Consider the following 209,571-nt stretch of genomic DNA (forward strand, 5'->3'; position numbering starts at 1 on the left):
CTGCATCCAGCGCCCCCTCCCTTTCCCAAAATTTAGCCTGGGGCTAAATGGATTATAGGAGGAAACGAGTACAGGAAGGAGCCCCGCATGCGTCCGAACCTAGGTAAATGTGTGACGTCTCTTAGGAAACTGCGACCGCCGGAGAAAGGTTTGTCTCTCTCTCCCCTGCCCCTGGTCAAAATATGTATTTCCCTGCCCCACCACCCTCTTTCCCCCCTTTATTTTCTTAAAAGATTGTGGATGCAAACGTCAGAAAGAGATGATGTCTCTCCTTTCTTTGGGAACTTAAAAAGTGAAAAGAGAGAGGGGGAAGAGGGGTGAAAAAACACCCACCCGAACTTTTATGACCGCCCCACACCCATGCAAACATGGAGACAGTTTGCAAAAAAAAAGGGGGGGGGGAGGGAGAGAGTTTATTGCCGCTCTTTGCAACTTGATCAAACTTTTTTCTGCCCTTGTTCAAACTTTTCCCTGCCATTGGGCTCGGGTGCTGTTGCCTTTATTTAACCGAGAAAGAGAGAGAAGGGGTGTGGGGGGGGTGTATGTGGGTGAAGAGCAGCCATGGAAAACGTGGTTGCTCTCCTCCGTCCTTGGCCAAAGCCAAGCATCTCCCTCCCTCCCCCCACACCCCAGTCTTCCATCTGTGCAGGCAGCATCTCCCTCCCCCCACACCCCAGTCTTCCATCCTTGCAGGCAGCATTTCCCCCCCTCACCCCAGTCTTCCATCCTTGCAGGCAGCATCTCCCGCCCTTACCCCACACCCCAGTCTTCCATCTGTGCAGGCTGCATATCACCCACCCCCTTTCCTTGTCCCTAAAAAAAGCTCAACAACTTTGAGCCGAACCCCTAAAAAACGGGGGTTGGATCACTGCCAGATTTTAATTCTGAAAGTAGATCACAGCCTCTTGGGAGTTGGCCACCCCTGGTATATATAAAGGAACTTGGGTTGAAGACAAATATCTTGTAAAGCTCCCAAGAGGAAAATGATTAGAAGCAGTGAGAACGGTAATAAATTTGAAGCCAGGGAGGAAGAGAAGGGGAAGTCGAAATGTACAATATATGGATATAGGTGAACATGAAAAGGCATAAGTTAAGGTGAAACAACATTGTAGAAGATAGGTTAAATTATGTTTGGATTTATATGATGGATTATTTGTGTATTTACTTCGTTTCATTTTAGTTGGATGTTTTGTTTTATTTCTATTTTTAAATCAATAAAGATTATTTTTTTTTAAAAAAAAAGGAAAGAAGATGCTCTTCAGATCTGGGACGCTTCCACCTGGAAGGTGCAAGTCGTCTTGATGGGGCGTACGGTGGAAGCTTCTCTCGCCAAGGGTTCGATCAAATGTGAGCCAAACGAGGGCTGTGGCAGCTGCTCAGATTAAAAACCGAAGCTCTGTTGCTTCAAAGCAGGGGAGACTGTGCCTAACGGAAGCATAGCTTCCAAGTCTCCCGTCTTCCCCAGGAAATCCCCATTTTCCCAGCTGTTCCTAGCTGAAAAAACAGATTATTTTTGTTTTTCCCCTGTTTATTCTGGTGCGGCGGCCATGCTCAGAAGTGACGTTTGATGCTGCTCTGCCCAGTTCCAAAATGGCTGCAGCAGCGCGACTTCTGGTGCGGCGGCCATTTTGGAACTGGGCAAAGCAGCCGCAAAAGCCGCTTCTGAGCCTGCTCTGCCCAGTTCCAAAATGTCGGCGGCGCTATTTCCGGCTTGCTCTTTCTGGCCCGGCCCCTTATTTCTCAGACAGCAGCTTGGCAGGTATGAACAGAAGGAGCTTCGTGTCCCATTGCAGGGGCCCAAACATAAAGTCCTTGGGCATGCTAAACACCACCATGGAACGCAAAGGGACAATCCGCCAGTGACTTGAAGAACAATACCATATATTCCGGTGTATAAGTCGACTGGGCGTATAAGACGGCCCCCCACTTTTCAAGTTAAAACATAAGAGTTTGGGAGATACTCTATATTTTATGGACTTGCAGCCATGGACAAGCCCCGGCTGACCCTCTGGCAAGCCAGCGGCTCGTGAGCAACAGCACTGGCAAAGCTGCTCTTCTCCCACCCTCCCCAGCTCGCTGTAAAGTGGCTCCTCAGTCCAGGGCCGGCGCGTTCACTTAGGCAAGCTAGGCGACAGCCTAGGGCGCTAGAATGTTGGGGGCGCTGCTCAGCCTGCCCCCCAACCCCCGCCGCCCCTCCCATGGCTGTCTTTTGGTTTTTTCCCCCCGAGCGTACAGCACGCCTGTGGCTTCCTTTTGTTTTCTTTCCGAGGCTGCCGGGCTGCAATAGCAAGGCGGTGCGTTATTGGCTGGCTGGCGTGACGCTGACGCCCCTCGCCTCCATGCTCCAGCCCTGGAAAACTTTAGCACGTGCGCCGTGCCATCGCTGAACCGGGTCCCACCGCCACCCGGCCACCACCAGCACCGGCGCGACTGCGCTGGGGCGCTCGTCGGTTCTCGGTGGCGGGATAATGTGCCGTCTTCGCCGCCGCGCCTGCTGGTCACCCACCCGAGTCGCTGCTATGTCCCCCCCCCAGCTGCGGCGGCCGCGGCTAGTAGCAGCAAGAGAGGCGGAACACTGTGCCCCTTCGGTCCTGCGCTGGCGGTTGCTAACAGTTCAGAATATACACTATGTTCCCTCCACCCTTTAGGAATCTCTGGGAGCAGATTTATATATTGCCTCTTGACACACTTTTTTATTTTTTTCTATTATTTATTAATTTTTATTAATTGGGGGGGGGGCGCCAGAAGGTGAATTTGCCCAGGGTGCAAAAAACCCTAGCACCGATCCTGCCTCCGTCTCCCTCCCTCCCAGCAAAGCGGTCCCCACCCCCCAGCAGCAGCACCGGCAACGCTGTTCCTCTCCCTCCCCCCCCCCCCGGCAGGCTGTCAAACCTCGCTGTGTCTCGATCTCCCTTTCCTCTGCGATTTCGGGTACTCGCCAAGCGGCGCCGGAATCGCGCCCGCAGCTCCGCAAAAGCGATTTCTGGCGCTGCGGATCTGTTGGATATGGGCAGTGCAGCGCCAGAAATGGCTTCCGTGGAGCCGCCGACGCGATTCCGGCGCCGCTCAATGAGTCCCTGCGCTGGTTCACGGACCGGCGGGGGGGGGGGCAGCACTCGGCGTATAAGATGACCCCCGACTTTGGAGAAGATTTTCGGGGGTTGGAAAGTCGTCTTATACACCGGAATATACGGTAAATGTGGAAAGTCGGATGGCAACTCTAGAGTCAAAGCAAACCATGTGAACCGGCAATGAAGAAATGTGTGTTCCAAGTGGTCTTTCGGAGGAAGGAGGGAAGAAAACAGAAGGGGGGGTCTTCTGTGTTTGGGGGCCGCCTTTTGCTCTCTCGTTTCCGGCGCTCGCAGGCAATTGGGATTCCTCGCCAGCACCTCATTCCGATTAGGCGCTTCGTAGGAAACCATAAAACGATTTTTATTCTGTACAGGTGCTAAAAAAAAAAGAATCCATCTCATACACACACAAACACACACACAGAGTTTGATCTATCAAATTAAGGACACCGTCCAAAATAATCTCTTTTCGTACGAACGTTTAAAAAGTAATACACACACGCACGTAATATTTGGGGGGACGGGGGTTCTTTTCGTTTCGTTAAAAAAACCCCAAAGATTCCTTCTAAGTGCTTCTGAGGCCAAAGTCCACGTGAAGAGACTCCGTCCTCTTCACAAGATGAAAGAGAAGACGAATGCCACGCGCTTTTCATAAAGTCTGCAGACAAAAGAGAAGAGAGGCTGAGGCAGGTTGCTTTTCCTCAACCCAGTTTCAACAGTTGCTTTACTCTCAAATGCAACGTCACCCTGAAAACTCGCGCCCGGGTCGGCTGCCGGTTCTCCGGAGGTTCTGCCTCCGTGTCTGTAGCAGCAGCAACGCACGCTGCCGTCACGAAGGCATTGATTTCTCTCTCTCCTCTCTCTTTTCCCCCCTTTTTGAACCAAGACTCTCTCCGGCACGAGCGCGGATCAAACGTCTATGCCTTTCTCTTTGGCCGGATCCGACCTGCTGCTGCCTAAAGCAGCGCTTTAAAAAGCGTAAAGGAGTAAATTCTTATCACCTGCGGCCGAGGGCAGCACGGAGTGTTTTTCCCTTTAGCCCCTTGAGCAGAATCAGGCCCTTCAATGGGAGGACGCCAGGCCCCCCCCTTTGCAGCAAGTCCGTCAAGGTCGCAGCCCGGTTTCCATCGAGAGAGGCTTGCAAATGTACAAACGTCACCCTTCTTCTCGGACTCCAGGAGAAAAGCCGCCCCCACTGCCGCGTCCTCTTCCACGTAGCAAACTTGCTCTCGTCTCGCTGGGGCGCTATTATCTACTGTTGACATGATTAACTCTGTGGTGTAGGCTGGCGAAGTCTATTTCCTCGAGTATTCTCTCTAAGTGCTGGATTAACACCCGCTTTTTAAACCTAAGAGAAAGAAGGGGGGAAGGGGAGCAATTTAAGGTGGGCCTGGCACTTCCGTTCCACGTTTCCCCTCAGAAACAAACAACAAACAACCATAGCTGCCAATGTTTTTCCCCGGGAAACCCCGTTTTTACTTACCTTTTCCCGGTGGTCCCCCGTGTCACTTCGTCTCCCGTCTTTCTCCGTGATCTTCTCCTGCCGGCGGCCATTTTTTTTCTCTTTCCGATTTGCCCTTCTATGGGCACCAAAAATGGCCGCCAGCGGCTTCGAAAGTCGCTTGTACGCATGTCAGGAAGCGCGTCGACGCAACTTCCGGTGTCGCTCTGCCCATCTATGGGCACCAAAAAATGGCCGACACCGAAAGTTGCGCCGACGCGCTTCCTGACATGCGTACAAGCGACTTTCGAAGCTGGCGGCGGCCATTTTTGGTGCCCATAGAAGGGTAAAGCGACACTGGAAGTTACGTCGACGCAACTTCCGGTGTCACGTGGCTGCCGGTCCCGGATTCTGCAGTCCGGGACTTGGAAGGTAAGCAAACAACATATGCACATAACTGCTCGAGCTTTGAACATGTCGTCCGGATACAAACCTTGCTGCTTCCTTGATAGCAAACTCAATGAAATATTTCTGAATTTCAACAGGGCCTTGAACTTCTTCGAGGAGAGAGAAAATCTTTTCGAAATCTGCCATTAAAAAACAAAACAAAACGTGAGGTTCATGGTAGCGTTGCTAAGACCATCAGAATCCTGCCCTCAACCCCCTGCCCCTTGCTTCCAAGCAGTGGCTGCGATCTCACAACTCTTCCCTCAGTGCTGTAAGCTAAGCATGGTGGAATTTTTGCCCTTTTCAGACCCTCCGCGTCCTCCTAAAGCCACTCTTCTCTCTGGGGCATAGCTGTTTGTGCATGGGACAAGCCTGGTGACTTGACCCTCCTCATTGGAGAAAAGACGTTTTCTCCTGCTAGCACAGATTTCCTCCCCTCCCCTTTTGTAACAGCACCCCACACCAAAGGGACAAACCACTTTCTCTCGTGGTTTCTAAATGTGAATTCCACTATGACGGGCGGCTCCTGCCATTTACAGACAAACTCTACAATTACATTTCTGCCAGCTCTAAAAAAAAGGGGATCCTCACAAATTCCGAAAGGTGCCAAGCAAGGCTGGGGCCATAGCAAATGCCCTGCACCCTTCTTCCGCCCGGGAACTGAAGTGTCCCTGCCATAAATGATAGCAGCGGAGACCGAAATGTCACAAGCTTCTTCGGAGCCGCTTGTTCCATTTCACCCCTGTGGAAAAAAGAGGCGGCTTTTGGCTGCCCTGGCGCTCTATCTGGGCTGGTGGGAGCTAACAGATTTGAGATTGAATCCTGACAAGACAGAGGTGGCGGCTAACAGATTGAGGTTGAATCCTGACAAGACAGAGGTACTGTTTGTGGGGGACAGGAGGCGGGCGGGTGTGGAGGACTCCCTGGTCCTGAATGGGGTAACTGTGCCCCTGAAGGACCAGGTGCGCAGCCTGGGAGTCATTCTGGACTCACAGCTGTCCATGGAGGCGCAGGTCAATTCTCTGTGTCTACCAGCTCCATCTGGTACGCAGGCTGAGACCCTACCTGCCTGCGGACTGTCTCGCCAGAGTGGTGCATGCTCTGGTTATCTCTCGCTTGGACTACTGCAATGCGCTCTATGTGGGGCTACCTCTGAAGGTGACCCGGAAACTGCAATTAATCCAGAATGCGGCAGCTAGACTGGTGACTGGGAGCGGCCGCCGAGACCACATAACACCAGTCTTGAAAGACCTACATTGGCTCCCGGGACGTTTCCGAGCACAATTCAAAGTGTTGGTGCTGACCTTGAAAGCCCTAAACGTTCTGGGTCCAGTATACCTGAAGGAGCGTCTCCACCCCCGTCGTTCTGCCCGGATACTGAGATCCAGCGCCGAGGGCCTTCTGGCGGTTCCCTCGCTGCGAGAAGCCAACTTAAAGGGAACCAGGCAGAGGGCCTTCTTGGTAGTGGCACCCGCCCTGTGGAACGCCCTCCCATTAAATGGCCTTGGTCCAGTATACCTGAAGGAGCGTCTCCACCCCCATCGTTCTGCCCGGACACTGAGGTCCAGCGCCGAGGGTCTTCTGGCGGTTCCCTCACTACGAGAAGCAAAGCTACAGGGAACCAGGCAGAGGGCCTTCTCGGTAGTGGCACCCGCCCTGTGGAATGCCCTCCCACCAGAGATCAAAGAGAACAACAATTACCAGACCTTTAGAAGGCATCTCAAGCTTTTAATGTTTGATGGATTTCTGCATTTTAATGTTTTGTTGGAAGCCGCCCAGAGTGGCTGGGGGAACCCGGCCAGATGGGCGGGGTATAAATAATAAATTATTATTATTATTATTATTATTACCAAGCCCCCCCCCTCCAACACTCACTTCTCCCGGGCTTGCGGACCTCCTTCATCACTTTGATCTTGATCACTTCGTTACTCCCTTCGAACATGCTGGGCGTGAGCTTCACCGCGTGGGGCGCGGTCCTGGGTGCGGATCCCGGCAGGAGTTTGGGGTCCCCTGAAGACACGCTGTAGCTGACCGGCCGGCGAAGCAGGGAGCTGGCAACAGGCCGGAGGTCCAGTCCGTCTTCCCCGATGCAGTTCAGCTCGCAGGGCAGGGAGTCCACCTCCTCGCTGGACAGGTCGTCGTCCGTCAGGGCGGCCGGGGGCGGGGGGGTAAAGGCCATCGCCGGCACAGGCAACCCGTCTCCCTGCCTGTCCGGGGACTGGAAGTGCTCGGCTTTCTTCTCGGCGTTGCCATCCGGGACCACGTTGCTGTTTGGATCTGCCAGAAGAAAAGGGCTCTCTTAGGAAAGTTTCTGAATGCTCAAGGCCGTATCGCAGGCACACCCAACCGGAAGATCAGTGGAGACCTGTGGCAGATCACTAAAGGTCAAGGTAAAGGGACCCCTGACCATTAGGTCCAGTCGTGACCGACTCTGGGGTTGTGCGCTCATCTCGCATTATTGGCCGAGGGAGCCGGCATACAGCTTCCAGGTCATGTGGCCAGCATGACAAAGCCGCTTCTGGCAAACCAGAGCAGCACATGGAAACGCCGTTTACCTTCCCGCTGTAGCGGTTCCTATTTATCTACTTGCACCTTGACGTGCTTTCGAACTGCTAGGCTGGCAGGAGCTGGGACCAAGCAACGGGAGCTCACCCCGTCGCAGGGATTCGAACCGCCGACCTTCTGATCGGCAAGCCCTAGGCTCAGTGGTTTAACCCACAGCGCCACCTGGTGGCAGATCGCTGGCTCCCCCCCAAAAAGGTCAACAGCTTTGACCTGACCCCACAAAAAGCAGGCATTCCCTTCCCAAAAAAGCTCAACAACTTAGACATGAACCCCGCCCCCAAAAGCAGTCTTTCCTCCTCCCGAAAAGCCCAACAACTTAGACCTGAACTCCCAAAAGAGGGCCTCCCTCAACCCGTAAAAAGGGGGGTCTCCTGCCTAAAAAAAGTCCAGCAACTTTGACTTGGGAACCCCCCCCCAAAGGTGGGGTTTTTAAAATATCTTCATGCGCCCCCTCACCCAGATTGTCCGGAGTTTTGTGCTGGGTGGTCATCAATATGCTGATGACACCCAGATTTATCTGTTGATGGACGGCCGTCCTGCCTCGGCCCCGGACACACTGACCAAGACCTCAGGCATCCCCAAACTAAGGCCCGGGGGCCGGATGCGGCCCAATCATGCGGCCCAATCATGCTTTTACATGAGTCGAATGTGTCCTTTTATTTAAAATGCATCTCTGGGTTATTTGTGGGGCATAGGAATTACCCTCCCCTAAGGTTTTATCTCATAATGGTTTTATCTTATTTGTAGATTTTTAATTTTAAAATTGAATTTTAACATTGTATTAATCTGCATTTTAACTGAATTGTTTTTTCGTTTTTTGTTTTTAAATTAAAAACAAACTTTATTTAGAATTGTTTAGACAATACACTCACAAACATACTAAAAGAAATAATAAACATACACAACATTTAAAATATAAATGATATAACACTGGGGGGAAAATGAAAAAAAATGAAAAGAAGGAAAAAAAACTGATTACCAAGGACAATAACGTAAACAAAACAATATTAATAATATATCCAAATAATAATTATGACAAAACTATCATGAAAAATCCTAATCGTCAGACAAAAGAAAAAACTCATAGACAAATAAAAATAAACAAATCAAATCTTCATTCAAATAGTCGTTCATGCTTAACCCACTATTCTTTACAGGTTCTGATCTTATCCACCTTAACCATTTGTTCTGTTAAAAGAAAATGAATTGGTTTTTTTCTATACTTGTGTTGATATTTTCGTTGTTAGCCACCCTGAGCCCGGTCTTGACTGGGAAGGGCGCGGTATAAATATTAATTATTATTATTATTACTACTGTGTTTTCCTGCGTATAAGACTACTTTCTAGCCCAGGAAAATCTTCTCATAAGTCGGGGGACGTCTTATATGCCGGGTCATCTTATACGCAGTCGCAGAAGCGATTTCGGGCACTGCGGACATTTCGGAAATGGGCAGCGCGGCGCCAGAAATCGCTTCTGCGCATGTCCAGACGCGATTTCCGGCTTCCGGACATGCGCAGAGGCGATTTTGGATATGGGCAGCGCGGGGATGTCCGGCCCACGGACGATCATAGGAAGAGGGGTAGTCTTATATACAGCAAGTATATCCCAAACTCTATATTTTAATTGGAAAAGTTGGGTGTTTTTTTTTTTTTAATATTTTCCTCTCGGTCTCCTGACATTTTTTATTTATTTTCTTTCTTCTTTTTACCATAATATTTCTTTATTTTTCAATTCAGCAACAATTTTGTAAACATTTTCTATACATCACATTGAAAGAAACAAAAAAATAGAAATAAAGAAAAAAGAATGTGAAAAAAGAAAAACACACACACACAAAAACCCGCTAATAATAAAAAAGATAATATATAAATAATTGAATAAATAAACCTCTGGACTTCCTGTTAACTCCAGCAGCTTGCCTTTTGTTCTTTCAATATCGAATGTATGTACAATCAATGCTGTTTCTACTTTTGGTATCTTTTCACATTCTAATTCTTTAAGTCTCCAATTATCTATTAAATCAACCTATATCCTTAACAGTTCACTCAAATGCTATCATAGTGATTTTATCTTCCGTATATTTTTTTAAACATATTTCTTGTATCTATCCCATCTTTTAACAAATTCTTCCTTAACTTTTCCTCGCAAACGATTTGTTAGTTGTGCCATTTCGGCCATTTCCTGCAATTTGTTTTGCCACTCTGTAATTTTTGGGGCCTCTCTTTCTTTCCATCTTTTGGCAATAACCAGGCGAGCCGCTGCTAAAGAATATAACAAAATCTCTTTTGATTGTGATGGAATCTCTTTTTGGAATGTTATGCTTAGTAGGAAAATCTCTGGTCTTTTGGGGATGTTTCTCCCCATTATTTTTTGAATCTCGTCATGAATTTTATTCCAGAATTTCTTAGTAATTTCACATGTGAAATAGATTTCCATCGTTTGTACATTTTTTATAATCTAGAAGGTGTGAGGTACCATCTGTTAGTCATCTTTAACATATTTTCTCTCATGTTGCAGCTCGACGAGAACTTCATATTGATTTTCCAGAGATTTTCCCATTCCAAGCTTGTAATTGGATAACCACAGTCCTGTGCCCACTTAGTCATAGCATTTGTAACCTTTTCGTTCTCTTAATACGCCGGAAAATACGGTATCACTGGTCTTCGCTGCCCCCGGAGAATGGCCCCCAGCAACCCGGGAAGTGCATCGGAAATGACATTGGCACATGGGCGCAAGCTATTTCTGGTCCTCCGGGATAAGAGCGGGCGTCGCCGGGGGCCGGATAAATGAGCTTCGCGTGCAGTATCCGGCCCCCGGGCCGTAGTCCGGGGACCCCTGATCTACATGAAGCCTCTGGGAGAGATCAACAGGGGGTTCGGGCTGGGTGTTCATCCGTATGCGGATGACACCCAGCTCTACCTCTCTTTCAAATCGGAACCAGTGAAGGCGGTGAAGGTCCTGTGTGAGTGTCTGGAGGCGGTTGGAGGATGGATGGCGGCTAACAGATTGAGGTTGAATCCTGACAAGACAGAGGTACTGTTTGTGGGGGACAGGAGGCGGGCAGGTGTGGAGGACTCCCTGCTCCTGAATGGAGTAACTGTGCCCCTGAAGGACCAGGTGCGCAGCCTGGGAGTCATTCTGGACTCACAGCTGTCCATGGAGGCGCAGGTCAATTCTATGTCCAGGGCAGCTGTCTATCAGCTCCATCTGGTACGCAGGCTGAGACCCTACCTGCCTGCGGACTGTCTAGCCAGAGTGGTGCATGCTCTATTTATCTCCCACTTGGACTACTGCAATGCGCTCTACGTGGGGCTACCTTTGAAGGTGACCCGGAAACTGCAACTAATCCAGAAGGCGGCAGCCAGACTGGTGACTGGGAGCGGCTGCCGAGACCACATAACAAGACTACATTGAAAGCCATTGAAAGATCTACATTGGCTCCCAGTATGTTTCCGAGCACAATTCAAAGTGTTGGTGCTGACCTTTAAAGCCCTAAACGGCCTCGGTCCAGTATACCTGAAGGAGCATCTCCTCCCCCATCGTTCATCCCAGACACTGAGGTCCAGCGCCGAGGGCCTTCTGGCGGTTCCCTCGCTTCGAGAAGCAAAGCTACAGGGCCTTCTCGGTAGTGGCGCCCGCTCTGTGGAACGCCCTCCCATCAGATGTTAAGGAAATAAACTATCATCTGATGTTTAGAAGACTTCCGAAGGCAGCCCTGTTTGGGCAAGTTGTTAAGGACTGATCTTTTAATGTACTTTCCATCTTTTGTTGGAAACCGCCCGGAGCATACTTGGGAGAGGGGCTTTGTTTCGGCAGGTTAAAGGTAAAGGGACCCCTGACCATTAGGTCCAGCCGTGACCGACTCTGGGGTTGCTGCGCTCATCTCGCGTTATTGGCCGAGGGAGCCGGCGTATAGAATCATAGAGTTGGAAGAGACCACAAGGGGCATCCAGTCCAACCCCCTGCCAAGCAGGAACCATCATCAAAGCATTCTTGACATATGCCTGTCAAGCCTCTGCTTAAAGACCTCCAAAGAAGGAGACTCCACCACACTCCTTGGCAGCAAATTCCACTGCCGAACAGCTCTTACTGTCAGGAAGTTCTTCCTAATGTTGAGGTGGAATCTTCTTTCTTTAAGTTTGAATCCATTGTTCCGTGTCCGCTTCTCTGGAGCAGCATAAAACAATCTTTCTCCCTCCTCCATATGACATCCTTTCAGGTCATGTGGCCAGCATGACAAAGCCGCTTCTGGCAAACCAGAGCAGCACACGGAAACGCCGTTTACCTTCCCGCTGTAGCGGTTCCTGTTTATCTACTTGCATTTTGACGTGCTTTCGAACTGCTAGGTTGGCAGGAGCTGGGACCGAGCGACGGTAGCTCACTCCGTCGCGGGGATTCGAACTGCCGACCTTCTGATCAGCATGCCCTAGGCTCTGTGGTTTAACCCACAGTGCCACCTGGGTGTGGTTAATAAGTTAGCTTGCTCATTTAGTTATTACAGTGCTTCTGGGCATCGTTTATTACAATAGCCTCAAACAGTTCAGCTACTCTGCTTAGAAAAAGGATTCCGGAAGACAAAAGCTCCGTGCACACAAGACCAAAATAAAAAATAAAAAATGCATGCGGCAATCGCTCAGGGAGCCTTTAGGAGGCTAAGCACAAATTACCATTGAGAGCTGGCATGGCTTTGAGGGTGGCATTGGCTGGGGCCCCTGAAGCAGAAGGGGGGCCCTTCCCACTGACGTGGTTGGCTATCGCTGGTGGAGACTGGGGCCGCCTCAGCAGCGGAGACAAGCTGCGCCTCCTTTTCAGAGAAGCCGGCGTGTTGGGCTCTCCTGGGCGCTTGACTTTGTTCTGGGGACCGGCGACAAACTCGTCCGCTTCGTCGATCATCATGCCCTGGAAGACACGTCGGCAGCCGTTAAGGACAACCCACACCGTTCTTTAAAACACTTTAAATTATCGGTTATTGGCAATACCTGGGATAAAAATAACATTCTAGAATCGTAGAGTTGGAAGAGACCACAAGGGCCATCCAGTCCAACCCCCTGCCGAGCAGGAAACACCATCCAAGCATTCTTGACATATGCCTGTCAAGCCTCTGCTTAAAGACCTCCAAAGAAGGAGACTCCACCACACTCCTTGGCAGCAAATCCCACTGCCGAACAGCTCTTACTGTCAGGAAGTTCTTCCTAATGTTGAGGTGGAATCTTCTTTCTTGTCGTTTGAATCCATTGCTCCGTGTCCGCTTCTCTGGAGCAGCAGAAAACAACCTTTCACCCTCCTCTATATGACATCCTTTGAGATATTGGAACATGGCTATCATATCACCCCTTAACCTTCTCTTCTCCAGGCTAAACATACCCAGCTCCCTAAGCCGTTCCTCATAAGGTATTGTTTCCAGGCCTTTGACCATTTTGGTTGCCCTCCTCTGGACACGTTCCAGCTTGTTCCAGCTTGTCAGTATCCTTCTTGAACTGTGGTGCCCAGAACTGGACACAGTACTCCAGTACATTCTCGGCAATACATTCATCTTGATAACTGATAATTCTACCCATCAAGGACAATTTCAAATTAGACCATACACCCAAATCTCTCTTGATCTCGTTCCACATTTTTCCATCGTTACCTTTGTACAAATTCAAGTTTTTTGCTATCGTATTTACACCCAAGTACTTCTTCTTTACAAACATCAAGCCACTAGTCTCCTGTAACCTATTTTTTCCCTCTAATGTGAGGTTTTTCCCCTAAGACTTTCGTTTTAGTCTTGTTCAATTGAAATCCTGCAACTTGTCCGAACTCCTGTGTTATATCCAGCGCTTGAATAAGGCTGGTTTCTGGGTCCTGCGTTGTCAAAACTAGATCGTCTGTAAAGGCTTTTAATTTATATTGCTTAGACCCTTTTCTTCATCCCTAATCATAGACAGCAAGACTTCCAGGACTGTTATAAACCATACCTGTCAAGTTGCTGTCCGAGAAATAAGGGACCGGGCCGGAAGTAGTAGACCGGAAGTAACGCTGCCGCCATTTTGGAACTGGGCGGAGCATGCTCAGAAACGACTTTTGATGATGCTCTGCCCAGTTCCAAAATGGCCGCCGTGCCAGAATAAACCGGGGGAAAACAAAAAAACCCTTTTTTCCAGCTAGGAACAGCTGGAAAAACGGGGATTTCCTGGAGAAAACGGGAGACTTGGCAGCTATGGTTATAAACAACAAAGGGGAAAGTGGGCACCCTTGCCTGCTTCCTTTTTCAATTCTTATTTCATCAGTCACCACATTATTAACTATAATTTTTGCTTTTCACTCAAAATAAATTGCATTCAACCCATTCGTGAAATTTTGCCCAACTCCCAAATTTTCCACATTTTCCTTCATAAAACTCCCAAGAGATCTTATCAAAGGCCTTCTCAGCATCTATAAACGTCAATATCGCCTTCGTATTCCTCTCGGCCTCTAGAAATTCCAGAATGTCTACTATATCCCTGAAATTATCCTTTATATGCCTGGCAGGCAAAAAACCTGCTTGGACGTGGTGTATAAAATTGTTTAGTACCTTCTTCAACCCCGTAGCCAGAATGCTTGCAAAAATGTTATAATCCACATTTAATAATGAGATTGGACGATATAATGGGATTGCCAACTCAGCTCACTTGCGAGTGCCGAGGGGAAGGGGACCCCATGAAATAGGCCTACCTTCTTATCCTGCTTAAAAGGGTTCCCAAAAGTATGGAGTCTTTTGGGCTGGTCTGGGTCAATTTCTCGTAGCGGAGCGGGCATCATCTTCAGGTATTCCTGGTAGTTCCCCATTTGAGCAACGGGAACACTATGAAGGCAATCTGCATCAGAAACAGAAAGGATAGCACCCTTCATTTCCAGAAGGCAAAACTTCCCGAAAGGGTCATTCCACATCACGTCAAAACGGTGGTCATGTCATCCACCATCTTGGGATTCGGATGAAACTTGATGTACACATCCTTCCCTTATGGTTGAAAGAAACCCCCCTAATTTTTCCCCAGCTATCTCAAATGGTTTTTAAGAAGGAGACTCCACCACACTCCTTGGCAGCAGATCCCACTGTCGAACAGCTCTTACTGTCAGGAAGTTCTTCCTAATGTTGAGGTGGAATCTTCTTTCTTGTAGTTTGAATCCATTGCTCCGTGTCCGCTTCTCTGAAGCAGCAGAAAACAACCTTTCACCCTCCTACATTTCCCCCCCCTCTATCTCAAATGGTTTTCATTTTATAGCACTTCAACATTTCAAAAAAATCGGCGGCATCTGTCTCTCGAGACCCTCGGCACATGTACATTTTATTTTATTTTCTCCATAAAAAGGCATTTATAAAGTCTTTTGAATGGTCTGAAGCTCAACATCAAAAAAGCCAAGATCATGGCCACTGGTCCCATCACCTCCTGGCAAATAGGAGGGGAAGAAATGGAGGCAGTGAGAGATTTTACTTTCTTGGGCTCCTTGATCACTGCAGATGGTGACAGCAGTCACGAAATTAAAAGACGCCTGCTTCTTGGGAGAAAAGCAATGACAAACCTAGACAGCATCTTAAAAAGCAGAGACATCACCTTGCCGACAAAGGTCCGTATAGTTAAAGCTATGGTTTTCCCAGTAGTGATGTATGGAAGTGAGAGCTGGACCATCAAGAAGGCTGATCGCCAAAGAATTGATGCTTTTGAATTCTGGTGTTGGAGGAGACTCTTGAGAGTCCCATGGACTGCAAGAAGATCAAACCTATCCATTCTGAAGGAAATCAGCCCCGAGTGCTCACTGGAAGGACAGATCCTGAAGATGGAGGGCGCAAGGAGAATGGGACGACAGAGGACGAGATGGTTGGACAGTGTTCTCGAAGCTACCAACATGAATCTGGCCAAACTGCGGGAGGCAGTGCAAGACAGGAGGGCCTGGCGTGCTCTGGTCCATGGGGTCACGAAGAGTCGGACACGACTAAACGACAACAAAGTCTTTTGAAATCCTCATCCTCTTATTGAGCTCTGTGTAAAATTTCAAAGAGATCTGATAATTGGGTTATGGAGGAAAGAAACCTTGGAGTATGCTGGGAGATGTAGTTCGGGGGGGGGGGGGGGATGGCAAAAAAAAAACCAGGCACCTGGGGGAAAAAATGTGATTGCGCCGATCCAATTGGCAATTGCAGAACCGTTCGCGGGCCGGATCCAGAGGGCCTGTGGTTTGCTGGCCCCTGACCTAAAGGAACCAAACGACAACCTCCATTCAGCGCTACGCCAACATGGCACCCACCTTCGTCTTGGCCCAGAATGAGCTTATGTGTTTTCAGCAGGTTCGTCCTCATGCGAGTCAGCTGGTCTAAGAGGCTGCGGCGAGGAATATCGTAAGCGTTCCTGTAAGCCTGGGGCTTCAGATCCTGTTTTTCGTCAAAACAAAACAAATCATTTAGAATCATAGAATGACTTTATGTTTGGGCCCCTGCAATGGGATATGAAGCTCCTTCCGTTAGGCACCGTCATAGAATCATAGAATCCTAGAGTTGGAAGAGACCCCAAGGGCCATCCAGTCCAACCCCCTGCCAAGCAGGAAACACCATCAAAGCATTCTTGACAGATGGCTGTCAAGCCTCTACTTAAAGACCTCCAAAGAAGGAGACTCACTCCACCACACTCCTTGGCAGCAAATCCCACTGCCGAACAGCTCTTACTGTCAGGAAGTTCTTCCTAATGTTGAGGTGGAATCTTCTTTCTTGTACTTCGAATCAATTGCTCCCTGTCCGCTTCTCTGGAGCAGCAGAAAACAACCTTTCACCCTCCTCTATATGACATCCTTTTATATATTTGAACATGGGTGTCATATCATAGAATCATAGAATTATAGAGTTGGAAGAGACCACAAGGGCCATCCAGTCCAACCCCCTGCCGAGCAGGAAACACCATCAAAGCAGGAAGTTCTTCCTAATGTTCAGATGGAAGCTGCACAGCAAGCAGTTTGTTCCCCCTTGACACCACGCCACCTTGTTTCTTTTTTCATACTTTTAATAATTTTTATTAGTTTTTTGCAAATATTTTAAACGTAACATTCAACAGAAAACCTCTGGCTGCAACAGCCTGAGACTTCCCTCCTCCTCGACCCATGGTTTCCCCACTTATAATCTAATACTGCATTTTGGAATTGTCATTACTACTATTCAATCCGAACCACTAATCAACCATTTTTAAATTATACTTTGCAATGCAGTGGTACCTTGGCTTGCATACGTCTTGGTTTGCATATGTTTTAGATTACAAACACTTCAAACCCGTTAGTCCTTTTTCTTTGGATTATGACTTACCTTCCAAGTCCTGGACTGCAGAATCCGGGACCGGCAGCCGTGTGACACCGGAAGTTGCGTCGGCGTAACTTCCGGTGTCGCTTTGCCCTTCTATGGGCACCAAAAATGGCCGCCGGTGGCTTCAGAAGTCACTTCTACGCATGTCAGGAAGTGCGTCGATGCAAGTTCCGGTGTCGCTCCGCCCATCTACGGGCACCAAACACGGCCGCCGCCGACACCGGAAGTCGTGCCTATGCACTTCCAGACATGCGTAGGTGCGACTTTTGCAGCCGGCGGTGGCCATTTTTGGTGCCCATAGAAGGGCAAATCGGAAAGGAAAAAAATGGCCGGAGAAAATAACAGAGAAAAACGGGAGACGAAGTGACACGGGGGACCACCGGGAAAAGGTAAGTAAAAACGGGGGTTTCCCGGGGGAAAAACGGGGTACTTGGCAGCTATGGATTATGAACAATTTTTGGGGGGGAGGCCCCATTGGCGAAAGCAAACAACCTGTTTTGGTTTACAAATGGACCTCCATAACGGATTATGGTTGTAAACCAAGGTACCACTGTAGTTGATAAAGTCCACCTTACAAAATTCCTTTGGACTAATAATATCCTTGCTGCAGTTCTTGCAGATAAAAACATTTTATCTTGCTTATGAATTTCGTGACCTACAATGCCTAATAAGAAGGCTTCTGGTTGGTTTGTTTTTACAAATGTACATATCAACATTTTTTTTAAAAGTTCATAACAAATCATTTCCCAGAAAGCCTTCGCCTCCTTACAGACCCACCACATACAGTTAAAAACGGGCAAGTCCAAAATCCGTTTCGGGGGCCCAATCCGGCCCGCTGGTCGGTTTAACCCAGCTCCTGTGGCAGTTTATTCCCTGGGGTACAATAAAAAAAAAGAGCTCAACTTCAATCCTAGAAGCTCGACAACTCCGACCCTAAAAAAAAAGCTCAACTTTGGGGTAAAATCCTTAAAGCTCAACAACTTCAATCCTACACGTAAGAAGATTCCACCTAAACATTAGGAAGAACTTCCTGACAGTAAGAGCTGTTCGGCAGTGGGATTTGCTGCCAAGGAGTGTGGTGGAGTCTCCTTTGGAGGTCTTTGAGCAGAGGCTTGACAGCCATCTGTCAGGAATGCTTTGATGGTGTTTCCTGCTTGGCAGGGGGTTGGACTGGATGGCCCTTGGGGACTCTTCCAACTCTAGGATTCTATGATTCTAAAAAAACCTAAACTACTTCAATCCTAAATAAAGTTCAGGAATTTTCGGGGGAAATCCCCAAAAAAGCTCTCAGCAACTTCAATCCTAAATAACGCTCAACAACTTTGGTCGGCCCCAACGGCCCTTCACTCCATCCAATCTGGCCCCCTTTGGAAAAAGCTTGGACGCCAGTAGTTAAAAATGCCCTCCCTTTCCCATTTTCCCCCCATCCACCCCTTTTCTTTTCTTTTGCTTTCCATAGATTCATAGAATCCTAGAGTTGGAAGAGACCCCAAGGGCCATCCAGTCCAACCCCCTGCCAAGCAGGAAACACCATCAAAGTATTCTTGACATATGGCTGTCAAGCCTCCGCTTAAAGACCTCCAAAGAAGGAGACTTCACCACACTTCTTGGCAGCAAATCCCACTGTCGAACAGCTCTTACTGTCAGGAAGTTCTTGCTAATGTTTAGGTGGTTATACAGTGGTACCTCTACTTACGAATTTAATGCGTTCCGAACGCACATTCATAAGTCGAAAAAGATTGGAAGTCAAGTCCCATAGGAATGCATTGGAAGAAAAAATTCGTAAGTAGAAAAAATCCTATCTAAACCGCATCCAAGATGGCGGACGGAGCTCCATTCGTAAGTAGAAACATTCGTAAGTAGAGTTATTCGTAAGTAGAGGTACCACTGTACTATTAGAATCATAGAATTGGAAGAGACCCCAAGGGCCATCCAGTCCAACCCCCTGCCGAGCAGGAAACGCCATTCAAGCATTCTTGACAGATGCCTGTCAAGCCTCTGCTTAAAGACCTCCAAAGAAGGAGACTCCGCCACACTTCTTGGCAGCAAATCCCACTGCTGAACAGCTCTTACTGTCAGGAAGTTCTTCCTCATGTTGAGGTGGAAGCTTCTTTCTTGTGGTTTGAATCCATTGCTCCGTGTCTGCTTCTCTGGAGCAGCAGAAAACAATCTTTCTCCCTCCTCTATATGACATCCTTTTATATATTTGAACATGGCTATCATATCATAGAATCAGATTTGAAGAGACCCAATTCCCAACGACTCCCTGTTTTGGCGGACATCGCCGCACACCCACCTTGTTGAAGAGCCCTATGTGGAAGCCGGCAAATTCCTTGGCGCTCGTTTCCGACAGCCTGAGCGGCGATTCCCCGGCGATCCCTCGGAGCAGCTGTTTGAAATCCCGGTTCTGGATCGGGGACAGGCCGCTGGCGTGGTTCTTCACTTTAATGCCAGTCTCCTGGGGCGCTTTCTTGCCCACGGACCCGATGATCCGCTCGGACTCGATTTTCGTCTGCGAGAAAAGCACGCGGCACGTTAAGCAAAGGGCAGGGGAGACAAACTCTGGCGTCAAACAAATTCTGGCCGCGTCAGTAGGCAAGCAGAGCCTGCTGTCTACGTGCTGAAAGAGTTGTAGGGGTCAGCAAGCTTTTTCGGCAGGGGGCCGGTCCCCTGTCCCTCGGACCTTGTGGGGGGCCGGACTAGATTTTGGAAAGAAAAAAAAGGACGAATTCCTATGCCCCACAAATAACCCAGAGATGCATTTTAAATAAAAAAGCACATTCTCAGGGGCGTAATTAGGGGGGCAAGGGGTGGGGCCAAGGCACAGGAGGAGAGGGGCCCCGCGATCGGGAGGGGCGAAATCGGGCTGTTCCGATCCCCTCCTGCCCCTCCACCCACCCCACAGCCAGCCAGGGAGAAGGGAGACGTCCCTTCTAGCCGGCTGGCTGTGGGGCGGGTGGAGGGAAAGACCCAGAGCCGCGCAAAGCGTTTGGCTGGCTTTCCCTGTACCCGCCCCACAGCCAGCGAGAAGGGAGACGTCCTCTAGCCAGCTGGCTGTGGGGCGGGCGGAGGGAAAGCCAGCCAAACCCTCCACATGCCCCACAGCGAGCCAGGGAGAAGGGAGACGGCACTGGGCAGGCTGGCCAGCGGCCCTGCTTCCGTGGGGGGGCAACTGCCCCCTCCTGCCCCCCTGCCTACGCCCATGCACATTCTACTTCTGTCAAAACATGCCGGTTCCCAGACCACTGGACAAATCATCATCATCTATGTACTTATCATTGCAAAGGTTTGGTCGATACTACCTGTTGGCTGAGTTTTTTCAGGTATGAGATCACACTGTAGCTAAGTCCGCAATCTAAATTATCCGAGATCAGATTCGGAACTCCCATCATCCTGAGGGCTTTCTTTAACGGCTAGAAGGGAAACAAAAGACAAAAAAGGAGGAAGGAGAAGAGGGTCAAATCGTTTCTTTTTTTAAAAAGTTTTTCCTTCTCCCCCCCCTCCCAAAGTTCCTCGCGGGGATCAGTGTGACATCGAGCTAAGGCGAGCGTAGGCAAGCTCGGCTCCCCAGACGTTTTGAGACTACAATTCCCATCGCCCCTGACCGCTGGTCCTACGGTACTAGCTAGGGGTCATGGGAGTTGTAGGGGCCAAAAACGTCGGGAGGGCCGAGGACGCCTGGCATGGAAGCAAGGTGGGTTTCGGCTGGCACGTGGCAGGTAACGGGCTACTTTGCAGCTGATTCCACCAGCTGATTCCACCCAGGGCCAGAGTCCCCGCACATATCTTGCCCAAGCAATGCGGGAGGTTTCTGCCGCTCCCACCGCCCCCCCCTCCCAGCTACCCTAGCCTAGCCCGTTCTTTTTTTAAAAAAACAATTAAATTTTCCAAAACATTCAAAAACAAACACAACACACACACATTTTCCCTTTTTAACCATTCTTCCCATATCTCTAATTCCCAATGCTCTGCCGAGCGTTGACTTCCCTCCCTCCCCTCATTTGGTTTCCTTTCCAACGCTTTTTTTTAATTAAAGAATTTTAATACAATGAAAAGAATTATTAAAATGTACACATTTAAATGAAAAGAAAAAAGAAAAAAAGAATAAAGAATTTGACACATTGGAATACATTTGTCAAGTATTGAAAAGAAAGCTGATAAGAAATATAAAGATGTAACACATTGCTTTCGAGCACGAAATAAAGATCAAATCATTGCATAGTTTAATTTAGCCAAATTAGTTAACAAACATGGATGTTTGTTTAAGCAAATAACATATGCTGCAATGTTATTGTTTCAGTTCAATAAATCTATTTAAATTGTTATTATTTGGGTAATGATTATTTTTCTCCTTCCTAAGTACAGCAGAAAAGTTGTCCAAATATGAATGATTAACCTATTAAACTGGGATAAAAAAAACTAATATGAAAAGTTGTTATTCTAAAAATCTTCATCTACTTGCATATTCAAGTTATACCAGCAAGAATTAGTCTTTATGTAGAAAACTATGATTGAAATGAAGCCTTACTGACTAGTGATTTAAATCAGTTTGATTTAAATAAAATCCATTCTGCTTACTGGCCCCCCCCTCCTCATTGCGATTGCCGTCCAGTGCAAGCCTAGCGTTTATTTTTTCGGTCCTCCCCCCCCCCCCTTGGGAATATTTCTTTGCTGCGACTGGCAATGTGGGAAAGCTTCTAGCGAAGACCCCTGTTGTACTGAGGAAGGAGAAAAGTAATCCTTACCTTAATAATAACAATTTAAATAGATTTATTCAACTGAAACAATAACATTACAGCATAGGTTATTTGCTTAAACAAACATCCATGTTTGTTAAGTAATTTGGCGAAACAAAAACAAAATATATATATTTTAAGAAATTTAGACTGTCAGCCCAGCCTACACATGAAAAACTTAAATACTGTCCACTCCAAACAATCAGAAAAATATTGTTTCTATTCTATTCACTGAACTTCTTGAAACTCAGCACTGAAGGGGTTGATTCTGTATTCATAGGTTTGTAGAACAATAGGATTAAGGTCTTTTTCTCAACTCTGTTCATGTTATAACATTTTCGCCGTGAAGAAGAGGCATGCGAACTCTGCTGAGTCAAATTCAGTTTTGAGAACTGCAAAAGTACTGGTAAACCAAGCACCTGCGATAATATCTTGCAGGCAGAGAAACTTCCCGATAATCTTACAAAAACCTCTGGAAGAGCATGACATTGTGAATGGATTAATAGAATTTATTTACCCCCAAAAATTAAACATATACAACCTTATTCTACATAATAAAAAAAAACCTAATCTTCATTTCATGGTGGAATAACCTTTGGATGGTAATATATTTCCCCCCAAAAGCATTTTATTTAAAAAAATCCAATTTAAATAAAAAAAATTGATTTAAATAAAAAAAAATCCGATTTTTTTTATTTTTTTTAAAAAAATCATTGATTTTTATCCACCCTGGTTTAAAGACGCTTGCAGGACTGAAATAAATCCTATGAAATGACTTTAAATAAGGAGTAAGGAACTGCGTGATAAGAGTTGGAAAGAAAGGCGGTGGAGGTCTATGCAATGATTTGATCTTTAATTTACTGGATTTACATGGATGCTTGTTTAATTTAATTTGATCTTTACAGTTTACATCAAAAAAATCTGATTTAAATCAAAAAAATCTGATTTAAATCAAAAAATCCATTTTTTTATTTTTTGTAAACAAAAAATCATTGATTTTTATCCACCCTGCCTGTCCAATAAGTCCTAATAAAAAAGCTTCAGGTTTTTGGGGGGAAAGTGTATTTAAGAATCTTTTTCAATTCGTTATAGATCGTTTCCCAAAATCTTCCGACTTGAACCCTGGGCCTGTGGGCCGTTTGGTTTCCAGCCGAAGACACGCGAGAACCGTGTCTGCCAAGGACCGCCAGCCACCCATCGAGTTTGCAAGAGGTACGTACCAGCAAGTAGTAGGGAGGCATGGTTTTCAAGTAGTTGTCCAAAGACTGCCGCCACTTCGGATTGGGTTTCAGCTTGTGAACCTTGAAAAAGTCATCTGCAAGGAGAAACAAGACCAGTCACCCTTGTGCCCCACGTTCCAGTCACAGTATCCTGCTCCGCGGGAACGACCCTCGAGAATGACGAGCTTTTTATGCTTCCAAGGACATCTCGCTCTCTTTAGCCTCTTTCCTCCTTATGTATCCAGTTGGGACACAGGCAGCGGAAATAATCCACAGAGCCAAAAGTTGGGCCCAGTCTTATTGGACGTCTTGATCAATGACTTGGATGATGGGCTGGAGGGCATCCTGAGTGGTGCCTATTTAATATATCAAAGGATGTCATATAGAGCAGCGTTTCTCAACCACTGTTCCGCGGCACACTAGTGTGCTGCGAGACGCTGGTTGGTGTGCCGCGACGTGCGGTGACGAGAAGGGCGATTTGCATTGTCATGTGCCTGGAAAGCAATATTTCTCCTCCTCTTTCCCAAAGCTCAGTGCAAACGAGCCTGGCGGCCGCCAATACACACCACTGACCCGCCGGAAAGCAATATTTGGCAAGTGTTTCTTACAGTCATAATTATAATATAGGGCGGCACAGAGTTAAATTTTTAACTTTTTTAATGGTGGTGTGCCTCATGATTTTTTTCACGGAACAAGTGTGCCGTGGCCCAAAAAAGGTTGAGAAACACTGATATAGAGGGTGAAAGGTTGTTTTCTGCTACTGCTCCAGAGAAGCGGACACGGAGCAACGGATTCAAGCTACAAGAAAGAAGCTTCCACCTCAACATTAGGAAGAACTTTCTGACAGTAAGAGCTGTTCGACAGTGGAATTTGCTACCAAGGAGTGTGGTGGAGTCTCCTTCTTTGGAGGTCTTTAAGCAGAGGCTTGACAGCCATATGTCAAGAATGCTTTGATGGTGTTTCCTGCTTGGCAGGGGGTTGGACTGGATGGCCCTTGGGGTCTCTTCCAACTCTAGGATTCTATTAGACACTCCTTCAGGTATACTGGGCTGAGGCCGTTTAGGGTTTTAAAGGTCAGTACCAACACTTTGAACTGTGCTCGGAAACGTACTTGGAGCCAATGCAGGTCTTTCAAGACTGGTGTTATGTGGTCTCGGCGGCTGCTCCCAGTCCCCAGTCTAGCTGCTGCATTCTGGATTAAATGTAGTTTCCGGGTCACCTTCAAAGCTAGGTTATTGATTGCCAAATTATGGAGAACCCAAGAGATAACCAACCATCGACGACTGGCAGATGAAGATGATGGAATATATGACTGGGAGACTCCACGACCAAGACGAGGAGAAGATGGAAGAAGATTGGCAGAATTTTAAAAATCATTTGAAAAAATTAAATATTATATAAATGATCTCAGGGAAGTATGTATAAGTTTTCAGTTTGTATTAGAAAGTAGAAAGTAGATCTGAAGGTAGCCCTGTTTAGGGAAGCTTTTCTTGTTTAATCCATTATTGTATTGTATTTTTTCTGTTGGAAGCCGCCCAGAGTGGCTGGGGAAACCCAGCCAGATGGGTGGGGTATTATTATTATTAATAGTAATAAAAATAATTTATTATTTATACCCCGCCCATCTGGCTGTGTCTCCCCAGCCACTCTGGGCGGCTCCCAACAGAAAAATAAAACACAATACTCTATTAAACATTAAAAGCCTCCCTGAACAGGGCTGCCTTCAGATGTCTTCTAAAAGTCTGGTAGTTGTTTTCCTCTTTGACATCTGTTGGGAGGGCATTCCACAGGGCGGGCGCCACCACCGAGAAGGCCCTCACAGTACATGTGAAAAGGATCTAGGAGTCCTGGTAGACCACAAACTTGACATGCGTCAGCAGTGTGATGCAGCAGCTCAAAAAGCCAATGCAATTCTGGGCTGCATCAATAGGAGTATAGTGTCTAGATCAAGGGAAGTAATAGTACCACTGTATTCTGCTCTGGTCAGACCTCACCTGGAGTACTGTGTCCAGTTCTGGGCACCACAGTTCAAGAAGGATACTGACAAGCTGGAACGTGTCCAGAAGAGGGCAACCAAAATGGTCAAAGGCCTGGAAACGATGCCTTATGAGGAACAGCTTAGGGAGCTGGGTATGTTTAGCCTGGAGAAGAGAAGGTTAAGGGGTGATATGATAGCCATGTTCAAATATATTAAAGGATGTCATATAGAGGAGGGTGAAAGGTTGTTTTCTGCTGCTCCAGAGAAGCGGACACGGAGCAATGGATTCAAATATATGAAAGGATAATTATATTATTATTATTATTATTATTATTATTATTATTATTATGTTGTTGTTGTTGTTGTTGTTGTTGTTGTTGTTGTTGTTGTTGTTGTTGTTATTTAAATGTAGGATAGAGATAAATATTTGCAAGTTGAAGCTGCTAAAGAGGTGGAAGGAAGCTCATATGGTAGGACCGAGGGAAGTCCCCTTATGATGTAAAAGCATAGCTACCAAGTTTTCCCTTTTCTCACGAGGAAGCCTATTCAGCATAATGGAAAATCCCTTAAAAAAGGGATAACTTGGCAGCTATGTGTAAAAGCAAGAGATAAATAAGGGATAAAGAATTTTGTGTGTGTGTGTGTTGGGTGTTATTTTTGTTTTTGTATCTGAAGAAGTGTGCATGCACACGAAAGCTCATACCAAAATAAAAACTTAGTTGGTCTTTAATGTGCCACTGAGGAATTTTTTTTATTTGTTTTTGTTTGTTTGTTTGTTTATATTTGTTTCAACTGTATTGTTTGTTTGTTTTTATTGCATTTTTGTTTTATGGTGCATACGGAGCAGTGGATTCAAGCTTCAAGAAAGAAGATTCCACCTCAACATGAGGAAGAACTTCCTGACAGTAAGAGCCGTTCGGCAGTGGGATTTGCTGCCAAGGAGTGTGGTGGAGTGAGTCTCCTTCTTTGGAGGTCTTTAAGCAGAGGCTTGACAGACATATGCCAAGAATGCTTTGATGCTGTTTCCTGCCTGGCAGGGGGTTGGACTGGATGGCCCTTGTGGTCTCGTCCAACTCTAAGATTCTATGATTCCTCTGACCACTGGCCAAGCTGGGTGGGAAGAATGGGAATTGCAGTCCTAAGAGAAGCAGGTACCACACCCTGATTTATCGGATTGCTAGTTCTGTGTGGAGTATGGAGTAACTCAGGCATCCCCAAACTGCGGCCCTCCAGATGTTTTGGCCTACAACTCCCATGATCCCTAGCTAACAGGACCAGTGGTTAGGGAAGATGGGAATTGTAGTCCAAAACATCTGGAGGGCCGAAGTTTGGGGATGCCTGGAGTAACTAGTTCCATGCTGGGTGTTTATTGCTCCTTAGCTAATGATGCTAACTCAAGAGTTGGAACAATTTTAAATTTAGCAAGCAGAGTTCATTAGAATGACTGGCTAGGCGGGCCATTTCAACTACCGGTATGTTAAAATGTTAAAATGTACTTGCTAGCCAAAATTGCAAAAAAAATTCCATACATCCTTTAACATTTATTCATATCTTAATAAAAATATATATAAAACTTAAATATATATAAAATTTACTTGCTAGGCAAATTAGGTTTGCAGTGGTACCTCAGGTTAAGTACTTAATTGCTTCCGGAAGTCCATACATACTGAAGCGAACTTTCCCATGGAAAGTAATGGAATGTGGATTAATCCGTTCCAGACGGGTCTGCGGAGTACTTAAACTGAAAGTACTCAAAGCGAAGCGTACTTAAACTGAGCATGGCTGCTTGCCATAATACAGCGGTACCAATACAAAGAGGGGGATGTTGCAGAGAAAGGGGTGGCGTTGCTATCAAAACACAACCTGTTCAAGGGGTAGCTTGCCCGAGGTCCTCCAAATATTGCTGGACTTCAAATTCCACTCTACTTTTATACCAAGAGGAGGTATAAAAGTATATGTCATGTAGAGGAGGGCGAAAGGTTGTTTTCTGCTGCTCCAGAGAAGCGGACACGGAGCAATGGATTCAAACTACAAGAAAGAAGATTCCACCTCAACATTAGGAAGAACTTCCTGACAGTAAGAGCTGTTCGGCAGTGGGATTTGCTGCGAAGGAGTGTGGTGGAGTGAGTCTCCTTCTTTGGAGGTCTTTAAGCAGAGGCTTGACAGCCACATGTCAAGATTGCTTTGATGGTGTTTCCTGCTCGGCAGGGGGTTGGACTGGATGGCCCTTGTGGTCTCTTCCAACTCTACGATTCTATGATTCTAAGACTACGCAGGCAGCAACGTCCTGAAAGAGGGGGGAAAGAACGGAGGTTGAAGCTTACTCCAAATAAGGAAGGAGCTACGAGTCGAGGAGGTGAGCAGCGTCAGACACGCCCAGGCGTCAGGCGGCTCTCCTGCTCTGCTGCAGAGAGAAAACGGCTGGCAAGTCGACGCCGCGGGCGAACAGGCTCCCTTTCCCTGCTCGCTCTTCGCCACACTCACCTAGCAGGGGGAGGAGGACGGGGTAGTTGTAGGGCATGACAAAGAGATTGACGCACGTCAGGGTGGTGCTGGCTTTCAGGTATCCGAAGGGGTGGCCCAGCTCGCTGTACTTGCCGCTGGTGCTCACAAACACCTGGAGGACGACAAAGGGGAGAGGCAAAGGTTTAGCACGCGCTGCTGGCCTTCGGAGGCACCAGTCTGATTCAACATCTTGATCAATGACTTGGATGATGGGCTTGAGGGCATCCTGAGCAAGTTTGCAGATGACACCAAATTGGGAGGGGTGGCTAATACCCCAGAGGACAGGATCACACTTCAAAATGACCTTAACAGATTAGGCAACTGGGCGAAAGCAAACAGGATGAATTTGAACAGGGAGAAATGTAAAGTACTCCACTTGGGCAAAAAAAAATGAAAGGCACAAATACAGGATGGGTGACATCTGGCTTGAGAGGTGTCTGACAGTAAGAGCTGTTCGACAGTGGAATTTGCTGCAGGGGGTTGGACTGGATGGCCCTTGTGGTCCCTTCCAACTCTATGATTCTAAAACTATTTTACTCAGAACCACAGGAAATGAAAAATAAATAAATTTCACAGTTATTCTGTCATGTTTGGCTAATGGAACTAAGCTGCGGCCTGTCATTATTTTTAAAAGAAAGACCTTGCCTAAAAAGGTCAAATTCCCTCCAAATCTTCTCAAGTTACTTTAGTCGTTTTTGCAGGTGCGCTTACATCTGTACTGCAGCCCCTAGAATCATAGAATCATAAAGTTGGAAGAGACCCCAAGGGCCATCCAGTCCAACCCCCTGCCAAGCAGGAAACACCATCAAAACATTCTTGACATATGGCTGTCAAGCCTCTGCTTAAAGACCTCCAGGGGAGGAGACTCCACCATGCTCCTTGGCAGCAAATTCCACTGTCGAACAGCTCTTACTGTCAGGAAGTTCTTCCTAATGTTGAGGTGGAAGCTTCTTTCTTGTAGTTTAAATCCATTGCTCCGTGTCCGCTTCTCTGGAGCAGCAAAAAACAACCTTTCTCCCTCCTGCATATGACATCCTTTTATATATTTGAACATGGCTATAATATCACCCCTTAACCTTCTCTTCTCCAGGCTAAACATACCCAGCTCCCTAAGCCGTTCCTCATAAGGCATCGTTTCCAGGCCTTTGACCATTTTGGTTGCCCTCCTCTGGACACGTTCCAGCTTCTCCGTATCCTTCTTGAACTGTGGTGCCCAGAACTGGACACAGTACTCCAGGTGAGGTCTGACCAGAGCAGAATACAGTGGTACTATTACTTCCCTTGATCTAGGCGCTATACTCCTATTGATGCAGCCCAGAATTGCATTGGCTTTTTTAGCTGCTGCATCACACTGCTGACTCATGTCAAGTTTGTGATCTACCAAGACTCCTAGATCCTTTTCACATGTACTGCTCTCAAACCAGGTGTCACCCATCCTGTATTTGTGCCTTTCATTTTTTTTTTTTTGCCCAAGTGTAGTACTTTACATTTCTCCCTGTTCAAATTCACCTGGTTTGCTTTGGCTCAGTTGTCTAATCTGTTCAGGTCATTTGGAAGTGTGATCCTGTCCTCTGGGGTATTAGCCACTGCTCCCAATTTGGTGTCATCTGCAAACTTGCTCAGGATGCCCTCAAGCCCATCATCCAAGTCACTGATGAAGATGTTGAATAAGACTGGGCCCAAGACAGAACCCTGTGGCACCCCACTAGTCACTACTCTCCAGGATGAGGAGGAGCCATTGATGAGCACCCTTTGGGTTCGGTCAGCCAGCCAGTTCCAAATCCACTGAATGGTAGCATTGTCTAGCTTGACCTTCTGATCAGAAGGTCAGCAGTTCGAATCCCCATGATGGGGTGAGCTCCTGTTCTTCGGTCCCAGCTCCTGCCAACCTAGCAGTTCGAAAGCACGTCAAAGTGCAAGTAATTAAATAGGCACCACTCCAGCGGGAAGGTAAACGGTGTTTCCGTGCGCGGCTCTGGTTTTGCGGCACTCATTTCGCTCTATAGGCCAAGGGATCCGGCGTACAGCTTCCAGGTCATGTGGCCAGCATGACAAAGCCGCTTCTGGCGAACCAGAGCAGCGCACAGAAAGGCCGTTTACCTTCTCGCCAGAAGGTAAGCCGTTTACCTTCCCCTATTTATCTACTTGCATTTTGACGTGCTTTCGAACTGCTAGGTCGGCAGGAGCTGGGACCAAGCAACGGGAGCTCACCCCGTGGCAGGGATTCGAACCGCCGACCTTCTGATCAGCAAGCCCTAGACCAGGCATCCCCAAACTTCGGCCCTCCAGATGTTTTGGACTACAATTCCCATCATCCCTGACCACTGGTCCTGTTAACTAGGGATCATGGGAGTTGTAGGCCAAAACATCTGGAGGGCCAAGTTTGGGGGTGCCTGCCCTAGACTCTGTAGTTTAACCCACAGCGCCACCTGCGTCCCATAAAGGGCTGCAAGGGATTAGCAACTCTGCAAATTTCGTGATGGCACGTGGGTAGATGTCTAATCGGCCACGAAAACCTACGTTTCAACAGTCCTCAGGGAGAGAAAGTTCTTCCCCAGCCTGGGGTCTTCAGCATGCAGGGGTGGGGGATGGGCAGACTAATACAAGGCATTCTCTCTACTGTCCTGGACTGGCTCGGGAACCCTGCAATGGGTACATCGCAAATACCTGCCAGCACACCCCAGGCGACTTCCGCTCCAAGATGTACTGCGTGAGAGGCGACGGTTCGAGCTCGTACTTGTCAAAGGGGAGCTTGTCGATCACCATGGGCTCGCAATCCATGCAGGAGAACCTCACAACAGGGTGGGCAGTCCGGGGAGGCTAGGAAGGGTGGGGGGGCAAGAGGAGGAAGAAAGGGAATTAAGAACCGTTTGGAGGAAAAGGGAAATTGATCATAATAAGAATAAGAATAAATTACAGTGGGGCCTCGCTAGACAAATTTAATTCGTTCCACGGGTCTTTTCTTCTAACGAAAAATTCGTCTGGCGAATCCCATAGGAATGCATTGGGGTTTTTTTGCCCACAGGAACGCGTTAATTGAATTTCAATGCGTTCCCATGGGAAACCGCGATTCGCTAGATGAATTTTCCGTAAAACGAATTCGTCTAGCGAGGCAACCTCCGCTCGAAAAGTCCTTTCGTTAAGCGGGGCATTCGTTAAGCGAGGCACCAATGTGTTTATACCCTGCCCATTTGGGCCACTCTGGGCGGCTTCCAACAGAACACTAAAACACAAGAGTCCGTCAAACATTCAAAGCTCCCCTAAACAGGGCTGTCTTCAGGTGTCTTCGAAAAGTCTGGTAGTTGTTTTTCTCTTTTGACATCTGGTGAGAGGGTGTTCCACAAGGTGGGTGCCATCACCGAGAAGGCCCTCTTTTGCCTGGTTCCCTCCTTCGCTTCTTGCAGGGAGGGAACCGCCAGAAGGCCCTCGCCGCCAACACCGGAAGTCGCGTCTATGCACTTCCGGACATGCGTAGGTGCGACTTTCGAAGCCGCCGGCAGCCATTTTTGGCTCCCATAGAAGGGCAAATCGGAAAGGGAAAAAAACGCCCGCCGGCAGGAGAAAATAACGGAGAAAAACGGGAGATGAAGTGATATGGGGGACCACCAGGAAAAGGTAGGTAAAAACGGGGGGTTTCCCGGGGAAAACGGGGTACTTGGCAGCTATGGATTATGAACAAAAAATTTTGGGAGGCCCCATTGGCGAAAGCAAACCACCTGTTTTGATTTACAAATGGACCTCCATAACGGATTATGGTTGTAAACCAAGGTACCACTGTAGTTGATAAAGTCCACCTTACAAAACTAACAAAAGTAACAACAGGGGTTTCCCGGGGGAAATGGGGTACTTGGCAGCTATTGGGGGGGGGGGTGAAGGCGCCTGAAAAAAATCCAAAAATATGGTGCAGCCCAGAAAATCACGCCAATCCAAGCGGCGATTCCAGGACAATTGGTCCTGATCCGACCCGTGGCCCTTAGTTTGCCAACCCGTGTATCAGGTCTACCCAGTGATCCCTGAGATTGTATGGGATTTGAAAACAAGAGAATCAGAGCTACAAGGGAACGCAAGGGTCATTTGGTCCAACCTTTTTTGCCCAAGGTGGGGCTCAAATCCAGCGACCCTGAGATTAAGAGTCTCATGCTCTACCGATTAAAGCAGGCACCCCCAAACGGCGGCCCTCCAGATGTTTTGGCCTACAACTCCCATGATCCCTAGCTAACAGGACCAGTGGTCGGGGACAATGGGAATTGTAGTCCGAAACATCTGGAGGGCCAAAGTTTGGGGATGCCTCGGCTAAGCTGTCCAGCTCCTTTCCACCGTATCAGCAACGCTTGCCAAGAGACATTTGCATTGACCGTATCTGCAATCTGTGACATACCAGTGTTGGTGAATTCTGATCGGGCCAAAAGGATTCTGGAATTGGCCAGTGCCCGACAGGAACGCCCGTTTTAGGATTAGGCCTCACATAGATGAGCTTGTGGCAGCTGTGCCATGGCTGAGAACCAAAAGAATTGATAGGCCTGGTGACGTCGACAAGTCCATCTAAAATCCAAAAGGAGAACAACAATAAGCTAGAATCATAGAATCCTAGAGTTGGAAGAGACCCCAAGGGCCATCCAGTCCAACCCCCTGCAAAGCAGGAAACACCATCAAAGCATTCTTGACATATGGCTGTCAAGCCTCTGCTTAAAGACCTCCAAAGAAGGAGACTCCACCACACTTCTTGGCAGCAAATTCCACTGTCGAACAGCTCTTACTGTCAGGAATTCCACTGTCGAACAGCTCTTACTGTCAGCATTTTTAAAAAATAAAAAAAATGAGGATTTTTGTTGTTGTTGTTGAGCTTCTTTTTTACAATTTCACCCCCAAAGTTGTTAAGCTTTCAAAAGGATGTTTTCAGCGTGTTTCCCCACACTTCATAACTCTCCCCACTGGCACCCACACTTGAGAATATAGGAGCGATAGAATCAATGAACAGCTTGCCGTTGGGAAATGGAAGGAGCTATCCCCTACTACAGGCATGGCCCAACTTGGCCCTCCTGTGATTACAGTTCCCATCATAGAATCATAGAATGATAGAGTTGGAAGAGACCCCTAGGGCCATCCAGTCCAACCCCCTGCCAAGCAGGAAACACCATCCAAGCATTCCTGACATGTGCCTGTCGAGCCTCTGCTTAAAGACCTCCAAAGGAGGAGACTCCACCACACTTCTTGGCAGCAAATCCCACTGTCGAACAGCTCTTACTGTCAGGAAGTTTAGGTGGAATCTTCTTTCTTGTTAGTTAGTACGTAGCACATTAAGTCTTGAGCGTTACTTTTCAAATCGCTACTTAGATGTGTTGTCTCGAAGTACAAACAAATTACCTGTAAAACTGATCTTTTGAGTTGGAAAGATCAAGAAGTCCGTGTAGTGGTTGTGTATCTAAGACAATTTGGGGAAAACCTTCTTGGATTTCTTGAATAGTCAAATAAAAAAATTCCTTCAGTAGCACCTTAAAGACCAACTAAGTTTTTATTTTGGTATGAGCTTTCGTGTGCATGCACACTTCTTCAGATACAGTGAAATGGAAGTTTCCAGGCACTTATGTAGAGAAGGGGTGGGGAGGGGTGGGGATGGGGAGGGGGGATCACTCAGAAGGGTGGTGGAAATGGGTGATTGACTGACTGATAGCTGTTGATGACCGCAAACGACTGCAAATGGTTTTGCATGAAAAAGCAAGGGTTGAGATGGCTGAAGATCGCTTATCATGTATAATGAGATAAGAACCCGATATCTCTGTTCAAACCAGGTCCCTCCATGGTTTTGAGCTTGGTGATAAGTTGCAATTCAGCAACTTCTCTTTCCAGTCTATTTCTGAAATTCTTTTGTAGTAAGACAGCTACTTTGAGATCTTGTATAGAATGTCCTGGGAGATTGAAGTGTTCTCCTACTGGTTTTTCTGTCTTCTGGTTCCTGATGTCAGATTTATGTCCATTTATCCTTTGGCGTAGGGTTTGGCCTGTTTGTCCAATATAGAGAGCTGAAGGGCACTGTTGGCATTTGATGGCATACACAATGTTAGAGGATGAGCAATTAAATAGTCCTGAGATGGTATGTTGGATGTTGTTGGGGCCAGTAATGGTGTTGTCTGGGTGTATGTGGCAGCAAAGTTGGCATCTGGGTTTATTGCAGGCTCTGGTACCAGTGTCCATGTTAAGTCTGGTGGTTGTATTATTGTGGGTGAGGAGTTGTTTAAGATTGGGTGGCTGTCTGTAGGCAATGAAAGGTCTTCCTCCCAGAGCTTGAGAAAGGGAGCGGTCATTGTCCAGGAGAGGCTGTAGATCTCTGATGATGCGTTGTACTGTTTTAGCTTGGGAGCTGTATGTGATGACTAGTGGTGTTCTGTTATTTTCTTTTTTGGGTCTGTCTTGCAGCAGGTTCTCTCTAGGTATCTGTCTGGCTCTGTTGATCTGTTGTTTAACTTCATCAGGTGGATATTTTAGTTCTAAAAAGGTTTGCTGTAGATCTCTTAGGTGAGATTCTCTGTCTGTAGAGTTGGAACAGATGCGGTTGTAACGTAAGGCCTGGCTGTATACGATGGATTGTTTGGTATGTTTGGGATGGTAGCTAGAAGCATGTAGATATGTTTGTCGGTCAGTTGGTTTTCTGTATAAGGTGGTGTCTATACGTCCATCCTGTATTTTTATAGTAGTGTCCAAAAAATGTATTTCTTGCATAGATTGGTTCATTGTTAGGTTGATGGTGGGGTGAAAGTCATTGAATGTCTGGTGGAAGGTTTCCAGGGTCTGTTGTCCATGTGTCCAGATAATAAAAATATCGTCAATGTATCGCAGGTACAGGAGAGGTTTGAGTGGGTAGGAGTTAAGGAAACGTTGTTCTAAATCTGCCATGAAGATGTTGGCATACTGTGGAGCCATGGCCCCACAGTATGCCAACATCTTCATGGCAGATTTAGAACAACGTTTCCTTAACTCCTACCCACTCAAACCTCTCCTGTACCTGCGATACATTGACGATATTTTTATTATCTGGACACATGGACAACAGACCCTGGAAACCTTCCACCAGACATTCAATGACTTTCACCCCACCATCAACCTAACAATGAACCAATCTATGCAAGAAATACATTTTTTGGACACTACTATAAAAATACAGGATGGACGTATAGACACCACCTTATACAGAAAACCAACTGACCGACAAACATATCTACATGCTTCTAGCTACCATCCCAAACATACCAAACAATCCATCGTGTACAGCCAGGCCTTACGTTACAACCGCATCTGTTCCAACTCTACAGACAGAGAATCTCACCTAAGAGATCTACAGCAAACCTTTTTAGAACTAAAATATCCACCTGATGAAGTTAAACAACAGATCAACAGAGCCAGACAGATACCTAGAGAGAACCTGCTGCAAGACAGACCCAAAAAAGAAAATAACAGAACACCACTAGTCATCACATACAGCTCCCAAGCTAAAACAGTACAACGCATCATCAGAGATCTACAGCCTCTCCTGGACAATGACCGCTCCCTTTCTCAAGCTCTGGGAGGAAGACCTTTCATTGCCTACAGACAGCCACCCAATCTTAAACAACTCCTCACCCACAATAATACAACCACCAGACTTAACATGGACACTGGTACCAGAGCCTGCAATAAACCCAGATGCCAACTTTGCTGCCACATACACCCAGACAACACCATTACTGGCCCCAACAACATCCAACATACCATCTCAGGACTATTTAATTGCTCATCCTCTAACATTGTGTATGCCATCAAATGCCAACAGTGCCCTTCAGCTCTCTATATTGGACAAACAGGCCAAACCCTACGCCAAAGGATAAATGGACATAAATCTGACATCAGGAACCAGAAGACAGAAAAACCAGTAGGAGAACACTTCAATCTCCCAGGACATTCTATACAAGATCTCAAAGTAGCTGTCTTACTACAAAAGAATTTCAGAAATAGACTGGAAAGAGAAGTTGCTGAATTGCAACTTATCACCAAGCTCAAAACCATGGAGGGACCTGGTTTGAACAGAGATATCGGGTTCTTATCTCATTATACATGATAAGCGATCTTCAGCCATCTCAACCCTTGCTTTTTCATGCAAAACCATTTGCAGTCGTTTGCGGTCATCAACAGCTATCAGTCAGTCAATCACCCATTTCCACCACCCTTCTGAGTGATCCCCCCTCCCCATCCCCACCCCTCCCCACCCCTTCTCTACATAAGTGCCTGGAAACTTCCATTTCACTGTATCTGAAGAAGTGTGCATGCACACGAAAGCTCATACCAAAATAAAAACTTAGTTGGTCTTTAAGGTGCTACTGAAGGAATTTTTTTATTTTACTTCGATCCAGACCAACACGGCTACCTACCTGTAACTTGAATAGTCAAGTTACTTTAGAGCCAGTCTAATGTAAATACTGTCTGTTTAAGAGAAACAGGGGCCGGTGTTTCTGTTCATTGCTCACAGGCGTGGGCTCTGCTTCTTGTATATAAAGCCTTCTGCATCTCTTGGTTAGATCTTTCAGTTTGATTCATCTCTAAGTAGATCACTCTCTCAGTTGTTCTCAGTTTAAGAGATTCCTCATTTGAATCTTAGTATGAGAGTTGCTTAGTTATAATGCTAGTTTGCTGTTAATTCTCAGGTAGTTTAATGGGAGGTTTGTGGGAGGTTTGGAAAGTGGGTAGATAACATTGCTAAGAGAGAAAGCATTTCTCTTGAGTTTAAAGTCTCTTTAGAGTCAGTTTGTTTTTTCAGTTAAAGAAACCCAACCGTTTGTATTTTCGTCTGCCTACTTTTACAAGTGTGCAGCTAGTAAGGGGTTTCATATAAGGGAGACAATTCCCGACGCTCTCGGTGGTGTTTTCTTAGCCAGGTCAACTTCTGACAGCGTATAACAGGCATCTCCAATCTGCGGCCCTCCAGATGTTTTGGCCTACAACTCCCATGATCCTAGCTAATAACAGGACCAGTGGTCAGGGAAGATTTTTTTTAAAAAATCATTGATTTTTATCCACCCTGGTTTAAATCGTTATGCAGGAAATGATTGATTTTCTCCTTCCAATCAAGTGCAGCAGAAAAGTTGTCCAAACAGAAACAACCATTTCACAATGATCTATGTATTTCTGATAGAAAAACCAAATCAGTCTTTTTCGATGTGACTGTAAAAACAACTCTGAAAATTTTAGATTCCAAAAAGGAAACCTCCCTTTGGTTCTCGATATGAAGAGGATGGCTTTTGAACTTTTCTGTAAAAACGAAGAAGATTTAAATCAAGTCCACTAGTGATTTAAATCAAATCCACCCTGTTAAAGTGTACCTTCAGCATTCTGTTTTTATGACAGCAAGGTTGAACCTGTCTGTAAAAAAAGTGATTCCAAGCAAGCCTTACGGACTAGTGGTTTAAATTGTGATTTAAACCGTGATTTCAATCAAATCCACCCTCAAGGACGCTAATATTTCCCCAGCTGTAACCTCCCCGGGACTATGGATTGTGATAGATATGCATTCTCTTCCCATATTAATGTCGGAGAAATATACTACCACTCAGCCTCTACTCCAAGGCAGGTGGCCCTGAAAACTCCTTATTTTTATAGCATGGAAAGAGTATTCATTCTTCTTAAAAGCAAAGAGGAATGACGGTTTCTCCCATGCAGACGCAGTCAAGCTCCATCATATAAATGTGTTGCAAAGGAAGGTCATATTACGCTGGATATTTTAACAGCGACAGAACCTGAAAACCTCTTCATTGGCGGCTAAGAAGGGTCAAAGCGTTATTTATACTTTCCAAATATCATTAAATCTGTCCATAGATAATCTTCATCTGAAGGTGATCTGCTCATAGGTTGCAAGAGTTGTTATGTTGTCGGTCCATTGATCAACTTACGAATTTAATGCGTTCCGCAAGTCCAATTCGCCTTGCGAATCGCGGTTTCCCATTGGGATGCATTGAAATTTCTTTTTTTGCCCCATGGGAACCCGTTACAGTGGTACCTCGACTTACGAATTTAATGCGTTCCGAACGCACATTTGTAAGTTGAAAAAATTCGCAAATCGAATCCCATAGGAATGCATTGGGAGAAAAAATTCGTAAGTCGAAGCAACCCTATCTAAAAATTCGTAAGTCGGAAAAATCCTATCTAAACCGCATCCAAGATGGCGGACGGAGCTCCGTTCGTAAGTAGAAACATTCGTAAGTAGAGTTATTCGTAAGTAGAGGTACCACTGTACAAGAAAGAATATTCCACCTCAACATTAGGAAGAACTTCCTGACAGTAAGAGCTGTTCAACAGTGGAATTTGCTGCCAAGGCGTGTGGTGGAATCTCGTAAGTAGAGGTACCACTGCAGTCCACAAATTTACTCCAGTCTTTTTGGAACCTTCCCTCTCCCTGGTTTCGGATCCTGCTAGTCAGTCTTGCTAATTCCGCATAGAGGTACCACTGTATGTGAAATTTTTGAATAAAAAAAAATCAGATTTAAATTTTTAAAAAATCTGATTTTTTTGATATTTTTTTTTTAAAAAAAACACTGATTTTTATCCACCCGGCGGCCCAAGAACCGGTTTCCCGCGGCTACCAAGCCTGCCCGTTCTGGCGGGAGCATCGCCGCTCCCCTTTGGGGCTCTGATGCTGCTGCCGGCTCTCCTCTCCTAAGAGCAGGTGGCAGCCGCGGTTGCCCCTGCCAGAGCTGGCATTAGCATCCGTGGCCTCCTCCGACACCAGCGAAAGCGGCGGGGGAGAAAGGGGAAAGCGGACAGCATCAATATGGGGCGACAATATGGGGACTTTTGTCAACCTATCTTACCTAGAGGTTATTCAAAATCAGTTTCTAAGGAGGATATTGAAACTGCCCAACTGTGTAAGTAATACAGCGTTGCGCATGGAACTTAACACTGTATCCCTGGAAAACGCCCTGTGGAAGCACATATTTTGTCACTTGTTATAATTATGGCACAATCTCCCAAACCTGTATTTGATACAATGTATCTGGAGAGATTATTTCCAGACTTCCCTTCCAAGTCCCGGGCTGCAGAATCCGGGACCGGCAGCCGTGTGACAACGGAAGTTGCGAATTTAATGCGTTCCGAACGCACATTTGTTATTCTAAAAATCCTCATCTACCAGCATATTCAAGTTCTACCAGCAAGAATTAGTCTTTATGTAGAAAACTCTGATTGAAATCGAGCCTTACTGACTAGTGATTTAAATCGTGATTTAAATCGTGATTGATTTAAATCAAATCCACCCTGCAATATTGTGTACAGAATGTACTCTGGTTTTGCAACATTGTCCTTTTTTTTTTAACTGAAGGCGTTTGCACATTTGCGAACCTCAAGGGTTGACAATGGTCATAAAGCGTTCGCCGCACCTTCCCCAATGTAGGGTGGATCGGGTCCCGATTTCTCAAAGTTGATGACGACACCGCTCTGGACTTTCTGAGCGAGAGATTCTAAACACTGGTTCAGCATCCGCTGCGTCCGAACGCAATAGGAACGTCCTGTAATGGAAAGTGAAGAGATCAGGAGACAATAGGAACGTCCTATAACGGAATAGACAATAGCAATGGATTCAAACTACAGTACAAGAAAGAAGATTCCACCTCAACATTAGGAAGAACTTCCTGACAGTATGAGCTGTTCGACAGTGGGATTTGCTGCCAAGGAGTGTGGTGGAGTGAGTCTCCTCCTTTGGAGATCTTTAAGCAGAGGCTTGACAGCCATCTGTCAAGAATGCTTTGATGGTGTTTCCTGCTTGGCAGGGGGTTAGACTGGATGGCCCTTGGGGTCTCTTCCAACTCTAGGATTCTATGACAGGCATATGTCAAGAATGCTTTGATGGCGTTTCTTGCTTTGCAGGGGGTTGCACTGGATGGCCCTTGTGGTCTCTTCCAACTCTAGGATTCTAGGGCCCGGGGGCCAGAACTGGGGCGCTTGGCCCCATCCAATCCGTTTCTTGCAGTCTACTGCAACTATGGGACCGACAGAGGAAATTCCCCGTTTCCCAGAGAGAAATAATCGAAAGAGGCACTGAATGACCATCAAAAAATCTATCACTTGAGGAATGAATGGAGCAATGGATTCAAGCTACAAGAAAGAAGATTCCACCTCAACTGGGCCCACTTTCCCATCTGGCAGTCTCGACCACCCCACTTCCAATTCTCAAGCAAGTCAGTACTGAAAGAGGGGATGGTTGTACATATAATAATAATAATAATAATAATAATAATAATAATAATAATAATAAGTATTTTGGTGTTTTGTTGGAAGCCGCCCAGAGTGGCTAGGCAGGCCCAGCCAGATGGGTGGGGTAAAATAATAATAATAATAATAATAATAATAATAATAATAATAATACTGTTGGAAGCCGCCCAGAGTGGCTGGGGAGGCCCAGCCAGATGGGAGGGGTAGAATCATAGAATCCTAGAGTTAGAAGAGACCCCAAGGGCCATCCAGTCCAACCCCCTGCCAAGCAGGAAACACCATCCAAGCATTCCTGACATGTGCCTGTCAAGCCTCTGCTTCAAGACCTCCAAAGGAGGAGACTCCGCCACACTCCTTGGCAGCAAATCCCACTGTCGAACAGCTCTTACTGTCAGGAAGTTCTTCCTAATGTTGAGGTGGAATCTTTCTTGTCGTTTGAATCCATTGCTCCGTGTCCGCTTCTCTGGAGCAGCAGAAAACAACCTTTCACCCTCCTCTATATGACATCCTTTTATCTATATAGAATCCTAGAGTTGGAAGAAACCCCAAGGGCCATCCAGTCCAACCCCCTGCCCAGCAGGAAACACCATCCATGAATTCTTGACATATGGCTGTCGAGCCTCTGCTTAAAGACCTCCAAAGAAGGAGACTCCACCACACTCCTTGGCAGCAAATCCCACTGTCGAACAGCTCTTACTGTCAGGAAGTTCCATTTCATGTCACTTGTCTAAGGCATACACCAGAGAGAAAAATACACGAGAAGATGGCCAAATTAGAAAAGAACATACTACAGCGCTGACAAAATAGGACTTCTATTTTGTACATGCTGGGCCTGGGTGAACTGAAAAACTACTTTTTAACGGTTGGCAACCAAGGAAAAGGTGCAAAAAAAGGCCTACCTCCTGTGACTTCACACATCTGTGTAATGGCAGACTCGTCTGTCGGGACGCTTCCTAGCTGTTCGGGCTCCACCGAAGAGGCTCCGGGTAAGCGCAGCACGAGGGCAAACAGCCTCTGGTCCCAGCGAAACGGCTCTTTGGTTAACTCACTTCCAGGCAGGGGAGAATTCAGAGGAAGGTGGAGCTGAAAAGGAAGGCAAGACATCTAGAGCGGTGTTTCCCAACCAGCGTGCCTCCAGATGTTTTTGGACTACAACTCCCATCATCCCTAGCTAGCAAGACCAGTGGTCAGGAATGATGGGAGTTGTAGTCCCAAAACATCTGGAGGCACACTGGTTGGGAAACACTGATCTAGAGACTTCGCTAGAGCAGTAAGCACATGAAAAGGAGCCGCAGGCGCACAAATTAGAGAGCTGGAAGGGACTGCGACGTACATCTAGTCCAGGGAATATACAGTAACTAATAATTCCACACGCAAAGGTTATCAAGCGGCTCTAACTGCAGGGAATAGCAGACAGGAGTGCTTTTTAAACTCCTGGCAGAAAACACATTCAGGGCAGCCATATTCCAGCCGAAAGCTCACCTCCTCTTGCACGCCGGCCGTATTGGTCAACTTGTTCCCGTCCGTGATGGTGATCAAAATCGAGGGCTCTAAAAAGAACGGGTTCCTTCCCTACAGAGAGGAGGGGAAAATATATCCGCGTTAATGTTTGGAACACAAAAGGATCCCTTAAAGACAGGGATGCCGACAGCGTTCTATTGGAAGATCCCCGTGAGGTTTCGGGAGATTGCGGTCGAGCTCCGGCTCCCTTTCCTTAGCGTCGCTCAAACTTGACTCCTGCCGTGCCGTTTTTGTGAGTGATTTCACCGCTTTCCTCCCAGCCTTTAACCGCCCCCTCCCCAAAATGAAACTTCCCCGCCAAAATGTTTTTTTAAAAAACCCCTTAAAAATGGGGCTTTCCTCCTCCCTAAAAGTCAAAAACTGAACCGAACCCCCAAAACAGGGCTTTCCTTCCTAAAAAAAATACACTCAACAGCTTCCACCTGAACCCCTAAAATATGGGGCTTTCCTCCTCCCGAAAAAAGCTCAACAATTATGAACCCCCAAAACAGACCTTCCTATTCCCTAAAAAAAGCTCAACAACCTTGACCTGAAACATCACCATGCAAATGAGATCTATCATAGGAATCATAGAGTTGGAAGAGACCACAAGGGCCATCCAGTCCAACCCCCTGCCAAGCAGGAAACACCATCCAAGCATTCTTGACAGATGCCTGTCAAGCCTCTGCTTAAAGACCTCCAAAGAAGAAGGTGACTCCACCACACTCCTTGGCAGCAAATCCCACTGCCGAACAGCTCTTACTGTCAGGAAGTTCTTCCTAATCATAGAATCATAGAGTTGGAAGAGACACCAAGGGCCATCCAGTCCAACCCCCTGCCAAGCAGGAAACACCATCAAAGCATTCTTGACATCTGCCTGTCAAGCCTCTGCTTCAAGACCTCCAAAGAAGGAGACTTCACCACACTCCTTGGCAGCAAATCCCACTGCCGAACAGCTCTTACTGTCAGGACGTTCTTCCTAATGTTGAGGTGGAATCTTCTTTCTTGTAGTTTGAATCCATTGCTCCGTGTCTGCTTCTCTGGAGCAGCAGAAAACAACCTTTCCCCCTCCTCTATATGACATCCTTTAATATATTTGAACATGGCTATCATATCACCCCTTAACCTTCTCTTCTCCAGCTCACTAAGCTGTTCCTCATAAGGCATCGTTTCCAGGCTTTTGACCATTTTGGTTGCCCTCTTCTGGACACGTTCCAGCTTGTCAGTATCCTTCTTGAACTGTGGTGCCCAGAACTGGACACAGTACTCCAGGTGAGGTCTGACCAGAGCAGAATACAGTGGTATCTATCTATATAGAAGGTCTGCTCTGGCCCCTGGCCGAAAATCTCTCGGCTCACCATACAAGGTACTAAATAGGCAATTTTCTCAGGCTTTGATAGTTGCAGGAGCAATGGATTCAAACCACGGAGCAATGCATTCAAACTACAAGAAAGAAGATTCCACCTAAACATTAGGAAGAACTTCCTGACAGTAAGAGCTGTTCGGCAGTGGAATTTGCTACCAAGGAGTGTGGTGGAGTCTCCTTCTTTGGAGGTCTTTAAGCAGAGGCTTGACAGCCATCTGTCAGGAATGTGTTTCCTGCTCGGCAGGGGGTTGGACTGGATGGCCCTTGTGGTCTCTTCCAACTCTAGGATTCTATGATTCTAAGTAGCAGCGAGTTCCCCAAGCTTTATTTTAAGTTTGCTTTATTTTAAGCGTGCCAGCAAAGATGCACATCCTAAAGAGATGCTGATGTTTTTCAGGCGAGGAAGGGAGGAAATTAAATCAAATCAAATCCATTACCTGTCCATAGTTGTCTATTCCAGACACCAATCGATTGAGGTTGAGCAAATCAAACGAAGATCGAAGGGCCTGCCCGAGCGTGGTCAGTCCCAACGCTTGCAGATTTTTCAGTTCGTTCATAAAAGTGGCATGGTTCTCCTTCCAGCCAGCCTGCAAAATAAATAGCATTATTCCACACTTACTTTGCGACAGCCCTACTTTTTTAAAAAAATAGAATCGCAGAATTGGAAGAGACCCCAAGGGCCATCCAGTCCAACCCCCGGCCAAATGTCTGCAAGGTATATATATAATTACTCCACATTATCCCCATTCTTTGACATTTTTTGCTTGGGTTGACCCCCAATTGCCTCTCAAGTCTGGCCAGTTCAATATAATCAAATGATTTATTTATTTATTTGGGGGGGGTGTTATTTCTTTTTTTTCAATTTTTGGCAATGAGTATTCTCGCAGTCCCTGCAGCATAAAGGAAGATTTTCTTGTTTCCTTTGGCTATATCTATATCTGTTATCGCTATGGAGTCCCCACATAGGCCAACTGGGCCCTCCAGCTGTTTGGGGACTACAACTCCCATCCCCCCGGACCGCTGGCCCTGCGAGCGAGGGATGCTGGGAGTTGTAGTCCCCACATAGGGCAACTGGGCCCTCCAGCTGTTTGGTGACTACAACTCCCATCGGCCCGGACCTCTGGCCCTGCGAGCTAGGGATGCTGGGAGTTGTAGTCCCCACATAGGCCCACTGGGCCCTCCAGCTGTTTGGCGATTACAACTCCCATCCCCCCCCGGACCGCTGGCCCTGAGAGCTAGGGATGCTGGGAGTTGTAGTCCCCACATAGGAAAACTGGGCCCTCTGGCAGTTTGGGGACTACAACTCCCATCACCCTGGACCTGCGAGCTAGGGATGCTGGGAGTTGTAGTCCTCACATAGGCAAACTGGGCCCTCCAGCTGTTGGGGGACTACAACTCCCATCACCCTGGACCTGCGAGCTAGGGATGCTGGGAGTTGTAGTCCCCACATAGGCAAACTGGGCCCTCCAGCTGTTTGGGGACTACAACTCCCATCCCCCCGGACCACTGGCCCTGCGAGCGAGGGATGCTGGGAGTTGTAGTCCCCACATAGGCCAAGTGGGCCCTCCAGCTGTTTGGGGACTACAACTCCCATGGCCCCGGAACGCTGGCCCTGCGATCGAGGGATACTGGGAGTTGTAGTCCCCACATGGCCTCTCGGGCAGGCATAGGCCAACTGGGCCCTCCGGCTGTTTGGGGACTACAACTCCCATCCCCCTGGACGGCTGGCCCTGCGAGCTAGGGATGCTGGGAGTTGTAGTCCCCACATGGCCCGGCCCGCCTTTTGGCCTCTCGTTCAGGCATAGGCCAGGCATCCCAAAACTTCGGCCCTCCAGATTTTTGGACTACAATTCCCATCATCCCTGACCACTGGTCCTGCTAGCTAGGGATCATGGGAGTTGTAGGCCAAAACATCTGGAGGGCTGCAGTTTGGGGATGCCTGCCATAGGCCAAACTGGGCCCTCCAGCTGTTTGGGGACTACAACTCCCATCAGCCCGGACCGCTGGCCTTGCCAGCTAAGGATGCTGGGAGTTGTAGTCCCCACGTGGCCCTGCCCTCCTCCTCCATCTCCCCAGCGCCCTCCGCCTCCCTCCAAAAGCAAAATGTCCGCCATCTTCGCCCGCGCCCGGCTTACCTTGATGCAATAGGGCGCCTCGTCGAAAGTGACCAGCATGTACCTGTCGCCGCGGCTGGCCGGGTCGCGGGCGCGCAGCTGAGGGGGGGGGGAGAAAAGGAGGCGCGTTAAAACGGGGGGGGGAGAGAGACTCGGGCGCGCGCACGCGCGCGGAATCGGAAGACCACGTCAAGCGGCGGGGAGGGAAGGAGGGAGGGAACGCGCGCGCGCATGCGCACCTTCATGAACAGCTCGACGGCGCCCTTGGCCACGTCCAGGTAGCTGGTGCCCAGGTAGGCCCGCTGGTTCATGGAGGCGGACGTGTCGATGAGGAAGAGCAGGATCGGCATGGTCCTCCCAGGGAGGCCCGGCCAAGGCGACGAGGAAGGGGGGCTGTTGCGCGTGCGACTGCCTCGCTCGAGCCGCGCAGAGCAACTGAGAGGCTCTCGCCGGCGCTCGGGGGCGGCGCGTGACCAGAACGCCGGAGTGCGATTGGCCGCCGTCGAGGACGCAAGCGCAAGCCCTCGGCCGCCTAAAAGGCCGCGAACTGCATATGCATGAGGGGCGGGGACTGCTGCTGCTGCTGCCTCGCTCGAGCCGCGCTGACCAACTGAGAGGCTCTCGCCTCCACCCGGCGCGTGACCAGAACGCCGGAGTGCTATTGGCCGCCGCCGAGGCCGTCGTCTGCATATGCGGAGGGGGAGGGCGCAAGCGCAAGAGACCCCTCGACCGCCCAGGGTGCCGCGATCTGCATATGCATGAGGGGCGGGGACTGCTGCTGCTGCTGCTGCTGTTGGGGGGGGCGGAGCGTGACCAGAACGCCGGCGTGCTATTGGCCGCCGTGTGCATATGCAGGAGGGGAGGGGAGGGCGCAAGCGCAAGAGAGCCCTCGGCCGCCGCCTCGGATGCCGCGATCTGCATACGCAGAAGGGGCGTGGACTGCTGCTGATTGGCAGATCTGCGTCGGGGGCGGGGCTGTGAGGGATGATTGGCGGGCGAAGGCGTTAGTGCCGACTCTGCCCTCCAGCTGTTTGGGGACTACAACTCCCATCCTCCCTAGCTCACAGGACCAGCGGTCAGGGACGATGGGCATTGTAGTCCCAAAACAGCTGGAGGCTCGAGTTTGGCCACCACTGTTCTAGATCAGGCATGGCCACACTTGGCCCTCCACCCCTTTTGGGATTACAACTCCCATCACCCCTAGCTCACAGGACCAGGTCAGGGACGATGGGCATTGTAGTCCCAAAACAGCTGGGGGGCCGAGTTTGGCCATCACTGAGCTAGGCAGTACCCTTCCACCTTTACCATGGAGCAGGCATGGCCCAACTTGGCCCTCCAGCTCTTTTGGGACTACAACTCCCATTGTCCCTAGCTCACAGGACCAGCGGACAGGGACGATGGGCATTGTAGTCCCAAAACAGCTGGAGGTTCGAGTTTGGCCACCACTGTTCTAGATCAGGCGTGGCCACACTTGGCCCTCCACCCCTTTTGGGATTACAACTCCCATCACCCCTAGCTCACAGGACCAGCGGTCAGGGACGGTGGGCGTTGTGGTCTCCAAACAGCTGGAGGTCTGAGTTGGGCCACCAACTCAGGCGGGAGATAACCAGAGCATGCGCCACTCTGGGCAGTGAAGGGTCTCATCCTGCGCCCCAGATGGACCCAGAAGGAACCTGCGCCTCCATGGGTCCAAAACGGGCTGCGCAGCTGGTCCTTCAGGGGCACAGGTGCCCGGTTCAGTACCAGGACAGGTACTGCTGCCTTGCCAGGATCCGACCTCAACCCGTTAGCTGCCATAGAATCGTAGAGTTGGAAGAGACCCCAAGGGCCATCCAGTCCAACCCCCTGCCAAGCAGGAAACACCATCAAAGCATTCTTGACAGATGGCTGTCAAACCTCTGCTTAAAGACCTCCAAAGAAGGAGACTCCACCACACTCCTTGGCAGCAAATCCCACTGCCGAACAGCTCTTACTGTCAGGAAGTTCTTCCGAATGTTGAGGTGGAAGCTTCCTTCTTGTAGTTTGAATCCATTACTCCGTGTCCGCTTCTCTGGAGCAGCTGAAAGCAACCTTTCGCCCTCCTCTATATGGATTTGGCCATCCATTCGGCCCAGCAGAATTAGCGCAACTGCCCCCTTTTCCGCCTGCTTTGCGCACTTGCAAGTGCCAGAAGGGAGGGAAGGTTGGGTTGCAGCCACGGGGGGGGGGGGGGGAATCCAGCGTCGCTGTTCCTGCCGTGCCCCGTTTTACACGGGTGCAAAGCCACTCTGAATTCAGAGGGAGACCGAGCCCAGTTAAGCGTCGGGCTTCGCATCCCTGCTGAGCCCATTTGGTTTCAACAGGGCCCCGCTGCCCGCCGCCGCTTCTTTTACGCGCCCCACAGCCAGCTGGGGAGAAGGGAGACGTCCCTTCTCGCCGGCTGGCTGTGGGGCGGGTGGAGGGAAAGCCAGCCAAATGCTTTGCCAAACGTTTTCCCTCCACCCGCCCCGGCGATCGTGGAGGGGTCGGAGGGGTCGGAGCAGCCCGATTTCGGGCTGATCCTGGCGCCCCCTCGCCCCTGCCGATCGAGGAGGGGGAGGAGTAGCCCGATTTCGGGCTGATCCTGGCGCCCCCTCGCCCCTTAACGGCCATGGCTTGCCTTGCCCCCCCCCCCAGTTTTAATCCTGCCTCCTTTCCTTTCCAAAAAAAAGGCGCCTTGCTAATGAGGGTCAAAGCGTGCATCGTGGTGTAATTTGGGAATCCTATATAATAAAGTCCCTGTGTCTCTGCGTCCAGTATTCCCTGTGTCCCTGGGTTTGCGCTAATGCGCATGTGCCCCACGGACACAGGGACTGGACGAAGAGGCGGGACGTACATACACACACGCTCTCCCCCCCCCCCTCAACCTCTGCCTCCCGTTCCCCTGCGGCGGCAGACAAAGATGGCGGATCGGGCTCCAGGGCCGTGGCGGCGGGAGCCAAGTCCGGCTCCCGCCACGGGCCCCAGCCCCGGAGCCCAATGCAGCCCGATTTGGGGCTGATCCTGGCGCCCCCTGCCGATCGTGGAGGGGGAGGAGGGGGTCGGAGCAGCCCAATTTCGGACTGATCCTGGTGTCCCCTCACCCCTGCCGGTCGAGGAGGGGGAGGAGTAGCCCGATTTCGGGCTGATCCTGGCGCCCCCTCGCCCCTTAACGGCCATGGCTTGCCTTGCCCCCCCCCTCTGGCACCCGTTTTCTTAACGGGCTGAATGAGACTAGTACTGTATAAATGCCCGGGGTGGCCAAACTTGGCCCTCCAGCTGTTTGGGGACTACAACTTCCATCACCCCTTTTTAACAGGACCAGTGGTCAGACATGAGGGGAATTGCGGTCCCAGAGCAGCTGGAGGGCCAAGTTTGGCCCGCAACTAGGGTAGGGCGTTGCGGGCAGCCCTTGGACGCTTGCCGAACCAAGTGGGGTTTCCAGGTAAGTGTCCATGTCCGGTGCCCACACGTGGGCGCACACCTGCCAAGTTGCTGTCGGAGAAATAAGGGACCGGGCGGAAGTAGCAGACCGGAAGTAGCGCTGCCGCCATTTTGGAACTGATTGGAGCATGCTCAGAAGTGACTTTTGATTCTGCTTTTCCCAGTTCCAAAATGGCCGTCGCGCCAGAAGTCGCACTGCAGCCATTTTGGAACTGGCCGGAGCATGCTCGGAAGCGACTTTTGAATAAACCGTCGCGCCAGAATAAACCGGGGGAAAACAAAAAAATCCGATTTTTCAGCTAGGAACAGCTGGAAAAAAACGGGGATTTCCCGGGGAATATGGGAGACTTGGCACCTATGCATGGGCGGAGCAGCCCAGAAGTTACTTCCGGTGCCACACCGCTGCCGATCCCGCATTTTTCAGCGGAAGACTTGGCAGGTATGCTTTATTCGCTTGTTATTTTGGTGGCGAGAGAGATTGGAGTTGGCCAAGGGTGTGGTTTTTCATTTGTGATTGGCTATGATGGTCTTTGTTTTCATGTGTGAGTGGGGTGGGTGGGTGTTTTGGGTCAGGCTAGCCATACTTATTTGTATGCTGGCAGTAAAAAATTGTCATTATCTTGTTGGGCTGTGTGTGTGATGAAGGGGAACCATACTGCATACCTGTCAAGTTGCTGTCGGAGAAATAAGGGACCGGGCCAGAAGTAGCAGACCGGAAGTAGCGCTGCCGCCATTTTGGAACGGGGCGGAGCCGGCTCAGAAGCAACTTTTGATGCTGCTTTGCCCAGTTCCAAAATGGCCGCCACGCCATAAGTCGCACTGCAGCCATTTTGGAACTGGGCAGAGCAGCATCAAAAGTCGCTTCTGAGCATGCTCCGCCCCGTTCCAAAATGGCCGCCGCGCCAGAATAAACCGGGGGAAAACAAAAAAATCCGTTTTTTCCAGCTAGGAACAGCTTGGAAAACGGGGATTTCCCGGGGAATACGGGAGACTTGGCAGCTATGCTATACTGGGGTGAAGGCATCCTCTTCTATTTGTCCTCGGGCCAGTTTCAGCTCGTTGGTTAGTTTTTCTAGTAAGGCTGTTTCCCATACTATTTGGTACCATTGGTCCATGCTTACTCATGACAGGTCTCTCCAGTGCATAGCTGCCAAGTTTTCCCTTTTCTCGCGAGGAAGCCTATTCAGCATAAGGGAATTTCCCTTAAGAAAAGGGAGAACTTGGCAGCTATGCTCCAGTGTCTGGCTATTATGTTTCTGGTTGCTGAAAGTAGGTGGGTTATGAGGTCTTTGTGGTATAAATGGGCATTATTATCTTGGAAGATGCTTAGTAGGGCCAATTCTGGTGTAATTTCTATTACTTAGAATCATAGAATCCTAGAGTTGGAAGAGACCACAAGGGCCATCCAGTCCAACCCCCTGCCAAGCAGGAAACACCATCAAAGCATTCTTGACATATGGCTGTCAAGCCTCTCCTTAAAGACCTCCAAAGAAGGAGACTCCACCACACTTCTTGGCAGCAAATGCCACTGTCGAACAGCTCTTACTGTCAGGAAGTTGTTCAGTTATTTTAGATATTTCTCGTATGGTTGTTGTCCAGAAGAATTGGATTTTGGGGCATTCCCACCACATGTGGAGGTATGTACCTGTGGAGGTGTGCCCTCTCCAGCATTTTGGTGAGGTTCCTGGGCGTACTAGCGCTAGATTTTTGGTGTTAGGTACCACCTGTAGGTGAGTTTTAGGGTGAGTTCTTTTCTTTCCATTGATATGGATTTAAAGGGGGTTTTAGACCACATTCTGGTCCATTGTGTAGGGTTGATTTCATATCCTATGTCATCCTCCCATTGTCTTTTTATTGCATCTAGGGGGTTGGTGGGATTTTGGAGTAGTATTTTGTATATTGTATACTAGCTGGCCCTGCCACGCATTGCTGTGGCTTAGTCTGTGAAATGGGCCGTCAGAGTCCCCCTTCAGACCCCCCTGTTCTTTAGTCTGTGAAATGGGCCATAGGAGTCCCTGTAGGCCCTAAATGGGCCCTCAGAGTCCCCCTTCTGACTCCCCTGTAGGCCCCACTGTGCTTTAGTCTGTGAAATGGGCTCTCAGAGTCCCCCTTCAGACTCCCCTGTAGGCCCTAAATGGGCCCTCAGATTCCCCCTTCTGACTCCCATGTAGGCCCCACTGTGGCTTAGTCTGTGAAATGGGCCCTCAGAGTCCCCCTTCGACTCCCCTGTAGGCCCCACTGTGGCTTTGTCTGTGAAATGGGCCCTCAGAGTCCCCCTTCAAGCTTCCCTGTAGGCCCCACTGTGGTTTAGTCTGTGAAATGGGCTCTCGGAGTCCCCCTTCGACTCCCCTGTAGGCCCCACTGTGGCTTTGTCTGTGAAATGGGCCCTCAGAGTCCCCCTTCGACTCCCCTGTAGGCCCCACTGTGGCTTTGTCTGTGAAATGGGCCCTCAGAGTCCCCCTTCGACTCCCCTGTAGGCCCCACTGTGGCTTTGTCTGTGAAATGGGCCCTCAGAGTCCCCCTTCAAGCTTCCCTGTAGGCCCCACTGTGGTTTAGTCTGTGAAATGGGCCCTCAGAGTCCCCCTTCGACTCCCCTGTAGGCCCCACTGTGGCTTTGTCTGTGAAATGGGCCCTCAGAGTCCCCCTTCGACTCCCCTGTAGGCCCCACTGTGGCTTTGTCTGTGAAATGGGCCCTCAGAGTCCCCCTTCAAGCTTCCCTGTAGGCCCCACTGTGGTTTAGTCTGTGAAATGGGCTCTCGGAGTCCCCCTTCCGACTCCCCTGTAGGCCCCACTGTGGCTTAGTCTGTGAAATGGGCCCTCAGATTCCCCCTTCCGACTCCCCTGTAGGCCCCACTTTGGTTTAGTCTGTGAAATGGGCCCTCAGAGTCCCCCTTCAGGCTCCTCTGTAGGCCCCACTGTGGGTCAGTCTGTGAAATGGGCCCTCAAAGTCCCCCTTCAGGCTCCCCTGTAGGCCCCACTTTGGTTTAGTCTGTGAAATGGGCCCTCAGAGTCCCCCTTCAGACTCCCCTGTAGGCCCCACTGTGGCTTAGTCTGTGAAATGGGCCCTCAGAGTCCCCCTTCGACTCCCCTGTAGGTCCCACTGTGGGTCAGTCTGTGAAATGGGCCCTCAGAGTCCCCCTTCAATCTTCCCTGTAGGCCCCACTGTGGCTTAGTCTGTGAAATGGGCCCTCAGAGTCCCCCTTCCGACTCCCCTGTAGGCCCCACTGGGCTGTTTCCTGTCGGTGGGGAGATCTCCGCGGAGGGTGGGGATCGTGGATTGGGTAGGATGGTGAAGGCCGAGACCTATGGGGGGATCTCTGGGGAGTGGGGGGAATCTCTGGGGTAGGTACCTCCGTGGCAGGGGAGGGTCCTTGGGGAGAAGGCTACTGTTGGGGTGGCCTGGTCCCTGGCAGTGGACTGTTCTATGGGGTGGGCTGTTTCCCAGGGAGGTGGGGTGGATGGAGAGTGGCCATTATTTTGCCAGTGGGCGGGATTTTGGGTGTATGTTGGATTTTGATTGGTGGGGTGGGTGGGGAGTGGCCGGGATTTAGGGTTGTAGACAAATCCAGGTTTCTACCTGTCCCAGGTGTGTGTATGGACAATGTAAGTGGATAGAGACACTCTCACATGGGGTCCCGATGTTGTGGGCAAATTTGAGAATGATCGGGTATGCGGTTGTGGGGAAAGGTTCGTTGGAACAAAAAGAACCCTCTACATTTATCTATCTATCTATCTATCTATCTATCTATCTATCTATCTATCATCTATCTATTGCAGTCCTTTTGTCATTAGGAGGAGGTTTTCGAAGGTTGCCATCTCATTTTTTGACAGAATTGCAAGCCTGGTAGATGAAGGGAATGCTGTGGATGTAGCCTATCTTGATTTCAGCAAGGCCTTTGACAAGGTGCCCCATGATATTCTTGTAAAGAAGCTGGTAAAATGCGGCCTAGACAATGCTACCATTCAGTGGATTTGTAACTGGCTTACTGACCGAACCCAAAGGGTGCTCATCAATGGCTCCTCCTCATCCTGGAGAGTAGTGACTAGTGGGAAGAACCACAGGGTTCTGTCTTGGGCCCAGTCTTATTCAACATCTTTATAAATGACTTGGATGATGGGCTTGAGGGCATCCTGAGCAAGTTTGCAGACGACACCAAATTGGGAGCGGTGGCTAATACCCCAGAGGGCAGGATCACACTTCAGAATGACTTTAACAGATTAGAGAACTGGGCCAAAGCAAACAAGATGAATTTGAACAAGGAGAAATGTAAGGTACTACACTTGGGCAAAAAAAATGAAAGGCACAAATACAGGATGGGAGACACCTGGCTTGAGAGCAGTACATGTGAAAAGGATCTAGGAGTCTTGGTAGACCACAAACTTGACATGAGTCAACAGTGTGATGCAGCAGCTAAAGAAGTTAATGATATTCTGGGTGTTATCAATAGGAGTATAGCATCTAGATCAAGGGAAGTAATAGTACCACTGTATTCTGCTCTGGTCAGACCTCATCTGGAGTACTGTGTCCAGTTCTGGGCACCACAGTTTAAGAAGGATACTGACAAGCTGGATACTGACAAGGGGGCTGGGTATGTTTAGCCTGGAGAAGAGAAGGTTAAGGGGTGATATGATAGCCATGTTCAAATATATCAAAGGATGTCATCTAGAGGAGGGAGAAAGGTTGTTTTCTGCTGCTCCAGAGAAGTGGACACGGAGCAATGGATTCAAGCTACAAGAAAGAAGATTCCACCTCAACATGAGGAAGAACTTCCTGACAGTAAGAGCTGTTCGGCAGTGGGATTTGCTGCCAAGGAGTGTGGCGGAGTCTCCTTCTTTGGAGGTCTTTAAGCAGAGGCTTGACAGGCATATGTCAAGAATGTTTTGATGGTGTTTCCTGTTTGGCAGGGGGTTGGACTGGATGGCCCTTGGGGTCTCTTCCAACTCTAGGATTCTATGTGCTGCAAGACACTTGGAGACCTTCAGATGACAAGCGACTAATAATAATAATAATAATAATAATACCCAAAAAATAAAAGTCACGGGCAAAATAGCGAGCGGGGACTCGAACTTGCATCCCTGAAAAGGAATCACACCAGCCCCTCCCTCCCAACCGCAGAAGCCACTTTCTGGATTGGCCCGTTGTCAAGGGAGATGTCAAAGTAGAGTAGCCAATCACTCTGCGGACCATCGCTTGCCCCGCCCTCACTGGGCGGAGCGGCAGGAGAGCGCCGCCTTGCTCGCCTTCCCCCTGCCAGGGCTTTTTCTCATTTCCCCCCCCGCCCTCTACTCCGTTGAGCACGCGCAATCCTCATCGGGAGGCGCTCCGGTCAGTCGTACGCATGCGCAGGAAGACGGACCCGCATGCGTGAAGGAGCGGTCCGCCTTTTTCTTTCTTCCAGCCGTCAGCTCCGACGCCGTAATCCGGCGAGTACGCCGTGCGCGTGCGCAGGAGCAGCGGGGCGCCTGCGTGAAGGGCCGCCCCGCCCTTCCTTTTCCTCTTGCCCAGCGCATGCGCAACGCCTCCCGGCTTGCCTGCCTCCGCCTGAGGAGGCGCTCCGACGCCGTACTCCGGCGAGACGGACGCACGCACGCACGCGTGCGCAAGAGCAGCCGGGCGCATGCGTGAAGCCCAGCGCATGCGCAACGCCTTCCGGCTCGCCGGCCTCCGCCTGAGGAGGCGCTTCGACGCCGCTCCTGAGGCGACGACGGGAGGGAAGGAGGAGCCGCCTCCGCCGGGCCAGTTCTCCGCGGCCCCTGCCATGCTCCTCCCGCCGTAGCTGCGAGGCCGGAGCTGAGCAGCAGCCGAGGCCGCTGTCGGGGAGCAGGCCAGCCGCCTCCATGGCCCAAGCTGAGAAGATGGAGCTGGACCTGGAGCTGCCGCCGGCCGGGAGCGAGGGGGGCGGCCTGAGGCGCTCCAACAGCGCCCCGCTCATCCACGGGCTCAGGTGAGCAGGGGGGGGGCCCTCCGGCCGCTGGGGGACTACAACTCCCATCATCCCTAGCGCACGGGACCAGTGGTGGAGGATGATGGGAAATGTAGTCCCCAAACAGCTGGAGGGCCGAGCTGGGCCATGGCTGGGGGAGGAGGGCAGGGGTCTCCTCCTGCTCCTCTCGCCAGAAGAATGAGGTTGAATCCTGACAATGCAGAAGTCCTGTTTGTGGGGGGCAGGTGTGGGGGACTCCCTGGTCCTGAATGGGGCAACTGTGCCCCTGAAGGACCAGGTGCGCAGCCTGGGAGTCATTCTGGACTCACAGCTGTCCTTGGCAGCAAATCCCACTGCCGAACAGCTCTTACAGTCAGGAAGTTCTTCCTAATGTTTAAAATCTACCGTTCAGGTATGGTGTTGGCAAGGTTTGAAACCGGGCCCTAGTGAAAGCTCTCCGAAGGCTGGGATCAGTGCTATCCACCAGGGAGTTGGCACAGATTTTGACTGCTTTTCCTCGGGGGAACTTGGTCCTTAGGAAATCTGTGAAATAGGACATTTCATAGAATCGTAGAGTTGAAAGAGACCCCAAGGGCCATCCAGTCCAACTCCTTGCCAAGCAGGAAACACCATCAAAGCATTCTTGACAGATGGCTGTCAAGCCTCCGCTTAAAGACCTCCAAAGAAGGAGACTCCACCACACTCCTTGGTAGCAAATTCCACTGCCGAACAGCTCCCACTGTCAGGAAGTTCTTCCTAATGTTGAGGTGGAATCTTCTTTCTTGTAGTTTGAATCCATTGCTCCGTGTCCGCTTCTCTGGAGCAGCAGGAAACAACCTTTCTCCCTCCTCTCACTGCTGTCCATGGAGGCGCAGGTCAATTCCGTATTTCGAGCTATTAATGATGACTCTTAAAAACAACAACTATAATCTATTTTTGTGGGACTAGGTGCGCAGCCTGGGATTCATTCTGGACACACAGCTGTCCGTGGAGGTGCAGGTCAATTCTGTGTCCAGGGCAGCTCCATCTGGTACGCTGGATGAGACCCTACCAGCCTGCGGACTGCCTCGCCAGAGTGGTGCATGCTCTAGTTATCTCCCGCTTGGACTACTGCAATGCGCTCTACGTGGGGCTACCTTTGAAGGTGACCCGGAAACTACAACTAACCCAGATTGCGGCAGCTAGACTGGTGACTGGGAGTGGCCGCCGAGACCACATAACACCGGTCTTGAAAGACCTACATTGGCTCCCAGTACGTTTCCGAGCACAATTCAAAGTGTTGGTGCTGACCTTGAAAGCCCTAAATGGCCTCGGTCCAGTATACCTGAAGGAGCGTCTCCACCTCCATCGCTCTGCCCGGACACTGAGGTTCAGCACCGAGGGCCTTCTGGCGGTTCCCTCGTTGCGAGAAGCCAAGTTGCAGGGAACCAGGCAGAGGGCCTTCTCGGTGGTTGGCGGGGGTATTGTGAGACGTATATAGGGTGCCCAACGACCACGCTTACAGTCCCAGAGCATAAATGTGAATATTGTTTATAGGCACCTGCCTGTATATATATATGTGTGTGTGATGGAAGGCTTAAAAGCGCTTTTTGCGCCCGGTGAGCTGGGGGGTCCCCTGGAGGAAAAGCAGGGTGGATTTGATTTATATCAAATCGATTTAAATCACTTGTCAGTGGGGCTTGATTTAAATCCATTTTTTTTTTACAGAAAGGTTTAATTTTGCCGGGCATCCTCTTCACATTGACACCTGCATAATGTAATAGACCTTTTCGCTTCTTTCAGCGACAATGCCCAGGTCTTCCAGCCGCACATCTTGCGCACCCGCCGGAACAGCACAACGGTCGTGAACCGGCACAGCATGGTAAGTGCTGGGGAGATCTCCAAAGAGCTTTCTAACCCCAGGAGTTTGTGGAGATGGAGGCTGTGTGGGAGACTGATGGACAGGCCAGCGGAGGCCCTGTTGCGTTTCAATCAAAGCTGAATTGGTTGCTGTGCTTGTCAGCCGTTGACTCTACTGCAGGCACCCCTAAACTCGGCCCTCCAGCTGTTTGGGGACTACATTGCTGGGCCGTGTTCAAAAAGTGGCGGTGGGGGATGAGTGTTCGGACCCCTGGGCTCTCACTTGTGGGGTGCCTCAGGGCTCTGTCCTCTCCCCCATGCTCTTTAACATCTACATGTGGCCGCTGGGAGAGATCATCAGGGGGTTTGGGCTGGGTGTTCATCAGTATGCGGATGACACCCAGCTCTACCTCTCTTTCAACTCAGAACCAGTGAAGGCGGTGAAGGTCCTGTGTGAGTGTCTGGAGGCGGTTGGAGGATGGATGGCGGCTAACAGATTGAGGTTGAATCCTGAAAAGACAGAAGTACTGTTTGTGGGGGACAGGAGGCGGGCAGGTGTGGGGGACTCCCTGGTCCTGAATGGGGTAACTGTGCCCCTGAAGGACCAGGTGCGCAGCCTGGGAGTCATTTTGGACTCACAGCTGTCCATGGAGGCGCAGGTCAATTCTGTGCCCAGGGCAGCTGTCTATCAGCTCCATCTGGTACGCAGGCTGAGACCCTACCTGCCCACGGACTGCCTCGCCCGAGTGGTGCATGCTCCAGTTATCTCCCGCTTGGACTACTGCAATGTGCTCTACGTGGGGCTACCTTTGTAGGTGACCCGGAAACTACAACTAACCCAGATTGCGGCAGCTAGACTGGTGACTGGGAGTGGCCGCCGAGACCACATAACACCGATCTTGAAAGACCTACATTGGCTCCCAGTACGTTTCCGAGCACAATTCAAAGTGTTGGTGCTGACCTTGAAAGCCCTAAACGGCCTCGGTCCAGTATACCTGAAGAAGCGTCTCCTCCCCCATCGTTCTGCCCGGACACTGAGGTCCAGCGCCGAGGGCCTTCTGGCCGTTCCCTCGCTACGAGAAGCCAAGTTACAGGGAACCAGGCAGAGGGCCTTCTCGGTGGTGGCGCCTGCCCTGTGGAACGCCCTCCCACCAGAGGTCAAAGAGAAGAACAATTACAAGACCTTTAGAAAGCATCTCAAGGCAGCCCTGTTTGGTGAAGCTTTTAATGTTTGGTGGATTTCCGTATTTTAATATTCTGTTGGAAGCCGCCCAGAGTGGCTGGGGGAAGCCGGCCAGATGGGTGGGGTACAAATTATTATTATTATTATTATTATTATTATTATTATTATTATTACAACCCCCATCATCATTAGCTAGCAGGACCAGGGGTCAGGGATGATGGGAATTGTAGTCCCAAAACAGCTGGAGGTCCGAGTTTGCCTATGCCTCTTCTAGAGGTTGCTAGAACAGTACAACGGAGACAAAAAAAGTTGGGTTTTTTTAAACCCTTTAATGCAGGTGTAGGCAAACTTGGCTCTCCAGGAGTTTTGGGACTACAACTCCCATCATCCCTGACCAATGGTCCTGTTAGGGGTGATGGGAGTTGTAGTATCAAAACATTTGGAGCGCCGAGTTTGCCCATCTATGCCTGCTTTAATGCTACTGTTTTGTTTTGTTTTCAAATCATTTTTATTCTTTTTATACTTAAAACACAATAAAACAACCACCGCAATATAACATATACATAAGAATAAACACACAAAAAAATATAATATATCTTTCTCAATTCTTAATATTTTCTCCACGTTTTGGGGTGACTTGCTCGAGTTCCCCCTACCTGCTCTTCATTAACAATAATCTTTAGCAGTTTCTTTTTGTTGTTTAGTCGTTTAGTCATGTCCGACTCTTCGGGAACCCATGGACCAGAGCACGCCAGGCACTCCTGTCTTCCACTGCCTCCCGCAGTTTGGTCAGACTCATGTTCGTAGCTTTGAGAACACTGTCCAACCATCTTGTCCTCTGTCGTCCCCTTCTCCTTGTGCCCTCCATCTTTCCCAGCATCAGGGTCTTCTCCAGGGAGTCCCCTTCTCCTTGTGCCCCCAATCTTTCCCAGCATCAGGGTCTTTTCCAGGGAGTCCCCTTCTCCTTGTGCCCTCCATCTTTCCCAACATCAGGGTCTTTTCCAGGGAGTCTTCTTTTCTCATGAGGTGGCCAAAGTATTGGAGCTTCAGCTTCAGGATCTGTCCTTCCAGTGAGCACTCAGGGCTGATTTCCTTCAGAACGGAGAGGTTTGATCTTTTTGCAGTCCATGGGACTCTCAAGAGTCTCCTCCAGCACCATAATTCAAAAGCATCAATTTTTCGGCGATCAGCCTTCTTTCTGGTCCAGCTCTCACTTCCATACATCACTTTTGGGAAAACCATAGCTTTAACTATACGGACCTTTGTCGGCAAGGTGATGTCTCTGCTTTTTAAGATGCTGTCTAGGTTTGTCATTGCTTTTCTCCCAAGAAGCCGGCGTCTTTTAATTTCGTGACTGCTGTCACCATCTGCAGTGATCAAGGAGCCCAAGAAAGTCAAATCTCTCCCTGCCTCCATTTCTTCCCCTTCTATTTGCCTGGAGGTGATGGGACCAGTGGCCATGATCTTGGTTTTTTTGATGTTGAGCTTTAGCAGTTTCTATATCCTAACTCATACACAGTTGATATTAAACTTTCCTCAAAAATTAACCTATTCTAAACCTGCGGTTTCTATACCTTGATTGCAACTGTTAACTCTTCGTTGGAACAAACCAGATTTCCATGGCACAGTTGAGATGCATGCTGTACTATCCAATCCAGACCATTGAAACCTGTAGATCAGGCATCCCCAAATTGTGGCCCTCCAGATGTTTTGGGACTACAGCTCCCATGATCCCTAGCTAACAGGACCAGGGGTCAGGGATGATGGGAATTGTAGTCCCAAAACAGCTGGAGGGCCAAGTTTGGGGATGCTTGCCCTAATATGACTCTCCTACCAAGGAGTTAATGCTTTCGTGTCCAGATTGTGCTCTGGAGCGTGAATGAAAAAGGGGAAAAAAAACAGTTTAGCATTTATTAAATTCACTCTGTTAAAAAACCCGACACACATAAAACCAAGGAAAGATAAGGAATGGAATGGAAAGATAAGGAATGGAAAGTGACCCGACGGAAAGAAACTTTATAGTGCAAATTTAAATCCATCCAATTTAAATTGGCCGAATCTTGAAGTCGAAAGCCATCTTTTCCCGTCGATAAGATGCCCCCTATTTTGGGGGACTCGTATTTAAGAAAATGGGGGGGAGATATATCCCTGTATAAGACAACCCCCCCATTTTTGACTATTATTTTTTAGGGGGGAAACCTAGTCTTGTACAGTGGAACCTCTACTTACGAATAACTGACAACCCCCAAAATAAAATTAAACAATAATAACTTCTGCTTCTCATGTTCTTATTTCAAATTTTAAAAAATCTAAATACAGTGCTACCTCTACTTACGAATAACTCTTCTTACGAATGTTTCTACTTACGAATGGAGCTCCGTCCGCCATCTTGGATGCGGTTTAGATAGGACTTTTTCTACTTACGAATTTTTAGATAGGGTTGCTTCGACATACGAATTATTTTTCCAATGCATTCCTATGGGATTCGATTTGCGAATTTTTTCAACTTACAAATGTGCGTTTTTTGACTTACGAATGTGCATTCAGAACGCATTAAATTCATCAGTAGAGGTACCACTGTACACGGGAAAATACGGCAAATATTTTTTTTTACCGAAATTCCAGTAGCACCTTAGAGACCAACTAGGTTCGTTGTGGTTAGAAGCCTTCATGTGCATGCCCACTTCTTCAGATTTTGATGAGATCTTAATTTGGAAGTGTAATCCAATGAGAGTGAAGACGAGACACTTCAAATCCATCCAAAGTATCGTAATAGCACACACCAATTATATATTCCTTTGGTAAAAAAATGAAAAGTGTGGGACTTCCCATGTTCCAGATGTCTGGAGATAACGGTCCACATTCACGTCTCTGCATTTCCGGCTCTTGTTCAAATTTAAAACTAATCTTATCCACCCTCATTCTGAATCTGATCGGTCGTCGTTTCTGTGGCTCACGTCTTCTGTAGCAAAGTTTTTTGCATATGTATTATGCATATTGTATCTACAGTGGTATCTCTACCTACAAATGACTCGACTTACGAATGGAGCTCCGTCCGCCATCTTGTGGATGTGGATGTAGCCTATCTTGATTTCAGCAAGGCCATTGACAAGGTGCCCCATGAGATTCTTGTAAAGAAGCTGGTAAAATGCGGGCTGCTACCATTCAGTGGATTTGTAACTGGCTGGCTGACCGAACCCAAAGGGTGCTCATCAATGGCTCCTCTTCATCCTGGAGAGTAGTGACTAGTGGGGTGCCACAGGGTTCTGTCTTGGGCCCAGTCTTATTCAACATCTTCATCAATGACTTGGATGATGGGCTTGAGGGCATCCTGAGCAAGTTTGCAGATGACACCAAATTGGGAGGGGTGGCTAATACTCCAGAGGACAGGATCACACTTCAAAATGACCTTCACAGATTAGACAACTGGGCCAAAGCAAACAAGATGAAGCTGTTGAGCTTTTTTTTTTTTTACGGTTTTGCCCCAAACCTATTGAGCTTCTTTTACGATTTTTTAGGATTTTACCCCAAAGTTGTAGAGCTTTTTTTTTTTTTTAGGATTGATGCTGTTGAGCTTTTATTACGGTTTTGCCCCAAACCTGTTGAGCTTCTTTTAGGGTTGAAGTTGTTGAGCATGCAGTAAACTTTATTTCCTCTTTCCATAACTTTTTGCAAGATGAGAAACTTGCAAATTTCACATATAAATAACGTTTTCAGGTCCTGTCGTTGTTAAAATATCCAGAGTAATATGACCTTCCTTTGCAACAGATTTATATGATGGAGCTTGTCTGCGTCTGCATGAGAGAAACTGTCATTCCTCTTTCCTTTTAAGAAGAATGAATATTCTTTCCATGCTATAAAAATAAGGAGTTTTCAGGGCCACCTGCCTTGGAGTAGAGGCTGAGTGGTAGTATATTTCTCCTACATTAATATGGGTAGAATGTATATCTATCACAATCCATAGTCCTGGGGAGGTTACAGCTGTGGAAATATTAGTGTTCTTGAGGGTGGATTTGATTTAAATCATGATTTAAACCACTAGTCTGTAAGGCTTGCTTTGAATCACTTTTTTTACAGACAGGTTCAACCTTGCTGGCATCCTCTTCATAAAAACAGAACACTGAAGGTACACTTTAACAGGGTGGATTTGATTTAAATCAAATCGATTTAAATCACTAGTGGACTTGATTTGAATCATTATTAATTTTTTACAGAAAAGTAAGGGGTGACCTCCTAAAAAGTGAGGGGAAATGTCTTATGCGTGGTCCCTGGAGCCAAATTGCCCAGGGGCGAAAAGCAGATCATGCTTTTTTTTTTTTAGAGAAAGAGCTAAAGGCAAACAAGAGAGAAAGAGGAAGCCGCTCAGCAGCTGATTGCAAGAGATCGGGGAGGGAGATAAGGGGTGCTAGCTCTCTTCCGGCCCCGGCCCCTTGCCCAGGCCTCCATTGTTGAATGTTCTGCAGAGGGAGGCTGTTTGCTTCCCCAGCAACATGTGACTGGCTGATTAGATTACCAGAAGCTGCAGAACTGTGAGTTGAGCAGGATTCCCCCCCCTTTTCAAAGTAAACTCGACAACTTTGAGCTGATCCCCCCAAAAAACAGGGCTTTCCCCCTTTCCTCCTCTGAAAACTAAGTGCGTCTTATGGTCAGGTGCGTCTTATGGTGCCAAAAATATGGTGGCGGCTCATCTCTCCGCCTTTACAAAGTGGCGTGCCAGGTTCTGGGAGACACCTGGTTTGAGAGCAGTACATGTGAAAAGGATCTAGGAGTCCTGGTAGACCACAAACTTGACATGAGTCAACAGTGTGATGCAGAAGCTCAAAAAGCCAATGCAATTCTGGGCTGCATCAAGAGGAGTATAGCGTCTAGATCAAGGGAAGTAATAGTACCACTGTATTCTGCTCTGGTCAGACCTCACCTGGAATAGTGTGTCCAGTTCTGGGCACCACAGTTCAAGAAGGAGACTGACAAGCTGGAACGTGTCCAGAGGAGGGTAACCAAAATGGTCAAAGGCCTGGAAACGATGCCTTATGAGGAACGGCTTAGGGAGCTGGGTATGTTTAGCCTGGAGAAGAGAAGGTTAAGGGGTGATATGATAGCCATGTTCAAATATATCAAAGGATGGCGTATAGAGGAGGGTGAAAGGTTGTTTTCTGCTGCTCCAGAGAAGCGGACACGGAGCAATGGATTCAAGCTACAAGAAAGAAGATTCCACCTCAACATTAGGAATAACTTCCTGACAGTAAGAGCTGTTCGACAGTGGAATTTGCTGCCAAGAAGTGTGGTGGAGTCTCCTTCTTTGGAGTTCTTTAAGTAGAGGCTTGACAGACATATGTCAAGAATGCTTTGATGGTGTTTCCTGCTTGGCAGGGGGTTGGACTGGATGGCCCTTGTGGTCTCTTCCAACTCTATGGTTCTATGATTCTTGAGTGTCGGCTTTCAGCCCAACCAAAGAAAGGTCACTTCTGAAAGGTCTGTGCCTTCTTCCTTCTCTCCTGCAGCTGATCACTTCCCCTACAGTTTGTATCCCCAGCAGCCGACTCCATCAGATCAGAAGGGTAAGTACAAACATATATAAAAGTTCTTTGGAATTGGTCTCTCAATAATGTCTCGGTTCTTTGGAGAAAACATTGTCTTGTGGGCTCTGCTCCCAAAACCAAGCTCTATTTCCCCCCCCTTTCTAAAACGGAAAAACTCTGGGTTTCTTAGCTAAGAATTGGGGTCTCCACGACACTATTCCTACCTCTCCCTAATTTTCAGAAGCGCAGATTTTTTCCGTGTAGAAGACTAGGTTTTCCTCCTAAAAGATAATGTCCAGAATTTGTGGTGCGTCTTATACGTGGGGGCATCTTATGGACGGGAAAATACGGTAGTTACCGTAGTTACCATATTTTCCCGTGTATAAGAATCTTACCCTCCAAGTCCCGGACTGCAGAATCCGGGACCGGCAGCCGTGTGAAGTTTTCCGGCTTTTTCTTATTTATTCATTTTGCTGCGGCAAACCGCGCTTCACAAGGCGGAATTACCACGAGACGAAGCAACTCGCGGAACGAATTGCTTCCGTCTTGCGAGGCACCGCTGTATATCTCCCCCCCCATTTTCTCAATTCAGAGTCGCCAAAAATAGGGAGCCGTCTTACACATGGGGGCGTCTTATAGATGTAAAAATTAAGTGCAACTTAAGGGCAAGTTCTTGTTTGCAGGTTTGAGGTCCCACAGGGTGCATTTAACCCAGGCATAGGCAAACTTGACCCCCCCCAGATGTTTTGGGACTACAACTCCCATCATCCCTGACCACTGGTCCTGCTTGCTAGGGATGAATTGTGCCTGGAAACGTCCTGGGAGCCAGCGCAGATCTTTCAGGACTGCTGTTATATGGTCCTGGTCAGACTTTATTTTACAGAAAGATTCAACCCTGTTCAACCCTCTTAAAATATCGACAACCAAAGGAAGGTTTCCTCTGCTGGGCCATTGAGGGCTTTCAAGGTCAGCACTGACACTTTGAATTGTGCCTGAAAACATCCTGGGAGCCAATGCACACCTTTCAGGACCGGTGTTATGTGGTCTTGGCGGCCGCTCCCAGTCCTCATTCTAGCTGCCACATTCTGGATTAGTTGCAATTTCCGGATCACCATCAAAGGTAGCCCCACGTAGAGTGTGTTGCAGTAGTCCAGCGATGGCCAAACTTGGTCCCCTCCAGCTGTTTTTGGACCACAACTCCCATCACAGTACCAGCATAGCTGCCAAGTCTCCCGTATTCCCTGGGAAATCCCCGTTTTTCCAGCTGTTCCTAGCCGAAAAAACTGAATTTTTTGTTTTTCCCCGGTTTATTCTCAGAAGCGACTTTTGATGCTGCTCTGCCCAGTTCCAAAATGGCTGCAGTGCGACTTCTGCTGTCAGAGAAATAAGGGGCCCGGCCGGAAATAGCAGGCCGGAAGTAGCTCTGCCGCCATTTTGGAACTGGGCGGAGCATGCTCAGAAGTGACTTTTGATGCTGCTTTTCCCAGTTCCAAAATGGCCGTCGCGCCAGAAGTCGCACTGCAGCCATTTTGGAACTGGGCAGAGCAGCATCAAAAGTCGCTTCTGAGCATGCTCTGCCCAGTTCCAAAATGGCCTCCGGGCCAGAATAAACCGGGGGGAAACAAAAAAATAATAATAATCCGTTTTTTCAGCTAGGAACAGCTGGAAAAACGGGGATTTCCCAGGGAAAACGGGAGACTTGGCAGCTATGGATGGGAGTTGTAGGAAGTGATATTTTGTGGAGCAGAAAGTCGCCGAGAACTAAGCTGTGAATTCTTGTCCTCCAGGAGGAAGGAGTGGATTTGTTGAACAGAGAAGCGGCGCACGAAAGGTAGGTGCAACCGAGCTGGTTTTTTTAAGAAAACGAAGAAGCAGCCACTGTGTTCTCTCATCGCCACTGATGAGCCTTTTTGTGTTTTAGGGAAGTTCAGACAGCAATGCAGATAAGCCAATCATGGGAAGAAAGCTTGAGCCTGGTAAATCTTTTTTTTACAGATGTTTAATATTACCATTCCACTCCCTGCCTTCACCAGTGAGCTCAGAGTGGGGGATGGAGCGATTGACCGTGCTCTCTTTCATTGGGAACTTTTGTGGCGGCGACCTTTGTGGCTGCCGCGTCCCTCCCGCGAGGGTATCAACACGACCCTTTTGTGTCCCCAGAGCGACAACGACTTGGACAAATCGGAAAAATCCTCGTCTCCAAAGAGGATAGACTTCATTCCCGTCTCTCCGGCACCTTCGCCTACGAGGGGAATTGGAAAGGTGCGCCCGGAGACTTCCTCAGTTTGGGAGGGGCAAGGGAGGCGGCAGGGTGGGAAGACTTTTCTACAGGAACGAAACGATACAGCGGTACCTCGCGGCACGAAAAAAAATCGCAAGACGGAAACGTTTTGCGATTTATTTTTGCAGACTCGCAAGACGAAGCAGGGTGCCACGAGGAGGAGAAAGTCAGACCAAGCCTCCTCCAGGGAGCCTGCCCGCCTCGTGCTTCTGCCGCCGCCATCGCCCGGCTTCCACAGGGACATGGTGATTGGCGATTGGCGCCGCCACACCGAAACGGCCGCCTGCGCGCGAACAGGAGAGACCCACCAGACAGCCTGCCTGCCTGCATGTGAACGGGCTTTCTGTCTGGTTGGGCGCGAGGGTCCGGCTGCTGGGGAAGGAGGGGGGGAGCCTCTCCCTGGCCCTCCTCCTGCTTCCCCCTCCCCTTGAAATATGAAAAACCTCAAGCCTTTTTGCGCTTCCACCCCCATAGGAACGCACAAATTAAATTTCAATGCTCTTCGCAACACGAAATTATTGCAAACGACTCGTGGAACGAATTGATTTGGTCTTGCGAGGCCTCACTGTATATAGTTGTACCTTGAGTTACAAACGCTTCGTGTTACAAACTCTGCTAACCTGGAAGAGTTACCTTGAGGGATGAGAACGGAGAATTGTTTGCCGGCGGCAATTAGCAAAGCACACCTCGGGTTATGAACAGTTTCAGGTTCAGAACGGACCTCCAGAACGAAAGAAGTTCATAACCAGAGGTACCACTGACCGATAAGCTCATTCATCATCTTCAGAGGAGGGACGCGGATGGGTTAAACCACAGAGCCTAGGGCTTGTCGATCAGAAGGTCGGCGGTTCGAATCCCTGCGACGGGGTGAGCTCCCGTCGCTCGGTCCCTGCTCCTGCCAACCTAGCAGTTCGAAAGCACGTCAAAGTGCAGGTAGATAAATAGGGACCGCTCCAGCGGGAAGGTAAACGGCGTCTCCGTACGCTGCTCCGGTTCGCCGGAAGCGGCTTTGTCATGCTGGCCACATGACCCGGAAGCTGTAAAGCGAGATGAGCGCCGCAACCCCAGAGTCGGTCACAACTGGACCTAATGGTCAGGGGTCCCTTGACCCTTTAATCTTCAGAGAGGACTGTGGGCACCAAGCCTTCTGGTTGCTTCTGTCCAGAAATGGAGAGAGAAATATCCTTTACTTTCCCATGTGTTCTGAGTCAAGTTAGAAACAGAAGCGCCGTCGCATTAAAAACCGTAGGTTCCCTGCTCGCTAACACCACAAAACTCTTGATCCAAAGCGTACAACCAAATAGCTGAATGCTCAGAAGCTGCAGGGCAGCTGAATTAAGATTTCCAGTGGCTTGGAGCCGGATTTAATGTCAAAGTAATTTGTGCCGGAACGAGTACCGCATAGCGTCATTTCAGCTTCCTTTGCTAGCAGGGGTGGAATCGTGAAATCCTGAGCAGTGAAATTTTGAGAACCTGCTAGAACCATAGCTGCCAAGTATCCCGTATCCGCCGGGAAAACCCCTTTTTTCTTACCGTTTCCTGGCGGTCTCCCGTTTAGCGAAAAATCCTGGTATTTTCCCTTAAATCGGGATACTTGGCAGCTATGAGTGGAGGAGAATGCAATTGTTAGCAACCCTAATTACCCGGCCATTTTTCTGGTGCCGCTTGCCCTTCTATGGGCACCAGAAAATGCCGGCGCCGGAAGTCGCTTCCGCGCATGACCGGAAGTTGCGCGACGCGACTTCCGGTGGCGCTTTGCCCTTCTATGGGCATCAGAAGATGGCGCCGGAAGTCGCTTTTACGTGTTTCCGGTCATGCGCGGAAGCGACTTCCGGCGCTGGCGCCGCCATTTTCTGGTGCCCATAGAAGGGCGAAGCGCCACCGGAAGTTGCGTCACGCAACTTCCAGTCATGCGCGCGCTGCCGATCCCGGATATTTACGACCCGGACTTGGCAGGTATGGCTAGAACAGCATACCTGCCAAGTTGCTGTCAGAGAAATAAAGGGACCGGGCCGGAAGTAGCAGGCCAGAAGTAGCACTGCCGCCATTTTGGAACTGGGCGGAGCATGCTCAGAAGTGACTTTTGATGCTGCTTTGCCCAATTCCAAAATGGCCGCCGCGCCAGAATAAACCGGGGGGGAAACAAAAAAAATCAGTTTTTTCAGCTAGGAACAGCTGGAGAAACGGGGATTTCCCGGGGAATACGGGAGACTTGGCAGCTATGTTACCTACAATGCCTAGTAAAAAGGCTTCTGGGTTTTTTTTAAATAATAAATGTATATTTCAACTTTTTTAAAAAAGTTCATTATAAATCATTTCCCAGAAAGCCTTTGCCTCCTTACAGACCCGCCACATATGGTTAAGAAGTACCTTCTTTTCTTTACGTTTACGACGATTCCTCGTTTTATACATTTGAGTGAATTTCACTGCTTTTTGTATGATGATAAAACTTCTTTAAGGTGCTTTTCAATGCTGTGCTTGTCTTTCCCAGCAATGCTTCTCTCCCTCCCTGCAAATGTTTGTGAGTAGCAATGGATTGCCTCCGAGCCCGATTCCTAGCCCCACAAGGAGATTTTCAAAGTAAGTCACTATATCTGAGAAAGCTTTTCTTAATAATCCGTTTGACTTCTGTACTGTTAAGTTCTACATAAAACTATGCCTGTGAATGGAACAGATCAGTGTGGATAGGGACCAATGACTTTGAAAATAAATAAATAAAAAAACCGGATTTTTTTTGCTTAAATCGGATTTATTTGTTTTTTAAATCGGATTACAAAGATAGTTTTCTGTTTAAGTGACATTCGAGTCCAAAGGCTATTTATTCGTCAGGAAATCGGGATTATTTTTTTAAAAAAGTTTTCCTTTTTGGAAAATAAATCAATTTTCAGAGTAGTTTTTTACAGTTTTATAAAAAATGACTGATTTGGTTCTACTCTTAGAAATACAGTGGTGCCTCGCTTAACGAATGCCCTGCTTAACAAAATTTCCACTGAACGAAAGGATTTTTCGAGCGGAGGTTGCCTCGCTAGACGAATCCGTTTTACGAAAAGTTCGTCTAGCGAATCGCGATTTCCCATAGGAATGCGTTGAAATTCAATTAATGCGTTCCTAGGGGGGAAAAAAATCAATGCATTCCTATGGGATTCACTAGACGAATTTTCCGTTATAAGAAAAGACCCGTGGAACGCATTAAATTCGTCTACCACTGTGCACTCCAATTGTCTTCCTTAAAGGAACGGTCAAAACGTACAATTTTAGTTTGGGCAAAATTAATTGTCAACAATTTGGCGTCGCATTGGTCGCAAAACTTCCCTAAGGCACGTTTCCAAGCCAACTTTAGTTTGAGAGAGAAGAACAGCATACATTAGAATTGGTACTTTTCTACCACTAGAGAACAATTTCATGGCAGCATGTGATCAGAGAATTCACATAGATGTCGAATAAAGAAGGAGCTAGTAAACATCCTCGTCTCACCCCTCTTTGAACTGGGATTTCTCTAGAAAGTCTGCCGTCCTGCGCAAATCTGATCTGAAGGGTATTATTTTCATGAAAGCTTAATCATCAGAAGTAATAGCCTTCTTTTAATACCCATGTTGGCCAATTTAGACACAGAATCAAATGCTGCCTTTAGGTCCACAAAGGCTGCATACAACATAGCTGTCAAGTTTTCCCTTTTCTCGCGAGGAAGCCTATTCAGCATGAGGGAATTTCCCTTAAAAAAAGGGAGAACTTGACAGCTATGGCATACAATGACTTTTTCCAATGTTTCACGTATTTATATATGAAATAATCTAACACTAAGCAGTGATCAATAGTGGAACGTCCAGATGTAAAGCCTGCTTGTTCAATTTCCAGTAAATCATTATGGTCCAACCATTCACACAATTTTAGGCACAGATGTCCAAAGGCTATTCATCAGGGAATCAGGATTTTTTAAAAAAGGTTTTCGTTTTTTGGAAAATAATCAAATTTCAGAGTAGTTTTTTACAGTTTTATAAAAAATGACTAATTTGGTTCTACTCTTAGAAATACATTGATTGATAATTATGAAATTATTAGTTACAGGTAGGTAGCCGTGTTGGTCTGAGTCGAAACAAAATAAAAAAATTCCTTCAGTAGCACCTTAAAGACCAACTAAGTTTTTATTTTGGTATGAGCTTGAAGTGTGCATGCACACTTTATATAAAATTTATATAAATTTGGGAAGGGAGACCAAAGTGCATCTAAAAATTCATAGAATCCTAGAGTTGGAAGAGACCCCAAGGGCCATCCAGTCCAACCCCCTGCCAAGCAGGAAACACCATCAAAGCATTCTTGACAGATGGTTGTCAAGCCTCTGTTTAAAGACCTCCAAAGAAGGAGACTCCACCACACTCCTTGGTAGCAAATCCCACTGCCGAACAGCTCTTACTGTCAGGAAGTTCTTCCTAATGTTAAGGTGGAATCTTCTTTCTTGTAGTTTGAATCCATTGCTCCGTGTCCGCTTCTCTGGAGCAGCAGAAAACAACCTTTCTCCCTCCTCAAAAAGGCATCCTTTTATATATTTGAACATGGCTATCGTATCACCCCTTAACCTTCTCTTCTCCAGGCTAAACATACCCAGCTCCCTAAGCCGTTATGGCCAAATTAGTATTGAATTTGTCCTCTGTTTATTTCTGTGTTATCCCTTGTCGAATAGCTGCATGAGTCGATTTGGTCTGTGGCCGTTTAATAAACTTTGATTTGATTTGAAAATTAGAAAGATTTTTCCTCTAAAAGCATTTGATTTAAAAAATTTGATTTAAAAAAATCTTGGCAGTTTATTTGCATGTTAACTTAACAAATTATTTGAATGATAAATGGAAACAATAAAAAACGAAGTTAAAAAATAATAATAATAAATTCTGATTTAAATAAAAAAGTTTTTTTTAAAAAAATTCAGATAAAAAACCATTAATTTTGATCCACCCTGATTAGAATCTTTAAAACACAATACAGTAGCTTTGAAGTCATTTGCCTCGTCACCTCGGAAGTTTCCCCGTTCCTAGAAAGACCGTAATTCAGCTTTGATTTTAGCAGGAGGAGCCAGAGTCCGATCAACTGCATCCGGCCCAGCGCTCTTGGTCCCATCAAAAGGAAAGGTACGTCCAGAGGCAGGGGGAGGGGGGCTGCAGTAGGAGCAGGGCACCCTAAGGTGTCACAACTGGGGGGGGTGACAAAATGCTGGGTTGACCTCGGCCCACCCGAGCCACCCGTCTCTCCTGCTCTAGCTCGGGCATAGCCAAACTAGGCCCTGTTTTGGGACTACAACTCCCATCGTCCCTAGCTCGCAGGACCAGTGGTCAGGGACGATGGGCATTGTAGTCCCAAAAGAGCCGGAGGGCCGAGTTTGGCCACCACTGTTCTAGATCAGGCGCGGCCACCCTTGGCCCTCCAGCCCTTTTGGGACTACAACTCCCATCGTCCCTAGCTCACAGGGCCAGCGGTCAGGGACGGTGGGCGTTGTAGTCCCAAAAGAGCTGGAGGGCCGAGTTTGGCCACCACTGTGCTAGGCAGTACCCTTCCACCTTTACCATGGAGCAGGCATGGCCCAACTTGGCCCTCCAGCTCTTTTGGGACTACAACTCCCATCACCCCTCGCTCACAGGACCAGCAGTCAGGGACAATGGGCGTTGTAGTCCCAAAAGAGCGGGAGGGCTGAGTTTGGGGTGCTTGACTTAATTGCTGAAGACAGGCCTGGCCAAACTCGGCCCTCCGGATGTTTTGGGACTACAATTCCCATCACCCCCTAGCTCACAGGACCAGCGGCATTGTAGTCCCAAGACAACAGGAGGGCCACGTTTGCCTATGCCTCCTCTTTGCTCTGCTGAGCTTGTGACTTCTTCCCTCCACCCCTTCACCTGGTTTTTGTATTTTCAGATCTCTCATATATATATATATATATATATATATATATATATATATATATATATATATATATATATATATATAATTTTTATTAAGTTGTATATAAAGAAAAGAATAACATCCACACATTTATACATTGTTATATCATCAATATTCAAAAATACAAAAATAAGAAAGAATTTTTTTAAAAAAACAACAACAACGTATGCATTTTTTCTCACTTTAGTAGGGGACTTCCCCGGTTCATTGCATATTATTCTTGGCAAGTTCTACATCTTATTTTCCAAACTTAATTACAGCATCCGTTTCTTAATTTTACAACTCATTATCATATTCTAACCTATTTTCAATTAGATCTCACTTAATTTCTTAACCTGCAACTTTTGTCTTTTCAGATCTTTGTATCGCCCCTTTAAATAATCGTGTTCTTACCTTCATATCCTTGTAGCCAACTTTGATCTCTTTGGTCTGAAAAGTTTTAAAGTTTCTCATTGCTGGGTTTATTGCAGTCCCGCTAGTGTCTTCACATTTTTTTTACAATTGTTCATACAGTGGTACCTTGGTTTATGAACGCCATTGGTTCCGGAAGTCTGTTCATCAACTGAAGCGTTCATAAACGGAAGCGAACTTTCCCATTGAAAGTAATGGAAAGTGGATTAATCCGTTCCAGGCGGGTCCGCGGAGTACTCAACCCGAAGCATGGGTGTAATTGGTTCCGGACGTCTGTTCATAAACTGAAGCGTTCATAAACTGAATGCCTTATGAGGAACGGCTTAGGGAGCTGGGTATGTTTAGCCTGGAGAAGAGAAGGTTAAGGGGTGATATGATAGCCATGTTCAAATATATAAAAGGATGTCATATAGAGGAGGGAGAAAGATTGTTTTCTGCTGCTCCAGAGAAGCGGACACGGAGCAATGGATTCAAAGTACAAGAAAGAAGATTCCACCTCAACATTAGGAAGAACTTCCTGACAGTATGAGCTGTTCGGCACTGGGATTTGCTGCCAAGGAGTGTGGTGGAGTGAGTCTCCTTCTTTGGAGGTCTTTAAGCAGAGGCTTGACAGGCATATGTCAAGAATGCTTTGATGGTGTTTCCTGCTTGGCAGGGGGTTGGACTGGATGGCCCTTGGGGTCTCTTCCAACTCTGTGATTCTGTGAAGCGAACTTTCCCATTGAAAGTAATGGAAAGTGGATTAATCCGTTCCAGAGGGGTCCGCAGAGTACTCAACTTGAAGCGTACTTAACCCGAAGCATGGGTGTAATTGGTTCCGGAAGTCTGTTCATAAACTGAAGCGTTCATAAACTGAAGCGAACTTTCCCATTGAAAGTAATGGAAAGCGAATTAATCCGTTCCAGATGGGTCCGCGGCGTTCGTAAACTGAGAATTCGTAAACAGGTGTTCATAAACCGAGGTTCCACTGTGTACCAAATAAATTGACTCCAGTCTCTTCGACATTTTGGGTTGTCTTGTTCCAGATTCTAGCGGTGTCAGGAGTATGGGCAGGAGTCAGGCTCTGGGGCCTGTAGTGCTTTGCAGGACTGGGGCCTGCCTCAGCTTGTGCTGGAGAAGCAAGGCGCGGCCACACAGGTGAAGTCCTCAGCTTGTGCTGGAGAGGCAAGGAGTAGTCACCCAGGTGAGGCCACTTGAGATCTCACTACACCTGGTGGCAGGAGCTGGGAGGGATAAAAGCCCAGCATTTCCCTTCAGCTCTTTGCCACAGCAACGCTATCCCTGCCTGGTTGCATCTGGCCTCCTGCTCCTTGGACCCTTGCCTTGTTGCCACCGTGCTTCTTGGACCCCTGCCTCGCCGTCGCCTTGCTCCTCGACCCTTGGACCTTCGCCTTGCTTCTTGCTCCTGGATCCTTCGCCTTGCTCCTTGGACCCTTGCTTCGCCTTCGCCTTGCTCCTGCCCCGTGGACCTTCGCCTTGCTTCTTGTTCCTGGATCCTTCGCCTTGCTCCTTGCTCCTTGGACCTTGCTTCGCCTTGCTCTTGCCCCGTGGACCTTCGCCTTGCTTCTTGTTCCTGGACCCTTGCTTTGCCTTCGCCTTGCTTTGTGCCCCGTGGACCTTCGCCTCTGCCTTGCTCCTCGACCCTGCTTCTTCACCACCATCTTGCCTCTGGTCCTGATGCCCGCCGACCGGACCGTGACAAGCGGTCAGCTTGGCCAATTCTGCATAGTCCAGGCATGGCCAAACGTGGCCTCCTCCAGCAGTTTTGGGACAAGAACTCCCATCGTCCCTAGCTAACAGGACCAGTGGTAAGGGATGATGGGAATTGTAGTCCCCAAACAGCTGGAGGGCCGAAGTTTGGGGGTGCCTGTTTTACATAGCTGCCAAGTCTCCCGTTTTCCCCGGGAATTCCCCGTTTTCCCAGCTGTTCCTAGCTGAAAAAAACGGGGTTTTTTTGTTTTTCCCCGGTTTATTCTGGCGCGGTGGCCATTTTGGAACTGGGCGGAGTTTGGCCCCCCCACTGGCATAGTCCGCCATCTTTGTTCTACCACTCATCAATCGTTGGGAAATGAGGATGCCCCAACACTAAGATAAACCACCGTGACAATCTCCCTGATACGAGATATAGTGTACTAACTTATAACTAGTGAGGGCTATTCCAAAATATTTATCAGGTATCATACTCCCAAAGCCAACGAAGAAACTTAAATGCTTATAAAATAAACTATAAATCAATGCACCCCACGAGGGGCCGGCTATTTTCTCGTTTCATTGGAGCGCTCCTCAGAGGGAAAAGATAAGAGACAGCTTTTTAATATCTTATTGTTTAAAGAATATCCATAGAATCATAGAATCATAGAGTTGGAAGAGACCACAAGGGTCATCCAGTCCAACCCCCTGCCAAGCAGGAAACACCATCCAAGCATTCTTGACATATGCCTGTCAAGCCTCTGCTTAAAGACCTCCAAAGAAGGAGACTCCACCACACGCCTTGGCAGCAAATTCCACTGCCGAACAGCTCTTGCTGTCAGGAAGTTCTTCCTAATGTTGAGGTGGAATCTTCTTTCTTGTAGTTTGAATCCAAAAGAGCCAAACTCTCCACTGCAATTATGCCAAACTTTAACAAAGACTCAATCAAACGGAGCAGTCTGGGAATCCCCCCCCCCAATAAAGGCTAAAGTTATTTCTATGTGAGGTTCGACAACCTACAAAGATATTTAATGAGAAAGAAATTCTCTTCTTCCAAGATTACAACACAGGCTGTCTCCAGCCCTCTAACGATCAGTTTTCAAACCAACATCATTCTGACTGCTGCCGAATGTCCCGAGTTTCTCATTATATTTATTTTTCCTTTAAAAATGATTATGATTCTATGAAATATAACAAACTTCTATGGAACTTCTCTCCAAGCATTTATAAATTGGAAAATGAATTGTGGGATCCTGCCACTCAGTCAATTGCACCTAAACTTTACCATATTCCTACTTCTAGACATATTCATTCCTCTTTTTAAGCATCAAACCCAAAGGACTTGCCTTCTAAGGGGAGATTGAACCAAAACGACCTGTTATAATCCTGATATGTGTGATCTTATCTGTAATACTAATAAACTAAAGAGGTGACTTACAGAAACGGACCAAAGTCAATATTGACATTAAGGCCTGCAGGTGCCAAGGAAGCAAATCTATGAATCCAATAGGTTTCCTTCTGTAATAATTTTTTATGTAATTATATAATCATAGAATCCTAGAGTTGGAAGAGACCCCAAGGGCCATTCAGTCCAACCCCCTGCCAAGCAGGAAACACCATCAAAGCATTCTTGACATATGCCTGTCAAGCCTCTGCTTAAAGACCTCCAAAGAAGGAGACTCCACCACACGCCTTGGCAGCAAATCCCACTGCTGAACAGCTCTTACTGTCAGGAAGTTCTTCCTAATGTTTAGGTTGAATCTTCTTTCTTGTCGTTTGAATGAATCCAATAGGATTGTCATTGTTTATCTTGTTTATCATTGTTTATCTCGAGTGTTTTGACTCTTCCGTCGTTGGCAATTCCAGCCATTTCCACCTCTCGGCTAAGAAGCAAATCTGAAACAAATCTGCTTTCTGATTTTGATAGGCGAAATGGAAACCGAAAGCCAGCCCAAGAGACTTTTCCAAGGAACCACCAACATGCTTTCTCCCGATGCGACGCATCTTTCCGACCTCGGCTCATGGTAAAATTAATCTTTATAATCCATATTACTCATGTTCCCAGAAATGGTTCGCCGTGTCTTTTGATGCTCTAGGCCAGGCATCCCCAAACTGCAGGCCTCCAGATGTTTTGGCCTACAAACTCCCATGATTCCTAGCTAACAGGACCAGTGGTTGGGGAAGATGAGAATTGTAGTCCAAAACATCTGGAGGGCCGAAGTTTGGGGATGCCTGCTCTAGGCTTCCAAAAGAGTTTCTACCCTGGGTGGATTAAAAATCAATGATTTTATTTTGATAATTGTAAAGTGTTAATTGTAGTATGGTAAGAATAGATCCGGCATCCCCCCAAACTGCGGCCCTCCAGATGTTTTGAGACTACAACTCCCATGATTCCTAGCTAAGAGGACCAGTGGTCGGGGAAGATGGGAATTATAGTCCAAAACATCTGGAGGGCTGAAGTTTAGGGATGCCTAGAATAGATTGAATTAGGGATTTTTGATGGATGTGAAAAATGGTAGGAAATCATTGTAAATGTTAAGAGTAAGGTATGTAGATTATAAAAGAAAAAGGGGGATAAGTTCAGATTAGGTTGAGAAGTCGGAGGGAAGGGGAGGGGGTTGTCGAGGGAAGGAAATAAGACAACTGCAACACGGTTACGGCTGTAATTTTTGTTTTTATTGATTGTGACGAATGGTAATCGTTGTGATATACAATCGTACCTCTACTTACGAATAACTCGACTTACGAATGTTTCTACTTACGAAAGGAGCTCCGCCCGCCATCTTGGATGCTGTTTATATAGGATTTTTTTCTACTTACGAATTTTTAGATAGGGTTGCTTCGACTTACGAATTTTTTCTCCCATTGCATTCCTATGGGATTTGACTTACAATTTTTTCGACTTACAAATGTGTGTTCAGAACGCATTAAATTCGTAAGTAGAGGTACCACTGTATAATAAAGTTTATTTTTAATAATAATTATAAAAAATCAATGATTTTTTTTAAAAAAATCTCCACACATAGGCAAACTCCAGTGGTCCGGCCTTCCACATTTTTGATTTTTTTTTTTTTAGACTACAACTCCCATCATCCCTGACAACTGCTCCTGTTAGCTAGGGCTGATGGGAGTTGTAGTCCCCAAAACAACTGGAGGGCAATATTCATCAGGAAATAAGGAAGTTTTTTATGGGCGCTAAAAAAACCCACTCGTTTTTGATATAAAACAGTAAAAACTACTCTGAAAATTGACGATTCCCGAACGGAAAGCTTTCTCTGGCTGTCAGTATTAAGAGGATAAATCAAGCCTTTACTGATGAGTTATTGCAGGGGTGGCCAATTCCCAAGAGACTGTGATCTACTCAAAGGGTTAAAAACTGGCAGGGATCTACCCCATTTTGGGGGGTTCAGGTCAAAATTGCTGAGCTTCTTTTTGGGAGCAGGAAGGCCTGTTTTTAGGGGTTCAGGTCAAAATTGCTGAGCTTTTTGGGAGAAGGCCTGATTTTTAAGGGGTTCAGGTCGAAATTGCTGAGCTTCTTTTTGGGAGAAGGAGGGCCTGTTTTTTTTAGGGGTTCGGGTCAAAATTGCTGAGCTTTTTTTAGGGGAGCCAAAGTTGGTGAGCTTCTTTGGGGGGAGCCAGTGATCTACCAGTGATCTACCACAGACGTCCAGTGATCTACCGGTAGATAACGATCTACCTGTTGGACATGCCCGAATTATTGAAATAAAGTCAGACTAAGGATTTAAATCGATTTGATCCGAAATCAAATCTACACTGCCACAAACGCTCCCCCATCTGTAACTGTAAAACAGGCACCCCCAAACTGCGGCCCTCAAGATGTTTTGGCCTACAACTCCCATGATTCCTAGCTAAGAGGACCAGTGGTCAGGGATGATGGGAATTGTAGTCCAAAACATCTGGAGGGCCAAAGTCTGGGGATGTCTGCTGTAAAAGATACTCTGAAAATGGACGATTCCAAAAAATGAAACCTTCTTCCGATTGTCAATCTTTAGAGAGGATGCCGACAAGGCTGAACCTTTCTGTAAAAAAAGGGGAGAAAAAAAAGAGAGAAAGAGAGAATGTTTTTCTTCAAAAAATGAAAGCTGCCTCTGGTTGTCAAAACACCTTTCTTTTAAAAAAAGGAATTTTATTCTTCTGAAAAGGAGACCTTCCTCTTCTTGAGAATATGAAGAGGATCATAGAATCATACATAGAGTTGGAAGAGACCCCAAGGGCCATTCAGTCCAACCCCCTGCCAAGCAGGAAACGCCATCAAAGCATTCTTAACAGATGGCTGTCAAGCCTCTGCTTAAAAGACCTCCAAAGAAGGAGACTCCACCACACTTCTTGGCAGTAAATCCCACTGTCGAACAGCTCTTACTGTCAGGAAGTTCTTCCTAATGTTGAGGTGGAAGCTTCTTTCTTGTAGTTTCATAGAATCATAGAGTTGGAAGAGACCCCAAGGGCCATCCAGTCCAACCCCCTGCCAAGCAGGAAATACCATCAAAGCATTCTTGACAGATGGCTGTCAAGCCTCTGCTTAAAGACCTCCAAAGAAGGAGACTCCACCACATTCCTTGGCAGCAAATTCCACTGTCGAACAGCTCTTACTGTCAGGAAGTTCTTCCTAATGTTGAGGTGGAATCTTCATTCTTGGATGCCAGCAAGGTTAAACCTTTTTGTAAAATTTTTTTTAAAGGATTTAAAATCAAACCTTACTGATGAGTTATTTGAACCGTGATTTCAAGCAACTTGATTTGAACCCAATGTGACCTGAAGAAGTGTGCAGATACATAACTTGGCCCTTGCAGCCGTTTTGGAACGACAACCGTCACCCCTAGCTAACAGGAGCAGTGGTCAGGGCTGATGGGAATTGTAGTCCAAAATTTGGAGATGCCTGTGCTACTGGAACATTTTGTGGTTTTATTTTATGTGCCCTCACTGAAACGTGCGGTTTCCCCTCATCTCCGCAGCCTGCTCTCGGACGCCCTCGACGGCAGCTCCAGCGGCACCAACTCTGACTCCCTGGCCAAAGGCGCCACCGCTTGCGCCCCAGCAGAACCACCGGCCACACAGTCCAAACCCGCTTCCCCATTCGCCTCGATGGACGGACTTTCCCCCAAGTGACTCGCCTTGCTGCCCGCCTGGATGTCTGCTCCTGCCGCCCTTTTGCTATTATGCCCACCTACGGAGAAACCATCGGCATGAAATCCCCGAGGGCATCCGGATCAGGAGCGCCGAGTGCAAAACACCCACGTCAACCTTACTCCTCGGCAATCAATGTCGCCCGGCGTTTTTAAAGCCTCCTTTTAATGGGTTTCCCTTTTCGTCCTTTGGCCAACGTCTGCTGGGTTTTCCTTTTGACGACAAATCCTTTTGCCAACGTGTCCTCGGATCGGGGACTTTCAAAGAGACGACAGCCGCATTTCCTCTGAATTCCCGGAAAAGCACCCAACTTACATTGACATTAAAAATGTCGCCGGGAAACCGGCCGCCGCCGCGATCCCTTCTTTCGAAGGTAAGAATGGAGTTGGAATCAATGAGTTTACTCTAGGTCAGGCCTAGGCAAACTCGGCCCTCCAGCTGTTTGGGGGCTGCAACGGCCATCGTCCCTAGCTAACAGGACCAGTGGTTGGGGACGATGGGAATTGTAGCCCCAAATATCTGGAGGGCACCAGATGGAGCAGGCATGGGCAAACTCCAGCTCTCCAGGTGTTTGGGACTACAATTCCCATCAATGCTGACCACTGGCCCTGTTAGCTAGGGATAAACATCTGGAGGGCTGGAGTTTGCCTATTTCTCGAGATGGAGGAATGCAATGCAAACGATGAAAAGGACGTTCAGTTTGGGGTGCAAGAAACGATCTATTCCAAGCTTCCTCAACCTTGGCCCTCCAGATGTTTTGAGACTACAAAGCGCCTCGTCCCCAACCACTGGTCCTGTTAGCTAGGGATCATGGGAGTTCTCGGCCAAAAACATCTGGAGGGCCGAGGTTGAGGAAGCCCAATTGATTCCTTCTCGCAAGATCCAATCGGGTTAAATTTCTTTCTTTTCTTTTTTTTAAAAAAAGAAGCCACCGATTTGTAATCTACTGTGTCCCGCTATTTATTATTTATAATTCTGTAAAATAATAATAATAATAGTCTGGTAAATTTATTAGAGTATTTTTTTATGACTGAAGCCCTTTCCCCACGTCCGGCGAGCGCTGGCTGATCTGCGTCGACAGGCGACGTTGTGTCCGCTGGATTGGTGCGATTCTGGTTCCCAATGTTTCTTGCCGTTCAGATTTGGGAAACTTTCCATTTCCTTCCTTCCGAAAAAGAGCGCGGAATTTGAAGCGAGTTTGTCCTCGTCTGGCTCAGAAAAAGGGGAGGGGAAAAAAAGGACATTTGGCTTCCCCCTGCCTGGAATTTTCCTTTGGAAAGCATTGGTTTGGACGCAGAGTTAGGCCTCTACATCCATCTGAGTGGATGTAGCAATTTCGTTGTTCCCGCAAGGGGACAATGACAATAAAGATATCTGATCTTATCTTGTTACCTGTATTCCAGTTTTCGCCTGGGAGAGAGTTAAGTTTCCTCGCCTCCAATAAATGTTCATATTGTAAAATGTCGCCCTGAGGTATCTTTATTATTATTATTTTAATTACAATTTTATCCACATGCACATGAAAGCTTCCACCCAGGGCAAACATAGCTGGTCTCTTAAGGGGCTACTGGACCACACACACTGTGCTGTTTTGGCTGGCGTCTCAACTGCCGCTAAATAAAAAAAATAATCCGATTTAAATCCAAGAAATTCGTTTTTTTTTAAAAATAATTTAAAAAAATTAAAATGGGTATGTTTAGCCTGGAGAAGAGAAGGTTAAGGGGTGATATGATAGCCATGTTCAAATATATCAAAGGATGTCATATAGAGGAGGGTGAAAGGTTGTTTTCTGCTGCTCCAGAGAAGCTGTTAAGTCTCGACCTCAAGACGCCCACACGTTTCAACGTTGAAGAGTAGTTTTATTTACAATAACAAAATACAAGCTACAGTCTCAAGCCACGGCTCTCACTCACTTACGACTAGTCTGATGACTCATCTGAGTCCTCGGCATTGTTCCACCTCCCTTTATCCCTCTGTGGGAACCACACCTTCTTCCTTCTATTAAGTGACGTCAGCCTCCCCCTTTCTTGTAATCCAGCCCTCCGTCTCTGCTTCACGCCGGGTGGATTATTAAGAGCTTCGGGAGAGCTGTTTCCTGATATCTCTCTAAACTGTTCACTCTGCTCCCCCTCTGCATTCCCCAATTCTGGGCCACCGTCCAAATCAGTCAGCTGTGAGTGTTCACTTGTTGACCCTATGCTGACAGAAGCGGACACGGGGCAATGGATTCAAACTACAAGAAAGAAGCTTCCACCTAAACATTAGGAAGAACTTCCTGACAGTAAGAGCTGTTCGGCAGTGGGATTTGCTACCAAGGAGTGTGGTGGAGTCTCCTCCTTCTTTGGAGGTCTTTAAGCAGAGGCTTGACAGCCATCTGTCAAGAATGCTTTGATGGTGTTTCCTGCTTGGCAGGGGGTTGTACTGGATGGCCCTTGGGGTCTCTTACAACTCTAGGATTCTATGACAGCCACCTGTCAAGAATGCTTTGATGGGGTTTCCTGCTTGTCAGGGGGTTGGACTGGATGGCCCTTGGGGTCTCTTCCAACTCTAGGATTCTAGGATTTTTATCCACTCTGATCCAGGGACATAGAGGCGAAACCTTTGGCAATGCTCGACACAGCTACCTTTGGACTAGAATGTCACTTTAGTTGAAAACCATCTTTAGAAATATTTTCTCTCCGGAAGTATTGTATTTTAAAAATCTGATTTCAATCCAAAAAAAACCATTTTTCTGGGGGGGTTTTAATATAGAAAAATCATTGATTTTTACCCACCCTGTCATGTGGTCATGCAGTGCTTTCAAACACTTACCTGGGATTGGCCACATAAAAGCCTCAAGTGTTCCTATTTTAAAGAACAAGGAACTGAGGCTAAGCAAGAATGATCTATCGCAGGCCCTCCAGATGTTTTGGACTACAATTCCCATCATCCCTGACCGCTGGTCCTGTTAGCTTGGGATCATGGGAGTTGTAGGCCAAAACATCTGGAGGGCCGGAGTTTGGGGATGCCTGCTTTGGATAGATCAGGCATAGGCAAACTCTGGCCCCCCAGCTGTTTTGGGACTACAATGCCCATCGTCCCTGACCGCTGGTCCTGTGAGCTAGGGACGATGGGAGTTGTAATCCCAAAAGAGCCGGAAAGGAGCAAACCAGGGATATTCTAGGGCAGGCATCTCCAAACTGCGGCCCTCTAGATGTTTTGGCCTACAACTCCCATGATCCCTAGCTAAGAGGACCAGTGGTCGGGGAAGATGGGAATTGTAGTCCAAAACATCTGGAGGGCCGAAGTTTGGGGGATGTCTGATCCAAAGGCTGGATCCAGCACAGCCTTTCCTGAATTGAGGTTTGAATTGAGGTTCCAGTAGTACCATGTCAAACAGGAGCCAATAAGCGCACGGATGTATTTTAAAATCATGATTACTTCTAATAAAATAACAATAAAAATTTTAAAAAATTAAATGATTCATATATAATACAGATTTCCTAAGCTGTAGAGAACATCTGGTGTAATAAATTTTAAATACTGGTATCTTTATTACAGTCCTAGACCAGCAAGAGAGAAAAAGAAAACCGATAATCCATAAAAGAGATAGTTCTTTAATATCCTCTTTGAGCAATACTGTTTCATAATCCTATTTCAAATTAAAATTGGGTTAAAATTTAAGGAGGGATACCGTAGTTCCCTTTAACTATTATCCGTTATCAATAACTTATCCGTTATCAATAACTTCATCATTGTTATTGATGTCACGACGTGTCTTAGTCTTGACGCGTAGTAACAGAATTTAGCCACATTCTTAGTGCGCTCTGGATTAAAATCCGCTAGCAGGGATCTAGTAAGCGTTTCTGTTGAGCGGCCTGGTAAGTTTTTTTAACGAGGGATCAATTATCTCCTTCCTCATGTCTCGATACGGTGTAATAGGTATTGTACTGCTTCGTTGAGCTTAGTGTTGCCAACACTGACTGGCAGATTTTCTGGTGGGTTTCACGCGTGTCTTTTCCCCTGGAGATGTCAGGGAAAGCTGAATAATTATAAATAAAATTATTATTAGAATCATAGAATCGTAGAGTTGGAAGAGACCACAAGGGCCACCCAGTCCAACCCCCTGCCGAGCAGGAAACACCATCAAAGCATTCTTGACATATGCCTGTCAAGCCTCTGCTTAAAGACCTCCAAAGAAGGAGGAGACTCCACCACACTCCCATGGAAAGGAATGGAAAGGGGATTAATCCGTTCCAGACGGTCCGCGGAGTACTTAAACTGAAGCGTTCATCAACTGAAGCGAACTTTCCCATTGAAAGTAATGGAAAGGGGATGAATCCGTTCCAGACGCTCCGCGGAGTACTCAACACGAAGCATGGGTGTACAGTGGTGCCTCGCTAGACGAATTTAATTTAATTTAATTCGTTCCACGGGTGTTTTCTTACAACGAAAAATTCGCCTGGCGAATACCATAGGAACGCATTGAATTTTATTTTTGCCTATAGGAACGCATTAATTGAATTTCAATTTATTCCTATGGGAAACCGCGATTCGCTAGACGAATTCTTCACAAAACGAATTTGTCTAGCGAGGCAACCTCCGCTCGAAAAATCCTTTCGTTAAGTGGAGATTTCGTTAAGCAGGGCATTCATGAAGCGAGGCACTGCTGCAATTGGTTCCGGAAGTCTGCTCATCAACTGAAGCAGGCATCCCCAAACTTTGGCCCTCCAGATGTTTTGGACTACAATTCCCATCATCCCCCGACCACTGGTCCTGTTAGCTAGGGATCATGGGAGTTGTAGGCTGCAGTTTGGGGATGCCTGAACTGAAGCATTCATAAACTGAAGCGAACTTTCCCATGGAAAGTAATGGAAAGCGAATTAATTTGTTCCAGACGGGTCTGCGGCGTTCATAAACCGAAAGTTCGTAAACTGAGGTGTTCGTAAACCGAGGTTCCGCTGCAATGTATTAAGTTTTAAGAAATAAATCTGTGTTGCAGATTTGGTAGCCGAGAATTCATCCGACATAGTTGTATGGTTGCAAAAGCCTGTCCTCTTTCCCCCCCTTTTGTAAAGTCCAGGGGTCAGCAAACTTTTTCAGCAGGGGGGCCGGTCCACTGTCCCTAGGACCTTGTGGTGGGCCGGACTAGATTTCTTTTTTTGGAGGGGGGAATAAACAAATTCCTATGCCCCCCAAATAACCCAGAGATGCATTTTCGATAAAAGGACACATTCGACTCATGTCAAAACACCAGGCAGGCCCCACAAATAACCCAGAGATGCATCCTATATAATAAAGTCCCTGTGTCTCTGCGTCCAGTCCCTGTGTCCGCGCTAATGCGCATGTGCCCCACGGACACAGGGACTGGACAAAGATGCGGGACGTACACACACACACGTTCTCTCCCCCCCCTCAACCCTCTGCCTCCCGTCCCCCTGCAGTGGCGGACCAAGATGGCGGCATCGGGCTCCAGGGCCGCGGCGGCGGGAACCCAGTACGGCTCCCGCCGCGAGCCGCGGCCCCGGAGCCCGATGCCGCCATCTTGGTCCACCGGCGGCGCCCCCTGACAACCCTACCTGGCCCGTGGGAGGAGCGGCGGGGCCGCGGCCTTCCCTCCCTCTCTGCGCTCGGCCGCGGGACACGATGGGAGAGCGCTTTGTTTAATTGGGTTCCCAGCGCACCGAGCGCAGAAAGGGAGGAAAGGCCGCGGCCCCGTCGCACCTCTAGCGCCCGTTTTCTTAACGGGCTGAATGAGACTAGTTTTCAATAAAAGGACACATTCTACTCATGTCAAAACACGCCCATTCCTGGACCGTCTGTGGGCCGGATTGAGAAGGCGATTGGGCCGCATCCGGCCCCCTGGGCCAAGTTTGTCTACCCATGCTCTGGGCCATCCCCCCACCCTGTTTTCTTAAACTGGATTCACCAAAAGTAGACAGGAAAATACGGCAGCTTCTACCATCGGGCGAGTGAGTGGCTTTCTATATTCCGCCATCCTGGCGTTTTCCTCTGTATTTAAATTTGCAATACTTACAGGCCAGTGGAACATTTGCAGACAGAACTGCCGGCTCCTATGGCGGTTAAACACTGAAGTCTGCGTGAATTTTAAAAACATGCAATTTTAAAAAGAAAGCACAAAGGAGATTTTTGCACGGCTAGACGTAGGTAGAAAAGTTTCTCCCAATTCCCTTTTCCTTCAACCATTTCATGGCTGTTGGTCGAAAAGTGCTTCCGAGCGACGAGTCTTTCCAGTGAAAACAGAGTTAAAACTTTCCTTTCCAAAAAAAAAAAAAATCACCAGATGATTTTTGCACCCAAACAGGAGTCAAGAGGCCCATGTTCAGGAGGCAGATTTAAAATACGGTAAAAAAAAAAGGAGAAAAAAATATGGGCATCCAATTGTGTTATTGCTCATGTTCTTAATATGACCATCGTGACGAGACCTGCAAGAATCAGAAGACAGAGTCCACTTATTTCCCAAATAAATGATCTATAAAGAATGAAAGAAAATCTTGAAATATTCATTTAGCAAAAGCCCCAAATCATTTCTCTTAGGAATGCTACCGGACGACATCAAACCCAAGGACAGATGCTGTAAAAATTGGAAGGCTACAAGTGCCCCGAGCAAAGAAGAGTGGCGAGAAAAATTATTTATTTAATTATTATAATCTGGCAAAAAAAACCCGATGAAATTAACAGTACAGTGGTGCCTCGCTAGACAAATTTAATTCGTTCCACGGGTCTTTTCTTATAACGGAAAATTCGTCTAGCGAATCCCATAGGAATGCATTGAAATTCTTTTGAATTTTTTTTTTGCCCATAGGAACGCATTAATTGAATTTCAATGCATTCCTATGGGAAACCGCGATTCGCTAGACGAATTTTTCGTAAAATGAATTCGTCTAGCGAGGCAACCTCTGCTCGAAAAATCCTTTCGTTAAGCAGAAATTTTGTTAAGCAGGGCATTCGTTAAGCGAGGCACCACTGTATAAAAAATGAAGAATCACAAAAGAACTGGAAACCATTCACAAATTATTTACAAAATAAGTTAGAGAAGCCAAATCTCTAAAATAGTAAATTCAAAGAATCAAAGAATCATAGAGTTGGAAGAGACCCCAAGGGCCATCCAGTCCAACCCCCTGCCAAGCAAGAAACACCATCAAAGCATTCCTGACATATGCCTGTCAAGCCTCTGCTTAAAGACTTCCAAAGAAGGAGACTCCACCACACTCATTGGCAGCAAATCCCACTGTCGAACAGCTGTTACTGTCAGGAAGTTCTTCCTCATGTTTAATTTTGAAGCTATGTAATGAAATAAGCAAAACAGGGAAGCTGAGAAACGTTAATAAATTGTCTGAAATTATTGTAATTATTAGATTAAGGTATTTAAAAGGGACCCAGGTGGCGCTGTGGGTTAAACCACTGAGCCTAGGGCTTGCTGATCAGAAGGTCAGCGGTTTGAATCCCTGCGACGGGGTGAGCTCCCGTCGCTCGGTCCCAGCTCCTGCCAACCTAGCAGTTCGAAAGCACGTCAAAATGCAAGTAGATAAATAGGTACCGCTCCAGCAGGAAGGTAAATGGCGTTTCCGTGCGCTGCTCTGGTTCGCCAGAAGCGGCTTTGTCATGCTGGCCACATGACCTGGAAGCTGCACGCCGGCTCCCTCGGCCAATAACGCGAGATGAGTGCCGCAACCCCAGAGTAGGTCACGACTGGACCTAATGGTCAGGGGTCCCTTGACCCTTTACCTTTATGTAGGGTTTACTTGGAATAAATAGGATAAGTTCAGATTTGGTTGAGAAGTCGTAGTTAAGGGAAGGGGGGGAAATATGGGGGGGAGGTCGCTGAGGGAATTGAATAAGACAACTGTACAAAGTTATGGCTGTAAACTTATTTTTATTGTAATGATTGAGTCAAATAATAAAGTTTATTTTAATAATAATAATAATAAAAAGACAGAGTCCAGTTATTTCAGCTTAACTTGAGAAATAACCCGCAGCGAGAGGTTTCTTTTTTTTTTCCTGGTACAAAGAAGGCTTTATTCCATGTTGGTTTTTTTAAAATGATTTTTATTGGTTTTTATACAAACTAGACAGACAAAACATACAATATAAGCTCTGTCCCTTCGATTTCCCCCCAACCACAGGTCCACCTCTGCCACCGGTAGTGCCCATGGGCGTTGAGAACCGAAGGGGTCCATTGTACGCTGGGTTTGGCCTCCCCCCTTCCCTCCTCCCCCCTCATCCCCTCCCTGCCCCTGAGAGGACAGGGATGGAGGATCTCTGAGGCTTGGTTTTCCCCCCAGCTGATTCTTCAACATAACAATCCAATTGACAATAAGACAATAAAAAGAAAAAAGAAAAAAAAGAAAAAGAAAGAAAAAAACATAAATTCCCAAATCTTATTTTCTTAACATTATAATTGTGACTTCCTCGATTCTCTTCCTCCTGGTTTTCCTAACTTCTCTAATTTATTATTCAAAATCTTATTCTTATAATATTAACTTAATCCTCCTCCTTCTTCGTGCTGTCCTCCCACGGGCCCCCTCCTGCCACAAGCGGAACCCGCAGGGTCCAGCACTTCAAAGGTTCCATTTTTGTGTCTGGGTTTCCTTCCACCCCCTCCCCTCCCCCCAGGGCACCCCCTGCCACTGGGTGCCACCAAGCAAAGAGAGGAAGACAGGCAGCTCTCTGCCCAAACACCTATCTAAACATAAACATATTGATATTAATCTAAAAATTCTTTCCTCAGCCACTCTTTTAACTCCCTCCAGAAAACTCCTTAATTTTTAAAACACTCTCCCCCTCCTCTCCCTATGTCCTTTCCCCCAATTGGATCAGCATTTCCTTTAACTAGCCAAGATTTCAAAAACCGTTATTCAGAAACCAAAAAGAAAACCTTTTAACTAAGTTCTCACCCTACTCCAGTTCTTTCCCTCTTCCAACTCCAGGCCCCTGTTCCCCCCTCTCCCTGCCCTTCCCCTCCCTGAATAACTACTCCACATTTCAGTCCTTCCAGGATCTTCCTTTCCATTGATCTTCATTTCCCTTTGCTTCTCATCGTCACTCTGTTCTTCCTTTTCAAATCCTTGTTTTGCCTCATCCACAAAGTATTTTTTGTGGTCCCGTTCACCTTCAAAATTGTCCAAATTGTCATCAGCTTGCTGCTCCTCATATATAGTCTCAGAGTCTGAATTATTTTCTAGATCGTGATCATGAACCTCATTCTCCATTGATGGTATATTAGGATGTTGCCGTTCCTTATAAATGTCCTCCCATGTTTGTAAATAGTTCAACACAGCCTCCTGGAAGGCTCGAGAGTACTTTGTTTTCATATTTCATATTTCTCTTAACCACAAGCAGACAGAAGATGCAAAGGGTGCTGGAAAATTCCTTCCTGTTACATGGTCAGATCCATCTTGGCTGATCTTCTCTTTTGTCTTTAACTCCATCACAAGTCCAATCTTAATTCCATATTTTTTTTCTTCCACAACAATGTAATATATTTTCTTAATCCTTTGACAACTTGACAGCTATTGACAGCTGTCAAAACACTTTTTCCTTGTTAATGCTTAACCTCAAGGGGTGCCGGATTCGGGAGCCGAGAAGGGTTGTAAAAGTCTTTCTTTCTCTCGGGTCCACAGTTCAAAAACTCTTTTTTCCCCCCTTTTCGGCTTGAAAATAATGCGCCTCTCAATTAGCCATTAGGAAGAGATCGACTTCCGTTTTTTTAGATCTCTCCCTATTTTCCAGATTACTAATTTTAAAGTCCAAATGTAGATTTCACTTACTTTATGGAAATCTCTTATTTCTTGGGGATTCCGGTTCCGGGCGCACTAGAGAGCGGAGGGGAAAAAGCGGAGCTCCGTGTTCACGGAGATTAAGACTTACAAAATTAAGACTTACGAGGGTCGGAGGCAAAAACAGGGGGGTGAGCGCTTAATACACCCCCTCCTTATACAACAGCAAAGCACAGGGCTTTGCTGGAGAAAGGAACAGCGGCGTAAGAAGGCAGAACTCCGTGCCGGCACCCCTCTTATTAGTGGTGGTGGAGGCGACGGAGAGGAGCCAAACGCAGATCGCAAACGCAATCAAGTTGCCTATCGACAGAGCGCCCCCGAATCCGCCTAGTAAGCGCCCAGGACTCCCTGATCTGAGAAGAGGGAAAGTAACCGGTTTGGAAACACAGAAAAAAACTAAAGATCAAGGATATTGTAACAAACCGGAGAAGAAAGATCAGGGGATTGTTTGCAACATCACGAAAAGAACCTGCTAAGTATAACTCTACATGTTATTTTTTTAAACGGACTATCTAGTGAGGAGCTCGTCACACTGTAGCATTGGGAGAGACTGAACTGAAAGAAGGATTTTAGACTCCCGCCCCCCCCCCAAAAATCGGGTCTTTAAAATATACTTCAAAGTAGAGAGAACAGGACTTTCGAAAGGAGTGGGGGGGGGAGGAAGAGGCGGAAGCGCCAAAAGAAATTTATAGCGTGCATTAAAGAGAGGAGTAAGGACATTTTGCCTATTCAACTTTGCTTTTTACAACTTTATGCGAGGGGAGACCTGGGAGAAGGGCAAAATGGAGACCTAAAATGTGCTAAGTCACGCAGCCTTCCTTCTTCCGTCTTCTTTACGGAAACAGAGGAGCAAGGAGAGAGCAATTAAAGGAATAAAGTAAAGTGGTCAAAGGGAAAGCAGAGACAGTCAAACAGCGACACCCTGTGGACAGAAAGAACTTTTACAGCTTGTAGTTCGTAATTTTAAACACATTGTGCCTAAAGACCAGCCAATACATAATAGAGAGGGTGCTGCACCTGGTGGACTGAACGTTGTATAAGATGCTAAAGGGAAAATAATGTCTTGCTGAAATTGAGCCAAGGGGGATTCCCAAAATTGAAAGGAGCAAATCAGGACGTGTTTATAAGTGGGGGCAAGGCTTGCATCTCCTTTAAGAAAATATATTGGACTTTGTAAAACATTTCAGGATAGGAGAATGATGTCAACAAGGAATACGAAAGCAGGTGCATCAGGAAATCAAAATAGAAGACAATCGATGACTATAGACAATGATGCATTAGCTGACATAAAGGAGCTGATTACTGAAATGAATAAATCGTTAAATGAAAAATTAGATTCGATGGAAGCTAAAATTGAACAAAAATCTAAAACAATTGAACAAAATTCTAAAATGATGGCTGAAAACTCTAAAGTGATCTCAGAAATGTCGGGTCAGATAAAGGAACTGAGTGGCAAGAATAAGGAATTAGACAAAGCGGTGAAAGAGGTGAATTTAAAAATAAATAAACAGGATGATTCGATAAAGAAGATAATTTTAGAAAATAAAGAAATACAAAAAGTACAAACAGAAGAAGCAAAGGAAAGACAAAGATTGAAGCAGCAGCAAGAAGAGTTGGCAGACCAGATGGCCATGCTGGAAATGAAACAAAAAGCATTAATTCTGCGCGTGAGGGGCGTGCCGGAGGTCCCAAACGAGCAAATAGATGAAAAAATAGTAAAGGAGCTAGCAGCATGGCTAAATGTTAAAGAAGAGGATCTTTGGTTAGATATAGATAAAATCTTCAGAATAAGAACGGATAGGAGGAGAACCGACAAGATGCCAGGCGACTGCTTGATTCATATGAACTCGATGTTGTTGAAGGACAAAATTTTACAGAGGAAAAAACAAACAAATTTGGTAATAGAAGGGAGAACAGTTTCCATCTTTAAAGAAATTCCAAAGAGACTGAGAATGAAAAGACAGAATTACAGAGTATTAACAGACGCCCTGAGTAAAGGGGGAAGTTGGTATGTTTGGGAATTCCCCGAAGGAGTGACATTTTCATTTAAAGGAAGAAGGAAGACAATAAGGTCGGCAGAAGAAGCGGAAAGATTTGCCAAGAGAAACAAGAAGGATCTGAGGGGGGAGGAGGAGGAGGAGAGCAACGAAGAAGAAGAAGGTCAAATTGAGGGATAACCGAAGGTTTAAATGTATTGAATGGTTTCGATAGTGTTGATTGATTTTTTTTTTCCTCTTCTCTCTTTTTCCTTTTTTTTCTTTTTGTATTCTCACTGTTTGAGGTATTTTTAGCTGTGTTAAGACAATTGAATTTAAACTATAGTAAATTATTAACAATTATTAAGATCTATTCAGATTTGAGGGAGGAAATAGGAGGGATCAAACAGATAAAGAAGAAGTTTGAGGAATCATTGATATTTTCTTCGTGTATAAAATTCTTTGCAAATTCGTGAAATTTATTTTAGTACCGTGTTTCTCATATTATAAGACATGTCTTATATTTATTTTTTCCTCAAAAAAACACACTATGGCTTATTTTCAAGGGATGTCTTATTTTTTCCCTCCTCCTCCTGCCGCGGCCGGCATTGCTGCTGCGCCTATCACTATGTCTTATTTTCGGGGTATGGCTTATATTCCTTGAATGCTTAAAAATCCTGCTATGGCTTATTTTATGGGTATGTCTTAAAATATGAGAAACAGGGTAGTTGGGAAAGTGAATATCATCTTAATAAAGGAATGAATCTCAATATTATTTCCTGGAACGTGAACGGTTTAAATAATAAAATTAAAAGGAATAAGATAGAGCATGTGTTGAAAAAAGTCAATGGGATGTGATATGCTTACAAGAAGTTCATGTTGCAAAAAAGCATGAAAGAGTTTTGAAAAACAAAAAATTGGGGGAAGAATTTGTTTCGCTAGACTGGAGAAAGAAGAGAGGGGTAGTAACATATATCAAACATAATATCAAAACAGAAAAGGTATTTCAAGATAAGGAAGGGAGAGTGGTCGGAACGAGACTCTATCTTCCCAACGGTAATGTTATGGTAATAAATATTTATGCGCCAAATGGGGGGAAAACAAATTTTTTCAAGGAATTAAATGATTGGATAGGAGACCATGTGAACGATGAAGAATTAATTCTGGTAGGGGATTTTAACGGGGTGGTGAGACGAGATCTAGATAAATCAAATAATGGGAAAAAGAATAAAGGGAAATTACCAGGCGTGTTTTTCAATATTGTGGAAAACTTTGAATTGGTGGATTGTTGGAGATTGAGAAATGAAAGAGAGAGAAAGTATACATTTTTCTCAGAATCCAAAAAATCAGCGTCAAGAATAGATATTATGTGGGTATCTAAAAATTTAATCCCAAATTTAGTTAAAACTGAAATTATGATAAAGTCCTTGACAGATCACAACCCGGTGATGTTGACGATAAAAGACAATCATAAGAAACTAACCAGATGGCGTCTAGATGAGAGTGTTTTAAACGATGAGAATTTTATAAACAAAATGAAGAAAGAAATAAAGGAATTTTTCCAAATCAATGAAACAGAAGATATGAGCCTAGAAACAGTCTGGGATGCAAGTAAAGCATTTATAAGAGGTATGTATATACAACAAAGAAGCAAAATAAAAAAGGAAAGGGAAAAGAATTTAAACATAATTAAGGGGAAATTAGAGGAAGGAGAAAAAGAATTAGCTAAAAATCCTAAAAATGAGAAAGCAGCAACACAAGTTAAAATTTGGCAAAATGAGTTATCTGTATTAATGGGCCATGAGATAGAAAAGAAAATCAAATGGGCAAAACAGAGAACATTCGAAGCCGGGGGGAAAATTGGGAAATTATTGGCATGGAGGTTAAGGAAACAACAAAGTGGGCAAATAATCACAAATATCAGAAATGGTGGAGAAAATTGGACTAAAAGAGAAGATATACAAAAATGTTTTGTGAAATATTACAAGAAATTATATACAGGGAGGAAAGTAGAGGGGGCGAAAATAGAAGAATATCTAAAAACTTGTAAAGTACCACAGATAAATGAAGAGGAGAAAAGAATTTTAAACAACCCAATATCAGCACAAGAGATTCAGGAAAGCATAGGTAAATTCAAAATAGGGAAATCACCGGGACCCGATGGCCTTTCCAATTTACATTATAAAGTATTTAGATCAGAATTAGAAGAGACGTATCAGAAATTAGTAAATAAAATATTGGAGAAAGGTGCTATTCCAAAAACCTGGCAAGAGGCGTATATAACATTAATACCTAAAGGAGATAAAAGTAACGATCAGGTAGAAAATTTTAGACCCATCTCCCTATTGAATTCAGATTACAAAAATTTTGCCGGAATTTTAGCAAATCGCCTGAAAGGGATTCTCAATAGAATTATAGGAACAGATCAGCAGGGTTTCCTACCAGAAAGGAAGATGAGCAAAAATGTGAGAATATTATTAGATCTTATAGAGTTTTTGGACTGGAACCCTGGGAAAAAAGCAGCGTTTATATTCCTGGACGCAGAGAAAGCTTTTGATAACGTAAATTGGAATTATATGGATAAAATGATGGTGAAAGTAGGAATAGAAGGGAAATTTCTCCAGGGTATAAATGCAATATATAAAAAACAAGTAGCGAAGCTGATCATTAACGGGGAATTATCAGATGAATTCGAAGTGTCAAAGGGGACACGCCAGGGGTGCCCATTGTCACCTCTCCTGTTTGTGTTAGCGATAGAATGCTTGTTAAAAATAATAAAGGAGGATGAGAACATCAAAGGGATTAAAGTTAGGAATAATGTGTTTAAAATCAAAGCATTCGCCGATGATGTAGTGATAATGGTAGAGGATCCAATAGAATCAATAAAAAACATTAAATTGGAGTTACAAAAATATGGAGAGGTGGCAGGGCTAAAGATAAATTGGAAAAAAACTAAAATAATGGTTAAAAATATAAGAGGAAAAGAAGAAGAGGAGATGAAAGCAATAGCAGAGTGGGAAATTGTAAAGAAAGTAAAGTATTTAGGAATTGAAATAACAGCAAATAATATAAATTTATTTGAAAACAATTATGTCAAAATTTGGAAATCTATTAAAAAAGATTTAGAAAGATGGGGAAATTTAAAATTATCATTCTCAGCTAAAATTGCGGCAATCAAGATGTCAGTTTTACCCAAAATGTTATTTCTTTTCCAAATGCTCCCTATTATAGATAAAAAAGAGGTTTTCGAGAATTGGAGAAGGGATTAAGCAAATTTATATGGGAGGGGGGAAAAGCCAGAATTCAATTTAGGTTACTTACTGATATTAAAGAAAGAGGGGGGTGGGGAGTCCCAGATTTAAAGATCTATTATGCTGCGGCAGGCTTGTGTTGGGTCAAGGATTGGATAAAATTGGAAAATAAAGAAATTTTGGATTTGGAAGGGTTTAGAAATTTAGCAGGTTGGCATACATATTTATTAAATGAAAAGAAAGGAAATTTAAAAGAATTCTCAGATCATGTTTTCAAAAAAGCATTATTAAAGATCTGGATGGAGTATAAACACTTGTTGGAATCCAAAGCGCCTTGGTGGATATCACCTTTGGAGATGACAGCTTTAAGTAACAGAACTTACGATAAGAAATGGTTAACGTATGAGGAATTATTAATAAAGGAAAATGGGAAATTAATATTGAAACCGTATCATGAAATCAGGGACAAGTGCTCGAGCTGGCTGCAGTATCATCAAATGCAGAGTCTATTGAACAAACACAGGGAAATTGGTTTTGCAGATAATAAATCTAAGTTACAGGAGATATTATTAGATAATGAAAGTAAACCACTGGCAAAATTATATAGTCATCTGTTAGAGTGGGAAATGAAGGATGAAGAAGTGAAATGTACAATGATGAGATGGGCACAAGATCTAGGAAGACCAATTTATAGAGCGCAGTGGGATAAACTGTGGAGGGAAGGTATGAAATTCACAGCTTGTACAAATATAAAAGAGAACATGATGAAGATAATATATAGATGGCATCTCACACCAGAAAAGCTAGCAAAAATTTATAAGACCAATTCGAAAGAATGTTGGAAATGCAAAGAAAAATTGGGAAATTATTTTCATTGCTGGTGGCAGTGTGATAAAATTTATGAATTTTGGAATAATGTGTATGAGAAGTTAAAAAAGATGTTGAGGTTTACATTTGAGAAAAAACCAGAAATACTTTTATTAAGCATGGTGCCAGACAATTTCCCTAATGATAGGAAAAATATATTATTATATGCATGTGCAGCAGCACGCCTCCTTATAGCAAAGAACTGGAAAGGAGAGAGAGTACCAACAATTGGCGAATGGCAAGAAAAATTAGTGGAATTCATGAATTTGGCAAAGATGACAGCAGCAATTAGAAATATTTCGATACAAAAAAGCAAGGCAGAATGGAAATATGTTGAGGATTATCTTAAAAAAGAAAAGATAAATACAAATTTGGTGATATGCTTCGATTAAAATACATATAGAATGAGCAACAACGGATAATAAATAGAGGAAAGATCAATTTAGCAGATGATATGTGAATAGAGATAAGTAGATACGGATATATTGGTGGGGGTAAAAAAGCTAGAGCAGGATAAGGAAGAATTGATAAAGGGAAGTGATGTTCATACAATAGGAATTGTTTTTTATCTGTACCACATTTTAGTATTTATGTATGTGTTGCAGTTTTGTTTTGTTTTTTTCTCTCTCTCTCTGTGTATGTATGTGTACATATATCTAATACGCGAATGTATGTGTATGTATATATATATATATATATATATATATATATATATATATATATATATACACACACACACACACACACACATACGGTATTTCTCTCTTTTTTGTGCTTTTTATCCCCTTTTCTCTCTTTTTTTTGACTTGGAGGTGTCTTTGTACAATCCAATGTATGAGTTATGATTTATGATTTATGATTTTGATTTATGTTTCCGTTTTGTAATTATAAAATATGAAATAAAGGCTTTTTTAAAATCTAAAAAAAAAAAGGAAATCTCGTATTTCTTGGAAGAATCCGCCGCTTGCCGGGTGAGGACTCGGAGCTTCGCTTCTAGGAGGTAAGTTGGAACCCAAAATGGCTCCCGCGACGCCACTCCGCTGGCTCTCGATCGCTCTACTGAGCTCTCGGGCAGCGGAGGAATCGCGAAACAGAGCACCGCTGGGCAAAATGAGTCACCGGGACGCTCTTCCCGGTGCTTTTACGGGGAGTCCGCTCGCTCTGCGGACTCCCCCCCCCCGCGAGGCCAAGGACTTCGGAGCGCGAAGTCCCTGCGTCCTTCTTCCTCAGCGCGACGAACCGGAAGCCTTAACCCGCAGCGAGAGGTTTCTTAGGTGCGGAGCACACAGAAAAGCTCATTCACTGGGAGCCACATGGATGTTTGTGAATATTTGGGAAACACAGTTTGCATTGTACAAACGCCGAAAGGTCAGGGAGCTCATCTTTGCTTTCGGTTGCAATCAGGGTGGACTGGATTCCAAGCGATTTCAAGAAGGATTTCAATCACTAGTTAGCGAGACTTGATTTGAATCGTATTTTTTCCCTTACAGAAAGGTTCAGCCTCGCTGGCCATCCTCTTCATATTGACAAGCAGGGGAAGCTTTCCTTTGGGGAATCCTTTACAGAAAGGTTCGGCCTCGCTGGCATCCTCTTAATATTGACAACCAGAGGAAGGTTAAATTTTCAGAGTAGTTTTTGCAGTTCTATCAAAAATGACTGTGATTTGGTTCTACTATGAGAGATACATTAGACAGATAACGATGAAATGATGATGAATGATGTTTCATAAGTGAACTGTTTCCATTTGGACAGCTTTTCTGCTGTACGTGAGAAGGAGAAAAAGAATCATTTCCTTCATAACAATATAAACAATTTTTTTAAAAAAATTTAACTTAAGACTGAGTTTCAGCGCAATGGAAAACTAAAAAAAATCATAGAATCCTAGAGTTGGAAGAGACCACAAGGGCCATCCAGTCCAACCCCCTGCCAAGCAGGGAACACCATCAAAGCATTCTTGACATATGCCTGTCAAGCCTCTGCTTAAAGACCTCCAAAGAAGGAGACTCCACCACACTCCTTGGTAGCAAATTCCACTGCCGAACAGCTCTTACTGTCAGGAAGTTCTTCCTCATGTTGAGGTGGAATCTTCTTTCTTGAAGTTTGAATCCATTGCTCCGTGTCCGCTTCTCTGGAGCAGCAGAAAACAATCTTTCTCCCTCCTCCATATGACATCCTTTCATATATTTGAACATGGCTATCATATCACCCCTTAACCTTCTCTTCTCCAGGCTAAACATACCCAGCTCCCTAAGCCAGTGGTTCCCAACAGGTGGTCCGTGGACCCCCAGGGGTCCGCGAGCTATGCCAGAGGGGTCCGCAAGATGCTATTAGAATCACCTGGGTTGGGGGGGGGCGAGGGGCCCTCTCCTCCCTATCTTTCCCTTTTTCCCTCACCTGGGGGGGCCTCCCTCCTTTTCCTCTTCTCCTGGGGCGGCTGGGGTGGCGACGGCTGCGGCGACGAGGCAGGGCCGTCGCGTGGTGGGAGGTCCCGGGCTTCGGAGCTCTTCCCGGCCGCAGGCGGGCTCGCTGGGGGGCTTTAGCGGCTCCCCGCTTGATCCGCCGGGCGATTCCGACGCCCACGCGGCTGCCGCGGACCCCAGGGGTCCGTCAATCCTCCAGCCGGGCGTTTTCGGTGTCGCTCCGGTGGGGTCGCGGGGGGGGGGGGGGCTCCAGCGGCTCCCCGGTCAATCCGCCGGGCTCACTTGGCGCCCGCGTACCGGCGGCGGCAGTTCCGGCGGTCTGGAGGCTAGGCTGGCGGCACGGGCATGCTGGTCGCTCTCAGGAGCTTCGCGCTGCCGTGCCGTGCGCCATCTTGCCTCGCCGGAAGTCCGTCAGCAATGCAAAGCGCCCTTTTCCTCGCCGCACGTCGCGACACACAAGCCGGTGTCTCGTGGCACAGTACTGTGCCGCGGAACACCAGTTGAGAAACGCTGCTCTATATGACATCCTTTGATATATTTGAACATGGCTATAATATCACCCCTGAACCTTCTCTTCTCCAGGCTAAACATACCCAGCTCCCTAAGCCGTTCCTCATAAGGCATCGTTTCCAGGCCTTTGACCATTTTCGTTGCCCTCTTCCGGACACGTTCCAGCTTGTCAGTATCCTTCTTGAACTGTGGTGCCCAGAACTGGACACAGGACTCCAGGTGAGGTCTGACCAGAGCGGAATACAGTGGTCCTATTACTTCCCTTGATCTAGATGCTATACTCCTATTGATGCAGCCCAGAATTGCATTGGCTTTTTGAGCTGCTGCATCACACTGTTGACTCATGTCCAGTTTGACATGACTTCTACCATGTTTCTCCTAAAATAAGACACGTCTGATATTTATTTTTCCTCCAAAAAAACACACCACGGCTTATTTTCGGGGGATTTCTTATTTTTTCGAGCGGGAGCTGGCAACAGCATGCTGCACCGACCCCCGACCCGTTGAGAGTCGGCAGCAGCGCACCGCGCGGGACCCGTTGAGAGCCAGGGAGCAGAAAATAAAAATGGCAAGGCTGCCCTTGTAACAAAGCACAATAATAATACTGCGGAGCTGCGAAGCTCAGCGGGGTTCCGGCCCTCCCATTTGCGTGCTACTGGGGAGCAGAAGAAACGCCGTGATCCAAGGATCCAAATGCGTCGGCGGAGCAGGAAGCAGCCGCGGAGGCGGCTGTGAGAGAAGCGGCGGAGGGACCGGCAAGAGGCCTCTCAGCTGATCGGGCGCCTCTTCGCCACCGCTGCAGCGCTCAGGGCGCTCGCCCCCAGTCACCCACGCAGATCCCGGGCTTCACCTGCAGCCGCAGCTGCCTCTCACCAGGTTCTTCACGCTGCGCTGTGCTCCCCGAAGCGGCTCCCACCCCCGCAAAACACAGTGAGGCGGCCGCGGGGGAAGTGCCGAGAGCGCCCAGGAGCGCGGCTGCAGCGACGGTAATCCCAGGGGCTGCGGAGGTGGCTGTGGGCACGCGCCAAGCCCCAAAGCACGGCGGCGGCGGTGGAGACGGCCACTGCGAGTGGCATGAAAAGAAGAAGGTCGCCAGCAAGCGCGCTGTTGCCTCTTGCCGGCTCTTCCGAAGGCCCTTAAATGCCTTCCTTGCCAGACCTGCTCCCCCACTACGGCTTATTTTGGGGGTATGTCTTATATTTAATCAACTCGTGAAAAGCCTGCCATGTCTTATTTTGAAGGCACGTCTTATATTATGAGAAACACGGAAGATACAAGACTCCTAGATCCTTTTTTTTTTTTTGCCCAAGTGTATTACAGTGGTACCTCAGTTTAAATACACAATTGATTCCGGAAGTCTGTACTTAACCTGAAGCGTACTTAACCTGAAGCAAACTTTCCCATGGAAAGTGGATTAATCCGTTCCAGGTGGTCCGCAGAGTACTTAAACTGAAGCATACTTAACCTGAAGCAAACGTTCCCATTGAAAGTAATGGAAAGTGGATTAATCCGTTCGAGACGGGTCCACGGAGTACCATAGCTGCCAGGTTTTCCCTTTTCTCGCGAGGAAGCCTATTCAGCATAATGGAAAATCCCTTTAAAAAAGGGATAACTTGGCAGCTATGCGGAGTACTCAACCTGAAGCGTACTTAACCCGAAGTATGAATGTAATTGGTTCTGGAAGTCCGTACTTAACCTGAAGCGTACTTAACTTGAAGCGATCTTTCCCATTGAAAGTAATGGAAAGTGGATTAATCCGTTCCAGACAGGTCCGCGGAGTACTTCAACTGAAAGTACTCAAACCGAGGCGTACTTAAACCGAGGTATGACTGTAATCTACATTTCTCCCTGTTAAAATTCATCTTGTTTGCTTTGGCCAAGTTCTCTAATCTGTTAAGGTCATTTTGAAGTGTGATCCTGTCCTCTGAGGTATTAGCTACCCCTCCCAATTTGGTGTCACCTGCAAACTTGCTCAGGATGCCCTCAAGCCCATCATCCAAGTCATTGATGAAGATGTTGAATAAGACTGGGCCCAAGACAGAACCCTGTGGCACCCCACTAGTCACTACTCTCCAGGATGAGGAGGAGCCATTGATGAGCACCCTTTGGGTTCGGTCAGTAAGCCAGTTCCAAATCCACTGAATGGTAGCATTGTCTAGCCCGCATTTGACCAGCTTCTTTACAAGAATATCATGGGGCACCTTGTCAAAGGCCTTGCTGAAACCAAGGCTATATCCACAGCGTTCCCTTCATCTACCAGGCTTGTAATTCTGTCAAAAAATGAGATCAGATTAGTCTGACATGACTTATTTTTCAGAAACCCATGCTGACTTTTAGTGTTCACAACGTTCCTTTCTAGGTGCTCACAGACCGTTTGCTTAATGATCTGCTCTAGAATCTTTGATGTCAGGCTGACTGGGCGGTAATTGTTTGGGTCCTCTCTTTCCCCCTTTTTGAAAATAGGGACCACATTTGCCCCCCTCCAGTCTGCGGGGACTTCGCCTGTTCTCCAGGAATTCTCAAAGATTACTGCCAGTGGTTCTGAAATCACCTCTGCCAGTTCTTTTAATACTCTTAGATGTAGTTCATCTGGCCCTGGAGACTTGAATACATCTAAACTAGCCAAGTATTCTTGTGCTACCTCCTTACTTGTTCGGGGCTGTGTTTCCCCTGCTGAATCATCTGCTCCATATTTTTCTTTTCAGGTCGGGCATTGTTTTCTTTTTTGGAGATGAATTATTTCCTGATGAATAGCCTTTGGACCAGGCTTCCTCAACTTTGGCCCTCCAATTATAGTCTCTTTGGCGTAGAATCATAGAATCATAGAGTTGGAAGAGACCCCAAGGGCCATCCAGTCCAACCCCCTGCCAAGCAGGAAACACCATCAAAGCATTCTTGACATATGTCTGTCAAGCCTCAAACTTGTCCATTACAAGCCTACTTGTCCCATACCAGTGTTTTCCTAATGTTGAGGTGGAAGCTTCTTTCTTGTAGTTTGAATCCATTGCTCCGTGTCCGCTTCTCTGGAGCAGCAGAAAACAATGTAACCTAAGTATAATGTAACCTAAACAGAAAACTATAGAAAAATTCTGCCCCCAAAAGCATTTAATTTCCAAAATCCGATTTAAATAAAAAAAGTTCGATTTAAATCAAAATCCGATTTTTAAAAACTTTCTTTTTTTAAAAAAAAAACATTGATCTTTATCCACCCTGGTTGCAATTTGCTGACATGGGCCTCAAGCAGGGACTCGACTATAGGTTTGTATTTTTTAAAAAACCCATTTATTTACCACAGCTGCCAAGTCTCCCGTATTCCCCGGGAAATCCCTGTTTTTCCAGCTGTTCCTAGCTGAAAAAACGGATTTTTTTTTGTTTCCCCCCGGTTTATTCTGGTGCGGCGGCCATTTTGGAACTGGGCGGAGCATGCTCAGAAGCGACTTTTGGTGCTGCTCTGCCCAGTTCCACAATGGCCGCAGTGCGACTTCTGGCGCGGTGGCCATTTTGGAACTGGGCAAAGCAGCATCCCAAGCCCGCTTCTGAGCATGCTCCGCCCAGTTCCAAAATGGCGGCAGCGCTACTTCCGGCCTGCTACTTCCGGCCAGTCCCTTATTTCTCCGACAGCAACCACTCGGCCAGCGCCAAATCCCAAAACAAAACAACGACCAAAAAAATGCGTACCTAATACATAAGCTGCTACTAACTTTTGATTCACACTTAAGTGGAGGTGGAGGGGCACGAGCGAACCCCCTTCTCCCAGCGTGGGAAGCATGAGAGCCGCAATGCAGACGATTCCGAGGAACACGGTGAGCAAACTCGGCCCCGATGAGGCGATTCTGTTTTCTGGAAAAAGGAAAAGGCATTTGACACTATGGAAAGGGGCAGAATTCCCTTTCCTTCCCTCCCCCCTATTGAATTTAGTAAATAACAAAATATTTTTTTAAATCTTTATTACATTGCAAAGTAAATACATCAAAAGAACTTACCTTCCAAGTCCCGGACTGCAGAATCCGGGACCGGCAGCCGTGTGACGCCGGAAGTTGCGTCGACGTAACTTCCGGTGTCGCTTTGCCCTTCTATGGGCACCAAAAATGGCCGCCGCCGGCTCCAAAAGTCGCTTGTACGCACGTCAGGAAGAACGTCGACGCAACTTCTGGTGTCGTTTCGCCCTTCTATGGGCATCAAAAGTGGCGGCCGCCGACCAGAAGTCGCGTCTATGCACATCCGGACATGCGTAGATGCGACTTTTGAAGCCGGCGGCGGCCATTTTGGATGCCCATAGAAGGGCAAATCGGAAAGGGAAAAAATGGCCGCCGGCAGGAGAAAATAACGGAGAAAAACGGGAGACGAAGTGATACGGGGGAACCACCGGGAAAAGGTAAGTAAAAACGGGGGGTTTCCCGGGGGAAACGGGCTACTTGGCAGCTATGAAAGAAAACCATACATAAAGAATAATAATCCAGTAAAACAGAAAGAAAAAGGAAATAAGAAAAAGGAAAAAAAATGCATGGGAAAGTATACAGGAAAAAAATAAAGAAAAGTATATTTCAATATGATAAACACTATTTTACAAAATAATAACAACACTTCCTTTCACCGTTCATATTTTATCTGCATTTCAGTATTATTTTCAGCTTAATATATAGATATGTATATATAGATGTTTCCCCTTTTCCATTCACCAGGTCATTCTAGACCAGGCATCCCCAAACTTCGGCCCTCCAGATGTTTTGAGACTACAATTCCCATCATGCCTGATCATTGGTCCTGTTAGCTAGGGATCATGGGAGTTGTAGGCAAAACATCTGGAGGGCCGCAGTTTGGGGATGCCTGTTCTAGACACAGCCAGATTTTTACATTTGAACCATGTCTTTCTAAATCAGGCCGAAAACAGACAGCCGGGAGAGGGATGCTCAGAGGGATGCCGGGGGGGGGGGATTTTTTGCCGCAGGCTGCTCCACAGTCCCTTGGACCTTTGGTCGGGCTGGAGAAGCAGCATGGTGGGGGGAGCTGGAAGAAGAGGTGAGGAGGAGGAGAGTAGCCCTCCTCCCCACCCCACAGCCCCAGCCGCTATGCTTACCTTCCTAGAGGCTACTGCCGCCACTTCTCGTGGGCAGGCAGAGCGAGTTCGTCCTCGCTGCTCTCTGGCCCACAGGAGCACCACCAGAAGTTGAGCAGTGCGAATGGGCCGGTTCTCGAGAGGGACTGCTGAAAAATAAGGCTTGGCCAGCTCAGCCCAGCCCACTCTCTCCTCCTCTAGGCAGGGAGAAGCCAGGAGGGAGGAGGGATTTCAATCACGAGTCGGTGAGACTTTATTGAAATCAGATATACAGTGAAGGGGGGGGGAGTATTTGATCCCCTGCGAAATGTGCCCGTTTGCCCTTTGATGGAAGAAAGGACCAGTCCATAAATTCCGGGTTTTTTTCCTGTTGCTATTCTATCTCTTACAGCTACAATAAAACTACCGTTAAAATGATGGACTGGTCATTGCTTCGTCAGAAGGCAAACAAGCAAATTGAGCAGGGGATCGAATACTTTCTCCCCTCACTGTGTGTGTGTGTGTGTGTGTGTGTGTGTGTGTGTGTCCATCTTTGGTGAAATTCCTTGGCAGTTAAAAATATGACGGTCTTTCTTTTCGGGATGAAATCTTGCGAAAGAGGAAGGTTTGCTTTTTGGAATCATAAAATCCCTTTTTTACAGACAGGTTCAATCTTGCCGGCATCATCCAACCCCCTGCCGAACAGGAAACACCATCAAAGCATTCTTGAAATATGGCTGTCAAGACCTCCAAAGAAGGAGACTCCACCACACTTCCTGGCAGCAAATTCCACTGTCGAACAGCTCTTACTGTCAGGAGGTTCATCCTAATGTTGAGGTGGAATCTTCTTTCTTGTAGTTTGAATCCTTTGCTCCGTGTCCACTTCTCTGGAGCAGCAGAAAACAACCTTTCCCCCTCCTCTATATGACATCCTTTTATATATTTGAACATGGCTATCATATCATAGAATCATAGAATCACAGAGTTGGAAGAGACCCCAAGGGCCATCCAGTCCAACCCCCTGCCAAGCAGGAAACACCATCAAAGCATTCTTGACAGATGCCTGTCAAGCCTCTGCTTAAAGACCTCCAAAGAAAGAGACTCCACCACACTTCCTGGCAGCGAATCCCACTGCCGAACAGCTCTTACTGTCAGGAAGTTCTTCCTAATGTTTATTGACAACCAGAGGAAGCAGGGGGAACATAAAATCCTTTTTTTCCTTACAGAAAAGTTCGAACTCGTTGGCATCCTCTTCATATTGACAAGCAGAGGAAGGTCGAGCTTGTAAAGGTGACTTGATGTTACACCGTAATCGTACTATCGAAGCTGCAGCGATAAACGATACGCAGGGGGAACGTGAACTTAAAGCACTCTCAAGGTGACAAGTGCTGGCAGGGGCGAGTCAAATGGGCCTGTTCCTTCATCCTTCCTTTCTGACCCTTTCCCTTTCTTTTCTTTGGTTTTGGGGGGGTGAAGTGTGTGTACCTTATTGTCCATTTGTTTGTAAATATGCTCAAATAAAAGATTAAAAAGTCAAATGGGTGTGGCCCTCTATCCTTTTCTTTCTTTCTTTCTTTCTTTCTTTCTTTTCTTTTCTTTCTTTCTTTCTGACCCTTTCCCTTTACTCTCTTTGGGTTTTTTTTTTGGTTTTCTTAAAAGCAATTTATTAAATTTCTCAAATAAACACATTAAACAAAACAAAACATTCAACAACAAACACAACACACACAATTTTTCCTCTTTTTAATTTTTCCTCTTTTTAACATCTATTCCCCTATCTCGAATTCCCAATGCTCTGCCTAGCTTTGACCTCCCTCCCTCCCCTCATTTGGTTTTCTTATCAACTCTTATCTCGCAGTTCCTTTACTCCTTCTATTTAAAGTCATTTCGTAGGATTTATTTCAGTCCTGCAAGGGTCTTTAAACTTCTACAGTTCCTCTCCATATAGTCCACAAATTTACTCCAGTCTTTTTGGAACTCTGCCTCTCCCTGGTTTCGGATCCTGCTAGTCAGCCTTGCTAATTCCGCATGTTGTTGTTTAGTCGTTTATTCGTGTCCGACTCTTCGTGACCCCATGGACCATAGCACGCCAGGCACTCCTGTCTTCCACTGCCTCCCGCAGTTTGGTCAAACTCATGTTCGTAGCTTCAAGAACACTGTCCAACCATCTTGTCCTCTGTCGTCCCCTTCTCCTAGTGCCCTCAGTCTTTCCCAACATCAGGGTCTTTTCCAAGGATTCTTCTCTTCTCATGAGGTGGCCAAAGTATTGGAGCCTCAGCTTCACGATCTGTCCTTCCAGTGAGCACTCAGGGCTGATTTCCTTCAGAATGGAGAGGTTTGATCTTCTTGCAGTCCATGGGACTCTCAAGAGTCTCCTCCAGCACCATAATTCAAAAGCATCAATTCTTCGGCGATCAGCCTTCTTTATGGTCCAGCTCTCACTTCCATACATCACTACTGGGAAAACCATAGCTTTAACTATACGGACCTTTGTCGGCAAGGTGATGTCTCTGCTTTTTAAGATGCTGTCTAGGTTTGTCATTGCTTTTCTCCCAAGAAGCAGGCGTCTTTTAATTTCGTGACTGCTGTCACCATCTGCAGTGATCAAGGAGCCCAGGAAAGTAAAATCTCTCACTGCCTCCATTTCTTCCCCTTCTATTTGCCAGGAGGTGATGGGAGCAGTGGCCATGATCTTGGTTTTTTTGATGTTGAGCTTCAGACCATATTTTGCGCTCTCCTCTTTCACCCTCATTAAAAGGTTCTTTAATTCCTCCTCGCTTTCTGCCATCAAGGTTGTGTCATCTGCATATCTGAGGTTGTTGATATTTCTTCCAGCAATCTTAATTCCGGCTAGGGATTCATCTAGTCCAGCCTTTCGCATGATGAATTCTGCATATAAGTTAAATAAGCAGGGAGACAATATACAACCTTGTCGTACTCCTTTCCCAATTTTGAACCAATCAGTTGTTCCATATCCAGTTCTAACTGTAGCTTCTTGTCCCACATAGAGATTTCTCAGGAGACAGATGAGGTGATCAGGCACTCCCATTTCTTTAAGAACTTGCCATAGTTTGCTGTGGTCGACACAGTCAAAGGCTTTTGCATAGTCAATGAAGCAGAAGTAGACGTTTTTCTGGAACTCTCTAGCTTTCTCCATAATCCAGCGCATGTTTGCTATTTGGTCTCTGGTTCCTCTGCCCTTTCGAAATCCAGCTTGCACTTCTGGGAGTTCTCGGTCCACATACTGCCTAAGCCTGCCTTGTAGAATTTTAAGCATAACCTTGCTAGCGTGTGAAATGAGCGCAATTGTGCGGTAGTTGCAGCATTCTTTGGCACTGCCCTTCTTTGGAATTGGGATGTAGACTGATCTTCTCCAATCCTCTGGCCATTGCTGAGTTTTCCAAACTTGCTGGCATATTGGGTGTAGCACCTTAACAGCATCATCTTTTAAAATTTTAAACAGTTCAGCTGGAATATCATCACTTCCACTGGCCTTGTTATTAGCAGTGCTTTCTAAGGCCCATTTGACTTCACTCTCCAAGATGTCTGGCTCAAGGTCAGCAACCACACTACCTGGGGTGTACGAGACCTCCATATCTTTCTGGTATAATTCCTCTGTGTATTCCTGCCACCTCTTCTTGATGTCTTCTGCTTCTGTTAGGTCCTTACCACTTTTGTCCTTTATTATGGTAATCTTTGTACGAAATGTTCCTTTCATATTTCCAATTTTCTTGAACAGATCTCTGGTTTTCCCTATTCTATTGTTTTCCTCTATTTCTTTGCATTGCTCATTTAAGAAGACCCTCTTGTCTCTCCTTGCTGTTTTTTGGAAATCTGCATTCAGTTTCCTGTATCTTTCCCTATCTCCCTTGCATTTTGCTTGCCTCCTCTCCTCCGCTATTTGTAAGGCCTCGTTGGACAGCCATTTTGCTTTCTTGCATTTCCTTTTCCTTGGGATGGTTTTCGCTGCTGCCTCCTGTATAATGTTACGAGCCTCCATCCATAGTTCTTCAGGCACTCTGTCCACCAAATCTAAATCCTTAAACCTGTTCCTCACTTCCACTGTGTATTCATAAGGTATTTGATTCAGATTGTATCTTACTGGCCCAGTGGTTTTTCCTACTTTCTTCAGTTTAAGCTGGAATTTTGCTATAAGAAGCTGATGATCTGAGTTACAGTCAGCTCCAGGTCTTGTTTTTGCTGACTGTATAGAGCTTCTCCATCTTTGGCTGCAGAGAATATAATCAATCTGATTTCGATGCTGTCCATTTGGTGATATCCATGTGTAGAGTCGTCTCTTGTGTTGTTGGAAGAGAGTGTTTGTGATGACCAGCTTGTTCTCTTGACAGAACTCTATTAGCCTTTGCCCTGCTTCATTTTGAACTCCAAGGCCAAACTTGCCAGTTGTTCCTTTTATCTCTTGATTCCCTACTTTAGCATTCCAGTCCCCTGTAATGAGAAGAACATCCTTCTTTGGTGTCATTTCTAGAAGGTGTTGTAGGTCTTCATAGAATTGGTCAATTTCACTTTCTTCAGCACCGGTAGTTGGTGCATAAACTTGGATTACTGTGATGTTAAAAGGTCTGCCTTGGATTCGTATCGAGATCATTCTGTCATTTTTGAGATTGCATCCCATTACAGCTTTTGCCACTCTTTTGTTGACTATGAGGGCCACTCCATTTCTGCTACAGGATTCTTGCCCACAGTAGTAGATATGATAGTCATCCGAACTGAATTCGCCCATTCCCTTCCATTTTAGTTCACTGATGCCCAGGATGTCGATATTTATTCTTGTCATCTCATTTTTGACCACATCCAGCTTACCGCCATTCATGGTTCTTACATTCCAGGTTCCTATGCAATATTTTTCTTTACAGCATCGGACTTTCCTTTCGCTTCCAGGCATATCCGCAACTGAGCGTCCTTTCGGCTTTGGCCCAGCCGCTTCATCAGCTCTGAATCTACTTGTACTTGTCCTCCGCTCTTCCTCAGTAGCATGTTGGACGCCTTCCGACCTGAGGGGCTCATCTTCCAGAGTCATAACTTTTATATGCCTGTTGTCTTTGTCCATGGAGTTTTCTTGGCAGGGATACTGGAGTGGCTTGCCAGTTCCTTCTCCAGGTGGATCACGTTTAGTCAAAACTCTCCACTATGACCTGTCCATCTTGGGTGGCCCTGCATGGCATAGCTCATAGCTTCTCTGAGTTATTCAAGCCCCTTCGCCACGACAAGGCATTGATCCATGAAGGGGCTCTTGTCCTATATGACCCAATAAAAAAGCCTCCGTTTTTTTTTTGGAAAAGTCTATTTGAAAATCTTTTTCAATTCATTGTATATCATTTCCCAAAATCTTTGAACTTTTTCGCATGTCCACCACATATGATAAAATTCACCATTCCTCTCTTGACATTTCCAGCATGTTTTACTACTCATCCTAAACATCTTAGCTAATTTTACCATCTATACATAATCTTCAGGACATTCTCTTTGGTTTTGGGGGTTAAGTGCAGGCTTCCGCCACCTCGGCCCTCCCGATGTTTTGAGACTACAATTCCCAGCCTCCCTGACCACTGGTCCTGCTAACTAGGGATCATGGGAGTTGTAGGCCAAAAAACATCGGGAGGTCCAAAGTTGAGGAAGACCGCCTTATTTCCATACTAAATAGACTTACTTCTAAGAGGGAGAAAGGTTGTTTTCTGCTGCTCCAGAGAAGCGGACACGGAGCAATGGATTCAAACTACAAGAAAGAAGATTCCACCTAAACATTAGGAAGAACTTCCTGACAGTAAGAGCTGCTCGGCAGTGGAATTTGCTGCCAAGGAGTGTGGTGGAGTCTCCTTCTTTGGAGGTCTTTAAGCAGAGGCTTGACAGGCATATGTCAAGAATGCTTTGATGGTGTTTCCTGCTTGGCAGGGGGTTGGACTGGATGGCCCTTGGGGTCTCTTCCAACTCTACGATTCTATGACTCTATTCTATGATTTATAAACGGCTCATTTTTTATATATGCACAAGTCATAGAATCATAGAGTTGGAAGAGACCACAAGGGATCATGGGAGTTGTAGGCCAAAAACCTCTGGAGGGCCAAGGTCTGGGAAGCCTGCTTTAAAGGTGAAAACCAGCACCTGAAACCTGAACCTGTCCTCCATAGCCCTGCAAGGAGCCTTGCTGTGGTGTTCTGCGCTCGCTGGGTGTGACGGATTGGTCTGGTTGGCAATAGAACCCCAGGGTGAAAGAGTTAAAACCCCAACCTCCTAGATAAATGACGCATTCCATTCCTGAGGGGCGGGACTGCCAGGAGTTTAAAAGGGATGGGAGGCAGTTAGTTCAGGGGATCAGGAGAGGGTTGTGGGAGTGAAGAGGGAGCGGGGGAGCGTGTAGGAGTAGGAGATCTTAGGGTGTTCTGAGGAGTTTAATTGAATTATATTATCTAGCCATTGTTAAAGGAAACTAAGAATATGATCTAGGAGCCTGTACACGTGAAACCATTACGCATTTAAAAGTCCTCTAGTTTGAATAAAGCTTTCTTGAATGTTATATTAAAAAGTGGATGTGCCTAGTTATTCCAGCTGGGTATCAAAACTCACAGAAGTGGTGGCTCAAGAGGACAAAACTTACCTCGGGAATAGAGGCAACAGTTGGTGTCCTAGAGTTACACTGAGGAGGCTTAGGAGGATAACCTGGGGTGCCACAAAGTAGCCAGAGTGGAAAGGGCAAACTTTTGCAGTGGGGAATCAAACTGAGTGAGACCCTTTACTGTAGGCAAGAGGTTATTCCGTCAAACAGCCTAGAGTTTCTCAAGATACCAGGCCACGTAAGCTGAAAGACTCTCTTTACTAAGAAACCCACAAGTAAAAGGGGTTTATTTTAAGGCGGCAGGAGAAGAGGGAGCGTGGTTTCACACCTGGATTCCTGTGTCGCATTTATAGTAATAGAGAGGGAGGACATTTCGTCACATAATTGGTGGTAGCAGCAAGTTTAGTGACAACGCCGGGACTGGATTTGGCGCATATTAATTGGTGGCAAAGTCCTTGGGTTCGTCGCACTGGGGTTTCTGGGTCGGTTTTGAGGGCGGCCCCTGCGAGGAGCGAGAACTTTCTGACAGTAAGAGCTGTTCGGCAGTGGGATTTGCTGCTAAGGAGTGTGGCGGAATCTCCTTCTTTGGAGGTCTTTAAGCAGAGGCTTGACAGGCATATGTCAAGAATGCTTGGATGGTGTTTCCTGCTCGGCAGGGGGTTGGACTGGATGGCCCTTGTGGTCTCTTCCAACTCTAGGATTCTATGATCTCTGGGTTATTTGTGGGGCATAGGAATTCGTTCTCCACCGCCCCCCCAAGAAAAATATAGTCCGGCCCCCCACAAGGTCTGAGGGACCAGCCTGCGGCAAAACTTTTCCCCAGCCCCCGCCATGGGTAGCCAAACTACAGCCCGGGGGCCAAATCCGGCCCAATTGTTGTCTGACGGTCCGGGAACCAGCATGTTTTTACACAAGTAGAATGTACCCGTTTATTTAAAATGCATCTCTGGCCCCCTGCTGAAAAAAGTTTGAGGACCCCTGGTATATAATGATAATAATATAGATGTAAATGTATTAGAAATTATTAAAGTTTATTTGAAGAAGAATAGTATTGTAATTAAATAGTAAGAAATGGATTTTGAGGTATATTCAATGCTGTAGTTTAAGATTTGGTTTGGTGGTAAAGGAAAATATGAAATACGATCGATAATGGTTTTGTTTGGAATTAAGAATAAGTACAATTTATATAAGGATATAAGGATTATGAAGTAGAAATTGCTAAAGTGGATTAACAGTGAATCGCAGTAAGGAGAATCGGAGGAAGTCGCAGTACAATGAGTAGATAAAAGGTTAAGAATATGAAATTTTGTATGTTTTGTTTTGTTGTTGTTTGTTTTCTTTTTCTTTCTTGGATGTTGTTATTTGTAGTGTTTTGTTTTTACTAGATGTCTTTATAAAAAATAAAAAAATGGGGGAAAAAAGAAATTTATTGGGGAAATAAGACGCAGGATGAATAAATGAAAGGTAAAGAGGAGGAGGGCAGGAAAAAAGGGAAAGTTTTAGAGAGATATTTCATAAAGGATGTATATATTGAAGAAGCCATCAAAACTATTTTTTAAAAAAGTAAATATGCTCCAATAAAACATTTTTAAAAAGAGAAAGAGAGAAAGAGGCAGGTACATTCAACTCACCTGGCTGGCACAAAGCCTGCTCGAAAAAGACGCTGTCTGCCAGGTGCTCCGTGATCCTGCCCTCCTCCTCTTCCTTCGGCTCTTTCGCCGCCGGAAGAAGCGTGGCGATGACCTCTTTCCTCCCCAGCGCTTTCCTCTGGCTCTGCTCGGAGACCTGGAGCCGAAACTTGTCAATCACGCCATAGTGGCAAGGTTGGACGTCTCGGTGGCGGATCACGCTGGAACAAGAGGAGAGTGTGAACAGCCGCGTTATTGCTATTTTTTGTTTAAATATAATGTAAATTAATTTTTCCCCTTTTCCCTTTATAATAGGCATCCCCAAGCCGTGGCCCTCCAGATGTTTTGGCCGACAACTCCCATGATCCCTAGCTAACAGGACCAGGGCCAGGGATGATGGGAATTGTAGTCCAAAACATCTGGAGGGCCAAAGGTTGGGGGTGCCTGATATACACGGATACAATGGTCCCTCGCAAGACGAATACCTCGCGCAAGAAAAACTGGCAAGGCAACCAAATAAAATTTCTTCCTCACATATATCTTTGCTCAAAGGGAGCTTTGACTTCCTCCCGTTCGCCTCAATCACTTTTATCTTCGTATTTCTAAATCACCCTATTTAACTAATCCTCAACCTCGGCTCGGCCCTCCCGATGTTTTGAGACTACAATTCCCATCATCCCTGACCACTGGTCCGGTTAGCTAGGGATCATGGGAGTTGTAGGCCAAAAACATCGGGAGGTCCAAAGTTGAGGAAGCCCGCCTTATCTCCATACTAAATAGACTTGCTTCTAAGATTTATAAACGGCTCATTTTTTATATATGCACAGGTCATAGAATCGTAGAGTTGGAAGAGACCACAAGGGCCACCCAGTCCAACCCCCTGCCGAGCAGGAAACACCATCAAAGCATTCTTGAAATATGCTTAAAGACCTCCAAAGAAGGGGACTCCACCACACATATTGGCAGCAAATCCCACTGTCGAACAGCTCTTACTGTCAGGAACTTACTGCATATTCTCATGGAATATGCAGAATTAGCCAAATGAACAGATAAATTATGTGAGAGGGGTACTTATTTACTATTATTTACTATTGTAAAAAGTGCCACCAGAAGAAGAGCCCACCAGTATTAATTTGATATGATCAATTATATAATAATAATAATAATAATAATTTATTATTTATACCCCGCCCATCTGGCCGGGTTCCCCCAGCCACTCTGGGCGGCTTCCAACAAAACAGAAATTCTAAAATACAGAGATCCATCAAACATTAAAATTCAGAAATCCATGAAACATTAAAAGCTTCCCTAAACAGGGCTGCCTTGAGATGCCTTCTAAAGGTCTGGTAATTGTTGTTCTCTTTGACCTCTAGTGGGAGGGCAATTCAGCTGAGATAGTCATTTCATAGAATCCTAGAGTTGGAAGAGACCCCAAGGGCCATCCAGTCCAACCCCCGGCCGAGCAGGAAACACCATCCAAGCATTCTTGACATATGCCTGTCAAGCCTCTGCTTAAAGACCTCCAAAGAAGGAGACTCCACCACACTCCTTGGCAGCAAATTCCGCTGCCGAACAGCTCTTACTGTCAGGAAGTTCTTCCTAATGTTGAGGTGGAATCTTCTTTCTTGTAGTTTGAATCCATTGCTCCGTGTCCGCTTCTCTGGAGCAGCAGAAAACAATCTTTCTCCCTCCTCTATATGGCATCCTTTGATATATTTGAACATGGCTATCATATCGCCCCTTAACCTTCTCTTCTCCAGGCTAAACATACCCAGCTCCCTAAGCCGTTCCTCATAAGGCATCGTTTCCAGGCCTTTGACCATTTTGGTTGCCCTCCTCTGGACACGTTCCAGCTTGTCAGTATCCTTCTTGAACTGTGGTGCCCAGAACTGGACACAGTATTCCAGGTGAGGTCTGACCAGAGCAGAATACAGTGGTACTATTACTTCCCTTGATCTAGATGCTATACTCCTATTGATGCAGCCCAGAATTGCATTGGCTTTTTGAGCTGCTGCATCACACTGCTGACTCATGTCAAGTTTGTGGTCTACCAAGACTCCTCGATCCTTTTCACATTTACTGCTCTCAAGCCAAGTGTCTCCCATCCTGTATTTGTGCCTTTCATTTTTTTTGCCCAAGTGTAACATTTCTCCTTGTTAAATTTCATCTTGTTTGCTTTGGCCCAGTTGTCTAATTTATTAAGGTCATTTTGAAGCGTGATTCTGTCCTCTGGGGTATTAGCCACCCCTCCCAATTTGGCGTCATCTACAAACTTGCTCAGTATGCCCCCAAAGAAACCAGCTTTTTACTCACATGTCAACGCAACATTGAGGCTTCACCGCGCCCGCCGCATCAACCACGACATATTTATTTGGGGTTGTGCAGAGAACTGGAAGGAAAGAAAAGGGGCCGTCACCGTATGTTGGCCAATTGCAAGGAACTGCCACAGAAGCGAAGCTCAACATCAGGCATGGCCAAACGCCAGTTGTTTTGGGACTACAATTCCCATCATCCCTAGCTAACAGGACCAGGGGTAAGGGATGATAGAAGTTGTAGCCCCCAAACAGCTGGAGGCCCGAGTTTGCTAAGCCTGATCTCGTTTATTTCAATTCCATTCTGACCTTCAGAACAGGCATAGGCCAACGCCGGCCCTCCAGTTGTTTTGGGACTACAATTCCCATCATCCCTAGCTAACAGGACCAGGGATAAGGGATGATAGAAGTTGTAGCCCCCAAACAGCTGGAGGCCCGAGTTTGCTAAGCCTGATCTCGTTGATTTCAAGTCCATTCTGACCTTCAGAACAGGCATAGGCAAACTCCGGCCCTCCAGTTGTATTTGGGACTACAATTCCCATCATTCCTGACCAGTGCTCCTGTTGTCTAGAGATGACGGGAGCCACAGGTTTCCCACCGGCATTTTTAACTTGTCTAAATTGGGTACTTTCCCGAGAATTAAGAGTTAGGATCTGAGCGGGCGTTCGTAAAATAATCGGTAGTTAATGTAAAAGGCAATTCAGCAAACCAGGCTGCATTGTGGGCCTGGTTGTGTCTATTAAAATGAGAATTATTCTTTCTAAGCAAATATCTAGATCAGGCATAGGCAAACTTGGCTTTCCAGATGTTTTGGGACTACAACTCCCATCATCCCTAACTAACAGGACCAGTGGTCAGGGATGATGGGAGCTGTAGTCCCCAAACAGCTGGAGGGCCAAGTTGGGCCATGCCTGATCTGGACTCCCAAAAGGCAGATGAGAAAGCGAATAAAAGGAAGTTGAGACAAAGGTGAAGATACATAAAGGATTTAGAATCATAGAATCATAGAGTTGGAAGAGACCACAAGGGCCATCCAGTCCAACCCCCTGCCGAGCAGGAAACACCATCAAAGCATTCCTGACATATGCCTGTCAAGCCTCTGCTTAAAGACCTCCAAAGGAGGAGACTCCACCACACTCCTTGGCAGCAAATTCCACTGCCGAACAGCTCTTACTGTCAGGAAGTTCTTCCTAATGTTTAGATTTAATAGCCACATCATCAAAAAATCGTTACTGAAGGTATGGGAAAGATGTAAATATTTGATGGAGCCTCAAACCCCAAATTGGCTGTCACCAACAGAGATTATAACAACGGAAAAAATTAAATACGGATGGAAAGTGGGGAAAATATAGAGACTTAATAGAGGTGAAAGGTGGGGTATTTAAGCTAAAAAACTATGAGGAGATTCAACAACATTTAACAGGGTGGATACAATTTCACCAAATGCATAGCAGGTTCAAAGAAAAATAAAAAAATTCCTTCAGTAGCACCTTAAAGACCAACTAAGTTTTTATTTTGGTACGAGCTTTCGTGTGCATGCACACTTCATAAGATACACTTGAAACAGAAGAGTCAGACCCTTATGTATATACAGAGGGTGGGGGAATGGGTGATGGGAGTGGTAAACCTGTAGATCAGGCATCCCCAAATTGTGGCCCTCCAGATGTTTTGGCCTACAACTCCCATGATCCCTAGCTAACAGGACCAGTGGTCGGGGATGATGGGAATTGTAGTCCAAAACATCTGGAGGGCCGAAGTTTGGGGAAGCCTGCTGTAGATGGTGTATGTGGCAGCAAAGTTGGCATCTGGGTTTATTGCAGCTGTATGTGATGACTAGTGGTGTTCTGTTATTTTCCTTTTTGGGTCATACCATCTCAGGACTATTTAATTGCTCATCTTCTAACATTGTGTATGCCATCAAATGCCAACAGTGCCCTTCAGCTCTCTATATTGGACAAACAGGCCAAGCCCTACGCTAAAGGATAAATGGACATAAATCTGACATCAGGAACCGCAAGACAGAGAAACCAGTAGGAGAACACTTCAATCTCCCAGGACATTCTATACAAGATCTCAAAGCCGCTGTTTTATTACAGAGAAATTTCAGGAACAGACTGGAAAGGGAAGTTGCTGAATTGGAACTCATTACCAAGCTTAAAACCATGGAGCCACCTGGGATGAACAAAGACATTGGATTCTTATCTCATTATGCATGATCAAGCTTTCTTTAGCGCCTCGGCCCTTGCTTTCCCCCCCGCAGGACCAATTGCAGTCATCAGCAGTCGTTAACAGCCATCTACAGGTTTACCACTCCCATCAGCCCATCACCCATTCCCACCCCCATCCCCACCCTCTGTATATACATAAGGGTCTGACTTCTGTTTCAAGTGTATCTGAAGAAGTGTGCATGCACACGAAAGCTTGTACCAAAATAAAAACTTAGTTGGTATTTAAGGTGCTACTGAAGGATTTTTTTTTATTTTGCTTCGACTCAGACCAACACGGCTACCTACCTGTAACTAGATTCAAAGATGATATTGCCAAAAAAAAAAAGGTTTTAATAATGAACCATCCTTATTGGAGATCGACCTACTACAGAATACCCGGGAAATTATTTCTAAGATGTATAATACCATTCTGGAGTGGGAGGTTGAAGATGGAGCAGTGAAGGAAACTACGACCAAGTGGGCAATGGAGTTGGGGAAATCTATAGAAATGGACAGATGGGGAAAAAACTCTGGAAAGTATTTTGGAATTTTGCAGCGTCAGAGGGAGTTAAAGAAAACCTAATTTAGATGTTTTATAAGTGGTACCTGACGCCAGTCAAAATCCATAAAATGCTATTAAGAAATTGAATACTATATCAGATTGGCTCACATATAGACAGTTGTTAGAGGAAATCGGGGGGTGAATATAAATTTAAAAAAATATATGAAGATTTAAAATCCTTTGGAATAAGTAATTGGCAATATATACAGCTGTGCAGTATATTCAAGGCAGATAAAAAGAAATGTTTTGCAAGAGATATTTCTAAATTTGAGAAGGAAGTTATCCAAAGTAAAACTAAAATATTATCCAGAGCATATAATCTCCTACTGGAATGGGATTTGATGGATGAAGGCACAACAGAAGCAAGGATTAATTGGTCAAAAGATATCGGGACAACCATACATCTAGAGCAGGCACCCCCAAACTGCGGACCTCCAGATGTTTTGGCCCACAACTCCCATGATCCCTAGCTAACAGGACCAGTGGTAAGGGGTGATGGGAATTGTAGTACAAAACACCTGGAGGGCCGAAGTTTGGGGATGCCTGATCTAGAGCAATGGGAAAAACTATGGAGCCAGGATATCAACTTCACAGCTTCATATAATATAAGAGAAAATTTTGTAAAAATGTACCACAGGTGGTACTTAACACCTACAAAATGGGCTAAAATTTATAGGTTAAAAACGAATCTCTGTCCGGTACCTTTTTCCATATGTGGTGGACATGCGAAGGGATCAAAAAGTTCTGGCTAGCTATTCATGAGGAATTGAAGAAACTCAGGAAAAAATCAATTATCAAAAAACCCCAGAGATTTATTTATTGGGATTGATTAATAACGAAGTATCAAAGGAGAATAAAAAATTTTTTTTTTGCATGCTTGTACAGCAGCCAGGACGTTAATAGCCACATATTGGAAAACCGCAAATATACCAACAGCAGAGCGGCGGATTAACAAACTTTGCGAGTATTTGCCAATGGCCAAATGGACAGCGGTGGCGAGAAGCCAATCGAAGCAAAAATTGAGAAGCGGGTGGAAAAGTTATGATGAATATATGCGGAAATATAGTAAGAAGGAAGATATGCTTACATGCCTAGATTAAAAGGCAGGAAGTTAGATTAAGAGATAAAATTGGAGAGACAGTGGTGCCTCGCTAGACGAATGCCCTGTAAGACGAATTTTCCGCTATGTGAATAGGTTTTGCGATCGGAGGTGGCCTCGCAAGACGATGAGGTTTTTTAGGGCCACCGCTTCGTCTTGCGAAGCGTGGCCATAAAAACCTCCGATTGCAAAACCTAGCGAAAGGGGCATTCGTCTGGCAAAGGGGAACGAGCTGCAGCACAGGAAGAAGGCAAAGGGAGATCAGCTGAGAGGCGCTGACAGCTGTCACCGCCTCTCAGCTGATCTTCCTTTGCCGCCTTCCTCCTTTGTGTTCCGCTGGTCTCCTTCTTCTGGTTCGTCCCCTTCTTCCCGCTGTCGCCAAGCCAGTCCCCGAGCCGAAGGCAGTCAGCAGCGGGGGCTTTTCGTCGTTCCCTTGGGGGAACGCAAACGACGAAAAGCCCCCTCCCGCGCCGCACTTCGGCTCAGGGACTGGCTTGGCGGCAGCGGGAAGAAGGGGAGGAATTCGGCTCCGTCCCCCGATGCGCTTCGGCTCGGGGAAGCAGGCAGGGAGATGGCAAAAGCGCCGGGAAGCTGCGGGCTGTTGCCGTCTCCCTGCCTGCTTCCCCGAGCCGTGGCGCATCGGGGGACGGATCCGAAGATCGGTGGGCGCTGTTTGCCGGGGTCGAGAGCAAGAGAGCAAGCGCCTACCTGCCTGCCTGTCTTCCCCGACGCCAGTCCCCCGGAGCCCATAGGAGCCCATTGATTAAGTCTCAATGCATTCCTATGGGAAACCGGGACTCGCTAGACGAAAGATTCGTTATGCGAATTGACCCGTGGAACGAATTAATTTTGTCTAGCGAGGCACCACTGTAATTAAAAAAATGATTTGGGAAGAGCTAGTAGATGAAAGAATGCACGCAGGGATTAATAATTATAGAGGACATTAGATTAGATTTTGTCAGAAGTATAAATAGATAGAAACAGAAGTCGAGAAAGCAGCGGAGGGAAGTCTGTGGGGGATGGGGATTTTGTATTAGGGATTTTCTATGTATGAAATTGTTGTTGAAATGGATTTTTTGGTATGATGTATTTTTTAAAATTTAATAAAATTTCTTTAAATCCATAAAATGTACAAAACCAAGGACAACCATTGCTGGAGATGCCATAAAGAGGTTAGGGACCTTTTGACATATTTGGTGGCACTGTACTAAAATAAAATGATGTATTGGAGGAATGGAAAAAAAAATACTCAAATACAACATTAAAAAACCTCCAGAATCATTTCTATTGGGCATGGTAGATGAGGGAATAAACAGGACGAAAAAGTATTCCTGTGCTCAGTGACAGTTGCAAGGGTTTCAATCGCTAAATTATGGAAATCACAGGAGACGCCTACAATTAGAGATTGGCAGGGAAAAGGAATCAGTTACATTGATTTGGCCACGAAAGCTCATACCAAAATAAAAACTTAGTTGGTCTTTAAGGTGCTACTGAAGGAATTTTTTTATATTGATTTGGCCAGACTGACAAATGCAATGAGAGGGAGTACCTATAAGAAATGTAGTCATAATTGGGGGAAAATTTGGAGAATATCTGAAAAGACTTGGGTTGACAACAAATATTCTGTACAGATTCCAAAATGAAATTGATTTAAAGCAGTACAAATCAGTATATCTGTAGCACGGGATGAAGACGAGTGGAAGTCAACTGATAAGAAGAAAATGTAAGATTTGTATAACGGCTGAATCATAGAATCATAGAGTTGGAAGAGACCACAAGGGCCATCCACTCCAACCCCCTGCCAAGCAGGAAACACCATCAAAGCATTCTTGACATATGCTTAAAGACCTCAAAAGAAGGAGACTCCACCACACTCCTTGGTAGCAAATCCCACTGCCGAACAGCTCTTACTGTCAGGAAGTTCTTTCTAATGTTGAGGTGGAATCTTCTTTCTTGTAGCTTGAATCCATTGCTCCGTGTCCGCTTCTCTGGAGCAGCAGAAAACAATCTTTCTCCCTCCTCTATATGACATCCTTTGATATATTTGAACATGGCTATCATATCACCCCTTAACCTTCTCTTCTCCAGGCTAAACATACCCAGCTCCCTAAGCCGTTCCTCATTAGGCATCGTTTCCAGGCCTTTGATTTAAAGCAGTACAAATAAGTATATCTGTAGCACGGGATGAAGACGAGTGAAAGTCAACTTATAAGAAGAAAAATGTAAGATTTGTATAACGGCTGATTTGATTTATGTTTTGGTTGTAGTTTTTATTGGTGTGTATTTTATGTATAGTATTGTTTTAATCTCAATAAAGGTTATTTAAAAAATAAAATAAAAGAGAGAGAATCCCTCCTCCCTAAGCAAACCCTTAAAAATTGAATTGTAAGTGAGACGCACCTTTGAATTTCAAGGCAAATTCGTAGGGGTTATAGAGAGTCAGGACCTGTTTGTGGGTCGACTGGTCGTCCGCATAAAAGATCAGCTCCGTGGGGAAGAGGAAGACGGGAAGGTTTCCTCCCACTAACTCTGGCTGCCTTCGTTGCTGCTGCATTGGCCCCGATTCCTCCTCGCTTCTGCGCCTTCTGCTCGCCGGCCGGCTTGGTCTCCCCAAACGTCTCGTCAGGGTGATTTAGGAATCCGAAAGCATCTTGGCAAACCTATAGGCAGAAAGAAAAAAGCGGCAAAGGTCAAGGCTCTGGGGTTTGCCTACTTTTGCAGCCGGGTGGACCATGAATTAATATACAGTGGTACCTCTACTTACGAATTTCATAGAATCATAGAGTTGGAAGAGTTCAAATATATCAAAGGATGTCATATAGAGGAAGGTGCTCCAGAGAAGCGGACACGGAGCAATGGATTCAAACTACAAGAAAGAAGATTCCACCTCAACATTAGGAAGAACTTCCTGACAGTAAGAGCTGTTCGACAGTGGAATTCGCTGCCAAGGAGTGTGGCGGAGTCTCCTTCTTTGGAGGTCTTTAAGCAGAGGCTTGGCAGCCATATGTCAAGAATGCTTTGATGGTGTTTCCTGCTTGGCAGGGGGTTGGACTGGATGGCCCTTGGGGTCTCTTCCAACTCTAGGAGTCTATGAATTCCAAAGAGCCAGGCCCTTCCCGCCCCCCCAGGAAGCCCCGCCCCCATCGGCTAGAGACCCCCGATCGCCCCCTCCCCGTCCAGACCCCGCCAAGTGGAGGGGCTGTGGCGAACCCCCCCCCCCCCCCACAGAGCCGCCCCTTCCCCTCAAGCCCGAGGAGGCCCGCTTTTGTTTCGGGCTGGGGTCGCCTCACAGCTGTTTGGGGACTACAGCTCCCATCATCCCTCACGAGCAGGAGCAAGCGGTGAGGGATGCTGGGAATGGTAGTCCCCAAACAGGCCCCTCGCCCGGAAGGAGAGAGACCCCTCCTAGGCTCCCTGCCTTCACTCACCCCTCGGTCCCGGGTTCTTTCGGTCACCAGCCGCCGCCGAGAAAGCGCCGTCTCTTCGCCTCAGCGGACGTGCGCGCCCATTTCCCCGCCCCTTCCGCATCGCCAGGCGCTAGGGCTGCCGGGAAGGCGGCGGACTCCGCCTCCCTCTCGCTCGGCCGCCTCAGCGAAAGCCCTTTCGCGCCACCTGTCAGCGGACGGGCGCGCCCATTTCCCCGCCCCTTCCGCGTCACTAGGCGCCAAGGCTGCCAGGAAGGCGGCGGACTCCGCCTCCCTCTCTCCCTCGCCCCAGCGGACGTGCGCGCCCCTTTCCCCGCCCCTTTCGCGTCACTAGGCGCTAGGGCTGCCGGGGAGGCGGAGGACTCCGCCTCCCTCTCGCTCGGCCGCCTCAGTCGCTAGGGCTGCCCAAAAGCGGGAAGAGGGCGACGGAGGCGGTGCCTTTTCTCGACGGCAGTGGCGGGGCAATGGGCGGAGCTTTCCCGGCGCGTGCGCAGAGAAGAGGGCCTCGCTGTCTGCTTACGGGAGCAGTGATCGGGGCGATGGGCAACTGGAGGGCCAAGTGGGGCCATCCCTGAAAAGGCCCCGCTTCTTTTTTCTTTTAATAATAATTTTTATTGATTTTACAACAAAAAGAAACAACACCTTATAAAAGTAACAATAAAAGACACGACAATATGAAAACAACAATAAACACAAGAACACTACATTAAAAAAATACGAAATCCAAATGCAAAATCCTTTTCTTTTAACATTGTATTGGGGGGGGGCGACCTTCCTCGAGTTCCCTCCGTCTGCGGTTCATTACTCCTTTATCTTTAGCAATTTCCAATTCGTTATTTAAAACTCCTTATGATTTCAAATCTCTCATACATCAATTTACTTCGCTTAATTCCCAAACCCGCAGTTTCTATAAACTTCTATTTTTTTTAAATGATTTTTATTGATTTTGTAAACGCAAAAGATAAAAAACAAAAGATCAACAGCAACTTAAAAGACAATGAAACACATTAAAATAAAATAACATAACAATAAAGGAAGAAAACAAGCATCTAAATATAAATCCAAATTTCTTTAACATTGTATATAGGGACCTCCTCGAGTTCCCTCCATCTGAGCTTCATTTCATTTTTATCTTTTAGCAATTTCTAATGCATTTTAATATAAATTTCTTAAAATTTCAAATCTATCCTTTCTATATACTTCACTTAGATTTTAAATCCTCAGCTTCTATACAATTCTAAATCTATTCTTGATATACAATTTTAGCATATTTTTCCCCAATAAATTTTGAAATATTTCCAATCTTCTGTCGCTTCTTCTCCCCGGTCGCGGATTCTCCCGGTCATCTCAGCCAGTTCCATATACTCCCATCATTTTCATTTGCCAATCATCCACTGTTGGTAATTCATGGGTCTTCCAGTTCTTGGCTAATAGTACTCTTGCCGCCGTTGTAGCGTACATAAAGAAATTAACATTTCTCCTAGGAATCTCTTTCCCGACTATACCCAATAGAAAGGATTATGGTTTCTTAATAAATGTGTTTTTCAACACTCTCTTTAATTCATTATAAATCTTCTCCCAGAAATCCCTTACTAGTGGGCAAGTCCACCACATATGATAAAATGAGCCTTCCTCTTTCTTACATTTCCAACATTTATTATCCTGATTATGATAAATCTTAGCTAATTTTACTGGTGTTAAGATACCATCTATACATCATTTTCATTATGTTTTCTCTTAAAAGATTACACGCAGTAAATTTTAGCAAAGGACCCGCTTCCTGCGTCCTGTCCCCTCCAGCGTCTCTCTCGCTTAAAGAGATGCCGAGTCTTCCCTCGGCGCTACGCTGCCACCATTCTGCCCGAATCCGTTATAGCAGGAACATCCAACTCCCAATAGATTGCGATCTACTGCAGTATTAAAAAACTGGCAGGGATCTACCCATTGTTGTAAAAAAACTAGGAGTGATCTACCTAAACATTAGGAAGAACTTCCTGACAGTAAGAGCTGTTCGACAGTGGAATTTGCTGCCAAGGAGCGTGGTGGAGTCTCCTTCTTCTTTGGAGGTCTTTAAGGAGAGGCTTGACAGCCATATGTCAATAATGCTTTGATGGTGTTTCCTGCTTGGCCGGGAGTTGGACTGGATGGCCCTTGAGATCTCTTCCAGCTCTAGGATTCTATGATTCTACCCAAAGTTTTTGAGCTTTTTTTGGGAAGCAAAAGTTGTGGAGCTTTTTGAGGAAGCCAAACTTGGGGAGCTTTTTGGAGAAAGGCAAAGTTGTGGTTTGGGTTTTGTGCTTTTTTTTTGCTCTTTTTTTAAGGAGATCACTGGGGGGCCAGAGATCTACCAGGAACACCCCGTGATCTACCTGCTATACTGCATGCTTTCCCCCCCAGAATGTTTGAATTGGTTCTGAATAGAGTTGAAAAAGCTGTTTTTGTACTAAGATAGCTACTGCTCAAAGCATTCTTATCTCTCTATTCTGCAGTGAAAGCTTTGTCAGTACTTGCTTGTTTAAGATATACCCGAGTGGATAAAGGAGGGACATGCACTCAACACATATAAAAGTCTCGCTTTGAGAAGCAGGCACAACCTTCAGCTCTTTAGCTGCTTATTGTCCATAAGAGGGATAACTCTGATCTGCCTCTTGCATTTTGTTCAGTCCTAGAAACCCCGTTCTCTAGGCAGAAAGCATAGTTTTCTTTTGTGCACATTGTCTTTGTTGCTATTGTTTAGTCGTGTCCGACTCTTCGTGACCCCATGGACCAGAGCACGCCAGGCACTCCTGTCTTCCACTGCCTCCCGCAGTTTGGTCAGACTCATGTTCGTAGCTTCGAGAACACTGTCCAACCATCTCATCCTCTGTCGTCCCCTTCTAGTGCCCCCCGTCTTTCCCAACATCAGGGTCTTTTCCAGGGAGTCCCCTTCTCCTTGTGCCCTCCATCTTTCCCAGCATCAGGGTCTTTTCCAGGGAGTCCCCTTCTCCTTGTGCCCTCCATCTTTCCCAACATCAGGGTCTCCTCCAGGGAATCCCCTTCTCCTTGTGCCCTCCATCTTTCCCAACATCAGGCTCTTTTCCAGGGAGTCCCCTTCTCCTTCTGCCCTCCATCTTTCCCAGCATCAGGGTCTTTTCCAAGGATTCTTCTCTTCTCATGAGGTGGCCAAAGTATTGGAGTCTCAGCTTCAGGATCTGTCCTTCCAGTGAGCACTCAGGGCTGATTTCCTTCAGAATGGAGAGGTTTGATCTTCTTGCAGTCCATGGGACTCTCAAGAGTCTCCTCCAGCGCCAGAATTCAAAAGCATAAATTCTTCGGCGATCAGCCTTCTTGATGGTCCAGCTCTCACTTCCATACATCACTACCAGGAAAGCCATAGCTTTAACTATATGGACCTTTGTTGGCAAGGTGATGTCTCTGCTTTTTAAGATGCTGTCTAGGTTTGTCATTGCTTTTCTCCCAAGAAGCAGGCGTCTTTTAATTTCGTGACTGCTGTCACCATCTGCAGTGATCAAGGAGCCCAAGAAAGTAAAATCTCTCCCTGCCTCCATTTCTTCCCCTTCTATTTGCCAGGAGGTGACGGGACCAGTGGCCCTGATCTTGGTGTTTTTTGATGTTGAGCTTCAGACCATATTTTGCGCTCTCCTCTTTCACCCTCATTAAATGGTTCTTTAATTCCTCCTCACTTTCTGCCATCACGGTTGTGTCATCTGCCTATCTGAGGCTGTTGATATTTCTTCCGGCAATCTTAATTCCGGCTTGGGATTCATCTAGTCCAGCCTTTCGCATGATGAATTCTGCATATAAGTTAAATAAGCAGGGAGACAATATACAACCTTGTCGTACTCCTTTCCCAATTTTGAACCAATCAGTTGTTCCATATCCAGTTCTAACTGTAGCTTCTTGTCCCACATAGAGATTTCTCAGGAGACAGATGAGGTGATCAGGCACTCCCATTTCTTTAAGAACTTGCCATTGTTTGCTGTGGTCGACACAGTCAAAGGCTTTTGCATAGTCGATGAAGCAGAAGTAGATGTTTTTCTGGAGCTCTCTAGGTTTCTCCATAATCCAGCACATGTTTGCTATTTGGTCTCTGGTTCCTCTGCCCTTTCGAAATCCAGCTTGCACATCTGGGAGTTCTCAGTCCACATACTGATTAAACCTGCCTTGTAGAATTTTGAGCATAACCTTGCTAGCGTGTGAAATGAGAGCAATTGTGCGGTAGTTGGAGCATTCTTTGGCACTGCCCTTCTTTGGGATTGGGATGTAGACTGATCTTCTCCAATCCTCTGGCCATTGCTGAGTTGGTCTATATACCAACTGGTCTATACCATACTTATGGGGGTTCCAGCAGGCCTCTCAGGAGCTGGCTTGCATTGTCTCTGAACTTTAAGCGGCCTTGAAAAACAGAAATATTCTTTCTCTTCCACCCCCCACCCTCTCTTAAGGATGGAGCCAATTTCTTCTGCTGTTGGAGCGTGATCCGAGTTGTGTCACACATTGAATTCCTGTTCTGATGCAGTGTTGTCAGACTCTATTCTTCTTTGGAGGTCTTTAAGCAGAGGCTTGACAGGCATATGTCAAGAATGCTTTGATGGAGTTTCCTGCTTGGCAGGGGGTTGGACTGGATGACCCTTGGGGTCTCTTCTAACTCTAGGATTGTAGTTTGAATCCATTCCACCTCAACATTAGGAAGAACTTCCTGACAGTAAGAGACAAGACTCCATGGACAAAGACAACAGGCATATTACTCTACAGGTTGCTAAATTCCTAACAGCCGTCCTCTCGTACAAGGGACGGAATGGAATGTTAGCTGATTATTTATAGTTATAAGAATTTTCTATAATGACATCAGATATTGATTTTAGCGTCGTGCCTAAATTTTTAATCATAATCTTAAACTTTTCTTTTTGAATTGTCAATATTTGTCCTCGTGAGCTGTGAATTGTGTTATATTGTTTGTGGCTCGTACGAGTCCGCTGTTTGATTGGATTTATTTTGTTGTGTTGTGTTTTATGATGGGCGTAAAGCCGAAGAAACATCTTTTGTACTTTGTACGGGGAGCCAAGGCAGGTCTCTCAGGACTTGTCTTGGTGGTTCCTGGCGCCGTATTCTGGCTTAGCTGCAATTTTCAGGTCAGCTTCCAAGGTAGCCCCACGCAGAGCGCATGGCAGTAGTCCAAGTGGGAGATAAACCAGAGCATGCACCACTCTGGGCAGAGAGGGTCTCATCCTGCGTCCCAGATGGAGCTGCCAATGCAATTCTGGGCAGCATCAATAGGAGTATAGCGTCTAGATCAAGGGAAGTAATAGTACCACTGTATTCTGCTCTGGTCAGACCTCACCTGGAGTACTGTGTCCAGTTCTGGGCACCACAGTTCAAGAATGATACTGACAAACTGGAATGTGTCCAGAAGAGGGCAACCAAAATGGTCAAAGGCCTGGAAACGATGCCTTATGAGGAACGGCTTAGGGAGCTGGGTATGTTTAGCCTGGAGAAGAGGAGGTTAAGGGGTGATATGATAGCCATGTTCAAATATATAAAAGGATGTCATATAGAGGAGGGAGAAAGGTTGTTTTCTGCTGCTCCAGAGAAGCGGACACGGAGCAATGGATTCAAACTTCAAGAAAGAAGCTTCCACCTGAACATTAGGAAGAACTTCCTGACAGTAAGAGCAGTTCGACAGTGGGATTTGCTGCCAAGGAGTGTGGTGGAGTCTCCTTCTTTGGAGGTCTTTAAGCAGAGGCTTGACAGGCATATGTCAAGAATGCTTGGATGGTGTTTCCTGCTTGGCAGGGGGCTGGATTGGATGGCCCTTGGGGTCTCTTCTAAATCTTGGATTCTATGATTCTATGACCTGCGTCTCCATGGACAGCTATTTTGAATAGCAGCAACTATTGGTTGGCTGAACATTGAATCTCGCTGCCTCCCTCTGTGTGTGCCGAGTTGTCTTCCAAACTCCAGGGAAACTAAGCTCTAAAGTTGGCCCCGGGACAAAAGGGATTAAGGCAATTATTCCGAGTTGGAACGAAAGATTTGCATGTCCTCCCGGGGCTGTTTGGTGGCTCACTGCCCCGTGACTTATTTTAGAACACCCTTTGGCTGGCATTGGGTGCCATGCCAACTATTTACAGGGTAACCTTTCCGCTTAATCCTCCCCACAGGATCTCGACGTTTCGGGCTCTGAAAAAGTTTTCATAGAATCATAGAATCCTAGAGTTGGAAGGGACCACAAGGGCCATCCAGTCCAACCCCCTGCCAAGCAGGAAACACCATGAACAGGACTACAACAAAGACCTCAGTTACGAATACATTAAAGTTATACACAACCGTAACTGGCTATAATAAAATGCATAAACTAATACAGAATGAGTAAGGAAATTTTTGTTATTATGTATGTAAGAACAACCTATGTCAAAGGCGAGGGCACAACCCCAAACTTAAAGTGTTCATGAAGGTCACAGTCCAAACGAATAAGATAATCAAGGAGTACCCCAAGAGAAGAGGTGCAGCAGGTGTAGACCAGGTACTCGTGGATCCAGTTGAGAAAAGGGCGTGGTCAGCCCAGGTCCATGAGATGGCAGCAGATGTATAAATGGTGCCAGGTTCAGCAAAAAGGCACTGTCCATAGGAAAACAAGGTTCCCAGGTATATTCCCTGTTTCGCCCAAGATGGGCTTCTTCAGTTGGTGGCTACATAGTATAAAGAAATATTAACAAAATATCATAGAAACATGCTAATACAAAAGTCAAAAAACAATAATTACAATAAGAAATTATCAGAGGAAAGTACATACCTTGCACAAGTAGATTAATACAAACTTTAAGATTTCAAGTAAACTGCCAAATGATAAATGCGTAGCTCAAAGGATCACAACTGAATATAAAGGTCTTGACTATAGATCAACAGGTGTAAACAATCAAAGGGACTAATCATACATTCTTAAAGAGACAGTCCATGGAAAAAGGCCTAAAGAGTCAACACACTCTAAATTCAGCATTACATAAAAAGGAAGATCACAAAAAGGCACTATAGTCAATGTCAGAATGTTGCTGAGACCAAACATCCTTGACCGGTTGCTGAGTGGTGTTTGGCAAAGAGAGTTTGGCTGGAGGCATAGATCAGCAGCGGCTTCGAATCTTCCTTCAAGCCTTTGCAGTTTCCCTTGTCCCTCTTCTCTCCCTTCTGTTATGCCATGGGCAGGCAAACAGCCTTTGACTGTGTCGACCACAGCAAACTATGGCAAGTTCTTCAAGGAAGTATGGTATAGACCAGTTGGTATATAGACCAACTCAGCAATGGCCAGAGGATTGGAGAAGATCAGTCGACATCCCAATCTCAAGGAAGGCCAGCGCCAAAGGATGCTCCAACTACTGCACAATTGCGCTCATTTCACACCCTAGCAAGGCTATGCTTGAAATTCGACAAGGCAGGCTTAAGCAGTATGTGGACCAAGAACTCCCAGAAGTGCAAGCTGGATTTCGAAGGGGCAGAGGAACCAGAGACCAAATAGCAAACACGCGCTGGATTATGGAGAAACCTAGAGAGCTCCAGAAAAACATCTACTTCTGCTTCATCGACTATGCAAAAGCCTTTGACTGTGTCGACCACAGCAAACAATGGCAAGTTCTTAAAGAAATGGGAGTGCCTGATCACCTCATCTGTCTCCTGAGAAATCTCTATGTGGGACAAGAAGCTACAGTAGTTAGAACTGGATATGGAACAACTGACTGGTTCAAAATTGGGAAAGGAGTACGACAAGGTTGTATATTGTCTCCTTGCTTATTTAACTTATATGCAGAATTCATCATGCGAAAGGCTGGACTCGATGAATCCCAAGACGGAATTAAGATTGCCGGAAGAAATATCAACAACCTCAGATATGCAGATGACACAACCTTGATGGCAGAAAGTGAGGAGGAATTCAAGAACCTTGTAATGAGGGTGAAAGAGGAGAGCGCAAAATATGGTCTGAAGCTCAACATCAAAAAAACCAAGATCATGGCCACTGGTCCCATCACCTCCTGGCAAATAGAAGGGGAAGAAATGGAGGCAGTGAGAGATTTGACTTTCTTGGGCTCCTTGATCACTGCAGATGGTGACAGCAGTCACAAAATTAAAAGACGCCTGCTTCTTGGGAGAAAAGCAATGACAAACCTACACAGCATCTTAAAAAGCAGAGACATCACCTTGCCGACAAAGGTCCGTATAGTTCAAGCTCTGGTTTTCCCAGTAGTGATGTATGGAAGTGAGAGCTGGACCAGAAAGAAGGCTGATCGCCGAAGAATTGATGCTTTTGAATTATGGTGCTGGAGGAGACTCTTGAGAGTCCCATGGACTGCAAGAAGATCAAACCTCTCCATTCTGAAGGAAATCAGCCCTGAGTGCTCACTGGAAGGACAGATCCTGAAGCTGAGGCTCCAATACTTTGGCCACCTCATGAGAAGAGAAGACTCCCTGGAAAAGACCCTGATGTTGGGAAAGATGGAGGGCACTAGGAGAAGGGGACGACAGAGGACAAGATGGTTGAACAGTGTTCTCGAAGCTACGAACATGAGTTTGACCAAACTACGGGAGGCAGTGGAAGAATCATAGAATCATAGAGTTGGAAGAGACCACAAGGGCCATCCAGTCCAACCCCCTGCCAAGCAGAAACACCATCAAAGCATTCTTGACATATGGCTGTCAATCCTCTGCTTAAAGACCTCCAAAGAAGGAAACTCTACCTACAACTGCCATATCCCCTAGCTAGCAGGACCAGTGGTCAGGGGTGATGGGAATTGTAGTCTCAAAACGATCTGGAGGGATGAGGAATATTGTGTATATTAGTTCCTGGCAAGTGTAATAAAACGGAGACAAATGGAGACTTGGCTTGCTTTTCCAAACAGGAACGAAGTATAAGCACGGGGCCTCGGAAGAGGTTTCCAGTGTGTTAGTCATCGGAGAAGCAGCAACAGGGAGAAAGAGCTTTATTTGGAAATGTCGGAGATGTAGGGGCACAAAATGCTTGACTTAATTGCTGAAGACAGGCCTGGCCAAACTCGGCCCTCCGGATGTTTTGGGACTACAATTCCCATCACCCCTAGCTCACAGGACCAGTTGTCAGGGACGATGGGCGTTGTAGTCCCCAAAGAGCTGGAGCGCCGAGTTTGCGATGCTTGACTTAATTCAGGCATCCCCAAACTTCAGCCCTCCAGATGTTTTGGACTACAATTCCCATCATCCCTGTCCACTGGTCCTCTTAGCTAGGGATCATGGGAGTTGTAGGCCAAAACATCTGGAGGGCCGCAGTTTGGGGATGCCTGACTTAATTGCTGCAGACAGGCCTGGCCAAACTCGGCCCTCTGGATGTTTTGGGACTACAATTCCCATCATCCCTGACCACTGGTCCCTGTGAGCTAGGGACGATGGGAGTTGTAGTCCCAAAACATCTGGAGGGCCACGTTTGGCCATGCCTGGCTTAAGAGCTAGGCCAGGGACGTCCAACTCTCAAGAGACTGCGATCTACTCCCGGTATAAAAAAAAACCCCAGCAGTGATCTACCGGTTGCCGTTGTGTGGCTCAAAGTTGTGGAGCTTCTTTTGGGAAGCAAACGAACGAATGGAACTGAGTATATGAATGATTGGAATGGAATATATGAATGAATGGAACAGAATATATATCCTGTATATCCAATATCAGCAGAATCTGATATATCCTATAATAATAATTCTGACAGTAAGAGCTGTTCGGCAGTGGAATTTGCTACCAAGGAGTGTGGTGGAGTCTCCTTCTTTGGAGGTCTTTAAGCGGAGGCTTGACAGGCATATGTCAAGAATGCTTTGATGGTGTTTTCTGCTTGGCAGGGGGTTGGACTGGATGGCCCTTGGGGTCTCTTCCAACTCTAGGATTCTATGATTCTATACCATCCCCACGTATTTCCAGCAGGCCTAGGGCGACCTGCCTCTCCACCTTCTCTCCTATCCTCCTATACTTCCATCCTTCTTTCCTCCTATCCTCCTATCCTTCAATTTCTCTGCTGCTCCAGAGAAGCGGACACAGAGCAATGGATTCAAACTTCAAGAAAGAAGATTCTACACCTAAACATTAGGAAGAACTTCCTGACAGTAAGAGCTGTTCGGCAGTGGGATTTGCTACCAAGAAGTGTGGTGGAGTCTCCTTCTTTGGAGGTCTTGAATCAGAGGCTTGACAGGCATATGTCAAGAATGCTTTGATGGTGTTTCCTGCTTGGCGGGGGGTTGGACTGGATGGCCCTCAGGGTCTCTTCCAACTCTACGATTCTATGATTCTATGAATGTCCTCTTTCACAGATTTTCTAAGGGCCAAGTTCCCCTGAGTAAAAGCAGTCAAAATCTGTGCCAACTCCCTGGTGGATAGCACTGATCCCAGCCTTCGGAGAGCTTTCACTAGGGCCCAGTTTCAAACCTTGCCAACACCATACCTGACCAGTAGATTTTAAACATTAGGAAGAACTTCCTGACAGTAAGAGCTGTTCGGCAGTGGGATTTGCTGCCAAGGAGTGTGGTGGAGTGGGTCTCCTTCTTTGGAGGTCTTTAAGCAGAGGCTTGACAGGCAGAAGTCAAGAATGCTTTGCTGGTGTTTCCTGCTCGGCAGGGGGTTGGACTGGATGGCCCTTGGGGTCTCTTCCAACTCTATGATTCTTTCAAATCGCAACCAGTGAAACTCCTGTGTGCAGTGATGGGCAACCTTTTGAGCTTGGTGTGTCAAAATTCGCCAAAAAACTGAGCATGAATTTTTTTTGGGGGGGGGGCTGTCACTTCGGGAGAAAACCCAAAATTCCACGATATTTATTCTTTAAATGACACCTTTAGAACTGCAATTCGTAAACGGTTCAAGTTGAATTCCTTTCTTGGTGTTAGGAATGGTAAATTACTTTTGTTCCATGGTCAATTTACAAGTGGCACAATGACCGCATTTAAAATGACCTTTGATTGCACTTAACTGAGACGGTTTCTCACCTACCGTGTTTCTCCGAAAATAAGAGACTGTATTATATTTATTTTTCCTGGGGGGAAAACAAAACACTATGATTCATTTTCAGGGGATGTCTTATTTTTTCCTCCTCCTCCTGCCACGGCCTGACAGTAAGAGTTGTTCGACAGTGGAATTTGCTGCCAAGGAGTGTGGCAGAGTCTCCTTCTTTGGAGGTCTTTAAGCAGAGGCTTGACAGCCATCTGTCAGGAATGCTTTGATGTTGTTTCCTGCTTGGCAGGGGGTTGGACTGGATGGCCCTTGTGGTCTCTTCCAACTCTATGATTCTTTGATTCTATGATTCTATGATATGATAGCCATGTTCAAATATATAAAAGGATGTCATATAGAGGAGGGTGAAAGGTTGTTTTCTGCTGCTCCAGAGAAGCGGACACGGAGCAATGGATTCAAACTACAAGAAAGACGCTTCCACCTAAACATTAGGAAGAACTTCCTGACAGTAAGGGCTGTTTGGCAGTGGGATTTGCTGCCAAGGAGTGTGGTGGAGTCTCCTTCTTTGGAGGTCTTTAAGCAGAGGCTTGACAGGCATATGTCAAGAATGCTTGGATGGTGTTTCCTGCTTGGCAGGGGGTTGGACTGGATGGCACTTGTGGTCTCTTCCAACTCTAGGATTCTATGATTCTATGTTTAGGAAGAACTTCCTGACAGTAAGAGCTGTTCGACAGTGGGATTTGCTGCCAAGGAGTGTGGTGGAGTCTCCTTCTTTGGAGGTATTTAAGCAGAGGCGAGACAGCCATCTGTCAGGAATGCTTTGATGGTGTTTCCTGCTTGGCAGGAGGTTGGACTGGATGACCCTTGGGGTCCCTTCCAACTCTAGGAGTCTATGATTCTATGATGCTCAGCCTGAACAATAATAATAATAATAAAATGATAGATCATTTCTGCCCCGCCCATCCAGCTGGCTCTCCCCAGCTGCTCTAAGCTGTTTCCAACAAAAGATTAAAAAGACAGGCGTTCAAAACTTCCCGAAATGATGCACACACACACAAGAGGGCTCAGATTCCTACAAGGGCTACTCAGCGTTTGGGAAATTTTGGGAGACTGAAGTAGCCGGGCAGGTATTTATATCCCGTTGGCGGTGCCCTATTCTTCTCCCCTGAGATCACCTAAAATGGTAAGATGTTTTCCATGGAAGTCCCGGGCAAAGGGGGTGTGGACAATCTCTTGGCCCCCCGCCCCCCAAGATTAATAGTCTCCCTCAACTCTCCAACTGGGACAAGTTCTTATCAGCCGAGTTCCTAAAGGAGGGCTGGTTGGGAACTGGTCCTCGCCGAAGGATGGCTTATCACAGGCACGCAGGTAACCCCTCTGCGCCCCAAATATATGTACAGTATATATATATATGGCATTATTTCGTTGTCTTTTGTGCTTTGGGCAAGAGTTCGGGCTGGCTGGCTGGCTTGCTGTTTCGACAGGATTTCACTGTGCTGGATATTCTTCCTTTGAGCCTCATGATTTTTTGGGGGAGGGGGGTTGGCTTTCTGGCAAATAAGGGGACCCTAGGTACAAGGATATTCCTTCCCGGTAAGGTGCTAAGGGATGGGCAGAAGGGCAGTTGGTAAATAACTTTATCTTTCAAATATATCAAAGGATGTCATATAGAGGAGGGTGAAAGGTGGTTTTCTTCTGCTCCAGAGAAGCGGACACGGAGCAATGGATTCAAACTGCAAGAAGCTTCCACCTAAACATGAGGAACAACTTCCTGACAGTAAGAGCTGTTCGACAGTGGGATTTGCTGCCAAGGAGTGTGGCGGAGTCTCCTTCTTTGGAGGTCTTTAAGCAGAGGCTTGACAGCCATATGTCAAGAATGCTTTGATGGTGTTTCCTGCTTGGCAGGGGGTTGGACTGGATGGCCCTTGGGGTCTCTTCCAATTCTATGATTCTAAGATTCTATTTATTGTATTTTCAACATGCTCTGTATCTGAAAACGAAAGCATTTATTTTAAAAAAAGAGGACTGCACAGCAGCAATCTAGTCTCATCATGTTCAGTGGGACTTATTCCCGAACCGACGGTGCAAACCAAGGCACTCCTTGCTTCTACCTTGTACCTAAAACTCTGCACAAGCCTGCATCAGATTTCCTAAACATTAGGAAGAACTTCCTGACAGTAAGAGCTGTTCGACAGTGGGATTTGCTGCCGAGGAGTGTGGTGGAGTCTCCTTCTTTGGAGGTCTTTAAGCGGAGGCTTGACAGCCATATGTCAAGAATGCTTGGATGGTGTTTCCTGCTTGGCAGGGGGTTGGACTGGATGGCCCTTGTGGTCTCTTCCAACTCTGTGATTCTATGATGCTATGGTTCCGGCCCTCCCATTTGCACGCTGCTGGGGAGCAGAAGAAATGCCGTGATCCACGGAGCACGGCTGCGTCGGCGGAGGGGGGCCCAGCAAGAGGCGGCTGCGCGGGAGCCGCTTCGGGGAGCGCAGCGCAGCGCGAAGAGCCTGGCGAGAGGCAGGTGAAGCCCGTTATCTGCATGGGCGACTGGGGGTTGGGCGCCCTGGGCGCTGATCGTCGGAAAGCCCCCGCCCCAGCAAAACATTAGGAAGAACTTCCTGACAGTAAGAGCTGTTCGACAGTGGGATTTGCTGCCAAGGAGTGTGGTGGAGTCTCCTTCTTTGGAGGTCTTTAAGCAGAGGCTTGACAGGCAGATGTCAAGAATGCTTGGATGGTGTTTCCTGCTTGGCAGGGGGTTGGACTGGATGGCCCTTGTGGTCTCTTCCAATTCTATGATTCTATGATTCTAAGATTCTATTTATTGTATTTTCACCATGCTCTGTATTATCTGAAAACGAAAGCGTTCATTTAAAAAAAGGACTGCCTAGCAGCAATCTAGTCTCATCGTGATCAGTGGGACTTATTCCCGAGCCGACCTTGTACCTAAAACTCTGCACAAGCCTGCATCGGAGAATTGTAGAGCTGAAAGGGATCCCTGAGGGTCATCTAGGCAACCCCCCCGGGGCAATGCAGGAATCTCAACTAGACCATCCCTGATGGATGGCCATCCTTCTTCTGTTTTCCCCCTCCGCCAGGACGCAACAACGGAGACCGGAGGTGGAGGAGGGAAGCCCAGCAGAGGGATGATATAGCTATCTCTGAAATTTCATGCATATCAGTTAATACCAAAATAAAAATTTAGTTGGTCTTTAAGGTGCTACTGAGGGAATTTTTTTATTTTGTTTCGACTGAGACCAACACAGCTACCTACCTGTAGTTAATACCGTGTTTCTCATAAAACAAGACGTACCTACAAAATAAGACATGGCAGGCTTTTCACGAGTTGATTCACTAGAAGACCTACCCCAAAAATAAGCCGCAGTGGGGGAGCAGGTCTGGCAAGGAAAGGAAGGCATTTAAGCACCTTCGGAAGAGCCGGCGGAATAAGTCCCACTGAACACGATGAGACTAGATTGCTGCTGTGCAGTCCTGTTTTCTTAAATGAATGCTTTCCTTTTCAGATAATACAGAGCATGGTGAAAATACAATAAATAGAATCTTAGAATCATAGAATCCTAGAGTTGGAAGAGACCCCAAGGGCCATCCAGTCCAACCCCCTGCCAAGCAGGAAACACCATCAAAGCATTCTTGACATGGCTATCATATCACCCCTTAACCTCCAGGCTAAACATACCCAGCCCCCTAAGCCGTTCCTCATAAAGCATTGTTTCCAGTCCTTTGACCATTTTGGTTGCCCTCTTCTGGACACGTTCCACCTTGTCAGTATCCTTCTTGAACTGAGCTTCAATCCCACTTTGCCAGCTGAGGGGAGGACGGAGGCTGCAGAAATCATTTCGCATCTTTCCAGAAACATTAGCGCACTCTCTCCCCCCCCCCAAAAGCTCTTTGCTTCCCAGTGTACCTCCCTCCCGTTTGTTGAATGTGCTCCGCGCACCGTTGCCACGACCCAAAATAGCCGGACCAAATTCCGGAGAAATGAGTGAAAGGGCAAGCGACTCAGGAAACAATGGGATCATGCGCCTATATTTAGATTAGATTTCGTGCCAGAGACAACATTGCAGAAACAAGTTCGCCATGAACACATTAGCTGTCCTTAGGAGGGAATGCTCTGTGGGGCCCCCTGCTTGCTTGCTCCTCTTGTTCTGAGCTTGTGGGCCTGACCCTGTAGCTGTGAGAGCTTCAGAGAGGAATGGCATAGAATCATAGCAGAACACAGTTTATGCCCTTGCTTCATGAAAATTAAAGAGGATCATAGAATCATAGAGTTGGAAGAGACCACAAGGGCCCTCCAGTCCAACCCCCTGCCAAGCAGGAAACACCATCAAAGCATTCTTGACATATGTCTGTCAAGCCTCTGCTTAAAGACCTCCAAAGAAGGAGACTCCACCACACTATTTGGCAGCAAATTCCACTGTCAAACAGCTCTTACTGTCAGGAAGTTCTTCCTAATGTTGAGGTGGAAGCTTCTTTCTTGTAGTTTGAATCCATTGCTCCGTGTCCGCTTCTCTGGAGCAGCAGAAAACAACCTTTCTCCCTCTTCCATATGACATCCTTTGATATATTTGAACATGGCTATCATATCACCCCTTAACCTTCTCTTCTCCAGGCTAAACATACCCAGCTCCCTAAGCCGTTCCTCATAAGGCATCGTTTCCAGGCCTTTGACCATTTTCGTTACCCTCTTCTGGACACGTTCCAGCTTGTCAGTATCCTTCTTGAACTGTGGTGCCCAGAACTGGACACCGTACTCCAGGTGAGGTCTGACCAGAGCAGAATACAGTGGTACTATTACTTCCCTTGATCTAGACGCTATACTCCTATTGATGCAGCCCAGAATTGCATTGGCTTTTTGAGCTGCTGCATCACACTGTTGACTCATGTCAAGTTTGTGGTCTACCAAGACTCCTAGATCCTTTTCACATGTACTGCTCTCAAGCCAGGTGTCACCCATCCTGTATTTGTGCCTTTCATTTTTTTGCTCAAGTGTAGTACTTTACATTTCTCCCTGTTAAATTTCATCTTGTTTGCTTTGGCCCAGTTGTCTAATCTGTGAAGGTCATTTTGAAGTGTGATCCTGTCCTCTGGGGTATTAGCCACCCCTCCCAATTTGGTGTCATCTGCAAACTTGCTCAGGATGCCCTCAAGCCTATCATCCAAGTCATTGATCAAGATGTTGAATAAGACTGGGCCCAAGACAGAACCCTGTGGCTCTTCCCACTAGTCACTACTCTCCAGGGTGAAGAGGAGCCATTGATCCTGGAGAGTAGTGACTAGTGGGGTGCCACAGATGTCTTTTGTTTTTCTAGCTTGATCAAAATGATCAATTCTTTCATAACAGGTAGATAGTTAAGAGATTAGGTGGCTTCTATGCCCCCAGAATTTGATCCTGTCCTCTGGGGTATTAGCCCCCCCTCCCAATTTGGTGTCGTCTGCAAACTTGCTCAGGATGCCCTCAAGCCCATCATCCAAGTCATTGATGAAGATGTTGCATAAGACTGGGCCCAAGACAGAACCCTGTGGCTCTTCCCACTAGTCACTACTCCCCAGGATGAAGAGGAGCCATCGATGAGCACCCTTTGGGTTCGGTCTTCCTCCCAGAGCTTGGGAAAGGGAACCTTTGTTGCGACCTAGGAAGGTTGCAAATCTCCGACGAGGCGTTGAACTGTTTCAACTCGGGAGCTTGTATGGCATGCTGTCGTTTTCTCTTTGGGGTCCGTCTCGCAGCGAGCTCTCTCTGGCAATCGGCCTGACTTTGTTGAACGTTGAGTTCCAAAACGCCGGGAATCTAGGATACGACGCGGTTGGAAAGACGATCAACTTCCAAAGCCGTTTTGGCCAAGATGGTTTGTCTGTCTCCTGTGTCCTGTCTCTTGATGGATGAGGCGACGGATTAATGGGAGACAACGGGTCAAGGTTAACATAGCTGGAAGTTTTGGCAAGGAGGAGGGGAGACAGCGTTCCAGCCGTTGGAGCAATGTGTTCCTTTGGGGATTATGAAGCAAAACAGGCTGTCCGGCTCTGGGTCAGGTCATGTTATTTTAAAAATCCGCTGCTCCTTTTTCCCTTATGGGGTACCCAATAGCCCCTCTAGAGTCCGTAAGTGGGTTCCCTATCGGTAGGAGAAAATGTGTTGTTGTTTAGCCGTTTAGTCTTGTCCGACTCTTCGTGACCCCATGGACCAGAGCACGCCAGGCACTCCTGTCTTGCACCGCCTCCCGCATTTTGGTCAGACTCATGTTCGTCGCTTCGAGAACACTGTCCGACCATCAGGGTGAAAGGTTGTTTTCTGCTGCTCCGGAGACCTCCATTGTAAAAAGATCATAAAATCAGAGAACATTCAGTTGCCATATTTTTCCATGTATAGCACGCCCCCCCCCCTGTAGATGATGCCCCCTTTTGGGGGGACTCAAAATTAAGGAATACGGGGGCACCTTTTAAAACATTTTTCATAGAATCCTAGAGTTGGAAGAGACCACAAGGGCCATCCAGTCCAACCCCCTGCCAAGCAGGAAGCACCATCAAAGCATTCTGCTTAAAGACCTCCAAAGAAGGAGACTCCACCACACTCCTTGGCAGCAAATCCCACTGCCGAACAGCTCTTACTGTCAGGAAGTTCTTCCTAATGTTGAGGTGGAATCTTCTTTCTTGTAGCTTGAATCCATTGCTCTGTGTCCGCTTCTCTGGAGCAGCAGAAAACAACCTTTCTCCCTCCCTTTTAAAGTAAAAAACACCTAGTCTTATACACAGAAAAGTACGGTACCTTGGCGATGGATTCTTTGGCTCCTGAACAACCAGGACTTCTTAGAAAGAGATAGAAAAGTTCACGGACAAACAAAACAGCAGAGTTTGCATATTTCAAGCCTTTTCCCTTGTTTTGGAGGAGAGAATCATAGAATCATAGAGTTGGAAGAAACCACAAGGGCCATCCAGTCCAACCCCCTGCCAAGCAGGAAACACCATCAAAGCATTCTTGACATATGCCTGTCAAGCCTCTGCTTAAAGACCTCCCAAGAAGGAGACTCCACCACACTCCTTGGCAGCAAATTCCACTGTCGAACAGCTCTTACTGTCAGGAAGTTCTTCCTAATGTTTAGGTGGAAGGCTTGACTCAATTCCAGGCAGCTTCCCACGCCCCGTGCTGGATCTCAAACGCTGTCTTTCGAAATGTGGGGTATCAAAGATCTTTTCCCGTGTCCGAGTGGGCCTCCTAGCTGGTTTTTTTTATTTAAAAAAACTTGGGGTTTTCTGGTCTCTGCTGTGATGGTCTCCTTGTCAAGAATCACCCACTTAGGTGTTTATTGGTCTGTGTAACATTGGGAAATGTCAATCACTTCTCCTACCTGGGCAGTCCTCTTTCCACAAGGGCCGACGTCGATGCCGAAATCCAGCACTGCCCGACTGAAGGGCAGAGTGTTTGAGAACTGGGGCATTTGCAGGGAAACCCAAATTTGCTATGGTATTACCAACCTGACTGCCTGCTTGCGAAACACGGACCCCTTATCAATGCCGTCTCCAACTCCTTGAAAGATTCCATCCATGGGGTCTCCAAAAACTTTGGGGAGACACAGGAGAACTAATGGGCTTGAGGGCATCCTGAGCAAGTTTGCAGATGACACCAAATTGCGTATTTAAATATGCGTATTTAATTTTATTATTTTTATTTTACTATATATCGTACTTGTATTTTCTATCTGTACAGTGGTACCTCTACTTATGAATAACTCTACTTACAAATGTTTCTACTTACGAATGGAGCTCCGTCCGCCATCTTGGATGCGGTTTAGATAGGATTTTTTCTACTTACGAATTTTTAGATAGGGTTGCTTCGACTTATGAATTTTTTCTCCCAATGAATTCCTATGGGATTCGACTTACAATTTTTTTCTACTTACGAATGTGTGTTCGGAGCGCATTAAATTCGTAAGTAGAGGTACCACTGTATGTCCAGTAAAGATTTCTAATTTGTTGTTGTGGGTTTGTTTCCTTCTGTGAGTAATTTCTTATTTAAGATGTTTTTTTGTTTCAACTATCTTATCTATATATGCTATAAATTTCCCCCCATTCTTTCATGTACACCTCGCTGCCTTGCTGTCTTATTCTCGATGTTAGTTTTGCAATTTCCATATATTCCACCGTTTTCCTTCTCCAGTCTTCTACTGATTGAATTGCCGTATATTCCGGCGTATAAGACGACTGGGCATATAAGACGACCCCCAACTTTTCGAGAGTTTGGGATACACTCGCTGTATAAGAAATATGACCCGGCGTATAAGATGACTCCTGACTATTGAGAAGATTTTCCTGGGTTAAAAAGTAGTCTTATACGCAGGAATATGCAGACCTGAGCTAGAATTACCCTCGCTCCTGTAGTCGCATATAGGAACATATGCAATCAACGGGTTATTTTTTTTTGTCGTTGTCTTCTTACTGCCGCAGGGCCTGCCAGCTACACGGTGGGCACCATGTCGGAGCGCTTCGACTGCCACTATTGCCGCGACAACTTGCACGGGAAGAAGTACGTGCACAAGGAAGGCCGCCATTGCTGCGTCAAGTGCTTCGAGAAGTTCTGCGCCAACACCTGTGCCGAGTGCAGGAAGCCGATCGGAGCTGATTCCAAGGTGGTTATTTGAACAGTTTGCTTCTTTGCTGAATGGATCTTTCCATCCCATGCTTCACCCCCCCCCCCAAAAAAAAATAAGTGTGGGGATGTTCAGGGTGGCGGGAGAGGACAAAGGCAATTTTGTCCCTCCAGCTGTTTGGGGACTTCATCATCCCTAGCTAGCAGGACCAGTGCTCAGGGAATTGGAGTCCCCAAAAAGTACCCATGATAAACTTGAAACTTATTTCCTGATGAATAGACTACAAACTTGGTAGACCACCAACTTGACAATGCTACCATTCAGTGGATTTGTAACTGGCTGACTGACCGAACCCAAAGGGTGCTCATCAATGGCTCCTCCTCATCCTGGAGAGTAGTGACTAGTGGGGTGCCACAGGGTTCTGTCTTGGGCCCAGTCTTATTCAACATCTGGATGATGGGCTTGAGGGCATCCTGAGCAAGTTTGCAGACGACACCAAATTGGGAGGGGTAGCTAATACCCCAGAGGACAGGATCACACTTCAAAATGACCTTAACAGATTAGACAACTGGGCCAAAGCAAACAAGATGAATTTTAACAGGGAGAAATGTAAAGTACTACACTTGGGCAAAGAAAATGAAACACACAAATACAGGATGGGTGACACATGACTTGAGAGCAGTACATGTGAAAAGGATCTAGGAGTCCTGGTAGACCACAAACTTGACATGAGTCAACAGTGTGATGCAGTAGCTAAAAAAAGCCAATGCAATTCTGGGCTGCATCAATAGGAGTGTAGCGTCTAGATCAAGGGAAGTAATAGTACCACTGTATTCTGCTCTGGTCAGACCTCACCTGGAGTACTGTGTCCAGTTCTGGGCACCACAGTTCAAGAAGGATACTGACAAGCTGGAATGTGTCCAGAGGAGGGCAACCAAAATGGTCAAAGGCCTGGAAACGATGCCTTATGAGGAACGGCTTAGGGAGCTGGGTATGTTTAGCCTGGAGAAGAGAAGGTTAAGGGGTGATATGATAGCCATGTTCAAATATATAAAAGGATGTCATATAGAGGAGGGGGGAAGGTTGCTATACTCCTATTGATGCAGCCCAGAATTGCATTGGCTTTTTGAGCTGCTGCATCACATTGTTGACTCATGTCAAGTTTGTGGTCTACCAAGACTCCTAGATCCTTTTCACATGTACTGCTCTCAAGCCAGGTGTCTCCCATCCTGTATTTGTGCCTTTCATTTTTTTTGCCCAAGTGTAGTACTTTACATTTATCCTTGTTCAAATTCATCTTGTTTGCTTTGGCCCAGTTATCTAATCTGTTAAGGTCATTTTGAAGTGTGATCCTGTCCTCTGGGGTATTAGCCACCCCTCCCAATTTGGTGTCATCTGCAAACTTGCTCAGGATGCCCTCAAGCCCACCATCCAAGTCATTGATAAAGATCACATTGATAAACATCACAGTCTCTTGGGAGTTGGGACATGCCTGAATATGACACAGCCTCCTCGTGACTGTTATCCTGCACCCGCTCCCTGGATCGAGAGAAGCAATGGAAAAAATCGGGCTGGGAACTGCCGGATAAGAACCAATCGATGGCCTTGCTAAAAAAAACCAAAAACGTGAATGTGCAAAACTTATTGGGCCGCTTTCCCTAGGTAGTTACAGGCTCTTGCCTTTAAATGGGAAGCAGTGAAAATCGTCGGGCGGAGGAGGGGAAAATGTGCAGAGAAATGGGAACGGCTGTCAGATAGATAAGATAGATAGATAGGCAGGTAGGTAGATAGATAGGATAGATAGACAGATACAGATAGATAAGATAGATAGATAGATAGATAGATAGATAGATAGACAGACAGACAGACAGACAGACAGACAGACAGACAGACAGACAGACAGACAGATAGGATAGGTAGGTAGGTAGGTACATGGTTTATTAGATAGAAAAATGATAGATCAAGCTTCCCCAAACTAAGGCCCGGGGGCCGGATGCGGCCCACAAGGCTTTCTTATGCGGCCCCCGGCACCCCCCCTCGCTGCCCACTGCTGCCGCGTGCTCTTGACGGCGCGGCTGCCCACTTCCGGGTCGCCGGAGCATCAGAAATAGCTTGCGCACATGCACAAAGTGTCATTTCCGGCGCACTTCTGGGTCGGAGGAGGCCCGTGCGCACGTGCACACGCTCTTTCTGCTGTTTCGGTGACCCGGAAGTGCGCTGGAAATCGCTCCCACGTGCTCCGGCCCCCAGCGCAATTGGCGCTGGCGGCACCAGCCCTCGGCAACGTAAGTTTGGGGACCCCTGTGATAGATGATCGGCATGCCTGCCAAGTTGCTGTCGCGGAAATAAGGGACCACGCGGAAGTAGCAGACCGGAAGTAGCGCTGCCGCCATTTTGGAACTGGGCGGAACATGCTCAGAAGTGACTTTTGATGCTGCTTTGATGTGCCAGAAGTTGCACTGCAGCCGTTTTGGAACTGGGCAGAACAGCATCAAAAGTCGCTTCTGCGCATGCTCGGCCCAATTCCAAAATGGCCGCCGCGCCAGAATACACTGGGGGAAAACAAAAAAAAAATCTGTTTTTTCAGCTAGGAACAGCTGGAAAACCGGGGATTTCCCGGGGAATACGGGAGACTTGGCAGCTATGATGATCGGTAGAGATAGATAGATTAGATCGACAGATATAAGAGCTAGATAAGTTGACAGGTTAAATAGAGAGATGGATGGATAGGAGATAGATAGTAGATCGATCGATCAGGATCAGGGAGTCCCCCCCGACCCGAAAAACAGGACTTCTGTCAGGATTCAACCTCAATTCTGCTGCCTTCCTCCCCTCCTCCCTCCCTCCCTCCAGGAGTTGCATTTTAAGAACCGCTACTGGCACGAAAACTGTTTCCGCTGCTTCAAGTGCTCCACGTCGCTGGTCAATGAGCCCTTCATGCTGAAGGAGCACAACAAAGTCTGGTGCAGCAAGTGCACTATGGATCAAGGCCCGCACTGCAAGGGCTGCCAAAAGCCCATTGTGGCAGGTAGGTCTCTTCCCGGCTGCCTCGCACCCCCTTATTGCAAAGATCTGACATCATTAAAATACATTCATATGTGTCACAGTGGCCTGGGTGGGCTACTTCAGAGAAACGACTCCACACAGCTCTGCATTTTATTGTTTTATTGGTGCTGTGTATTTACAGTGCTAAAAGCAGTGCTATTTACAGAGATTAACACATCTTATCGGTCTTCTTCAGAACCTCCGAATGGAGGTTGGCGCGTTCTCCTCCAGCATAAAAGCTTGGGGAGACCCAGCCTCTTCCCCCGAAGTTTCTTGCGCAATTCCGGAGTCGGTGGGATTGGCCTTCCCCCCTTGCTCCCCCCTTCCTGTCCCACCTTGGGCAGTGGCTCTGCTACCTTGCCTGAGCCTCGGACACCACTTCCTGCTTCTCCACTTGAGTCGGAACTCTCCCTGCTTTCCCCAGCGCTCGGAGATGGGCTGGATCTCAAGATGGGAGGGACCTCCCGATATCCCCTGTCCCTCACATCCACCCCCCTCCCAAGCCCTCCTTCTCCCCTCCCTAGGGGCCCCGAGGGTGCCGGGGACGACTGAAAACCTAAGAAATCCGTGTCGTCGGAGCCTGTGGGTGTGAAAACCTCCCCCCAATCCAGCGAGTTTCCTCCTTCCCCCTGAGAAGACGGAAAGCCCAAAAAGTCCGTGGCATCAGAGCTGGTGGGAGTAAAAATCTGTTGCCAGTCCTCCCCTGCCTCTGACGTGGTGGACCTCGGAGAAACCCACACCTCTTCCTCAGGATCCTCAAACTCCGCTTCCCACCTCCATGGAGAACTGCTCTCTGCGACCTCTTCCTCCGGCCCCTCCCCCTCTCCGTCCCTTTCCATGTGCCAGGGCTTGGGCCTGTGGGGGAAAAGGGCGTGGAATTCTTCCACTAAGAATTCCTCCTGAATTTCCGTGGCTGGTACCCATTCATTCTGGGACGGCGGGGCATCCTCCCACGCCATGAGGTACTCCAGGCCCCCCACCCCTCTTCGTGAATCAAGGATGGCCGTGGCTTCATTGAATTGCTCCCTGACTCCCCTCTCCCCCCCTCCCTCGGGGGGCTGTTCGCTGCCTTGGAACCGGCTGCTTTCCCTGTACGGCGACAGCAGCGATCTATGAAATACTGGGTGCACCCTCATGTCTTCCGGCAGTTCCAGCCTGAAGGCTACCGGGTTGACCTGTTGTGTGACCGTGAAGGGGCCCAACCTTCTGGGCGCCAATTTTTTGCACCGCCCTCTGGTGGGAAGGCCCTCAGAGGACAACCACACCTTGTCCCCCACCCTGATGACCTCCCCCTGTCGCCTGTGGCGATCTGCCCCCTTCTTGTACGCTTCCTTGGCCCTCTCCAAGTGCTCTCTGAGTTGCTGGTGCACCGTCTTCAGTTCCTCCGCCCAATCCTCTGCCTGTGGGCCCTCCTCCTCCTCCTCCCTCTCCCTCTCTGGGAAAGATCTGAGGTTGCGCCCGTAGTTGGCCTTAAAGGGTGACACCCCTGTGGAGACGTGCACTGCATTGTTGTAGGCAAATTCTGCCAGTGGCAGGCGATCCACCCAGTCAGTTTGCCTCTGGCTGACGTAGCATCTCAGGTACTGCTGCAAAATGGCGTTGACCCTCTCCGCCTGTCCATTGGTCTGCGGATGCCGGGCCGTCGACAAGCTGACCTCCACCTGCTGGAGGTTCTTGAGCCGCCGCCAGAACCTGGAAACAAATTGGCGGCCTCAGTCCGAAATAACCCTTAAGGGTAATCCATGCAGTCTGAATACATGGTCAACGAACAGTTTGGCCGTCTCTTCTGCAGAGACCGCCCTGGCACACGGTATAAAATGGCACATTTTGGACATGAGGTCCACCACCACCAACACTGCGGTCTTGCCCCTGGAAGAAGGCAGGTCTGTGATGAAGTCCATGGACACTACTTCCCACGGCCTGTGCGGTGTGGCTAATGGCTCCAGCAACCCTGCTGGTGCTGTTCTGACTACTTTTGCTCGCTGGCAGGTGTCACAGCCCCTTACATAGTCCCGAACATCCTCCCGCACCCCTGGCCACCAGAAGTGTCTCATGACTAAGTGAGTGGTCTTGTCCCTTCCAAAATGACCCGCCGTTGGGTTGTCGTGCATCTGCTTGAGGACCTTACCTCTGAGCTGGGTGGTAGGCAGGTACAGGGCTCCCCTGTAAAAAAGCAACCCCCTCCTTTCCTCAAAGCCTTTGGCTTGCTTCCTCCCCCCTCGCAGATCTCTGAAGATGCGGGTGGCGAACTCATCTGCTGCCGTTAGTGCTGTGAGTTCTGCCTCGCTCACCACTGCTGCTCCGCAGGACCATGCCGACGGGGGAAACACGTGTCGGGGTGCTGGTGGCAATTCCTCCTCCATGTACTCTGGCTTGCGGGAGAGGGCATCCGCCCTGACATTCTGCTCTCCCGGTATGTAGTGGATGGAGAAGTTGAAGTGCGAGAAGAACTCTGCCCACCGTATCTGCCGCTGGTTGAGCACCCTGGCTGTTCTCCAGAACTCCAGGTTCTTGTGGTCCGTGCACACCTGAATGGGGTGCTTGGCGCCCACCAGGAAGTGTCTCCAGTGTCGAAACGCAGAATGGATCGCCAAAAGTTCCTTATCAAACACCGTGTAGTTGCGTTCTGGCTGTGTCAGCTTTCTGGAGAAAAAGGCGCAGGGTCTCCACTCTCTGTTGGCATCCAGTTGCAGTAAGACCGCGCCCACCGCTCGGTCCAAAGCATCAGTCTCGACGCGTAGGGGCGCGTCCTGTACCACGTGGAACAGGTTCTGGTCTGAGGCGAACACTCTCTTGAGGCCTTCGAACGCTGCTTGCGCCTCCGGTGTCCACCTGAACTTCTGCTTGCCTCTCAGGCAGTCAGTGATGGGAGCCGTAACACGATAGAAGTTCTTGATGAACTTCCTGTAGAAGTTGGTGAAGCCTAGTAAGCGTTGGGCATCTTTGCGCGTCCTGGGGCTGTGCCAGTCCAGGATGGCCTGCACCTTGTCCTTGTCCATTGCTAGCCCCTTGTCTGACAGCTTGTAGCCCAGGAAGTCCACTTCCTTGGTGTGAAACTTGCACTTCTCCAGCTTCACATACAGGTGGTGCTCCTTCAGACGCTGCAAGACCTCCCTGACATCCTTCACATGCTGCACTGGGTCATTGGAGTAAATAAGGATGTCGTCTAAAAAGACCAAGCAGTTCTTGAAGAGGAGGGACCCCAGTACGTGATGCATGAAGGCCTGGAAGCATGCTGAGCCCCCTTGCAAACCGAAGGGCATCACCAGATATTCAAAAGAGCCCAGAGGCGTGAACATCGTGGTCTTCCACTCATCGCCTTCCCTGATCCTGATCAAGTTGTACACCCCCCTCAGGTCGAGCTTGGTGAAGATCTTGCCCCTGCGTGCCGCTGTCAGCAGATCGTCCACTCTGGGCATTGGGAAAGCCACCGGTTCCGTCATGCTGTTCAGCCTTCTGAAATCAACCACCAGACGGCGCTGTTGCGTGTCTTTCTTGTCCACCCAGAAGACCGGGCTGCCCCCTGCTGCCTTGCTTTCTCTGATGAACCCCCTCTTGAGGTTCTTGTCGATGAACGCACGCAGATCATCCAGTTCCTGATCTGACATGGAGTACAGCTTGGCTGGGGGTAGCGTGGCCCCTGGCACCAGGTTGATCTGGCAGTCAAACGACCTGTGGGGGGGTAGGTGGTCGGATTCCGCTTCGCTGAAGACCTCCTGTAGGTCCCAATATGGTTTGGGAATCGCCTCTCCCCCCTTGATGTGCATGGTGGCCACCGTGGCTATCGGTGGCCCCTCCCCTGGTTGGCGCTGCATGCAATGTTCCAGACAAAAGTCCGATACAAACGTGATGCATCTCTGGTGCCAACTGATGGAGGGGTCATGGCACGCCAGCCAGCTCATGCCCAAGACGATGGGGGGGGGGTCTGAGATGGTGGTGACGTTGAATGCCAGCGTCTCCGAGTGCCTTCCCACCGTCGTTCTCATGGCGGGGATTTGGTGGGTGATGGCCCCTCCCCGCAACTCCCTGCCGTCAATGGTGGAGACGTGCAGGGGAAAGTCCAGCTGCAGAAGTTGGATCTGGTGCGCTTCTGCAAATTCTCTCAAAAAAAAGTTCGCTGACGCTCCCGAATCTATTAGACCCAGGACGGTCAGGGGGTACCCATTTGGGAGCGTTAGCGTCACTTCTAGAACCACCCCTGCTCTGGGGGGGGGGCTGGCACTGCTCCTCGCTGCGCGGGTGGGTGGGCTGGGGCTGTTGTCTGCCGATTGCGCCTGGCTGCTGCCCCTTGTCTCCTGCAGCCAGGCTGTCTCGTTTCCCTGCTGTGGTGCTGCGTCAGTGGCGGTGGGGGCAGTTTCTGATGAGATGCTGAGGGGAGTTGCAGAGGAAGCAGTTCCCGCCCCTTCCCTCTTTGCGTCTTGGCGCCGCTGGGGTTTGAAAAGCCCGCGTGCGCACGCTATCAATTTGCATGGGTTCCTGGTCTGCCCCGGCCCCAGGCGTGGCCTGGGATGGCTGTTGGGGGAGTGGCTTCTGCTGCAACCGTGGGAACCAAGGCCGTGTTGCGCGCGTTGTTTGCTTGTCGTTCCACCGAGATTCCTGCCTCACCCCCACCGCCAGAGCCGCTTTACTCAACTCATCCATATTACTGGGCTTCGGACCTCTCGAGAGCTCATCCTTCACATCCTCATGCAGTCCCAAATAGAACGCAGCTTCCATCGGAGGCGAGTGAAGCTCCCACCCCAGCTTGTGCACCAGCATGGTGAATTTAGCCCAATATTCGCGAACTGTCATTTTTCCCTGGCGTAAATTATGAAGCTCCTCCTTGGTATGGTCCATATGACTGTCACTCGCATACATTACTTTTAAAGCTTCTAGAAATAATTTGACATTCTTCATGCAAGGGTTTTTTGCCGCGATTAACGGTCTGAGCCACTCCCTTGCTGGTCCGGTAAGATGTTCGACTATAAACGCTACTCTGTGCGCATCATCAGGGAACTCATCATTGTGGAGCTCAAGGGCATATAATATCTCAGTCTCAAAGCCCTGATATTCCCTTGGGTCCCCATTGAACTTGCTTACTAGGGTCCCCGCTCTCCTTCCTGGCAGTACTTGGAGTTGCCCCCCCCCCGCCGCCGCCCTTGTTCTTCTCTGCATCCAACTTGTTTTGGAGCTCCACCGCTAGCGTTCTTAGCTGCTGCTCTTTATCCTGTAGCGATCTCACCTGGTCAATGAGATTCTGCCTGTCCTCCTGGCTTTTCCGCGTTTCCTCTTTGGCCGCTTTTAATTCTCCCTGTGCCTGCAACGCCAGTTGCTGCAGCTCCTGCTGGGCTTGCTCCGTGAGCTGCCGCCATTTCTCCGCCTCTTGCGCGCTCATTCCGGCACTCCAAAGTAGCCCAAAAAAAAGATTCGGAGGTTGCTGTCACAGTGGCCTGGGTGGGCTACTTCAGAGAAACGACTCCACACAGCTCTGCATTTTATTGTTTTATTGGTGCTGTGTATTTACAGTGCTAAAAGCAGTGCTATTTACAGAGATTAACACATCTTATCGGTCTTCTTCAGAACCTCCGAATGGAGGTTGGCGCGTTCTCCTCCAGCATAAAAGCTTGGGGAGACCCAGCCTCTTCCCCCGAAGTTTCTTGCGCAATTCCGGAGTCGGTGGGATTGGCCTTCCCCCCTTGCTCCCCCCTTCCTGTCCCACCTTGGGCAGTGGCTCTGCTACCTTGCCTGAGCCTCGGACACCACTTCCTGCTTCTCCACTTGAGTCGGAACTCTCCCTGCTTTCCCCAGCGCTCGGAGATGGGCTGGATCTCAAGATGGGAGGGACCTCCCGATATCCCCTGTCCCTCACAATATGAATCATAGAATCCTAGAGTTGGAAGAGACCCCAAGGGCCATCCAGTCCAACCCCCTGCCAAGCAGGAAACACCATCAAAGCATTCTTGACATATGAGCCTATGATCATCATCATCATGTCAAGAATCCTGTATTTGTGCCTTTCATTATTATTTTTGCCCAAGTGTAGTACTTTACATTTCTCCTTGTTCAAATTCATCTTGTTTGCTTTGGCCCAGTTGCCTAATCTGTGAAGGTCATTCTGAAGCATTATTCTTATATTTATATCTTTATCTTTTTCTTATCTTTATTCTTATTTTTTCTTATTTATTCTTATCTTTATATTTTTTAAAATATTTTTATGTCATTTTATATTTTTATACTTTTCTCTTTGTATTGAGAAATGTCTCTCTTTCTGACTATCGGTCGAAGGTTTTCTCAGCGCCATGAATTTGAACCGATCTAGCAGCGAGCGCCACCTCCTTCCCCCCCCCTCTCTCTTTGCAGGTGACCAGAATGTGGAATACAAGAAGACGGTTTGGCACAAGGAGTGTTTCACCTGCAGCCAATGCAAGCAGGTGATTGGCACCGCCAGCTTCTTCCCCAAGGACGACGAGATTTATTGCACCTCCTGCCATGAGCAGAAATTCGCCAAGACCTGCGTGAAATGCAAGCAGGTGAGTCGGGCCGACCCCGCCCCCCCGCCCCCCGCTTACCTGGATCCCATTCGGATCCTGGCTTTCCTTCAATGGGCTCGGAGCTGTGCCAACATCATCAGCTTCCTGAGACGTATTCTTGGACTCCCAACTGTTATCAAATACTTACCTTCCGAGTCGCGGACTGCAGAATCCGGGACCGGCAGCCGTGTGACGCCGGACGTTGCGTCGACGTAACTTCCGGTGTCCCTTTGCCCATCTATGGGCACCAAAAATGGCCGCCGCCGACACCGGGAGTCACTTCTATGCACTTCCGGACATGCGTAGGTGCGACTTTTGAAGCCGCCGCCGGCCATTTTTGGTGCCAACAGAAGGGCAAATCGGAAAGGAAAAAAATGGCCGCCGGCAGGAGAAAAACGGGAGACGAAGTGATACGGGGGACCACCGGGAAGAGGTAAGTAAAAACGGGGGTTTCCCGGGGAAAACGGGGTACTTGGCAGCTATGATCAAATATGAAACAACTAGTATCTTGAAGCCCGTTAAATTAACGGATGCTAGAACATGCGGTTCCCCCGCCCATTCCCGCTCTCTCTCTCTCCCCCTCCCTTATTTTCTCCACCCACACGCACCGGGACTCTCCTGGGCTGCCACTGGCGGTGCTCCCCCGTCGCTGCTACGCGTCCTCCTCCTCCTCCTCCGCGGTCCATGCCTACGCAGGGGAGGGGAGAAGGAAGGGGCGGCCAGGGCCCTCTTTCCTTCCTGCCCTCCCCCTGGGCTCGAGCCCCCTCCAGCGGCTGCTCCCATCGACACTCTCCCTGTCATTCGCCCCCCCCTCGGCCGCCGCCGGCGGGACGAATGGTTCCCCGGGAGTCCAAGCAGCGCTTGACCTCTGACCTCCGTCCCCATGCCAGGCCATCACCTGCGGAGGGGTCGCCTACCAGGAGAAGCTGTACCACGCCGAGTGCTTCGTCTGCTCCACTTGCTCCAAGAAACTCGGAGGGCAACGCTTCACGGCCGTGGAGGACCATTTCTACTGCGTCGATTGCTACAAGTCCTTTGTGGCCAAAAAATGCAGAGGTTGCCAGAACCCCATCACAGGTGGGTCAGGGATGGGTCCGGGGCGGGTGCCTGGAGGCAGGTGGAGGACGGGTGGCAGCTCACGGGTTGAGGTCGGATCCTGGCAAGGCAGCATAAACATTAGGAAGAACTTCCTGACAGTAAGAGCTGTTCGGCAGTGGGATTTGCTGCCAAGGAGTGTGGTGGAGTCTCCCTTCTTTGGAGGTCTTTAAGCAGAGGCTTGACAGGCATATGTCAAGAATGCTTTGATGGTGTTTCCTGCTCGGCAGGGGGTTGGACTGGATGGCCCTTGTGGTCTCTTCCAACTCTACGATTCTATGGCAGCTAACGGGGTTGAGGTCGGATCCTGGCAAGGGAGCGGTACCTGTCCTGGTACTGAATGGGGCAACTGTGCCCCTGAAGGACCAGCTGCCCAGCCCATTTTGGACCCATGGAGGCGCAGGTTCCTTCTGGGTCCATCTGGGACGCAGGATGAGACCCTTCACTGCCCAGAGTGGTGCATGCTCTGGTTATCTCCCGCCTGGACTACTGCAGTGGTGGCCAAACTTGGCCCCCTAGCTGTTTTGGGACTACAATGCCCATCGTCCCTGACCGCTGGTCCTGTGAGCTAGGGACGATGGGAGTTGTAGTCCCAAAAGGCCTGGAGGGACAAGTGTGGCCACACCTGATCTAGAACAGTGGTGGCCAAACTCAGCCCCCCAGCTGTTTTGGGACTACAGCGCCCATCGTCCCTGACCTGGTCCTCTGAGCTAGGGGTGATGGGAGTTGTAATCCCAAAAGGGGTGGAGGGCCAAGTGTGGCCACGCCTGATCTAGCACAGTGGTGGCCAAACTCGGCCCCCCAGCTGTTTTGGGACTACAATGCCCATCGTCCCTGACCGCTGGTCCTGCTAGCTAAGGATCATGGGAGTTGTAGGCCGAGTTTGAGGAAGCCTGCGAGTCTTGGGAGACCTGAGGGGGACCCGTCCCCAAACTCCCCCACCCCTTCTTCCAGGCCTAGGCAAACTCGGCCCTCCAGCTGTTTTGGGACTACATTGTCCATCGTCCCTGACCGCTGGTCCTGTGAGCTAGGGGTGATGGGAGTTGTAATCCCAAAAGAGCTGGAGGGCCAAGTGTGGCCATGCCTGATCTAGTGCAGTGGGGGCCAAACTCTGCCCCCCAGCTGTTTTGGGACTACAATGCCCATCGTCCCTGACCGCTGGTCCTGTGAGCTTGCCTGTTATGCCCGGAGGAAGTCCTTTTTAACCCTTTCCTTCCCCGCTCCTCCTCTGAACCCACAGGCTTCGGGAAAGGCACCAACGTGGTGAGCCACGAAGGCCACTCCTGGCACGACTACTGTTTCAACTGCAAAAAGTGCTCCGTCCCGCTGGCCAACAAGCCCTTCGTCTTCCACGCCGAGCAAGTCTACTGCCCCACCTGCGCGAAGAAGCTGTAAGGGGAGGAGCCGGGGGCAAGGGGGCCTCGCCTCTCCCCTGGAGGGGTTCGATCCTGCGACTCGCCTGCCCGCGTCGTAAGCTTTCCCATCCCCGTCCTTACGAAGTGCCCGGCATCTCCCCAACTACCCAGCTGACAGGCGGCGTTCAATAAAAGCTCTGCCTTAGCATCCTAAGTAGCGCTAACCTTGCTTAAACGTCCTGACAGTAAGAGCTGTTCGACAGTGGGATTTGCTGCCAAACTAACCTCGCTTTAACTTCCTGACAGTAAGAGCTGTTCGACAGTGGGATTTGCTGCCAAGGAGTGTGGTGGAGTCTCCTTCTTTGGAGGTCTTTAAGCAGAGGCTTGACAGGCATATGTCAAGAATGCTTTCGTGGTGTTTCCTGCTTGGCAGGGGGTTGGACTGGATGGCCCTTGTGGTCTCTTCCAACTCTAGGATTCTATGATTCTAACTTCAAGAAAGAAGATTCCACCTAAACATTAGGAAGAACTTCCTGACAGTAAGAGCTGTTCGGCAGTGGGATTTGCTGCCAAGGAGTGTGGTGGAGTCTCCTTCTTTGGAGGTCTTTAAGCAGAGGCTTGACAGGCATATGTCAAGAATGCTTTCGTGGTGTTTCCTGCTTGGCAGGGGGTTGGACTGGATGGCCCTTGTGGTCTCTTCCAACTCTAGGATTCTATGAAAAGCTCAACAACTCTGAGTTCAACCCCCTAAAAAAATTGGTGGTTATTAAATAGTGGGTGGACGACACAGCGATTCTTCAAGAAGCTCTTTATTCGGGAGCCAGAACAGAACTGAACTGCATTGCCGAGCTGGCCTGCTTTTATAGAGGCTGGCTCAAACAATGTATCAAAGGAGGCTTTCATGGTGTTTCCTGCTTGGCAGGGGGTTGGACTGGGTGGCCCTTGGGGTCTCTTCCAACTCTATGATTCTACGTCTTTTAAAAGCAGGATAGTTGCTGATTTCCTTGACATCTCATGGCGCCACCACCAAAAAAGCCCTCTGCTTGTATTACACTGAATCCTAGAGTGGGGTGGGGGCAAAATGCTTGTGTGCTCTTCCATCATGTCACAAATCCCACGAAAGCCAGGAAAAAACAGAGGAGGGTGAAAGGTTGTTTTCTGCTGCTCCAGAGAAGCGGACACGGAGCAATGGATTCAAACTACAAGAAAGAAGATTCCACCTCAACATTAGGAAGAACTTCCTGACAGTAAGAGCTGTTCGGCAGTGGAATTTGCTGCCAAGTCTCCTTCTTTGGAGGTATTTAAGCAGAGGCTTGACAGGCATATGTCAAGAATGCTTTGATGGTGTTTCGGGAGGGGCCCAGTCCACTGTCCCCCAGACCCTGTGGGGGGCTGGACTGTATTTTTTTGGGGGGGGGGAAAGGGATGAACAAATTCCTATGCCCCACAAATTAATAAAAGGACCCATTCTACTCACGTGAAAACAAGCCCTAGGTCAGGCATCCCCAAACTTTGGCCCTCCAGATGTTTTGGACTACATTTCCCATCTTCCCCGACCACTGGTCCTGTTAGCTAGGGATCATGGGAGTTGTAGGCCAAAACATCTGGAGGACCGCAGTTTGGGGATGCCTGCCCTAGGTGATAGTATGTCAATATGCAGACCTTGTGTGTATATTTTTTTGGGGGGGGGGAACAAATCCCTACGCCCCACAAATCACTCAGAGGTTCATTTTAAAGAAAAGGACCCATTCGACTCACGTGAAAACAAGCTAGTATGTGAAGACGCAGGTCTGATCAAAACCACACAGACACGTCTCCAGAAAACCTCGCCTTCGCAGATTAACGGAACATAAATGCATCAATGTGCATTAAGGAATCAAATGCAAACGTTTATGGCACGCCGTTTCTCCCGCCCATTCTTCCCCGATACTTGTACCTGTTATCACATCCCTTCCGGTGGAGTGTCTCAAGGGGGGATTAAGGGAAGGGGCGTTACGGGAAGCAACACTGTATAAAAAGTAATAAACGTCTCCCGTTTGGGGGGTCTTCTCCTTTCCTCCTCGGGGAGACTGGCTTCGACCCTGCTGCCGCAGAAATCTCAAATAAAGATCCAGCTTTGCTTCAACTCGCCTGGCTTTGTATTTCGTTTTGGCCGACCGCGGGTACCGTCGCGGGTTCCCCTACGGACAGGAGTCCCGTTATCTTTCCCCGTTCCTGGAAACCTCGCGTGGGAACCTCAAACCATTGATGGACAAAGGAGGACAAACTGGTAACAGGGAAAAAACTTGGTATGGGTGAAAATGAGATCCTAAGTATGGAGATATGGTCAATAGGGACCCAGGTGGCGCTGTGGGTTAAACCACTGAGCCTAGGGCTTGCTGATCAGAAGGTCGGCGGTTCGAATCCCTGCGACGGGGTGAGCTCCCGTTGCTCGGTCCCAGCTCCTGCCAACCTAGCAGTTCGAAAGCACGTCAAAATGCAAGTAGATAAATAGGAACCGCTCCGGCGGGAAGGTAAACGGCGTTTCCGTGCGCTGCTCTGGTTCGCCAGAAGCGGCTTTGTCATGCTGGCCACATGACCTGGAAGCTATACGCCGGCTCCCTCGGCCAATAATGCGAGATGAGCGCGCAACCCCACAGTCGGTCACGACTGGACCTGATGGTCAGGGGTCCCTTTACCTTTACCTTTATGGTCAACAGGGCGATTCATAAATGCTCAAATAAAAGTGATCACATCTGGAAGTCAGGGAGGGGAACAGGAGGAGGTCAAGGCTCAATTTGAGCAAAGATCTATGGGATGAAGGAATTTCATTCGGTTGTTATAAAGCATGTCCAACAGGTAGATCGTGACGGGGGGGGGGGGCTAATACCCCAGAGGACAGGATCACACTTCAAAATGACCTTAACAGATTAGACAACGGGGCCAAAGCAAACAAGATGAATTGAATGACCGAACCCAAAGGGTGCTCATCGATGGCTCCTCCTCATCCTGGCCCTCCAAATCCAATATATCGGTTCTTTTTCATTGGATCCACTCCCCCAGCCAAGCTAAGCTCGCTGCTGCATGGTAGAATTCTACATCAGGCAGTGCGAATCCTCCCCTTGTTCTTCTATCTGTTAAAAGTTGGTGCTTTATTTCTAGGTTTCTTGCCGTTCCACACGAATATTGCTAAGAAAAGCTCCACAACTTTGCTTTTCCAAAAAGGCTCAGATTAAGGTCCACTATCAGAGTGCAGATTCAGGACGCTCAACTGCTACCATTCAGTGGATTTGTAACTGGCTGGCTGACCAAACCCAAAGGGTGCTCATCAATGGCTCCTCCTCATCCTGGAGAGTAGTGACTAGTGGGAAGAACCACAGGGTTCTGTCTTGGGCCCAGTCTTATCCAACATCTTGATCAATGACTTGGATGATGGGCTTGAGGGCATCCTGAGCAAGCTTGCAGGTGACACCAAATTGGGAGGGGTGGCTAATACCCCAGAGGACAAGAACACACTTCAAAATGACCTTAACAGATTAGACAACTGGGCCAAAGCCAACAAGATGAATTTCAACAAGGAGAAATGTAAAGTACTACACTTGGGCAAAAATAATAATAATGAAAGGCACAAATACAGGATGGGAGACACCTGCCTTGAGAGGAGTACATGTGAAAAGGATCTAGGAGTCCTGGTATACCACAAACTTGACATGAGTCAGCAGTGTGATGCAGCAGGTCAAAAAGCCAATGCAATTCTGGGCTCCATCAATAGGAGTATAGCATCTAGATCAAGGAAAGTAATAGTACCACTGTATTCTGCTCTGGTCAGACCTCCCAGCGGCTTAGGGAGCTGGGTATGTTTAGCCTGGAGAAGAGAAGGTTAAGGGGTGATATGATAGCCATGTTCAAATATATAAAAGGATGTCATATAGAGGAGGGTGATAGGTTGTTTTCTGCTGCTCCAGAGAAGCGGACACGGAGCAATGGATTCAAACTTCAAGAAAGAAGATTCCACCTCAACATTAGGAAGAACTTCCTGATAGTAAGAGCTGTTCGGCAGTGGGATTTGCTGCCAAGGTGTGTGGTGGAGTCTCCTTCTTTGGAGGTCTTTAAGCAGAGGTTTGACAGGCATATGTCAAGAATGCTTTGATGGTGTTTCCTGCTTGGCAGGGGGTTGGACTGGATGGCCCTTGTGGTCTCTTCCAACTCTACGATTGTATGATTCTAATCAGGTATAACCCCCCCTTTGGTGATTTAGTGATGATGTAACAATGATGTAGCGATGATGCTTAATGAACTGTCTGCTGCGATAAGACAGAATCTTCTAAAAGTTCTTTTCGCCCCATTCTCGGGGTTCAAATTCCTCTTTGAACCCTGTTGCGCAATAAACTTCCGTCTACAGCTACCCTGTTTCGCAAAAAAAAAAAGACGTAGCCGTAAAATAAGCCGTCGCGGGACTTTAAAGCATTCAAGGCAGTTCTCTTTCTTAGCCACAGACTTCATCCCTTTATGCCAGTGGTGGCCAAACTCGAACCTCCAGCTCTTTGGGGACTACAATCCCCATCATCCCTGACCAGTGGTCCTGTTAGCTAGGGATGATGGGAATTGTAGTCCCAAAACAGCTGGGGGGCCGAGTTTGGCCACCACTGTTCTAGATCAGGCCTGGCCACACTTGGCCCTCCAGCCCTTTTGGGATTACAACTCCCATCACCCCTAGCTCACAGGACCAGCAGTCAGGGACGATGGGCATTGTAGTCCCCAAACAGCTGGAGGGCCGAGTTTGCCTAGGCCTGGAAGAAGGGGTGGGGGAGTTTGGGGACGGGTCCCCCTCAGGTCTCCCGAGACTCGCAGGCTTCCTCAAACTCGGCCTACAACTCCCATGATCCTTAGCTAGCAGGACCAGCGGTCAGGGACGATGGGAATTGTAGCCCCCAAACAACTGGAGGGCTAAGTTAGAATAATAGAATCCTAGAGTTGGAAGAGACCCCAAGGGCCATCCAGTCCAACCCCCTGCCGAGCAGGAAACACCATCAAAGCATTCTTGACATATGGCTGTCAAGCCTCTGCTTAAAGACCTCCCAAGAAGGAGACTCCACCACACTCCTTGGCAGCAAATCCCACTGTCGAACAGCTCTTACTGTCAGGAAGTTCTTCCTATGTTGGGCCACCACTGCTTGACACAAACAGCAGAGGCAAGCAGCGAGGTCAAACGAAGATAATGAATGAAGACAAAACACACACACACAACCTCGGGTTCGAGACTGCTTTTACGCACAAGACTGATGTGTGAATATCAACTTCATTCAGGCCCCCCCAAATTTGGCTCTCCGGCTGTTTTGGGATTACAACTCCCATCACCCCTAGCTCACAGGACCGGTGGTCAGGGACGATGGGCATTGTAGTCCGAGTCTGGGGATGCCTGACTTAAATACATGTTGATGTTGTTTTTAAACCTCTTTGAAGCACAAGCAATGGCAAGCACACAATGCAAAGCACTGGACAGGGGCACGACTGCTGTGGGGCTGGCGCTTGCTTCAATGGGGCTCGGCCCCAAACCTGGGACAACAATTCCCACCACCCCAGCTAACAGGAGCAGTGGGTCAGGGACGATGGGGATTGTAGTCCCAAAACATCTGGAAGGCTGGAGTTTGCCTATGCCTCGTTTAAAGGTAAATAAGGGAATCAATAGGAGTATAGCGTCTAGACCAGGCATCCCCAAACTGCGGCCCTCCAGATGTTTTGGCCTACAACTCCCATGATCCCTAGCTAAGAGGACCAGTGGTCAGGGATGATGGGAATTGTAGTCCAAAACATCTGGAGGGCCGAAGTTTGGGGGTGCCTGGTCTAGATCCAGGGAAGTAATAGAATCACTGTATTCTGCTCTGGTCAGACTTCACCGGGAGTACTGTGTCCAGTTCTGGGCACCACAGTTCAAGAAGGATACTGAAAAGCTGGAACGTGTCCAGAGGAGGGCAACCAAAATGGTCAAAGGCCTGGAAACGATGCCTTATGAGGAACGGCTTAGGGAGCTGGGTATGTTTAGCCTGGAGAAGAGAAGGTTAAGGGGTGATATGATAGCCATGTTCAAATATGTCATATAGAGGAGGGTGAAAGGTTGTTTTCTGCTGCTCCAGAGAAGCGGACACGGAGCAATTTCCACTGCCGAACAGCTCTTACTGTCAGGAAGTTCTTTCTAATGTTGAGGTGGAATCTTCTTTCTTTGTAGTTTGAATCCATTGCTCCGTGTCCGCTTCTCTGGAGCAGCAGAAAACAACCTTTCACCCTCCTCTATATGACATATTTGAACATGGCTATCATATCACCCCTTAACCTTCTCTTCTCCAGGCTAAACATACCCAGCTCCCTAAGCCGTTCCTCATAAGGCATTGTTTCCTACGCATGTGCCCCATGGACACAGGGATTGGACGCAGATACGGGGCAGCAAATATGATGCACAGTCGGGGGCATGCCGACCCTCCCGAGAGTGCCGCTGTCCGCGCAAATACGCCCGGCGTGTGCCACCCCCCCACTGTGATTGTGCCCATCGCAGAAATCTGCCCACCACCAGGCTGATCAGCCCAGGGGGGTTTTGTCACATCCCCTCCCAGGCATGTTTGCAGCCCCGACAACACACTGCACCACACTGCAAAGACGGCACTCGATCATGGTTGGCGATCTCACCAAAATACCGCATTTTCCTCTATGCAAGACTAGGTTGGGACGCAGGGGGCGCTGTGGGTTGAACCACAGAGCCTAGGGCTTGGTGATCGGGAGGTCGGCGGTTTGAATCCCTGCGACGGGGTGAGCTCCCGTTGCTCGGCCCCAGCTCCTGCCAACCTAGCGGTTCGAAAGCGCGTCAAAGTGCAAGTAGATAAATAGGGGAAGGTAAACGGCGTTTCCGTGTGCTGCTCTGGTTCGCCAGAAGCGGCTTTGTCATGCTGGCCACATGACCTGGAAGCTATACGCCAGCTCCCTCGGCCAATAACGCGAGATGAGCGCCGCAACCCCAGAGTCGGTCACGATTGGACCTAATGGTCAGGGGTCCCTTTACCTTTAGACTAGGTTACCCCCTGTTGGGACCCAGGTGGCGCAGTGGTTAAACCACTGAGCCTAGGGCTTGCTGACCAGAAGGTCGGCGGTTCGAATCCCTGTGACGGGGTGAGCTCCCATTGCTTGGTCCCAGCTCCTGCCAACCTAGCAGTTCGAAAGCACATCAAAATGCAAGTAGATAAATAGGAACCGCTACAGCGGGAAGGTAAACGGCGTTTCCATGTGCTGCTCTGGTTTGCCAGAAGCGGCTTTGTCATGCTGGCCACATGACCTGGAAGCTATACGCCGGCTCCCTCGGCCAATAATGCGAGATGAGCGCGCAACCCCAGAGTCGGTCACGACTGGACCTATTGGTCAGGGGTCCCTTTACCTTTACCTTAGGTTACCCCCTGTTAGGGAATTTTATTGGGGGGGGGCACCCAAACGAGGCTTCATTTGGGAATCAAGATTGGCACCAATGCCCTCAAGGGGACCCCGTCTGATCCTACAACACCACTCTAGTATCGCACCAACACGAACCCCTCAGGATCAAGCCCTGTGTAATAAAGGCTCCCTTTTCCTACCCTTTCTCTGTTGCCTGAGACTCTATGTAACCATCTGTCACGGTCCGGTCGGGGGCGTCAGGACCAGAGGCAAGATGGTGGTGTAGAAGCAGGAACAGGTGCAGGGCTGAGGGTCCAGCAGCAGGCAGTCAGAGGGTCAAGGAGCAAGGCAGAGGCGAAGGTCTGGGAGTGAAGGAGCAAGGCGTCGGCAAGGCAAGGGTCCAAGGAGCAAGGAGCAAGGAGAAGGCTCAAGGAACAAGAAGCACGGCGAAGGTTCAAGGAACAAGAAGCAAGGCGAAGGTACAAGGGTCGAGGGTCAAGACGTCGGCAAGGCAAGGATCCACGGAGCAAGAATCAAGACGTCGGCAAGGCAAGGGTCCAAGGAGCAAGGATCAAGGCGTCGGCAAGGCAAGGGTCCAAGGAGCAAGGATCAAGGCGTCGGCAAGGCAAGGGTCCAAGGAGCAAGGATCAAGAGGCCAGATGCAACCAGGCATGGATTGAGTTGCTGTGGCAAAGAGCTGAAGGGAAAATGCTGGGCTTTTATCCCTCCCAGCTCCTGCCACCAGGTGCAGTGAGATCTCAAGTGGCCTCACCTGGGTGATTACTCCTTGTCTCTCCAGCACAAGCTGAGGCATGCCCCAGTCCTGCAAAGCACTACAGGCCCCAGAGCCTGACTCCTGCCCATACTCCTGACAGTACTCCCCCCCATAGGGAAAACGGGGTTCCACCCCCGGTCATGGCCCAGGCTATCTGGGAACTTCCGATGGAAAACCCGAACCTCATCCCCAACCTGGAACGCAGGTCCTTGCCACCGCCGTCGATCTGCTTGCACCTTATAGTCCGCTTTGGCCCCCTCTAGGTGCTGTACCAGGTCGGCTCATGTCCCCTGGATGTGGGAGACCCGATCATTGGCGGAAGGCACGAGAGAAGCCGCGGGGGTGCAGGGATGATTGCATGGGTGGTACTCTCGGGGGGCCCCAAGTTCAGGGGCTGACAAGGCATAAATGCGGCCAAAGGGTATCTCTGCTCCCGGCTGCAGGTCAATGGGACAATCATAAGTCCGATGGGGGGGTAGTGGATGGAGGAGCCCCACGCTCCCCCCTGAATTTATCTGGCACTGGGACAGGGAGAGTCCATTCGGCTGGGGCCGCAGCAGGGGCTGCTTGAAGTGCTCACACCTCCCCCTGGAGCGTAGCTACCTGCATGCAGAGGTGCTGCAGCACAGTGGCGAGGTCCATAGGCTGGGCTCTGTCCATCTCGCACCCTGGCCGGGACGTGGGTAGGCCACAGCAAACTGTCACGGTCCGGTCGGCGGGCGTCAGGACCAGAGGCAAGATGGTGGTGCAGAAGCAGGAACAGGTGCAGGGCTGAGGGTCCAGCAGCAGGCAGTTGCAGGGTCAAGGAGCAAGGCAGAGGCGAAGGTCTGGGAGTCAAGGAGCAAGGCGTCAGCAAGGCAAAGGTCCAAGGAGTAAGGAGCAAGGTGAAGGAACAAGGAACAAGAAGCAAGGCGAAGGTCCAAGGGTCAAGGATTCAGGCGTCGACAAGGCGAGGGTCCAAGGAGCAGGATCAAGGCGTCGGCAAGGCAAGGGTCCAAGGAGCAAGGATCAAGGCGTCGGCAAGGCAAGGGTCCAAGGAGCAAGGATCAAGGCGTCGGCAAGGCAAGGGTCCAAGGAGCAAGGATCAAGAGGCCAGATGCAACCAGGCATGGATTGCGTTGCTGTGGCAAAGAGCTGAAGGGAAAATGCTGGGCTTTTATCCCTCCCAGCTCCTGCCACCAGGTGCAGTGAGATGTCAACATAGCTGCCAAGTTATCCCTTATTTTAAGGGATTTTCTCTTATGCTGAATAGGCTTCCTCGCGAGAAAAGGGAAAACTTGGCAGCTATGGATGTCAAGTGGCTGGGTGACTACTCCTTGCTTCTCCAGCACAAGCTGAGGCAGGCCCCAGTCCTGCAAGGCACTACAGGCCCCAGAGCCTGACTCCTGCCCATACTCCTGACACCATCTTTCTTTATGAATGAATACCGTGTATCTGTATTTCTAAATGAAACCCCCTTTTACGACTCTGGCCAAGGGCTCTCAGGGATGCAGGGAACAGCCATCATCCTTTAAGCGAGAGGTCACGTAGCCAGGGTGGTGCTCCCCTGCATATCCATAATGCGTTCAGGCACCATCTCCTGCCATTCCCGACCCTCCGAAGCCAGAGGCAATACACACACCTGGACCCATTGTTTTGCCCCGCCAGGTACTCAAGGATCCCCTCCCAGATACTTACTGGTACTTGCTTATCAATGTCCTGACCTGGGACATCGTGCATTGTTACCTTATGTTAATCCTGTTTACCTCCTTGCCCCTTCCCCTTTTCTGACGTTTTACCCTGTCACAAGTGATGTATGTATGATACTTTCGATGTGCATTATGGGGTGGTGGTGGGAACTTTTAAAAGTTCCTGCAGCCCTGTTCACGGTGTTCAGTCTGGCATTGAACCTGCTGCGCAGTAATAAACCTTGCTGTTTGCTCCGGATCGTGGCTCCTTCCTTTTATACTCCGCAACGTGGCTGAGCTGGGTGGCCGAGCATTCTCGCACCCAGAATTCTGCCCTAACACCCCCCCTTATAATCTTGAAAATTAGGGGGGACTCTTATACACGGATACATCTCCCCCCATTCTCTTAAATCTGAGTCCCCCAAAATAGGGGGGGCGTCTTATACACGAGAGCCTCTTATAGATGGGAAAATACGTAAGTCGCCACTTGCCATGAAACAAAGCTCTTTCGATAACAAACAAAGCTCTTTCGATTGAAACAAAGCTCTTTCGATAACAAAGCAGGGGCGCGAAGCCAGTGAAGACGAGGACAAGGCGGGGTTTTTTTGCTTTCAATAAAGGTTTAGGTTTCGTTTTATTAGGCTGGTTTATTAGGCTGCGCGACAACATTTGGAAAATCTCCAATACAAGCTACTAACAGAAGAATGGACAACTCGCAGAAGGGGAAACATCTCCTTCCCGTCCCTTCGAGAAACCGGCGTTCAAAAAGTCCCGCTGGCAAAAAAACTCCAAACAGCAACAAGAGTCTACCTGGAAGGCTTCCAAAGTTAGGTGGGGTAGACTCAATTTCTTTTCCAGCGCCAAACTTGCTTTCAACAAGCAGCTTTTCCAAAGCAGGGCCTTCATATGACTGGGGGGGGGGACCCCGAATTCCTACAGCAGAGAATCGGGAGTCTTTCAAGGGTCCTTGTGTTCACAGTTCTGTTCAAAAGTGAGAGAGAAGGAAAGAACTCAAAAAAACGGAAGACAGGGGGGGTTTTCATTGCAATTAGTTACTGTCTTTTTCCCCTGTGTGTAAAACTAGGTTTCCCCCCCCCCCCTAAAGAATAATGTCCAAAATTTGGTTTCCCCAGCCACTCTGGGCAGCTTCCAACAGAAGAATGAAATAATCGATTACAGATTAAAAGCCTCCCTAAACAGGGATGCCTTCAGATGTCTTCTAAAAATCTGGTAGTTGTGTTTCTCTTTCTCTGGTTGGAGGGCGTTCCACAGGGCAGGCGCCACCACCGAGAAGGCCCTCTGTCTGGTTCCCTATAACTTGGCTTCTCGCAACGAGGGAACCGCCAGGAGGCCCTCGGCACTGGACCTCAGTGTCTGGGTGGAACGATGGGGGTGGAGACGCTCCTTCAGGTATACTGGACCGAGGCCATTCAGGGCTTTCAAGGTCAGCACCAACACTTTGAACTGTGCTCGGAAACGTACTGGGAGCCAATGGAGATCTTTCAAGACCGGTGTTATGTGGTCTCGGCGGCCGCTCCCAGTCACCGGTCTAGCTGCTGCATTCTGCTGCATACTAGGTGCCCCATGATATTCTTGTAAAGAAGCTGGTAAAATGCGGGCTAGACAATGCTACCATTCAGTGGATTCGGCTGACTGACCGAACCCCAAGGGTGCTCATCAATGTCCCCTCCTCATCCTGGAGAGTAGTGACTAGTGGGAAGAACCACAGGGTTCTGCCTTGGGCCCAGTCTTATTCAACATCTTTATCAATGACTTGGATGATGGGCTTGAGGGCATCCTGAGCAAGTTTGCAGATGACACCAAATTGGGAGGGGTGGCTAATGTTAGCATAAATCCCAAGTCCTATAATGCTATTGCAGCCCAGCTGGGGGCACAAGACCCTCAGCAAATGACTGCAGCAGGAATTTATGCTTCATTGCTTAATGAGGAGGACAGGACCCGCGCACAGGCGGAGGCCAACGGGGAGCGCGTCTCACCCTCACCTGGTGCATCTGCAGAGACTGCACAAGCCCTTAAAGCTGTAATCAGATGCCAGATTTGCAATATTCTTGGGCACACAGCCAAGACATGCAGACGACTCCAGAAGGACTCAGAAAGCCAACAGCAGGCTTCTGGGCCTAAGGGGAAAGGCAAAGGCAGCAGCGGCAGCGGCAGCGGAAGCAGCAGTAGCACCAGCACCAAGGGCCCTACAGCACGCAAGATGCTTGTAATGCTCACTCAGCTTGACGACCAAGACGACGACGGGTCTTATCTGATCATAGATTCTGGATCTTCCCACCATCTGGTCAACGACAAGAGACTGTTCCAGACTTTTGAGAAACTGGACTCCGTCGTATCACAGGCAAATGGCAATTCTTTGAAATCCATTGGAAAAGGAACTATTTTTCTGAAATCTCTAAATTTGAGTATCAGCAATGTGTATCTTGTTCCAGAGCTGAAGCAAAACCTTTTCAGTGTTTCTCAAATTGATGAGAAGGGGTTTGAGCTGTGTTTTCACAGGGGCACCTGTGTGATTTCTAAAGATGGAGAAGTTCTTTTGACGGGACACAGAGACAAAGATAACCTTTTCAGATTATCTTATGATAAAAGTGATGCATGTTTTAATGTTGTTGATGATTGTTTAACAGGTCCAGAGGAGCCTAAGCAGACACAGAAGCAACCAAGCAAGAAAGGTCTAACACGTTGTTTCCAGATCATTTCTGCTCATGTTTTTGGTCCTATGCCAGAGTCCCTTGGCAAGGCAAAATTTTATCTTCTGATAACTGACCACTTCTCTAAGTATACGTGGTTTTATCCTCTGCAAAAGCCTCAGCAGGCTATTGTGAAATTTTCTGAATTTCATGCTAAGGTTGAACTGAAACATGGTTGTAAAATTGAATGTTTATTGACCAATGACATTCCTCTTTTTACTTCACAGGAGTTTCAAGTTTTTTTTGATGACAAAGGCATTCACCACAAGTTTGCCAAAACCCAGGCAGCTTGGGACAAAAGCTTATGTGTTAAGGTTAACACTGAGTTAGAAGCAAGCATGCAAGCGCAACTGCTGAGTTCAGGATTGTCTGAACAACTGTGGGCTGAAAGCATCTCATTTTTCCTTTACCAGTGGCTCAGACAGGTTCCTAAAGGACAGAAGCGTTCTCCTTATGAGATTCTGTTCCAACATAAGCCTGATGTGAGCAACACTAAGGTTTTTGGAACCAAAATGTGGGTGGCTTCGCTTGAGGGCAAGCCAGTCCAAGGCATTCTATTGGGTTTTGAGGAAGGTCAATACAGAGTTATGTTGTCTTCTTCCAATGAGGTGATTCTTACTCAAGAGGTAGAACACACTCCTACGCCACAAGAAACATATGTTCTTGATGAATTTCCCATAGGTGCCAATGATTTTTATGATTCCTACACTGACACAAGTGGTAGTGATAATGATTCCTTTGCTGAAGGCTCTACCCCGAGTAACTCTGACACAGGGGAGACAGTCATACACAAAGGAACTCATGCTGTTTTTAACAGACCTTCATCGGATGATGAAAAAGTGCTAGAAGCACTTGACCCACTGTTTACCATTGGTATGAGTTCTCCCAAAAGTCCTGAAGGGGAGAATCTCAGTAAACAGGTAGCAATTGCAAATTTAGCTGTGCTTAGAACTCCAAAACAGGCAGCAGTCACACAGGCTAAGCCACAACAACAGGTTGTCAAACGCAACACTGTTTCTGTCAACAGAGCAACTGCTCTGGTCCCCTGGAAGCCAAAGCTGGTCAATCCAGTCTCAGAGAGTTCCACAGCAGGAAAGTCCTACTTTGTTTATGACAACTGTCTGTTCACTTCTCTTAATGATGCTCTCACATTTGCATCTTTTTCCATTTCAGGATTCAGGGGAGATGTTAGCATAAATCCTCTGCATGGCACAGATGCTGCATGTGGCTGAATGTTTACTTTATATGATTGCTGTAACTTTCCCACACAGGAGCTCAAGCTGTAACCTGATCTCCTGTCATGTGATGTTCTTTGTCCTGTTTCTACTTTCACTTTCTTCTAACTGGAGAGTGATGGCTGAACACACACTCTCTGAATAAACGTAGATTAACAACTACGATTGTTTGCTGTCTTCTTTACCGAAGCCAGTGGCAGTAGTAAGAATATTGGTGATTTACACCCCAATATTCTAACAGCTAATACCCCAGAGGACAGGATCACACTTCAGAATGACCTTAACAGATTAGACAACTGGGCCAAAGCAAACGAGATGAATTTTAACAGGGAGAAATGTAAAGTACTACACTTGGGCAAAAAAAAAAAAAAAAGAAAGGCACAAATACAGAATGGGAGACACCTGGCTTGAGAGCAGTACATGTGAAAAGGATCTAGGAGTCTTGGTAGACCACAAACTTGACATGAGTCAACAGTGTGATGCAGCAGCTCAAAAAGCCAATGCAATTCTGGGCTGCATCAAGGAGTATAGCATCTAGACCTAGGGAAGTAATAGTACCACTGTATTCTGCTCTGGTCAGACCTCACCTGGAGTACTGTGTCCAGTTCTGGGCACCACAGTTCAAGAAGGATACGGAGAAGCTGGAACGTGTCCAGATGAGGGCAACCAAAATGGTCAAAGGCCTGGAAACGATGCCTTATGAGGAACCCCCTGCCAAGCAGGAAACGCCATCAAAGCATTCTTGACATATGCCTGTCAAGCCTCTGCTTAAAGACCTCCAAAGAAGGAGACTCCACCGCACTCCTTGGTAGCAAATTCCACTGCCGAACAGCTCTTACTGTCAGGAAGTTCTTCCTAATGTTGAGGTGGAATCTTCTTTCTTGTAGTTAGAATCCATTGCTCCGTGTCCGCTTCTCTGGAGCAGAAGAAAACAACCTTTCTCCCTCCTCCATATGACATCCTTTCATATATTTGAACATGGCTATCATATCACCCCTTAACCTTCTCTTCGCCAGGCTAAACATACCCAGCTCCCTAAGCTGTTCCTCATAAGGCATCGTTTCCAGGCCTTTGACCATTTTATTATTATTTTTCTGTCGATGCCGCCCAGGTGGGCGGGGTAGAAATAAACAAATAAATCATCGCTATCCTCATATCTATCGGATTGGTGAAGGAATTCCTGGGACTTCTTTCTTCAAAAGCCAGCCTGGGACTCGCAGGTACAACAGCGGCGTCTTTCAAGCTCTGGGCGGCTTTCTCCGCAGCAATGGTTGTCTTGGGGTGGATGCCGAGGTCAATGATTTCTTCAAATTTCCACGCGGTAGAGTTCCCATTCAGGTTGGACAGAAATCCAGCGGAGCGATCCGCTTCGTTGACGCGCAAGATTTCGGAGTTCTCGGCGACCATGTCCTTTGCTGGGGGGCTGAGAAAAGAGCAGGGTGGATTAAAAGCAATGGTTTTTTAAAAATAAAAAATAAAATTAAAAAAATAAATCAGATTTTTTTAAAAATTTAAATTGGATTTTTAAAAATAAGATGCTTTTGGAGGGAAAAAATTTCTATGATATGATAGCCATGTTCAAATATATAAAAGGATGTCATATAGAGGAGGGTGAAAGGTTGTTTTCTGCTGCTCCAGAGAAGCGGACACGGAGCAATGGATTCAAACTACAAGAAGGAAGATTCCACCTCAACATTAGGAAGAACTTCCTGACAGTAAGAGCTGTTCGACAGTGGGATTTGCTGCCAAGAAGTATGGTGGAGTCTCCTTCTTTGGAGGTCTTTAAGCAGAGGCTTGACAGCCATATGTCAAGAAAGCTTTGATGGCGTTTCCTGCTTGGCAGGGGGTTGGACTGGATGGCCCTTGGGGTCTCTTCCAACTCTAGGATTCTATGATTGCTTTCATTCTATGGTTCGATGGTCTCGTCAGAGAGTAAAATTAATGTTAAACTGCTGCTTTTAAAAGTCTGGAACGGATTCATCCCTTTTGCATGAACTTGGTTTTGGAATGCTTTGATTTTGGAACGGACCTCCGGAATGGGTTATGTTTGAGAACCAAGGGACCACTGTACAGGGCTGGTTTTTTTGGGGGGGGGCAGGAGTGGGGTCACAACGTACAGTCATACCTCGGTTTGAGTACTTTCAGTTTAAGTACACCGTGGACCCTTACCTTCCAAGTGCCGGACTGCAGAATCTGGGACCGGCAGCCGCGTGACACCGGACGTTGCGTCGACGTAACTTCCGGTGTCGCTTTGCCCTTCTATGGGCACCAAAAATGGCCGCCGCCGGCTTCGAAAGTCGCTTGTGCGCATGTCAGGAAGTGCGTCGACGCAACTTCTGGACATGCGTAGATGCGACTTTTGAAGCCGGCGGCGGCCATTTTTGGTGCCCATAGAAGGGCAAATCGGAAAGGGGAAAAATGGCCGCCGGCAGGAGAAAATAACGGAGAAAAATGGGAGACGAAGTGATACGGGGGACCACCGGGAAAAGGTAAGTAAAAACGGGGGTTTCCCGGGAAAAACGGGGCAATTGGCAGCTATGAGCTTACCTGGCTTCTTTTCCCTGAGTCAAATACATCGAATTCCCACCACCATTGTTCCTCCGGTCAACCTCCTCCTGCTCATCCCCATTTACAAAGACACCATCCGGTTCCATTTTTGATCTCTCTTCTTCTGACGCGGTCCAATCACACACAGCCTCCGGACCATCTTTGAGGGAGGAGTCATATTTTGCTTTTTCTGAAATAGTAGTAGTAATAATAATTATAATAAAAAGAATAAGTACGACAAGGTTGTATATTGGAGTACGACAAGGTTGTACTTGTTCCAGAAAAAACGTCTACTTCTGCTTCATTGACTATGCAAAAGGCTTTGACTGTGTCGACCACAGCAAACTATGGCAAGTTCTTAAAGAAATGGGAGTGCCTGATCACCTCATCTGTCTCCTAAGAAATCTCTATGTGGGACAAGAAGCTACAATTAGAACTGGATTTGGAACAACTGACTGGTTCAAAATTGGGAAAGGAGTACGACAAGGTTGTATATTGTCTCCCTGCTTATTTAACTTATATGCAGAATTCATCATGCGAAAGGCTGGACTGGATGAATCCCAAGCCGGAATTAAGATTGCTGGAAGAAATATCAACAACCTCAGATATGCAGATGACACAACCTTGATGGCAGAAAGTGAGGAGGAATTAAAGAACCTTGTAATGAGGGTGAAAGAGGAGAGCGCAAAATATGGTCTGAAGCTCAGCATCAAAAAAACCAAGATCATGGCCACTGGTCCCATCACCTCCTGGCAAATAGAAGGGGAAGAAATGGAGGCAGTGAGAGATTTGACTTTCTTGGGCTCCTTGATCACTGCAGATGGTGACAGCAGTCACAAAATTAAATGACGCCTGCTTCTCGGGAGAAAAGCAATGATAAACCTAGACAGCATCTTAAAAAGCAGAGACATCACCTTGCTGACAAAGGTCCGTATAGTTAAAGCTATGGTTTTCCCAGTAGTGATGTATGGAAGTGAGAGCTGGACCATCAAGAAGGCTGATCGCCGAAGAATTTATGCTTTTGAATTCTGGCGCTGGAGGAGACTCTTGAGAGTCCCATGGACTGCAAGAAGATCAAACCTCTCCATTCTGAAGGAAATCAGCCCTGAGTGCTCACTGGAAGGACAGATCCTGAAGCTGAGGCTCCAATACTTTGGCCACCTCATGAGAAGAGAAGACTCCCTGGAAAAGACTCTGATGTTGGGAAAGATGGAGGGCAGAAGGAGAAGGGGACTCCCTGGAAAAGCCCCTGATGTTGGGAAAGATGGAGGGCAGAAGGAGAAGGGGACTCCCTGGAAAAGACCCTGATGTTGGGAAAGATGGAGGGCACAAGGAGAAGGGGACTCCCTGGAAAAGACCCTGATGTTGGGAAAGATGGAGGGCACAAGGAGAAGGGGACTCCCTGGAAAAGACCCTGATGTTGGGAAAGATGGAGGGCACAAGGAGATGGGGACGACAGAGGACGAGATGGCTGGACATGGACAGTGTTCTCGAAGCCACCAACATGAGTTTGACCAAACTGCGGGAGGCAGTGGAAGACAGGAGTGCCTGGCGTGCTCTGGTCCATGGGGTCACGAAGAGTCGGACACGACTAAACGACTCAACAACAACAACAAAAGTAAGGTCGAACCTTATCGATTCAACTGAAATCAAAGCCCCTTACCAGGCTGATCTTGCTTTTCGAGGCCCAGCTCGTCGTCTTCCTCGACGCCTTCGTCCTCCTCCTCATTGGACTTGTCCTCGTTCTGCATGAGAGGAAGCAGAAAGAATCAGTTGCGAGATGAGCTGCTGGTTATAGAATAGCCCTGTGCCCAGCTGGCATCTGAAGAGCATTAAAAGCCATAGGAAACCTTCCTCGAGTTGTCATTCTTGAGAGGAATGGCAGCAAGGTTCAACCTTTCTGTAAAATAAAGGATTTAAAACAAGTCTGATTGAGGGCCATATGACACTGGTCCTGAAAGACCAGTGAAGGAGGAACGCCATCCCTCTCCCCTGGCACTTCCCTCCCTGCGAGAAGCAAAGTTACAGGGAACCAGGCAGAGGGAACGCCCTCCCAGCAGATGTCAAAGAAATAATAATAATAATAATAATAATAATAATAATAATAATAATAATAATAATATATTATTTATACCCTGCCCATCTGGCTGGGTTCCCCCAGCCACTCTGGGCGGCTTCCAACAAAAAATCCATCAAACATTAAAAGCTTCCCTAAACAGGGCTGCCTTGAGATGCCTTCTAAAGGTCTGGTAGTTGTTGTTCTCTTTGACCTCTAGTGGGAGGGCGTTCCACAGGGTGGGCGCCACCACCGAGAAGGCCCTCTGCCTGGTTCCCTGCAACTTGGCTTCTCGTAGCGAGGGAACCGCCAGAAGGCCCTCGGAGCTGGACCTCAGTGTCCGGGCAGAACGATGGGGGTGGAGACGCTCCTTCAGGTATACTGGACCGAGGCCGTTTAGGGCTTTCTAGGTCAGCACCAACACTTTGAATTGTGCTCGGAAACGTACTGGGAGCCAATGTAGGTCTTTCAAGACCGATGTTATGTGGTCTCGGCGGCCGCTCCCAGTCACCAGTCTAGCTGCCACATTCTGGATTAGTTGTAGTTTCCGGGTCACCTTCAAAGTTAGCCCCATGTAGAGCGCATTGCAGTAGTCCAAGTGGGAGATAACTAGAGCATGCACCACTCTGGCGAGACAGTCTGCAGGCAGGTAGGGTCTCAGCCTGCGTACCAGATGGAGCTGATAGACAGCTGCCCTGGACACAGAACTGACCTGTGCCTCCATGGACAGCTGTGAGTCCAAAATGACTCCCAGGCTGCGCACCTGGTCCTTCAGGGGCACAGTTACCCCATTCAGGACCAGGGAGTCCTCCACACCTGCCCGCCTCCTGTCCCCCCAAAACAGTACTTCTGTCTTGTCAGGATTCAACCTCAATCTGTTAGCCGCCATCCATCCTCCAACCGTCTCCAGGCACTCACACAGGACCTTCACCGCCTTCACTGGTTCTGATTGGAAAGAGAGGTAGAGCTGGGTATCATCCGCATACTGATGAACACCCAGCCCAAACCCCCTGATGATCTCTTCCAGCGGCCGCATGTAGATGTTAAAAAGCATGGGGGAGAGGACAGAGCCCTGAGGCACCCCACAAGTGAGAGCCCAGGGGTCTGAACACTCATCCCCCATCACCACTTTCTGAACACGGCCCAGGAGGAAGGAGCGGAACCACTGTATGACAGTGCCCCCAGCTCCCAGCCCCTCTAGACGGTCCAGAAGGACGCTATGGTCGATGGTGTCAAAAGCCGCTGAGAGATCCAGCAGGAGTAGGAAGCAGCTCTCCCCTTTGTCCCTAGCTCTCCGGAGATCATCAACCAGTGCGACCAAGGCCGTTTCAGTCCCGTGATGAGGCCTGAATCCCGACTGGAAGGGATCCAAATGGTCCGCTTCTTCCAGGCGTGCCTGGAGTTGTTCAGCAACCACTCGCTCAATCAATCACCTTGCCCAGGAATGGAAGATTTGAGACTGGGCGATAGTTGGCCATACGGGCCGCATCTAAAGATGGTTTTTTAAAGAAGCGGTTTAATAACCGCCTCTTTCAGCGGGTCTGGGAAGGCTCCCTCGCAGAGAGAAGTATTCACCAACCCGCGAAGCCCATCACCCAGCCGTTCCCGGCTCGCTTTTATAAGCCAGGATGGGCAAGGGTCAAGGAGACAGGTGGTTGGTTTCGCTCGCCCAAGCAGCCTGTCCACATCCTCGGAGGATGTTATTGGAATTGATCCCACACAACCTGATTAGACAGGACTCTAGCACTCCCCTGCCCCGGCCCTGCTCCCACGGTGGAGTCTACCTCTACCCGAATCTGAGCGACTTTATCTGCAAAAAACTTTGCGAAATCATTGCAGGAGATCTTGGGCCCCGATGGAGCAGGTGGTTCCGCTAAATTGCGAACCACCTGAAAGAGTCTCCTGCTGCTGTTTTCCGCAGATGCAACAGAGGCGGTGAAGAAAGTCTTCTTCGCCGTCGCTACCGCCACTTGGTAGGCTCGACATTGAGCTCTAACCGTATCTGCTTCTCTGGAGCAGCAGAAAACAACCTTTCACCCTCCTCTATATGGCATCCTTTCATATATTTGAACATGGCTATCATATCACCCCTTAACCTTCTCTTCTCCAGGCTAAACATACCCAGCTCCCTAAGCCGTTCCTCATAAGGCATCGTTTCCAGGCCTTTGACCATTTTCATTGCCCTCTTCTGGACACGTTCCAGCTTGTCAGTATCCTTCTTGAACTGTGGTGCCCAGAACCGGACACAGTACTCCGGGTGAGGTCTGACCAGAGCAGAATACAGTGGTACTATTACTTCCCTTGATCTAGATGCTATACTCCTATTGATGCAGCCCAGAATTGCATTGGCTTTTTGAACTGCTGCATCACACTGTTGACTCATGTCAAGTTTGTGGTCTACCAAGACTCCTAGATCCTTTTCACATGTACTGCTCTCAAGCCAGGTGTCTCCCATCCTGTATTTGTGCCTTTTTTTGCCCAAGTGTAGTACTTTACATTTCTCCTTGTTCAAATTCATCTTGTTTGCTTTGGCCCAGTTGTCTAATCTGTTAAGGTCATTTTGAAGTATGATTCTGTCCTCTGGGGTATTAGCCACCCCTCCCAATTTGGATTATTAGCCACCCCTCCCAATTTGGTGTCGTCTGCACACTTGCTCAGGGTGCCCTCAATGATGGGAATTGTAGTCCCAAGCAGAGGCTTGACAGCCATATGTCAAGAATGCTTTGATGGTGTTTCCTGCTCGGCAGGGGGTTGGACTGGATGGCCCTTGGGGTCTCTTCCAACTCTATGATTCTATAATTCTATGATCTGGAGGGCAGGAGTTTGCCTGTGCCTGCAATACAAGGCAAGTATTTGTGCAAAAGCGGAGCCAAATGTTTCATTTCTTTTTGCAGGCTGTGATGCTTTGTATGAAAATATGTGTAAAATAAATAATAGAAATTCTAATGAAATGAAATGAGATCAGGGCACGGCTGTGGGAGGTCAGAGAAAACAACGTTCTCCTTGCACACTGGCAACAGAAATCAGGGGCCTTAGCCGACGTTGGAAGACATTTACCTTGGTGTCGTTCTGCTCTGCCTTCCGGGTCCTCCTCATTATTTCTTCTATTCTCTGTCAAAGAAAAGTCACACCACTTAGATAACATCAAGACTCAGTTAATAATAATAGTAATAGTAATAGTAATAGTAATAATAATAATAATAATAATAATAATGTATTATTATTATTGTGACCATGCCCATCTGGCCCTTTCCTTTCGCAGCTTCGAGACCCTTGAATGCCAGCAGGGACTAGAAGACCTCCAAAGAAGGAGACTCCACCACCCGCCTTGGCCGCAAATTCCACTGCCGAACAGCTCTTACTGTCAGGAAGTTCTTCCTAATGTTGAGGTGGAATCTTCTTTCTTGTAGTTTGAATCATAGAATCATAGAATCGTAGAGTTGGAAGAGACCCCAAGGGCCATCCAGTCCAACCCGCTGCCGAGCAGGAAACACCATCCAAGCATTCTTGACATATGCCAGCCAAGCCTCCGCTTAAAGACCTCCAAAGGAGGAGACTCCACCACACTCCTTGGCAGCAAATTCCACTGCCGAACAGCTCTTACTGTCAGGAAGTTCTTCCTAATGTTGAGGTGGAATCTTCTTTCTTGTAGTTTGAATCCATTGCTCCGTGTCCGCTTCTCTGGAGCAGCAGAAAACAACCTTTCTCCCTCCTCTATATGACATCCTTTTATATATTTGAACATGGCTATCATATCATAGAAATATTTCCCCTCCAAAAGCATCTGTCAGAGATGCCGATGCGGCTACTCTAGAGTAACGACTCCTCACAGCATTGTCCTTTTAGGCTTTTATTAAGTGCTGATTATTTACAGTGCTCGGAGCGATCTATATACATGTTGTCAGTCAGGTGTCAGTACCTCCGAATGGAGGTTGGCGCATTTTCTTCCAGCAAAGAAGTTTGGGAAGACCTAATCTCCTCCCACGACGTTTCTTGCGTAATTCCGGGGTCGGCGGGATCGGCCTTCCCCCCTTGCTCCCCCCTTCCTGTCCCACCTTATGCATGGGCTCCGCTACCTTGCCGGAGCCTCGGTCACCACTTCCTGAGTCTCCGCTTGAGGCGGAACTCTCCCTGCTTTCCCCAGCGCTTGGCGATGAGCTGGTACTTAAGATGGGAGGGACCTCCCGGTATCCCCTGTCCCTCACATCCACCCCCCTTCCAGGCCCCCCTTCCCCCCTCCCTAGGGGCTCCGAGGGTGCCGGGGACGACTGGAAACCTAAAAAATCCGTGTTGTCAGAGCCAGTGGGTGTGAAGATCTCCCCCCAATCCGGCGAGCGTTCTCCTTCCCCCTGAGAAGACGGAAAGCCCAAAAAGTCTGTGGCGTCAGAGCTGGTGGGGGTAAAAATCTGCTTCCAGTCTTCCCCTGACTCTGACGTTCCGGACTCCGGGTGAACCCACACCTCTTCCTCAGGTTCCTCAAACTCCGCTTCCCACCTCCATGGAGAGCTGCTCCCTGAGACCCCTTCCTCAGACCCCTCCCCCTCTCCTTCCCTGTCCATGTGCCAGGGCTTGGGCCTGTGGGGGAAAAGGGCGTGGAATTCTTCCACTAAGAATTCCTCCTGTATTTCCGTGGCCGGTACCCACTCGTTGTGGGATGCCGGAGTGTCTTCCCATGCCATGAGATACTCCAGCCCTCTCACACCTCTCCTGGAATCCAGAATCTCAGTGGCCACATTGAGTTGCTGGGTGCCTCCCCGTTCCTCCCCTCCCTCTGTGGGCTGGTTGCTGTCGGTGAACCTGGTGCTTTCCTTATAGGGCGACAGCAACAACCTGTGGAACACTGGGTGTACCCTCATGGATTCCGGCAACTCCAGTCTGAAAGCCACCTGATTGACCTGCTGCGTGACCTTAAAGGGTCCCAGCCGTCTGGGTGCTAACTTCTTACACCTCCCCCTGGTTGGAAGCCCCGATGAGGACAGCCACACCCTATCGCCCACCCTGATGACCTCCCCTGGTCTCCGATGGCGATCCGCCCCCTCCTTGTACGCCGCCTTAGCCCTGTCCAGGTGTTCTCTGAGTTGCTGGTGCACCGTCTCCAGATCGTCCGCCCAATCCTCAGCTGCGGGACCCTCCTCCTCCTCCTCCCATTACCTCCCCGGGAACGATCTGAGATCCCGCCCATAGTTGGCCTTGAAAGGTGACACCCCTGTGGAGACGTGCACTGCATTGTTGTAGGCGAACTCCGCCAGTGGCAGGCGATCTACCCAGTCCGTTTGTTGCTGGCTGACATAACATCTCAGGTACTGCTGAAGAATGGCGTTGGCCCGCTCCGCCTGTCCGTTGGTCTGCGGGTGCCTTGCCGTGGATAGGCTGACCTCCACCTGCAGGAGGTTCATGAGCCTGCGCCAGAACCTGGAGACAAATTGGCGCCCCCTATCTGATATAACCCTTAAAGGCAAACCGTGCAGCCGAAACACGTGGTCCACGAACAATTTGGCCGTCTCTTCCGCCGAGACCGCCCTTGCACAGGGTATGAAGTGGCACATTTTGGAGAAGAGGTCCACCACCACCAGCACTGCCGTCTTGCCCCTGGACGAAGGCAGGTTGGTGATGAAGTCCATGGAGAGAACCTCCCACGGCTTGTGGGGGGTGGGTAGGGGTTCCAGTAATCCTGCTGGCGCTGCCATGACCACCTTGGCCCTCTGGCAGGTGTCGCAGCCCCATACGTAATCCTGAATGTCCTCCCTCACCCCCGGCCACCAAAAGTGTCTCATGACTAAGTGTGTGGTCTTGTCCCTACCAAAGTGGCCGGCCGTCGGGTTGTCATGCATCTGCTTGAGGACCTTACCTCTGAGCTGGGCGGTAGGCAGGTATAGGGCTCCCTTGTAAAAGAGTAGCCCCCTACGCTCCTCAAAGTCCTTGGCTTGCCCCCTCCCCCCTTGTAGCTCTCTGAAGATGCGGGTGGCGAACTCATCTCCTGCCGTTAGGGCTGTGAGTTCTGCCTCACTCACTACTGCTGCCTCACATGTCCAAGCTGATGGTGGGAAAATGTGCCTGGGTGCTGGTGGCAACTCCTCCTCCATGTACTCTGGCTTGCGGGAGAGGGCATCCGCCCTGACGTTCTGCTCCCCCGGTATGTAGTGGATGGAGAAGTTGAAGTGCGAGAAGAACTCTGCCCACCGTATCTGCCATTGGTTGAGCACCCTGGCCGTTCTCCAGAACTCCAGGTTCTTATGGTCCGTGTACACCTGTATGGGGTGCTTAGCGCCCACCAGGAAGCGTCTCCAGTGTTTAAACACAGCGTGTATTGCCAAAAGTTCCTTGTCGAAAACCGTGTAGTTGCGCTCCGGCTGGGTCAGCTTCCTGGAGAAAAAGGCGCAGGGTCTCCACTCTCTGTTGGCATCCAGTTGTAGTAGGACCGCGCCCACAGCTCAGTCCGACGCGTCGGTCTCTACGCGCAGGGGTGCATCCTGCACCACGTGGAACAAGTTCTGGTCTGAGGCGAACACTCTCTTGAGGCCCTCGAACGCTGCTTGCGCCTCCGGTGTCCACCTGAACTTCTGCTTGCCTCTCAGGCAGTCCGTGATGGGAGCTGTGACGCGAGAGAAATTCTTGATGAACTTCCTGTAGAAGTTGGCGAAGCCTAGTAGGCGTTGGGCATTCTCGCGAGTCCTGGGGCTGTGCCAGTCCAGGATGGCCTGCACCTTGTCCTTGTCCATCGCTAGTCCCTTGTCGGACAGCTTGTAGCCCAGGAAGTCCACCTCCTTGGCGTGAAACCTGCACTTCTCCAGCTTCACATACAGGTGGTGCTCCTTCAGACGCTGCAAGACCTCCCTGACATCCTTCACATGCTGTACGGGGTCATTGGAGTAGATAAGGATGTCATCTAGAAAGACCAAACAGTTCTTGAAGAGGAGGGAGCCCAGGACGTGGTGCATGAAGGCCTGGAAGCATGCTGAGCCCCCTTGCAAACCAAAGGGCATCACCCGATATTCAAAAGAGCCCAGAGGCGTGAACATCGTGGTCTTCCACTCATCGCCTTCCCGGATCCTGATCAAGTTGTACGCTCCCCGCAGATCGAGCTTGGTGAAGATCTTGCCCCTGCGCGCTGCTGTCAGCAGATCGTCCACTCTGGGCATTGGGAAAGCCACCGGTTCCGTCATACTGTACGGGCGCCTAAAGTGCACCACCAGGCGGCGCTGTTGCGTGTCTTTCTTGTCCACCCAGAAGACCGGGCTGCCCCCTGCTGCCTTGCTTTCTCTGATGAACCCCCTCTTGAGGTTCTTGTCGATGAACACACGCAGATCCTCCAGTTCCTGGTCTGACATGGAGTACAGCTTGGCTGGGGGTAGCGTGGCCCCTGGCACCAGGTTGATCTGACAGTCAAAGGACCTGTGCGGGGGCAGGTGGTCGGACTCCGCTTCGCTAAAGTCCTCCTGCAGGTCCCAATACGGTTTGGGTATCGCCTCTCCCCCCTTGACGTGCATGGTGGCCACCGTGGCTATCGGTGGCCCCTCCCCTGGTTGGCGCTGCATGCAATGTTCCAGACAAAAGTCAGACCCAAACGTGATGCATCTCTGGTGCCAACTGATGGACGGGTCGTGGCGTGCCAGTCAGCTCATTCCCAGCACGATGGGGGGCGGTCTGATATGGTGGTGACATTGAATGCCAGCGTCTCTGAATGCCTTCCCACCGTCATTTTCATGGGGGGGGGGGTCTGGTGGGTGATGGCCCCTCCCAGCAACTCCCTGCCGTCAATGGTGGAGACGTGCAGGGGAAAGTCCAGCTGCAAAAGTTGGATCTGGTGCAAAATCCCTCGAAAAAAAGTTGGCAGACGCTCCGCTGTCGATTAGCGCTAAAACCGCCAGGGGGTACCCATTAGGGAGTGTCAGAGTCACTTCTAGAACCACCCCTGCTCTGGGGGGTGTGGGCTGGCGCTGCTCCTCTGTGGAAGGGAGGGTGGGAGGGGGCTGGTTTCCGTTGGTTGCGCCTGGCTGCTGCCCCTTGTCTCCTGCAGCCAGGCTGTCTCATTTCCCTGTGGTTGCGTTGAGTCTGTGGGGGCGGGCATAACAGTTCCCGCCCTTCCCTGCCATTCCCTGCGATGAGGGCAATTCTTGACGAGGTGGCTGGGGGAGTTGCACAAAAAACAGTTCCCTCCCCTTCCCTCCTTGCGTTTCTGCGCCGCCGGGGTTTGAAAAGCCCGCGCGCGCGCTCCTCCGATTTCCATCGGTTCCTAGTCTGGGACGGGTCTGGGCGGGGCTTGGGGCGGGCCCTGGGGTGAGGTTTGGTGATGTGGTCTGTCCTGTGAGCGTGGGAACCAAGGTCGGACTGCGCGCGTCGCCTGTTTGTCGTTCCATCTGGATTCCTGTCTCACCCCCACCGCCAGCGCTGCTTTACTCAACTCATCCATATTCCGCGGTTTCGGACCTCTCGAAAGCTCATCCTTCAGGTCTGCGTGCAAGCCCAGATAGAAAGCGGATTTCACTGGGTCACTGTGCAGATCCCACCCCAGTTTGTGCACCAGCATGGTGAATTTCGCCCAGGATTCTCTGACCGTTAATTTCCCTTGTGTTAAATGGTGAAGCTCCTCTTTGGTCGCCTCCATCTCACTGTCGCTTGCCTACATTACTTTTAAAGCTTCTAGAAATAATTTTACGTTCTTCATGCACTGATTTTTTGACGCGATTAGTGGTCTGACCCATTCGCGTGCGGCACCGGTCAAATGTTCCACGATAAAGGAGACTCTGTGCGCATCATCTGGGAATTCCGCATCATGCAATTCCAGCGCGTAATTTATTTCCGTCTCAAATCCTAGGTACTCTCTAGGGTCTCCGCTAAATTTGGTGACTAGGGTCTGCCCCCTCCTCACTTGGACCAGCTGCTGTTGGGGCGCCCCCCCCACCTCTCGCGGCCTTCTCCTCATCCAATTTTTTCTGTAGCTCCAACACCATTAGCCTTAGCTGCTTCTCGGTCTCATCTTTCGTTCTCACCTGCTCCACCAGCTTGTTCAGCTCCTCCCTTGTTCCGCGCGCTTCCTCCTGAGCGGCAAGCAATTGCTGCTGGGTCTGCGCTGTCAGGTTCCGTATCTCCTGCATCGCTGCTTCGGCCTCCAGCCCCCAACGCTCCGCGTCTTGCGCGCTCATCGCGGCAACTCCAAAGTAGCCAGAAAGATTCGGAGGTAGCTGTCAGAGATGCCGATGCGGCTACTCTAGAGTAACGACTCCTCACAGCATTGTCCTTTTAGGCTTTTATTAAGTGCTGATTATTTACAGTGCTCGGAGCGATCTATATACATGTTGTCAGTCAGGTGTCAGTACCTCCGAATGGAGGTTGGCACGTTTTCTTCCAGCAAAGAAGTTTGGGAAGACCTAATCTCCTCCCACGACGTTTCTTGCGTAATTCCGGGGTCGGCGGGATCGGCCTTCCCCCCTTGCTCCCCCCTTCCTGTCCCACCTTGTGCCTGGGCTCCGCTACCTTGCCGGAGCCTCGGTCACCACTTCCTGAGTCTCCGCTTGAGGCGGAACTCTCCCTGCTTTCCCCAGCGCTTGGCGATGAGCTGGTACTTAAGATGGGAGGGACCTCCCGGTATCCCGTCCCTCACAGCATCTTATTTTAAAATGCCGAGGGAAAGTCGGGCCAGCATAAATGCCCTATGTTGGGCTGGGATTATTAGCTTTGTAACATAGTTGACCCTATTATCTAAGATATTTAAATCACAGAACATGCGGGAGCAAACTCTATTTGCAGCTGCCACAATGTTTTCATCAAAGCATTCCTGACAGATGGCTGTCAAGACTCTGCTTAAAGACCTCCAAAGGAGGAGAGTCCACCACACTCCTTGGCAGCAAATTCCACTGCCGAATAGCTCTTACTGCCTTTGACCATTTTGGTTGCCCTCCTCTAGACACGTTCCAGCTTGTCAGGATCCTTCTTGAACTGTGGTGCCCAGAACTGGACACAGTACTCCAGGTGAGGTCTGACCAGAGCAGAATACAGTGGTTAAGGGGTGATATGATAGCCATGTTAAAATATACCGTATAAAAGGATGTCAAATAGAGGAGGGAGAAAGGTTGTTTTCTGCTGCTCCAGAGAAGCGGACACGGAGCAATGGATTCAAACTAGAAGAAAGAAGATTCCAATATATAAAAGGATGTCATATAGAGGAGGGTAAAAGGTTGTTTTCTGCTGCAAATCAGAAAGAAAAAAAAGGGGGGGGAAATGGCCGCCGGCGGTTGAAAATAACGGAGAAAAACGGGAGACGAAGTGATACGGGGGACCACCGGGAAAAGGTCAGTAAAAACGGGGGGTTTCCCGGGGAAAACAGGGTACTTGGCAGCTATGCACCCAGCAGCTGCATGTGGAGGAGCGGAGAGGCGAACCCGGTTCCCCAGATTACGAGTCTACCGCTCTTAACCGCTACACCACACTGGCTCTTAACCACTACATCACACTGAAGGAAAGGATTGAGAGCAGAAGAGGCAGGAGTCTCACCTTTTTCCTCTGCAGCCGCTCTTGCTTGTTCTGCTGCACGATCCACTCCTGTTCCCGACACTGTTTCTCGACTTCCTTCAGAGCTTTTGCCTCCGCCTCTTCTCGCTAAAGTTGGGGGGGGGGGAGAGAGAAAGAGGAATCACTGCCGGAACCCTTCCGTTCCCAAAACCCCACCCGAATGGAAACAGCAAAACAGGAACAGCTCTCCAAACTGCAAGATGTCCAGCGCGTCGCAAGAGATTCCGTCAACGGGGTCTCCGGAAAATCTGGCACGTCGCTCGGGAAGACAGGCGAACTAATGCCAGTGTGTACTTCAAGAAGCAAAGATCGCCAGCGTCGAAGCGACAATCCTTTGGAACGGTCATGTTGTGCATCGCCTTCCGAAGCAACGCCTCTCTTCCAAACTTAAAAATGGAAAGCGGGCTAGACAATGCTACCATTCAGTGGATTTGTAACTGGCTGGCTGACCGAACCCAAAGGGTGCTCATCAGTGGCTCCTCCTCATCCTGGGGAGTAGTGACTAGTGGGGTGCCACAGGGTTCTGTCTTGGGCCCAGTCTTATTCAACATCTTTATCAATGACTTGGATGATGGGCTTGAGGGCATCCTGAGCAAGTTTGCAGACGACACCAAATTGGGAGGGGTGGCTAACACCCAGAGGACAGGATCACACTTCAAAAATGACCTTAATATATTAGACAACTGGGCCAAAGCAAACAAGATGAATTTGAACAAGGAGAAATGTAAGGTACTACACTTGGGCAAAAAAAATGAAAGGCACAAATACAGGATGGGAGACGCCTGGCTTGAGAGCAGTACATGTGAAAAGGATCTAGGAGTCTTGGTAGACCACAAACTTGACATGAGTCAACAGTGTGATGCAGCAGCTCAAAAAGCCAATGCAATTCTGGGCTGCATCAATAGGAGTATAGCATCTACATCAAGGGAAGTAATAGTACCACTGTATTCTGCTCTGGTCAGACCTCACCTGGAGTACTGTGTCCAGTTCTGGGCACCACAGTTCCAGAAGGATACTGACAAGCTGGAACGTGTCCAGAGGAGGGCAACCAAAATGGTCAAAGGCCTGGAAATGATGCCTTATGAGGAACGGCTTAGGGAGGAACCTGGGTATGTTTAGCCTGGAGAAGAGAAGGTTAAGGGGTCATATGTCCAACCCCCTGCCAAGCAGGAAACACCATCAAAGCATTCTTGACATATGCCTGTCAAGCCTCTGCTTAAAGACCTCCAAAAAAGGAGGAGACTCCACCACACTCCTTGGCAGCAAATTCCACTGCCGAACAGCTCTTACTGTCAGGAAGTTATTCCTAATGTTTAGGTGGAATCTTCCTTCTTGTAGTTTGAATCCATTGCTCCGTGTCCGCTTCTCTGGAGCAGCAGAAAACAACCTTTCACCCTCCTCTATATGACATCCTTTTATATATTTGAACATGGCTATCATATCATGATTGATTGCTTGTTTATATGTATATTATTAATATGTTAGCCGCTCTGAGCCCAGCTCTGGCAGGGGAGGGCGGGATACAAATAATAATAATAACAATAAACGTATTTTTAATCTCCTGTCGGAAGTCGCCCAGAGTGGCTGGGGAAAAAATCATCATCGTCATCATCATTAAGGGCAGGAATCACCAAAACGCCCCCCACCCCACCCCAAGATTTAAATACATGGAAATTAACCCACCAATGGGGATTATTGTAGTAAGAGGTCCCAAATCACTTGACCGGTGTATAGTTTTAAAAACGGATCTTGGCATGCATTTAAGAAGCCTAAAATGAAATGGTTGGACTCCCTGGAAAAGACCCTGATGTTGGGAAAGATGGAGGGCACAAGGAGAAGGGGACTCCCTGGAAAAGACCCTGATGTTGGGAAAGATGGAGGGCACTAGGAGAAGGGGACTCCCTGGAAAAGACCCTGATGTTGGGGAAGATGGAGGGCAAAAGGAGAAGGGGACGACAGAGGACGAGATGGTTGGACAGTGTTCTCGAAGCTACCAACATGAGTTTGACCAAACTGTGGGAGGCAGTGCAAGACAGGAGTGCCTGGCGTGCTCCGGTCCAGGAGGTCACAAAGTGTCGGACACGACTAAACGGCTAAACAACAACAACAAAATGAAAATTAAGATCCATTGGATCATGGGACAGCTGCTGTCAATCCCCCAAAGGGTGCTCTTTGCATATTGCTGAGCATCCCAGAGACCGAAAATATTTCCCAGTATCTAGCCTCTTTCCACTCTGCCGTGAGTCCAAACCTGAAGTTGGAGCTCGGCCATCTTCTCCTGCTCCTCCTGCCTTTGTGGCTCCTCTTCCCCTGCCCTCCTCTCATCTTCCGGTTCCCGAAGGGCCTCTTCCAGCTGGGCCTGCTTCTCAACTTCTTCCTTTCTGATCCTGTTCCAAATAAATCGACAGCAGCTCAGATCCTTCCTTTTACACAGGGTGGATAAAAATCAATGCTTTTAAAATCATCATCATCATCATATTTGTAAAATTTAAATCAGACCCTTTTGATTCAAATCTATTTTTATAAAGGTTTTAAATTTTCTTTTGGAGGAATAAAGATTTTCCCTTTAAGTTACATTCTAGTCAACCACCATTCAAGGATCTAGGAGTCTCGGCAGACCACAAACTTGACATGAGTCAGCAGTGTGATGCAGCAGCTAAAAAAGCTACACTTGGCTAAAAAAGTACTACACTTGGGCAAAAAAATGGAAGGCACAAATACAGGATGGGAGACACCTGGCTTGAGAGCAGTACATGTGAAAAGGATCTAGGAGTCTTGGTAGACCACAAACTTGACATGAGTCAACAGTGTGATGCAGCAGCTAAAAAAGCCAATGCAATTATGGGCTGCATCAATAGGAGTATAGCGTCTAGATCAAGGGAAGTAATAGTACCACTGTATTCTGCTCTGGTCAGACCTCCCCTGGAGTACTGTGTCCAGTTCTGGGCACCACAGTTCAAGAAGGATACTGACAAGCTGGAACATGTCTAGAGGAGGGCAACCAAAATGGTCAAAGGCCTGGAAACGATGCCTTTTCTGCTGCTCCAGAGAAGCGGACACGGAGTAATGGATTCAAGCTACAAGAAAGAAGATTCCACCTAAACATTAGGAAGAACTTCCTGACAGTAAGAGCTGTTCGACAGTGGGATTTGCTGCCAAGGAGTGTGGTGGAGTGAGTCTCCTTCTTTGTAGGTTTTTAAGCAGAGGCTTGACAGACATATGTCAAGAATGCTTTGATGGTGTTTCCTGATTGGCAGGGGGTTGGACTGGATGGCCCTCGTGGTCTCTTCCAACTCTACGATTCTATGATTCTATGAATCATTTCCTGCTTTTAGCTTTAAATAAATAATCAAAAAAGATTGTCCAGCTTCTGGTCCAAAGGTAATTTTTCACAGCAAGGCACAGGAGCCCATTTACAGAGAACATGAGTGTGGAGAATTATTCTGGTAACTATCACATGATTTCTTGATAAAAAGTTGTTATGCTCAATAACTTTTTTCAATAATAATAATAATAATAATAATAATAATAAAATGCATACCAGAGATTGAGTTGGAAAACCATTAGTCGAGGAGGAGGGAAGTCTTAGGCTGAAAGAGCCAAATGGTTTTCTAATTTGTATACAAGGCAGCCCTGTTCAGGGAGGCTTTTTTTTTTTAATAACAAACTTTATTGTCTAAAAAGAAGATTCCACCTAAACATTAGGAAGAACTTCCTGAGAGTAAGAGCTGTTCGGCAGTGGGATTTGCTGCCAAGGAGTGTGGTGGAGTGAGTCTCCTACTTGGGAGGTCTTTAAGCAGAGGCTTGACAGCCATATGTCAGGAATGCTTTGATGGTGTTTCCTGCTTGGCAGGGGGTTGGACTGGATGGCCCTTGTGGTCTCTTCCAACTCTAGGATTCTATGATTCTAAGTTTGTACAGATTGTCTTCAATATACAGAATGTTTTCCGATTCAGCAAATTCAGGGAGGCTTTTAATGTTTAATAGATCACTGTGTTTTATTTTTCTGCTGGAAGCCGCCCAGAGTGGCTGGGGAAACCCAGCCAGGTGGGCGGGGTATAAATAATAAATTATTATTATTAATTATTATTATTATTAGGGGCCCAGGTGGCGCTGTGTGTTAAACCACAGAGTCTCTAGGGCTTGCTGATCAGAAGGTCGGCGGTTCGAATCCCTGCGACGGGGTGAGCTCCCGTCGCTCGGTCCCAGCTCCTGCCCACCTAGCAGTTCGGAAGCACCTCAAAGTGCAAGTAGATAAATAGGGGAAGGTAAACGGCGTTTCCGTGCTCTGCTCTGGTTCGCCAGAAGCGGCTTAGTCATGCTGGCCACATGACCCGGAAGCTGTCTGCAGACAAACGCCAGCTCCCTCGGCCTATAGAGCGAGGTGAGCGCCGCAACCCCAGAGTCGGACACGACTGGACCTGATGGTCAGGGGCCCCTTTGCCTTTATTATTATTATTATTATTATTACCAATCAATCAACCAAAATTTTATTGCATTAGCCGGTTGGCCATAGCACATAACACACAAAACATTAATAATAATAATAATAATAATAATAATAATAATAATAATAATAATAGCGGTAAAGGTAAAGGTAAAGGGACCTGTCACAGTGGCCGGCGTGGGCTACTTCAGAGTAACGACGCTACGCAGCTCTGCATTTTATTCTTTTATTGGTGCTGCGTATTTACAGTGCTGAAGTCATTGCTATTTACACGGAGTGATGTGGTCAGTCGGTTCCAGAACCTCCGAATGGCTTTTGGCGCGTCTTTCTCCAACACAAAAGCTTTGGCAGACCCATCCTCTTTCCCCTCCTCTTTCTGCGTAATTCCGGAGTTGGGGGGATGGGTCTCCCCCCCTTATTCGCCCCTTCCTGTCCCACCTGGGACCCTGGCTCCTCTACCTTGCCTGAGCCTCGGACACGACTTCCTGCTTCCCCATTGGAATCGGAACTCTCTCTGCTTTCCCCTGTGCTCGGGGATGGGCTTGAACTCAGGAGGGGAGGGACTTCGCGATATCCCCTGTCCCTCACAGGACCCCTGACCATTAGGTCCAGTCGTGACCGACTCTGGGGTTGCGCGCTCATCTCGCATTATTGGCCAAGGGAGCCGGCGTATAGCTTCCAGGTCATGTGGCCAGCATGACAAAGCCACTTCTGGCAAACCAGAGCAGCACATGGAAACGCCGTTTACCTTCCCGCTATAGCGGTTCCTATTTATCTACTTGCATTTTGATGTGCTTTCGAACTGCTAGGTTGGCAGGAGCTGGGACCAAGCAACGGGAGCTCACCCCGTCACAGGGATTCGAACCGCCGACCTTCTGATCAGCAAGCCCTAGGCTCAGTGGTTTAGCCCACGGTGCCACCTGGGTCCCTTATATTAGCGGTAACCTACCGCTATTATACAGAACCTATAAAACACTTACAAAACGTGGGATATAAAAACATGCGATATAAAACAGAATTTGGTAAAAACTAGGACGCATCATGTGTGTTTTGTCCACTGGGGAAGGTTTAGTGAAATCCGCGTCTAGAGAAAGTTAGCCAGTCGAGAGAGCTCTGAGTTTCAGGGCCTGCAAGATATAGATGGGGCCTGCAAGATATTATTATGACAAGATGGATGTTTGGTTGGAAAATATTTGGAGAAACCAATAAAAATTACACACACAGACAGACACACACACGTACCTTTCTGCCTCTTCTCTTTGAGCTCTCTCCTGGTCTTCCCGCTCCCTCTGTTCCCCTGCAAGACGGCGCTTCTCGGCCAAGATTCTCGCCGCCTCTTCGGCCGTCATGGTTGCCAGAGCGGTTTTGCTACTTGCATCTGGAAAAAGAAGGGGTCCGAATGAAAAGGGTGCCTTGTATTAAGTCCTGCATCCTGTCTAGGCTGCGACAGCCAAAGGTTTGTTATGTTGTATCAGATGGGATGTTTGGAAAACATTTGCAAAAACCAATATATATACACACACACACACACACACGTACACTCCTGCCAACCTAGCAGTTTGAAAGCATGTCGTGCAAGTAGATAAATAGGTACCGCTCCGGCGGGAAGGTAAACGGCGTTTCCGCGCGCTGCTCTGGTTCGCCAGAAGCGGCTTAGTCACGCTGGCCACATGACCTGAAAGCTATATGCCAACTCCCTCGGCCAGTAAAGCGAGATGAGCGCCACAACCCCAGTCGTCCGCGACTGGACTTAATGGTCAGGGGTCCCTTTACCTAAACATTAGGAAGAACTTCCTGACAGTAAGAGCTGTTCGGCAGTGGGATTTGCTGCCAAGGAGTGTGGTGGAGTCTCCTTCTTTGGAGGTCTTTAATCAGAGGCTTGACAGGCATATGTCAAGAATGCTTTGATGGTGTTTCCTGCTTGGCAGGGGGTTGGACTGGATGGCCCTTGTGGTCTCTTCCAACTCTAGGATTCTATGATTCTACCTGTGTGTGTGTGTGTGTGTGTGTGTGTGTGTGTGTATTTTTGCACGTTTTCCAAACATAACATCCTGTTTCCTGCCGTGGGAAATGGCTGCCTCCCATGAGTTACAGAGGACAGAATCACACTTCAGAATGAGCTTAACAGATTAGACAACTGGGCCAAAGCAAACAACAGAGAGAAATGTAAAGTACTACACTTGGGCAAAAATATATATGAAAGGAACAAATACAGGATGGATGACACCTGGCTTGAGAGCAGTACATGTGAAAAGGATCTAGGAGTCCTGGTAGACCACAAACTTGACATGAGTCAGCAGTGTGATGCAGCAGCTCAAAAAGCCAATGCAATTCTGGGCTGCATCAATAGGAGTATAGCATCTAGATCGAGGGAAGTAATAGTACCACTGTATTCTGCTCTGGTCAGACCTCACCTGGAGTACTGTGTCCAGTTCTGGGCACCACAGTTCAAGAAGGATACTGACAAGCTGGAACGTGTCCAGAGGAGGGCAAACAAAGTGGCCAAAGGCTTGGAAACGATGCCTTATGAGGAACGGCTTAGGGAGCTGGGTATGTTTAGCCTGGACAAGAGAAGGTTAAGGGGTGATATGATAGCCATGTTCAAATATGTAAAAGGATGTCATATAGAGGAGAGAGAAAGGTTGTTTTCTGCTGCTCCAGAGAAGCGGACCCGGAGCAATGGATTCAAACTACAAGAAAGAAGATTCCACCTCAACATTAGGAAGAACTTCCTGACAGTAAGAGCTGTTCGGCAGTGGAATTTGCTGCCAAGGAGTGTGGTGGAGTCTCCTTCTTTGTAGGTCTTTAAGCAGAGGCTTGACTGGCGCTTGTCAAGAATGCTTTGATGGCGTTTCCTGCTTGGCAGGGGGTTGGACTGGATGGCCCTTGTGGTCTCTTCCAACTCTACGATTCTATGATTCTATGAATCATTTCCTGCTTTTAGCTTTAAATAAATAATCAAAAAAGATTGTCCAGCTTCTGGTCCAAAGGTAATTTTTCACAGCAAGGCACAGGAGCCCATTTACAGAGAACATGAGTGTGGAGAATTATTCTGGTAACTATCACTGTTATAATCTAGTGGACCTGTGGACTAGATGAAAACAAATAGCAAAAAAGAGCATTTTATCACGATAAAACAGGTCACACAGAGAGGCACAAGGAAGAAAGCAAAGGGCACACCTTGTGGGTTAACGTTTTGAATAGAAGAGCCTTATTTGACCTTTTTGCAGTCTGCTACACATTCACGTCCTTCATCGTTGTATCATATTATGTACTGACCACAAGACGGGCAAGAAATGCCTAAATAAATGAACTAAATTCATGTATTGTAATATATATATATATATATATATATATATATATATATATATATATATATATATAAATAAATATATAAAATACATCTGGATCACAACCTTTACTATCATCTCCAAAACAAAACACAAAAATGGCTGTTCACAAAAAAGGAGCAAGGACTGTTCTAGTTAGGCATGGAAGGAACTTTCAAGATGGCGACGTGAATAATACCATAATAATAAAAAAGACATCCCCTGAAAATAAGCCATAGTGTGTGTTTTTTGAAGAAAAATGAATATAAGACGGTGTCTTATTTTTGGAGAAACACGGTAGTGCACAAATGACGGAAGCCTCACTGACTTTAAGTATGCCTGCATAGTTCTAGTTACAGGTAGGTAGCCGTGTTGGTCTGAGTCGAAACAAAATAAAAAAAATTCCTTCAGTAGCACCTTAAAGACCAACTAAGTTTTTATTTTGGTATGAGCTTTTTTTATTATCTGGACACATGGACAACAGACCCTGGAAACCTTCCACCAGACATTCATTGACTTTCCCCCACCATCAACCTAACAATGAACCAATCTGTGCAAGAAATACATTTTTTAGACACTACAATAAAAATACAGGATGGACGTATAGACACCACCTTATACCGAAAACCAACTGAGCGACAAGCATATCTACATGCTTCTAGCTACCATCCCAAACATACCAAACAATCCATCGTATACAGCCAGGCCCTACGCTACAACCGCATCTCTTCCAACTCTACAGACAGAGAATCTCACCTAAGAGATCTACAGCAAACCTTTTTAGAACTAAAATATCCACCTGATGAAGTTAAACAACAGATCAACAGAGCCAGACTGATACCTAGAGAGAACCTGCTGCAAGACAGACCCCAAAAAGAAAATAACAGAACACCACTAGTCATCACATACAGCTCCCAAGTTAAAACAGTACAACGCATCATCAGAGATCTACAGCCTCTCCTGGACAATGACAGCTCCCTTTCTCAAGCTCTGGGAGGAAGACCTTTCATTGCCTACAGACAGCCACCCAATCTTAAACAACTCCTCACCCACAATAATAAAACCACCAGACTTAACATGGACACTGGTACCAGAGCCTGCAATAAACCCAGATGCCAACTTTGCTGCAACATACACCCGGACAACATCATTACTGGCCCCAACAACATCCAACATACCATCTCAGGAGTATTCAATTGCTCATCTTCTAACATTGTGTATGCCATCAAATGCCAACAGTGCCCTTCAGCTCTCTATATTGGACAAACAGGCCAAACCCTACGCCAAAGGATAAAGGTAAAGGTAAAGGGACCCCTGACTGACTCTGGGGTTGCACGCTCATCTCGCATTATTGGCCGAGGGAGCCGGCGTATAGCTTCCAGGTCATGTGGCCAGCATGACCAAGCTGCTTCTGGCAAACCAGAGCAGCACATGGAAACGCCGTTTACCTTCCCGCTGTAGCGGTTCCTATTTATCTACTTGCATTTTTGATGTGCTTTCGAACTGCTAGGTTGGCAGGAGCTGGGACCAAGCAACAGGAGCTCACCCCGTCGCAGGGATTCGAACCGCCGACCTTCTGATCAGCAAGCCCTAGGCTCAGTGGTTTAACCACAGCGCCACCTGGGTCCCACCTACGCCAAAGGATAAATGGACACAAATCTGACATCGGGAACCACAAGACAGAGAAACCAGTAGGAGAACACTTCAATCAATTTCAAGAAAGAAGATTCCACCTAAACATTAGGAAGAACTTCCTGACAGTAAGAGCTGTTCGGCAGTGGAATTTGCTGCCAAGGAGTGTGGTGGAGTCTCCTTCTTTGGAGGTCTTTAAGCAGAGGCTTGACAGGCATATGTCAAGAATGCTTTAATGGTGTTTCCTGCTTGGCAGGGGGTTGGACTCATAGCTGCCAAGTTTTCCCTTTTCTCGCGAGGAAGCCTATTCAGCATAAGGGAAAATCCCTGTAAAAAAGGGATAACTTGGCAGCTATGGTTGGACTGGATGGCCCTTGGGGTCTCTTCCAACTCTAGGATTCTATGATATCCCAGGACATTCTATACAAGATCTCAAAGCAGCTGTTTTATTACAGAAAAATGTCAGAAACAGACTGGAAAGGGAAGTTGCTGAATTGGAACTCATTAGCAAGCTTAAAACCATGGAGCCACCTGGGATGAACAAAGACATGGGATTCTTATCTCATTATGCATGATCAAGCTTTCCTTAGCACCTCAGCCCTTGCTCCCCCCCGCAAGACCAATTGCAGTCATTAACAGTCGTTAACAGTCATCAACAGGTTCACCACTCCTATCAGCCCATCACACATTCCCATCACCCCCACCCTCTGTATATACTTAAGGGTCTGGTGGCTTCTGTTTCAGTGTATCTGAAGAAGTGTGCATGCACACGAAAGCTCATACCAAAATAAAAAATTAGTTGGTCTTTAAGGTGCTACTGAAGGATTTTTTTTCATTTTATGCCTGCATATTTCTTTTTCGTCGTAATGTAGTTAATGTAGGCAAAGACCCTACTTTATTACTTATACCCCGCCCATCTGGCTGGGTTTCCCCATCCACTCTGGGCGGCTTCCAACAGACAAATAAAACACAGCAATCTATTAAACATTAAAAGCCTCCCTAAACAGATGTCTTCTAAAAGTCTGGTAGTTGTTTTCCTCTTTGACATCTGTTGGGAGGGCGTTCCACAGGGCGGGCGCCACCACTGAGAAGGCCCTCTGCCTAGTGAACTACTGTTATATTTGAATATTAAACATTCTTATCAATAAGACCAGAGTTTATTTTAAAAAAAACGGCCTTCATTAGCAACCAATTTCCCCACTTCTCCTGTTTTTGGGGGGGCGGGGGGGAAACCTGCTTTTTGCACCTTTCTGCTCTGCTTGCAAACCTTTGGGTTCCGGCTGCTCGGAATTGGGAGGAACTTTGTTGTTCAGTCTGTTTAACGAAGAACTTCTTTTAGTGGAACCTGCAAGGAGAAAAGCGGGCCACGATTAGCTTTGCGTATAGCAGCATGTATGTCAATCGAGCCAGTTATGAAGACTGATGGAAGATGATCGCGCTCTTCAATTTGAATATATAAACACACACACCCAGCTCCCTAAGGCGTTCCTCATAAGGCATCGTTTCCAGGCCTTTGACCATTTTTGGAACACACTTCTTGGCAGCAAATTCCACTGCCGAACAGCTCTTACTGTCAGGAAGTTCTTCCTAATGTTGAGGTGGAATCTTCTTTCTTGTAGTTTGAATCCATTGCTCCGTGTCCGCTTCTCTGGAGCAGCAGAAAACAACCTTTCTCCCTCCTCTATATGACATCCTTTTACATATTTGAACATGGCTATCATATCACCCCTTAACCTTCTCACGGAGCAATGGATTCAAGCTACAAGAAAGAAGCTTCCACCTAAACATTAGGAAGAACTTCCTGACAGTAAGAGCTGTTTGACAGTGGAATTTGCTGCCAAGAAGTGTGGTGGAGTCTCCTTCTTTTGAGGTCTTTAAGCGGAGGCTTGACAGGCATATGTCAAGAGTGCTTTGATGGTGTTTCCCGCTTGGCAGGGGGTTGGACTGGATGGCCCTTGGGGTCTCTTCCAACTCTATGATTCTATGATTCTATGGTAATAATCCCATATAAAAGAAACAGTATACAAGAAGTAAATAAGGAGGCCATTTACAGGCTAAAGGAAGTCTTTTATTTTTATGTTCTGTTTTCTTTGTGTAAGGGGGTAGAAGCTTAATTTTGATAATGAAATTGTCAATGGTGGTGGCTTTGTTTGTATGTATAAGTTGCTGTGGACTATGTTGTCAATAAATTATTCTTTTTAAAAAAAGGAAGAGTAGGTGCGAAACCAGGGGTCATAATTTGGCTTTCTGAATTCCAGAACCGAGGGGGTCTGTGAAGTGTTTATACCATGATTCCTCTGTTCTAATGGACCTCGTCGCATCCAGCAACCAATGGGTGGAGATATGCACAGTCCACTGGGTTAACAAAATGAGGTTGTTAAGATGGGAAAGCATACTGGATTGTGGCTGTTTTGCAAATATATACACTCACCCTTGCTGGGAGAATTCAGACGTGCTGCCGAGGACGACAGGCGCTTGCTGATGACAGTTTCTGCTTGCTTGAGGTTTGCTGAGGAGGTTGAGCGCTTGCTGCCTGAAAAAAAAAAAGGAATTACGACTTTAGCACAGGGTGGATTGAAGTTCTCACTCAATCGGCTCCGGAAATCAGTTCCCAAAACCAAAGCATTCCAATGCCACATTATTTTTTTAAATAATTATTTTTATTAAGGATTTTTTTGGGTTACAAAGGTAGTGCTGTGTCTCATGCATCATTTTTACACATCAATTTTACTTGCTGAGACATTATGAGGAAGGGGGGGGGAAGAGGTGGGTGGGGTGGGGAGTTGGGTGTGGTGGATTGCCGATGCCACATTGTAAGGAAATCACTGTTTAATGTTTGGGCCAGATATGAAGATCTTTTAGAAAGGAAAAAGACCCAGGTGGATCTCACCTTTAGAGGCCAAAGTTAAAGAATATGGAAGATAAATGGTTAAAATATAAGGATGTCTTAATAGGAGTGAATGATCAGGTGAAGTTGAAATCATATCACCAGATGACAAATCAATGGAAATCAAAAGAACCCAGAGCTCTTTCTATTAGGAAGAGGTAAAGAAACGGGATGAGAAAGTTATTTTATACGCAACAAGCAGCAGCAAGGATTTTACTTGCAAAATATTGGAAAAAAAGAAGAAATCCCCAAAATTGGAGAATGGCAAGAGAAATTATTAAATGGTGTGGAATTAGCAAAATTAACAAACGCACTCAGAGGGGGAGATAATAAAAATTTTGTTCAAAACTGGGGGAAATTTGGCGAATATCTCAGAAAGCAGTGCCACCATGATAAAAACTTGGATTTACTTCTAACATTTCGCACAGATTAAAGATTGGAAACTAAGTGAAGCAGCGCAAAAAGGTATGAGGCTTTTAGTCCGGAAAGAAGACAAGTGGAAGTCGGTTTATAAATGAAGGATGCATATATTGGTTCATTAAACATAGTTAGAATCATAGAATCATAGAATTATAGAGTTGGAAGAGACCCCAAGGGCCATCCAGTCCAGCCCCCTGCCAAGCAGGAAACACCATCAAAGCATTCTTGACAGATGGCTGTCAAGCCTCTGCTTAAAGACCTCCAAAGAAGGAGACTCCACCACACTTCTTGGCAGCAAATCCCACTGTTGAACAGCTCTTACTGTCAGGAAGTTCTTCCGAATGTTGAGGTGGAAGCTTCTTTCCTGCAACTTGAATCCACTGCTCCGTGTCCGCGACAAGTGGAAGTCGGTTTATAAATGAAGGATGGATATGGAGAGGACTTGGTTGAAGTACAGGGACATAATAACAGCAGAGGACAATACTTTTAAGATGAGGACATACGAAGAGTTAAAAGATAAAGTACAAGGATGGTGGGAATACCAACAGATCTATAGCTCATTTGTGTTTTTTTTGTTTTTTTTTTAAATTTTTATAATAAAATAATCTTTATTGAAAATCTTTAAAATTCAACATATAGAAAGAATAAAATATAGATAGCAAATATGACAAACATAACCACACGAAACAAAAAATAATGTCAACGCAAAAATTGCTTCAGATGAAAAAAAAATGAAAGAAAAAAAAATCTAACTTAAAAAAACCTAACATAACATAACGTAACATATAACAGTATTGTGAGGGACAGGGGATATCGCGAAGTCCCTCCCCTCCTGAGTTCAAGCCCGTCCCCGAGCAAAGGGGAAAGCAGGGAGAGTTCCGATTCCAGTGGGGAAGCAGGAAGTCGTGTCCGAGGCTCAGGCAAGGTAGAGGAGCCAGGGTCCCAGGTGGGACAGGAAGGGGCAAGTAAGGGGGGAAGACCCATCCCCCCAACTCCAGAATTACGCAGGAAGAGGAGGGGCAAGAGGATGGGTCTGCCAAAGCTTTTGTGTTGGAGAAAGACGCGCCAAAAGCCATTAGGAGGTTCTGAAACCGACTGACAACATCGCTCCGTGTAAATAGCAATGACTTGAGCACTGTAAATACGCAGCACCAATAAAAGAATAAAATGCAGAGCTGCGTAGCGTCGTTACTCTGAAGTAGTCCACTCCGGCCACTGTGACAGCAACCTCCTAATCATTTTTGGGCTACTTTGGAGTTGCCGGGATGAGCGTGTCAGAGGCGGAGAAGTGGCGGCAGATCGCTGAGCAAGCCCAGCTAGAACTGCAACAGCTGTCGCTGCAGGCGCAGGGAGAATTGAAGGCAGCTAAAGAGGAGACTAAGAAGGTCCAGGACGACCGGCTACAACTTGCGGAACAGGTGAGAGAGCTCCAGGAAAAAGAGCAGCATTTAAGGGCGGTGGCGGTAGACCTCCAAAACAAGCTGGATGCAGAGAAAAACAAGGCGGGAGGGGCACCCCAAGTCCAAGTGCTGCCAGGAAGGAGAGCCGGGACCCTAGTAAGCAAGTTCAATGGAGACCCGAAGGAGTTTCAGGGCTTTGAGACTGAGATTGTGTATGCTCTTGAGCTGCACCACGATGAGTTCCCTGATGATGAGCACAGAGTAGCGTTTATTGTGGAGCACCTTACAGGGGCGGCCAGGGAGTGGCTAAGACCGTTAATTGCAACAAGGAATCCTTGCATGAAGAATGTCAAACTATTTCTAGAAGGTTTGAAAACGATGTATTCGTCCGATAGTCATATGGACCAGACTAAGGAGGAACTTCATAATTTACGCCAAGGAAATATGACAGTTCGCGCGTATTGGGCGAAATTCACCATGCTGGTGCACAGATTGGGGTGGGATCTGGAGTCTGCCCCGATGCAAGCGGCGTTTTACTTGGGGTTGCATGAGGAGGTGAAGGATGAGCTCTCGAGAGGTCCAAAGCCCAGTAATATGGATCAACTGAGCAAAGCGGCTCTGGCGGTGGGGGTGAGGCAGGAATCCAGATGGAGCGACAAGCAAGCAACGCGCGCAAAGCGGGCTTGGTTCCCACGGTCGCAGGAGAAGCCACTCCCTCAACAACCCTTTCAAGCCACGCCTGGGGCCAGTCAGGACCAGGAACCCATGCAGATTGATAGCGCGCGCGCGCGGGCTTTTCAAACCCCAGCGGCGCCAAGACGCAAGGAGGGAAGGGGTGGGAATTGCTTTCTCTGCAACTCCCCCCAGCATCTCGTCAGAGACTGCCCACATCGCAGGGAGTGGCAAGGAAAGGCGGGAACGGTGGTGCCCTCCCCCACTGACGCAGCACCACAGCAGGGAAACGGGAAAGCCTGGCTGCAGGAGACAAGGGGCGGCAGCCAGGCACAGTCAGCAGACAACAGCCCCAGCCCACCCACCCGCACAGAGAGGAGCAGAGCCAGCCCACCCCTCCCAGAGCAGGAGTGGTTCTAGAAGTGACGCTCACGCTCCCAAATGGCTATCCATTGACGGTCCTCGCCCTAATTGACAGTGGTGCCTCAGCCAACTTCTTCTCGAGAAACTTTGCAGAAGAGCACCAGATCCAGCTTCTGCAGCTGGATTTTCCTCTGCACGTGGCAACCATTGACGGCAGAGAGCTGCTGGGAGGGGCCATCACTCATCAAACCCCCCCCATGAGAATGACGGTTGGAAGGCACTCAGAGACACTGGCATTCAACGTCACCACCATCTCAGACCCCCCAATCGTTTTGGGCATGAGCTGGCTGGCGCGCCACGACCCCTCCATAAGTTGGCATCAGAGATGCATCACTTTTGGATCGGACTTTTGCCTGGAACATTGCATGCAGCACCAACCAGGGGAGGGGCCTCCGATAGCCACGGTGGCCACCATGCACGTCAAAGGGGGTGAGGCGATACCCAAACCATACTGGGACCTGCAGGAGGTCTTCAGTGAAGCGGAGTCCGACCACCTGCCCCCACACAGGCCTTTTGACTGCCAGATCAACCTGGTGCCTGGGGCAACTATACCCCCAGCCAAGCTGTACGCCATGTCAGACCAGGAACTGGAGGATCTGCGCGCTTTTATCGACAAGAACCTCAAGCGGGGGTTCATCAGAGAAAGCAAGGCAGCAGGGGGCAGCCCGGTCTTCTGGGTGGACAAGAAAGACACGCAACAGCGCCGTCTTGTGGTGGATTTTAGACGGCTGAATTCGGTGACAGAGCCAGTGGCTTTCCCCATGCCCAGAGTGGATGATCTCCTGACAGCGGCACGCAGAGGCAAGATTTTCACCAAGCTAGACCTGAGGGGGGCGTACAACTTGATCAGGATCCGGGAAGGCGATGAGTGGAAAACCACGATGTTCACGCCTCTGGGCTCTTTTGAATATCTGGTGATGCCCTTCGGGTTGCAAGGGGGCTCAGCATGCTTCCAGGCCTTCATGCACCACGTCCTGGGGTCCCTACTCTTCAGGAAATGCTTGGTCTTTCTGGATGACATCCTTATTTACTCCAACGACCCAGTGCAGCACGTGAAGGACGTCAGGGAGGTGTTACAGCGCCTGAAGGAGAACCACCTGTATGTGAAGCTGGAGAAGTGCAAGTTTCACACCAAGGAGGTGGACTTCCTGGGCTACAAGCTGTCAGACAAGGGGCTGGCAATGGACAAGGACAAGGTGCAGACCATCCTGGACTGGCACAGCCCCAGGACGCGCAAAGATGCCCAACGCCTACTAGGCTTTGCCAACTTCTACAGGAAGTTCATCAAGAACTTCTCTCGAGTTACGGCTCCCATCACTGACTGCCTGAGAGGCAAGCAGAAGTTCAGGTGGACACCAGAGGCGCAAGCAGCGTTCGAAAGCCTCAAGAGGGTGTTCGCCTCAGACCAGAACCTGTTCCACGTGGTTCAGGACGCGCCCCTACGCATTGAAACAGATGCTTCTGATAAGGCTGTGGGCGCCATTTTGTTGCAACTGGACGCCAACAGAGAGTGGAGACCCTGTGCCTTCTTCTCCAGGAAGTTGACCCAGCCCGAGCGAAACTACACAGTTTTTGATCGGGAACTTCTTGCGATCCACGCGGCGTTCCAGCACTGGAGACACTTCCTGGTGGGCGCCAAGCACCCCATCCAGGTGTGCACAGACCACAAGAACCTGGAGTTCTGGAGAACTGCCAGGGTGCTCAACCAGCGGCAGATACGGTGGGCGGAGTTCTTCTCGAACTTCAACTTCTCCATACACTACATCCCAGGAGAGCAGAATGTCAGGGCGGATGCCCTCTCCCGCAAGCCAGAGTACATGGAGGAGGAGGCGCCACCAGCCCCAAGGCACATTTTCCCCCCGTCGGCATGGTCCTGCGGAGCAGCAGTGGTGAGCGAGGCAGAACTCACAGCACTGACGGCAGCGGATGAATTTGCCAACCGCATCTTCAGAGAACTGAGAGGGGGGAGGGAGCAGGCAAAAGACTTTGCAGAACGCAGAGGCCTGCTTTTCTACAAGGGTGCGCTGTACCTACCCACCACCCAGCTTCGACGTACGGTCCTCAAGCAGATGCACGACAACCCTACAGCGGGGCATTTTGGAAGGGACAAGACCACTCACCTAGTCATGAGACACTTCTGGTGGCCAGGGGTGAGGGAAGATGTTCGAGACTATGTAAGGGGCTGTACCACCTGCCAGCGGGCGAAGGTGGTCAGAGCAGCGCCACCAGGGTTGCTGGAGCCCTTAGCCACACCACACAGGCCGTGGGAAGTGGTGTCCATGGACTTCATCACAGATCTGCCTTCGTCCAGGGGTAAGACTGCAGTGTTGGTGGTGGTGGACCTCATGTCCAAAATGTGTCACTTTATACCGTGTGCCAGGGCAGTCTCGGCAGAAGAGACAGCCAAACTGTTTGTTGATCACATTTTCAGACTGCATGGATTACCTTTAAGGGTTATTTCGGATCGTGGCCGCCAATTTGTTTCCAGGTTCTGGCGGCGGCTCATGAACCTCCTGCAGGTGGAGGTCAGCTTGTCGACGGCTAGACACCCGCAGACCAACGGACAAGCGGAGAGGGTCAACGCCATTCTGCAGCAGTACCTGCGATGCTACGTCAGCCAGCGGCAAACGGACTGGGTGGATCGCTTGCCACTAGCAGAATTTGCCTACAACAATGCAGTGCACGTCTCCACAGGGGTGTCGCCCTTTAAGGCCAATTACGGGCGCGACCTCAGATCTTTCCCAGAGAGGGAGAGGGAGGAGGAGGAGGAGGGCCCACAGGCTGAGGATTGGGCAGAGGAACTGGAGACGGTGCACCAGCAGCTCAGAGAACACTTGGAGAGGGCCAAGGAAGCGTACAAAAAGGGGGCAGATCGCCACAGGCGACAAGGGGAGGTCATCAGGGTGGGGGACAAGGTGTGGTTGTCCTCGGAGGGCCTTCCCACCAGAGGGAGGTGCAAAAAGCTGGCACCCAAATGGCTGGGCCCCTTCACGGTCACGCAACAGGTCAACCCGGTGGCATACAGGCTGGCACTGCCAGAGGACATGAGGGTGCATCCAGTGTTTCATAGATCGCTGCTGTCGCCGTACAGGGAAAGCAGCAGGCTCAGAGACAGCGAACAAACCCCCGAGGGAGGGGGGGAGAGGGAAAGCAGGGAGCAACTCAATGAGGCCACGGCCATCCTGGATTCAAGGTGGGGGGTGGGGGGCCTGGAGTACCTCATGGCATGGGAGGATGCTCCACCGTCCCAGAATGAATGGGTTCCCGCCACTCAGATACAGGAGGAATTCTTGGTGGAAGAATTTCACGCCCTCTTCCCCCACAGACCCAAGCCCTGGCACATGGAAAGGGAGGGGGAGGAGGAGGAGGCACGGGAGAACAGCTCACCATGGCGCTGGGAAGCGGAGTTTGAGGAACCAGAGGATGAGGTATGGGTGTCGCCAAGATCCACCCAGTCAGAGGAAGGAGCAGATTGGCAAAACATTTTTACCCCCACCAGCTCTGACGCCACGGACTTTTTGGGATTCCCGTCCTCCCAGGCGGAAGGGGGGGGCGCGCAGGACTGGGGGGAGGTGTTCACACCAACGGGCTCGGAGAGCACCGAGTTTTTAGGATTCCAGTCGTCACCGACACATGGGGGGGGCCTGGGGAGGGGTGAAGGAGAGCTTGGGAGGGGGGTGGATGTGAGGGACAGGGGATATCGCGAAGTCCCTCCCCTCCTGAGTTCAAGCCCGTCCCCGAGCAAAGGGGAAAGCAGGGAGAGTTCCGATTCCAGTGGGGAAGCAGGAAGTCGTGTCCGAGGCTCAGGCAAGGTAGAGGAGCCAGGGTCCCAGGTGGGACAGGAAGGGGCAAGTAAGGGGGGAAGACCCATCCCCCCAACTCCAGAATTACGCAGGAAGAGGAGGGGCAAGAGGATGGGTCTGCCAAAGCTTTTGTGTTGGAGAAAGACGCGCCAAAAGCCATTAGGAGGTTCTGAAACCGACTGACAACATCGCTCCGTGTAAATAGCAATGACTTGAGCACTGTAAATACGCAGCACCAATAAAAGAATAAAATGCAGAGCTGCGTAGCGTCGTTACTCTGAAGTAGTCCACTCCGGCCACTGTGACAAGTATTTTAGCATGACATAACATAACTTAATAATCTTAACATAACATAACAAGTACAATTTAAGAAAAGAGAAGGAGGAAAAAGAAAAGGGGAAAAAAAGGGAGGGGAAAGAAAGAAAATAGAAAAAGAGGAGAGAGAGGGGAAAAAAGAAAAAAGAGAGAGAAAAAAACAAAAGAGCAGAAAGAAGAACATATATATTTCAACCACTTAAGCGTTACGCATTACTAAAATCTACTATCCCCCCACCCTTTCCCCCCTCCACCATATTGTGACTTCCAACCGATCCTATATTCTGATTTAGGTTTCACTGATAGAAACGCATTCCTCTCTCTAATTTAATTTGTTTTCTTAATATTGTGCCCCTCATAAATCCGCTATTAGTTGCGCCTTTTCCACTTGTTTTTGTAAATAAATCTTGAGCGGTTTCCACTCTTCTCCTGCTTTTTCTTCGCTTAATCCTTTAGATATTCCAACTTTGATTGCTAAATTTTGATAATTTATTAATTTAGTCAACCACTCTTCTTTATTTGGTATTTTTTTGCTCTTCCAATTTTTGGCGACTAAGAGTCTACCCGCTGTTGTCGCATGCATTAGCACGCATCTGTCTTTTGGTTTTATGTCTTCCTTCAACATGCTCAGGAGGAAGATTTCCGGCTCTTTTTTAAAGGAGTATCTAACTATTTTTTTAAATTCTTTATATATCTCATCCCAGAACTTCTTAATTTCTTTGCAGCACCACCAAATGTGTAGGAAAGTACCTACTTCTTCCTTGCACCTCCAACAGATGTTACTGACCCCTCCGTACATCTTAGCTAATTTCGAGGGGGTGAGATGCCACCTAAATTGCATCTTGAGCACATTTTCTTTTAAATCATAATTTGAAATATAATTTGAATCTCTAATCCATAAACTTTCCCAATTTTCAACCGTAATTGTTTTCCCCAAATCTTGTGCCCACTTTATCATAACCGCTTTGGTTAATTCATCTTTTGTAGCCCAATCCAACAATGATTCGTACAAATTTCGGATAAATTTATTTTTCCCCTCCAATAATATTTTCCCAAATTTGGATATCTCTCTTTCAAAGCCAATTTTTTTATCTTCACTGAATTTCTGATTTATTTTGAAGTATTGCAGCCAAACATTGCAATACTTTTGACTTCATTGTATTCTTTCAATTTTAAATTTCCATTCTCTTCTTTTAATAAATCTTTATATGTTGGCCAATCTTTATCCATATTAACCCTTTTAACTGCTATTGCTTCTTTAGGTGACAACCACCATGGTACTTTTGGTTCCAAGACGCCCTGGTATTTTTTCCATGTTTTAATTAAAGATTTCCTCACAATGCTGTTCCAGAAGGTGCTGTGTTTTCCCGGTTTTTCTTTCATTAAGTAGTGGTGCCAACCAAACCCTACTCCAAATCCCTCTAAATCTAAAATTTCAATATTTTTCAATTCAATCCAATCTTTTAACCATAGCAGGGCTGCCGCATCGTGGTACAGTTCAAGATCAGGTAAACTAAACCCCCCTCTTTCTTTTTTTTCAATTAATAGTTTGTGTTTGATTCTTGGCTTCTTATCATCCCAGATGAATTTCATTATATCTTTTTTCCATGTATCAAAACAGTGTGAACCTCCCAATATCGGAATACTTTGAAACAAAAAAATCATTTTTGGGAGGACGCTCATTTTTATCACTGAGATCCTACCCATAAACGAGATTTTTAATTTTTTCCAAATTTCCAAATTGTGTTTAATTTCCTTCCACTTTTTTCCATAATTTTCTTGATACAGGTCGATGTTTTTATTTGTCAATTGTATGCCCAAATACTTTATTTTCTTTCTAATTTCAATGCCAGTAATTTCTTGTAATTCTCTTTTGTCCCTTTCTTCTAAATTTCTTACTAACAGACTACTTTTTTGTAATTTAAATTGAACCCTGCTAATTTTCCAAATTCATTTATTCTTTCTAATGCTCTTGGGACACTTTTTAATGGATTTTCTGTAGTGATCATAACATCGTCAGCGAAGGCTCTGACTTTATATCTAGTGGTCCCTATCTTTATCCCTTCGATTTCCTTATCCTCTCTGATATTTTTTAACAAGATCTCTAATACTATTATAAATAATAGAGGGGACAGGGGGCAGCCTTGTCTCGTACCTTTTTCTATATTAATTTCTTCTGTTGTTATTCCATTGATTATTATTTTAGCTTTTTGTTTACTATATATCGATCCAATTGCTCTATTCATTTTTTCTCCAATCTCTAGGTGTTGCAGTGTTTTTTTCAGGAAGGCCCACGACACGTTGTCGAAGGCCTTCTCGGCGTCAATTGACAAGAGTGCTGCCTCCTTCCCTCTATTATTTTCAAGACATTCAATTATGTTTATTATGTTTCTTATATTATCTTTTAATTGTCACCCTTTAACAAATCCAGATTGATTTTCATGTATTATTTCTTTTAGGAACCAATTAAATCTGTTTGCCAAAACACCAGCGAAAATTTTATAATCACAGTTTAATAAGGAGATGGGTCTATAATTTGTGGGTTGATCTGGGTCGGCATCTTGTTTAGGTAGAAGGGTTATTGTGGCCTCTCTCCAAGAATCTGGTACCATTCCTTCCATTAATATTCCATTCATGACCTTCTTCAATGGGGCTAGCAATAGATCTTCCATGCTTTTATAAAACTCTATGGGGATCCCGTCGGGGCCTGGCGATTTGCCAATTTTCATCCTTTGTATTGCCTCTCTTATTTCTCTATCTGTTATCATCTCATTTAATGCTGTAATCTTATCATCCGGAATTCTGGGTAACTTACATTTATTTAAAAAATTCTGTATCTCTTCTTCTTTTTCCCCTTTATTTCAATATAAATTTGCATAAAATTTCTCAAATATTCCTCTAATTTCTTTGGGTTTTTCAATCAATTTTCCTTCTACTTTTAATCTGTTTATCCACCTCTCATTTTTCCTTTTTTTTAATTGCCAGGCTAACATCTTTCCCGGCTTATTCGCCCACTTGAAATTCTTATATTTCCAGAATTGGGTTTCTCTTTCCATTTCTTGTTCCACCATTCTCTCATATTCGCCCCTTAAGATTTTAATCTCTTTATTGAGTTCCTCTTTCTTGGTTTTATATAATAACTTCTCCTTCCTCTTAATTTCGTCTTCCAACTGTTTTTTCTTTTTCTCTTTGGCCATTTTGTCGATCTTATTTTGTTGTAAAAAGTATCCTCTTACCACAGCCTTCCCGGCATCCCACACTGTTTTTAAGTCTACCTCCCCGTTATCATTTTGTTCAAAATATTCCTGTACCATCTTGCGGGCCCCCTGTAAATTTTTTTTATTTTTCAATAGAAATATATTCATTCTCCATCTTCTCTTTGTGTCCTGCTCTTTTTTTTCTATGTTTAACATTACGGGGTTGTGATCAGTCATTGTTCTGGGTAATATTTCTGTTTTCCCTGTTCTTATTATCAAATTTTTTGAGATCCAAATTCCGTCTATTCTAGTGGCCGATTTATGTATAGATGAATAAAATGTATATTCTTTTTGTATCGGATGCTTATATCTCCAAACGTCAATCAGTTCTAAATTCCCCACCATCTCTTCGAAACTTTTTGGTAATTTGCGACCCTTTTCATTCTTCCTAATTGTTGATTTATCTAATTCTGGGTTTAAGACTCCATTTAGATCTCCCATTACTAAAATTTGCTTATCTATATGTTGTAATAATTTCCCTTCTAATTCCTTAAAAAATTCCATTTTACTCCCATTAGGCACATATATCCCTGCAAGTAGCCATGACTCTCCTTCCACCTTTATTTCAACCATCATTATCCTTCCCTCTGTATCTTTCCAAATTAGCTTTGGTTCCCACTTCCCTTTGACATATACCACCACTCCTCTCTTCTTTTTTTTACCTGCAGATATAAACTCTTTCCCCAATTTATCATTTTTTAAGACTCTTTCGTGTTTATTATTTATATGGGTTTCCTGAAGGCAAATTATATCCCAATTTGATTTTTTCAAAATATGTCCTAATTTATTTCTTTTTTTCTTATTGTTTAATCCATTCACATTCCAAGATATAATCTTTAATTTCATTTTGATTTATTTGTAATTTATTAGGAATTTTAAGAACTGTAATCCTGCCTTGCCCCTTCTCGGCCTTTTGGCTAAGATCAAGTGTAGTATCTATAGCTCATTTGTAAAGGATAGAAGAGCAAAAGGGTTTGAGCAATCAAAGACAATACTGGAGGAAATAGCAATGGATAATAATACGAAAAAGCTATCAAAAATCTACGAATTTTTACTTGAGTGGAAGACCAAGGATGAACAAACCAAATCCGTCATGATTAAATGGGCTATAGACTTAGGATACAACATTGACTATGTAGAATGGCAGAAATTATGGAACGTGAGAATGAAATTTACAGCCTGTGCATCATTGAAAGAAAATCTATATAAAATGATGTACAGGTGGTATTTCACACCAATGAAATTGTTCAAATTGTTTAAGACTGGGGATAAAAAATGCTGGAAGTGTGGTACCCAAGAGGGCGATTTCATCCATATGTGGTGGAAATGCCAAAAGGTAAAGAATTATTGGGAGAACATATACAACGAAATAAAAAAAGATCTTAAGATATACAATAAAGAAAAAGCCAGAGGCCTTCCTCTTAGGAATGGTGGGAGAAGATGTAGAGAAAAATGATATAAAACTTTTCCTCTATGCAACAACTGGAGCGAGAATGATCTTAGCCCAGGTATGGAAGCAGGATAAAATCCCTACAATAGAGGATTGGCGTAAAAAGATGGTGGAGTACATGCAAGTAGCTAGACTAACTTCAAAAATAAGACACCAAGATAACGAAACGTATGAAAGAGAATGGGGAAATTTTTTGAAATATATGGATAGGATATTAACATCATAAGGAGCTCAGCAAAACGAACATAATCTCATAACCATGGCTTAAACTTCTTTATTGGTACTCAGGCAGAATAACAAATACAATGTATTAGATAATAAGACAAGTTTACAAATGCATAGAGTGTATAAATTGGAATGACACAAACATGGAAAGAAAATTGAGTACATATGTGAAGAAATTAATAAAAATGAAACCAGAATCTTAAACATAAAGAAAGACAAACCGCGCAAATGTAAAGTAGTTTACAAAAAGGCAAACAAAGGTAGAGTGGAAGCCATATTTTAATATATGCATTAATATCTGATTTACAGTTAATAATTTTTTTCTTTTTCTTTCTTTTTTTCTTTCCGTTTCTTTTTTCTTTTCGTTTTCCTTTTTTCCTTCTCCCCTTTTTTCTTTTTTTATTTACTGCTGGAAAATAATGTTAAAGAAAATTTGACGTAAGTGAAATGTATTCGGCTGTAAATAGGTAAAGTAAATAAAGATTATCACAAAAAAAAGGATGGATATATTGGTTTACGAAACATAGTTGATTCAGAAGAGATATTGGAGGTAATAATTTTGATTTATGCATAATTTTTATTTATGCAGTTTAGTTTATTTATCTGGTTTATTTGGAATATTTGTATTATTTCCTTTGCGATATTTTATTATTATTAGTTCTTATGTTTTGTATTTTTAACCTCAATAAAGATTTATTTAAAAAAAAATCAATTGAATGATTGGTTGCAAGATCATCAAATTAATGAAATGTATAAGATGGACAGAAAAAGTGGTTTTCAATCTGAAAAATCAAGGTTGGAAACAGAATTAATAGAACCAAAAGTTAAAAATCTTTCAAGAATGTATAAGTTTATTGTTGGAATGGCATACGAAAGATGAACAAACAAAACCAGTAATGATTGACTGGGCAAAGTATATAGGATATAATATTATGATTGAAGATTGGGAAAGGTTATGGAAAAGTAATATGAAGTTTACTGCTTGTAATGTGTTAAAAGAAAATTTGTATAAGATGATGTATCGATGGTATCTCACGCCAGTGAAACTGGCAAAGATATATCAGAAAAAGGACAATAAATGTTGGAAATGCAAAGAATCAGAAGGGACCTTTTACCATATTGTGGTGGACTTGTCCCCGAGTAAAGAGCTTCTGGGATAAGATTCATAATGAGTTAAAGAAAGTGTTTAAAAACACGTTTGTGAAGAAACCAGAAGCTTTTTTTTACTCGGAATTACAATTGCCAAAGAAAGACATTACGTTTTTTCTTTTTCTTTTTTTATAATATTTTTATTAAGGTTTTCCAAAATACAAAACGAGAAAAGGCACAGAAAAACAGACAAAAGAAACACTACAAAAAAAGAATATACAAAAAATAAAAATACAGAATCAAATTGTTAATTCCTTAATCCCTTCACATTGTCTATAGGGACCTCCTCGGGTTTCCCTCCCTGTGGTCCTTTGTTGAATTTATAATTAGCAAATTCTATATCATTTTAATCACCTTATAAATCCTATTTTTCCTCTATCATCTTACATATTAAAAATTTCCACAGCTCTTTTACACTTAATTTCTATCTTAATAATTTACTTTAGCATATTTTTTAAGATATAATTTAAAATCTTTCCACTCTTCTTCCATCGCTTCTTCTCCCTGGTTGCGAATTCTGCCGGTCATCTCAGCCAGTTCCATAAACTCCATCATCTTCATCTGCCAGTCGTCAATCATTGGTAATTTCCAGTTTTTAGCAATTAATAGTCTCGCTGCCGTTGTAGCATACATAAAGAAAGGCACATTTTTCTTTAAAATTTCCTTCCCTACAATGCCCACTAGAAATGCTTCTGGTTTTTTAACAAATGTGTTTTTAAACACTTTCTTAAGTTCATTATAAATCTTGTTCCAGAAGTCACTTACTAGTGGACACGTCCACCACATGTGGTAAAAGGATCCTACTTCTTTCTTACATCTCCAACATTTATTATCATGACTGTGGTAAATCTTTGCTAATTTTACTGGTGTAAGATACCATCTGTACATCATCTTCATTAAATTTTCTTGTAATAAACTACACGCAGTAAACTTTATATTCACATTCCACAATTTCTCCCATTCCTCAATCATAATATTATGTCCCACATCCTTTGCCCACAAAATCATCACATTTTTTGTTTGTTCATCTTTTGTATGCCACTCTAGCAGTAATTTATACATTCTGGAAAGCATTTTCGACTTGGGTTCTAGCAATTCTGTTTCCAACTTTGACTTCTCTGATTGGAAACTGTGAGGGGCAAGGGATATCGCGAAGCCCCTCCCCTCCTGAGTTCCAGCCCAGCCCCGAGCGAGGCTGAAAAGAGAGAAAGCTCCAGCTCAAGTGGGGAAACAGGAAGTAGTGTCCAAGGCTCTGGCAGGGTAGAAGAGCCATCGTCCCAGGTGGGACAGGAAGGGGGAAGGAAGGGGGGCAGACCAGTCCCCCCAACTCCGGAACTTCACAGAAAGCGTCGGGGGAAGAGGATGGGTCTCCCCAAGTTGTTATGCTGGCGCAAGACGCGCCAAAAGCCACTTGGAGGTTCTGATTCAAGCTGAACAGATGTGTCTTTGTAAATAGCACTGCCATCAGCACTGTAAATACTCAGCACCAATAAAAGATAAAATGCAGAGCTGTGTAGAGTCGTTACTCTGAAGTAGCCTATTCCGGCCACCGTGACAGCAACCTCCAAGTCTTTCGGGCTACTTTGGAGCGGCCGCGATGAGCGCGCAAGACGCTGAGCAGTGGAGGCTGGAGGCCGAAGCCGCGGCACAGGAATTACAGAAATTACAGAACCTGACAGCGCAGGCACACCAGCAATTACTTGCCGCTCAGGAGGAAGCGCGAGGAACGCGGGAGGAGCTGAACAAGCTGGCAGAGCAGGTGAGAGCGAAAGATGAAACTGAGAAGCAACTAAGGGTGATGGTGGTGGAGTTACAGAAAAAGCTGGATGAGGAAAAAGCTGCGAGAGGTGGGGGGGTGCCCCAGCCCCAGCTAGTCCAAGTGAGGAGGGGACAGACCCTAGTCACCAAGTTTAGCGGCGACCCGAGAGAGTACCTAGGCTTTGAGACAGAAATAAATTATGCGCTGGAACTGCATACAGCAGAATTCCCAGATGACGCGCACAGAGTCTCCTTTATCATAGAGCATTTGACGGGGGCCGCCAGAGAATGGGTCAGACCGCTCATCGCGCAAAAAAATGATTGCATGAAGAACGCAAAACTATTCTTAGAAGCTTTAAAAATCATGTATGCGAGTGACTCTGAAATGGAAGCCACTAAAGAAGAGCTTCATAACTTAACACAAGGAAAATCGACAGTTCGGGACTACTGGGCGAGATTCACCATGCTAGTGCACAAACTGGGGTGGGATCTGCACAGTGAGCCAGTGAAATCAGCCTTCTACCTGGGGTTGCACTCAGACGTTAAGGATGAGCTGGCGAGAGGTCCTAAACCGCGGACTATGGATGAGTTAAGCAAAGCGGCGCTAGCGGTGGGGGTGAGACAGGAATCCAGATGGAATGACAAACAAACGACGCGCGCAGCAAAACCTTGGTTCCCACGCTCCCAGGACAGACCACATCACCAAACCCCGCCCCAGGGCCCACCCCTAGTCCCGCCCAGACCAAGCTCAGAGCCGGAACCAATGGAGATCGGAGGAGCGCGCGCACGGGCTTTTCAAACCCCGGCGGCGCCAAGACGCAAGGAGGGAAGAGGCGGGAATTGCTTTCTCTGCAACTCCCCCCAGCATCGCGTCAGGGACTGCCCACATCGCAGGGAGTGGCAAGGAAAGGCGGGAACGGTTGTGCCCTCCCCCACTGACGTAGCACCACAGCAGGGAAACGAGACAGCCTGGCTGCAGGAGACAAGGGGCAGCAGCCAGGCACAGTTAGCACAAACCGGCCCCAACCCGCCCACCCGCACAGCGAGGAGCAGCGCCAGCCCACCCCCCCCAGAGCAGGGGTGGTTCTAGAAGTGATGCTAACGCTCCCAAATGGCTATCCCCTGACGGTCCTCGCGTTAATCGACAGTGGTGCATCAGCCAACTTCTTCTCGAGAAACTTTGCAGAAGAGCACCAGATCCAACTCCTGCAGCTGGATTTCCCCCTGCACGTCTCCACCATTGACGGCAGGGAGTTGCTGGGAGGGGCCATCACCCACCAGACCCCCCCCCCATGAGAATGACGGTGGGCCGACACTCAGAGACACTGGCATTCAACGTCACCACCATCTCAGACCCCCCCATCGTCTTGGGCATGAGCTGGCTGGCGCGCCATGACCCCTCCATCAGTTGGCACCAGAGATGCATCACGTTTGGATCGGACTATTGTCTGGAACATTGCATGCAGCACCAACCAGGGGAGGGGCCTCCAATAGCCACGGTGGCCACCATGCACGTCAAGGGGGGTGAGGCGATACCCAAGCCGTACTGGGACCTGCAGGAGGTCTTCAGTGAAGCAGAATCCGACCACCTACCCCCGCACAGGTCGTTTGACTGCCAGATCAACCTGGTGCCGGGGGCCACGCTACCCCCAGCCAAGCTGTACTCCATGTCAGATCAGGAGCTGGAAGATCTGCGTGAGTTTATAGACAAGAACCTCAAGAGGGGGTTCATCAGAGAAAGCAAGGCAGCGGGGGGCAGCCCGGTATTCTGGGTGGACAAGAAAGACACGCCACAGCGCCGTCTGGTGGTGGATTTTAGGCGCCTGAACAACATGACAGAACCGGTGGCTTTCCCAATGCCCAGAGTGGATGATCTACTGACAGCGGCACGCAGGGGCAAGATCTTCACCAAGCTCGACCTGAGGGGGGCGTACAACTTGATCAGGATCCGGGAAGGCGATGAGTGGAAGACCACGATGTTCACGCCTCTGGGCTCTTTTGAATATCGGGTGATGCCCTTTGGTTTGCAAGGGGGCTCAGCATGCTTCCAGGCCTTCATGCACCACGTCCTGGGCTCCCTCCTCTTCAAGAACTGTTTGGTCTTCCTAGATGACATCCTCATATACTCTAAGGACCCCGAGCAGCATGTAAAGGATGTCAGGGAGGTGTTGCAGCGCCTGAAGGAGCACCACCTATATGTGAAGCTGGAGAAGTGTAAGTTTCACACCAAGGAGGTGGACTTCCTGGGCTACAAGCTGTCAGACAAGGGGCTAGCAATGGACAAGGACAAGGTGCAGGCCATCCTGGACTGGCACAGCCCCAGGACGCGCAAAGATGCCCAACGCCTACTGGGCTTCGCCAACTTCTACAGGAAGTTCATCAAGAACTTCTCGCGGGTTACGGCTCCCATCACCGACTGCCTGAGAGGCAAGCAGAAGTTCAGGTGGACACAGGAGGCGCAAGCAGCGTTCGAAAGCCTCAAGAGGGTGT

At 47.4% G+C, this 209,571-nt stretch overlaps 5 protein-coding genes and 2 non-coding genes across 21 annotated transcripts; 3 read left to right on the forward strand and 4 right to left on the reverse strand.

The window, feature by feature from the left end:
- Positions 1–3,537: 3,537 nt before the first annotated feature.
- LOC118078708 (integrator complex subunit 6-like) lies at positions 3,538–44,933 on the reverse strand. 4 transcript variants are annotated; one of them, XR_009556971.1, is made up of 19 exons: positions 44,715–44,933; positions 44,497–44,574; positions 42,799–42,948; positions 40,978–41,067; positions 40,395–40,578; positions 38,664–38,792; positions 31,646–31,809; positions 29,935–30,087; positions 27,247–27,379; positions 22,785–22,879; positions 20,131–20,241; positions 19,125–19,340; positions 15,790–15,913; positions 14,218–14,360; positions 12,192–12,423; positions 6,835–7,236; positions 5,006–5,099; positions 4,073–4,419; positions 3,538–3,729 (listed from the first exon to the last, which is right to left on the reverse strand). XR_009556971.1 is itself a non-coding variant. In XM_060270002.1 (18 exons), the coding sequence occupies exons 1-18, from the start codon at positions 44,823–44,825 to the stop codon at positions 4,320–4,322; spliced, it is 2,709 nt and encodes a 902-aa protein (XP_060125985.1). In that variant the 5' UTR covers positions 44,826–44,933; the 3' UTR covers positions 3,538–4,319. The 4 variants fall into 4 exon arrangements, 3 of the variants coding, with proteins under 3 accessions (XP_060125985.1, XP_060125986.1, XP_060125987.1); XM_060270002.1 differs by having other exon boundaries at positions 3,538–4,419; XM_060270003.1 differs by lacking the exons at positions 3,538–3,729; positions 4,073–4,419; positions 5,006–5,099; ... (5 more) ...; positions 20,131–20,241; positions 22,785–22,879 and adding an exon at positions 24,449–27,049.
- Positions 36,817–36,951, reverse strand: LOC118078709 (small nucleolar RNA U109). The gene has a single exon (XR_004691768.1). It is a non-coding gene; the product is annotated as a small nucleolar RNA U109 (small nucleolar RNA).
- Positions 44,934–53,600: 8,667 nt separating the features above from the next.
- Positions 53,601–79,464, forward strand: LOC118078710 (PABIR family member 2-like). Of its 7 annotated transcripts, none has more exons than XR_009556978.1 (12): positions 53,684–53,861; positions 55,623–55,701; positions 62,364–62,420; positions 64,169–64,212; positions 64,303–64,357; positions 64,542–64,643; positions 64,791–64,907; positions 67,154–67,242; positions 69,718–69,782; positions 74,615–74,711; positions 77,661–78,205; positions 78,869–79,458. XR_009556978.1 is itself a non-coding variant. In XM_060270056.1 (11 exons), exons 1-11 carry the CDS (start codon positions 53,755–53,757, stop codon positions 77,812–77,814), a joined length of 966 nt encoding a protein of 321 aa, XP_060126039.1. In that variant the 5' UTR covers positions 53,601–53,754; the 3' UTR covers positions 77,815–79,458. The 7 variants fall into 7 exon arrangements, 5 of the variants coding, with proteins under 5 accessions (XP_060126039.1, XP_060126040.1, XP_060126037.1 ...); XR_009556979.1 differs by lacking the exon at positions 78,869–79,458 and adding an exon at positions 72,024–72,181 and having other exon boundaries at positions 77,661–77,681; XM_060270056.1 differs by having other exon boundaries at positions 53,601–53,861; positions 77,661–79,458.
- On the forward strand, positions 60,657–60,791 carry LOC118078688 (small nucleolar RNA U109). The gene has a single exon (XR_004691763.1). It is a non-coding gene; the product is annotated as a small nucleolar RNA U109 (small nucleolar RNA).
- Positions 79,465–80,144: 680 nt separating the features above from the next.
- LOC132591105 (motile sperm domain-containing protein 1-like) lies at positions 80,145–119,627 on the reverse strand. 5 transcript variants are annotated; one of them, XR_009556980.1, is made up of 7 exons: positions 119,481–119,622; positions 118,453–118,712; positions 112,186–112,261; positions 109,876–110,093; positions 100,337–100,475; positions 83,849–84,257; positions 80,145–81,853 (listed from the first exon to the last, which is right to left on the reverse strand). XR_009556980.1 is itself a non-coding variant. In XM_060270060.1 (6 exons), the coding sequence occupies exons 2-6, from the start codon at positions 118,604–118,606 to the stop codon at positions 84,155–84,157; spliced, it is 690 nt and encodes a 229-aa protein (XP_060126043.1). In that variant the 5' UTR covers positions 118,607–118,712; positions 119,481–119,622; the 3' UTR covers positions 83,449–84,154. The 5 variants fall into 5 exon arrangements, 4 of the variants coding, with proteins under 4 accessions (XP_060126045.1, XP_060126043.1, XP_060126044.1 ...); XM_060270060.1 differs by lacking the exon at positions 80,145–81,853 and having other exon boundaries at positions 83,449–84,257; XM_060270061.1 differs by lacking the exon at positions 80,145–81,853 and having other exon boundaries at positions 83,449–84,257; positions 100,314–100,475; positions 119,481–119,620.
- Positions 119,628–131,482: 11,855 nt separating this feature from the next.
- LOC118078572 (four and a half LIM domains protein 1-like) lies at positions 131,483–153,147 on the forward strand. 2 transcript variants are annotated; one of them, XM_060270013.1, is made up of 6 exons: positions 131,483–131,601; positions 138,876–139,057; positions 141,872–142,046; positions 148,403–148,572; positions 149,463–149,649; positions 150,908–153,147. In XM_060270013.1, exons 2-6 carry the CDS (start codon positions 138,902–138,904, stop codon positions 151,060–151,062), a joined length of 843 nt encoding a protein of 280 aa, XP_060125996.1. In that variant the 5' UTR covers positions 131,483–131,601; positions 138,876–138,901; the 3' UTR covers positions 151,063–153,147. The 2 variants fall into 2 exon arrangements, with proteins under 2 accessions (XP_060125996.1, XP_034958378.1); XM_035102487.2 differs by lacking the exon at positions 131,483–131,601 and adding an exon at positions 131,617–131,786.
- A 12,741-nt stretch (positions 153,148–165,888) lies between these two features.
- On the reverse strand, positions 165,889–192,061 carry LOC118077423 (ensconsin-like). The gene is made up of 9 exons (XM_060270089.1): positions 191,754–192,061; positions 190,590–190,667; positions 185,604–185,739; positions 182,166–182,301; positions 179,897–180,001; positions 172,463–172,516; positions 169,013–169,094; positions 167,350–167,539; positions 165,889–166,225 (listed from the first exon to the last, which is right to left on the reverse strand). The coding sequence occupies exons 1-9, from the start codon at positions 191,959–191,961 to the stop codon at positions 165,889–165,891; spliced, it is 1,326 nt and encodes a 441-aa protein (XP_060126072.1). The 5' UTR covers positions 191,962–192,061.
- Between the last annotated feature and the right edge of the window lie 17,510 nt (positions 192,062–209,571).

Source organism: Zootoca vivipara, chromosome W (assembly GCF_963506605.1).
Source record: "Zootoca vivipara chromosome W, rZooViv1.1, whole genome shotgun sequence".
In the NCBI taxonomy this organism is placed as follows: Eukaryota; Metazoa; Chordata; class Lepidosauria; order Squamata; family Lacertidae; genus Zootoca; species Zootoca vivipara.

Excerpts from the sequence above, each read along its gene's own strand:
- LOC118078708 (XM_060270002.1), bottom strand. The coding sequence starts at position 44,825 with ATGCCGATCCTGCTCTTCCTCATCGACACGTCCGCCTCCATGAACCAG. Across the intron at positions 40,579-40,977 it reads CGGCCGGCGTGCAAGAGGAG|CTCCACCTTCCTCTGAATTC; the intron begins GTGAGCTTTCGG and ends CTTCCTTTTCAG. Across the intron at positions 19,341-20,130 it reads TGAAAAAACTCAGCCAACAG|ACGAAAATCGAGTCCGAGCG; the intron begins GTAGTATCGACC and ends CTTTTCTCGCAG.
- LOC118078710 (XM_060270056.1), top strand. The coding sequence starts at position 53,755 with ATGGCCCAAGCTGAGAAGATGGAGCTGGACCTGGAGCTGCCGCCGGCC. Across the intron at positions 69,783-74,614 it reads TGGTCCCATCAAAAGGAAAG|GCGAAATGGAAACCGAAAGC; the intron begins GTACGTCCAGAG and ends TGATTTTGATAG. Across the intron at positions 74,712-77,660 it reads CTTTCCGACCTCGGCTCATG|CCTGCTCTCGGACGCCCTCG; the intron begins GTAAAATTAATC and ends TCATCTCCGCAG.
- LOC132591105 (XM_060270059.1), bottom strand. The coding sequence starts at position 118,606 with ATGCAGCAGCAACGAAGGCAGCCAGAGTTAGTGGGAGGAAACCTTCCC. Across the intron at positions 110,094-112,185 it reads CCTCAATGTTGCGTTGACAT|CGTGATCCGCCACCGAGACG; the intron begins GTGAGTAAAAAG and ends CTCTTGTTCCAG. Across the intron at positions 100,476-109,875 it reads GCAGGCTTTGTGCCAGCCAG|AAAACAGAATCGCCTCATCG; the intron begins GTGAGTTGAATG and ends TCCTTTTTCCAG.
- LOC118078572 (XM_035102487.2), top strand. The coding sequence starts at position 131,765 with ATGGCTTATCACAGGCACGCAG. Across the intron at positions 131,787-138,875 it reads GGCTTATCACAGGCACGCAG|GGCCTGCCAGCTACACGGTG; the intron begins GTAACCCCTCTG and ends TTACTGCCGCAG. Across the intron at positions 139,058-141,871 it reads CGATCGGAGCTGATTCCAAG|GAGTTGCATTTTAAGAACCG; the intron begins GTGGTTATTTGA and ends CCCTCCCTCCAG.
- LOC118077423 (XM_060270089.1), bottom strand. The coding sequence starts at position 191,961 with ATGTGGCATTGGAATGCTTTGGTTTTGGGAACTGATTTCCGGAGCCGA. Across the intron at positions 190,668-191,753 it reads TCTGAATTCTCCCAGCAAGG|GTTCCACTAAAAGAAGTTCT; the intron begins GTGAGTGTATAT and ends TTCTCCTTGCAG. Across the intron at positions 169,095-172,462 it reads CAGAGCAGAACGACACCAAG|AACGAGGACAAGTCCAATGA; the intron begins GTAAATGTCTTC and ends CCTCTCATGCAG.